This window comes from Ictidomys tridecemlineatus, chromosome 7 (genome assembly GCF_052094955.1).
Source record: "Ictidomys tridecemlineatus isolate mIctTri1 chromosome 7, mIctTri1.hap1, whole genome shotgun sequence".
In the NCBI taxonomy this organism is placed as follows: domain Eukaryota; kingdom Metazoa; phylum Chordata; class Mammalia; order Rodentia; family Sciuridae; genus Ictidomys; species Ictidomys tridecemlineatus.
The window spans coordinates 29,280,406-29,482,494 of NC_135483.1; the positions used below are offsets into that span (position 1 = coordinate 29,280,406).

Genomic DNA, 202,089 nt, shown 5'->3' on the forward strand with positions numbered 1-202,089 from the left:
AACTACGACTATCTTATAATCTATGGCTTTTTTATTTTTTATTTTTTGAGTTTTATATAAAAATTCAAGGGAGTCTTGCTTCACTGGTTTTTCATGAAGGAAAACATTTCCTTTGCAGCTTGGAATTAAAAAATGCAACCATTGGGGTTGTTTTCCTTTTCCTTCCTCTAAAACCAAGAAACATATTTTTCTTTCTGCACTGAGACCATTACTGAACTATCAGATGACCAGTTGGGTCCTGAAACCAAGATATTTATAGTCTGTAAATATTTTTATGGTGGTAGTGGTGAAGAAAAGGGTAGTCTCCCCCTATACACACAGACTGGCCTTATGATTTTTATTTTTTAACATTTAAAAGTAAAGTCTATTTTTTCCCTGCAATGAGAGCAAAGCAATTTTCAGCTGAGAAAATGATGATGATTATCATTGCATTCTAAGACACTGTCTCTGTGAAATATGCAAACTATGGATTTTTCATGCTTCTTTTTAATGTACAACATAGGCTTTGAGAAATAAAACAGGTTTATAATGATAGACAAGATTATATTTTGAATGTTGCACTATTTTCTGAATCAGTTTTACCTCAGAATATGTCATGCTATAAACAAAGTATTTTAGGAGTTACTTAAAATATTAGTGTTTATGTCTCAAAGGCAATTTAATGGTGTATAAGCCAGCATTGCTGTAGAAACAAATGATCCCCTAATCTCAATAAGTTTGAATAACAATGGTGTCTGATGATCAGCTGTAGCTATACTGTACATGTCCAGGATCCAGGATAAAGGAGCACCTGTTATTTGGAACATGTCATTCTTAGCACATGAAGAAAGACAGCAAGGGAAACACATGAAAGTTCTTCGGCTTCTATTTTGGCCACACATGCTGTTGACAAAACCAAGTTGCAAGGCCAAGACTGATGTCAATAAGGCAGGGTGGTATGTTCCTCCCACATGGAGTCACAGCACATTCCATAACAACAGAGAAGATAATTATCCTAAAGGAAAGGGGAAGCAAATAATTTAGAATGACAATACAATCTACCAGGACAATCCAGAGGAACTCCCATAAGCCCATCACTACTCAGTCAAGTGTGTTTCCAATCTCTATCCTACTTCCATGATTTAATCCATTGCATTCCAGGATAAAGAATACATCCAGTGTAAATTTCTCCTACAGTTCGGTGTATATTCAGGGTATTTAAAAAATAAATTTTATTATTTTCGTAAGAACATAGAAACTAAAAGGGTCAATATTCTAAAAGAAAAGCAACATAATGGGCTCAGAAATGGAGACATACACAATCACTCAGGTATTGCTCAAAATTCTCATTCTGCTTTATCTTATTCTTTTCCTCTTTAATATGTGTTAATTTTTCTCCCTTACCCAAATACATAAACTTTTTTATTATATTTCTTCATAATTCATCTTTGCTATATTCATTTTTTCCATTTCATGAACTCATTTCTTCATTCAATTTTTATTATTAACTCCTGGATTCATCTAGGATACCAAAGATAAAAAACATGGTCCTTACCTTAATTTATAAAATAAGAAAGCTCTACTAAATTGGTCCAAGGTACTTTATAACTCTGAAATTCTATGATTATTTGCTCCCAAAGGCCTGCAGGTTTGTAAGAGACACAAAGATATACAAAGTAAGCTATAATACAAAGTAAAATATTTAAAGTGCCATGGAGGGGTAATAGATAGTCGCCATGAAGACTTAGTAGAAGGAGATTCTAAAAGAATAGATTGGCAATAGATCAGTCTCATTATCTGAATTTTCTATATTTAAATTTTTCTTTCTCTTTTATTGATGGACTCTTTTTCTCTCTTTCAGATGTTTTATCCTTGGTACCTAGCTTAGGCCTCTGAATATAGCTCTTAAGCACAAAGAATATTTTGTTTTCAAGTTACATATAGAAACTCAATTCAAACTGGTCAAGAATGTATTGATTCCTAAAATGGAATCATATCAGGCATTTTAGGTATATGTCTTAGTTCATTTTCCACTGCTCTAACATACTAACACAGATTGGGTAAATAACGCACAATAGAAATGTAGTTAGCTAATGGTTCTGGAGGCATAGAGGTCCAAGAGCTGGCATTTGGCAATGGCCTATATGATGTGTTATATGTAAGATGGAAGAAGGGCAAGTGAGCCTGTAAGAGACAGAAGAAGTCAGGCCAAACTCCTTCTATCAGGAACCAACTCTTGCCATAGCTAACTTGCCCCTGTAATAATGGCATTAATCCTTTCATGAAGGTGGAGCCTCGTGACCTTATCACTCCTAAAGGTCCTCTCAAGGCTGCTATGATGGCAGAGTCTAGGCACAGTAATCTCCCATATCTTTGGTTTTTTACTTTCTGTATTTTATTTACCTGTTGTCAACTACAGTCTAAAAATATTAAATGTAAAATCCAGCGTATCCACACCATATATGCTACTTGTGAATTAGGCACGTAGTATCTGTCTCAGTTATCAGATTGACTTTGTTTTGCAGTACTTGTGTTCAAATAATCCTATTTTACTGAATAATGACCCTAAAGCACAGGAGTAGATTTGCTGGCAAATCAGATATGCCAAAAGAAGCCTATTGTCGTATGTTTGTATAGGAAAAAAAAGAATACCACCATACTATCTAGGTCTGTGGATCAGATGCTACTACTACATTTAAAGGATGTCAGCAGGAACCTATTTTTGTTCTTTGACTTTTGTTTTCCTGGTTTGGGCTTTCACAGATGATCTCTCTATCCATGGCTCCAAGATTTCAGGCTCCCAGTTTAGCAACCTCCATGGTTCCAGCTTTTGCAGGAGTTCCAGCAAGAGTTTCTTTTGTCTTGGTAAACAGTCTCACTCCAGAATCATTCATAATGACCAGGGGAATGGAATGTGTCAATGTTGGGCTAGGGTCACATTACTACTTTTAGAGTATGGAAGAAGGTAGGCCTTCCTTGTAAATGGACAGGGATGGTAACCCCTTAAGGAAATAAGATTGCTGTTTTAGAGGAGGGAAGAAATGGAAAATAAACATGTAAAAACAACAGATATCTGCTGTGCAGTAGGTGCTTAATCATGCATTTTGATAAAAATGTGTTATTACTGGTTTTATTCATTTTAAAGACATTTGTGGGTACAAAGAGAATTTTTTTCTTCTTTCCTCAAAATTTTGTTGTCATTAGTGCTTGCCCCCCACATGCTTCTTTTTTGACCTTAGTCTTTTCCCATCTCATTGTCAATATTATTCCCTGCATATGTTGTTAAGCTTCTTTAATTTCTTTAAATACATTAAAGCACGGTTGCTTTTTAGTATGCAAGATGACACCATCATTTACAGTCTTTGTGGGTCTGTTTAGTTTGATGTTTCTTGCTCATGGTATCTTTCTGTGTATATATGTGTCTGGTTATCCTTTATTTGATGCTAGTCATCATATTTAAAAAATCATTTGCAGGAATAATGAGAATCTATAATAAAGCTACTTTAGTCACAGAAAGGTTTTAACTTTTTTTTTTTTTTTTTGTCAACACCTGTGGGCACTACAAGGCCAGGATCATCTAAACTCAAATTCAGTGCATCTAGGTCGCTAGACCAACCAGGAGATGTAAATCTGAGATTCAGAATAATGAAGGATGGTTTATTATTGAGCTGCCTTGACACTGAGGGTGTAGCTGGGATGCCAGTTTATTGTGAGAATGCTTTCCTATTTTGCTTCTCAACCAGGGTGTACCCTATGTTTGAATTTCTCTTTTTCCTTCCGACAAGAGGACCACCCCCACCAAGAATATTGAAATTCAGAATTTCTATGTTAAGCAAATACTCTCAAGGTCTAATGGCTTTTGTGCTGATTTCTGTTTAAAATGGTTCTCAACATAGAACTGAAGTTCTGTCTAGTGTTCCTAAGGGCAATAACACTGTCATGTGCCTCATATTAAAAATACATGTGTTAAATAAGCCCTTTTCAGGCATAAGATACAGTACTATTTCCATCAATTTGAGATTAATGAATTAATAATATATATTAGAATATCTTTATATAGAAAATGCATTAAAAAGTTATGTAGTGATTGGTTGATAAAAATGTTGTGACCAAAGGCTTTTAGGAAGCCTATATTTCTCCTAGGAGCAATGTTTCAGTATTGGCTAATTTAATGTTCATAGAGACTTTATAGAACATAATTTTCATAAACAATGAGAATCATTTTTAGTCTATATATCATATAACAGTTGCTATCACATACGACAAATCATGTGGATATACATAAGTATATATATAATTTTTGCAACCAAACTCTTTTTTAATATATTTTTATTGTTCTAATTAGTTATACATGACAGTAGAATGCATTTTGACACATCATACATAAATGGAGTATAACTTCTCATTAGTCTGGTTGTACATGATGTAGTTACAAGGTCATGTAATCATGTATGCACATAGGGCAATCATGTCTGAGTTTTTCTACTATCATTCCTACCCTCATAGCCCCTCCCCTCCTTTCACCTCCCCTCTGTCTAGTCCAAATTACCTCTATCCCCCCACCCCTTTATTGTGAATTAGCATCCATATATCAGAGAAACCATTCAGGCTTTGGTTTTTTGGGATTGGCTTATTTGGTTAGCATAATATTCTCCAGGTCCATTCATTTACCGGCAAATGCCATAATTTCATTCTTCTTTAAGGCTAAGTAATAGTCCATTGTGTATATATACCACAGTTTCTTTATCCATTCATCTGTTGAAGGGCACCTCAGTTGGTTCCATAGTTTAGCTACTGAGAATTAAGCTGCTATAAACATTGATGTGGCTATGCCACTGTAGTATGCTTAAATCTTGTGGGTATAAACCGAGGAGTGGGATGACTGGATCACATGGTGGTTCCATTTCAAGTTTTCTTAGTGGTTGCACCAATTTGTAGTCCCCCCAGCAATATATGAGTGTACCATTTCCCCTACATTTTTGCCAACATTTATTGTACAACCAAACTCTTAACTGGTTTCCCTCCAATGTATTCTCAGTTTTGCCAATGTAACTATCTTATTTGGGTAGAACTGAATATGTTACACTTTATATATATATATAAAACTCCTTAGCGCATTGACAATAAAGTTCATAGTTGTTACCATGGAAGTTCAGTTCACTTAAAATCTAGTTGTAATCTACTTTGCCAATCTAAACCTTCACCTTCTTTGCTTACCATGTTATTGTAACTGTGTAAGGCTTTTGAAATGTGGTGTTATCCCAAAACTCCTGGGTTAATTTAGCAATGTTCAGAGGTGAAATGATTGGCTAATGAGAGCGGTAACCTAATCAGTCCATCCTAGTTCCAAAAGACTAACTGGGTGGTAACTGTAGGCAATTGGGGTGTGGCTAGAGGAAGTGGGTCACTGGGGGCATCTCCTGGAAGGGTTCATCTTTCCTGCAGCCCAATCAGGGCTTCTCAGCCAAGCCTTTCTACCATGATAGTCTGCCTCATCTTGGGCCTAGAGCAATAGGTTCAGCAGACCACAGATTAAGACTCTGGAACTGTAAGACAAAATAAACCTTTCCTCCTCTAAGTTGTTCTTTTCAGGTATTTGGTCACAGTGATGAAAACTAAGACACTGTTCTTCCAAAATATCAAAGCCATTAATGACAAAAAATAGACTAAAGGGGACAATAAAGCTTGACAACTAAGTGTAGTATATAATTCTGGGTACACTCTTGGTTTGAGGAACAATTAGTTTATTTATTTATTTATTTATTTTTAAAGAGAGAGAGAGAGAGAGAGAGAGAGAGACAGAGAGAGAGAGAGAGACAGAGAGAGGGAGGAGAGAAAGAATTTTAATATTTATTTTTTTAGTTTTCGGCGGACACAACATCTTTGTTTGTATGTGGTGCTGAGGATCGAACCCAGGCCGCACGCATGCCAGGTGAGCGTGCTACCGCTTGAGCCACATCCCCAGCCCCGAGGAACAATTAGTTTATAACTTAGACATTTTTGACAGCTGAGAAAATTTGAATATAGACTGGATTAGATAATATCTTATCAATGTTAAAATAATAATTTTGACATATTGAGGTTATGTGAGTAGATGGTATTGTTGGGAAGTATATACTGAAGTATTTAGGAGTAACAGATGATGTTTAAAACTTGTCAACTAGTTTTAAAAAATCTAACTGTAGTGATAAAGTAAATGATAAAGCAAACGAAGTAAAATTTAATTAATTGGTGCTACTTGGAAAGGGCATTTGGGAGTTTTAAAAATCTCATCAAAATAAAAAGTACTAAAATAAAATAAACCTTTGAAAAACAAAGACACTATCCTATTTTTATTTATTTATTCATTATTGTTTACTTTTTTTTTCCAGTTGGAATGAAATTCCCATAAAGGCAAAGATCTTATCTCCTCTTTTCACCAGTGTTATCTTCAGCACCCATAACAGAGTCATTATAAAGGACTTTAATAAGTATTACTGAAAAACATGAAGATAAATTACACACGTCTATACCTGTAATTTTGCTCTCTCCTGAAACCAAACTGAAATCCAAAGTCAAACAATTTTTCCCCCCAAAAGTGGGAAAGTCTACAAGAAAAGAAAGAATAAGAGAAAGGACAACAACTGTCCACCCCCACCCTCCCTGTTCCTGTAGTAGTCCCCTGCTTGGTCGATTATTGACAAACTTTTCTTTGGAAAATCTGATTAACTCTAGTGAAAATAATTAAATAAATTCTGTCTTGATTCCCTCCATAGATAGCTCAATCATTTTATGTATGGTCTACTTTTACTATAAGGTAAACTCAAATTGAAAAGTAAGCATCAGTTGCTGAGAGCTTTTAATCAATTTTTTTTATCTTTCACTTTTAAATAAAAGCAAATATCTCCAACTTACCATTACAAAGAAAATCCACAAAGATGAAAAATAAAGACCAAACATAGGGAAGAGCTATTTGGAAAAAAAAAAAAAGAAGACTATATACAAAGAAAAAATTAAAAAGAAAAAGTGATCTCTTGGAAATTAAAAAAAAAAATGAGAAGAGCAATGGAAAACTCATTAGGAGACTTGAGAGATGAAGCTAAGGGAATACTCCAGAAAGTAGAGGGGGAAAAAAATGACAGAGATGAAAAATAAGGAAGAAAATGTAGGAGAATTAGAGGACCACTCTTGGACATCTTATATTTGAATATAGGTGTTCCCAAAAAGGAAGAGAAAATGAAGGGGGTGGACAACATCCATAAAATAATTTAAGAATATTTCCAGTGGGCTGGGGATATAGCTCAGTTGGTAGAGTGTTTGCCTGGCATGCATAAAGTCCTGGGTTCAATCCCCAGCACTGCCAAAATAAATAAATAAATAAATAGGACATACATTTGCAAGTTTAAAAGCCTATGTAGCTTCCAGAAAATTCAGTGAAAAAAAGATTCACACCAGTGAAATTTCAGACTGGTAAGCTTTTGGGAATGATCTTCAATAGGAACATAAATTAGGATCAGCAATTAGAATGGCCTTGGCCTCCTGAAAATAAAAGACAATACTAAATACTTCAAAATTCTAAATACTACATGATGATGGTTTTTAATCTAGAACGTTACAACCAGGCAAACAGTCAATTGTGAGGAGAGAATAGGAACATTTTTATACATGCAAAGTGTCAAAACATTTGCCCTTTATAAAAATCTTCAGGAAATTCTTAGAAAATGACCTATACCACAATGGACCAAGAAAGAGAAAGACATGAGACAAATTCACCAGAGATAAGCAGGAAAGGGACTCTCCAGGAAGATGGTGAGGGGACATCCTGTTCAGCTGAAGCACACTGGAACCTTCAGTAGGGCCTTCAGGAAGATGAATCAATGGCCTATTTGGTGTGAATGAATATATCAAGGGGTGATTCAGATGGCCAGGAGAGTAGCTAGGTTGAATTCATGGTGGGCACAGGAAATTCTGCTGAGAAGAACAAGATTATGATGATTGCAGAGAAAATAAAAGTTGTACAGGAAAGTAACTGTACTCACAGTTGACTATGTGACTCAGCTCTGAATAACATACTTAGTCATAATGATTCAACTACTTAATATTGATCAAACTATATTTGAAGGATGGAAGGATGGTATGCAGGGGGAAAAAGGGGCAAAAGGAAGTAAGTTTTTTATTTTTTTAAATGGGAAATCAATAAAAAAAATATTTGTATCAGTCATGGTTTGATCTGGGGGATAGAGTCAGTGGATGTTGTGAATAAGGAATTTATTACAGGAATTAGATCTTACACAGTTCTGAGAGGAGCTAGGAAGTGAAGTTCTGGAAAGGACAAAAGAGAATCAGGAGAGTTGCTAATATATCTGAGAACCATTTTGTGTCACCACCACAGTGTGAGAGCCACAGAGGATTTTATGGAGAGGGCAACAGAAAGCTCCTGACTACACTGCAGTCCAGAGTAGCAGGCTTGGGGTCTCTGTAGGTCAGCAGGACCACCAGTCAGGAAGAAGAGCTGGATGTATAGCAAAAGGGAGAGTTTAAGCTGTTCCCTTGGTGGACTTCAGCTTCTGTCCCTCATTGCATCTTACTGTTAAAGTTTTTCAGAAAGTCTTAACCACTGTTCTATTTCTGTCCATCTCCAAAATCTCATCTAAATCCGTCTTTCAGCCAGCTCTCACTCCAAATCCATCGTACAACAGGAGGTGTGGGAAATATAGTTTCCAACTTAACCCAGATGATACACTACAAACCACAACAGTCCGTCTGTTGACAATTTTGGATCTAATATGCACCTGATAACCACATTTAATTTCTGAATAAAGACAAAAGTGAATTTGTGCTTCCATGGAACATGGAACACCTATCCACAGAAAAACATATTGACCTTCTTCCCAAAGAGGACACACAAAGTCTCAGATACCCTTTTCATCTTGGGGTAATATGCATTGTTTTAGTTGAATCACACTCACTATTTCATATTCTTTAGTTTAAATACTGAGATATAAGATATAAGTACAGTTCATATTTCTTATGTGAGCTAGTAGAGGATAGGAAATAAAACATTGATATTTGATATTCATATCAAATCAAGGAAGAAATATTTCTATTATAGTCTGTGCTTTTGCAGCTAGTAATATGGTTACAACTGGTAGTTACAATTTGGGCAGCCAACTATGTCATACTTGATTTGTATAACAGAAAAACGTTTGGTCTGGCTTACAAGTATCACTCAAGTCATCACAATAGAGAGTCACAACTCCTTTGCCAATCTCAGAATTGAGCCACCAGGGCCTCAGAATCTCTTGCATGAAGAGGTCAAGGCTCTGGAAAAGTATCCTCACTCTAAATATTTTTCCTGGCCTTCCTCTACAAGACCTAGGGCCATTTACTCAGATAACTATATTTCTGGGAAGGGGAAATTACCAGACTCTGGGGGAATACAAGATACTAACTCTAAACTGACATTAATTTCCTGACACCCAAAATTGTGGTCCAGAAGAATAGGGACCTATAAAAATTGAGTGATTAATTAAGTTTTTGGCTTGGTTAGCTTGGATCTCCCAGTAGGCCCAGTTGATCCCCAAACCACTGCATGTTTATTTCCCCAACTAGAAGAACCCCAATATTTATTCTCTGAACTTTCTGTGTGAGTGTGTGTATAAAAAAATGATATATATTTTATTATTAAAAATGTTTTCTAGGGGCTGGGGTTGTGGCTCAGTGGTAGAATGCTTGCCTAGCATGTGTGAGGCACTGGGTTCCATTCTCAGAACTGCATATAAATGAATAAATAAAAATAAAGGGTTATTCATAACTAGAAAACAGTCATTAAAAAATCTTTTCTGTATTGTTCCAAGGTTAAAGTGAGATGCATATGACATTGCAAGTAAAATATATTGAAAATAAGTGAGAAAATATGGCAAAGGGAAAATACGGGTAAAAATATGAAGAAATGAAACCAATAAATAAAATGCTAGTTATAAAGTCTTATGCACTTGTTGATGGTAAGTCACAGATTTGCTCTTGAGCAGTAGTACAGTTCATTATAATCATAACTTAAAAACCAAATCAAATGTTTAGAAAGGTATAGCTATTTTGGATACCAGTGGGGGAAAAAAAATTCTGAGGATATTTCCTGGTCTTAGGGATTATGTTTATCTCTTATTATTAGCAATTATGTTTATCTCAATAAGCACAGCTAATTCAGTGTGGTAAACACAGTGAAAACACACATTCTATTTATATTAATGGGGACTGAGCCTAATTCTTTAGAAACAGAGAATCTTTGGTATCTCTCTTTAATGTAGTATAGTAATGCTTCCTTCTAGCAACCACTTTTACATGAAAAAGAATGGTAATGACATAAATTACTGTAGTTCAAAAAAGTTTAGGACATAAAGGATATGTAAGGGAAATGATTCTAAAACATTAGGTCAAATCTTGAGTTTTTTCTGTTAAGCTGGTCTGATTTGGATGGCCTTTGAAGTCAACAAAACTGCCTCCTGGATTTCTTCCATGGGATGGAGAACAAATCAAGAAATAGGCCTTATCACATCAGTGTACAGAGAGTTTTCAAGTGGCAGAACAGTATTAACATTTGGAGGAGTCAAATATTTACACATTTTTCAAATGTTAAATAAGTGATTATGATACGCTTTTTAAAAACAACGAATTAGCCTGGATAAGGACTGGTCCTGACCTTGGTGAAGATCCTTCATATTGATTTAATTACTTTATACAAAATATAATAAATGAACATGTGATAACATAGGCAACTAGCAAAAGAGACATTTGTTTATATTTAAAGGAAAAAAAACTTATACAGTTAATATTGACATAATATCAAAAAATGCCATAATTTATTCCAAAGCAATTAAAGGATAAATTCTGGCTTAGAAGAGAATATACAACATGAACAAATATCAACAATGAATAAAAAGATTGTGGGAAAATTTGAATTTGAAAATATGAATATCTGATAACATAAAAGATAAGAGAACTCTAAATCAATTAGCTTAATGAAAACAAGAATCAATGCCAAAATCAACCAAATCTGTGAACTTAAATGTTTAAATATTCAGAAAAATTTCAATCTATCTTTAGCTCTCATTTCTCAGTCATAAAAATCATTAACTTTCTGAGGTTCTTTATATTGAAAGTAAGTTTTAGCAGACTCCAAAATAGAAATTTAAAGAGAGTGGCATGTGAAAGAGCTTTTTCAAGCATGACCTTTCTGAATTTATAAAAGATTGACAAATTTCATTATGTAAAAATATTTAAAATTATTATATATATTGGTATACATTAGAAACAAATATAAAAGACAAATGATAAAGTTTGAAAAGTATTTGCAACTCAAATCTCACAACATAATATATATTGTTATGTTCATATTCTAAAAAGCAAAACTAAAAGACCAGGAACACAATAGAAAAAGCATCAAATGATATGTTCAGAGAGTTCGTGTAAAAGCAATGTAAGTGACTAACGCATAGTAAAGGCATTTAAAGGGAAAAATATCCCATGTGAAAATATGCTGAGATAACCACTTTTTGCTTACAAGTATCAAAAGTCAAAAAAATATTGGCCAGTGTGATAGACTCCCCCGTCCCCAGGAAACAATTTGTAGAAAACATACAACAAGCCACACACACATATGTCTAACTGTTTGATCCAACTTTTCTACTTGAAGGAATTTATAAAATGATCTATGAGAGTTAATTAAAACTTTGCTTATAACAGAAAAAGAATGAAAACAATATGACTGTCTATCAGTAGGCAGCTGACTCAACACAGCCAGACAATGAAAAGATATACAATGTATAAAAAGAATAGGACATTCTCTATGAACTGATGTTCAATGAACTGTAAAGTACATTGAAGAAACAAGATGCTGATCAGCGAATAAAGTATTCAACTAATACTGCTGCATAAAAAATGGAAAGAATATATTACAAGTGGATGTACACACGCATGTACGCATTTATCTTCACATATATATTTGCTTAATAAACACAAAATATCTCTTGAAGTCTACTCAGAACCTGGTAGGTTATACAAGAATAACTTATCTCTAAGGAGAACTCACTCACTACCTGGGGGAGTGAGGTATGAGAGCCTTTTCCATAGATATCCTTTTGTAAAAATTGATTTTAAGCTATCTGAATGAATTCAAACTTAAAAGAGCAAAATATAAAACTTGCCTCTAGTCTTTACATCTTTCCCTACTCCAGGCCTCTGTTAACCTTCTCTTTTGCCTAAGAGTGATATGCAGTCTACATCTTAAATATCATCAGTATGCTTCTCTGTACACAGACACTGGCACATGTCTATTTACAAACCTAGTTTAATGAAACACAATATAAATTTAGTTTGAAGAAAAAGTTCATTGAGACTCTGAAATGTAGAATCTGTAAGCTGTGAGCCTCAATGACAACACAGAATTTGGAAATGAAAGGAAGCAGAGATATGGGATTAAAGTTAATGATAGTTTAGGATCCACTGGGGTTGTATTTTTGAGTAGAAAGAACATTCCTGGGTTCTTGAAATCAGAAAAAAATATTCAGTGAATGGAAAAAAATGCAAAAAAAAAAAAAACCCAAACCAAAACAACAACAACAACAACCCCCCCCCAAAAAAAAACCCTTCCCTGCATTATCAACATATTAGCCCCAGAGATTTAGCATGAGACTTTAAATGTCCCACTAACTAAGCATGGCAGAGTTTTGAAGTTCAGTGAAGAGAATGGTGAGGGTAAAGAGAAACCAGAAGTGAGAGCATATTTTTACAGAAGTGGGGTTGTTACAATTCTTTTTCATGAACTTAATCTGGAAGTTCACTAAACTGAAAAGTATCTCTGGTTTTAAAAAATGCCAACTGTGCCACCCAAAGGACAAAAATTATGGAAAGTTATCTTTACAGGGATAAGGTTGAAAGAGGTCTGTAATTTAACAAGGATGTCTCTTTTTCTACAAAGAGATAATGAGTTTGTCCTCACATTGGTCAGATCCCATAGTAAACATCTCAACAGAAAATGGAAAATTGATTTTAAGCCAGAGCATGATAGAGATGAAAGTGACCTTGGCCTGACTTCCTGAAAATACTACCAAGGAAGCTGAGATCCAGAGAGCGGCTCAAAGTAATCCTGGTGGTAAATGGTGGAGCTAAATCTGCTTGGGTTTGTGCTTATTTTTCTTTAGGCATTTGAAAGGACACTCACCGCCATTGATGCCATATGGGGCCTCAAACTATTCAGGAAGGCAGGGAGCTTATTTAGAGATTTTTTTTTTGTCATGACCCCCCCCCCCCCAGGATTTGTTTATTTACATAGTGGTGCAGGGATTGAACTCAGGACATGCTAGGTAAACTTCCATGGATTTTACTCCTTTATTAGTGCAATACATCTGCTACATGCATGTGAGTATATGGGGGAGAAAGTGGTACTTATGATACTGGAGAGACTCAGTAGAATATCAAGTCATTATGCTGAATGCGGCATCACTCCCAAAGTTGAAATGTTTCCAATTGCTTCCAAATTCTGTGATAAAAATCAAAGACTTAGAAAGCCAAGAAACAGATTCGCTGTTTCTGCAATGTGTTTTGTCAACTCTGTTCATGCCCTGTGGGCCAGTCTCAGGGCTGGATTTTCTTATCTATGAAGTGGGACCAATGACCTCATCTCAGATTCACTTGAGTGTTCTCAGGCATGCACAAAGGGCATAATATTGAAATTCCTAGCACGATAGGCAGGTATAATGGAATAGTTAACAAACATGAGTAGTTTGATGTTATTTTTTTTTTTTAATGATTGTCTTGGCTCAAATTTCTGAGTATTTTCTGAAACTTTTTAATAATTTAAATAAGATGCTACCATAATAATATAGTACCTGTGAGCATGTCTATAGAGACGTCCATACTGCCATGTTTAGCAGTATAAATTCCTATCTTTTGCCTAAGGGACAAATACATTCTTCCCTACAGTATTGAGTGCAGGACAGGAGATTTCACCAGCAAGAAAAAGGGTAGAAGCATGTGTATTTAATGTAAAACCTTGTTGAGTAGAGTATTCCCTCAAACCCAAGACACCTGGAAGTTTAATTCAGGAAAATTTCAAAGTGGGAGGAGAGAGGGGAACTAAGAATGAGAAACACCAATAGAAAGTGAATTTTTCTTAAAAAAAATCAGGGTCCCAGTTTCTTAAGTACTGCAGACAAGGTATCACACATTTTTATGAAATGTCCAGCAGGAAAAACAAAGTAACAACAGTTCTGAGGACAAGGAAAAGCTTTTTAGAAAAACTCATCTCACTCCCTAAACTGTACATTTTGATTTCAGTCTTGCTTTCAGATCTGAAGTCTGCTTTCAGCTCTTCCTATAAAACAAAGCCAAGATGTAAATTAAAAAGTGGCAGAGGTGTGGCGGAATGTGGCTCAAGTTTAAATTGTGCTAGTCAGTAGCAGCGGTCCTGGCCTAAAGCTTGGGAAGGAAAGTGTAGAAGGCATCAGTCCCTCCTCAGATCCCCCTGCGGGAAGGTTGGCGCTAAGGTTGGAACAGATCCCAGAGCGCTAGAGAGGACGAATTGGGCGTGAATCGCTTGTCTCTCGCGCAAAGCAAGGTCAGGGGGCGCCTGTGACCCGAGCTGCTGTTCACATTGGCCATCTCCTCTTGAAAAGCTCCGCAAGGGTTTCTCCTGGAGTTAGGCTCCTTAGAGGCGGTCAGCTCTCTTTAGGACCTCAGGGAAACCCAAGAGTTTCTGGCTTTAGGACCCAGGAACGCTGAGGCAGCCTGGATTTAGATGCCACCACCTACTTATAGAGGCATCCCGAGCCTTGGTCTGCATCTCCATTGGAAAGTGCGCTCGCCACATCTCTTCGGCCTCCCGAGAGTGTTCTAGTCTCTCACGGGCTGGTCAGGGAGAAACCTTAGCTGGGGAGTGACCGTGGAGAGAGCCCGAGAAGCAGTACTATTGGACAGAAACGCCGAAAGCCGAAGCACCCCTGGCTCTGGGATCGCACTCGCGGGTGGAGACGCAGCATCTTAGTGGCTGCGGAAACGCCTGCCCCGCCGCGTTCCTGCCGGGCGCCGCCGGCCGGAGGACCCTCAGCTTGTGCCGACCCAGCCGCGGGGACCGGAATCCCAGAGCCGCCAGGAGCTCTAGGCGGGTGTTGGCAAACTTTTCTCGAGCCCACGTGCTAACCAAGCGGCTCGCTTCCCGAGCTCGGGATGGAACGCCGCGCCTAGGCACCCCTTGCCTCCCGAGACGTATGTGCGCACGGTAGGCAACCCACACCTCGCTGCCGCAGCGCTTGAGTACCCCACCGTGGGGCCTAAAGGACCCAAGAATGTTCTTTTAACTCTGCACTCTCGGTGCTTTTAGGGCGTTTTTCATTCCCCTGAGCGTCCGCACTTTTACCCCGGGTCGGAGCCCTTAGCTCGGCAGAGGTTACTAATTCACTGATGGTAATTCCTCTCCAAGTCGTCTGCAGCTGTTAACGCTCTGCAATAGGCTGCTCCGTGGCTCGTGCCAGGCATTGGGTTTGCTTCCTCCTTCCCTCCCTTCTTTAAATTGGGACGCGCGAAGGCGCAGCTGCCTGGCCGTGATTCTCTCAGTCTTCCATCCACTCTTTTTCTCGCTCCTCGTCTCTCAGGTTCATGGTAGAAGAGATGCTGAACGCGCCGAATTGACCAGTGCAGCCCCGGGGCTAGTGGCAACCCTTCCTCTGTGTCGTCCCCAGCAGCGCAGCCGGTGCCGTCTCTTTGGATGAACCTTTCAGTTCCCCTACTTTGAGAGGCGTCTCTCCTCCGCCCGACCGTCCAGATGCAGTTTCGCCTCTTCTCTTTTGCCCTCATCATTCTGAACTGTATGGATTACAGCCACTGCCAAGGCAATCGATGGAGACGCAGTAAGCGAGGTGGGTCCCTCTCAGCTGAAGGTGCGTGGGGTCCCGTGTGGGCGGGGGTGTCCAGGCGCTCGCCCACCACTCGGCTTCGGGGGCTCAAATGGGCAGGACGGTGCTTTCCACAGCCCAGCTCTTGCGGACCACCTCTCTTTTCTTTTGAGGCCCCGAGGGCTGCAGAATGCCGGTCTCCTCTGTCCCGGGTGGGTGCGGTGAGCCAGAATGAGACGCGCTGCGAGCCCGGGGAGCCCGGCGTCTCCAGAGCGCTCAGCTCTTAAGTCGTGCGGTTCACACGCCGGGTGATTCCCGCGCCTCCACTCCGGGACTCTTTCTTGGGTCTCATTTCTTATCTGGGATCCATTTTTTTTCTTGTTTGCTCTCTTTTTGTCCTCTTAATATCTTCCTTAAACCCCATTTTTCTCTATCTTCGTGCCCCCAAATCCCTGCCCCAATTGCTTGGACCTGGCCTAACCTCTGAGGGTGGGGGTGGGGGTGTTGAAGAGCTGGGTAAGAGTTTCTGTCAAGTTGAGCTGAAGAACCTGCGTTTCCAGGAAAAGAGCACTATTGCTCTCTTTTTTTAGGGAACCTGAGACCTTTTCGGGGGAAAAGGAGAACTTTCTGAATGAACCAGCTACTCCTGCGTTGGCTTTCTAGAGTGTTTGCCTGCAGCGTGATGTTTTTAAAAATAGGCCCCGCTTTGCTTCTCCATTTGTTTTCCTCAAAAGCAGCAATTTCGGAGTAGGATTTCTGTGCACAACGAAATTCACTTGCGGCTTTTTAACCGCTCGCTCCCTCTCCATCACTTGTGCGAGCAGCAAGGAACGCGGATGCCAACCTCAAGGAAGGTTTTGGAGAATTAACTAGCTTTCCTACAGATTTATTGTGGGCTTATTTCGGTCTTGCAGCCTTGCTGGGCCTGCAGCTCATCCAACTGCATTTTAGGGTATGTGCAGCTAGGCACAATTAAGTCTTCCCGGAGGATTTAAACATGAACCGCCACACATCCCTTGAATTATGCGCTCAGGGCATGTGTGCAGAAGCCCTTTGCAGGCACTTACCTGCTGAGAGCAGCACCAGCAGTTCAGACTTTGGTGCTGCTAGAATTTGTTGAGAGAGTCATAGATCTTGCCCCCCCCCCACTCCACCCCCGTGATATAAACATCTCGACCTGTGATGTGATTTGTTTATAACTCATTTTATGGAACCTGCGGCCCTACATTTAGATTTTTTCAAGTCTTATTTTTAATGGGTATTTTTTTAGGGTATCATTAAGCAGTTCTCACCATTGGAAGAGCTGGAGTTTGACCTACCCCAGGGCAGAGCTGGGTATGACTGGTGAGAGACTTCTCCAGCTACCAACTGCCATGGCTGACATGTATCTCTGGACATTAAGGATACATACACCTACCCCCCACATCTCTTTCAGTTCTGACTTTAGAAAATGCTTATTTTTAGAAATTGCCCTATCTAAAAATACAAGGGAAAAATTTCTTTCTATAGGCCACGAGAGTTTGATATGACTTTGAAAAGCCCCTCTCCGCGTCCTTCCACACCCCAGTATTTTCCTTCGAGGTATTATTTGGCAAAGCTGGAATTTTTGGCTATACTGCAGTCAAAATTGTTTAAAGAGGTTCCCCTCCCCCTTTAAAAGCTGAAGCCTAGTTGAAAAACTAAAGTGCTTAAAGTTTGTAAAATATAGAAATATCTAAAACCCTTGAACAAATTCTTTACTATTCAGTCATGGCTTTCTGATCTACCCCGCCTGTCCCATTGTGTTTGAGTGGCGAAGAATCAAGCACGTTGTTTTAGTGAACTTAATGCAGTGATGCTGTTGATGCTGTTCTTTGGAGAATGACATTACAGCACTCCTGCGGCCAGAAGCGATACTGCATGTTTCTCCACAGGGCCATCTCTTAAGGTTCTGCCTGTGGCAGAACCCATTTCCTTCAAAGCTTGCCTTAGCAAAATCTCATGTAGCAGCTACTATCCACTTCCCCAGGCGCTGACATTTAGAAACCCAGTTCCAAAGTGTGCAGTATTAACTGTGGCCAAACTGACCTTTCCATTGCATAAACTTTGAATGCTTTTAAGTACATATAAATTAATAAGGTTGTAAAAGAAAAGGAAAAAAAATTTTATCAAAGTATGTCACCCCCCTCACCCCCAACAGATGTCCTTTCCCAAATCCCAAGTTTCTAGCTAAAATAACTTCGGTCCTTAAAAGTGACCACACTATCTGTGCCAACAAAGGGTGTACTGTGTTTTTAATTAAAAGTGGAACTACTTAAAGGGCTGGCTAGACAGTGCAGGGTGATAGTAGCTTTTCTGCTTTGCAAGGAAGCTTAAGGACTGCATTGTGAGGGTATTGAAATGAATAGAGATCTAACTCAAGTTGTGTGAATTGCCCCTCTTCACAAACTTAAGCTGGTTTTAATTGATCTCATGTCCACTGATTGATCCTACACCAATTGTTGTGCATACCAAACAATTGGCTTTCCCAAAGGAGATTGATTTAAATTAGTTTCTTGGTGAATGCCTGACTACTAGCCAAATCATGTCAGCAGTGACAGTTGACATGCTAGAGCTTATTGTGGTGCCAACATTTCCCTTTTCCCCTTTGTTTTGTATAGTGGCAGTTAAATATTACTTTCTAGGAAGAAAAGTGATTACTACTTTTTAGAAAAGGTGTTGTAGCTTGGAAGACCAGTTGTTTTCTTGGCTTGTGTTCCTGTGTAGGCGGCAGCGGTACCAGGATTGGTTAGGCTTCCCCTGGGACCTCTTTTTTTTTTTTTTTTTCTTTTTTCATATTCCATCTGCAAATAATCAAACCTTCACTGTGGAGCATTCTCAGAACTCCTTTGGCATTATGTTTAGTCTGCTCTATGATCTCAGATGCTCCATAATATCATTTTCTTAATGAAATAAAATTCTTGGCAGAGATCAGATAATTTAGTCAGTTAAAATCAATTGCATCCAGTCTGGAATAGAGCGCAAATGTATCATTTAACTCTATGTTTTATTTCAAAATACAGCCGGTGGATTGAGAAAATAGAATGTAAAACTTTCTATACTTTTGTACAAAATTTTGTATGGGGGAGACCATCATGAACAACTCTGCTAATCTCCTTCTGCATTTTTCTTCTCCATATTTGAAGCAAAGTCAGAAAATGTGTTTGATAGTCCCTAATGGGGCCCAGCTGGAATACTCTTTCCTTTTTTTTTTTTTTTTTTGTTCTATAAATTAGGCACAAACACAATACTGAGAATGAATATCTTTGTGGAAGAAAGACACATACCAACATTTTGGAAATCTGATTGACAACTTATGTTTGGTCTACATGGTAACAATGTTAATATTCATTGGCCCTTTTATCCCACTTCAATGCACAGTCATTATTAGCTACTGTGAATCCCTACTGTATCTGTCTTATGGACCTCTTATGATTTATTTGTATGGCAAATGAGGTTATTTGATTATATTTTTTTGGAATGATTGTAAGCTACATTTCAGGCTGAATTACTGAAAGTGGATAGACAAATCATAACTTTGTTATGATCCCTTGGAATTTCTTGAGCTTGGCATATGATGACTTAATCTTAAATCCTTTCCATATTTTAACCAGGGACTTAATGCAAACTTCTTTAAAACTCTTTGAAAGCAGCAAGCCTTCTAGACATACAACTGGTGTTTCTGGTGGACTGATGGTAGGGGGCGTGGTGTGGCAGGAGTTGATTTCTGTAGCCTTTTCTATACTGACTGAAGCTTCATCTTCTCCTTCCTCTATAACATCTCATTTTTTGCAAAATTATATTTGACTTCTTACATGATAATGAAGTGTTTACCACAAACAGTGTGCTGTGTTTCTGGCAAATGAGGTTGGGACAAAAAGATAAATAACTTTTTCTTAAATTGTATAGGCTGAATTAATTTGTGTTTGTCTTTTTAAAAAGTTGATGAAGAGATTTGGGGATTTTTTTTTACAAGTACTTTTTAATAGTTTATTTCTCCTATTTCATAATATTAAGTGGCACATGGAACGTATTAACCTACACTTAAATGGAAATGCTTCAAAATACATTTTGCATGCATGCTTTTTTGAGTTCCAGAGTATTTCAGAAAAGCTGATGTGATTGTTTAATTTTGCAACATAAACATGTTCTTTTTTTCTTGTTTTTTAATCGACTGGTTTTGCTTCCAGCACAATTGCATCAGTTTTTCTGGCCAGTGTCTTACCAATACAGGGAGGTCAGGAAGTTGCTGTGCTCACACCAACATTTTATTTTGCCACTGAAATTTGGAAGTGATTCAGAATAGGTGATGTTTGCCTAGCCTCCATTTAATTCTGGCTTACTTTATCTGCTCTTAAAATCAAGTCTGAATAGAATCCAATATTTGCAACAATCACAAGTTGGACGTATTACTTTTGATTCCTTAATGCAAAACCTCCTCTTCATTTATCCAAAATCTGGCCAGTTTATGGATTTAGTAGGCTACTTTTTACTTAATATTATTTTAGTTGTAGGTGGACACAATACCCTTATTTTGTTTATTTATATGTGGTGCTGAGGATTGAACCCAGGCTCTCACACTCGATAGGCTCTACCACTGAACCACACCCCCAGCCCTACTTTTTACTTCTTTCCTTTCAACTGACTGCCTTTATACAATCCCTCAACCCACTGGAAATAGGTACTCTCATCCATCTCATATCCAGTAAATAGATGACAGATCTTTCAATGTAATGTTTGAGAATCAATATGCTAAAAGAAAGCCGTAAGCTTTGGGATGAATATAAAGGGTGTGGGTGGGATGATGGTGGAGGTTTGGGTTTTCAGAACTAAACAGCATTTTTACTCCTGTGTTCCATCCTTTCATTTTGATCTGTCCTTAGGATGAAGGAAGGCTGGGGGAGGGCATGAGATGGGGAAAGGTGAGTGTGCTTTCCCTCTTTCCAGGGTCTGCCTTCCGCCTGTCCTCTCCTCCAGACCTCTCTCTGTTCCAAGGCCTTGCAGTCTCTCTGACCCTGCATTCTGGCCCCTTCCTGGCCCTGCCTGCCATCTTGTCCCTTTTCTTGATAAACCTGTTGTATTAATTCACTCTTTAGTCTGTTAGGCTTTGGCTTCTACCTCCATCCTTTTCCTGAAGTAGTTTTCTTAAAGTTTAAATCATCATTTTTTTTTTTTTTTTTTGGAGTCACTTTAGGTTCACAGCAGAACTAAGTAGAGGGCATAGGGATTTGTGACAGCGGTGTATAAATGGTCATCCGTGATCCATTCCTGCCTCATTGTCTGCTCTGGCCACATCCATCACCACAGTCCTGTGGTGTTGGTTTCCCGGGAGATGATTTATCACAGCTCTATCAGGAAGCTCTCCTCCATTTGGCTGGTGACACACACTGTTTGCTGGGTGATATTTCACCTTGTATTTTTTTTTCTTTGAGGGATTTCTTTAAAAACCCATCCCTGTTCTTCTGTGCAGGGTCTTCCACTGCATCCTCAACATTTTTTTTTTAATATTTATTTTTTAGGTGTAGATGGACACAACACAATGCCTTTATTTTTATGTGGTGCTGAGGATCAAACTCGGGTCCCGCCGGTGCTAGAGGAGTGCTCTACTGCTGAGCCACAATCCCAGGCCCTCAACATTATTGAAACTTTATGTGATACTGATTTCCCGACTACTGCTGTATAAATCGATACTTCATGCTCAAACTTGACAACTCGTGTTTTCCTCGTTGCTTCTCTCAACTCTGTCCCTCTGCTGTCTTTTCCTATTTCTACTCATGGAGGGAAGTCTCCCTGCTGTATTGGACTTTTCTGTGGCTTTTTAAAAATCAGTTCATTGTAGCCTAAACTATACCAGTGTTTATATTCATCCCAACTTTTCCATTCCCAAAGGTATTTCCTAGCTCAGTTCTCAGACTCCTCCTTCCCCAGCCTCTATGTTCTCCTTGCTTTCTTTGTTAGAATGCTGCCACACGGAATTGTTCTCAATCATAGAAAGGATTGGGTTACTTTTCTGCTGATAAACCTCAAACTTCTAGGCCTCCATGTTGACCACACGTGAGTGCCAACCTCTTTCACGGGGCTGTCAATGTTCCCACCATCTGCCTGCAGCCTACTCTGAACCTTTTGCAACCCTGCACTCACTGTCTCCTTAAACTGTACCAGGTTATTTCATTTTGTATGGCTGAGCACGTCTTAGTGCCCAGCCAAAATGTCAGGGCCTCCAGGAAGCCTCCCTGGAATTGTATGTCTGCCTTTCTAAAGCTCACATCAATCATTCCCTCATGATTCCTTAGCTTCTTCTGCTAGACTTAAGGGACTCTTATTTTCCTCTTCATTCTGATTTTCATGAAATATCTCATTCAATCTTGAGCTTCTCTAGGGCAAAACAGTGGCATGTTTTTCATTGTACTCCTCAAACTAGGCCTAGTAGGGTACTTCCTGTACAAGTCAGAGTTGAACAAAAAGTGTAAATAGGCAATTTTGTGATATTCTGTTAATTTTGACTTAATGAAAAATGTGGTTTTTTTCCCCAAATTTGAGCTTTGTACATAGTTGTACAAAAGTTTGAATAGCTAAATAATAGGGGCAATCTCATTATTTGCTGCTCTTGATATCATTAGAAAAACAAAACATTGAAGTCTAAAAGCATCCCTAGCCCAACTCCCATTCTGAAGTCTCTTCTGATAATTTCAGAAATTCATAGAGCATTATATCTTGTACCTGATTGTGTACTGACATCCCATTGGCTGTTTGCATGACAGAGTAGCCTAAGTGGTAGGTGATTTAGGGTACAGCAGGGAAATGTGTGGGAGAGGGGTAACTATATTTTTAAATGCATTTTTTTTCCCTAGAGAAAGGGACAATAAGGGACTTGGCATCCCCAAACACTTTGATCCATATGAATATAAAAATCATTTAGGGGAAATTAAAAGACAGTAGTAGCTGCCTTCTTGAAGGCATTTATATTTATATGGTTAAGTTACTGCAAGAGAAATTTAATCTTTATTGTGACATTTATGACTTTAGTGTATTACAGTTATGAGGACATACCTCTGAGAGACCCAACATGTATTTTAGGACAAGTTCTTCTATAGGATGAAGCAACTACCTAGTTGTTCAGTGCCTTCTAGAACACTGGAATTTCACTAACCTTGGGAAGCAGGCAGAGCCTCTTGGACTTTCAAGGAAGGTGAGCTATTTACCAAGCTGAGGCTTGAGTTTGAAAACTAATAGGTAAGTGGAAGAGAGAACTGGAATCAAAATTTCTAAATTCCCTGACTTTTTCTGTGTATGGTATACTTTGAATATAAACATCTTCAAAAGAAAAGTCTCCTTTTGAATCCATTTAAAAGTTCTTCAGACCACAGATTTTGATTGAGTCTCAGAACTTCCTACAACTCACAATTAAGTTAATAAAGTAGCTGATATTTAAAAAATTGAAGGCTGAGAGATGAAGTTATTGAGGGATAGGATCATAAGTATGTTTTGGTTAAAAACTTGGATAAGTTTTATGGTAAATATTTTTATCATTCTTGTACATGAATTATAGGAACATCTTTTATTTTTAGTACTTCAAGAGCCAGAGCAAGCAGATGTGTGTATACATGCACTTGTGCTTATGTAGGTACTTATATGTGTGTTTATAGCAGTGTGTATATATGTGTTTTAGGTGTCTATATGTATATCAGTACAATCAAAATAATCAATAAAGGTCAGGGAAAAGCTATTAAATATTCTTATTTTTACCGTATAGAGAAAGTAGAGGTAGCTTTTCTCTAGTTTGGAGAAAAACCTTTATAATTTATTTAAAAACCTTTCAATTTTTATCAACAATTAAAGGATAAAAAGAACACTTATAAAATGAAATTTATCCTGCTCAGCACGTCTCTTTTGAGCAGGAGTTTTTAATCTGCGGCTCATAGGTGGGGTCAGGGTTTTAACGAGTCTTCTGAAATTAGAAGCAAAACATTTTCTGCTTTTTTTTCCAGGGGAAGATCTGGAGTTTTCCCTCAAGTCTCAAAGTAGCTCAGGGTTCCTCTCTTTCCTTCATCAGGTTAAGAAACATTGATTAATGAAATAGCAAGTAGACTTGCTTAAGTAGCATGATGCCAAGCAGCTGCTTCAAGTTGGCATCGTTCTTGTTTCCTAAAAGCTTGTTTTCTTTGTGGGTTTTTCAGCCATTCGCCAGGTGTAGTGTCTCAAGATTTATTTCAGTAAAAATTGCTCAGCCAGTAGTCTCTTCCTCAAAGACAATAGTTGTTAAATTCTCTTCTCCATCCCCTTAAAAAGACTTTTACAAAGTACAACATAAATATAGCGTATAAGGGGCATTATTACAAATTGGGCTGTCTGAAAAGTTTTCTCATAAACAAAATAGATAATGTAGAGATAGAAATAGCTGTTGACAGTTTTCAGCTGATGTCTTGCAGAGGTGGCTGTGATGTGACTTGATGCACCATGCTGCCACTTCATAGAATGGTGAGAACCAGGGCTTGCTCCTCTCCTGGCCAGTGGGCTGTTGCTAGATCCTTGCTCCTATGTCAGTGCATTTTAGAATTTTTGTACCATGATGGCTTTAGTCCCCTTGTTTTGGTGCTTTGTACAAATTGCCAACCAATCACCTCAGCAATTAAAATGCATGGACCGACAGAGGGCACACTTTGCATTCTTTCCCTCCTGCATTGTTCTCTGCTGTGAGACAGGATTTGTGCTTTGCTCTGGCTCCTTGATTGGGGTGGCAAACCTGCTCTGCTCCCTCCATTCATATTGAGATCATATCGATGTCATTACAGAGGAGGAAGGGGACAGATCAAGAGAGATTTTAGTCTTTCTAAGCATTTTTGGATTGGTTCCTAATCTCTTTTTGACAAGACCTCACCAAAAGGCAAACTTAACCATTTTTAATACCAGCAAGGCAGATATTAAAGCTGGAGATTTTGTTAGTCTGCAGATAGATTCCAGCATGTATACCCACTTTGGGAAATCCATGGTTTTTAAATGTTTTCCATTAAGTGTATGCCTAAAAATGTAAGCAATTGGCAGTTTGGAGTTACCCAAATGATTCCACATGTTGCCAAATAAGCTCAATTGGAAAATTGTTTGCCAAATTCTTTAATCTTTATGGACAGACCCTTTTCTTTCCATGGATCTTTCATATTATAGTCTTTAAATAATGGTGAATATTGTCTGATCTTATTTGAAAATCAAAATTTTAGATTTTTCAAAAAAGTCACTTCCCCCCTTATATAATAAAGTCTGACTTGGGGTTTAAAAATCCTTTGGTACCTCACTGTTATTCCCCTCTCATGCTGTGTTCAAATGGCTCTTTGTGGTACTTAGAAGTTGAATTTTTAACACTGGAGGATGTGTGCTATCTATGTCATTACTAACTTGCCCATTGAGTTAATCATTCTTTTTTTTTTTTTCCTGTGTAAGACTTGGAAGATTTACTTTGACCCATTGGTTCAGATGGAAAACCCAATCTGCTCTCTCTATGATGTTTAGTTGAATCACAGTAGGGTTAATCATATTAACCAAAGACACAGCCTATGTCTAGCCTCCCAAATAGAACTATTTGGGGTAACTGTGATATTTATTCTTTTCAGCTATTTCACTGCTATAGATGGTTTTTGAAATCTCTTCCCTGAGGGAGAGATGCTTGATGGCCCAGTTAATTGGGAAGAATTTCTCCTGGGATTCCTGGGTTTCTAAATAGGCACGAAGGTAGTCTTTTTCTCGGACTTGTCAGGTCCTATGGGTAGTTCTTGTAGGTGGAAGAACACTGTTAAAAATTCTAATTTTGACAGTTCATTTTTGATGTTTTAGAGTATATGTGTGTGTTTAAGGGTCCGATTTATAGACTATTTTGGAGAACTCTTAGGCATTCTGCACTCTTAGCAGATACAAGGAAGTGCTAGGGAACAGCTAGCTGTAGGCTGGGTGAATTGGAATGTGAAAACTAGATGAAAATTTTGTTTATCCATCCATCTGGACGCCTTTTAATTATTTTAGAGAAACTAGAGCTATTCTACCCACAGCCTTCTTTTCTACTGATGTTAGCTATTATGTGGCCACCCTCCTTCCCCTGGCTGTGTTCGGTAGAGAAACTTTTTTGGAGTAAGGAGACTAAGTGATTTGAAAAACCACTGGGCTCTAAGTGGACAGTGGTGGTTCCCAGAAGCGCTCTTAGTGGGCTGAGGCTAATTTGTTGGGCTGGGAAAGCCTTTTTACCACTTCTGGTGGCCAAGAAATCTTGTTTATGGTTGGTGTGATTCTTGACTGAATCCTGTTGATCATAAAAGATCTTCCTTGAATTATCCTGAAAATTGATCTAGAGTCTGAAAACTACGCTTGAGGATTGATTATCCAGAATTGCGAATTTGGTATAATTTACTTTCCTTTGCAGAAGTAAAGAGAATTAGTTCTTTGCAGTACTATGAGCAATCTCAACATGACCTTGAAAGTGTTTCAAGTGAATAATTACTGTTCTAAAGGGTTTGGCAGTCTTCTGTACATGAAACACTCAAGTTTCATTGAATGTAGAAAGATTTGAAGAAATGGGAGAGGCTGATCCGAGGAAGAGGGGAAAAAAGCAGGGACAAGATTCTAAGACTTGAAGCTGGTCTTTTATTTTATTTTATTTTTTTTAAAAGGATGTGATTTATTCTACTTTTGAAGATGTTTCATAGAAAGGAAGATTCAAATTTCTATTTAGAAAACTATCCATTAATGGAAGAGAACTTTCTTGATGCCTTAATCCTTTGACTTTGGAAACTAACCCTTTTCAAAAGTGGAGAGCTTCTCATGAAGTGTGGAAAAGCAGGTGTACTGAGTGGAGGATCCTAAGCACTGTGCACACTGTGCAAACCACCGTGTGAACATCTGTAAAGCACATGGCATCTAATAGCTGCTTATATATAAATTCTTATTGACAATTATTTGCATTCAAATTATGAGACCCTTGCCTTCCTAACTGGAGGACACCAAACAAAATTTCTTCTTTAGACTCTGCACCATTGTAAACTTCAGCAGTGAATACTGTAGACACTGGAATTTGGTTTGAATTCTTCAAAGAGAAAAGAAAGCATATTTCTCCATTCTTAGATGACCATGTCAATTTGTAGACTGTTCCATTATAAGCAAGTCTGAGATTTCAGTACAGCTATAATCATTGTGGCTTTTGGCATATAGATATTTTGCTTTCTTTAATGAGGTCACTAGGCTGTAAGGTAAAGTATTTGACAAAAGTTCATTAATAACTGGAATCTTTGAAAACATAAGAGACTTAAAATTCCTATTGGATGAAGAAGAGCGATGTTAGGTACATCATTTATATTACTTGAATTATATTTGGCAGAGAGTGGTGGGTAATAATGGATGTGGGAATCCTCTGGTACAGTAGAGATTCTGTCTTCAGTCTTGCTTGAAACACTTTTTTAAAAAATTAATTGTACACTGATGATATACCATCCACACTTCTGTGTCATATGAAGTTGAACAGGGCATTTAAATTGTTAGTTTATGGGGCTGGGGTTGTGGCTCAGTGGTAGAGTGCTTGCCTAGCATGTATGAGGCACTTGGTTCAATTCTCAGCACCATATATAAATAAATGAACAAAATAAAGGCACATCAATATCTAAAAAAATTTAAAGAAATTGTTGGTTTACAAAAAAGATCTCAATGGCTAGAAATAACAGGATGAATTTACTGATGAAACACTAACTAGAAACATGTAGAGGTTACTCTTTTTTTTAGATTAAAGAACTAACCATGGAATATACAATGCTGGAGATTAAGGCTTTTCATTGATTTTTTTAATGCAACTTGGGATTATGTGATATGGTTGCAAGAAGAATTGGCTATATTAAGAGTAATATTTACCTAGATTCAAGAGTAAAGCAGATGAAGGCCCCCAACCTACACTCATGTTCATTACTTTCAAAAGTGTATTGGTAGCACACTTAAAATTCTGTAATAGTCCTAGTGGCACTATAACTAGATGCCACAAACCAGATTTTTAAAAATTTATTTTCTCTCCTATTCTCATCTGCTTTCCCTTCATTCCCCTTTGTCTAATCCAATGAACTTTTGTTCTTCCTTCCCCTCCCCCTTATTGTGTGTAAGCATCAGCATATCAGAGTAACATTTGACCTTTAGTTTTTTGGGACTGGCTTATTTCATTTAGCATGATAGTCTCCAGTTCCATCCATTTACTGGCAAGTGACATAATTTCATTCTTTTTCTATGGCTGAGTAATATTCCATTGTGTGTATGCATCACATTTTTTTTTTTTATCCATTCATCTGTTGAAGGGCATCTAGGTTGGGAGGCTTAGCTATTGTGAATTGGGCTGCAGTAAACATTGATGTGGCCGTATCACTGTACTATGTTGACTTTTAAGTCCTTTGAGTATATGCCAAGGAGTTGGGATAGCTGGGTCAAAATTGTGATTCCGTTCCAAGTTTTCTTAGGGATTCCCAGACTGCTTTCCTGAGAGGTTGCACCAATTTGCCTTCCCTCCAGCAATGTATGAGTGAACCCTTTCCCCCTCACATCCTTGCCACATTTATTGTTACTTATATTCTTAATAATTGCCATTCTGACTGGAGTGAGATGGAATCTTAGTGTAGTTTTAGTTTGCATTTCTCTAATTGATGGAGATATTGAACATTTCTTAACATATTTGTTGATTAACCAAATTATTTCTTTTGTGAAGTGTCTAGTTCCTTTGCCCATTTATCGATTAGGTTATTTGTTATTTTTTGGAAAGTTTTTTGAGTTTTTCACATATTGTGAAGATTAATGCTCTTGATGTAGGTGGTAAGGATTTTCTCCCATCCTGTAGACTTTCTCTTCTTGTTCATGATTGTTTCCTTTTGCTGTGAAGAAGCTTTTTATTTTGATACCATCCCATTCATTGATTATTGATTTTACTTCTTGCGCTTTAGGAGTCGTCTTGAGGAATTTGGTTTCTAAGCTGATGTGGTAGATATTTGGGCCCACTTTTTCTTCTAGTAGGTACAGGGTCTCTGGGCTAATGCCTTGGTTCTTGATCCACTTTGAGTTTTGTGCAGGGTGAGAGATAGGAGTCTAATTTCATTTTGCTGTGAGTGAATTTCCAGTTTTCTCACTATCACTTGTTGAGGCTATCTTTTCTCCAATGTATATTTATGGTGCCTTTGTCCAGTATGAGATCACTGTATTTATGTGGGTTTATCCTAGATGATTTTCAAAACACAGAAATCCATTTTCTCACAGTTCTGGAAACCAGAAGTCCCAGATTTTAAGATGTCAGTGAGTTCCTACTCCTTTTGAGACCTCGGGATCCTTTCTGTCCCTGAAGTACTATTGAACTGCACAAATTCAGTTATCTGCTTATTACTTTTTGAAATAAATCCATCAAATTAGCTTCTTGTTGCTAAAATCTCTTTTAGCTGAAGCTGAACATCTGGCCCCTCTTTTTTTCCACTGATGTGAACTATCCTCCTAGAGCTGTTAGCAGCCTTTATGGAATATCACTGCAATATCAAAGAGTGTCTGCTGTATGTGGCTTCCAGTGTTAGAGATGTTTTAGACTAGAACCCTCTGATTAGTATCTGACATTAGCCCTTCCAAGGAGCTTGGTCTATTCATACTTTTGTTCCTATGTATAATATAAAGTGTTAGTAAGAACATTCTTCCAAAACCACAGCGAGCTTTTTCAAACACACAACAAAGTAATCTAATGAATACCCATAGACCTATATGCAGATTGAACAAATACTGAGATTTGGCCACACTTACTTTATTCTTTTATTTTTATGTGTTGAAATGTTATAAAGCAATTCCTGGATATTTTATTTCACGCCTCATATTTCTGAATTCATTTCTTATAAACATGGATGTTTTCTTACCAAGCCACAATGTCATTAGTGTACCTAACATAATTATTCTGAAGTAATGCCTATTAATGACCTGTATGTAATGAATTTCTCAAATTGCCTCAAAAAATGCTTTTTTTGCAGCTTGTATGTGTGAACCAGCATTCAAAACACTCCCATCATTTCACTTAGAGGGATATCCCTCAAGATCCCTTGATTCTAGAGCAGTAATTCTTTCCCACCCATTTTTCTGTACCCCACCTTATTGAAAAAACAAGGTCAAGGCTCTGTAGAATGTCTAACATTGAGGATTTTCCACTTGATCCTTTGTGGGGGCTCATTTAACTTGTTCCTCTTACCTCCCATATTTTCTGCCAACTGCAAGTTCTCCTGGAAGGTTGAATGAAGTTCAGATTCAACTCTTTGGCTAGAACACTTCCCAGATAACACCCAGTGCTTCATATTGCATCACACCAGGGAGCACGCAATGTCTTGTTGTGCTATTCTTAAATGATACTAAGATTAACCAATAGGGTTATGAGGCACTAACTTGATCCCTTCATTGTAGAGTACCAATTGACCTTTCATCTATTGGTTTCTTCTATGATGATCTTTATCTGAATCACGGTTTCTTCAGGCATTGCAAAATAGTGGAACTTTTCTCCTCCCATTCCTCTACATTTGTTAGCTGACAGTTCTATTGAAAACCTGTTCCTTTTCAACCACAGGTATCTTGTTACTGTGAAACAATTCTTATAGGAAAGACATGCAATAAGTGTAATTCTTTAACTGCAATTTTCCAGAGTAAGGAGTTGATGTGTGTGAAGCTGGACCGTGGGTCGACTTCACTGCTGGAGAATCAAAAGCTTTGGTTGTGTCAGTGCATTGCTTGTCAAATGGAGGAGGTAAGGTTCTACTATAGCCTCTGCTTATTGAAACGGCAGTGGTAGGATGACTTTTTGGCTTTTTGCTAACGGAGTGAAATGCAAACCTTCTGAAAACCTGAGGTCTATTGGCCATCTTCTGATAATGTTTTCTGTTAACAGCTTTCAGAGAAGCCACTATGGGAACACACAGTGGCCTCAGCCTGGTGTAATCTGAGGCTCACTGGATAGAAAAACAGTACTTTGTACTACTTAAACACCCTCTGGAAGGCTTAGCAAGGAGAGGAAGGAAAATATTTGAGGAGATCAACTGGATGTTGTAGGATACAAGTAATGTTACCTGAGAAGGATTAAAGTTTCCTCAAAACTTGACCTGAGTGGCAGCTGGCCATTTAGAAATTGCTCTTGAAGTCTATCAATGGCTCATTTTCTGCTGTGCAGTCTTCAACTTGCAGACACAAAGGGTCTAGAGATTTCATGTCTTTAGTGGTTAAATGACAAAGTTTTTTTTTTTTTTTAAAAATTAACATTTTTGTAGCTTTTTAGCTGAAACTGGCTTTTTCTAATTATAGAAATCTTTATTCACTTAAGAATGTAGCTCATTGCTACCAATCAAGTTAACATTGGCATGAAATTTGTATGACCCATAGAAATATGCCTATAATATCTACATTTAATCATTTTATTATCCAAATGATAGACACAAATGTCTATTTGGAGAGTTAAAGAGCTTGTTAGCAATTTTGAACACAGACATTATGAATATAAAACATTTAGTGAATGGCTCATAAATACAAACTCTATTACAGGAGAAATACAACCCTGCAGGAATTCAATACTTGTAAACCGCCTTCACAGTGATTTTTAATAAAGCAAAAACTACTGTGAACTCAAGAAAATGGTTATATTGCAAGTCAGGAAACAGAGCGAGGAACACACATAGCTTCTTTTAGTAACAAAAGAATGAGGTTTTTTTAGTTCAACGTGTATGGTGTTTTTAAGTCACTAAGAAAATAAGCTGCATCTACTAATTAGGGCTAATAGGTCATCTCCTCTATACCTTTTTTTCATGTGTAATTTGAAAATTGTCTTTGTAATAAACCCTCTGCACTGAGACATTTAGGTCTTTTGCCTTGGAAGCAAATGGTAAGACTTTACATTGTTATTTGTGTAAGAATTTTTTTTTTTTAAAGCCACTCATGGTAGTTTTAAAAATGAATATAAGCCCAAAATTAATTCAGTGTTGAAACTTTGCAAAATAATACTACCAACCATTTGGAAAATTATTGAAAATAAAACTACCAATAACCTTCCATTCAACAATTCCCTTTAACATTTTGGCTTCTGTCATTTCAGATATTATTTTACCCTTTTACATAATTATAAAATTTAGGAACTTTATATATCATAACCATGTATTATTAACTATTTTAATGATACCAGAAATGTTTACATCATAAATTATTCATCATAAAAACTTTAAAATCCATTTCCTTATTGGGCAGTTAAATATTTCTGTATCATTAAAAAGTTTAATATTAAAAATGCTGCTACAATTCTTTTTTTTAAAATTGGAATGATACATTTAATGTGGAATCATTTGCACAAATATTAACAAATTTTAAAATGAGAATTAAAATACTAGTAATGTTGAAAATTAATTAGAAAATAGATAGCTATAGATTACATTTTGTGAATGGAGTACATATACTCCAAAATACAATTAGATAGCATGGCGTTGCATATAATTACTCTAGAAAAATTTAATCGTTTTTAGAAAATACTTTTTGGTACATTTTATTTTTAAATCATAGAGAAATGAAATTTTAAAATTAGATATACACTTTTTCTGCATGTATAGATTATAACTCTAAGCCTAGTCTTGTCACACATGATTTACCAATCTCTTAGTTGATTAGAAAGTTAGTTATTTCAAACTACATACCTCATGTGAATTTTTTTTCCTGTATGAATCATTCTTTCCCTAACAACTTAGTAATCATATCAAAATTGTTTCTTGAATGCATTTGTTCATCCATTGTATATATGACATCAATTCTTATGATGTCATGTATACATATCATATATACAATAAGTCAAAATATGTGCAGAATGTCTTTTGACCACTTTTTAAAATTCTAATTCGTTCTATGACAGCAGAATCCATTACAATTCATATTATACATAGAGACCACAATTTTTCATATGCTACTATAATTCTTATGCATCACTTTTCACACCATTCTTTAGATATTTTGTTTTTTATTCTTTTTAGATATGGTAGAGTGTATTTTTACATGTTTTATACACACACACATATACACATATGGAGTACAACTTATTAAAATCTCATTGTGGTTGAACATGATGTGGCATTACACTGGTGGTATATTCACATATGAGCATAGGAAAGTTATGTCTGATTCGTTCTCTTTTCTATTTCTATCTCCCTTCCCTTCCTTCCACTCTGTTTTTTTCCCATAGGCATCATTGGCAGAACTCGATATAACAACATACTGTAGTCATAGTATTTATTGAGCACTTAATATGTAGCAGTCTTGCAGGATTCATTGTTATTTTTATTTTGTTTTGTGGAGCTGAGGCTCAAACCCTCTTGGATCTTGGGCATGCTAAGTGAGTACTTTACCACTAAGTTTTTCATCAGGTTTCTCAAGCATAGCATAGTTCTTCAGGCTACATATTATTTAATTCTCAAATTACTTTGTGAAAGATTTTGTATTTCTCCCCATTTTAGGATGAAGAATCGGACACTAGAGAATCAGTAGTTAGCCCCAGGTCGTAGAGCTAGAATTTCAGTCAAGGCATCCTGACCCTGTCATGTTCTTCACCAATAAGATGGAAACATGAAGCTTTTGATCTTCTTGCCTAGTGTTTTCCAGAATACGTACAGACTGATCCTAATTCAGTAGGTAGGAGATGATGGGCATATTGCCTTGAGTCTTTTAGAACTTTTCTCCTTTAAGAAGTGTTTCATTATCCCCAAAGAAAACACGATGTAAATAATGAGGGAGATAAGACATTCTCCCTACCACCCCCGACTCCAAATAACAAGACTCTCTACTCAGTTGCTTCAATCTTATTCCTTGTTTTCTTGGCAAAACCTATTCTTTCTACATCCCTTCTCCAGGACATTTTGAATTGCTTTTAAGTCTGCTGCCATTTTGTAGACCACACTTGACCACGTCCCTCCTCAACCACATCAGTAGCCTTCAGATTATCTTTCCTGTGATCCATTCTACATGGGGCAACCAGAGCTATTGCATATGAAACAAAAGCCAGCACTTAAGTGCCCCACTTAAGTGCTTCAATAGATTTTCATCATACCTCAAATAAATTCCAAACTCCTTGCCCAGCCTGGAAGATTCAAAATCATCTGATTGCTGCCTGCCTCTCCAACTGTTTTTTTTTTTTTTTTTAATAATCTTGATCCTGTTGGCATGTTCTTTTCTCAAACCCTCTAAACATGTTTGTTTTAGGACTTTTGCCTGGTCTGTGTACTCTCTGGAAAGTATTCTCTATCCTTTTTGTGATCAGTTCCTGTCCCCAATACTGAAAAACTACCTAATGCAGCATATTTTTCCTTTCCATTTTCCATAGCAGACTATCAGGGCCAGGACTGTGGAGCAGCAAGAGGGGCTCAGGGTACAAAATAGGAGGTGTGTACTTGCTCACACTTGAGAGTGATCACCTCATTGAATTTTATATGCTAGGAACCTCACTTATATCCCTCTAGTTCCACCTCTGCTCTGCTCTGCTTTATCTACTGGTTATTTTTCCAACCCTCTATTCTAGAATGTTCTCCATTCCTCCCCACCCCAATTCCCGTTCCTATGAGAGAGGACACTGTCTATTCATCAAAATCCACTTTTGCTTCTTGGGGCATGTAAGCTAGACAGTGTTTCCCAGATTCCCTCGAAGTTATGTGACTGAGTTTTGGCTGGTGAAATGTGAGTGTAAGTGGGATATTTTCTACTTGAGTCTGGCCCAGTAAACTTCTTATGGTGGTCTCTTGCTCTTCTTTGTCTCTGCTTGGTAGAGAGGAACTAGCTCTTTCAGACCCAGGAGGATGACCGGACAACCACGTGAAATATGTGGGAGTCCTTGAATGACTCTGTGGAGGTCTCCCTGCTACATTATTGGACCCTGCATGAGCAAGAGAAACTCTTTAGATGAGCCACCGAGACATAGAGCCTTGTTTGTCTCAGAATATAATATTTCTTGTCCTAATTAATACAGGCCCTCATATCTCACTCCACCCAGGTTTATGGAATATAAGCTCCAAATGGGAGGTATATTTGTTCATGTTACCCCGTATGGAGCTTAGCCTGTTGTGGGTATCCAGGAAATATTTTTTTTTAAACAAATAATACAGGATGTAAATGCTATACCAATATGTAAATTATTTTAGACAAAATTGCAAAACAGTGATAGATTATGAAATATCTTCTGAGTTCAGAGGCAAAGAAATATTGTGGGAAAATGTTCTAGGAAAAGATTTCATGAAGCTGCAAGCTTGCGCTAATTCTTGAGCAAAAGGCAGTCACTGTTTATAAAGTGGTTCTTTCAATTTCTCAGCCACAGATATTTTGAAAACATATTTCCAATATTACATCGCAATAATTTCACACCAGAAGTATACAATTTAGTCACAGTTCACATATTAGGCTATGTCAAATCATTTTTATAGTTATATGCCTATAACCAGAAAATACTGAAAATTTCTTCCTTTTATTTTTTACTGATTATGACCAAGATTGTCTGAAGTGTTATTGTAAGAATTTCACTCATGCAACAAAAGTAACGTCTTCTTTTATGACTGATGTAGTGAAATTCCTTGATGTTTAAGGTTCAGTGGGTCATTTTGCTTTCCAAGTGGTAGAACCATTAGTTTGGAGTTAGGACCTGGTGGCATCCCTTCTGAAAATGTCTGTGAGCTCTAAGGAAAGGGCATTGTTTGGCATTATACTGTTGATGGGAAAGATTTTGTCAGTAATAAGGATTTCTATTCATTTTTGGGTACTGGGGATTGAACCCAGGGGTGCTCTACTGTTGATTCACATCCTCACCTTTTGATTTTTTTTTTTTTTTTTTTTTTGGCTAAGTTGCAGAGGTTGGACTTGAACTTACTATCTTCTGGTTTCAATCTCCCCAGTCACTGAGATTATGAGTGTGTACCTCTGTACCCAAGCTATTTCTGATTTATTTATTTTTTTGTTTTGAAGAAGGGAACTGATTTTTCACTTGTGGGAATTGTGGGTGTGGAGGAGCACAAGAAAGAGGAGGGTCGTGACCTCTGTAAATGAGGTTTGCAGGTGTTCTGTGGTTGGGTCCTAGAGCAGGCTGTTGGGAGTTGTGGGCACCTTCCCACCTTGAAGCTCCCCCTGCAGGCCAGGTGGGGAAGGACTGTGGTGGCAGCAGGTGGCCCAAGTTCTATGATTAGAGGATCAATATAGACAGGGCCAGCATCCCTGTTAAGACCTAGAATCACAGAATCTCTGAACCCTTTATTCACACTTACATTCTAAAGACGCTAGTAATATCATCTTCCTCAAGTTAGTCCTCACAAACAATTCTTCACCAGCTCTGCTACAGATTAATTCTATGTATGTGTATGTGAGGGGGGGGGCGTTGGGAGGGAGGAAAAAAGAAACTTAAATTCACCCTTTGGACCAGACATCCTTCCTGTTTAAAATAAAAAGTTTGATCTAAAACTCACAAGAGCCTTCTAAGGATAAAACTTGTATCTCTAGCTTTCATTTGGTCTAATTTTTTGTTCTAATTCAAAGAGACACATGTCATCTATTGGAACAGCACCTGGCACTGGGCAGGTGTGCAGCAATTATACCCCTTAGCTGAATTTTTTGCTTGCTTCCTTTGAGCATTTCCTGGCTCACATTGCCTTCCATACAAGGTCTCTGGTAAATTCTCCATTCATGGTTTAGACAGGTTATCTGAAGTAGCATCTTTAAAAAATGTATACTAATTCCAGTGAGCCACCAAGGTACTTCTAAAATATGTAGAAACTGAAGGAAAGGTACAGTTTGATTAATCTGGTATTGATCACAGTGCTGAGGAATCGACCCTGTTGGGAGTTGGTGCCACAGGACAGGTAGGTTTCCTGGAAGGAGCTCTTCCTTTTCAACTGGCTGCTTCCAGTAAGAAAGAGAAAACATGGACACATAAAGATATACCTACAGCGTGTTGCTGCAAAACACAACAGACGAAAAATAATGAGTTCACAGAAACATGCCAGGCTGGACGTTTAAATCACATGTTTGTGTTCCCAACTTTCTATATGATCCAGCTTTACGTGAATAGGTTTATTTTGCTGTGAGAATGAGTTCGTTAGAACTACTCTACCAGCTGAAAAAGCTGAAGGTTTCCTTTTAATATTACTTATCATAGCATTTTTACTTTCTAAAAAAATAATATCTATAAATCTGTGTTTTAACATGTACATAGCATAGTTTGGTGTGAGTTACCCAAGAGCTAGGATGGACATGCCCAAAGAAAACACTTGAATAAACAAACGTAAGCTTACTTAACCCTCGTCACGAATGTGAGTTGGCGACTGCCTTTGGTGACAATTGAGTAAAAAATTCCAAATTGAGAGGCAGGAGTCCTGGGATGGAGTCCTGGCTGGGCATCTCCTCAATGTGACTATGGTCTTTGAATCTTTCAGGGCCTCATGCTATAAGAATGAATCTGAGTATGTGGCTTAATAGTATGTGCCTCTCTGACCACTCACTCCCTGTCTTCCCTCTCCATTGCTAGGATGGTATTCAAAACTGTTTTGTCTCAATGTTCTACTTTTCCCATCAAAATGAGACCCTGAGTCTTCTACCTTGTTCTCAAATCATTCATTTCTCTAAGTCGTACTTTTTATTGATTAAGCTTTTAGGAAATAAGAAGCATTTTAAATATTTCTTTTAAATCATTTGACATGATTAGTACCACATCATCTTTTCACTGTAGGAAGCAGCCAGCTCAAAGAAAAATTCAATGTCTTTGCAGAACCCTAACTTTTTCTGTTGAGGAACTACACAACCTCAAACCTTAACTATGCTAAATTTGAAGTCTTGGTGCTGGGATCGTGGCTCAGTGGTAGAGTGCTCGCCTAGCAAGTGTGAGACCCTGGGTTTGATCCTCAGCACCACATAAAAATAAAGATATTGTATTGTGTCCAACTACAACTAAATACATATTTTAAAAAATTTGGTCTTGCTTTCTAGCTCTCTGATTATCTTCCAACTACCTCTGCTATGTTCATTCTCAAATTGGTGATCATCAGTGTCACACTGACTAGATTGTTTTACAGTAATGGATGTTCTGTTGTAACATTGAGATGAGCTTTTCTTTTGTTCTTTAACATTTCAATTTTTCTTCATCAGTTGTGTTGTTGGTGAAGTTAGAGATGCAGTGGGGGAGGAGGAATTACTTTGCCTCTTGTCTAAAGCCTGGAGGTATTGTTCAGCTCTTGCTCACATCCTTATATGAGGTTTGATTTTTGTGATGCAACAGAGTCTTTACTTCTTGATTCATCTATGGTATATTCCTGTATCCATTACTGTAATTATTTTCCCAGGGAAGAATCCAAAGGTTCAAGTTGGTAAAAGGGAGTCCAAGAAAAAGCACCTGAGAAGCATTCTTCCTCCCAGAGGACTCTTCTGCTCTTGGAGATGTTGACAACTTGTTCTGATTTCATAGATGGTATCAATTGGCTCTCTCTCCCTTCTACCCCCAATGCAGAGGAGGGTGGTGAGATGGGGACAGATAGCCAAGTACCTGAGATTTCGGGTTCTGTTCAGCATCTACCAGGTAGTGGAAATAGTTTTTTTTTTTTGTTGTTGTTGTTTTATCTTTATGTGGTGATGAGGATCAAACCTAGTGCCTCCCACGTGTGAGGCAAGTGCTCTGCCACTGAGCTACAGCCCCAGCCTGGCAATAGTTTTTTCTGGAGTCTGTTTCATTTATTCATACTTGCAACTTATTTCTTTGTTTTGTTCATTCTGAACAGAATTTCATTAATGTCACTGTGCCTCCTTTTGTTACTTTAAAAATACCTTTTCACTTCTAATTTTGATTAAACTCAAAATTATCAGAAACAAAATAGTAAAATAAGCATCCACATACAGCTTAGAATAAAAATATTAGTCTTGCCATATCTCCTTTAAAAATCTACATGCTACATACAAATATATGTAGTATACCTATTTGTATAAATATATTCCATATGAAAATGGTACTTATTTTTTGAACAGGTGAACTTGAAGATGTTTATTATGCCCCATGAAAGAAATAATGTATTACCCCCAAAGAACTGAACTCTTGGATAAACTTTTAAAAATTATTATCCTTAATATATATCTCAAGCCAAAAATCTTACAGCTAGTATTCCACAATTAAATATTTACAAGTAAAATGCATCTTGTTTTCATTGGAAAGCTTTTTTCTGGGCCTGTGGCAGTGCTATTTGGGATTGCAACATAGATCAAGAAATAACTTGGAATCACAGTGATGTGAAGGGTACTGAAGGTTTCTCAATGTTGATTAACTGTAGTGGATAAATAGAATAGTAAGCTCTATGGTATTTTGTTTTCTTTTCCCAGAGATTATGGAATTATGTACATGGTAGAAATTTTAAAGTTTTATAATTCCCATCTTGGGGGAAAAAGAAAAAATAGAATGGAAAGGTCTTCTTGTGTTCTTCCTAGGTGTTAGGCTTTTAAGGGACTGTAAAGCATAAGCTATTTATAACTCTAGAGAATATTCCATTTTGGAAGGCTGAGGTCACAGGTAGATGAAATGAAATCCTTTAAGCATTGGAACTTCAAGAAAGTTCTTTTTTAAACATTGATTTTTTTTTCTGACACAAATGGATTTTTTTTCAATGATTTCACTGTTATTTTGTGACTTTAGTATTTCTTGTTGCAGTGTCCTACAGTTGTGCAAGAGCAATGGTGAAAGGTGAATAGATGTGGACAAGTCAGCCCTGCTCCCCTCCCCAGTATTCCTGGAATTTGCTTTCTTAAAGTCCCTCATGATTTTTTTTTTCCTCACAAGTTTATATGAACTATATGATGAAGGGCAGGGTGCTTCATGGGCAGCATTGTAGGTTGAAGCTGTGTGTCTTCAGGTTGCTGAACCTCTATAGGCCTTAATGTCCCCATTTGTTAAATGGACATTAATGGTACCTACCTCCTTCCGGTAATTGTGAGGATTAGACTTCCTATGAAGGGCCCTATTCCTACCTCACATACAAGGACAAAATGATTTTAAGTCCAACTTCATGCAAAATTAATAGATACATAGAAGCAGATCTCTTGTACACAGGTAATTTTTAATTTTATTTTTTGTGGCACTGGGGTTTGAACCCAGGGGCAACCACTGAGCTGCATCCCCAGCTTTTTTAACTTTTTATTTTAAGACAGGGTCTTACTAAATTGCTGAGGCTGGCCTGGGACTTGAAATCCTCCTGCCTTAGCCTTCCAAGTCACAGGGATTATAGGCATGTGCCACAGCACAGCAGCTCATAGATAGCCTTTAAATAATTCTTTTATATTAATCGTTTAACTTTTCCCGTTGCCTTGGATGAATATTGTAGACAAAGCAGATCAGAGTTACTTTTTTAAAAGGCACCTCTTGTCTGTTTTTATCTAGTTATTATCCAGGTGAGTAGAAACAATGCCCAGCAACTTTCCAAGAGTATTCTTGAGCGTTTCTACATACAACTTTAATTTTTCTATTAAAATATATATTTAAAAATGTTCCTGAGGTGTTTTGTAGACCATGTATGGTGAAATATGCAAATTCTTTATGAGAAAATATTAATTCTGCTGGCAAAATGTGAGGTCACATATATCCCAGAGTTCCACTTAATATACTTGGCCTGGCCTCCAACATAAATAGAATTAAAAATTATAATTTAAATATTTATAATGAGATTGAAAGTTTTGAATAATGTTTCTAGTACATGATTAAATTTCGCATTCATTAGTAATACTTCATATCCTGGATAATGCCTATAAGTTATATTAAGCAATATTGAAGAGCAGGAAGGTGATAAAAATAACCTCAATTGCTAATGCTGTTTCTAAGGGGTGACCTCTGCCAAGAAAATGGCTCTGGCTGCCAGGTCCCACTACACTCCCATGTCTCAGGTGCTTGGGACTCAAGGCAGCTACTGATTCCCATCTTTGTTTTCCCCTCTTTAAGTATCTGGAGAGGGGGAACAGTCAGGAAGTTAATCAACTGTTGCCCTTGGAAATGACTAAGGTTTTTTCAATTATATTTGCTGTTTAGAAGAATTTTGTCTGTGTAACTAAATGTGTAACTTTATTTCTTTTGGAAAAAAAAACCCTATAATTTAGATTAATAGTTGTTGGGGGAGGGAATTCATAGGATAAATATTTAAATTCTTGTCCATTCTATGTATAACTTGGCAGAACCATGTCAATGCACTAGGTAAGATTTCAATTATGGACTTGAAGTATGCATGTTCAGACCCCTAGTATCCCTGTGTTTTTACTAGGGATATGTTTTGCAAATGATAGTTTTATCTCAAGACTCCCTATATTAACCCAGGAAAAAAGTTTACTCGGCCAAATAAGAGATTGTTCCTTCCCAAATCAAATCGTTTAAAGAAAAAAAAAAAAAAAAAAAAAAGACCAGTGACCATTTTCAGTGCTAATTGTAGTTCTCTTTATTTTCCCTTTTACATCATATCATGTTCCCATCATAATGGGTTTTGTTTACCCCTGAATAGACAATTTTCTTCCTTTCTAATCTTTTGAATAGTCTAAAAGAAGTACTTGTTAAGTGTTTCATGGTGTATGTGGTGTGAGAAAAATCTGTAATTGTTCTTGATTTGGATGTTTGACAAGGCAATCAAATCCCAGATATTACAATCCAAGATAAATGATAGCACATTTTATCTTTGCATTATTGAAATCTTGCTAGGCTGTTCTGCAAATGTATAAATGTTTTTCTTTTTATAAGGCTCTGGGCCTAAATTATGGCTGCTCATTAACAAATGGTTTCCGTATTCCGTGGAATGTGTGGACCAACCTTCCTCCAGCAGCAACTACCATCTTGTGCCCTGTCTGGAAAGAAGGTGGGTCCTTTAGCATTAGGTACACCTACCTGGGCTTTTTGCACCTCTCGGGTGAGAAGTCTTTCATTTGAGTGTTTACTTAAATGGGCCTGAGAGACAGGGATTCTTCACTTTCACGAATAAAAATGGCCATATGGGAAAGCAAGACTTAAAATGTAGCTGTGTTTTATATTACACAGTTTAATTCCAACCATTGATGTAGAGATATATATATATATCCTGGAGGGCTGCTGCCTCCACAGTCAGCAGTTAGTGCATTGTTCACGTCTCCCCTGCATCTCACTCACATAGATGTAGGGAAAATACTTTCACTATTTAAAATGTATACATCAGTGTAACATGCACAGATGACTCTCTTTTAATGTCTGGAAAAAGGGAACCTTGTGCACAGACTGCATGTGGCTGACCTTTCTGCTCTCCTACCCCAAGTTGTTGTACTTGTAAGTTTTGATATGTGTGGAGAGTGAAATATATTTTTGGTAGTCTGGAATGTGTCATATAATAAAGGGGGAAATGAAGTAATGTTTGGATTTTTGAACCCAGTTGTCTAGTACATGAACTTTGTAATCAAAATATTAGCATTATTTTCTTATAAAATCAGAGTTTTTCCCTTCTCAATTATTTATATTATATATAGCATATATTATATATGTCAGATACGCATATAATACATGTTATGTATATTCAATCGATCTTTTCTGGACTGCAGAACTGGTGGCATCTCACTTTACAATTGTGGCACAACTCTAGGGACATGTCAGCTCTTTGTGGGACATAGATTTCTAGAGCAAAGAGTTCTTAAGCTCCTACTCGGTGTCATGCCTTGTGCTAAAGATTGACTGCTGTTTTCAAGTCAGCAGAAACATGGCTTTTGTTTTAATTTCTTTGGTGGAACGCTGAGGGTGTTTTCCTTTTTCTAAAGCTGATTTTGATAATTCAAGTGCAGCTCTAACCATATACGTCCCTTAAAGCTCTCCTAGTCATTAAAACAATGTTTTGAACAAGCAGCTCTTTCATTTCACTGTCCCCCTGGAGCGTCCCCCCACCCCCCAGGGACTTCTTTCCTTTCCTCCTCAGCCATAACCAGGCTACAGAGCTCTCGAATTCCTTTGCTTCTTGACTGGCTATCACAGTTGGGAAGTTCAGCCAAGTTGTCATGGGTATCTCTTTAATTTTCTTTCAAATTAAACGTGGAACGGGAGAATGTTGGCATGCTTCAGGACGAGAGGTGCTAAGACTATCTTTTGGTTTTTTTCCAAGAGACTACTTTCCCCCTTAAACTATATTAAGAACAAATCTAGCCAAATTTACCATTCTTCGGCAGCCATTTAGCAAAAGAGTAATATAATGTTTTAGACAAAACTTTAGAAATAAGTTTTCTTTCTTTGCCTCGGTATGAACTGAATATTACTTCTTACTTGGCACAGTTAGGTAAACAGAGTGGATGCAAGTCATCTTTACCTTGCCAGAGCCAGAGAGCCCACAATGGAGGGCTCTTTATTGGCAAATCTGTGCTTCCCAGTATGCTTTTATCTCTCTGAGGCTTATACAATAAAGTGCAGGATTTTAAAGTGGCAAAACATTAGCATTACATGTAAATAGAGCGAGCATTTTAATCAAAACAAACTTCCCACTACAAATTGAGTATACTTAGCAGTAAGGTTTAAAAGCCCCATTTGTCAAGTCTCTGGCTGTTACATAATTGCTCTTATCTTCCCCTCTCCTCCTCACTGGCTGCCTGAGATGGTTTTCCTTTTTCATCAGCCTCTATCTGAGGCTATTCCATACTCTTCTCCTCTGGTAATAATAGCTACCATTTATTTTTGATTTCTTTTGTTTTTGTGTGCTTAGCATGTTTTAGCCATGTGCATTACAAGTCTAGATTGTTCTATTCACTCTGTGGAACGGTCACATGCCATTAGTATGGACTGTGTAGCTCACAGGTGAGGGGTTAAGGGGATCAGAGAAGTGAGGCAAAAGGCACTCAGGGCTGTTCTGTGAGGAACCAGCGTCTAAAGAAGAGCAGAATCCACTGTCTGATTCCCCAGCCTCCTGGTTTTGTGGTCCTGCCAGTTTTTTTGCTTCTTCCGTCTCTCATTGCTGTTGCCCAGACAGTTTGTCCTCGCCTACCAGTGGTCATCGTCCTTAAGAACTTGGCTCCAACTTCCTCATGCTCCTCCCTGTCACTCGGGTCCCCTGGGTGTTTGGAGAAAGCTGCGTGAAGGGCAACATTTGTTCAACTTCATTATGTGGCCTCATCTCCTTGCCATTTATTAATTCAGCATTTAAAGAGCACCAGTATTGAGCCATAATGAGATCTGATTATAGGAAATGTCTTTTCTGGAATCTTCTTCATGTGGCAATCCCTCCTGTCCATTTTCCAGATTTCCTTGGAAAAGAATTGCTTCTTGATGCCTGTGGCCTTTCTTAGCTGTTATTTCCCTCCACTGTTATTTACGAGTCTCCTTTGTCCTCTGTTCGTTTCCTGCTGTCTTCTCCGATGTCACCAATCCTCAGACCTTCATGGTCCTCTAGGAACGCCTTTATACATGCTTCACAGGGTTCTTGCCATGTGGGTGACCCTGGAGAGCTTGTCCTTCATCTAATTTCTGCCTCAATTACTGAATAAAGTGACTGCCTCTTGGGAACCTTCTAACTCCCAGCTCTCAAATTTGTATCTCTTCTTGACTCTAATTTGTATTACGTAACTATTCCTCACTGTGCCTTAACTGAATTTGTTCTCTGACCTTGTAACCACAGGTCCCCAAATATTCTGGCTATTTTATTATTGGTTTTTAACTCTGTCAGTATGTTGGTGGATCTGGGATTCTGCTAGGACCCTGGTGGTCTTCCTGGCTGCATCACCCCACCTTTTCCCCTAAGGCCTTTTGTGATGCCAATCCCATGGTTGCCAAGGGATGTTTGGAATGCTCTTTGACATCAGCTGGGATTTACTAATCCATGGGGACCCTTTAGATCATTGGTTTGAGACTTTTTAGCATTTGCACTTTATGGCACAGTGACTCTTCTAAATGGTTTTCTGCATTCTTGGTCTTGATTCCATTCTGTCTCTATTCAGAAAACAACATTGCCACTTGATATACTGAGAACATCGAAGCCATCCACTGAGGGCTCACTGGTCTTTTCTCCCATCCTCATAACTCTTGGGTTTTCAGGTTATGATCCCTTAGCCTTCTTAGAAGCTTATTTACCCATTCTTTGGTTTCCCTTCGATTGCAGTTGATGTGGGGCCTGTTTCTTCACCTGTACTTTTGGTCCCTTCTCCTGTTCTGAACCTTGCTCAGGTATGATCTGTTGAGTTTCTGATCTGTTTAGTCTTATGTTTCTCATTCCCTGGCATCCTGTGTTTCTCCTTCTGTGAGTGGTACCTTGGTTACCTTCAGTATGATATCTAAAACATTTTTGATTAAAACCTATGTTTGCTCTTTTGTTATCCAATTCGAGGGGAAAAAAATCGTTTGAAATCTTCATGGGACCTTTCTCTCTTGCCAGTCATTCATTCTTCAATAACTCATTCTAGAATATTATAGGGAGAAGAAATCTGATTTCTTCACATTTTGGGGTTCTCCTCTTGATTTTTCTGATAACTTGAAAATCTCTGTAGACAAACCCTACATTCCTGTTTACATGCAGGAAAACTTCACTTTCCCTAAAATTATTTCTTCTAAGTGCACCCTCTCTCAGTAAAGACTAAACAAATTCATTCATTCATTCATTCATTCATTCATTCATTCATTCATTCATTTTTGTGGTGCTAAGGACTGAACTCGGGTCTTTGCAATGCTAGGCAAGTGTTCTATCGCTTTACAATGCTAGGCAAGTGTTCTATCATTGGTCTATACCCTCAGTTCTAAAGTAAACAAATTTTAAAACTTACCACTCCACAGTCTGCTGTTGATTTTTTTTTGCACTACTTCAGATTTTCTCCCAAAGTAGAAATTTTTTGACTGAATCTTTAAATATCCTTTCTGTTTTAGGTCCCCACACTCAATCTGTTACCAATACTTGTTAGTTTTTGGTTCACGATGAAGCAAATCTACCCTTTGCAAAACTTTCCCCTTGCCAACAGTCTGTCTCAGATCAATATTTTAGTCATGGTGATTATAGAAGTCTGTTTTTTCTCTCTATTCATTACCTCCACTCATTAGTTTTATACATCAAACCAAAGCAGACTTTCTATTATTACTCTTTAAGTTGCATTGTTCTCTTGTTCAGATTTAGGAACTTCTCAGTGCCTGGAGGCTAGTTTTTGGACTCACTGATATTCCATGTTCCACTTGGCCTGGACCCCACCTACCTTAACACTTTCCTCTGGAACTATCAAGAGTTTACTCTCTGCTGCATCCAAACTGCAGCACTCACCGTTCCCAAGGTGCCTTGTGTTCTCTTCCTCTGAGCCTTTTGCTCACATGTTCCCTTCTCCCAGAACCCCATCGAAAATGTCTTTCCTTTACCTTCTGCTTTGGGAAGTTTGGCCCATAAGACAGATGTCTTCAGTAGTCGCCCTCCATTAAGAAGTTATTGGATTAAGACAGGAAATTTCAGTATTTCTAACACTTAATGCTGCCTGTTAATGAGCTGTTTTAATGCCTATTTACATAGCCTTTCAATGGAGGCTTTGCAAGGACTTCAAGCTTCTATTTGCTCATTCCTCAGAGCCTGCTAGGAACTGGTGCTCAGTATTATTTTCTTGATTAATCTGTTTACATTATCTATTATTTGACCAACAGAGAGAAAGGGTATCTTAGTTCAGACTGCTATCAGGATACCATAGACCAGGTAGCTTATAAGCAACAGAAATTTCTCTTAGTTCTGGAGCCTGAGAGTCCAAAATAAGGGTGGTAGCATGGTCAAGGCCTTTTTCTGGGTTGCAAACTGCCAACTTCTCATTGTTTTTTCATGTGGCAGAAAGATCTAGCCAGCCCTTATCATAAGGGCACTAATACCTTTCCCCAATACTCCACCCTTATGACGTAACCACCTTCTAGAGGTTCCTCCTCCAAATGCCATCATATTACAAGTTCGGGTTTCAATGTATAAACTTTGAGGGAGAACAACCAAATATCTAGTCTGTAAGGGAGTATAAAATGCTTGACTGCTAGTTGTCACTCACTTGACACGGGAGAGGGCCAGCTGAGAATGGAGGCTGGGTGGATGAGCTCATGTCTTTTTTTTCCCCTTTTGAAGGGAATCTTATGATGAAACACCTTTTAAATAGTATCTTATTTTTTCACTCCTAGACACATAGGAAAACACACTTGAAATATTCTTTTATTTTTTAAGCCCTAAAACCAGATTGTCTGCATTTGAATCCACGTTTTACTACTTAATGAGTAACTTTGGGCAAAATGTGTAACTCTGAGCTTCACTTTCATTCTTTGTATAACAGGAGTAATAACATAAGATTTTTGGGGGTAAATATTAAGTGAGTCAGTCTAGGTAAAGAAAGCAAACTAAACAGTGTGGCACATAGTACATTCTCAAATGCTGACAATGATATTATTAAGCAATAAGGAATTGCAAGTAAAAGGGAAAAGTATTAGAGCTTGTTTCTAGCTCACTTGCTAAATTACTAAAGTGCTATGATTTTATGCGTGAGGCAAGAAGCAGAAAGATCTGGGAACTCTTAAAATATACAGCATAAGAGTAAAGTGAATGGAAATGCTAGGGAAAATTATTGACTCTAGATTCATATTTTGTTGTGATGTATGATGGTCTCATTAACCAACTTAATTATATGAGCCATCTAAAATTAGGGATAATAATTTTGTAGACAGCATTTATCAAACACTTCCAAGGTGATGGTAATGTGAGGATAAGCAACTGGTAGTCTTTGGGGAATGCTGAAGTTTGTAGTAAACTGGTGAATGTATAAATGCACAATGCTGCAAATTGCTGTTGACACGGGTGGGTACATATCACAGGCCACAACTTCTCTGCTGAGGTCTTAGCAGAAGAGGGTTTCGTAGGTGCTGAATCTCAAAAGATGGTCAGCTTTATGGAGCAGCTAGAGTACATCTTTTGCAATAGATGGTGAGCACATTTTAGTGATGCCAGGTAAGTTTTTTTGTTTTGTTCTACTAAGAAATGTGAGGCTGGCAAAGCACCAGTGATGGTTTACTTGGTGTGAAGGAAATGTTAGCTGCTAATTTTATCAAGTTTTAAAAAATATTTTGGATTTTAACAAAATTTTTAAATGGTTGCTTTTCAATTCTTGGCAGTTTGCTCAGATACACAGGATGCCTCTGTGGCTCTATCTTTGCAATGTATTTAACAAAATAATAAAAAAAAATGTTTAGTCAGCTGCTGGATAGACTTGATGGTTCCTGAACCAGATTGTGGAGGGAATAACATGGGGGAGCATTTAGTGATGCAGGAGCCCAGGCCTTAGATAAACTGAAGCAGACTCCTTGGGGACAAGCTCAGACTCCGTAGGAACTACACAAATTCAACAACTGGGGAGAAATCAACATAGATTATAAACTTGTGCCACTGATATGGAAGATACTAATTGAATATGTGTTATTTGATTTCACTGAAAGGTGAGACTAAGTACAGTCAGAAAACACAAATGAGCTGACACTTTAGTAGGACTTATTGCCAAATTTTTGACTTGTTCTAATGTGGACTTGTTCTTATGTGACTTACTTACATAAAGAGCTGTAAGAGGCAATAATTTGAGGAGGATAATACTATAATTCAGAAAAGATCTTCTAAAATTCTTTTGCTACTGCTGGATAAAAAGTAATCATTTGGTCTTTGTGTCCAACTTTTTTTTCTTGCAAAAGGAATTCGGTCTCCTTATTTCCAGTTTTCTTCTGCCCACCCCCATCCCTGCAAATAAGCAAAGGTCAAAGTTTGGAAGATGTGTTTTCCTGGAGAGAGTTTCCCATAGATTTCAATTTGATTTAAAACATTGATGTGTTATGATGTGGGGATGGGGGCACAAAACAGCACTTAGGGGAAAAGGTTGGGAATTTTAGCCAAAATATGCAGATAATAAAACTTGTGTAGGGTTCTGATTAGTCATATGAGTTGTGATGTGATTAAATGTCCTATGTACACATGTACATCCTTTATAGACTTGCAGTTTAGCATATTTCCCAAATTGACCACCTCAGGATTCAGTCTTTACATAGTTTTGACCACAACTTGGGTGCAGAAAAATCTTCCTCTACTTTAGCATTATTATGGCCCCACACTGTGACTGGGCCTCTGCAGTTATTATTCTGAGTATCAAATAAAGGGGAAAAAATGAACATTAAGAATATTTTTTAATGACCCGATAGAAGCTATCTCCTCTACCCATCACTCAGATTTGACATTTACGATCATTCTTCATATGCTTCATCTGTCCATTCTCTTTTTATCTCTGTTACAGCCTTTTTAAGCAAATCTGATATCACTTTTCATTATTTATTTATAAAATGTTCATTTATAACAGTGTCATTATCACATTAATATTAATTCCTCACTGTCACTACATACTCACCACTAGATTTCTCAGATTGTCTCAAAAATGCTTTTAAAATTATTTTTGGTGGAATGTAGATCCTAGCTAGGGAAGGACATTTTAAAGACATACTTAAAGATCACTTTATTCCTGATGTAGTTAGAGTAAGTGAGGAGGGAAAAAGAAGGGGGGAACCCCAAACCCAAACCCAGAACCCCATGGGATTTCTTAAGTATTTTTGTGGAAGGAACTAATACTTTCTCTCAATTTTCTGTCCTTAAGGGGCACTATGATCTATCCCCTGAGAATGAGTGATCCAATACACTTTTTAAACAATGTAAACCACAGTTTCTGGTTTAATGAGGGATTACTTTTCACATTGCATTCCATGTCCATGCAGATGCATGATTTCATGTTCTAAAGTTAGTATTGCAATTATTGTTTTGATTGCACTTAGAAAAATGCACACAAAGAATACAATGACTCAGCACAGGGTGTTGCCAGTGGGTTGTCGTTTTTAGCTTTCCAGATATGATGGAATTGCATAAGGAATGCACAGCTTGGTATTGCTTTTCCGTGTTTACCATGCCTTCCTTTCCACACATCCCACTGGCATTAAGCACAACCAGCTCCTGTTCCTTCTTATTGTTTTTATCATTGATGGGGCTCTGGGAAGCACAGTATACAGAGGGATTATACATCTGTATTTCCAGAGCTTTTTTTTTTTTTAATAAGCAGTAAACTGTCAGCTCTCTTTTGATCCCAAAGAAGTAATACATTATAAATTATAAAAGAATATATTTTTTTCCTAAAATAATCTAGTGGCTACAAAGAAGTCTAATTCTGAATATAAATTGATGCCCAATGTGGTACCTCAGTCTCTGAAGTAATTGAATAGTGTTATTGCAAATTTGTGAAGGGGCACTCTGAGTAGAGGAAGACATAGATCGTACCCTCAAGGCATGCCTGTCTCCTGAGGGGGCATGGGAGTAGGACTTGTAGAAGATTAGTTCTAAGGAGTGGAGGAGACTGGGAATAGGAAGGTCTCCCCAAAGTGTGTTTATTTATTTTTTTTTTTTTGCAGTAATTCAGCCACAATAATCCAGGGACAGTAATCCAGTAGCTAGATTGGGATCATGAAATGGGGTGTCAAGAAGGGATGCTAGAGAAGTTAAGAAATATTGTTCCAACATGGTAACATCCTAGATCTGGGAAGGAAAGGGAAAGTGGTGGCCAGGAGATTTTGCTGCAGTACACAATAAAGAAATGTTTATTAGAAAAATGAGACATGAAGACTGGTAGGGGGAGGTTGATTATTTTTATGGATCTTAACTTTGAAATCATAGACAATCAGTGAATATTCTCAGTGAATATCTAAGTATGTGGCTAGCACATAGACTAGAAATGGGAACTATTGAATTGGAAGATAAATAAGGCCATTTATTCCTTTATATAACACATATTCTCCCTCATGAAATAGACTGTATTAGTTGACAATTATAAAATTTAAGAGTGTCTTCCCTGAAGGATTTCATCATTTAGCAGGAATGAAGTTGAATGAGTGGGTACTTGGGGTGGGTGATTTGTTAAATGTTGGTGATGATGTTTAGTAATAAGGTCCAAGTTTGGTAGACTTCATGGAAGTTTTCCTATAACTTCCTTTCCTCCTCTTTGCTGTCTTTTCCTATTCTAGTTTTACTTTAAAAAATTTTCTTAATTTTATAAGTAGGACAAAGCATATAAGGTATTTTACTGGAGTTGTAGGGTTTAAGAGCCAGAAGAGGGTCAGCACTTGCATTTGGTCTATATGCTTGAGTTATAGGCATAGTTTCTGAGCTGACCTATAATCTGTGCAGTCTGTGTGGGGGTTGGTGACAACCTTCTCTCCTCCTCCTCCTCCACTCTTCTCTGCTGATCTAATCTACCATTGTAGCTGCTGGGCCAACTGTGCTGCATGCAGTCAGTGTATGGAGCACCAATTCTCTGCTATTCTATCACCTTTGTTTTGTTTTTTCCCTGTGCTAGAAATGGAGGAAACTTGGTACTTTCTCCAAAAGATTGCTAATAACCTGAACAGATTAGTGTATCTTCTGGTTCAAGGTCACTCCCCCCCTAATTAAAGAGAGAAATAAAACAAATTCAGCTAAGCAAAAAAAGTTCAATCTCAAACATTCCCAGTATTGGTAAATTTTTTTTACATTTTCATTTATGACCAATTTTGAATTTTCAATGTGATGTTAATTTTCAATGTGACATTTTGTTTTCCCTTGTTATTTATTATTGTCACTAAGGTGACAATATATATTTCTTTTATCCTGAAAGTGCTTTGGCAAACATAAAGGTTTAGCTTTTTTTTTTAAAAATAGATCAACAACCTACTTTGAATTTTTGAAAATATATGTGATGCATCGTATTTTTAATAATCCGTAATAAACATTACAATTTTTTTAAAATTTGGTAGCAAAATAGGGTCATTCAGTTACACCACAAGAAAGGAAAATTCATAATGGACTCCATCTGTTTACTCTTACAACTTCCTGAGTCAAGTGTTCTGCACCATGTAATGGTGATCCATTAGTGATGCAAGATCTTTGGGATCTTTCAAGTACCCTCTTTGTAGAAAGTATCTGAAGGGAGATTAATCTGGTAGCTTCAAGCTTATAACACCATGACTTACAAATAGACTGGTTCAAGTTATGCTCGGTCCAGTTTGGAAATGCAACTTAGATGCATATCCTGTGTGATATAAGAATAACTTAGAGGACTTGGTTGTATCTGAAAGAAATCATTCAGTGGGAGATGCTATTTTTCTTCCTGGTTATATAAAATGATTATCTTGGTCCTTGAAGGATATGAACACAGGAATACAATCATTGTTAGCAAAGTACTTGTCAATTTTTCAGGAACCTTGAATACCATGCAATAATTTCATGAATGTTAGATACACTTTATCAAATATAATTTGTAATATTATACCTTCAGCAGGAGGCAAAATGAGTAGTTGACAGAAATGTAAAAAAGGGAACAATTTCATACCAAGGAATGGCTTTTGTTATGGATTATAATTTGGCTTCCTCAGATATATTTTCCTGACTTGTTTGAAATGGCAAGATTTGTAGTCCTTGCCCTGGATTCCTGAGGAAGTTGTACATACCTTTGGGCTAGTATCTTCCATTACTATATTGGTTTTATTTTCATATATAGTTTATGTGGGTGGAGTATATTTAAACCGGCATATGAATGAGTAAATTTCTGTGGTTTCCACCCCGGTTTTCCCTGTACTTTCTGGACCACATGCAGTTACCATATAGTATCATCTACGACTTTTCTCTTTCTTGTACACCCACTTGTCAATGTCTGTAGCTCCTGAAGGCATTTGGGGGAGACTCACAATGTCACTGCCATGCTGGTACAGGTGCCAGGCAGACAGAACCAGAGACTCACTTCTGAGGCTTCCTGGGTTGCTAATATCAAGGCCGTGCTGGCTTCCATGCAGAGTAGAAACACTGGTACCTCCTAAGCATGTTGGTCATGTGAAGGAATACTGCTTGGATTTCTTCATAGGAGTGTCCTTAGCCACCTCATTCAGCTGCAGTTCTTCATCCTTCTTCCAACTTCTGGAACTGAAATCCAGTCCAAGAGACTGGCTAACCTCACATGCCAACTGTCTTGTCGTCTTTTTGATCTTGGGATTCTACCTTGCAAACTCCTTTCTTCATTCCTGGTTAACAGGGTAATGTGGAGAAGGGGGCATTTCTATCACAAACTTTTGTAGTTCATCTAGTGGGATTCAGATAACTATTAAGTAGATAATTGTGTTCCTCATTAGATTCTGAATTCTACAAGAATAAGGACTATCTTTATCTTTGCTCTCTGGCACTTAACACAATGTTAAAGGAGCAAAAGTTAATTGGAAGCATTATTGCAGTGTCTCTGTTAGACTTAAGATTGTTTCCACCACTCTATTCAAACTAGAATGGCTCCTGTTGGTACCCGCTGCTTCTCATGCATTAAAGAATAGCAAATACATAAATGTACTTACTCTTGTTGCTCAAGTTCTATTTCAGTATTTATTTTAGTGGAAAAAAATGTTTGGCATGTCTTTTAATTTCCCTTGAGTCATCATTGTTCTTGAGAACATTGTGATAAATGTTGTCTTGTAGATACTTCACAATGTTAAGAGTTTTGTGGTAGGTAATGCTTCCTGAGCCTCCAGATCTGTGGCAGATTTAAAATGATGATTCTCAAGGGCTATTTTTTCTTTCTATATTAGGTGTGGAATGTTTGAGTATAGGGTGCCCTATCTGCTAATTTTGTATGGCCATAAGAATTTTCTTTTGAAAATATTACTTTTGAATATTGCCACCATATTTGATAACAACCACTTATGTTAAAAACTAACGATAAATAGTCTTTGCTTCTCACAACAATTCTTAGAAATTTATCTCTGCAAATGATCAAAAGTAAATATTTTAGGCTTTATGGCCCTATCCCTATAGTAACTCCTCAATTCTGCTGTCATAGTGCAAAAGCAGCTATGGACAGTACGTGAAAGAATAAATATGACTATATTCTGATAATATTTTACTTTAAAAAAACATATGGTGGGGGCTGGGGATGTGGCTCAAGCGGTAGCGCGCTCGCCTGGCATGTGTGCGGCCCGGGTTCGATCCTCAGCACCACATACAAATAAAGATGTTGTGTCCGCCGAAAACTAAACAATAAATATTTAAAAAATTCTCTCTCTCTCTCTCTCTCTCTCTCTCTCTCTTAAAAAAAAAACATGGTGGGCCAGATTTGGCTGGTGGATCATAGTTTTCAGAACCCTGCTGCAGAGGATCTTTTTATTTATTTTTATTTTTTTGGGGGGGAAGGAACTAAGACAATCCAAGATCACCTTGCTCCAGGATTTGAACTAATTCCATTATGTTATCATTAAAATAAAACAAAAAGAAAAAAAATCTCAGTAGTGAGATACTTGTATTTGCTCACTGTTATGAGTATCTGTTACCAGCAAGATGCTATACAATGTGCAATACAGATCATATTAACATCCTATAGTTCAGAGGGTGAGACTGTCAATAAAAAGCACTTATCTTTACCTGTCCAAGTTATGATGACAAAGTCTCAGTGTGTTCAGATGACAAATATTCTTGTAACTGGCAAAAGCTGCGAACAGAGAACATAACTTTTGAGCACTGGAAAAATGTATTTCTAAATCTCATACCTGGTCTAGCAGGCATAGACAATGTGATGACCATAAGATGCATGTGGAGGCCTGCTTCTGGAACACTTCAGGAATGATAAGCACACTTCAGAGATGAAAAGATGGAAGAGGGTGCTGGTCTGCAACACACAGTCCACTGTCCAAATTCCCCACACAGAAGACTCTCTTCCCCTTCTTGGAAAAGAATTGTGAGGTGGAGAGATTAGAAATAATATTATATGCACAGAAGTACCCCAAGAGGAAGGAAATACCAGGAGGAGGAGTAAGTGCCCTTCCTTTTGTACAACATAGAGCAAATGGCAAAAGGTAGGCAGGCAATTAAGTTGTTTTGGAATTCACAATGAGAAATTACTTCTAGAATTAGAGCAACAGAAACCCCTGATGGAGACAATGACATTTGGATGTGTTCTTGAATGATTTTCATTTGGCTGTGTGAGATTATGAATATGTATAGTTCATGGAAAATAGGAAAATACATAATATGATACAGTAAGAAGGATCGAGAGTATACAAGAATTATTTGTACAATGTTTAACTAGTCTATAAGTCTAGTTTCTCTACTGAGAAACTTAAGGAAAACACACTGTTGAACATATTCATCTTCTAAATAATGAACCTCATTATCTAAGAAATTTCAGAGGTTGACTTTATGATTTACTTAAATTCCAGGAAATATAGAAGCAAGGTAGAGATCTGGATAGTTGGAAAAAATAGTAACAGTTTTGTAGAATTACTTTGTGTTAAATACTATAGTTTCTTCTAGGTAATTATTATATTATTTTGAAATGAATTGTTTGGTAATGCTTCTCTTTCCTAAACATGAATTGCATTGTTTAAATTTTTACTGTGAAATAATTTCAGGCTTACAGACTAGTTAAACATTGTACAAATAATTCTTGTATACACTCGATCCAGATTCCTCAAATGTTAATACTTTACTACACTTCACACTTAACTATTATATTATGTATTTTTTTTATTTTACTTGAACTAGAAAACACTTTGGTGATATGTTCTTTGTCTTTAGAAACATCCACATGTATTTTCTACAAAAAAAAATTTCTACCAAAAAAACCCTTCTTGAAACTTTAATGCATTTTTGAAAATAAGGAAATTAAATCTGATCTTATACTGTTATCCATAGAACTAATTCAGATTTCGACAACTATCCCACTAATGATTATTTGTAAGAAAAAAAGAAACCTAACAAGTCATTTCAGATCATACGTTGTATTTAGGTGTGATGTTATTCTCTTTGGACCAATTGGACCAATTCTTGAGCCATTCTTAGTCTTTCATGACCCTGAAATTTGAAGAAGACTGGTCTGTTTCTCTACAGTAGTCCTCGATTTGGCTCTGATGTTTCTCATGATTAGAATGAAGTTCTGAGTTTTGCTAGTCATAGGAAGATTTGTGTTCTCCACAGTGCTGTATCAGGAAGCACATAATGCTGTCTTGCTCCATTTCTGGTTATTAACTTTGATTACTAAATAAGGTTTCTTGTCTGTAAAGTTAGAGATTAGTATCTTATGGGAAATATGTTGATACTACATGAAATCTTGTTTCTCAGTACGTTTTTTCAGTAGTTTCAGGTAGTGCCCGAAACAGCTATTACCATGGCTGTTTCTAAGCAGTAATTTTATAGTTAATTTATTCCATATTCATTGATTGGAATTCTATAAGGAAAAATGTTCCCTTCTCCCTGGTTTGTTTATTCATTTACTTATTTATACAGGTAGAGATTCATGGTTTATTCTATGGATTATAATTTTTACTGTCATTTATTTTGCTGCTCAAATTGTTCCAGATTGGACCTGAAATTCTGGGAGCTCCTTAAAGTTTGGCTTTTTTTTTTTTTTTTGACATGTTTGCAGAATTCTTGAGCACTTTTCTGCTTTCTGGCATAAGATGTCTCAGGCTGATTTTTGTATTTCTTCTGACCCAGCCTATGAGTTAGTTTTTCCCCAGGGGGTTTCTTTTACTTGGGAAGGGTACTTAGAAAACAAACCCTGGATGCTAGATGTGCTCAATACCATCAGGCATTCTCAGCAAACAAAACCAAGACGTGTGTGCATGTGTGTACTCATGTATACATATTTACATAGATTTGCTACTGTTTGTATTTCATTTGGGTTTTCTCTTCCAAATCCTGTTAAAATCTATTGTATTGAGTATGTCAAATATTAACATGATTGTGACAAAACCATGAGAAGTTCTTATTTCCCATACTCCATTCCTTTTACACTGTTCACATTTCCCTCTTTTATTCCATCTCTACCTGTTGTAGGTAACCAGTCTCTAGTTTCGGGTTTATTCCAGTTATATATCTTTTTGCCCAACTGAGTAGATGTGTAGTTTGTTTCCTTTTTATTTTGATATCAAAGTTTAACACTAGATTATTTTTTGTCACTTTGCTTTTTAAAAAAAGTAAAAAAAAATCTTAGCAATATATACTGGAAATAAGTTCATATCAGTTTAGGATTCTTCATTTTTTTTTTATGGCTGTATTGTACTCTGTTGGTTGGATGTATCATCATATACCAATTACTCTCCTGTATAAGGGCATTTGGTTTGATTCTTATATTTCCATTCATAAATTGAAAATTTTTTTTCTGGAAATAAAAACTTAGTTGCAAATGTATTTCCAGGTTAATATAATTTTCACTTCACTGAAGCAACTTAACCCAACTTTTTTTTTTTTCCAAGTTGTCTTTGATGGAGAGAATTTTGGAGTTTGTGTTAACTTTCTTCCTTTGAAAGTGTATTCAACATATAAAAATCGTTACCTTCTTCTGCTTTCAAACACAGAAACATACCATATTGGGACTACATACCATGAAATTTCAGTAATTTAATTCATGTTTAATGTGTGGTCAAAAGAGCCCTTATGCTTCCTGGCTTTTTATTATCTTAGGTAATCTGAGTAGCTTCTAACGAGAGGTTCTAAAAGAATTTGGGTAGCTGGTTTTATAGCCGTAATTGAGACACAACTCTGCATAACTCCTTCCATCCACCGCTTCCTCCTCCCTATACAGGGCAGAGGCCTTACAGATCACAGCATGGCCATGTGGTTTCCCAAATGAATAGCTGTTCTTTTATTATCTGTAGTCTTAGAGACTACTACTTTTATTATTAGTAGGCTTAGAGGCTTAGTGTTTTCTAAACACTTGGTTATCTCATATCTGTTACCTGTGATCATAACAGAATGTCCTATCAAATAGAACCATGTATTGTGGCTTTACAAATAAAAATGTTTGAAGGGTCACCCTGCAATACCTTTAGTGTTATTACTTCTGTCCAACTGACACCACCTAAGAGGAAGCCAGTCTTAATTTTATTTGTACATCCTTTCTCTTAAGAAACCAGCAGAATGTGAACACTTAACTTCTAAATCTAAAATCAAAGCATATCATTTTAGTTCAGATGCCATGTGTTGTGTTTTTATCTGATCCTCATGCACTTGAACTCGGGTTTCCTTGACAAAGACTCCCTTGTTTCTGGGCTGATTGACTTTAACCAGAAGCTGGTGCTTTCTAAGCTTCACTTTCAGATGGGCTCAGGGGGCAAAGTGGCGTGATCCTCAGGGTGCTTAAATGCTATGGCATTTTTCTCAATTCTGAATTTCCTGCGTTTGACTAAAACTAATATACTTTTATTCCCTTGTAGTACAATGAAGAGGAGTTTTCTTTCTGAAGAGAAAATTAATTAGTAATATGAAGGCTAAGGGAGTTTACTTTGAAAATATGACTATTAAGTTACTTAATTAAAAGAATTACTCTGCCCACCCCGCCCCTTTTCAGCTTCTCTGTCCTCTCATTCGTTTGGTTACGTGTATAATAATCAAATATATTCTTACTGTATAGAGGAAAAAGCAAAAGGCACATCTCATGCCCCTTTAATTGCCCTTCTCCAGATGCAACTATTGTCATTTTTAAGCTTATTTTTATTGCATATATTTGAAGTGTTCAGCCTCAAATGATGCTTTGATACATGTATGTATACCTGGTGAAATGATCACTACAGTTGAACAAATTTCCATTTCTACCACCTTCCATAATTACATGTGTATGTGTTAAGAGCACCCCAAATCGCTTCTGATTTTCTGTGTGTTTATACCCAGCTTCCCCACATGAACTCTGTGTCTGGGGCTTGGGTGTGAAGGAGAAATGCTTTTCATCCCAAAGGGTAGGGACATCAAGGAAATGTTCCAAACTTTGGCGCTACTGACAGGAAGTGGAAAATAGCTTTCCCTTTCATTCTTGGAAATATGTTTAGACTTTTGACTGTTGCCGTTTCTCTCAGCTATCTGAAGACGAAAAGGGTTTTGCAAGGCAGGGACTATTTCTGCAAATGGAGGCTGTGTGGTTTACTACAGAGTGCATAGAATGGGGGTTATGGTTGGACAAGACCTGGTACAGACATGGCTAGCTTAACGTGGGTCCTAGATAGAAGGGGAATACTGCCCACTGAGTGATAGCTGGAAGATGTGGTGAGGTGGTTGTTAATGGGATCCCAAAGCCTGGAGATATAGCCTTGGGTATAGTAGCCACCCCCCCCCCCACCCCTGAGAGAATTCCTCTAGATGATGAAGATGGATAGAGCGATCAGATCACTTTACCTTCCTGAGCCCACCTTCAATGAGGTCATTAAGGCCAACGGAAGAGGGGCTGAAACCGTTAAGTAGAAGATGTGCTCCTTTCTTATAGCACACTGGAGAGATACCCCAATCCTCCAATGCTCATGTTCTAGGTTCTTGAGAATTAGACATCTTCTACCTGCATTGCAGGGAGTGGATAAGAGGTTTGTGTTTGATATAAGGTGACATTTTAAGCTGAAAAGTAATATGCAAGAACTGTAATACATTCCTCCTTGTTTTCATTTATGGAATCTTCTCCCTGTATCTGTGATTTGTGGTAGAAGAAGGGGAAAGTTCTAAGGAGAAAAAAAAAATAAAATAACTTAATTGTATAACCCAGTGAATCAAGCTGTTAATAAATTAGTTAATGATTTGTTTGGCCAAAGAGATACAATGTATTTGCCTTTTAAATTGATGTGTACAGCATTGTCATAAGGCTTTGTCTTAACCATTTTAAACAATCTTAAGGGTACTTTTTCCTATTAATATTGTACCACGTTTTTCATGTTATGCCTACAAGTATTATTAGACTGTTTCTGAAGACCAGGAACATTTTTATTTTCTAAGGAGCCAAGAAAAAGAAGTATGTGCTAGAAAGTAATAGAAAATCACTCCTTTTAGTAATACATTCTTGCACACTATCCATTGCCAATACTGGATGCCAAGCTCTGAGGTGAACTCGGAGTACATCAAAATGTACAGGAGGTGATACCTGCTTTGGAAGCTTACCCTCCACTGGGGAGGACACAAACAGCTGTGTTTGTGACAAATGTGACAGTAGAGAAATTCCAGCATACCTCACAGGGACGCCATATGACCATTAGCCCTAAAAAGCAGTAAAGGTATCAGAAGTCTTCCTGGAGGACAACCCATGTTTCTTGTTAAGTTTGAAAATTGTATGTCATTTTTCAACTATAATGCACCAATGAAAATGTGGAAAGAGAAAAATCCCTAAATTGAAAGAAATTAAAATGAAATTAATAAAAGGAACATTCACTGAAATTTAAAAAATCATCTTTTACTAACATACTTTGAAACACTCTTCCTTTTACTCATCATATTCCTCTTATGGGATATAGTGAATAATCATAAGTGTAGATGAATGAAAGAAAGGGAACCTGACATGAATCTTGAATATGAACAATGAGTGAGTACACAAATAAGAACCTTGGAGGTAGAGGAGGTTAGGGAGGGAAGGTGAAGAGCCAAAGAAATTCAAGAGTTTGTGGTAGTGTTTTGTATAGGGATCAGATACAATTTAGAAATGAGACAAAGTACTATTTTTTAAGTGTAGACCATATTATCAAATGGGGAAAGTGATAGGATTTTTAATTTTAAATAAATCCCTGTAACATTTTATTGGAGGATACATAGATATAAACAGTTGGGAGCCTAGAAATGAGCAGTTGGGGGAGTAGTCCAGGTTCTGGGATGAGGGAGATGGTGACTGAGTCCTCAGGTTTTTCTCTATATGAAATCATGTCCTTTCAAATTTGGATGCTTTCCCTTTCTGTTGTCTAATTGCTCTTGAAGCTGTTTCACTTTGGGCATACATCCAAAGGGAATGAAATCATCATAGATAGCAGCAGCCTTATGTTTATTGCAGCACTATTCACAATAGTCAAGACACAGGATCAACCAGGGTGCCCACTGACTGATGAATGGTTAAAGAAAATGTGTTTGAATAATATTCCATTTTTATATCTATCATCAAAAGAATGAAATTGTCATTTGAGGCAACATGAATGGAATTGGAGGATGTTGTGCTAAGTGAAATAAGCCAGGCACAAAAGACAAATACTATATGGTCTCATTTGTGTAAGGTAAAAAGCCTCAATCTCATAGAAGAAAATATCAAATTATTGTGTTGTGCCCCATAAATATGTACAGTTATTTTATATCAGTAAAAAAATAGAATTAAAGGAAATAGAAATGCAGAAGAATGGAGTGAAACTCATGCTTTGGAGTATGCAGGAGGTAAGAATTGGTAACTGAGGGAATAGATATAGGATGGATGTAAGGTTTTTAGTTGCTGAAATGTAAGCAGAAGTCTCATAGACTGGGCTTCTGGAAAAACTATTGCTTTCTCTTAAGACTTAACTGGTAGATACCAAGTCACTGTCTAGAGTGATGGGTAACAAATACCTCCTATCTGCCAGGGCGTCTGAGCAATTAGTGATTTAGTCAAAGCATATTTCTTCTTTGAAGAGGGAGAATTGGGGTCCTGAAAGAGTATAGGTAATTAGGAGTTACATGAGAGGTTACCTGTTGGTCTTACTACCAAGATAATTTAAAGTGCATGAAGTTTATTCTTTTAAAGAACATTTTGAGAAAAATGTTATACACCCATCAAGGACTATTACAATTGCAAGAAAAATGTGGCTGTCATATATTTCACAAACACTCAGTCTGCAGATGCTTTGGTGTTTTCTAAAGCCATTATTCTCATCAACGTGGAATTAAAAAAATAGGAAAGTAGGTAATTGTGTTTTTTTTTTTCACCAGTTTGATTTGAGTGAAAAGTAAAAAAAAAAAAAAAAAAAAAAACCATCAAAGGAAAGTTTAAAGGCAGCAGCATATAAACATGTGACTGATAATTTGCTCAGACTAAAAGGCTAAGGGAAGCCCACAAAGCTGAAAGCCTATCGTGGAGTGTTCAGCTTTACAGAAGATCAGATAAAGATATAAATAGGAAAGGGCTGTATGGATTGTACTTTTTTTCTTCCTTAACAAGAATCAGTGTTGGATAGTTCACTGAGTTTTGAGTTGAATTCATTTTGTAAACTTGAATATATTAAAGACTGTGACGCTCACCGACGAGAAATAAAAAATCTCCAATCTATGTTTTATATTTCTATTTAAAATATATTGTGTTGCCTACCCTTAAATATTACTGCTATAGGTCAGATTTTTAAAACTATTTCAAGGACACATGCAATAACATGTGGTTTTGGGGTTGGCATGGAGTCTGTTTGCTTAACATATGAATCATTAAGTATGAAAACCAAATTCTCTAAAAGCTCATGCACACATGAATTTCAGAGGATTGGCACCTTCAGATTTTGAGTATTTTAAAGAAAAATAAAACCTTAGCCCTTGGTGATATATGCTTTTATTATCACTGCTTTACTTGGATTTTCTATCATGTCCCTACCTTTCCATTCTTATTTAAGACTGAGACATTTGGCAAAGAGGAACAAAGAGTTTTAATTCCTACTGAATATGAAACTCCTTAGGCTTGGATAATGTCTGTATTTTTGCTAAGTCTGGAAAGATATAAGTTTTAGCCAACACTGGAATGGCTTAAACTGCTGAAATCATACATGTATTGTTTTGTCTCTTATGTAGGAATGCACTTCTGTGTGGCCTGGTTTTACTTGATGTGGTCCAGGTTAAGCTGATTGGCAGCTTGAGGTCTGTCATGTTGATTTAAGGGATGTTTGGGAGATATCAGTTAATATACCACAGTGTGAGAAAGCTTTATTACAAATGACCTGAATCGTTAATATACACAATCTTCCCTTGTAAACCTAATGCTTTACTTAAGAATGTCTCATGATAGCTTGAATTAATTCCCTGAGTAACACAAGAACCGTTCTCTTCTCCCGCCAAAAAAAAATGACTCACCTTAGAATGAGGTGAGCAGTGTGTCTCTCGAAACTCTGATCTTTGTTTTCTGCCAAGGTGTGAATGAAGTTCCCTTATAGTAAGGAAACATACAAATTAATTAAGGGTATCATTTTGTCCACAGTTAAATATGTGACATGCCAAATAATGTTTTTTTTTCTCTATATCAAACAAATGATTCAGTTCAGTGAATGCAAGATTATAGAATGAGACTTCAGATTTGAACTGCTACTCATGGATAGCAATTAGAAAAAAAAATCTAGGAATCTAAAGAGTATGATATTAACTGCTGACAGCCCACAGAATATTACATTCATCTGTATATTTCTCTCCCTTTAGTTTTTCGGGTTCCGTGTAATTGAATCTTTAGAATTTCTTTAATCCTGTAAAATTGGAATTTTCTGAAGTATAGATAAATCATTCATTACTAGTATTACAAGGAAATACTACATCCTTTGTTTAAAAATTTTGTTTATATTGGTTAAACACATACACAAAGAACCCAGTAGTTCCTTGAGGCTTGTTATCCCCCTGATGCCCTCCTGCTACCACGCCTTTACTTTCAACTGTTTAGAACATTGGGCTTTTTATGTTCCTAACACTTCATCACATTATTTAATTCTGCACTTTTTAGTTTGGGGCACTGTCTACTGAATTTCCACGACGGAGGGTAAGGATTTAGCTTACTTTCACTATTCCTCTTCCTCACCCCACAAGAGTGTGTTTCTTTCCCATCCTCTTGGTAGTTATATATATTAGAGGTATGAACAGCTGGCATTTATGTTTTGTAACCAAACATCTGAGCCACATGGTGTATGTATGTTTTTTATATTTATTATCTTGTATAATATGGTTTCTCTGGATGTGGTTTTTCCTGTATATGTGCATCTCTAATTTGACCATAAACTCTTCGGTTTGCCTAAATCTTTTCCAAGTATGTTAGAGTCTATTAACCATTTGATACTTCTGAGGAAATATCTTTCAGAGTCTTTGATCTTCAGTGGTCTGGACCTGTTGCTTTATAGTCTGCTTCACAGATGTCATCTTGGGGTGTCCCAAACACGTTAAGGATCACCTTGGGGATTCCTTCTGCTTCTCGCTTCTGTTGGACACTGTTTTATTTTGGGGGGTTTACTCTCCTCTTTTTGTGGAGCATACCCTTCAGCAACTTAGAGAAGATACATTAGATATATTTTTTAAGAGACCATACATGTTAGAAATCTGTGTCTTTATTCTGCTTCACCATTGAGTAGTTCGGATGGTTGTGGATACTTCTGGAGGTTTTCTACAGCCATCTCCTCACTTTCAGGTTGCAACTTCAAGATGGGCCTTCTATAGAATCTACTACAACAAACTCTCCATTTCCTCTCCAGATCTTTTCCAGTACCCAAGTAGGTGTTGGGAGTTAGGAACTTGTGCTCTTAGAAGAGACCTTTTCTTTCTTGGAGCTTTCTCAACCTCATCTTCAAAAGTTCTCAGAGGGGCTTATAGTTGATAGTTTTATATTTCTTTGTGGTTGTCAAAGAAAATCAGAGCTGAATATGCAATAGTGAAAACAGGTTTTATTCAGAAAGTGTTAAAATCAAAGAAACCTTGGTATGGAACTTGGATAAATTCTGAATTCAAGAAAAAAGATTTATAACCAATGAGTGGGAGGGTGAGTGGACAGGGGTGTCAGTGGAAGGAAAATCACTAATAGGAGACATCTAGAGTGTGGGATTCTTTTTAAACGGATCTTGTTGCAGGCAAGCCAGGATGATCACATGTTGAGGGTGGGGAAGGAGGAATCTGATCAGGGCAGACAATTTTCTCAAAACTCACTTACCAGGATTCTTCCTACAACTCGCTATGCAGGTCCAGTAAGGTCAGGGGCCAGAGTTGAGGTCTACTGGGGAGGGAGGGCTTGGAGGAGATGGGGAGAGAGTGTCACATGGTTCAAGTTCTTGTGACTGTACCATACTTGTGATTATACTATACCAGGTTAGGTGTTAGGTAAATGACTACTCTGAACATTTTTATTCTCTATTTGGGGTATGTGACATTGCTAGAATGCAACATAATGGGTGGACCTTTTGCTGGGGAAGATAATGATGTGGATTTGTTTTCTAAGGATAGTAGTGCCCAACAATTAGTGCCATTGACAAATTTAATCTAGGTGTGTGTGTACTATGAGAAAGTGATACAACTTTGTCTGAAATCAATTTGTCACTATGGAATTGGAAGGTGCACTTTTGTTCCTTCCATTATGGTTGACAAAGAAACCTGGGAGCCACAGCTGTAATATGCAAGGGAAATATGTAGAAAGCATGGAATCTTAAAATTGATTAGTCTTAATTTGCTGTTTTGAAAGTGTACACACGTACCACTTTCGGCTATGAATATTAATCTCTGCCAGGTAGTAGAAGCCTATTCCAATGGGGGTGGGGAGAAACTGGGACAAGCCTCTGAGCTGTGCAGAAGCACAAAGAGGCAGACAAATTTATGGTAACAGTAGTGGACCAGTGTAGGGATAACGGCAAAGAGCAAACCATGAAAACAAAGCATGTCATAAATATGAGAAATTAAGCTTCTAATTTATGTTGAAGTTACTAGTTTCGATGAGGGAGGGCATACGGACTTCCTGAGGATTTTGAGGACTTGAATCATGAGGAAATGAATTTTGAAGAATATTCTCTTCAAACAAATTAGCAGTATAACCACTCCTTTTAATAGACTGATATGTTCTGCCAAACAATAAAAAGTACAGAGAAGCAGGAGGAATCTATAGAGGCACACATGCTATGAGGAGATATGACCACTTTTTAAACTTTTTGATGTCATGGATATTTATAGTATTGATAGTCAGAACACTGCCTTCTGCCAAGATCTGGTGAGCATGAGACGAGAAAATATCACCTTGCCCAATAAGTCATAAACTTATGGAACTAATTACTCTAAGAGGAAGTAGGGGTGGAAAAATATAAATAACCTCAAAAATGATTTAACTAAAATTTGTGGATGACAGATTCATAATGGGTTATTACAGGGAACTAGGATGTTTTGGGTACTCTCCTAACCTTTGAGGTTGACATCAAAGAGCAGCCATTTTCCCCACAGCATGTCCCTTGGTGCCATCATCAGAATCCAGGGCAGGATTGTGAGTCTGATCCAGTATGGCAAGACCCACTAGACTCTCGTCTGTGCCAGATTTGTGTGGGTAGTAAATTTAGAGTAAATTCCAATAGAAGAGTTGTAAATTTTGATGCATGAAAACCTGAAAATCTTCACTTTTATATTTCCTAATCTCTAATTCTCCTTCATATAGTACAGTTAAAAGACTCATTTAAAAAACTTTTTGGAAGACATTTTTATTTTGTACCCTGTACTTGGTTATGATAGTACTTTGTGACCTTGTAGTTTTCCATAGTGTAGGTTGAATAGGGCCAACTATTGACTTTGGGAGATAGAGCCTCACCTTTGAATTTCTCTGGAATGTCACATTTTAATTTCATAGTTTGAGATTATAAAATTTCTACCTCAATTACTGAGTGTATGATATTTGAAACTTTCCTTTGAATTTTTAAAAAATTTACATATAGAAAAACGTTAGGGTAATTTTAGGGATTTTCAGGTACAAAAATTTGTTTTGCTTATTATATTGCTTTTGAAGAATAGGGCAAATTCAAAACTTCGATATGAGTGCCTTTAAGCAATGTGTTGGAATCTACTGGGGATCTTGTTTAAATGCAGAATTAGATTCAGCAGATGTGGGAACAGGGCTGAGATGCTCTAATTCACCAGGCAAGACCCAAGATGAAGCTTCCAGGTGATGCTGATACTGCAGGTCTTAGGGCCAGTTTTGCATGGCAAGGGTTTTGAGTATTCTTGCCAATGTAGCACAACAGTTTTATAAAGCCAATCTTTGTTTCAGCTTTTTCCACTGAATGTTTTCAGAAAGGCAAAGAAATGGTGAAAACAAATTACTCAAATATCCAAATATTATATTTATTTGAATATTAAACTAATCTGAACATTTTTTCCCCACCTATCTGGATTCTTTACCCCTCTTCTTTTTTTCCTTTCTATTTTCATTATATTGAAAAATGAAGACCTAAATGACACAAATGTTTCTCTATTCTATTAAATTTAAACACGCTCTTTCAGCTCTGTGTACTTTGCCTAATTACTGGCAATAAAACTCAGTAAAGGGATTTAAGGTTTATGAATGTTCTACTTGGAGGAAATTGTAATTAAGGTTATTAAAGCCTTTGGGTTCCTGTGTGTATTTTAAGCAAATTAGGATTTTATGTGTTTTAAAGAGACAGTAACTCTTCTCTGCCCAATTATTCCCTCTGCATGGATGAGCATGTATGTTCAGGGTCGGTGGTTCAAACAGGGCATGTCCTACTTTGTTCTTTTACATAAATTACAGATTTAAGATAAGGCCTTTTTTTTCTTTCTTAGTTCTATGTATGAAACTCTGGATAACTTAAAGCAAAAACTAAGAAATACATTCCATGTGCTTTAATACCAAAATTTTTATTTTATTTAAAACTAAATTATTTTTAAGTAATTTCTTTAAAATATTTTAAGATCAGATAATTGTTATTTACCTTTTATTTGAAAAATAGCTATGTTCTTATTTAAAGAAATAATGAGTTCATTGCAAGGTGTTTATGAAGCACTAAATACAATAAAGAAAAAATCCAATTCAATCTATGGCCTTTCAGTAACCATTGCTAACATATTTTTGCAAGATGGTTTTTCCATGCATATGTAAAAGGTAGAAATTTTCTAACACATGCTCACATAAAGTCATTTTGGTTTCCAAACTTTAGTTTCTATCTTGACGACCTCATTCCCCTTAGTAGAAAATTAATTCTGGTAAATGCATGTATTCTGTCCATTAAATGTTTTTTCAATTTTATCCCTGGATGAGCTCTAACCACTTCCTCCTCCAACCTGTTCATCAAGAATTGCCTCAAGCTCCTCAGGAGGAAAAGCCATAGAAGTCCTGTGTCATCCCCATGCTACTTTCTACTTCTGTGTGCCATCATTGCTGATCTGTACTCTTCCATATCTAGTGGGCATCATCCCTCATGTGTTCATGACGGCTCTGTTCCTCTGTCCAGGATGTTTCTGTCCTGACCGCAAGGCCATCTCCACTTTTTCCTGTCTCTGACTCATTTCTCAACTCTGAGGGTGTAAGATAGTTCAGATAGCCTTCTGTATGATTTTGGGCTTTGGAGGATATTTCAGTTCTCTCTGCCCAGACTGTCTTGATACTATGTCTCCCCAGCTGTCACTCTAAGCCCTCAGAGTGGAGGAACATCCCCAAATACTACCACTGCTTTAGGTTTCACAGATATTTTCTGGTCTTGGGTTCCCAAACACAGGAAGGCAGCGCATGGCTTATCTTCTGTTCTGCCATTCCCCTAAGGTTAGGGCACATGTCCCTTGGTAGAGACCCATCCAATCTCTACCTTCTCCCCAACTCCTGGGGTCTTGATCTTGGTCAGTAGGTGATTGACTTTGATAGATTATAACCTTCTATGCTTATGCACAACATTGTTTTTTTCTGAGTATTTTGCATTTCTGATTTTTGGTACTCAAAATTAAGTGTCTTCTAATGCAATAAAGTTAAAGGAAAGACAGATTTTTGTTTCTTCTAGGAGTTAAAAAAAATCTGGGAACTCAAAATTTGAGCTTTTGTATTATTTTGAGAAAACTTCCCCTTGAGCCAGTGAATTCTATTTGTATATCTGAGTGGAAAAAAAAGCTGAAGGCTCAAAATGAATTTTAAAAAATTCGGCTAATATTTCAAAATATTATCCTATCACACATAATTGTATAATTTTAATAATATAAAATAGATGTTATGCTAATTTATGATCTCCTGTTCTTATATACATTCAATATAGAAAGAGCCTGTTGTATATATTATACTGCTATATATAATTAATCTTTGCAATCAATATTTTATACCTAATAAAGTTATTCAGAATTTTATTGATGGACATCTAGGCTGTTTACCATCTTTTAACTATTAAAATAAGTGCAGTGATGTAAAATACATGTACTTTTTCACTTATGCAATTAATTCTTTTAGATAGATTCCTAGAGATAACATTACTAAGTCAAAGGAGAACTGCAATATTTCCAAATTTTATTCTATAAGATTTATAGCAGTTTATATTACCAGAAGCAGTATGTGAGACACCCATTTATTTTATTTTTTATTTTCTTTTTAGTTATAGTTGGACCTAATATCTTTATTTTGTCTATTTTTATGTGGTGCTGAGGATTGAACTCGGCACCTTGCATGTGCTACTGCTGAGCTACAACACCAACCGCGAGATGCCCATTTCTTAAATGCTTATCAGTATTTTTTTTATACCTTTGTTTTATTTATTTTTATGTGGTGATGAGGATCGAACCCAGGGCCTCACATGTGCTAAGCGAGTGCTCTACCACTGAGCAACAATCCCAGCCCCTGCTTATCAATATTTTTAAAATCGGCATTCTAAATCTTAATATAGGGTGGGGTGACTTCTTATTTTGATTTACATTGTATTTGTCACTAGTGAGATTGAATATATTTTCATGTCTTTTCCAGAGGGACATTTCTTATTGATTTGCAAGTGTTCTTTATAAAAAAAAAATTACCCTTTGTAATGTTGCAATAATTTTTTTCCAATTGGTTTCTTGGCTTATTGCTTACTTTGCCACAAAGAAGTTTGTTTTCATTAAATTTACCTTTTATTTTTTCTTCTTCAATTTTTGACTTTATCACACATCCTTTCAGGAAATCCCTTTTGGTTACTCTCTGAACATAGGCTTGAAAATGTGCAAACCACCATATGTAGTTTATTCATATGATACAGCTGTTAAATTAGGGTACATTTTACATGTTTTTGTAATCTGTGAATCAAATTTTGTTTTTTGTTAATATTACTTATGAGCTAATATTTGTTTTATGCCAACACTACTAGACTATAGTTAAAAAATTGTCATCTCATGATGTATAATTCATAATGGGAAAATTTGCCATGGTTTGTAAGAAGATCAAGCCTCCCAGTGAATGAGTGAGTTGGATGTCCTTTAAAGGTTCTTAGACATTGTGAACTTGGGTCTCTTGTCCCCTTTGTGGAGGGTGATTATAAGAGGCCAGGCCACTTGCTTCTGAGTGTGAGGAGGGCCAAAAGATAGATAACAGCCAGTGATGAAGTCTGTATTAAATAGATGAACTCTAATATGGGGACAGCTGCTACTCAGCCCTGGTCATTGGTTATTAAACAGAAATATAGGCATGCCCTCTAATTATTTGAGAGAAAGCAAGAAACCTGAATAATTAGATAACTGTAAATAAAATAGAACTGTGTAGTGCATGATTATATGTGGTAGTCTTAGGAATGCTTATGTACCATGATGACAGATTGACATTCCCAGAAAGCAGCTGATTTTCCCCTTTTACTTTCCTCTTATGGGTGCACGTGTGTGCAAAAGTGCCTACCTATGAATGTGACCTTAGTGATTTTTGTCTTCCACTGAGCAGAAACTAACTGCCTTGCAATGTTTATTTACTGGCTCTTTCTTTTCCCCTCTTGCTACACTCCTTTTTGGAATACATTGTTGTCAAGGCACTGCAAATAAAAATGAGAAGAATAATGAGGAGGAAACGAGTTTCTGCAGTGTCAATTTCTGCTTGTCTGAAAATGGTAGACTTGGTGATTACAAAGTAATTGCAGGAATGTGTGTGTTGGCCAGGCTTCTCTGCAGATGTGCAGCCTCACTGTACCACACTGGGAGGCACGATGCATTTTATCCCATTTTTTGATAAGGTTGATCTCTTGTGAAATGTGGCTTTGGCCAAATCTCTCCAGTACAAAGGCCACTTTTCCTTTTATAAGCTCTTGGGTGATATGTTTTTTTTTTTTTTCCTGATAAACTTTCACTCAATCCTGTGAGGATGGTCATGGTCCTTGCCTAAATGAAGTTATTTTATTTTGTTAAGGAGATTCACCATTTTGCTATCATTATGTGGCCATAGTCATTCAAATGCAGATGAAAGGGCACTTTACAAGACAACTGACCTGAACTCAAAACATCCCAAAATCTAGATAAGAAATGGTGGAGGAACTGTTCAAAATTCAAGGAGATTAAAGAAAGGAACCCAAAGCAATGTTGGTTGGTCCTTAGTGAGTTTCTTGATAGGTGGAAAATCATGATATTTTGGGGACAACTGAGGACATAAGAATATAGACAACAATGTAACATTATTTTATCTGTGTTAAATTTCTGAGGTCTGACAATGGCATTGTGGCTATGGAAGACAATCTCATATGCATGCTAAAGAATAGGGTGAATATTGTGATGTCTACAACTTAATTTTAAATAATTTACCAAAGAACCACATGTATTTCTTTTTATCTTTAGATCTGTGTGCATATAGACAGACATACATAGATATTAATAAAAGGGAGACAAACCAGGAGAAATTGTAACAAAAATAATCTTACTTAAAAAATAATTTATTCTTAATGACTATAAACACAAGATTTGGTGTTTCATAATAATTTTAAATTATAAGTGCTTTCAACCCTGGTGTAAGGCCTAAGGTCTCTCCTAGAGTTTGAGTTTGCAAAGTTCACTTTTCCTGATACATTGAAAAAACTAGATATTTATTCATTTTCCTTCTTTGAATTCCTTTCATGTTTTTTCAGGAATTTCTCAATATTTAAAAAATCTATAAAGATGTGACTCATTAGGCTCTTGATTTTTCTCTTTGTATATCAGAGGTCTTTAGCCACTGAATCAACTAATTTTTCTTATTTTTATCTCTTTCATGTAATATTATCTTGTGTCTTAATAGTTGGCCTTGAACTTTTCTTTTTGTTAAATGTGCTCTAAAAAGAATCATCTGTCAAACAGAAACTTCAGCTTTTTTCATGTTTATTTTGAGATTATTTGCTCCTAAACATATCTTTTTGTACATGCTGCTTAGGATGCTTGAATTCAGCAGTGAACTTCCTATTGAACTATACTGAATTCTGTAGAACATCATTCATTTTTTTCTTTTATCAAGTAAATAATTTCTCATTTTGTAAATAACCTAATTCCTGCTCTGAGAAATTTTGGCCTCCAGCCCAACTGTTTTCTTAAACTTTCAAATTAAATGTTCTTAATATCTAGGGTTGTGTTTCAAGGGTTACAGTGTCTGTATTTCTGTATTTGATTTTTTTTTTCTTTCGGTACCTGGGATAGAATCCAGAGGTGCTCAACCACTAAGCCACATACCCAGCCATTTTTATTTTTATTTTCTGGCAGGGTATCACTAAGTTGCTTAGAGCCTCTTTAAGTTGATCAGGCTGGCCTCCAATTTGGCAATCCTCCTCCTCCAGTTTCCCAAGCTGCTGGGATTACAGGTGTGAGCCACTGCACCCAGCTCTATATTTGATTCCTAAAAACCCATGGCAATACTAGAGTTTCTGTATTAACCATTATTTGTGGTGTCAAAGTTGACAATTTCTTTTGTTTTTGCTAGTTATTTGAAAAATCTGAAAGATACATCTTGGTCTGTGTTATTGACCATTTGTCAAACATACGGAACTCTTTCACCCGAATTCCCCAATCCTGTGCATAGAGCTGTATGTTTATGCACATGCTGTTCCTTCTATCTGGGAGTCCTATTCCAAATGACACTTTCCTCCTTTCTCTTTGAGACCCACATACTTTCTCCTCACCCTAAAGCACGGGAAATGGTTTAAAAGCCACAGCACCTTGAAGGGCTCTTTCTGAACAAATTTAGGATAATAGTAATGTTATAGACAGTAACAGATTTTAATCTATTGAATGAAATCCACAAGTCCTTATGAAGAGGGACAAACATAAAAATTGGGGAGAAGGAAGAACTCTTAACACTAGAATGCCTGCTAATAGAGAAGGAATGTTAAAAAAATCACCATCGACAAGCTTCACAATCATGATTGACTTAGGCAAAAATCATTAATGGATGCCAAAACTAGCAAGGGGAACTTTAAAGAACAGGAATTTTATACAGTGTTACTATAGTTCCTCACCAAATACTTTCAGAGGAAAAAAAATTGATTTTATAATATAGAAACCGGGCAGACACACCTTATAGTGATTAAATTTATTATCACTACTAATGCCTCCCAATTCATCATATGTGTCACAGCAAAACACAGGAAAGGATGTAATATCACTTCATACAGTACACCAAAAAGACATGACCAGTTGTGAGGGCCCATCAAATAGACACATTGCAAATAACTTTTCCTAAATGCAAAGCTCATGCAGAAGGACCGTTTTAGATTAGAGATTTAAAGAGATGAAAACCTAATGCCATGTGTGACCTTGGATGAGATTGTAATATAAGAAAAGAATAATTGAGTAAGGGGACAATGGATTAGAAAAAATATGTTAATATCAGATATTTTTGATGTAAAACAATGTCTTACTTTTTGGATGTACATACTGAGCATTGAAATTTTAGAGATAAATGGGCTTAATGTGTATAAATTACACTCAAATAATTAAAAAAGCACATGCCTACCTCACACATTATAAATGTATGTGTGTCTATCTCTACACATCTGTATACACATTTGCATGCAGTTTTGCTGCTTTTTGAGAGCAAACAAATTGTGTGTTCAGGGGCTGGGGTTGTGGCTCAGCGGTAGAGCTTTGGCATCAATGGATGCCAAAACTAGCAAGGGGAACTTTAAAGACTTAGACGTTTGCCTTGAACGTGCAAGGCCCAGGTTCAATTCTTGGCATCACATAAAATAAATATTTTTTTTTGTTGTTGTAGTTCTATTTATTTTTTAAAAATTGTGTTCAGTTTTCCATGAATGTATATGCAGAAGGCTTTTGGCTTTCAAGGTTGGCGGGAATAGAGGAGAATTGGGGTCAGCAAGCAGTGGCAAATCCATTTCCAAATCTGTTCAGTCCACACTTCCCACTTCAGCGCATCTTTAAAGTCCAGTTTTGATGATTTGAAGGGTTTCTGAGGCTTTCTAATTACATAGGTATGCTTTCTGTTACTTCAAAGGCCCCTTAGCCAGGACAGGATCTGTCTTCAAAGACAGCAAAGAGAGTGGCCCATTTGCAGGAAATTGCATGGTTTGGGTGATTTTTGTTTTCTTTGAACTTGTCAAATAGGGAACCCTATTTAAAAAGCACTGGCCTATTGCTATGTGTCCAAGCAGTTAAAAACTTTCTACTTATAAACCTGAAGATTTCTCTTTAACTTCTGCTATAGGAAATGTGTAACTCAGTTTACCCATGTTCTCTTTTTTGATATATCAGCAGTTTTGTTTTGAAGGGTTCTGTGGGTGACATCTTAATGGTGTTGGTTTATAGGACTTACACAGTTCTAGTTTTGTTAGGAAGGAATTAATGTAGTACTTAGTGGCTAATCATCAAAAGAAATGGAGTATTTTGCTGTAGCTGAAAACAGGAGAGGGGGCAGCAAGCAAATTATGAGGGTAAGGCATACTTAAAATAAATTCCCACAATTTTAGCCATGATTTAGTTCATTTCCTCCCTAGGTGCTGTACTTATATTACTTAGTGGGAAAATAAATGGCATGGCTCTTGAAGTCAAAGGTCAGAGCTGCATTGAAACTGCAAGCAAAGTTTTCTTAAACTCTGATCTATTAGTTCACTTGATAGATGGAAATTAGGAGTAGTAAGAATTATTTTCAGAAAGTGTGAAAGCATTCATCCTGTAAAGCACAATTCACGATGTTTGTTTTATTTTGTTTCCCCATTTCGATGATTCTATTTTTCATTTTTTGTTTTGAATAGACAGAACCTTCTTGGAACAATAAACAGATTTCTAACTGGTATGAGGTATGGATTGCTATTATGTTATTAGCAAACCAACAAAGCAGGTCAAAATGAACTCTTCATGTTGAACACATACCATAGTTTAAAAAATTAAGAAAATTACATGTAAGTCAGGAGAAGCAGTAGCAAGTTGTCAGATTTTTGTTAATATATGGGATTTTTACCAACAGTGACCTACATTGAAGATAATATAATTTTCACTTTTTTTGTATAGTAGCGTATTCCTGTGTGATTATTGTGTGATGTTTTTCAACCTTCAGTGTTTCTGTCTTTTCCATTAAGACAAGTGAAAAAGTTATTATCTCCTGTTTTCCTTGAACAATGGAACTACCAGGAGTGTTCGTTCTTAATTTTAAAACACAGCAGTAAGACCAGTGAAAGTTTCCACATCTAAAACACATGGAGTCTTTAATCTTCTTAGTTATGACACTGGGGGCTGTGTTTATGACACTAAATAAGCCATCAAGTTTGTTTTCCATTTATTGTTTTTTAAAAATTAAGACAGTGATGTAAGCAGGAGTTAGCAACTAGTTTATATTCCAGGAAGCAGGTGGCACAGGAGGGATAGTTGGACAACTTATACATAATGAGAATATGTATTGCATTGACTCCATGCTAACCTTTTCACCTCTTTTAAATAACTGGATTAGCCCAGTGTGGTGGCACATGCCTGTAATTCCAGTGACTGGAAGGCTAAGGCAGGAGGATCGTAAGTTCAAGACAACCTCAGAAATTTAGCAAGACTCTCAGTGACTTAATGAGATCCTGTCTCAAATAGAAAATAAAAAAGACTGGGATGTGGTTCAGGGGTAAAGTGCCCGAATTAAATTCTCGGTCAAAAAAAAAAAAATCAATCTTTAGATAAGTAGAAGGGATGAAAATTTCCCCACCCCTCCACCCCTAGGCAGTTACAGGTCAGACACTGCGGCACTGTGTTATGGTACTTAGGAAGTATGCAAAACTGTTTTTGAAATAATGTTAGCATAACAAGTATTTAAATACTTTATGAAGCAAAAATCTGGCTCTGGGAGCAGTTTTTTTTTCCCCTCTTTAAATAATTGGATTATCTCCTTGTGTAAACATGGAACCATGTGAGAGGTGGTTTTACAATCTTTATAAATGTATATATTTAGCTCCGATCATGTTGGGGTTACCATTAGCACCAGAAGTCTGTCAACATTTCCACGGGTCTTTTAAAAAATTGTTGTGAAAGCTTAAGCCAAGTTTAAGGATGAGACATCTGTACTCCACAACAGTTTCTAGCTATGGTTTATGGGGTTGTATGTACTCTAAGCTTACTTTTTTTTTGTCGTGAGAACAATTTCATGGAATAATTTCTTTTCTCTCATGAATTCAAGGAGGTGGTTTATTTTATAGAATGTAGGATATGATTATTTCAAAAGATTGTATCTCTGGAAAAATGAGTAATACTCAACCATCTATATATTTTTCTAGCTTTATCAATAGTTAACATTTTAGTGTTGACAGCTGAAAAGCTTTTTATTCTAGTGGAATGTTTTGCCCTCTTCAACAGTTAAGGCTTGTGATAAATGTGTTCTGATCCTTAATCAGACATTTTTTATTGCCTGTAGGAATTAGCATTGGGTAGGGATAGGCATTGAGATGTGGTGTCTGGGCTGGGGATGTAGCTCAGTGGTGGAGTGCTTGCCTAGCATGTGCAAGGCCCTGGGTTTGATCTGTAGCACCAAGAAAAAAAAAAATGGGTCAACGAGTTTGTAGGGTAGGCCAAAGAAGAATAATTCTTATAAGAAGACTTCCCAAAGTGAGTGTTCATCATAGGAAATGCTATTATCATTTGGGGAACTGTGTGTGTGTGGAATTGAGAGCTAATGATTTTCCTTTCTTGTTGTGATCTATATATAGCTACCTTTCCCCCTGGATCTTGTCTTTTTACTTGACTTCAGGTATCAACAACTGCTTGAGAAATATGTTTCTGGATAATTTCTAAATCCCACTTATTTCATTTGGGTTATTATGTTCTACTTGATCTTCTCATTCTGGCATTTATTTTGCAACCTTATCTTGGTTCATCAACTTTCCTGGAATTTAATTGGATCTCAGTTGATCACTGCATGAATATTGCATGTTTAAGTGGTAATTTTAGCTTTCCTTGAGTCTCTCTCTGTTGTGAGCCCAGAGAAATCAGAACCTTATGGGTGCTGATTTTTTAAAAAAGTACCCACGGTACCTTGTGTTGTTACTGATATGCATTCAGAAGCTCCTTGGGAATCTCTGTGCCCCTTAATACCATGTATGCAGCCCACATTTGATTCAACTGCTAATGTTTGGGGTGAAATATGTTAAAGGGATACTGCTTTGTCTCAAGGTGAAATGTATTGGACTATAATGTATTATTATTATTATTATTATTATTGGATTTTGCTCTAACAACTGCAGAGATGGTTTGCTTTATTGTTCCTTTCAGTCTCCTCCAATTTGGCAGATTGTCTTGAATGTTAATGTCTGCAACTTGTTACATTGGGAGAATGTGTTAGCATGTTCTGGACAGGTCTGTAGAGCCCTCCACATTTATTTTGCAACCTTATCTTGGTTCATTGACTTTCCTTGACCTGCAGTTATTGAGTATCCTCAGCTTCCCTGGGACATCTTGGTTAAGTCACACTGAAGCATTCATGACACATGCCTCGTTGAGACTTTGGTTCCTGTGCTAAGTAGAAGAATATCCTCTGTGGCAAATCACACCATGGAATAGTTAACCATGGTTGTAAATGTCCTTCTGAGGTGCCAGTCCATCAGGTTTGTGGCTCAAATGGTGCTGGCATTGGAGAGTAATTTGGGGCTTATAATTGTGGTAATTTTCTTCATTTGGGGAAAGATATTAGCATTTTACAGTGGTTAAATACATCCGTGACACTCTCTTCGTATTTTAAAATCTCCTAGTTTCTCTTAGTTTTGAGTTTTTGTGAAGTGAGATATGTTTTAGTATGGAAAGCAAAATTATCTGATTAGAAACCTTTAATCCTCATATAATTCATCATAACCCTAGGTAAAGTATGAAGACACAAGTATGGTGTGACTCTACTTGGTGTACAACCAGAGAAATGAAAAATTGTGCTTCATATGTGTACTGTGAATTGAAATGCATTCTACTGTCATGTATAACAAATTAGAACAAATAAATAAAAACATAAATGAAAAACTAAACAAAAATATTATATAAGTCAGTGATCCTACTAGTGGGTATACATCCAAAGGAAAAGAAATAAGTATGTGGAAGAGACATCTTTCATGTTTATTGCAGCACTATTCACAATAGCCAAGATATGAAATTAAGTGTTCACCAATGGATGACTTGATGAAGAAAATTCTATAAATACACACACACACACACACACACAACAAAGTATCATTCAAAGACAAAGAAGAGCAAAATTCTGTCATTTGTGGCAACATGGATGGAACTACAGGATATTATTTAAGTGAAATAAGCCAGGCACAAAAGACAAATCTTACATGTTCTCTATGTAGAAGCTAAAAATGTTGATCTCGTAGAAAGTAGAATAGTTGTTACCAGAGGCTGGAAGGATAGAGAGGAGGGGAATATATGGAAGGATTGGTTAATGGGTACAAAATTACAGGTAGATGGGAGGAATAAGATCAAGTGTTCTATACCACTGTAGGGTGACCATAGTTAATGAGAATTTGTTGTATATTCAAAGAGCTAGAAGAAAGAATTTTAACTGGCCTTACGCAAAGAAATAATAAATGTTTGAGATAATGGGTATATTGGAAAAAAAGAGAATATTAATTTCAAAAGGTGATAGCCATATTTTGGGCTAATGTTTGGAAATATTATTTTTTACAAAAGAGTACTTCTAGAGATAATTACATATTTATTCTTTCATTCCTAATTGGCAGAGGTGGATAAAATGTTCTTATAAGTGACATTTATAGATAACAATATGAACTTTGCAAAGTTAGTACTTCTTTGGAAAGTTAAAGCTTTTAAAATCTTGTATTTAAAACTATTGTTCTCTAGTAAAGAACTCATGACAAGGGGCTGGGAATGTGGCTCAGGCGGTAGCGCGCTCGCCTGGCATGCGTGCGGCCCGGGTTCGATCCTCAGCACCATATACCAACAAAGATGTTGTGTCCGCCGAGAACTAAAAAATAAATATTAAAAAATAAATAAATAAAAAATAAATAAATAAAAAAGAGAATTTCAGTGAATAAAGAAGCTAAAATATAATCTGAAAAAAAAAAAGAACTCATGACAAGGCAGGATAGTAGAGGATAGGAAAGGTAGCAGAATACAACAGTCACTAATATGGCAGTATGTAAAAATGTGGATGTGTAACCGATGCGATTCTGCAATCTGTATTTGGGGTAAAAATGGGAGTTCATAACCCACTTGATTCTAATGTATGAAATATGATATGTCAAGAGCTTTGTAATGTTGTGAACAACCAATAATAATAATAAAAAAAGAACTCATGACAAGAGATTCTGAGAAAATATGGTTTCATTTTAGAGGTTCTAAAATCTTGGAGTTTTGGGCCCCAAATTTGCCCTTCATTATTATGATTAAAAATGTTTTTCTCACTTAAATTCATGTTACATTAATTTAGCTTCTCTAAAACATTAATGGACATTTAGAAACTGATCTCTAAAGCTTTATTAACATTTTGAATTTTAACATTTTCTATCTAGAGCATGAAGATAAAATGGTGGACACCTAACATTAAAACTTGGCTTCATAGTAACAATCAGATCACATGTTTTATGATGCAAAAATTAAGCTAAGTATCCTAAGATGGGCATTTCTCATTTTGGTCAATTCTCGTGTAGATCATTAACTGATGACTTTGATTGCTTATTTGAATTTGTGTGTAATAGTAGATGTGTTTTAAAATTTTTATACCAATGTTGCCAAGTTCTATGGGGGAAGATCTAGTCCTACCTTGGTTTGTATAGGATCCTACACACAAGTTCCTTGTTACTTGTGCCAACTCTTTGTTTTTAACAAATATGTCTTGAATTTTGGATTAGGCAGAGACATTTTAGCAATTTTATAAGTTTGATTGAAGTGGATACTAATTGTTGATTTAAAAAAAAAAAGTCTCTTGAACTTACAACACTATTTAACCAGCAAAGATGGAGGGGAGGCTAGGGTGCCAAAGGTGCATTGTTCAGTCGCATTATTTTCAGAACTAGAAATGTGTACCTTCGTCAGAAATGGATGCCTTCACCTAGAAGGAATTTAGATTTCTTCTTGCTTGGCAAGGTCTAAATCTAGCAATAGAACACTTTAAAAACGTGTCAAGTGTATATTGGAAACAGATGGCCATTCAACACCTACCTAAAATGCTCTGTGAGATAGAAATGCAGATAACTGGACTGACTTAAAGGATCAAGCTTTAAATATCAGGATTCATTTTTCAGGGAACACAAATCAAATAATTAGAAGAATAATGAGTTCTAATTGTTTCTCTCATGATAGAGGTGGTGGTGTTCCCTTATTTCTGCCTCATGATTTTTGTTTTCAAATCCGTGCACGCATTCTTTGTTTCCTTTTTGCAAGGGGATATGTGGGTGTTTGTGCTAGAATCGCTGTCTATCACAGGATTTTTAGTGTTTTGTGTGACATACTTCATCTTTAGAATTTCGGGTGGGTCTAGATTTAGAAACGTGTTTTGGTTGGAAGGATGAGGCTCTGGATCTCAGCAGGCTTCAGGGTTGGAAGGATTGAAACTTGCAGAGAGAACAAATAAACATGGTCATCAAAGCTGGGAATTAATATCTGTTTGTTCACCTGCACATTTGAATTAAATCTTACAGCAATAGACAGAGCCATTAGACTTAAGATCCCGAAAAAATCGTTGTGTTGAAATGTCAATCTTCCCTGTGTTTTCCACAGATTCACATAGTTACTATGTGGTAGAGGAGGCTCTTGTTGAATTGCTACTAAATCTATTAAGAGGGGGCCACAGAGTTGATGATGGACAATGGTAATTAAACTGAAAAGTAATTGAGACGTGGGACAAGAAGATTCAAAGTGCAAAGATCACTTGTGCTCTTGACCCTCAGCAGTGAGTGGTATAACAAATGACTGAGGATTGGAGGAGGCCAAGAGAGAGCACTTAGGGTGGGTGTGGCTCTCATCAATGTGCTTTAAGAGACATCCTTGTGTAGAGGGTTATAAAGATACCTGAGATGTGGACTCGGGTAAGTGTTCTCTAATTCATTTTCATTGTTTAAGTCTGTCAAGGTTCAAGTACATAAAGCAATGCTTTTAATGGTTTTAAGAATACCTTTTTAAAAATAAATGTAGGGCACAATTTGTTGACTCTGAAATCCTTGTGGTCAGGATGAAAGTTGATGTCTGATACATAAATACAAAACAAAAAAGCCTTTAATTTGTGTTGATTCCTTTGGTTCTGTAATTGTCTTTGCTCTATACTTCTTAGTATGGAGCGTGATTTATGGTGATACAGGGTTCTTGGCTTAACCTTTAAACTAAAAGTAAGTATAGCTTCATCTTAGTTTGTGATGACTGTGGGCCACAGAACCTTCTCCTTAAACCATTCTGCTCTGTATGTAAACCTTTCAAGTTCTCTTCTCACTTCAAAGCTAGGTCTGGGATTTGAATAACCTTGATGCTGCTTTTTTTCAAATCTGTAATTATGTTTAAGAGTAAGAGGTAAGCAGCGACTCCTCACACATGTTGCAGAGGGCTCTGTAGTGTGGCTTTGATGTAGCTCTAGCCTGCAACTGACTTTGCTGTAGTTTCCCAACTGCTCACATTTAAGGGACATCTCTTTCATAAAATAGTCATATTGCTTTCCTAAATATCATGCCATAGGATCTTTGTGCCTTTGTTCCTCAGAACATTCCAGTTTCTGTACCCTACCAACCCCTCCAATTTTTCCCTTTCTTGAAACTTGAAATCCCAGTTTTGGGAAATTCACTTCCTTTTACTCTGTTCATGATATCCAGGATAATACCAGAATAAAACCTCTCCAGAAGACAGCTGGGAAATGATAGGTAGTATAGGATTATCTGGGAGAAGCTAGGTGAAAGTGCTTTATCCATCATAATTATCTGGTCAGGGTAAAGTATAGGAAATACAAAGGAAGACTGATTCAGCAATAGACTGCTGAGAAAAGAGGCAGGTGGGCCTGGGGTCAGACTTCACAACTGTACAAGTGAGAAGTAATAAAGATCTGAGATTTGGGCAGATTAGTGGAAACCACAAGAGTGAGGTTTGGAATAAAGTCTTTAGGAAGTATTATTATGACGGGGACTAGCAGAAGAAGAAACTTGGAGCAATCTTAGCTATTGAAGGTGTGAGGACTGGAAATTGAGAATGAGATCTTAAATTGAGGATAAGAAAACTGGTTTCAGTCTTCAAAAATGTCTTAGAGATCATTGAGTGGGGGTAGTGGTAAGTAGAGGCAGTAAGTGAAACTACCACTTTCAGGAAATACAAGTCACATTGGTCTGGACCATTGCTATGGAAACATGATTTACAGCTTGGTTGAGATTGAGCAAGTTATGACCTTTCTACACTACAATTGCATTTATTAAAAATGCAAATTACATATTGTGTATATGCACATGAATATAAAGGGATATCCAATAATTGCATTTGAAGGGGTGATTTTCCATCTGACTTAGTTCTCCAGTCTGCCTCCTGCAATTGCAGGTTTACTGAATTAAGATATTAAATCAGAAATATGTGAAAATATAGAAAAAAATCTGTAGCACTTACTGATCATGTATTATTATTACTTCATTTTTTTTCTTACATGCTTTTTATTTTTCTCTTGTTTTTTGGTACAGGTCTGTGTTTTCTGGTTACACCACTCTTTTAGTATGCCATTCAACTTGTGCACAATTTTTTAATTGGGTTTAGAATTTTTATTCATTGTAATTTTCATATTATTGCTTTTTACCTGTTATTTTTAGTCCTTTATATATTGTATAGATAATCCAAAGATGTTGGTTTAAAAGTCTCTTCTCAGAATGACTCTTTGAGTATGAATTTTCATTTTTGTAGAGATGGATTCTCTCACAGAGCAAGTGGATCTGGACAAGTTTTTATGTGACCTTCTTGATTTTAGGGATCTTATCTTCTGTGATAATTTGGCTCTCACACCTGGATGTCTTGCAGGCTCTAGGTTTCTGCTTGTCTTGGGTTCTCTCTCTCCTGTGCTCCTGTCCTCCTCCCTGAGTTGGAATTCATTTCTCTGGACACTTGGGTCGGGCTACATTTGTTGTACCTGTCATGGACAAACAACTCTAAACTCCTTTGTGCAGTCTGGTTGTGTTTCTAAGTATAGTTGTATTTTAATCTTTTAAAGATTATCTTGCAAGGGGGAGGATATCTTGTTTAGTACTTCTATGTGAAGGACAAGACTTTTGTCCTTTGACCATGATGTTCTGACCAGAAGTCTGAGCATATACATGTTTCAACATGTTTTCTTTTTGTTTTTCTTTTACAGCTAGTTATGTATCAAATCCCATTTGCAAGGGGTGTTTGTCTTGTTCAAAGGACAATGGGTGCAGCCGATGTCAACAGAAGTTATTCTTCTTCCTTCGAAGAGAAGGGATGCGCCAATATGGAGAGTGCCTGCATTCCTGCCCATCAGGGTACTACGGACACCGAGCCCCAGATATGAACAGATGTGCAAGTGAGCATTTGACTTTTGGACATTCTATTTAACTTGATACATGCAGCTTAGAGGATGAGCTCAATTGAAAACTTTGACTTAAAAATGTACGTTTGTAATAGGCTAGAAAAATAGTCTTTTAAGCCCAACTTTGAAAAAATTAGTGGGTGTGTGGTATAAGAGAACTTTTACTTTATATTTTGTATAGAAGTCTATTACAGGGCCACATGCTTTTTCTTTATTTAGTTTAACTGAGTATTTTTTATTATGAAGTTCTCGGATACATGCTGGTTAATCTTAGTGAGGAGTACATACTCATTGCTTATAAACGAAACAAAAAACCAAAATATACCACTCATCCCCCCACACCCCACAAAGGAATTTACATACTTTATATTGAGAACATTCTCTTTGGTTGAGTTTCCACAGTTCTTTTTATCCTTTTATCTGAGTTTATAACACCTGCATTAGTCTTATCAGCAACTAAATATAAGCATTTTGGGTTTCTGTGAAACACCATTAATGATAAAACATTTAGTATAGTTTAAAATATTTTGAGTTCTAAGTTGAACCAATATAAAAATGGTTGCTAATTACATAAGAATAAGGACACAGCTGTTCATATTTTAATCTAAAACTCGCTTCTCGAATGATCTTCTAGATCAACAGTCAAAATTGGAATTTTAAATAAAATACTAAAGGAACAACCCTTTCTCAGATTTTGGGGGGGGGGAAGAGATGGGGAAAAAGAGACTAGGGCTTGAAATAACAAATGAGTAAGTGTTAAATTATAATTTACTCCATTAAGTGCTATGAAATTTTTTTCCTATCTCTCTCCTATCAACACCATGTGGTGGCCTTATCCAAGCACAATTATTTTGGAAAGAGGCAGAATTAGAGGGGGATGATTAAGTAAATCTTAAAAAAGGAACTACATACATTCAAAAATAATGTGTTTGGGGATGAAGTCTTATCTGCCATGCTATTTGGCATGTTGGCACAGCAGTTCTGTGTCATAGGACTGGTCTTACATCAATGAACATATAGTGTCCTTTGTTGCTGCCTATTAAATATCCTTTGTGTCTCAAATCATAGTGACAAGCAAAAATGTCTGAAACATTTCCAAATGCCCTGGAGTAGGAGAGCAGTACTATCCTGGGATAAGAACACTGTACAGTGTGCACTTAGCACAGGTGTAGTTAGGACTGGGGAGGAAATGGAGACTTGAGTACAGCTGATAAAGGCTTTGCGTGCCAGCCTCCGGGACTTTGGACCTTACGCTGGGCACTGAGCTAGCTATAGAATGGAGATGGCTTTATTTGAGATAACTGTAGGGGAAGTGAGGAAGATGAACTGGAGATAGACAAAAAGTAGAGGAAGGCTATGGTAGCAATCAGATTAGAAATCTTGTTGTGAAAAGTTTGTAGATGATAAGTTCTAGGGGAAATATAATCAGTGGGATTTACCAATCCCATGCCCGGTGGGAAGAGCGAGAGTCAAATTTTATCCTAAGGTGTCTACCTAAGTTGACTGAGTGAATAGTAGCAGAAATATTTAGGCTTACAGAGAATTTAGATTTATCCTCATTCATGGAATTATTTGGATTGTTGGAAGGACACTAATCCCAGGAAGCATCAATAGATTGTCCAATTTTTGCAAATATGTATTTTGTTATTAAGGCATATGATTGAGACCATTGATCATGGGGGCACCTTGAAATAGTTTTTTGTTTATATTGCTTTAGACCACATATGGAGGGATTGAGTCCACGAATGTTCTATGCAGTTTTCACTCCAGGCCATCAGTGCACAAGGAGGAAGAGGCAAGGCTGTAGATGGGTTGAGGTGTTTATCCTGGATTCTGGAACTCATATGTACTAGGTGTGGGCAACACATGGGCCATACAATGTCTTACTCAGCTGGGGTCATTGGAGAATGAAAGGAGCTGTGGTTACTGACTTTATAGGGGCATACAGCATAAAGCAGGACTGTCCTGGGCAAGCTGGTGTGAATGTCACCTCAGCAACACTTCTTGTACATCATCAGAGTCTCTCTTAGAGAAATAATCTAGTGGGTTAATATGTACATATTGACTAAGTTGATCCCTTTTCTCAGAAATGGAAAAGAGAGTCATGACTATAAATCAGCTTTGGAAAGAGTCTACATGTGAGAGTGGGCTTGCTATGGTTAAACTTAATGCACGTGAATGCAATCAGGGCTAGAGTTTACTGACCTAGAGGAAGTCATTACCTATCTGGCACAACCAGAAAGCACTTATTAGCAAGACTCTTGTGAAGCAAAGTGAAAATGGAAAGTTATTTCTTAATTCTCACTGTGTGACTCTAAACAGTAAAGAAACACCAGTCATTCAATTTTTTTCATATTTTACATATTTTGCAGATATTTGTATCCCATTTAGAGGACAAAAAAGATTTAAATTGGAAAAAATGGTCATACACTTAGAATTTGAATTCTTACTTTTGTTTTCTCAAAGAAAAAAATAGATATTGCTCAACAGTAGAAGAGAAATTATACTGTAAGCAACAGTAGCTTAGAAAATTCTACAAAGAAACTTGCTCATCTGTTTCCTAATCAGTACATTAAGATTCCTACCATAAAATATTTGTCTTTTGGGACTGAGGATATAGCTCAGTTGGTAGAGTGCTTGCCTTGCATGTATGTACAAGGACCTGGGTTCTATCCCCAGCACCACACACAAAAAAGTATCTTTTTTCTGAAGGAACACCTGCTCTATGAAATTCTGGTTGAGATTGGCTTCTTCGTACATATAGTATGAAGCTTATAAAATTCAAACCTATTAGTAAAAAACAATCCAGTATCCACTGAGGCATGCTGTGACATACTAATAGACACTATTGTTGTCCCTATTACTATGTTAGGTGATTTCTCATATTTTCTCTTCTTCATTTGTTGGTGAACTCATTGACATAAAAAGTCTTATTTTTTGAATTGTTATACAGGTAACTTGTATAAAATTTGGTGTATAAACCTTTATAAAAAGCAAACACAAAAATGAAGTACTCTTCAAAAATAACAAATTTAACATTTTGGCTTTGTCCTTGTCCTTTTGTTTCTATGTGTGTTTATGTCCCCTCCCCCTAAATGTCATTGTGTTGTGTAGTAGTTTAAGGTCTATTGAAGTGATTCTCAAACGGAGCTGACTTAGTAATTTTTAGCTGCATTTAGTAATATTTGGGAACATTTATTAATGTTTGGAGACATTTTCACTTATATTAAAACTGGAGGGATGCTACTGGTGTGTAGTGGGTAGAGGCCACAGATGCTTCTAGACATTTATAGTGCACAGCACAGCCCCTTGAAACATTCCTAAAATGTTTATAGTATCAAAGGTGAGAAACTTTGGTCTAGTGGAAAAGATTGATAATCCATTTGACATAAGCATGTCATAAAATGCTGCTAATTATTTAGCTTCTGTTCAGTGCCAACATTTCTGTTAGATGTACTTTTTCTCACATTTTTTTAAAATAAATGTGCAAAACAGGTTATACATTTTTATTTCCTGGATGAAATTACCTAAACTGGGTAAAAATACACTTTCTAACGGTGGGGGTAGATTGTGGCAGTGAAGGGGATGGCATGAATGGTATGTGGGTGTTTACAGCATTATTAGGATGAAATCTTATCAGTAGAAGAAAAAAGTGTGAATGCATGGAGAAGTAGAACACCATCTGTTGCTAAATAGAAAGCAAGTGGTTGAGTACAACTTCACTGTTTTGCCCCAGATGATACTCAGTCAGTTGGGTGGAGGCTAGAGCATAACAGGTGTTATGTGATAAATTTAAGCAATTGGAGCGCCTTCCTGAAAGCCGAAAGTAGTCAATGAAGGATTTTAAGTAAGATAATGGCAAAGTTACAGTCTTTAGAGGCATTTTAGTTGGGCAGTATCAAGGAGGTGTTAAAGGAGAGCCAATCGCATAGGCAGTAAGATAGGTTGAAAAAGTAAAACAAAAACAAACAAAACAACAACAACAAAAACCAGCTGTCTCCTCAGAGCTACCTGGCTAATTCACCTGAAACTGTAATCTTCCCTATTCCAATATTTCCTTTCTTCCTTTCCCTATTTGCCCATTCTTCCTGTTCCCTTTTCACCTTCACTTACTCTTCTCTCCTTGCTTTTTAGTCTTGTCAATTGATGAATATGTTATGTGTTTGACTTGATTATATATTGCATAACTCTCCCCTTAGGCTTTAGTCTTTTTAATCTTTAATCGGGTTCTTCTTGGGCAGGTTAATGTCTGGCATGTAGAAGATGCTCCATGAACACACATTGAATGAATACCTAGAGTGGGAGATACACATGAGGGACTGGATGGAGAGATTGAGGAAGTATTGATAGGACTTGATCAACTGGAGGATGATGAATAAAGTAAAGGGGGATGTTAAGATGACTCCTGGTTTGGGAGTGACACAGTGGGATTTATCAAGGCACAGATTTTATCAAGAAGCAAGAGTGGACTTCTGGAGAGGATGGTGGAGAATATTTGATTTGGGACCTATTGAGTTGAGCTAAGAAGCCCTCCTGGTGACACTCTCCAAAGGACAGTTAGATGTAAGAATCTGGAGCCTTCAGAGGGGATCTGAACCAAGTCATTGGTACAGTGCACAGAAAATCGACTGGAGTGGGGAAGATTCTGAGGATTAAACCCCAAGAATGCTGACATTGAACTTTCTTGCAGAAGATAGTTTTTTTTTTTTTAAATATACTATTTGTAAACAAGAAATCACAGAAGTATATTTCATATTCTGGATTCAGAATACTTTTAACTATTTCTGGAATATTTTATGATTCTGCCCTTATGAATGTGTTTAGCTAGGATACTGCAAAATTCTTTTTTTTTTTTGAAATGAAATGACAGATTTAAAAATGAGTAATTTTGAACATATAAGCAAACCCATAGTTAATATAACCATCTTTTAATTTTTGAACTCTGAACCAGCATTCAGGTGCTTTTAGAGAATTATTACGTGTCATTTTAAGTGCTTTCAGAAATGCCTGTCATTCTTGAATGATGCATTTGAATCATCCATTTGAAAAAAATTAACAGAAATATGTTTAAAATGTTTTTAATAAAATCTGGGCAACTAACTGCTGACTATAGATACAAATATTATGAATACCATAAATTCTATATAATTCTATATTCTTTACAATATAATCTATTAGAGGTCTGTAAAGATGCATATTTATAACAAATACACCAATATAACCCCAGTATTTTCAGGATTACAGAAGTGAAGTTTAAGTAAAGGAATTTTCTAGATACCTGTAAATGGACTGAAAAATCATCAGGTTGCATGTAAAATGGATACAGAATTAGCTAACAGTATTGCACAGCACCATTACATAAAGAGCTGTGAAAGCACAACAGATAGGGTTGGTAGGTTACAAAACTATTAAAGGTCAGAGAGGGGAGAAGTTAGTGGTTAGGATAGAATGGCCTAAACAACTGTGGACTTAGTTGTATTCTTTCCTCTCCTTACCACTGAGCCTACGTGGCTAAGTGGGAAAAATTTAGGGGCAATCCAGGATCAAAGGAGATGGATTAGCTTTACGAGCCAATGGGCCATTACTGAGTCATTGATAGGAAACTAAGGTGATATGTTACTGATGTGCCAAATTAAGATAATAGATTTCAAGTTAAAGTACTGTATTCTGATTACACTTTGACAAGAAGTATAGATCATGAATTGCATTAATTTTTTTTACTTTCAGTTTTGCTCTTTAGAAAATGTTGGAGGCGATGGGTTCAAGTCTCAGTGCCACATATAAATAAATAATAAAGATCCATTGACAGCTAAAAATAATTTTTTAAAAAAATGGATTAGGACTACAATCTAGGAACCCATAGTCTTTATTTTGGAGTATAGGTAGGGTTAGAATTAAGGGTGCCTAATGGAGAAGAGTACTTACGTAGCTTTCCCTACAAGTTCAGAAGGTATTTATTCTATGAGGAAAAGAGGGGGATTTTATAGGCTGCTTAATAAAGGTTGTATGCTGAGCAAACATTTACTATTATTTACGTACCAGGAAGAGGCAGTGTTTGTTTCAAAGAAAAGGGAATCCAATATGATAAGAATGTGATGCAGACCCACAGTGGGTGTTCGGGGAACTTCTAGGGATCAGCAGACCTGCACTTGGGAGTGAGTGCATCTTCAGGTCATCTGAAACAACCTTGAAGGAGGAGGATGGTGGGTAAGAGCATGAGGGAAAGGGCCTTCAGAGCAAACTCAGCTGTGGGTTGGAACGTAATGTTTCAGAAGTGGAAACTTGGAAGATGAGGATAGAGGATCCCCAACCTAAACTGCGAAGACAATTAGCTTTCTTGTTTTAGAATCTCCCCAGCTGGCAGCAGAGAGAGAGTTGGTGTGGAAAGTGAGTAGGAGTGTGTTTCTCTAAACCAGGGCAAAAATGAGAACTTCAACTGAAGCAGTGGCACTGGAGATGGAGGTGGGGGGAAGAGATGAGATAGAATTAACAGAAGTTGGTGATTCATTGGAAATGGACATTCCAGGGAAGAGACCATGTAGGTTTTTGCTTTTAAGGAGTGTACAAATACTAGAGATATTCACTGAGAGGGAATATATCTCTGATGAGGGTTAGGCTTATTTGATATTATCAATTTTTGGTTCTGACTGACAGTGAAAGTGGTTCAACTTTAGAAACACCGAGTTCAACATGACAACTTGTGTAGAAATGTGAATTGGAGAGTTGGACACCCAAATCTTTTAGCTAGAACTCAGTAATGGTCTCCTTATTATCTTGTCCTATCTCTTGTTAATACTGATTGTGGATGCAGATAGTACCAGGAGTATTTATTATACTTAGATTCTTATCAGGATACTATTATGTGGTTAAACTGATTCTGGTGGGAATAAAATTGCCATGTCATACAGCTGTGGCACATTAGTTAATCTTTCAAGAGTGCTTTAGATAGAGAAACATATGTTGGGAAAACTATTTCCCCATCCAAGCAATGCCAAACCAGAACCCACCCTGTAGTTTGATACTTGCATTAGGAAACTCTTCTGTCAAACATTTGTTCTGCTGTATTTCTTATTGGTTGTAACCTTTCTTCCTTACTGCTGGACTCGGCAGTCTTATCTTTCATCTCATTTTTATTATTCCCAGAGATAGGGATTGGCTCATTATAGACACATACAACTTGAAACCTTTTCATGCAAGAGTGAGGTATTTCTCAAAGTGAAGTATTAGAGTTACTTATGAAAATGCCATTTGGGGATCCCACTCCTAGAGTTTCTGACTGAGTAGATCTGAGATGGAATCCAAGTACTTGCATTTTTAACATTTTTCAGGTGATGCTGACAATGGCTGACTCAGTCTGCACTTTGAGAATTTCTGCTATAGTATAGTTATGTTAACACTGCCTATCACTAGTGATGGAGTAGAAGACTTTGTATTTAGACAATGGTATGTTTTGGTAACCTCTAAGTATATGAAGATATTGTGAGATGTGGATTCTTCCCCACCTTTCTCATGATGTCAATATCTGCTTAGAGAATCTGAGTTGATCATGATAGAATGCTCTAGAATGACTTTCAGAACAGAACTTTTCTGTTCCTGTCTGTCCCCTCCTCACTTCTTTTAGACTCCCCACTCTCTCATAATGTTTCCTTCCTACTCCCTTAAGATCCCTGCAATTTTATGTGTTCTGATACATATAATATTCTAATTTATAGAATCTAATCCATTTGATTTTTGTCAATAATGGTTCTAATAGAAGACTATGATTGAAATACAGCTTCCTTGTGAATAGAATTACAAACCTCTAGTTTGAAAGGAAGAAGAGCTCAATGTTGGTGGGCAGGGGTTGGGGAATATGGTGGACTGTTTGTCATAGTGTGTCCTGGTAGCTTATCCACAGCTGGCTTCTGTATTAGAGATTGGCTAGGGGTCCTAACTTAACTCTTTGACAGTAGGGGAAGCATATAGTCTAAATCCCAGTGTGTTCATTCCTAAAAACTAGGGAAAAACCATGAGATCGTTGCTCTAATATTCAGTGGCTCTATTAGTACTGCCAGAAGTTACCACCTCTTAATTCTCAATGAACCTATCTTCCCAGACTTTGGGTGGAAATGACTATTTCAGTATTCTCTTAACCCTTTATAGGTAACCATTTACATTTTACCATGGAAAAGACAAACTCTCTGAGAGGTACAGAAACCTACCCAAAAGGACACAATATGAAAGAGTGGAGTCCAGGATTCTCTCTGACTCGAATGCCTATACTTCTTTAACCACACCATAAAGCTTCTCTAAAGGAAATGACAAAAAAGTGTAACACTGGATAAATTTTAGCATTTATCTCCCCGTGCTCACTTCTAGTTGGCACATGTTGGAAGAACATTCTCTTGTGCCAATGTCTTTCCCAAGTGGGACCTTGCCCTGCAGGCCGACCTGTGCTGGGTTCATGGGCTCCTGGCAGCTGGAGAAAGCTCATTGCCACAAAATGTTCTTACATGACCATGTAAGAGCTGTGACTAGCTGGTTAAGACCTTGGTCATAACTTAGGTTAAGGGATAATTCCTTGGAGGGAGTAGAGGATTATTTTGTCCCCCTTTTAGAAGAAAATTGAGATGCCATCACTTTCTGAGTCTCTTGATGATTTTATGCTTTCTTCTTCTGAAGAAAACTCATCTCTGGAAGATAGCTTGCGACATTTGATATACCAATGCCTGGGAGAAAACATTTGTCAATTGATTTTAGTTTTAAGGGATTGTACCAAAATGCTTGGTTTCACCAGAGCCACAGTTTAATTGACTGAGGTCAGCCAGTCAAGGGTTTGGCATCTTGTAGACACTCAATACGTATTGAATTATTGTGGTGTCCCAGGTGGTTTGGGGTCTCAGAGTGCAGGAGGGAGGACTCAGTAATGTTAGCTGCTCTTCTGGATCAGATACTATGTACTTACTGCTAATAATGAATGCTTAACTGGCACCTTTATGGGGACTAAATTCTTTTTAACAGCTTATGTGGTAGTTATATGAGTGTTAAGGGCAAGTACACTGAAATCTAGAGAAGCTAAATAGCTTATTCAAAGTCTCTAACTAGTATGTAGTAGATTTGATACTCAAATGTGTATCTGATGAAATCTGATGTTCTTTGATATTAGAGTTTATTTTCTGGAATTCTTTTTTTTTGTATAGGGATTGAACCCAGAGGTGCTTTACCACTGAGCTACACCCCCTGCAAGAGTCCCAGCCCCTTTTTTTTACTTTATTTTGAGACAGGGTCTCACTAAGTTGCTGAGGCTGACCTTGAACTTGCAATCCTCCTGTCTCAGCCTCCTGAATCACTGGGATTACAGGCCTGTATCACCATACCCAGCTTTAGTTTTGTTCTAAAAAGGGATTTCCTTATAAAGATGTGGAACAGATCAGGTATAATTTTTTTTTTTTTTTTTGCTTTTTGTTAGGTTGGTGCATTTTGATTTTACAGAGTGGTGACCTTCATTTTGGTATATTGGTACATGCATATAACAAATTATTTTTATATTTAATGAAGACATTCCTATTTTACAACATAATGTAAGAATGAATGAATTTTTGGATAAGCTGTTGAGTACTCTCTGAATAGGAGCAGTATAATAAATCACAGTAGTGGGACACAATTTGTCACATGTGAGTCCTTTTTAATGTCTTCTTCCAATGAGCCATTAGGGACAGTGATAACCAGGTGATCTTTCCCCCCTCCTATTTAATAGGAAATACTTCACAATATACCAAAACTCTGTTCTGTTGATTAAGTTCAGATAGACAGTTCATATTGCATTGTGCTGGGGAAAAATAAGCAATATCAGTGTATTTCAGATAGTTCTTAAAGGGAGAGAAGTTTTGTCGAGTTAATAAATGCTTCCACTGATCAAGGAGAATGTGTGTGCTTCATAGCCCTGCATGGCCTCTGTCGGGCACAGGGAAGTTTAACTAAAATTCATAAATATAGATCTGGAAGAGAATTGATTGTTTTCTCCTCTTCTTCCTACTCTCCCTTTCCTTTTGTCTTCCTGCCTGTTTCTCTCTCCTCCCCTCCACTCCAATAAATGTGAGTGCTGAGGTTTGTGGAGGAAGTATTTCTCCAAACTCTAGCATGAGCAGCAGGGTGACCTAATGTCTAGAACACTGATTCCAATGGAATTTTCTTTTCATTGTACGGTTTCTTTAAAAATGAACCATATGATATAGAATTATAAATCAGTATTAAAAAATTCTCCAAATTTCTTTACCTATTTTTTCTTTAATGGTCAGTTTAAGTGTTTCAAATCACATTAAAGATTTGAAGACACACAGTTTATCTTCTAAAGGGAGAAACCAATTTATGGTAAATCACATCTATAAAAGCATGTTCTGTTAGACAGGTTGCTGAGCTCTGATTTGAGCTCTGACAGTACCTAGCTTTTCAGGCTTAGACAAATTACATAACCCTCTTTGGCATAATAGTCTGCATAGAACTCTCATGAGTCTATCTATAAAAAAAAAAAATTTGGTAAAAGAGTAAAATCTCCGGTTGGCAGTTCCTTTGTTAAATATTGATCTCATCTGATTTTTATATGCATTTTAAGTCCAGTTTCCTCAGTATCCAATCTGTCTCTCCAGTCCTCCTCACTATGTGGTTTACATGCATAAATAAGGCATAAGAGTTTTATCGTAGTATATAATCAGTACCTACTTTGAAAATACCTTATAATCTAAAGTATTTTTTGTTGGTAGCAAAATTGTTATTGTAAGTATATGAAGTGGATTGTGTCAGTGTTTAGTCTAAAATGACAGAAGTTTAATATTAAATGCATTAGTCATTCAGACACATCTGTCATCCTGTGCCAGGTAAGGCATCCTTGTTAGCCCTGTGAAGACAGCCTACTCTATTGTCTTCATGGGGCCCTTCATTTCAGGGAGTGGATTATGGGGACTATAGGTGGTAACCAGTACAAAGAAGAAGGGTAGTCATAGCATCTGGGTGCTGGGTGGGCATGGGGTGCTTTGAGGAAACACCAGACATGTAGCTCAGAAGGACCAGGGTAAAAGGTGTGTGTGAAGAGGAGGCTGGAGAAGCAAATAGGTATGTCCAGCAGGAGGGATCTTGGGTTTTAAAAGCAAAAGGTTTGAACTAGGCTCTGGATGTGTAGAGGAACCTTTGAAGGATTTAATTTTTAAGTGGTTGCATAAAATTGTACATATTTATGGGATGCTATGTGATGTTTTAGTACATAGATAAATTTGTATAATGTTCAAATCAGGGTGAGTATATCTGTCTCCTTAAACGTTTATCATTTTATTGTGGTAAAAACATTTAAAATCCTATCTTCTAGATTTTTGAAATATACAGTACATTATCACGTAAAACAGGGAAATAACACGACAAATATGTAGTTTTGAAAGATCACAATGGTCATCCTGCCAGCTGCAGAAAAGAAGTCTTAGTTCCATCATTGTGACTGGCACCAGTATGGCTAAACCATCAAGGACATAGTAGGTCAAGTAGTCAATAATGGCTATTCACCTGTGCACTGGCATGCCTAATGTGCTGGTCCATGGAGCAATGCAGTAACTGCCTATTGAGAAATAGACCTTATTTTACTTCTATTACATGATTCTCTATAGAAAACTCCAAAGTCACTCTCCCTATTTGACCTTGCAGATAGAGGATCAAATATCTTAGGAACTAGAATTAATGATTTTGTGACAAATATGACTATGATTTTCAATGCTTTTCACAAAATACTTTTTTTAAATGGTATTAATTGTTGGAAAGGGAAAGACCTGACCTGCTGTTTAATAAAGGGGATCATATTTTTCAAGCTTATGCTTTAGTTTCTTGTACATTTTGTAGTTCTCTTGAATGATCCCATTATTTCCATATAGAACCAACTTAAGCAACCTCATTCTATTTTAAAGGCATGTACTTGTGCTCCGTTTTCCTTTGTAAGAGTAAGGCATTACTCAGCACTTTAGTATTTATGGTGGTTTTACCCACATCTTTTCATTTTCATCTGATAATCCTAGGGAGGCAACAGTAGCATCTCATGGACAGAGCAGTAGTGGACATTATGAGAAGTCCACTGATGGGCCTGAGGATTGGCTGCTGCTACATGTACACAGACACTGTATCTACTTTTGTCATCAAACTGGAGAAGTAGACATGACAAAGCCATCTTCACAAACAATCCATAGTACTAGGCATATGTTTTACTGGTTTCTGTTCAAACATTGTTTTACAAAATTATCCCTTCCCCATCACCTCCTTTATTCACAAATCAGTACCATAGCAAGCAAAAAATGAGAAGTTTATTAAAGTAGGCTGGAATTTTCATCTGTTGGTAACTGATCCTAAGTCATCTTTATTGATTTATCAATGTAGTGTGAAAGACATTGAAGTAAAAACATTCCCATGTTGAGATAATTAGATTCTGGCAACTTCATGCTGGTACTTGTCTTATGTACATAGCAAGATGGTGAATGTATCATATCACTGTATCTCCCCAAGCTTAAAGGCTACCACTGGTGTGTACAAAATGAAACCCTTTTCTTTTTTCTTTCTAAGTGTATATAGATTTTAATCATCCTCTGCCTTTGGGGTCAGCAGTCTGTAGCCCAATGGCCAAATCTGGCCTGCCATTTGTGTGTGTGTATGTGTGTGTGTGTATGTGTTTGTGTGTGTACGGCCCTTAGGGTAAGAACAACTTTTAGATTTTTTAAATGTTTGGAGAAAGAAATGGAGAATATATTGTGATACATGAAAATCTTTTTTACTTGCAATTTTAGTGTTATTGGAAAATAGCTATGTTTCATTTTGTATGTATTGTCTATGACTGCTTTTGTGCTAGCACAGAGTTGAGTAGATTTGACAGAGACTGTATGGTCTACAAAGCCTGAAATATTTACTATCTGGCCCTTAACAGGAAAAGTTTTCTGACCCCTGCTCTAGCCTGTTTGGAGTGTGAAGGGATTAAGGGATTCTTCGTGTTTTCTTTCTATGGGGGTTGAGTGGAGGGCAAGACATACATTAACTTACTTACATATGCTTTTCCATTGAGTTTGATTGGAGAGATTTGCCTTTGCTAAGAATTGGAAAATCCAACTGAGACTCAGGTTTGAAGCTTATTAAGTTGCTGTGGCTCCACCTTAATGTGGAAGAGTGACAAATTACCAAAAAAGGAAAAGCACAAGGAGTAACAAGATGAGAGATCTGCTACTGGCAAGAATTTAAAATCTGATATGAAATATTAATTTGGCTTATAATTTTCAAAACTTTCTTCATGACTATCAATTTTATTTTGAGTTCATTATCTTTTCCCTATACCCCTCCCCACATTAAATGAAAAAAAAACCTTTAAAATTCTTAGCATTATATTCCAAGAAAGTATTTTCAAGTTTTAATTACGTGTGCAAAATTACTTGACTCTGAGAAATGAAGGCAGCATCTTTATAGTTCCTCATTATTTGACACAAGATTTTAAACAAGCCTGAATGATTCTTCATTCTTTTTTAATCTTTTTATTTCTTTCTGGTGTGTGGATGGGGAAGATATAAGAGTTAAATATTGGGGCTGGGGATGTGGCTCAAGCGGTAGCGCGCTCGCCTGGCATGCGTGCGGCCCGGGTTCGATCCTCAGCACCACATACCAACAAAGATGTTGTGTCCGCCGAGAACTAAAAAATAAATATTAAAAATTCTCTCTCTCCTCTCTCTCTCTCCTCTCTCACTCTCTCAAAAAAAAAAAAGAGTTAAATATTCAGATTTTATAGTAATGCTACCAGCAACATATTTTGTAAGTTTGAGTTTGGGGTATAAAAAATGAATTGTTGCAAGACTTGAAGTTAAAATGAATCAAGAGGAAAAAGACACTGTTTCGATAGGACACATATCCTCAAGTTGAAATAAAGGGTACTATGTCATGTGAAATAGAACGCCATAGCTATCTGAAAAACAATATACAAATTTCTGAATGGAGTCCATTCATGTTAATTCGAACTTGAGGATTAAAATCCCTATCTAGGCCAGGACTTCTCTGTCTGCTGAGAGGAGGAAGACCAGACTTCCCTTTATCTAATGCAGGGAGTAGAGTGCAGAGAGCTTTTTAACTTCTGCCTTTAGCCTCCCGCAAGCCTAAACTGCCTTTACATCTGTTTCCTGACTCCAGGTTCTAGATGTTCAAAAAATGATTGTGATCAGTTTGTTGAGTTGCATGACCCACACAAGAGTAAAGCTACTGTTTTCTGCAGACAGTGGTCTTTGGATAGTATCCTTCATTAAGTAGTGCACAGGTACTTACATAGATTATTATATGTTAATTATTAATAGGAAATTATTATAATACATGACTAATGAAAGTATTAATGTTACATGTAAATATATATTTTTCCCCATCTGGAATATCCTTTCTGAGCTTTCTTCCATTCACTATCTTGGACTGCCATTTTTTACTTTAGTACATTTTTATTCTCATGGTAACTCACATTCTTTGATCACTAATTACACAGCAGATACTGCACGGATGGGTTTTACTTATTTTTATTAAGCCTCTGAATCCTCTTGACAGACCTGTGAATAAAGATTGATGTTATCCTCTTTTGATGGATGAGGATGTTAGGGCAAAGAGACTGTTACTCACTAGTCCCTCATCACATAAGAGCGTGCCAAGATTCTAGCCACAGATCTGCTAACCACTGTACTATTTGAATAGCCACTGGATTCTCAGCATAATTCTTATTCACTGACTCTGGCTCTCATCCTAAGTGTCCTATTCTGCATTTGACATAATTGAATTTTGTCTGTGCTAACTCTGCTAACTATAAAACCATCTTGATTTGAATTTATTCCACTGGGTTTTACACAGACATCAATCTTGACTTAGTAATGCCGGCTTTTGGTATCATCACTCAAGCAGTTCAGTTGTAAATATGAGACATTGAGTCCTAAAACCTCTGGATCTGACCTTTGTTAGCTTTAGGTTGAAATTTAATGAAGCTTTTAATGAGCTGTGTGTAGGTTTACTCTATTACAAAGTAATTTAATTTTAGCTTGTATTTTAGTTTTCATCAATTCACTGTGATGGGATTACTATAATAGTACACATTAGACATACATGGTTTCAGTAACATAAAGCTTAAAAACTTAGGGATACTTATAAACCATTGCAAGTTTTGGGAGGGATTGTTTCATAGTAGTATTTGAAGTGGTTAGAGAAGTCTAAAAATATTTAAATAATTTAAACCTCATATTAAATTGCACAGTCTAGTATTTTCCATGTGAAAAATCGCTAAAAGTCTAATACTGCTTTTTGGAACAACCTGTTCTTTTAATTTCTGCTTAAATTTTAGCAAACAATGAACAGAAAAAACCTCTAAGCGTTCCCAGGAATTGGGGACTGCAGTATGAGGAGTAAATGTCCCCTGGAGATACCAGTGTTTGCCATTCTCTGATTGGTGATGCTGGTTTGAAATAAAGAGCAACAAGAGGTGAGGTTTTCATAGTTTACTGCATATCCCTGATGAGCACCAAACAACAGGAGAAAACAGATTCTCTTTGTGCCTATGAGGGTCTCTCTACCACACAGATTTCTTCCCTTTCTCCAATAATAGATTGCAATGTCCAGAATTACATTTCCACAGTTGGATTTAGAAAAGGTTTTCTCCTTTGCTTTTAATTTAAGGTTTTGATTTTTTGTGTTTACCTGATAGGTCTCGTTGAGATAGTTAAAGAGGTTCTTGGTGTCAAATAGATTGAACTGGGAAGATAAACAAAAACACTGTCATTATACCAAGTGCCCTGAGAGCACTGTGGGACCAAAGGAAGTGGGGATAATTGTGTGATCTTTGCCTTCTCTCGCTGGTGTTCATCTTCTCCAACTCACTGTGTCCATCCTGTTGTCCTGTGACTGTTTCCTCTTAGAATGTCGAGCCTCCCAGTGGCTTTCCTGACCTTTACCCTTTCGTGCATTCAGGAAGGTTCACTCTCGGAAAACCTTCCCTCCCCAGCTCACTCTGTATGTACTTCTAGAGTCCTGCAGTCACATTATTACCCGATTCTGCTGAGGACCTTTCCTGTCAGTCATGGAAGACCCTCGGGTATGGGAACATAGCTTCTCATCTGTGCCATAGGTGTGTCCATTATTAGGCTGCCTGGATCCTGGGGCTTCTGCCTGTCTAAATGAGGGAACAAACTAGGTACTCAGAAATCTACAGAGATCACTCACTACCAGTCAGATTAAGTCCCTATTCTTGAACCTGGCTTTGTTTTACTATTCATTTTAATTATTACTTCAAACGACACCAAGTACAAATAATTTGTCATCCTCACTCACAGCCTTTAAACCTAAATAAGCCTCCCCACCGATGGACCTTCCCTTCATTTGTGCCACTCTTTTCAGGCCCCCTCACAGGCTGTGCGAGCTTTCTCTGCGGCCATGTGAAGGTAGCCCCCATGCCAGGAAACCCTGCCTCTGTCTAAAAGAGGTTCAGCTGAGATTTCCACCTCCACAGCACAGATCACCTGCTTTACTTTGATATTTACGTTCTCTTTTAAAAATTGTTTTCAGGTGATTAACTGTTGGTTCTTCCAATGTAATTTACAGTTCTTTACAGCAAGGATAGCTTTTTTAAATATTGGAGATATTTACAGTGCATGTGCAAGCAATCTCACACAGAGCATTCAGATATGAAAGAAGTTGAATTTTAAAATGGCATTCATGTTCGTTCACTTTGGCAAGCATTGAAATTCCACTGTATCTAGCACTGTGCTAGGAACAGAATTCACAGGTCACCAAAAATATAAATAAACTTTTAATGGCAGATCAGATATGAAAACCTTTTCTCTGTCTCTAGAAAACCCAACACATGCCTCTGCTTTGTTGTTTTGAAGCCCTATTCCTGCCATGTGGCGCCCCTTCTTTTGCTTTTAGGACTCCCAGGATAGGGAATGGCATTAATATCTTACGTGCTGAGGGTCTGGGCACAATACCTGGCACATACTAAGCCTTGGGGACTGTTCAGAATGAATGTTGAGCTGGACAACAGTATAATTTGAAAAATGTTACATTCGAGCCTGTATGAGGTTCTGTGGGAGGACAGGAGAGGTGGTACCCAGCCTGTTTTTCTGTTTTGGGGCCAGCATAAGCTCTTCCTGCCAAATGACAGCCCCATTAGACTCTAGTTGGCTACAGTTTCACTTGGACAGTAATTTTACTTAAACCAATATTGGCAGTCCTCCCTCTGTGGATTACATTTTTGAGGAGGCACTGTAATTTAGAGGCATGTAAGTTGGCTGAAGTAGGGTCTTAGATTTCTGAACAAGGATTTTAAACCCATATTTTTATAGAAGAGGCGTATGTTTAGTAAATTTTGATATACCTATTTTCTTACACAGTATGAAGTATTCTAAGGTCTACCAATCTATTGTGTGATCACATCGGTATTTTAGTGATGCTTAACTTATTCAATTTATAAGATTCACACAGAGATTTTTGTAAAGTGTAGACAAGAGACTGAGATTTCTGGGGAGGAGGCCTGGATGTGCCATTGAGGTGAGAAAGAGGATGTTCTATTTTCCTTTAAGCCTTCTGAAACATTTTGAATTTTTACTTATGATGATGCTTTATATATATTAAAAAGTTAACACAGTTGATATGAACCCCAATTAAATCATGGCTAATATGCTGAAGTGGCTACAGGCGAGGGAGAATATATAGAAATTCGAGGTCCCCAAGAGGTCTTCCTCACCCTAGAGTAAAGGAGTTTGCTCCTAGGTAATTGGCTGGACGGGGATAGTGCATGGATTTGTAGCTGCTGAGAACAGGTTTTCAGGTACTGCATCTCACCAAGGAGACTTCTGGAGAAGTTGGTTTGTGCAGGGCCAGCTGTGAACAGCCCTGGGCTCTTCTGTGTGTAGGGGTGCATCTCAAGGTAGGCTGCTGAGTGTGCGAGTTTTACATTGAGGCCAAGAGTGATGGAGACCAGGAAAGCCAGCAAGGCTTAGATGTCAGGATTTGCCATCAATCAAAATGTTTTTTTTTTTTTAATTGCTGTATTGCATAGATACTCTCATCATAAGGGAAAAAATTTAAACGGTGAGAGAAAAGTGCCTTGTAACGCAAGAGAACAGGATACTGGCAAGAGATGGTTAAATATATGATTCAAAGAGTACAGCAAGTTCAGTATTATTAAATAAAGGGTATAACTCATGTACCCCAATCTGAAGAAGTTTGGGATGGGATATTATGCCTTTATTTTTTCTTGCCCATTGAAATCAAGTGGTTTATTTCATTATGTTAATACAGTAGATTGTAAACATAAGTAGATCACAAATGTATTCTTTGGTAATTTTATTTGGTTAAACCTATCACATAAATATAATTATATATGATTGATATGTTCAGAATTTATATATAACATTTTCAACATTTTATAATTCTACCATCCCTTCTCCAAATTAGTCTCTGAAACTATTTTCTCTCACACATACACGTGGTTGTGCATGCATGCAAATATAGTTTTATTGACTCACACTATAAATGCCCTGCAGCTTGAGTTTTTTTCTTAACAAGAGCTCTTTAGAATTTTTATTCTGAGTCATTACTTATAATTCTTTTTGCCTTTTAATGGTGATAGTACTTTACCACTTGAATGTATCATATTTTTATTAAATTTGAGAAACAAGTAATTAAGCTTTCTTCTAGTGGGGTTTATGCTAAAGAGTCTTATTTTGAAGAGAATGATAGGTATTTCAGAAATTCCACATTCCCTGAACTGGTATCAGGAACATGGAATGAAATGAGGAAAGGGAGCTATAAGTAATAATAAAGATCAGTAAAAAAAAACCTTGTAAAATTAATTTCAAATACTTATTGCTATAACTTTTTGGCCAAAAAGCTTGTTGGTGCAGGCCACATTTTAAAGAGAAATCAGATCTTATAGATAACAGCTGATTTATGAAGTGTATAGTCTTTTTTTAAAACCTAAATTCTTTGTTCTCTTCACCCATTTGTTCTGTTTTATCCTTTCAAATGCTTGTTTTTTCTTGGAAAATAATTCTGTAGTAGAGATGCTTGCTTTTTTTTTTAATATAGCAAGAAAACCCACAATTTGTGGATTTAATGGTCATGTATTTTGACCATGATTAAGAGGCAACTGACCAGCTATAGGCCACTGTTTTGTTAAAATATAGGTTATGGCATTTAAGATAACAACTAAACCTTTTATGGACATTAAATTATGATTCCAATGCCCACTATTTTCCTCCTCCTATAAAGAAGCAGTCGTCGTGTAATTTGTCTATGGACTTGAATCCGCTTGTGGCTGGTTCCTATTTGGAACATTTTAGAAGTTGTCTTCTCTGTGGCGGTCACTTAATGCATAATAACTAACATAAAAACTCAAAATTGAAAGTCCATTATTTTACAGGTCTAAAAACTGTCATGATTTATAATGTAATATAGTTTAATAAAAAAAGTTCACCTTTTCATTCTTGGATTTTTAAAAATTTTAAATATTTTAATATTTAGCAATTTTATATTTTAGTTACATTTTCTACCCCATTATCTCTTTGCTTGGGGGAGCTATATATTTTATAGCTTTTTAGAATCCTTAAAGCACCAGATATAGTGCTGGGGACTTGGTAAATGGATAAATGTGATGCCTTGAAGCTTTTATGGCACTTTACATGTCATTAATCAGTTAAATCTATTAAAAGTAGTAATGTACTATGTTCAAAATGACCTTTTAATTAGCCAATCCACTCTCCTCTCCTTTCCTTGAAGTGTATTTATTTTCACCTGTTCATCCCAGTGACAGGTGTAACCTTGTGTTCCAGAGGTTAGTTTTACCAGGGAGTCTGATCTGGAATATAAGCCTGTTTGTATTAATCACTGGTGTTAAAAAACAAATAACAAAAACCCTTGTGTTTTGTGTAAAAATATTTTTTTTGGTGTGTGTGTGTGTGTGTGTGTGTGTGTGTGTGTGTGTGTTTTGTGGTGCTGGGGATTAGAACCCAGGGCCTTGTGCATGCAAGGCAAGCACTCTACCAACTGAGCTGTATCCCAGTTCCCCAAATCTGTTTTTAATGACCTTTGCTTCTATCTGCAGCCTACCTATTATGACCCAATCAATTTACATATATTATTACAAATCCTTACAATAATCTTGGATGGTCAGTGACATCTCTGTTTTATAACAGAAGTGATAGAAGCTCAAAGAGGCATGTGGTCAACCACCATTACAGAGCTAGTCTTCAAACTAGATCTGACCTGAAAGCACTTCTGTTTCACAGACTATTCCCAACAATCTTCAGTTAATGAATTCCAGGGGAAAAATACTGGATTTAGGAGGGAGGTGGTCTGGGGAGCTTTCAGGACCAACTCAGCCACTAGAATACTCTGTTAGACTCTTCATTTGCAAAGAGGAGAGTCTAATATATACTCTGCAGGAAGAGTCAATGGAAATGTGAATAAGGCCTTAGGTCCATCATAAGTTTTCCACACAATGACCCAGCTTACCCACTTGTACCACTGTCAAGTCACCCTCTGATACTTTGTCCAGCATGCTGAGTAATAGACCAAACATTTAAAAATATTTTCAAATTTAAAATTCCTAACTTGATAACTATCTCCAAACGGAAGATACTGATTATCGTATTCTTATTGTCCTTTGAAGGGCAGAACAGATTTTAATCCAGGCCTCAATGTAATTTGGAATGTGGGTATTTTTTTTTTTTTATCCTTTGTTTTAATCCCATTTGGAGTTGCAAACAATCCCAAAGAGCCTCTTGCTGCCTAGGGCCCTGGGCTGGCATTTGGACTTAGCTAATTAATGTGGCAAGCTGTTGGAAGACATAGAATGATTTAGAATGAGATAGCATTAGGAAACAAATGCGTAGAACATGTATTTCTCGGACCACTAGAATTTTTACTGGGCCAATCAGTGAGTTTGTGAATTTTATTTGCAAAATAAATAAATTTCCTTAACTGATACTTTCTCTTTAAAATTGTTTTTAGGATGCAGAATAGAAAACTGTGACTCTTGCTTTAGCAAAGACTTTTGTACCAAGTGCAAAGTAGGCTTTTACTTACATCGAGGACGTTGCTTTGATGAATGTCCAGACGGTTTTGCATCATTAGATGAGACCATGGAATGCGTGGGTGAGTAGTTTTTAATGTAACTCTCAAACTGCAACTTTTATCACCTATTTCTTGAAAACGGGCATGCTGGATATATGTAACCTAAAAATGAATCAGTTCTCTTGTTCATTAGAACTGAAAATCATTTTACTTCTTTGCTGACTTACTGAAATATTTAGGCATCATGATTGGTAGTCACATATATGATGCTATGAAATTTTCTAGTTGTATATTTGCTAGGTTTACTTATTTAAGTGCTGATACAATTTTGTATCTGTAGTACATCCATTTCTTAATAAATTGTTTGTAACTATTAGAGAATAATGTTTACAAGAAAAGCAAGTTTACCCTCCCTTAAAAGGAGGAGATTTAAAAGAAGATTTGTAATTTTTTTTCTGCAAAAATATTGTGAAAAAAATTACATATTGAAAGCTTTCAGAAAAGGAATATATGTAAATGTGAAGTGGAAGAATTGTATATACTTATGTTCTTATTTATGTGTGAGTCATGTATACATGCAAACAATAAGACTAAAAATAAGGAAATGTCTGAAACAACGTATTCAGAATGCTGAATTTGCTTTTAAGAAGCAAGACCTGCACTCATTACAGATGTTCAGTGGACATGCTTATGAAATCTTTAACTGTAGACATATTACAAATATGGTCTTGGGTATTCTCCAAATAAAAATTTTAGTGATTTTGAGAAATCTTAGAAATAGCTGTGATGCCTACTGAGTTCCAGAATGATAAATTCTTATGTGTGGACTCTGGATCCAAGTTCTGATCTACTAGTGTGAAGGAGCTCTCTAATGGGCAGGTTGATGAAGAGTCCCTCCTTAGGTTTTCAGGGGAATGCATGGGCGCAGTCTGCTTTTCTACTTCTGTATACCTTACCAAAGGGGATGCTAAAAGCTGTTATATAGCTAGGAAAAAATATATATCTATGTTCATTCACTTTTCAAACTGTGGTAAGGTACAGCAACAATGTAGAGACTCAGAAATAATGCTGAGGTCCTCAGACACCTGTGGAAAGAGACAACCAGAAATGCAAAACAAGCCTCCTATCATTTCCCTCAAGTGCTTCCAAAATAAACACATTTTTGGATTTGGGGTCAGGCATTCAGAATTAACTTGTAAAATTGCGGCTTCTGTCATGGTATAAAAATAGTGTCTTCTACTGTAGGGTTTGGCTGTCGAGTCTTTTAGAGCTTATACATTTCAGTGTTGTTAGAACTGACCAGCAAAAAAAAAATATAAGCTAAGACAAACAGAGACAAACAGCTTTTTAATTATGATGTGGCATTTGTTGTAAATAAAAGTACCCTGTGGTTCAAAGAAGTCTAATTCCTAAAGGCAAGTGTAGGTCTTTGTGGGCCATAGGACTTTAATTTTGGTTTTCTGAGAATAGGGGGCATGGAGAAACACTGTTATATGAATTTGATAACAGAGCAAATGGCGCAGATTTTTATGTGTTTGTATTTTTTTTTAATCTTTATTAGAAGGATGTGAAGTTGGTCACTGGAGCGAATGGGGAACTTGTAGCAGAAATAATCGCACGTGTGGATTTAAATGGGGTCTGGAAACCAGAACACGGCAAATTGTTAAAAAGCCAGCAAAAGACACAATACCATGTCCAACCATTGCTGAATCCAGGAGGTGTAAGATGGCCATGAGGCACTGTCCAGGAGGTAGGTTTGAATAATCTCTATCGTGTGCTCTGTGCTTTCTGAATTCTCTCATCACCCTCCCTTCCAATAAAAGTTATTTATCCATGAAGGAAATCTGATAATAACCTTGGAAAGGAGGTCCAATTCTACATTGTACTTATTTAGGGGGGAAAAAAACCCATAAATTTTGAAGAATATAAAGTGCACATTCTTTTTTCACTTTCATGATGCCTCAAAAATAACTTAGAAGAATACATTACAAATGCACTTTCTAAAATGAGATTTCTAAAAGCATGTTTTTTTTTCTTTTTTCTTTTTTAGCAAATGTACCATAAAAGCGGTTCTTGTGAAATCAGGCCTTTGCAGATGTTGCTTTGAGGGAAGCAGCCAACTTTGAGTTGAGAAGAGTTTAGATTAGAAAGGTTTATGGAATCTGTAAAATCATCCGCATCATTACTAGTTGAAGATGACAACTTAAAATAAACTTACCCAAACACTGGGAGGAATAAATGTTGTCTTAATGTTACCACAATTAGCCATTGCTCTTTGTTTTGATAATAATTTGTAGAAAACAGCTACTGGTATGTGTGTGTTTATTCAACTCGTGGTAGTAATTGTGCTGATTTGCAGTCATTATTCTGTAATAACAGGATCAGACCCATTTAGAAATTAAAGGAGTACATAGCTGAGGTGCCAGCTGAAGCAGAAGCGGTAGGTTGAGCTGCAGTTAGTTCTTAGCACTAGTCTTTTGCTTCTCAAAGCAGTAATCACTTGCATCACTGGCGGATGCTCCACTGCCCACAGATGAAATTGGGATTTTCTGGTGTACAAAATAGAAAAGTGAAAAAGAAAGATGTGTTTGGAAAACTGCCCTACACAATAATCCAAACTCTTGTTCTCCTTCGTTCTTTCTGTTGGTGCATAGCTTCTCAGCTTTATAAATGTAGCCCAGAAAAAGAACATATATCTCTGCTTAAAATGGGTTTATATCCACATTATGCTGCCTCATAGAGAATGTCTATGATCCATGGAGGGAGACAAAACTTTAAAGACGCAAAGACTCCAGTCGCCCTCTGAGAACTATTAGATCCAGATTCAGAAGCTACTATTAAGAAAGCAGTTTTCCTCTTGAATTAGTTTTGCTTTTCCTTACTGGGTCTTTGAAACAAAGTTTTTTTTTTTTTTTTTTTGGTTCTGCTTTTCACTAACAAGGATGGTTTTGTTCACTTAAACTGGGTATTTTTCAGTCAAAATATAAGAAAATATTTTCTTACAAAACTAATAAGCTACTTCTTGGATAGCTGAGAGCATTTAACCTGCAACCTTCTGCCTAAAAACAAACCTGATGTATTCAGGTATTGGAAAGAAAGACTTTCTTTGTTGTATATTGTTTATATTAACTAGCCCCTCCCCCCCATTCCTTTTCCAGCAACTTGGTCCCCCGATTGTGGTTTACGTTAATAGCAAAAATTAAACTGAAAATGCTCCTATAACAAACATGCTTATGTGTAACAAGAGCCAACATATTCCTGTCCCCTCAAAAACTCTTTATTTTGACCTAGCCCTGTTTGAGAATTTCCCAGATAACAGCTAGATTGTTAACTATGTTTATTCTATTAGTATTTTTTATGATAACAACAGTGTACTGTCTTAACAGAATATGCCTCACGCTGTGGGCAGTTTTAAATCATTCCTTCCAGATTGCTTGTGTATGATTTGCTAGTATTCTCTATTTGACCAGTGATTCAGTAATGGGCTCTGTTTAAATTTGTATTTAGGCTTCACTAAGTTTTATCTATCATGAAGGGTCAGATATTTCTCTCGGTACCTATATTTTTCAGGTTAATGACAAAATTTTTATAAAGCTTCAAGTAGGCTTTCAAAGTTGTATTGGATGTTTTTGTTTTATTGAAAGGGAAATGAAAGAGAATTAATTGTTGATATTTCAGGGCAGAGCAATCTGCCATTTCTATCTGTTTACAAATGTGGAAAATAAAAACTAGAAAATTAATTTTGGATCTTGAGCATGAGACGATAAAAATTGGCATAACTTCCAGTGAAGTATCCCACCTTGCCTCAGGTGAGAGGAAAAAGTCCCTTTCTTCAATAGGTCACGGTGATTAATGGAAGAATGGAGAAGAAAACCACTTTATCCCTTTATACATCTTGATTTGATTTTGGTGATCTGCTTTGACAAACCATGCAAAAATGTAAGTCGTAATCAGGTTGGGAATACAGGCATTTTTCAGATCTTTTCAACATATGTATGGATTTTTCTCCTGTTGGAGCCAATCTTAACCTGATTGCACTCAAATGCATGCAGCCTTAACCTCCTTCACACTGAAGCGGCGGCACATTAAAATCAGCTGCTTTCCATTACTGAAAGGCAGAAGTTAGAGGTCAGCGTAATGGAATAGTCACTAAGTGTATAAGATGTTACACTGAAAACTCCTAAATATGAGAAAATAAATGGCTGAGTAAAAACAAAGTGTAATGACCTAACTTATTTATGCCTTTTCCCTTTTTAACTGTCACATACTTATTTGCTTTAAGGTGGGGGTGGGAGGAGAATAGCTGGGAATTTCTTAAGAAATTCATTGATTTGTAATCGAAGTACTCACTGTTCATTCCTAAACTTCACTTTTATATGGTTTTATATATAAAAAAATGGATTTTCCCAGCACTCATCTTCAGAGGCCTGTTCTGGGATCTGGGTCTCTGCATCCTGTCAACTTATTACTTCTGTGACCCTGGCAAGTCACTTAACCTCCCTTGGCCTCCATTTCCTCATTTGTAAATTGCGGGGATTGGTGTGGTGATCTTTAAGGCCCAGTCTAGTCCTAAAATCCAATGATTCTAGGCTTAATTGTCAAAAGATTATGGGCAAGTTTTGTGGTTGACATGCGGTGGGGGAGGAAGAGACCTGGAAGCCCAAGAACACTTCTCACAGCCAAGGCACTGACCACTTTCCTGGTTGCTACATTTACTGAGCCTTCTGCATCTGGTAGCTTTTGTCCTCCTCCTTCAGGGAGGGCTACTTGCGTTGCCAACATTCCAAGACTAAATAGGATTCTTTTAAAATCTCCATGGGACCTCTGTATTAGCTACTGATAAAGCAGATGTATGGAGAATGAGATAAGAAGGGAGAAGAAGACCGGGGGTGGGAGGAGGATAAAAGACTATGGAATAAAAGAGAGAGAATGGAAATGAGTTTGGAAAATGAGTTTAGAAGGAGGTACAGAATCCTTAAAAAACCAAGGCTATAGTTGTTGCAGGTGTAGCCATCTTTACTTCCCTCCTTCCTCCTGAGTTCACAAACAACAGATTCCTATTGGGCTTACTTTAGTCATATATAACCCAAAGCTTTATTTGGAAGGAATTTCAAGTTTGGACCACGTTGTACATTAGGCAATATCTTAACAGAAAGAGGTAAACATACTATTTTAAAATATATATAAACGACAAATGAGAGAACAGCATCCCGGCTGTGGATGCTCATGGACAGGAGAGCATGCCATCTGCAGGTGTCTGTCATCTTCTATTCTTTCACAGGATTAGCCAACATTGTGTGACTTCATCTTGAAATATTCTTGTCTATATGGGACTCCTCACTATTTTGTCATTCTGTGACAACTATTTTCATTAATTTAGTCCCTCATAGATTTGTTGAGATTGCTGTGTTCTGTTCATTGCTTGAGGCATGGGCTTGCTTGAAGAATCCTCCAGGGCTTTCTCTGGAGGGAATGATTGAAATAAGAAGTAAATGGATGAGAACATATATTTCATATATATTTCTCAATTTCATATGGGGATAAGCGCTGTGAGGAAGAACAAGGAAGGAGGAGACTAGTGCGTGGGCTGGGCTATACTGTTTTATGTAATGTTCAGAAAAATGGTAGAAGTTATGTTTGATCAGAGATCTGTAACAGGAGATCTCTTGAAGATCTAAGAAAATTTTTAAGCTATCGAATCAATGACTATTTTTTTTTGTAAATAACCTTGATTCTTCTACCATGTTTAGAGAAGAGGAGGAAACCAACTCCAGGGAGGTTCTGACTGGCCCACAGTGATACCTAATAAGTCACTAGTGGGATAGCCAAGAGTGGACCAATGTCTTGCTGCCTAGAAAGGCTGTTTCCCTGTGCCTTTCCTTCTTCCTTGTGATAAAAATCAAAGATAAAGCAATGATTGCCCTATGTCAAAGTACCTGTCTTCCATCCATTTGATTTTTGCTCTGTAAATACTTTTCCCTGCTATCCCCACTCCCTCCTTATATCTTCCAGCTCTACATACCCTAAAGATGGCTTTGTAAGTGCCCAGGATTGAGTCACTAATTCTGCTCTGATTGGGCTGCTCCTATTAAGACCCTCTTCTCCTTTAATTTTACTGCCTTTGGTTTTCAGTTTTGGGGAGAATGGGGCTTCGAGATTGTTCTTTTCATCCCTCTAGATAAGGCTGTGTGGTATTCAGCCACATTAGGCTTTCATCACTGACAGTTGCCTTTTGGCCGGCACAGAAGTCCTGGGTGACCTGACCCCCACCTCCACATCTGGTGGCTCTGTGCCCAAGATGGATTTTTTTTTTCTGACGCATTTCTGAAGTCAACCTCTTAGGTAGGTGATGCTCTGACATATACTCCATACCTTTTTGCTTTTTTATACTCTGACTACCTCAACTCACATGCTCCAGTTATTAGTGATCAATCATATCATGCAATTCTCTACATTTTCTTGTAATGTGCAAAAAATATTAAATATGAAGCCTACTACTGTATACTATTTCAATTTGAAAATAACACATTCCTCTTATGAAATATTATCTGATCATTATCTATCATATATATACATATATATATGATTTTTTTATGAAAGTGCCTCTTAACTTGGTAGGAAACGAAAGAAAATATTATTTAGCAACTCAGAACCTTAATCTCTGGAAATATCTACTTTTTAAAAGGCAACAGTAATAAGACCTCTCTAATCTATGTTTTTTATATATAAACTGACAGCAACATGTGGACTAGGTATTAGATAATATAACCAAAGATGGTTGTAGATTGTGATGGATTAAACCAAGAGCAGGAAATAAGCACATTTTCAATGGGATAGGGTCAAGAAAATATGCTTTAGACATGTGTTCTTTATTTCTCTACATTTTGTTTACATTTGAGTTGCAATTTATGTGGTCTGCTTTATACATGCCAGCCTCGAGGGTGGTTGGGAAGAGAGAGGATAAGAGAGAACCTCTTTTCTTTTGAAACTTTTTGATTTGTCAAGAAAGCCAATAATATCATAATTTTTATATGACAAAGTGAGCATCAGAAATGGAACTCCTGCTGCCCTTCTGTGTGTTCTGCCAAATACTTCATTGTATTTTTTATTTATTTATTTTTTGAGAAATCAGTGATTTGTGTTAGTCATTCTCAATTTAGTAATCTCTAGTATTTTCCAGGTATTCTGGATATGTGGAGGCTGTTTATTTATTTATTTAGCCATGATAAAATGGGAGAGTTAGCCACAGTAGCCACTTTGGTTATATCAAATTGATGTTTAACAAAGATCTACCTGTCTCCAAACATTTCCCTCAGTCTGGAATTTCTGCTTCCGAGGTGTTAATGGTGTTTTGGAAAGTATCCTTTCTGGCTCCTAATCTCTTCCCCAAACTCCTTTTTTTAATTTTAGAAAGTTTTATTTGTTCCTGAAAAACAGGCAGAGAATAACCATGGGCTCCTGTTGATGGTGTGTTTGTTGTTGCTATTGTTTTGAAGCAACGATTTCTTTCAGATTTACTAATTCTTGCAGAGGATAGGGGCTGAAGAAATGGGGGAGCTGAGAAGGGGGTGTTGGTGGTCTGCATGGAGATCGTGAAGTCCAGACAAGGCATAAGTGAGTTTTAGTCTTGCGCACAGACACAGATGTCATTGTAGAAATCAGAAAGTGTGACGCACTCACAATGTGGAGGCTGCGGGGGTGGACGCTAGACAATTTCTTTTTCCCAGTTTCATTTTGAGCCTGTCCTTGTGCCAGCTTTGCTTGCCAGAGGGGATAGGGAGTGAGTGAGCAAGTGAAAGAAGCTACACCTTTGTGCCATTCCCTAAGCTTCCCATCTGGGATCTCTACCAGCCCCATTTAATTATAGTCTAGGGCAGCATGTCCTAGTCTCTTTTATGGGTACTTGTAAAAAGAATTTCTCAACGACATATGCCACTGAAGGCCCCCAGTCCTATGGGTAATAAGACAAAGACAGGGAAATTTCAAAAGGGCCTGCCTTTTATGAATTTTACTCAGCAGTAAGCTACTCTGATCTTAATGTAAAATATGTAAAACAACTTTTACAACACTCTAAAACAAAAACAACTTTAATAGGACTCACATGGTGTCTGCTGTAGATTCCACACCCCTGCCCCTGGTGGGAAACTCCCCCCCGCCCCCCCCCCCGCCCCCCTGAAGATAAGAAAACCTTAAGTACAAATCCCCTGATGGTTTCTCAGAACAACTTTTTCTCCTCATCGGACACCTCTCTGGGATCTGGAGATGGTGTTGATGAAAGGGAGCAGGCGGTTCTCCTTTGGATTTCCTGTAATAATGTCTCCAGCTACTGGACTGACCCAGAGCTGTACTTGTGGATTTCCTCCAGGACCAGGAGGCGGAAAGAGAACATTTCAATGGAAAGAATGACAAAGCTTTACTAAAATCCCAGCATGATTCATGTTGTCATCATACAGAAGTGGTTAAGATGATAAAATTATTTTATGTAACAGATTTGGCAAAGATTTCTTCCCTTAACCTGAACATGGAGAGGCAATAATTTTTACTATACAACTGACCTATTTGTGAAACTAGGGCCTAATGATTTTTTTGCATTAAATTTATTTCCTTTTATTTGAGGACTTTGGAAACTGGCAGTGAAAATTTGAACTTGTCTAGTTAAGAGACATTCAATAATTGGTGTTATGCCCCTTATATCCTACTCATTACTCAAAGGATTTAGTAATAGTAATACAAGACAAATGATAACATGGTAAAACAAAAAAAAAAAAACTTAAAGAACAGAACTAGTAAGAGCTCAGGGCTGATAAATAGGTCAAATGAATATATATCGGTTGAAATAATTGAACCAGAAATTCAACTTTGTGTTTGCTACTACATAAAGGGAAAAATAGATGTTGTTCTTTATTTCATAGCTCAAAAAATGATTAGTTATAAATACAATATTTAATACCAATTTTCAGAGAAAGTTATGAGTATAAAAATGCATAATATACATGTGTACACATGCATACATGTATGCTCATTCTAATTTCAGACACGGTGTGTGTATGTGTGTGTTTGTGTTAAAGTAGGAATTGCCTCATAAAACTTTGAGAAATTAATGATGATTCTTAACAGAAAATATTCTAGTCCCATAGCTCCCTATAGAACTAAAATATTTTCTCTGAGAAATAGTATTAAACAGATTTTCTCAAATGGAGGATCACATGCAGGGCAATAGAAGTATAGAGGACCATGTCCTCAATAGTGTCTATGTCATATCTATGTGTCCAGAATGCAGAAGACAGTTTGGTACTTTTTCCTTCAATGAAAGTTGAAGGAATATAATTGGAAACTGACTTGAAATGAGGCCGGAATGATGTGGAATTGGGACTTTTTGACTTTTCAATTCTGTTTGATTGGAATTATCCTGTAGGTTTTTAATGACTGTTGAATACATTTGGAACTTCTTGGTATCTAGAAGACTTGTAGGTTTGTTGTCTTTGTGGGGCATCTACCTTCCAAATTTGTCAGTAAATATGGTGTCGTTTCTAGACAGTAAGATTTTCTTAAGTTATATGAGGAGTTACATATTTAGATGCAGAGTTATTTCTGGTGATTATCTTAAGCCCTGTACTAGTATTTCAAATAAACTTCTGTGATTTTTGTTTCTTCTCCAAGGCTGGACTTGGATCATCTTAATCTTTATCAAAATTATTTGTTATGAGGGAACCATGTGGGTTTTGAGTAAATGCTTACTGAGTCAAACTGACTTTATTAAAATATGCTACAAAGTGCCTTCTCATTTCTCTTTTGAACCTAGATAATCCAGTTTTGGAGCTGGCATTCCAAACACACCATGATTTTCTACTGCTATGTCTGTAGATTCATCAAATCAATTATGTAAACACGCTTTACTTCCTATATTCTAAAAACATGGGCAAGTTGGGTAGAGGGAGTGGTACAAACAAAAGGATTTATAATCCAAGAGGAAGAAAATTCACGTTATAAAATAACAGAAGTGAAGTTGAATTTTTAAGAAAATACTGTTATGGGCCCTGATAGCTAAAAGGTCAAACCTTTTTTCCCTACACTATTGGGGCCAGGGAATATTTCCTGAAGAGCGAAACTTAAGTTATATGAGGATGGGGGGTGTGCTTGAAAACTGTTTAAAAATGGAAACCAATTAAGATGGAACATGGTGAGGAAGAACGTAGACAGCAAAACATGCTTCATGCCCCCAAGGAAGGGGACACTGGCTGAACTCTGCATCTATGAATGGCCATCGCAGAAGCGCTCAGCATAAAGTACAAGCTGCAGTATGGCCATAAAGTATATCCATGGAGACGATGAGGATTTTAGATTTGACCTTGTACACTAGCAGGAGGCTGACTTCTTAGTATGGAGGCATGGAAAGCTGAGGATCAAATGACTGAAGCTGTGTTGGTAAGGTGTCAGGAAGAGGATAAGATGTCCACCCCACATTTCAGGCCCAGAATAAGCAGAGGCTGATTTCAATGGGAGAACTACCAGAGAATACTTCAGGGTTCTGATGTTTACGCATTTTTCTGTTATGCTTGCTTTTCTAATGAGTGCAGGCTTTTGCCTTGGCTTACAGTCCTCTGTGACCCCTCTTTCTTTCTGCCAACTTTTTAAATCAGGCCATTCGCTAGTTTGTGTTTGTACAATTTTTCCTTTCTTCTTTTTTTTTTTTCTTAAAATCTAGGCAGTTTGCTTTTACCCTAAGTGAACTATATTTGTTTCTAACTACTACTTCCATTTGCCTTTTACCAAAGTCCTTGGCTTTATTATTCCCTATTTTCTATTTTGTCATGTTCACTTTCTAATGGCTTTCCCTTACCAGCCAGCTTGGGGTACTCTGAAAATTTAAAGTACCCAAATATTTCAAATCAAGGATGAAAATGTCCTTATGAGGCCCAATTTTAATTGCATAATCTAAGATGATCTTATGTGGCATATCGATTACTAGAAGTAGTCTGGAACATTGAGTAGGGAAGGATTCTGAGTTAAGTACTGGATTCAGGAGAAAACTGTAGTTAGCAACTTGTGGTATTTGGAGAATGGGACAGGAAGCAACGTATCATGAATTTGTTCTTTCCTAATTCTAATCCTTTAAGCCGTTCTGTTCAGAACTCTTCCTGATGCTTTCCCTCTACCTTCCAACACACTTGGACATCTTGGATGAACAGTTAACTAGCTTCTAGTCTATACCTTCAGTGATAGTAGATGTCTGTATATTGGGAAAAAAAGAAATATAAAGAAGTAGTGGCATTTTAAATTTGGCATATGCTGGCCTTGACCACCTATTAGTTACATGACAAGTTACAGAATTTCTTAAAGCTGAGCCATGTATATAATGGGAGAGTAATGTTACAGGACTACTATAATAAAGGGACATTCATGAAAATAGGTGAATTCTTACTGTGCTGCATTTTATTCTTATTGTTGTATTTCCCTTCTGATAGCTGGCTGATTCTTGCTCTTCACTAATCTTTGATTTCAGTCTACCTCTTGTCTTTAGCTATTTCATTCCGAGGTGAATCAACTTCTTTTTGAGCTCTAGTCTCACAGAGGCATGCACTGGTGGGCATCCTTCCCTCACATTCAAACAGATCAGGACATCAGTCTTTGCTCAGCCACTTCAAAATGTACACACTTGAACAGTTTTTCTCTCTAAACTTCAGCCTTAACATCTGTATAAGGATATACCTGCAGCTCCTTATTAAAGATTAAATAATATCATTCCTACCTCACCTTGCACAGACTGAAGGATCAGAATATATGGTTCTTTTTCAGTAACTATCCACCCAGTCCTGTTTTTCAATTGTCCATTCATCTTCAATTCTTTTATCTTTATTTGAATACTTTTATTTTCTTTACCTGGAATAGCACTGTACATTTTATGACACAGAGGGAACAAAAGTTAATTTACACTTTAGCTAACAGATGTGTTGGTATATTCAAAGCTGATCCTGCTTCACCTCAGTCACACTGCAGTTTAAGTGGTCAAGTGAAGCAGTAAGTCATAAGCCTGATGGGGAAAGCCACTGAGTGCCATGATTAGCAGGGGGCCTTGTACACAGGTATCATGTTGAAAAGTCTGAAGGCTGATTAGGGCAGGTGACTACAGAATACAGCCAAGGAAGTGAGTACAGAATGCAGCCCTGGAATTGTGGGAGGACTGAATAAATGATAAGGAGTAGAGGGTGAGGAGAGATGATGGACTGAGCAAAAGTATGAGAAAGTAGGAGCTGTATAGCTTCACATTTATGTAAATGTGGAGAGTCTGTTTGAACCAATGCATCTTTTAGGGAGAATAAAGGCCAAAATTGGGGCAAAAGGAGCAGAAATATAGGGAAGGAGTGCAGAATATAAAATCAGGAGCTGGTTACCAAGTTGCCTCATGGATGGACCATTACCTGATGAATTTGAGGTTGAATGAACAGTGATCACAGGGAAGAGGAAGTCTGTGCTCATTTGTGGTGATGCACATACAAACCTCAATTCTGGTTATGCGAATATTCAATAAGGAATTAAAGCACAGGCATAATACATGATAGTTTATGACAAGGAAATCAAGTTGCAGAAGTGGAATGAGCCTGAAATTAGAAATGTGGCATGGAAATACAGCAAATTCAGTAAATGTTTATTACTTTTCTGTCTGTACCTAAAGGCACTTTTGCTTTGTAAATTCAACTCCTTAAAACCATAACGTATCAGTAATTAAATCTTGAGCTACATTTATGTTTTAGGACTAAACTTATGTTCAAGGATGTTCATATTTGACTGTGCTGGATATCATGGTATATGGGTTTTCCTCTGGGCTCGGTGAAAAGCGCAGTAGGTAGGTATTTGGTCTCTCATTCTGAGCTATACAAAATCGTTTTATTCTTTTTTACATTTTGGGATTTTGAATTCATAAGTTTTCTTTTGGAAAGAAAAAAGATCATGTATTCCCCTAAAACAAAGCTTTAAGATGCATTCATTTGTATCCCTTTTTCATATGCTAGAAACCAAGGTACCCAGTGGTTAAGTGAATTACCTGATAATAATAGTAGACAGTAGATGCAAAGCTTGGCTCTTGCTTGAGAAATCAAACCTGGATCCCTTTCTCCCACTTAGTCTCTTGTCTTTCAACCTACAGTAATCCCTGGGTCTTGCTCAGAGGTAGTGCAACTAGGAATTTTCATATTATCATATATGCTCTATATGGCAATTAGTCTTTTATTTTTGCAGCAATTCCTCTCAAAATAGTGGTATGAAACTTACCCTGGATTTCAGTAACATAACTCCTATTTGTGGTGGACTCTGCAAGATTCTATGATGGATCAAGTTTGCAGTCATTCATTCATAAATATAAATTATGCATAGTCAAATATGATATAGGTGGACAACCATCTAATATGCTCCAAACAAGCTTTAGTTCATATTGAACTGCCTCTAATATTTTATTTAGAAGTTACCTTACTTTGTCCCTAGAAGAAAATTCTCAACAGGTCTTATATCTGTTCTGTTTACATTTTGATTGATACACTCTTAATTTAGTTACAATGCCTACTTCAAGATAATGACCCAAACTAGAAATTTGAATTGGTAATATACCTTTGATTATTATTGTGGACTTAAACATAGTAAAATGGACAACAGACTTTGGCTGACTTGAATGGTCTATTTTCCAAAGCACCAACTGCTTATATCAATCACTTTTATGAAAATTCTAAATGAAATGTCTAATGAAATGGTAAAAACAATTGAATGATAATCCAGGTAACATGTAACTTGTGTATTCTCCCATCCCCCATCTTCTCTCCTTTTCATTTTATGTCAAAACCAGTGGAAGGAAGCCACAAGCCTCTGTTCAAAGATTTCTGGTAATATTCTTGTATTTTACATGGTATTGCTAACTTGAGTAATTTAAAGTAATTTCTGCCTCAAATGTCAAGTGTCTGTTGCATTTCAGATCTTCCTCTATTTTGTATAATAGTCAACTCTACGTGTGCAGATTGACTTAATACAGTCATCAAATGTGCTTTGAATTAAGAGTTATTTAGCTGGCTTCTGTAGTGCTGTTTGAAGCAGTGCATACTCTGTTGCTGTTCCCAGTTTGCTTCTACTTTATCAGAAACATAAGACCTGTGTATCCCAGGAACCACCACAAGAAATCTTTTTACCAGGTGGATGACACGTGAGCATATCTAGTTGCAAAACTATAACATCAGTAGTAGCCTAATTTGAACCATTCCTTTTATAATAGCTTACATTTATTAAGAACTTGCTTGAAGGAGTTCAAACAAGGGTGGTGACCTCCTAAGCACTAACATTTTAAAAAGTTATTTTTTTTAAACCATACAGTGCTCAAATTGCTGATCTTGCATGCAACTTTCAGTACTTACAACAAATTATGATTAGTATATCTCAGTCCATGAAGGTGACAAAATTCAAAATATGTGGTCATTTATACATTCAAAATATGTGGTTATATATACATTTGTGTTGCAGGCCCATGTCAGAAAGAGTGAGAATTGGTGGTTTCAGTGCTGTATTTAGGAAAATGTTCAGCGTTGTGCTCGGCATTTTGTTTGACAGTTGTCACATTGTTTTCATTGTCTCTCCACTTTTGTTTATTTCTGTGCTGCTTAAGCAGCCTGATGAAATCTCATCAGCTAACTGGGATTGAATTTTGATGAGTGCCAAGTTGCTTTGATGAAATCTAGTGTAATTATCTTAAATCCAATTTTATTTGGTTTTAATGCTGGCATTTTCCATACTGGGAAAATTAGTGCATTTGTCTGCTACTGGAGATGGAAGTCCAGGAAGCAACAAAGATAGCTCAAATAAAAAAAGCAACCACAATTTAAGTTCATTTTATACATTTGTTTTGAAACTAGCTTGTCCATGCATTCAAACTTTTTTATGTTTAGCATCTGTTCCTTTTAACAATAACAAAATCAGAACTAGTCTCTTCTTCCCTCCCCTGCAAAAAAGCAAATACATAGTTACTCTGGACCAGAAAAAACTTTGGTTTCCTATTATCTAGATTTTCCTAGGAGGAGTATTAAAAATTATTTTAAATACAAGATATTTATTTTATTATCATAAAAAATTGAATTTAACAACTTTTTTATTCCTAGCTCTATTTTAGGCTAGAAATCCAGTGCTAAGAGAGTCAATGTATCATAACTTTAGGTCTTAATTTCTGATAATTTTGATATGAAGGAAATTAAACTTACTGAAGCTTTATATAACTAAGTTATATAATGATGCTGTTGTAGCTCTTAGGGGATCATCACAATGGCACAATTTTAAGAGAGTTGGGTGTTTGCTTATGGCACTGCAAGGAGGGTTTTCAAAATGTTCATGTAGTCTGAAGTTAAGACCTTTAGCTATTTGTCCAGCAACATTCTGCTGTCCCCAGAGCTTCTGAATCTAATTTGAATTGGAAGATATGTCCAGTTTTTGGAATAACCATGGGCAGCCCAGCCACTTTTAGAGGTTCTTAGATGAGGATTATTCTCTAGATGGTTGGATATTATTCTCTATTTATCTTAGTTTTCTGGTTTAAGTTGATTCCCTGAGGTTACTATAGAATTTCGATCCCCAAAGCCTGGCACATAGCATCCCCAATCTAAAACTCTTACAGATGGTGGCAGTTTAATTGAAGGCAGATAATTGGTGTCAGATAATTGAAGGAAGTTCTGTGGCCCTGGGAGAAAGTTGTACATGCTATGTTTCTTCAGTGTCACGTGCCTCTGCAAAATTTAGTTCCTGTTTTCTTCCTTGGTAGGTTCAGTGGCCATAACCTCACTTATTAATCACTAACTATAAAGAATTTCCTTCTTAGTTTCACTACATGATTCATTGACTGTTTAATCAAGGATTACTTCAAAATTACACCATTACTGAGTTCTGTTCACTGTGAAACCAAATAGCTCTGTGTGTGAACAAAAAGGGATCAGCAAAATGTAGAGTCCATGCTGGATAGATGTGCTCCTATTGAATCTAAACAATGCCCAGATGTAACAGAAACAAATGTGTATGGTGATGCAAATTTAATTGTATATTTTAAATAATCTAGCAGTTTTTATTTGTATTTAATGAGATATCTGGCAAAGACTATTTCAATAAATTCTGTATATGAAACTCCACAACACAACATTAAATACAATCCACATTTATTATATATAGATATGTAGATTACTTTTTAAAATATTTATTTTTTAGTTGGACTTGGAAACAATACCTTTATTTATTCATTTTTATGTGGTGCTGAGGGCCTCACACATGAGGCGAGTGCTCTACTGCTGAGCCATAACCCCAGCCCCTGTAGATTACTTTTTTGTAAATGACTTTAGAATCTACTTGTTATAGTGGTTTTTTTTTGGCACTTGTCAATTTATTATCATAATCTAATGAAGCTGTTGGAAATACCCAAGATCCTAGACTTTCATGTAGTTTGATTTAGAGTGAGGATACCACAGAAGAAAATTTCTCAGTGAAGAATGAATATAGGAGACTGACTTATCATAGCTGTATTCTGAGCTTTTTTTAAAATTCTGTCATTTATGTGACAGCCCCCAATGAATCTCAAACAGTTATTGTGGAATCTGGAAATAATTGCTGTCTCTTTGATCAAAGGGTACCCTAACCCACAGTCTTGAGAGAAATGATTAAAACATGTAATTTCCTGGTAAGATACATGGTTTTTCATCATAAAAAAGTCTTCCATGAGCTGTGATAGTGAAGTGATTCAAGATTTGAAAAGATATCAAAGCTGTTACAACTGAAATTAAAGGAAGAACCAAATGCTCACAGCAGGGATCACAGACGCCATAGAAAAATACTGATGCCAAGTGTTTGAGATGTTTGTAAAGGAGATACATTATGCCTTTCTACAAAAACCCTTTATCAGAGGGGACCTGTGATTGGTGTTTTCCTCAATGGTTGAAACATTTCAGTGTGTGTGACTTTCCATATTCATCTAATGGCTAGAATTTTCAAATGCTTTTGCTGTAAAGTGAATGTTTTTTTTTTTTTTCAGAACTGTGCTTGGAGGAGCTTTTCAGATTTCCAAGTCCATTTTTTATTTTATTTTCTTTATTTTGACATCCTGACTTTCCAACGCTTGCTGGACCCTACCTCAGGAAGAGGCTTGTTGAGGCAGATGCTGAGTGGCTTTGGGCCAGGAGGCTATGAGCGAAGCATTCCCTGGGAATTGAGGGTTTCCTAAGAGAAACAGACCATCTGACTTTTTAATTAGAAAACCGCTCAAGTCCACACCTCGGTGTCATCTCTTGGGACTCCTAAACCAGAATCTAGGGTAGCTTTACTAGTGTTTTTCTTTTTTAAAACATGCAATAAAAATGTAGAACCATAGCCAGGGGAGGGATGAAGGGTAAGGGGGTATGTCTCGAGGGATTGATAACAGGATTAGAACTTTGTAGAAATAATTTGCATTTCTGGCCAGTGTCCGTTATAAAACACACATACTTAACTTGGCTCACATTAGCAAAACTGGTGTTTGACATTTTGAGCTCCTTTTAGGCAAAATGCAGCATGTTCTCTGCTAAGCAGAAATGACCACCTCTGTGAAAATTAAAACTAACCCTCAGCACAGGAGAGTTGGACTGCATGAGAGGAAATCCACTTGAGACAAGACTTTCTTCAGCCAGTTCAGTGGTAAAGGGCAGAACTCCTTAAAATTGTTGGTAGATGAATTCCAAGATGATATTATAACATCAAAAGCAAACAGGTCCAGGGTGGCTGCACCTGTAACTTGGAGAAAAAGTTACATTTTAGGACATCGGTTGGTATCTGTTGGTATTAGAGACTTCCTTAAAGTCATCTCTGATTCAAACATACTAAACAATTATAAAACTCACCTAAAATCGTCATTTTGTTAATGAAACAGTCCCAGAAAAATCAAAGATTTATTATTACCAAGCTAGTAGCACACACTAGACTTGAAGAATTTAGATAGTTTTTCCTTATTTTGACAGAATATGAGCAAAATGTTTGCAGGTAACTTAGTTGGCAACTTCTTCCTCGTGTTCTGTTCAGGTTGAGAAGGTTGTTCATGGGGCTCAGTCATACAAAGATAACAGTTTTAAAATGTGACCACATTTAGCAATTCAGGCTAGACAAATGTTCTGAATTTTGAGTTATTGAACAACAAAATGGGTACAAAATCCTCAATGCTAATTTAATTAAAACTGCAGTTCTATGTAAATGTCCTGTATTAACTTTTTCATCAATGTGCCTTTTGGTCCAGTGACTTGTTGGTTTTCCTTCTTCCCATCCTCCCTGCTAAACAGTTTGTGATGGATCAGCTGTACCACCAGGGCCATCAAATGTATTCAATTTTGGAAGCAAACACTTCATGGTTGTTTAAAAATCCAGAGTATCCACATGGGAAAAGTGTGGGAGGTTTCAAGTTTCTGAAACATTCTGCAGAAAATGAAGTGATAACAGTTCCTGCCGGTGGCCATATGACTCAATAATAACTGGAAGAGGGAAGAAAATGTTTGTTTAGACTTGGCTAGAGTTAATAACAAGCAAAAAATTATTACCTTAGTTTTGCTCACAAACATGTTTCCTTTCTCCACGATTCCTTATCTCCTGTAGTTAAGTTAGATTTTTTCCTGACACCTGGCTTTGCTCTTGGAGAGATTTTCAACATGTAGTTTGTGCTTGTCCAAAGCTTTGTTTTTGATTCCTACCATTTATTCAAAACATAATAGCAGAAATATTTCAGTGCTGTTACCCCAGGACCACGACCACGTTAGGCTGTGCTGTGGGCATGACAGGGATGAGGTTGGTGGTAGACAGTCCAACATGGAGGTCTGGAAGGTTTTCCTTTCAGTCCCAGGACTTCCTGCTTCAGTTCATCAACATACTTTCCTCTTCAAGATTGCGGAATACATTTGGCACCAATGTGTGCTAACGTGAGCTTTTGTTGTGTTTAAATTCCTTCCCTGCCGAGGCTGGCCAGATCTTTATTTTATTTTGGTCCATAGGCACATCTGTCACCTGTCCCTCAGAGATTATATGCCTCCGGGGAGGGGCTCCTTTTTTACTGAACCTGTGCTTTGTGTTTAGCTTCCAGATATTTTCCACATTCCTACAGTCACCGTTAGGTGAGCCACCCAATTTTTAATCGAGTTGGTTGATGGGTTGGGGAGTTATGGTCTGTTTTATTGTATTTATTTTTTTTCACTAAGTGGGTGGGATATTACAACTTTAATAAATGATCTTTTGTGCTGATGGTGTTGTGGGCAGGGAGAATGTGTATTTTGAAAAGAAAGCCTTTCATTTCAATATGTTAAGTAATTCTGCAGGAATTCATAAATGAAGAGTTTAAGATAATGTATTTTAAGGGGGATGACTACAGCATTTGCTTAGGAAAGGGTGAGTAGTGAGAAATTATCAGAAGACTGAAATGATTGAAGGATTTTTGTGTTAAAAAGCTCTGAAAATATAAATCTTATTAAGACTTTCTGTAGTAGAGGCAAATATTTAATAAACATGCTAAGAAATGTAGCGAAACAAAAATTTTTTAGTTTTAAAATTTTTAGTTGTTTGGCAATTGCTCAATTCTGTTGAATATTTTATCTATTCTAAATTGAATGTTAAACTCTGAGGCTATTAAATTTTTATGAGTTATTTAATATAGCACTATTATACTAAAATTGCATTTCAAGGATCCTATTGTGGATAGGTTCAGGATTTTAAGCAGAGATATAAGAAATATCTTTGTATATTTTATTCATACTCTGTGTGTATATATACACATGCACACACTCTTATATATATATAGATATATGAGCAAAATGTATATTTTCTTAACTGGTCTGCTGAAAGTATGGGGGGGTTCCCTTTAATCTGGATCAAATCCATTCAGTGAAGCACCCATTTAGTAAAAGTCTGGGTGAGAGAAACTTTACAAAGAAGTCATAATGTAGAGTTACAAATTTTTTAAACATTTGGGTGTGTTTTGGTGTCTGTCCTGTGAATTACCTTTAGTTCTGGATGATCTGGCACCTCCTGTTCATGTTGGCTTCAACACCACATCTTGGAACTCCACCTATTTCTGTGTGTTTTCAAACTTTAGAAGGTGGGAGGCAGAAGAGCAAAGGAGTAGAAAATCCAAAAGTCTTGAGATTGTCCCCTTCTCAGGGTTGTATCTTAATGACTGTGTGTCTTTGGGTATATCTCTGCTACTGTTTTTTTTCTGTAAAGTGGTGGCAGATGATACAGTCTGTATTGCAGGCTGATGAGGTTTAAAGGACAATGCAGAGTGCCGCACATGACTAGCATTTGCTTGCTTAAGGCTATTCATGTGAGCATGGCAACTCTTTCAGACCACCCTGGGTATTTGCTAAGACACCAGGGCTTTTCAGATTCCAGAAAGCAGTAGAGTGCCTCTGGCTTCCTAGTTCCTCTGTTAGACAGTCAAACCAAGGTCCTGTACTCCTAAAGGATGAAGGATATTGTTCTACCATTCAGTAGAGCACTATTTTACAGCCCTAATACTAGAAAATGATGCTGTGTAGATCTGTCCCAAACCTTTGTATCTTCTAATTCTTCCCACTTGCATGATCTACCACCTCCACTGACTTGGGCAGCAGTCTCCAATCTCTGCATTTGGATGCCTGGTCATGGTTTCTTGAAATCTTGACCAGCATTGGACCAGCATCCTTACCCAGAAGGGTAAGGATTTTTCATAAATCTAGGGACTCAGCAAGAAATCATGAGATTGCAAAATTCTAAGGTGAATGATTAGATAGTATTTTGGTCCTTATCTCTTAATGGATAACTTTTGGATTATGAACAATATTTTCTGAAACAAGTTTTAAAATTATTACCTTAAACATTGATGGTAGTGCATATTTTTTGTGTCTTTTCAAACATTTTGTATACATAAGTCTGAGAACTGCATAAAATATATATAAAACATCATATTTATATGTGTAACCCTTTTATAGAAAGGAGAAGATTCTTTACATGTAACAAGCCTATGTTCTTTTTTTAATTGTATATAAATTTTAAAGTTGGACACTTAAGATTTTCCTGCATTCTGAGAGAGATAACCTTTGTCAGCAGGATCAAGAAAAATTGATAATGTTCCTAGTCATGAGTATAGCCAATTAAAAAGATTATCAATGTATTTGAACAGAGAAAAAAACCCTGGAAGTTACTAAGTTGTTGCCTGTGGCAGATCTTGTAGTTGAATTATGGTTTATGATAGGAAGGCTCACCATACCTGAAACTCAGCCTTCACTGTTCAACACTTCTTTGCAGACAAGGAGATCCTTAGTGAAGACTTGAATGAATGGGTATACAGAAAACTACTTTATTTATACTTTCCATCATTTAAAAATTTTGTACAATTGACACTGTCTTATAATCAGGAAAAACTAATTTTATAAGAAAATATTTTTGTGATTATTCTGTATTTTGAATGTTTCTTGGAATAGATTGAGTACTATGTAAAAGGATGAGAACCTATTTCACCCATATATTCATTTTGTCAAGTGGCTTTTCAAAGGACTTACATCTGTCATCGTGCTACCAGGAAAGCATGAGTACCAGTCTTAACCTCTTCAGAACTAAGTTTTGTATTTTAACATGTTATCATTATTATTATTACTATTATTATTTTGGTACTGGGGGGTCAACCCAGGTATTCTTTACCACTGGTCTACATCCCCAGTCCTTTTGTCTTTTGAGACAAGGTCTCACTAAATGGCTGAGATTGGTCTCAAACTTGCCATCTTCCTACCTCAGCCTCCTGAGTTGCTGGGATTTTAGGTATGTGTCATGTGCCCGGCCTTATTATCCTTTTGAAACAATACTTCATCTGTTTTCAGTTATGTTTGCTTATTCATGATGGGGATCCTACTTTCTTTGTGCACCAGTTGCATTTTGTCCTTTGTGAATTGTCTTTATAACCTCTGTCCTCCTTGAGCAAAGAGCATATGCATTCCTTTAAAAGCTTAGAAAAAAGGAAACCAAATATATAATAATTTTAGTTTTAAGATGAGGATCCACGATTTGCACAATGATCAAGAGTTTTGAAATTTTCACAATTTGATACTTAAAAATAGATTATCAGGTCCGAGGGCCAGGACTTTAATTTTTAGATGGATTGAGATTAGCCCTAAGTGGTACAAAAAGTGCTGCATTTATAAATTGATGTAGTGTACTATGATAGTTTAAGTTTCTGTTCTCATCTCCCAAAGTTTCCAAGTCTTGCGTGGTGTCAGGTAAGGCAAGTAGAATGGAAGGCATATGCATTCATTTATGAAAGATTGCTTTATGAAATGAAGTTTAAAAATTTAAATATTTAAAAAATATTGGCCGGTGTGTTCCCCCAGAAATGTGTTCATAGATTTTTGTCATTATTTCAGCATTTGTTCTACAGTGGTACTTAAAATATATGCACATATATATGTAATGTGCATATATTTTGAATGATAAATGTAAGACAAATTTTTTATATGGTTCTTTTTAGTTATACATGACAGTAGAATCTGTTTTGACATAATTATAAAGGCATGGAATATATTTTGTTCTAATTCAGTCCCCAGTCCCTCTCCTTCTCCTTCTCCTACTCCCTTTCTTCTTCTGGTCTTTCTGCCATTTACCCATAGTTATTTATTAATTAATTTCTTATGGAGGCACACGATGGTGAGATTCTCTGTGGCATATTCATGTAGGTACACAGGAAAGTTAGGTAAGATTCATTCCACTATCTTTCTCATACCTCCCCCTTCCCTTCATTCTTCTTTGTCTGCTCCATTGAACTTCTTTATGAGCATAGAAATAAATGAAGGTGAGTGGATCATTTATATGCATGTATATTTCATGTAAATATATATACAACTTCTTTGGCCAATTTCTTTTTAAAAGTTGAATGTTTTGTATGATCTTTTATTTACTTTTATAGCTGGCCCAACATGGGTGTAGACTAGATTGTAATACTAGAAAATGATGCTGTGTAATTTTTTTTTTGCCCTGACGGTGGCATGGTGAATTTGAATTTGGCTTTTGATCAGAGGCACATGTATGTAGGAGTGAAGACGACACTGGGCATGGCTCATGGGAAGGTTGTCTCCTGGCTGGTAGTCTTTCTGTGCTTGAATTACATAGGCTCCAGGAACTAGGCTGGAACACTGGTGTTCCTAGAGAGATGGCCCCACCTTGAGCTACCCACAGGGAATGCAGATGAAGAGGGTGTACTTATTTCCTCATGTTCTCCTTAGTCTCAGCCTCATCCTTCTCTAGTAATTCAGAGTCCTCCAACCCCAATTCATTTGAGGGCTGAAGAAATCATAGACTGTAGACCAGTTTCCTCATAACCCCAGTGGATAGCCAGGCCAGCTTGGTACTTCTGTTCTCTAGCTCTCTCTCAGCAATCACTCTTTCAGCATAGTAATTATTCCTAAGCTTGACTCTTTCTTCTCAAAAGATATGGGCTTTCTGTGGTAGACAAATGGAGTAAACTCCCCCACTTTCCTTCTGTCTGTATATCATCAAAGATTATCCCTACTTGTTTTTTCTTAGGGAAAAGACCACTTTTTTTTTTTTTTTTTGGTAATAGCATTGAACTCGTGGGGGGGAGGGATTCGACCCCTGAGCCACATCACCAGCCCTTTTATGTATTTTATTTAGAGACAAGGTCTCACTGAGTTGCTTAGCTGGCTTTGAACTCACGATTCTCCTTTCAGCCTCCCAAGCTGTTGGGATTATAGGCGTGGGCCACCGCGCCTGACCAAGACCACCTTTTGTCTTTGTTGCAATCCTGGGGATCAAACCCATGGCCTGCTCAGCAAATGCTCTACCACTGAGCTAACTCCTCTTCCCTTTCCAAGTTGTGAGACCACTTTTCTTCTAAAAATACTACCATAGGTGTTCTGGCTCTTAGTCCTTCTTCAGGAGGATCTTTTTCCTTTTATGAACTTCTCCTTATTGTATTTTTCTTCTTTTCTCTCCCAGCTCTTGGTTTTTTCATTACCTCTGCTCCTGACCTCCACATTACCTCCTGGTCATCCCATTTATACTTCAAACACAGACTGTCAGAGTTGGACTTAAGATATAATATTGGGTTATATAAAAACATTTCTGCAGGGATCATAAGAAGAAAATTAGCTAACTGTATCTTACTTGGAAATGTTTTCCTAGGATTTGCCCTGCTCTGTGGCATGGCACGGTGATATGGTGAGGGATGAGAAATACTGTGAATCGCATTTCAGTTGCTTATTGCATGTTAGTTGTTAGTTCCTAGTAACTGGACTTCTGCCATTTTTATTTTATTATATTTGACCTTATTTTTCTACTTTTCATACAACATTTCTGTGACTTGACACAAATGAGTCAGTAATTTTATGAGCACCAAGCATCCAAACATCAAGTAATGGGGATTGATAACATTCATGTATTTTGATGGCAATTAAAGGGGAAATAGAGTGCACATTGTTTGAAATGTGTACTGCAGATCTCAGATTACCAAGGACATTACTGGACTTTGGTTATCTTGGAGCCAGCAGTACTGAACAGCCATGATTTGGAGGACACATGAAGAATAAAGACATACTTTATATTAATATTCTCCATAAAGTAAGTAGCATTCAACTGAGGAGAGCTATTTATACAGAATAACTCTTGTCCATTGTTGGTATAATTTTTAGTGCATGATTAACAAGAGTTAGTGGATTAATTTTGCCTTATAATTAGCTTAATTTTCATGTCACAGGATTTTATGAAATAATCTAAACTTTTTTACTCACTAGCGAAGTACTATTATTTTTCCAGTCTGAGCAAAGGAATGCTGGATTTTATGTATGCCCTGAAACAAATTAGCACAGTTTGGTTAAAACAGCTGCCTAAATGATGAGAAACAAATTGGATTATAAAATCCTACTTGGTAGTTTAACATGTCAATTAGCTAAGTAAAGATTTGAAGCATATCATACAGTCATGGGATGAAAAATGACACAGTGGTCAAGCCAAGTGTCTGGTAATGGGGCCAGCCCCAGCGCCTGGCTCTGCTGTTGATACAGGGATGGTGTATGTGCCCGCTTGACAATAATCCAGTTTCTCCAAGGGTGAGCTCATAGCTGTATATTTCATAAGGCTTTATTGAATGCCCATCATTAGTTAGATGACTTATTTAGGGATGAAGCAATATACTTTGAAATCATTACAAAACCAAGATATATAATTTGAGTGCACTCATGTTTGTTTTTTAACTGTGTGGTTTAGAATACATCTGCATATCATGAAAAATCCTAGTGGCACGATGGCAAAATGAAGGATGTTTGTTAGGTCAGACGAGCGAGTGGACCTACAGTGTTCACCGAGTTATTTAGCAGCTGAAGGAGCCTTGCTGCTTTAGAACTGGAGGAGAGGGTTCCTGGAAAAGTACTGCCAATTGAGTAACAGAGATCTGGCTATGGAGCCTGCAAAGTTTAATTCCTTTTCCTCTACCTTCATCTTTCTTGGAAACAGTTTCCCAGACTCTTTTCCTTACTTTACTTCTAACCTTTAAGTGCTTACATTAATAGGCAAAACAACATACTGTTAAAGGTGAAAGCTCTAGAGTTCATATCCCAGCAACTTAGTAGGTTTGTGACCTTTAAGGTTACATAACTTGAATCAACCCTTAGTTTCTCCATTTGTAAAAAAGAATGCTTACCACAAAAGCTGTGATGGATACTTTGGGTCAATCTGTACACAGTGCTCACCATAGTACCTGGTAATATATTGTTCATTAGAGCTGATGTTGATATTGTCAGTTCACTTAAGGAATATAGATAGAACAATCTTAATGGTAGTGATCTAGAGAATAGCTTCCCAAACCCACGAGGATCACCCAGAGGGCTTCAGATGAGTGACTACATACATAGAATCCTCTCTCTCTCTCTCTCTCTCTCTCTCTCTCTCTCTCTCTCTCAGTACTGGGGATTGAACTCAGGGATGCTTTACTAGAGCTAAGTCCTCAGCTCCCCCTGCTTTTAAAAATATTTTTAAATTTTTGAGATGGGTTTCCATTAAATTGTATAATTGCTAAGCTGCTGAGGCTGGCCTCTCGAACTCCTACCTCAGCCTCCTGAGTTGTTGAGATTATAGGCATGTGCTACTGTACCCCAGGACACACAGATTCTTATCTATATATTTGTATAAGTGGTTGTTTTTTTTTGGGGGGGGTGTATGATTTATTCTTTTTAGTTATATATATGATTCTTATCTATGTGTAAGTGATTCATAGCTGAACTGGGGCCAGGTAATTCTACCCAGCATTTTCCCTCTCCAGCAGAGGTTTTGCCACATAAGTTCTTTAAAAATCAGGGTTAATAGAACAGAATTGCTTTCCTTTTCTCTTCATAGTGGGAGACATACTTGGGGTTTCTATAACCTGTCCTAGAGTTTTAAGGGGAGGGGGAGGGAAGGAGTGAGGAGCTACTGACACTTGAAGTTTTAAAGTATCCTTCAATTTTTGAAGACTTAACTATTTTTCACCTTAGCAAAAATGGAACCCATTTATCTATATAATCTCTTCAAACTTATATTTATAGAAAAACTTCTCCCTATCCCCTTTCTCTCTCAGCTGAGAGTAGCATGCACATTATTTGCTTTCTTGGGTGATGTTCTGTGAGTTCGTGTATTTAAAGCCTGGGAGGGAGCCAAGCCACAGGATCTGGCCTGCTTTCAGCTGCTAAACGGGGGGCATGTAACTTGCCATTGGTCCCCAACTGAGAGAATTGTGGATGTAATTTCTTCTTGGTCAGCATCCATCCTGAAGTGAATTTATCTCCTCTACACATTTGTTTTCCTTTGGGTGTTTTCTTTTTTGCTGCACAATCCTCACTTTGCTGGACATGAGCAATGCTGTACTCTTATCCTCTCAAAACAATGAAAAATTACTTTTGCAAAGCTGTTTAAGCCAGAGGATATAAGATGAATCTCATCCAGACCAGCAGTTACTGGCCATCAGTGTTAGGAAGTGGGACTTGTGATAACTTGTCAGACAACTAGCAGCTCATGGGGTGACTGAGATGGGATAGCCCAGCCATGTCACTGTACTTACAGCAACGCCAGGACATGTGGTCAAACCTTTCTGCTGTTTGGCTCGGAGTTGTTTTTTATGTGGTTAGTTAAAGGGAGGCTAAGAAGATCTATTCTTGCACTTTTGGTCTCATTGACATTCTTTATTGCAATTACCAGTGCTACCATCACCACTAACATGCATTGAGGGCTCATGGTATACCATGAACTGGGCTCAAGTTTTATTTTCTGTTTAATCCTACTGTCAACTTCATCTCACTTGTTACAGTAGAAAAACTGAGGCTTAGAGAAGATGCTAGCTATGAGGCTGTGGATAAATTATAGTTAGTAGAATTGAAACGTAAAGGCTCAATCTCCAGAGAGCTTGTTCTTAACCTCTATGCTGCATTGTGGTCCTGAACTAAGACAATGCTTGGAAAGTATCTACTTTTAAGAATTCACCACTTTTGGGCTGGGATGTGGCTCAAGCGGTAACGTACTCACCTAGCATGCGCGGGGCCCTGGGTTTGATCCTCACCACCACATAAAAATAAAATAAAGATGTTGTGTCCACCGAAAACTGAAAAATAAATATTAAAAAATTCTCTTAAAAAAAATTCACCACTTTTACAGGTTTCATACATTGACATTTGGAATGGCATTTATCCCAGTTCCATTACTTCTATATCATCTAAGTACCTTTAGTAAAGAGTACCAAAAGGTTAGGCCAGAAGCACAGTGTGGGAGAGATCTTTGCAGAATAATTTGAAATACTTTGGCAAGACTAGATTTTTAGTCTCTAAAATAAATATGACATTTCAAAAGAAGAATAGGCAACGTGTGTTTATATAAAGCTAATTATTTATGCAAACTTTGTCAGCTAAGCAGTACATCTGTTAACTATATACTTCTAGAAAGGGTAAAGGATGATCTAATGAGGTTTAAAGAACATACAGATTATGTAGAACCTGGCAGCCACCTATTTTTCTCTCTTTCAGAAACTGCTTGAGTAACCCCCAAAGAAGGTTTGGAGTTCAAATAACCAAAAGCGCCTTGGTACTTAAGGTTATTAAGAACACTGAGATGTTCTCAAGGGTCTCAAAAATATTCTTTCCAGGATAAATGGATGTAGATGCATTTCATGCAGACAAATAAAGCAGATGAACCTTTAGTGTCTTATTCTACATTGCATTTTTGTTTTTGTTTCTCTTCATTTAATATTTCTGAGTCAGGGCTTTTAGAATTTGGCATTTGACATCAGGGTAAATGAAACAGAGTTGGACTGATTTGCTTTCAGTCATGTAAATTTTTAGTTGTACATTTTATTTGTAACACGAAGTATTTGAACATATTTAGAAATAATGACCACCAGTCTGATTTACAATGGTAAATGGTAAATGGATGGATTTGCCCTGGCTAACACCCCTCCTAATTTCTTCCTAAAATCCTTACGAGGGTGGGATGGGTAGCACTGTAAACTAAAACCAACAGCCAGCCTTTTGGCAGAATCTAGAAGGAAGCCCCAACATCTAAATATGGAAAGGGCTGAATTAAAAAACATTACTGCAATGCTACTGATAAGCCTGCCTCTATGAGTTAGAAAGTGACTTTCTCCACTCTCAGCTAGCTGGCCACTGCATCAAAAGTGAAAACTGTATCAATTAGAAAACTGGACAGGTATCTTTGGTTGCATGGTCTGTGCTTTACAACAGAATGATACTTAATAGTGGATACTTATAATACTCTATTTTGATTTCTTTAATAATAGAGTACTATTTTTACTTCTAATTTACAAATGAGGAAATACAGGTACAGGGATGATCAGTCTTAGTGGTATGATTTGTAAAAGAATAAATCAAGATTGTCTGGCTTCAGGGATAGTACTCTGAATGACAAAGATAAGCTATTTGTGAAGCCAAATTTTTCTTGGTTGCATCTTTCTCTCTAAACCCTATTGGTATTGTTCTTGCTGAGAACATTTACCATTTCCCAGAAAGCAAGCACATAAGTGGGTAGTACATTGTTTCCTGAAAAATGTGATTCCCTCAATGTAAGTTAGGAGGATCATGGGAAGAACCCAGATGAGAGTGAATGCTGAAGATAATGAATTAACTTATTTCCCTCCACTGTGTTAGAGATCTACAGTAGCTAAGGGGAGATTCATTTTTGGTTTAGTAAAGAAAACGACCTAAACATTGGGTTAAGTTGGAGGAAAGCATAACAAGTGCTACTAGTCTGTTGGCAAATGGAATCTAACTAACACCTGGATGCGGTCTCCATAATTCATTTGCTGGATATGAGTTGACTTTGGGAGGAAAGAAAAAGAAAAATTATGGCATTATTGTAGAATAAGGGAAATTGTTCTAAAAAGTAGTAAAGACCAGACTTTTGATATTAGTTTGCATATTTACAAAATCTTTAGGGAAAATTGTCCTTGGTAGGATGTAGGGAAGGTGTATTATTCACAAACCAGTTTTGAAAACAGTAATGAATAGGTGAGATAAAAGAGCAACATATCAAATTAAAAAGGGGGTCAAGTGAAGAATAGAATTGAAGGGAAGTAAACCAGAGTGGTTACATTAAAGTTTGGGAAGTGTCAAGTATAGAATTGATTGCTTGAAAGTAAAATACAGAGGAAAAACTTGGGAAATGCTAATAATAATTTAGAAGATAAAGACAAAGTCATAAAAATGATAAACAAAAGGATAGATATTAATAACAAAAAATTGCAGTAAAAAATATCCTGGGTTTGTAGAGCCAAAGAACTCAGTATGTGAAATAGAGACACAGGCTGGTAAAGATTGAATGCAAAGAGAAATCCCACAGGTATCATTAAGGAATCACACACAAGGAACAAAAATCAAGTTGTCCAGTTGTCCTCAAAATTCTAGTTTTAGACTTAAAAAGGGGGGGGCAGGGGAGCATGCAGTAGCATTTAAGGTTTGAAAGAAAAAGAATGTCAATTTATAATAATTATAAATCATACCCAGTGAAGTTATCTTTCCTGGTGTTCATGTTACCTGATAACCTAAATTATTTCTATTGCAATATTTGCTACAAAACTTGTTTAAAACAACAACAAAAACTATTTCAAGATTAGGAATCAAATCCTCTCAGAAGAGTACACATCTATTCACAAGCAAAAGCCTTTAAATAAAGTGTGAGTCCAAGAGAGGATTGACAGTGCTTTTTAGGAGTCCACGCTGGGGCATTCTTCCCAGTAGGGTATCTATAGCAAATACACCTAAATGTAGTAACTTAAAGTCAACATTGTTACCATTCATCATTGTGCTGGACCCCACTTGACAGCAGGGAGGCTCTTGCTTGGCACTGCCCTTCTGGTGTGACTTGTGAAGATGGATTGAGCTGAAGGCTTTTTTTGATCCCCTGTTTGGCTCCTGAGTGGGCATGGCTGGAACAGCTGGATGTTGGTTGGGCATTTTCTGTCCCATAGTTTCTCCTTGTGGTTAGCTTGAGCTCCCTCACTGATACGTTGAGGCATTTTGTAAGTACTGTCCTCATCCAGCTCTCAGTAATTTGTATTCTGAACACAAAGCTTTTCTCAGTTCTGTGTATTTCAAATACCTTCTCAAAGTTTGTGTCTCGTTTTTACTCCTTTTATAAGTTGTCCTTTTAAGTTTTTTAAGACTTTGATTCACCACAGAAGGGAGATCAGCAGGATGGACTGAAGGAACCAGGGGGAGGGAGGAGAGGAGGGAAAGGGGAAATACAGGGGAATGATATGGGTCAAATTATGAACTGTTACATTGTGTGCATGTAACAACACATGCCACCATTGTGTACAACTATAACGTACCAATAAAAAGTGGGGAATAAAAACCCCCACAATTGTCCTTTTGAATAGGGAATGGTAACTATATTATAGTTGTATATACTAATATTTTTATGGAACTTTAAGGACAGTGTATCTTTGTCTATCTTCTATATTTTGTTAAAAGTCTTCAGTTTTTGGCATCCACATTTGACTCTCTAATCCACTTGAAAATTGATTTTTTAAATTTTTTTTTGGTAGATGTGAGTTGGAAAAACAATTTGTTTTCTTCCCTTTTGGGATGAACAGTCATCCTAACTTATTTAAAAGCCTGTTCTTTTTTTCATTGTCCTATCAGGTTTCAATATGTGTATGGCAGAGTCTCAGTTTTGTTCAATTGGTTTGTTTATCAATCCCTTAATCATTTCCATACTGTTTTAATTATTACTTAAATAAAGTCAGAGTAGTCGAGCATAGAAACTATGCAATGCTTGTCTTATTTCTGTGTCAGTGTCCACAGTACTTTTCTTCATTGATGCAGGTATAGGCTTTAAAATTATTTTAGTTGACAAATAATAATTGTGTGTGTTTATGGCATATGATTTGGTAACTTGATGCTTTGATCTCTATATACTTTATAGAAAGATTTAATCAGGCTAATTAACATATTCATGACCTCACCAAGGTAACACAATTTTTTTTGTGGTGAGAACATTAAATATTTAATAATTTTGAAATATATAATACATTATCACTAACTGGTCATCATACAGTGCAATTAATCTAATTAAACTTTGTGCTACTTGATCAATACATCTTTTCTCCCTCTCCCTTTTCCAGTGTCTGGTAATTACCTCTCTACTTGCTATTTCTATGAGATAAACTTTTTTATTTTTTATTTTTTTGATCTTGACATATCATATGTTTGATTCAAATGGGGTATGAATTCTTATTTTTCCACGTGTACAGATTGCAGGATCACATTGATTCCACATTTACGTAAGACCAAACAGTCTTTATCCTTCTGTGCTGGCTTGTTTCATTAATATGATGTCCTCCAATTTCATCCATGTTGTGAATGACAGGGTTTCCTTGTTTTTAAGGCCATCTAATATTCCATCATATTTATGTCTATGTATATATGTGTATAAATGTCTATGTGTGTATCACATTTTCTTTATCCACTTATCTACGGATGCAACTTAGTTTGATTCCATATCTTGGTGGTTATGAATAGTGCTGAAGTGAACAAGGGAGTATAGATAGCCCTTTGGTAAACTGATTTCCATTCCTTTGGATCTATACCCACAAGTGGAATTTCTGGGTCATATAGTGATTACAGTTTTAGTTTTTTGCGGAGCTTTCATACTACGTTCCATGAGGGTAGGACTAAGTTACACACTCACCAGTGGTGTACGAGGGTCACCTTTTCTGCCCATCTTCACTGTATGACCATACTCATTGTCATTCATCTTTTTTAAAGTAGCCATTCTAACAGGTGTGAGGTGACACGTCATTGTGGTTTTAATTTCCCTGATGATGAGAAATGTTGAGCCTTATTAAACATATCCTTTGCCCAGGATATGTTCTCATCTCTTCTTTTGAGAAATGTCTGTTTTGATTCTTTGCCCATTTATTAAATTGGGTTGGTTTTCTTACTATTGAGTAGTTTGAGGTCCATGGACTTTAAACTGAATTGCACTGATCCATTTAGCTCAAGAGGCAGTACAGATCCTTTAGTATTTCATGCTAAGACCACGAACAATCTGTTTTGTATCACATCGTAGCTCACCAATTCTTTACATAGATTTTTTTTTTGGGGGGGGGTGAGGGGAGTCCAAACTTCAGGTAATATATATTACTGAAATTATAATGATTTGGAATGTGAATTCTCCTTGAATAACTTCAATTCAGTACTGATTCAATGAAGTTATTTTATTGCATCTTGATTTTTTTTTTTACTTGTAAACTTTTGGTTTCCTGTGCTTTCCTTTAGAAGCTGAGGTGAACTAAACTGATAAGAACATAGTAACTGGAGCATGACCAGTCTGTGTGTACACATGTCTAATGGCTTCCTCTGATGTTGTCTCTATTTTTGATGTATAAAATGCTATTTTTAGTTGAGAACAAATAAATTCATTAAGAGTGGGTGTTTAGTAAAACAACCAGAACATGGTGATTGTTTCTTAATATCTGGTATTCATAGGCAAAGATACTAGAATTCAAGATGATCCAGCAAGATTGTAGATCTTTAGAAACCATAGAAAATGTGACGTCTCCACTAATCGTGAGGTTTGCTGAATGTTCTATTTAAAGCTTGTAGACAAATGTTTTCCTGCAGTTGAAATCCATTGCTTGGGTAGTGGGCAAAGATTTTACAGTGACCTAAACAGTTGTTTGGTCTTCACTTATAGAGGTTATTTATTTTGTCATATGCTTATTTTCCTTGTCCTGTAAAAATAATAAGCACTTGATCATCCTGGACTTGTATCAAACCAATGATAGCCTCAGGCTCTATTTGATGAATTTAATGGCCCAGTCATTTAACTAAATGACAGTTTGAGGGTTTTGTAAGAGTTTGTGACTGAAAGGAGGAGAATTCCAGTGACTTCCTCTCTGGCCCTCCAGAGAGTGCACCTACACGGTAGAAAGATGAGAGGAAGAATAGCACATTGGGTAAGAGCGTGGGACAATACTGCCACTATCATTAACTGCCTGTGGCATCTTGTAGGAAATGACAATAAAGAAAGAATCGATTTCATGTATTTTTTTAAAAATATAAAGCGAGTTAAACCATGTAAAGCACTTGGTGTCTGGCAAGTGGCTTACACCTACATGATGATCATCATCATGTAAGGATTTGGAAGCAATTCATCCAAAGGACGTCTCCACTTGGCATAGGCTTCCTTCTTTCTCCACTCCAGCTAATTATATCTTGACACCTTGGTACTTGTCTTACCTGCACTGAGAGGTTCTGTTTTTGTCTTCCATTTTTGAAGTGCCAGCTCTACATCCTAACTATGAAGAAGCCCCATATTTGATTGTAGTTATGTTTTTCAACTGCAATTTTGTTTTCTTCTTCCTCCCCCAGCTTTAGAATTTTTGTAAACCAACTAGTGTGCCTTTCAAAACAAACTGTTGAATAAGTTGATGTTTTGGAGAGTAAATAAAGATTCTGGAACACAGGAGAAATGAATCGACTGCCCCATGAGTAACCTACAACATCTTGGCTGGAGCATCTAAGAAGGGCTCTTTGCTGAATCTGAATGTCATGTTCCTCCTGACAGGGGCAGCTTGATCTTTTTTTTCTTTTCCCCTCCTTGGGGCAACACCCACAAGCAGAATCCAGTGAAGGGAGTCCAGGCAGAAAGAGATTGACTTCATTTCACATTTTGCAAGGTAGATTCTCAACACAAGTGAGGAGGAGGTTGCCAAGTGTTTTGAAGCACGATCCCTTAGTACTACGTCTCTACCCTGTTCCCAAGTCCCTTCCCTTTCTGCCACACCCTTTCAGCAGAACTGAATGCTCCAGACTTGCATGCAGTTTTAACTTCACAATGAATTACTTCTGAAGGTGAAGAAAATTCTGGCCTTTTATTTGAGAGTTATTTTTGTGCTGAGGGAACCTAGATTTTAAAAAATCTCTGGAGGATTTTGGGCTTGGGAACTGGTTTTGGAATCACAGGGCTAAAAACATCTTCTAAATCCCAGGTGAAAAATAAGCAACCTATGTTTACTTTCCTCTGGGTATTACCACGGGTGTGCACGATTGATACTGAGTTGGAGCTGCTAAATGTGGTGTTTGACCCCAGGAAACTGAGGCTCGGAATGCTTTAACCCCAGGGAATTATAAATGTGAGAAACACTGGTTAAATCAAGGTCCATTGGGGAGCTAATGGAGCCCAGGGGAGCTCTGACATGGTGTGGGGTTAGGTGGGAAGGTGATGCCTTCCTCTAGTATTATTAATTTGTTCAGAAAAAATGATTATGAGATCAAAGGCATTTTGCTGGGCACAAGGGATCCGAAGGGTATAGTTTAAAGAGTACAGGTTTAAGAACCCACCAGATGTTGGTTTGAATCATTGCTGAGCTATGTGATTTTGAGTTATTTACTTAAGTTCTCTAAACCTATTTCCTCATTGGCCAAATGGAAATAATGCTTACCTTGTGAGTTGTTGCAGAATTAGAAATAATACATATGAGAAAGCCTATAAGGTACTATAACTTGGTTAGCATTCGTGGGCCAGGTATGGTATTTGGAACATCACACCTATTTTTTTTTTCCACCTTTCACATCAGTTCTGAGATGGGCATCACTGCTACTTGTCAGCTTAGAAATGAGAAAAGCAAGGTTCCTAAAATGTAAGAAACTAATCCAAGATCTCTAACGAGCAAAGTTATACTTTGAATCTAGGGCTGCATGACCCCCACCCCATGATATTAAACGTGCAGAAGCGGGCCCACTCTAGCCCTGTGTCACTCCACTCACTCCAGGGCTGGACCTGGGAGTGACCCATTCAAGAGCTGGGCAACCATTTGACTTGTGGATGGTTGAGGAATGCTGAGGGCTCCTCTTAGGAATATGTAATTGAGGCAAAGAGACCAAAGCTGTTCTAAGAGGGAGAGGTGAACTGAAAAGTAGCAGGTTTTGTTCAGGGCCAGGGTAGCCTATGTGGCTATGTATAAAGCCAAAGTTAAGGGAGCCCAGAAAGGGCAGGAGGGTTTGTAATATGATGATTTACAAAGACCCTGTGTTTTGGTTGCTGATCACATTTGGAGTTTAGCTTTCCCCCATGTCTCTTCTCTCTCTCTTGGTTAAGTTTGAGTACTGTTGTAACTTGTTTTTTTGGAAAGATGAACCAGGACTCTGTGGAACATATTGTCGTTAAATTATAGCTATTTTTTTTTTTTAGCTATTTACAAACTATTAGAAACAGCCAAACAAAATTGCAATAGAAAGTGGCAAAGTTTATAAAGAGAGAAGTTCAAAGTGCTACAGGAGCACAGAGGAAGGGCTGTGTTTGTGATCCTTTGTGAAACATGCTTCCCTTCCAATGTCAAGTGTTCATGTGAGTACTGCTGAATAGATGGAAGGCCTGGGCTAATCACGCATGTTCTGCTATAACTACCATGCAGAAAACGTAGCTTTTCGCTTTGTGTCTTTAAGGTCCATAGAAATTGGGCTGAATCCAAATTAAATAAATGCTTGCCATATGATGATAGTCTTAAATGTCATTTCTTGAACCTTTTTTTCATTTAGTTAATGGTTATTGATTTAAGACCAAAGAGAAGGTATTAAATCCTCTTGTTCTAATGGAATTATCTTAGAAGGTACACTCTGTTATAATATGAAGTCAGCTATGGAGGAACTTGAAATTCTTGTTATCCCCAAGCTCCTAATCTAATGAAAATAGTTGTATCATTTTCTCTGTGAAAACTGATGCTTTTTTTTTTGATTTAGGAGTACCACATGAATTTAATAATTTTTTGCAAAATTTATTTGAGTAAATTTAGAGCATGTAGCTGTTTGATAAGCTGGCCGTATAGTTTGAGTACTTATCTTTTCCCATTCATCAATTGAGATTATGCATAAAACACAGCTCATGGTAACATAGGAACCACCATCTCATGCACATATTTAAGAAACTTTGCAGATTTCATCTTGCAAAAAGGTAAGCAAAAGAATAAGCAATAAGTCAATGCAATATGAATTTATAGAAAGCTTAAGTTACAGATGAGTTGTTACCTATCTAGTACTTAATGGTTCATAAAAGGTTTTTTTTTTTCACAGTTATGATAAGGTTGATAACTTTTCTCATAGAACTTGATGAGAGTAATATTAGCTCTCTTTTAATGCTTTTCTGCCTTTCTTGAAAAATCAATTCTATAATTATCCTTTTTCTGGTGACCCTTTAAGGCTACAAAAGTATGTAAGAGAGAGAGAGAGAAACCTGTGCTCCAAGCCCAGCTCTGCTACTAGTTATCTGTAAGATCATCTCCACATATTTTGTGTCTCACTTGCCTAGTATCTAACCCACTTTGCAGTGTTCAACTCATAAATGAGCGTTGCTATTGCTCCACTTGCTCTCAGAGACCAACCAATTGTGATCTTTTGTCAGGAATTGCTGCACATGATCCAGCTTTCATCCTTGATACCAAATCTGTGTACCTTCTTGACCAAAAGATAGTGAAAATAATTTTTAGTTTTATAACTTTTCATAAAGACCTAAGCAAAAGATCTGTTCCTTACAGTTCTGCCAACTTCCCCATAAGAAAAATGGCAACCTGGGTTTGTGAACAAAGCTTTCCCCTAAATCACTGTTTGGATAGCAGAGTCATCATCCTAGAATTATATTCTCATTAGCCACCTTTACCCTCAGACATCTTTTTAAGAACATTCCAATTATGTTTTTCCTTGTGCGTAGGTCTGGTTACTTATTGTTTAATCCACTACAGACCTTATCTTTCACTAGAAAGGAAAAAAAAACCTCTCCAACTTGGGTTAAAATAAAATATTTAAGAAATCGGAGGCCCAAAGCTTCCCTGAACATTAAAACAACAACAAAAATCCCCCCAAACCCTCTTATCCAATATTCTTACTAAAGTAAAAGTGAATCATTGCCCCCTTGTGGTAGAATTATGTATTCATTTCTCACACAACTGAAATTGTGGGGAGTTTTATTTTCAGCTTTCACCCAGAAACTTTGTCCTTTATAATAAGCCAAAAGTATTTATGAATTTTAGATGGTTTTAAACCTACATCTTCTTGCTTATTCTTGGTGATCCTTGGACCATTGCTTTGTTGTTTGAAGTGCCAGATATCTAACAGCTTAAGTTAAGCCAACTGGAGTGGTCAATATTTTATGGGACAAGTTGGAATCTCATTTCAATTACTTTGCTGTACTCTTTATCACTTCAAGTGAGTTGGTAGGGTCTTGGAAGTACCTTTTTTCCCCCTTAAGTCATTTTTATACACCAGAAGAATGGTTTTTTTTTTTCAGAAGTGTAAAATGAAAATTTAAAATGCTATGGGTGGTAAACCTTAGTTAGTGTAATTAATTACAGAGCTCAGGTGATCTTCAGTATTGGCTTTCTTTCATTTTCACCATTTTGAACATGAAACAAGATTTTAAAGCCCAACAGGACTTCCCGTCAACAAGATAGGTATCGGATCTCATATCTAATAAAAAATCTTTTGAAAGAAGAATTGAGAAGTCTTAATAACTGAACAAGCCATTTTGTACCATTCTGATTATAATAAAAACATGGCAAATACTTAGGACAGTAACAGAGCCAGCCACTTTCTGTTCAGTTCATGGGTTTATTGAATCATAAATTAGTGTGATCTACATAGGTAGTATTCTGAATCCTGATATTTTGAATGACTTTCATGTTTGAATGTTTACAGAAGTCCATTTTGTCAGCTATTTTGATTTCCAACAGTTATCACATTCTACCAAAAGCCTTGTAAAAAGAACAACTACGCGAAAGTTATCTCTACATTGTAGGTTTTTAAAGCACATGTTCTTTTATGAAGATGAAATGACTAAGTGACCACTTGGAAGATTGTGAAGTGATCACTTGAAATTCAAGATGCCCACTAAACTCTCCTTAGTAGGTGGCTTGTTGTTTTTCAACACTTTAATATTCTGCAGACAAATCAATAAATATATTTTTTTTTCTCAGAACATTTGATCAGCGCAACCAATCATTAAAGCATTAGCTGTTGCTGGTCCATTCAAAAGATAGCTATCTGTGAAATGTTTTTAGTGAAAAGAGGTGTATTTCTAAAAAAAACCAGATGGACGTTACTAAAAATGGCACTTGAAGAACTTTGCACTATGAATAAGAAGGATCCAGTATTAGTTCATTTGCTTTATACTTTCTACCTTACCTGCACTTCTGACTCCCAAGCCGATGTAAATAATAATCTGTATACTTGAAAATTGCAAAGAGATTTTAAATGTTTCCACCACAGATAAGTTCATGAGGTGATGGATGTGTTAATTAGCTTTAGCTGTTTCACTACACACACACACACACACACACACACACACACACACACACACACACACAAACATTGTAGAACACAAATATATACAATCTTTTCAATTAAATATTGTTCTAAATAAGGGACAGTGAAAAGATTTTTATCTGAGGCTATTTGAGACAGCTGTGGTAGATCCTAGGTGTGCTCATCATATTGTCTACTTGCATCTATTTGGATTCCTTTCCAGATTTGGGGCGAGGGTGAGCCTTTATGAACTAACATCCATTCTCATTGTCTGAAGGGTTTAGGTCAGTAGTTCTTAATTTTTGATATCTTCGATCCAGTTATCATCAAATGCTGCACAGAAGAATCTGCTAAACACCACATTGAGTGCATTTGTATTACAGGCAAAGTTTTAGAGACATGCAACAGTAGTACTATTGGAGAGAAATTTTAATTGCTCTGGCCTTAAAATATGCAATACTCCAATTCATAGTTGAAAGCACAGTTTATTGCTTCAGTAATCATAAAAAGAAGAGGTCATGAAAAATTGCAGTTGGACATTTAGGTAATTTACAGTTTTTTCAGTATTATACTAAACATCTCCATGTATAAATCTTTGTTCAAGTTTAGATTATTTTCCTAGGATAGATTCCTAGATCTCAGTCAGAAGTTATGAATATTTTTTAGTGCTTTGGTACACATTGCCAGATGGCTTTGCAGAAAGACTGTCAATTTTATATTCTTTTAATCGATTCCAATGCCTGTCTTGCCACATTCTTACCAGCTTTAGGTATTTTTACTTTTAAAAATCTTTGCACTGACATCTCATTTCATTTGGAAATTTGAGTTGTTTATATTTATTAGCTACTTTTTATGAATTGTATTTAGGTCTTTTGTTTATTTTTGTGAGCTTTTAAAATATTTTAGGAACCACCTGGCATTTTTCCAGAGAATCATTCATCATTCTTAAATAAATACATTTCTGTTGCTACTTATTCTTGTGCAAACTCAAATTGCCCATATGAGAAAAAAGAAATTGGCTAATTGCTATTCATTGTCTACAATTCAGACCGTAGACTCAAGATCTGGAGCAAACTTTTCTGTTTTGCTCCAGAGTATCCTGTAAAGTATAGCAAGATTCACCAGAGTGGTGGACAAACAGGCTTCACATCCATCAAGTTTAAGCAACTTTACAAGGATGCCTCAGTCTCTGAACTAAGTGTCCAAGGTGACATTATAAAGGCAGTAATATCCAGAGCATCAAAAATTTCTCCAAATTTAAGCAGTTAGCCTGGTCTTAGATGATCACTGTTGTCATAGTCCTAATTATAGTTCAATACATTTGTCATGTGGTTTACCTTTCTCTTGTTTGTATGTATATGTATGGAGGTAGTATGGTGTGTATGTAAACCTGTATACTTTTTTATAATTATACTGAATTTTTTATTCAGTTATTTTCCATCTCATTTACCCTCACAAAGTCTTTCTAAAAACAGTATTTAATAGGAAACCCTACACAACCTCTGTGCCTTACTGATGAAAGCACAAAAACTTTTGCTCCAATGATGCATAGATTCTTACCTGGAACCTAGTGAAGGGGAAACCATTTGAAGACCTTCCTTGAATTTGGGAACTTGGGAAAGAATGATTTTGGTGTCTAACTGGCAGTCGAGTCAGTATTTTTATAGTTTCACATAATTCATGGGTCTACCTTATACATTGGTGCAGAACAGTGTCCCCTGTTTCTGATTCTAATGGCAGCAATCCACAGCTAGATGTTGGGAGTATTTCCATAAGGGGTTGTTCATTTCTTGCCACAGCTGAGTTGATGAGCTATTCCCTTGGAACACTTCCACATGTGTACAAGTCAGTGTGATCATGTTGGTTAGACTGTGGCTTTGATAATCTTGTCTTGATGTGATGTTTTACATGTTTCATCTCATTTCTGGAAAACAACTTTGTCCCATAATGTCCCATACCTAGCTAGTGAAACATAATAATTGTTTTTTTTTTTATTTTACAAATGAAGAAACCAAGCATCACGAATAGAAATCCTTACCAGACAACTCAGTTACATGACTTTTCTCAGTTAGAAAGCTTCTTCCCCGGAGGTTGCCTTTCCCCATTAAATCACACTGAATTCCCTAAACGTGGCCATATTTAAATCAGTTGTCATTCTTGTGTCCAAATAACAGAGCTTAAAAGATCTGTTCTGTAGACCCCATTCTGCCAGATCTTGAAGAGAGTCACTCTGTAATGATCTGCGGAAGCCACTACATTCCCAAAGCACTCACAAAAACTGTGCAGAATTTGTCACTAGAGTGAATATGCTGGAGGCTGACAATCGGTTCATAAAATAAAATTTGGTGTGGTGGGTATCTAATAGGGCAGTATTTATTCTAAATCTTCTTTCATAAACTTGAGAATAAGAAGAGCTAAATTTCCATTTGGGTGACTGGTATATTATACTTAAAATCCTTCCTGTGTAGCACAAATATCTTGAGAATGTGTGAAAATCCGAAGTCTAGAAGTCATCCTCCAAGTGTCATATCCACAGATGAAAAGAAATGAAGAAGAAATAGAAATTAGCATACTTGCAGGCCCAATACAACTTATTTTCATTATATATTTTTGTTGGCATTGATCTTCATGATAGATTTTCAAAAACATAATAAATTTGAGTTCAGAAGAAAACGTATGTAAATCCTTTCTATACCTTATGTTTTAATATTTTTTATTACATTGAGTTGAGTTTAAAGTCAGAACAAACTATTATGGACCAAAAAATATTTTCAGTTAATTTAAGCCTGTCTGTGGTCACATCTTGGCTAACCATCTTAAATCTTTGGTATTTGCAATATATTCTACATGTGAAATGGAACTGGCCAGAAGTAAAACCAACCAAACACTAGCAGAGATGTCATTCAAAAAGGTTTCTGAGAAAAATCTTTAGGATTGTCATCAGGGGCCTGAAAACATTATTAGTTGGAATTGGTATCACATAACCTATTGTCAGAGAAATAATTGTACAATTTGAAAAATTTTATATGACTAAGTATTCAGAAGCTTTGCTGAAATTCTGGAAGAGATACTAACCACCTTATGTAAATATTGAGTAACTTCCCTGATACACAATATCATATCAGCTCACAAACCCAATAACCATTGCATATTCACAGTTATATCAGAACAATAAATTGGGTGACACAAAATAGGCCACCTCAAAGGAGAGCTTACGGTCATTTTGTATAAATTTTCCATTAAAGTAGTGCACATATAATTTTCAACTATGTAGTCATGAAGAATTGAAATTGTGAATATGAAATGCTTTTGTTAAATAGCATTCATTATAGTTTTCTTCTAGCAGAACACTTTAAGAATCTAGTTAGCCTATTTTTCCATTCACTTAATTTTGATTTGCTTTTAAAAGAAACTCTAGGCTTTATATAAACGAAGCATAAACCAAATGAATTTTTTAAATGTAGCCAACAATGATTTTTCTTTAAGGAGTTTTGTAGTTTATTTACTGAGAAAACTTTGTAAAACTTTATAATTGAAGATTCTTTTAAAATATCCTATTTTATGTTAGGTATTCCTCTCTGCCCTCATTAGGTGTGTCTCATCATTAGAGATAATGTTACTAAATAGTTGTAACTTTACAGCTGCTTTGATTAATGATGGCTTGGACTAAGGTTTCATTGGGTAGGATTAACTATGTTTAAAGATGGCAAAATGCCATTATAACATTAATGCCAGAATTTAATGAGAACCAGAAGTTAACTTCAAGGACCTTTATAATTTAATATGAGGGCATGATCATGTTCTCATTATTTTAATGTAGTGTCCTATTAAAGTAAGTTATTCTTTTTATCTTTTTTCTAGCAAACATCTATTGAATATCGACATGTGCCAATCACTGTGCTAGGGTCTTGAATGTGACCATTTTCCATCCTCCATAGAAACAGATCCTTTCCAATCAGAAAACGAGAAGTGCCTCCCTTAATTTAGAAATCTCAGGTCTCCCTAAATCTTGGATGGCTCTGGTCTCCTAAAACGTATATTTGGCTACTCTGGTTTCTTTTGGTATCAGTCACTGTCTCTATTGCCTAGATTGCAATGAAAAGGTCTAAGATAGTGAGTTTTGTAGGTGTGGGGAGGTTGAAGAGTATCAATTAGAATTGGATGTGCATCAGTGGTGCTGATTACTGTGGCATCTAATGGTTGCACCCCACAGGAACAGAAAGCAAGCTTTGTAGAACTAAGAGATCCCACAGAGGTGGGGACTGTAGGAGAGGGAGAATAACTGTAGAATGTTTTCCAAGTTGACTGAAGAATCTTTCTGTGCTGAAGGTGTACAGCAGTGACTTACCTTCTGTAAAATACCAGAGATTCTAAAAGCCCTTTTCTCTCCTATAAATCCCACGGATCCTATGTGGTTAGAACCTACAGAGGGCAGTGGACCAAAACCAAATGTCTTGTGCTCCTAATTTTTTTTTCTTCCTTCAATCTTATGCATACATATATGCAAAGAAATACTGAAACCCTCTACATTAAGACTATAGACCATAACCACAAAGTATAAGATGTACAATATGGCAGAGGGAAAACTGTACCCCAAAACTCCTGGTGGAGGAAAGCCAACTATTTAGTTTGTGGTCTGGGCTTCCAAGTTGCTAAGACAAGAAAAAAGGAATAAATTGGTGTGATTTTTCTGGTAGTAAAATAGTATATCAGAATAAACAAGTGTTCTTTTTGTTCGTGAACAGCTTGTCTAGGAGTTTAGAAAAGAACTCATAGACACATAATGCTGTCCCCATGAATTGTTATAGAAAGTTAAAAAGCATGGCACATATGTCATTTCACATACTGGTGTTTGGAGAACGTAAAGGGAATAATGTTAACAGCAAGACTCCCTTCCTCTGGGACAGGGAGAGGGTAGTTTGAAACTTCTGGTATATTTACTGTAGATAGGTGCTTATTTTCTTTCGACCCACTGACATGTGGAGCAGTAGAAAGATGTAAAGATGTCTAGTAAAGGGTAGCATTGTTAAAAGTAGGAGGGGATAAATGGAATTTTTGTGGCAGGATGATATTTGAAAGACTGATCTGGCCGCTGGGAGGTTTTTAAATATGCCAGTTCCCTGTAACAGGAAGATCAGTCTCTGTTTTAGACAGCATATCCAATTTAGTAAATTATTATTATTCCGTCAAAATTAATGTGAACAATTTTCTCTTTGAGGCTGCTTTTTCCATAGGTGATGTTTTCCAGATGGGCTTTGTGCAAAACTCACAATGTTTTGTGTTTTCTTTCCTAAAGAAAGGGCCTTTTCTGACGTCTCTCCTTTTTAATTCTCCTTCCCCCATTGTAGGGAAGAGAACACCCAAGGCAAAGGAGAAGAGGAACAAGAAGAAGAAGAGGAAGCTGATAGAAAGAGCTCAAGAGCAACACAGTGTCTTCCTAGCTACAGACAGAGCAAACCAATAAAAGATGTGTATGGTGTCTGGGGGCGGGGTGTTGTTTTTGCAAAGGTGCACAAAGCTACTCTCCACTCCTGCACACTGGTGTACAGTGTTCTTAGTAACATTGTGAAAGGAGGAGCCCCAAGCATGGTCTCTGGGTTATTTATGCTTTGATTTGAATCTGGAGCCTGCAAAGGCAGGAGCTCATTGACCTTAACCAGTGGAAGCTGTTATAAGTGCATGACCTGTGATTGACTGGGCGCATGCGGGCACTGCGGACATGCGGGAGGTGAGGCTGTTGACCACCACTGGAGAAGGCGCTTGTGCCTATTTATGTGAAAGAAGATGCTCAGCAGGCGAAGTGCTATTCACTTGTGACCTTTATTTCTCACATTGTGCATTTTCAAGGATAAATGTCCGTGGATATTTGCTTAGCGTTACCACATGGTGTTCTCAAGCATCTGTGACCTGCAAACTGTCCTGTGATGAGGCTGCTTCTTAGCTGGGGATATGCAACAGAAATTCCTGTTCAGTTTCAGTGCCGTGCTAACGTGTACATATTCTGCTGGGGCTACATACAAAGTCCTATTTACTGTATATTTATGCTTTCTTGTGTGTAATAAGTCATACCTGATTAATATGATGTCACTTTGTTTCTAGTGGTTTCTAACCATTGTCTGGTAAAATGACTTAGTTTTGCAAATTGACAAATGTTTTGTTGCTTCTTGGAACTTGTTTTTGTGTGTTTGGGCTTATTTCTCATTGTAAAGATAGGATAAGCTAATTTGTACATAGTCAAATGACTGGTGTCAAAGTTTCAGTATCAGCAGACCTTCCCCAGTCCGTGTGTCCCACAAAAAAAGCAGCATGTGACATCTGGCCATCAGAAGCCAGAACTCTGAGTCTATTATGTGATGGCTTTATGAAGCATGAAGAACTATATGCAATTGTAGTACTCACAGTGTAGTTTATTTCTGACTTAAAAAAAAAGTTAACCCAATCCCTGACTTTGAATGGCACCTACCAATATTCTTGGCCCTCTCTAAATTTGTATCATGAAACCAGGAACAGAATTGAGGAGAAAAATGGTTGAATTGCTACAACTGCTGGTCAGATGTAAACAGGTTTCCAGTAAGCCAGAATCCATTTCAAATCCAAAACAGAGGAACTTGATAGAAACTTCCCAGTTGACTTACAGAGCAGTTGTTTCATAAACATCACTGTCCACTCAGGGCAACAGGTTATCAGTTAAAAATTGGCTTCTTTTAAAACATCATTACCTTCCTGAGTGATCCAGGAGAAAATTAGGACACTAAATAAATGGTTGTAGATTATTGAGGAAATAACCAAAGTAAGGTAAAACCCTTTTTTCACCTTGCATTGGCAAAACTACCTCTTCATTTTTGTTAATGTTTGAGTCAAAAGCATCTTACAGATACGTATAAATGTCATATGCATCATTATGAAAATATTGCTATGAGATAATAATAAGCCATATATGAATGTTGTATACAACTTTAGGGTTTGCATTTAATCCTAAAGTGCTCACCTCCTTTCATGTCTATTTACACTATATTCCTATTTACTAAGTGGGGAGGGGTCTCCTTTATATAGTGCTTCATTGTTAATAAGTTGATGCCTGTTCTGTTTCTGTTCTTTTGTGCATTAAAAACTTTAAAATTTATTTTTGTGGATTTTTTACTTTAGGAATACATTTAGGAAAAAATGCAATATTTTTACAGCCCTCTCTCCAAATAATGGTCCTTAAAAATTTTTTAAATCTATTAGTATTATTTCTAGGGTATGTTTCACTATAAATTATAGTAGTTTAAAGTGACAATTTGAGACCCAGAGTGCTTGAGTTACAATCTGGAGTAGACTAGGATAAATCTCTCCAGGACAGTTTTGGTATCTGTGGAGATCACAATACTATGTGCATGTAGGGCTGTTTTAAGGATTAAAATATGTAGTCAGATTGCCATTCATGTCGATTCCACATCAGTGTACTCAACCAACTGTGAATCAAGAATATTTGAAAAAAATTTTGTACTGAACATGTACACTTGTCATTGCCTAAATAGTACAGTATGACAACTATTTATGTAGCACTCATATCAGGAGTTGCAAATAATCTAGAGACAAAGTAAATGGGAGGATATGCATTTTATGCAGATACACCATTTGATATGATACAAGCATCTTTGGATTTTTATCATCCATAGGGACTCCTGGAACCAATGCTGCACAGATACCAAGGGACAACTATGAGAATTGTCTTTTGAGGAATATATTTGGTGAAATGTAAAACGTGTGCTCATCACAGCGTGGTATATTTTAAGTACTACACAAGTTATTACCTGTTATCTTGTCCATTGGACATTTTGTTCTTTCAAAAATATTTATCCTTACCAACAACAATATATTTATAAAAATTTTGGTATCTTTAAATTTATTGATTGGTGCCTAATTATTATTTGCTAAAACTTACATTCTCATGGGAATTTATTTACATCTACTTGATTTCTGTCTCCTTGTTGTAAACAACATATATAAACTGAACTCTTTACATGTAGTTGGGATACAGTCGGGGCACCAATCTAAGTATTTCAAACAGGAAATTTAACATCATAAATTGATTATGCAGGTGATACATGAGTCAAGAAACCTAGGGAGTAGCAGCAACAGGAAGCCTCTGTCACCCTTAGGGTGAAAAGGGTTACCTAAAAGGTAGAATTTCCAGAACTCAGATGCCCAGGCCCCCCCACAGAGAAATAGATAGCTGGGACAGGAGCTGGAACCAAGGACAGAAAGCTTGTCTGGTAGGAGCTGAAGTCCTAGAGATGATCTGGTCACTATGAGAAATATTGTTTGAGCCAAAGTGAGAGGGAAAAAATATGGACGTCTCCCTTTCCCTCAGTGTCTGCCGTCGTTCAAACCTGTTGAAAAACCAGTGGGCAAAGGTAACACAATGTTCTGTGATGCAGAGGGTAACTCTAAGAGCAAATAGATGATCAGCAGAACCACCAAGGCCTGTCTCCAAAATTACTCCTCTTCCAGCCTTCATAGTTAAAAGTATCTTTTATCTATTTTGTTGCTTAAACAAACGCTCTTGTATTTATCATTAACTTCCGTGGTTCCCTGTATAGGATCAATTGCTAAATTCTAATGAATCTACCGTAGAGACATCTCTTTACTTTCTTTCCATCTCTTCCATTTTTTTCTTTTGTCCTAGGCCTGGTTCTCTGTCTCTCTAGGTTATTTTATTATTCCTAAATATTATTCTCATCCCTAGCTTACCTTCCTCCAATTGTACCTTTGTTTTTACCAGTTGTCTTATCTGTCCAGCTGTTATTTTGCTAAATACCTCCCTGTTCCTTAGTCTTTAAATTTTCCCACATTGGATGCTATGCTCTTTTAACAATTGAATGGACTATAATGATTATTTTTGTAAAATCTTCAGTTGTTCCTTAATGGTAAACTTTGACATGCTCAGTATCGTAGCTGATACTTTTGGAATCATGACGGTAGAAATATAAGTGCAAATACAGCTTTAAAAATAGACAATAAACATGTTAAATCAGATTAAGAGGATGAGCAGTCCAAAAAATATGTTAAATAAAGGTTTAGAAAGATTCCCATATGAATCTATGACAAATCATAGATTCGAATCAAACTGCCACGTGCTGCCACCTTCCGCTCTAGCAGACATTGTTAATCATATGCTTTTAACCTCTGAGTAAAACACAGAACACTTTCCAACAGTGGGGTTCCAAAGGAATACCACCAACAGATTGGAATTGAGAGTCACAGCTTTTTGCTTCCCAGGTTCAAGTTAATGCCTTCAAGAATGACAATTGTCTTTATCTAGGAACCCTCCTTGGAGCATTCCATGTTGTATATTTTTAAACTTTTAGATGAATATATCCTTAAAGACAAAAAAGCAAATTCATAACTCTGGGATTATAACCAGAGTGTGTTTATTTAACTTCTGATTTTACTATAAAAATTCATGCAAATTTTGCATTCTACTCAATGAAGTGTCTTCATTTTAAATGCAAAATGGTTCCCCCAGCATTCCCAAGAAATCACCTTCCAGAAGATGTACCATGTTTATTAGGACCTGAGTTTCTCATTACTCCTTGGCACATAGCCACATATGAGAGAAAGGTATACCCCTCTTTAAGAAACTGACAGCAGTCCTTTCATAGAGGCTTTGCGCACTAACTCCTTTTTGGGTTTTATAACCTCAGCTCAGATGGTGGCATGCTCTTCATATGCACATCCAGTTTTTATTTGATTCTTCTAGCTCCCTCTGTCTTGCTAGTTTAGTTGTGATTCAGCCATAAACCTTCTTCCCCGTGTCTTTTTTAGCATGCACACAAACCTTTTTCTGTAAAGAGCCAGAGAATAGATATTTTAAGCTCTGTGGACCACATAGTCTAAGTCTCAACTAGATTCTGCTAATGTGCCTGCCCCAAAGCAGCCATATTCAGCAAGTTAATGAAAGGGCATGACTATGTTGCAATAAAAATTTAAAAGCATATTACATAGTTATTGTGTGTTATGATATATCATGACTCTTGATTTTTCCAACCATTTAAAAAATTTTAAATTGTTAGTTTACCATCCATGAAAAAGAACATGACAGTCTGGATTTGACCTCCAGTCCGAATTTGTTGACCCCACCATGGAATACAGGTGGTTGGTTAATGTACTAATATTCTTGCAGACTCTAAGAGGCTACCTTCATCTCTTTCTCCACGATCCACACTGCCCCAGGAGGAGTCCAATAACAAAGGTGTTGAATGCATATGTCATTTTAATAACTTGGGTGGTTAAAATAAGGGATAAGTCTTAACTTTATATTGCCATTCTTGATATCTCACTCCACTTTTAGTTTTCTCTCTTATTGTCCATAGGCTATGTTTAATTTCAGGGCCAGACCTAATGTGAAATAGTAACTTAAAAAGCAAAATTATTTTTTCCAGTTTCTCTGACTTCCTCATTGATGTGAGTAGCACATTTACCTCCCAGTGTGACCTCGTTCCTGCATTTGAATCAGAGAACCGTGGACTTTGTCTTCTATTTCTTCCTCAGCGAGGCCTCTTCATCCTTCCTCTGTGATACATGTCAGTGGTATTCTCTTCCCTTGTTCTTCAATATAGGTGAATTGATGCTGTGGACTCATTTTAAACCCAGCCAAGAAGACACTTTAAAAATGATTATTCAAAGTATTTATTGGCTTCTTTACTGTGCTTATGAGACCCATACTTCCTTCATTGTGCCTCCCCTTATCTTAGTACATGTTCCTTATTAGTATTTGGCACCCATGTTCTGTCTTAGCCTAAGAAAGTTGAGTATGCACCAAATGCCTTTTAAGCATAAAACCTTGTCAATAATGATGGCAGATAATGATTGACTGATAGGTAATTTTTTAGGCCAATGTTTGGTATTATCATGAGGACTTCTATGGAGTCAGAAAATGTAACATAATAAAGGCAGGCATGTCAGAAAAGCATCTCTGGGGAAGTATTCCTTTGACATGAAGTCTGAGTGATGAGCATATGAAAATCTGGGAAATAACAGCACAGATACTGGAAAGATCTAGTGCAAATGTCCCGAGGAGCAAACAGGGTCAGGATGATCAAAGTACAGACAAAAGAGAGGAAATTTTGGAGTACAGTCAGGAGGAAATGGAACCAACATAAGGTCAGGAATAATGAAGGACCATGAAAGCTTGTATTTTATTCTAAGTTCTGGGAATAGCATTGGAAGACTTAAAGTAGAGGAGTGATGCACCCCGATTCTTGTGCCCTTTGCACTTGGTCTGCTGTGTAGAAGATGGATTTTCAGACTGAAACACAGAGACACAAGATAGCAATAATTATTACAATGATCAGGTAATATTATTAATATGAGCTAGTGAATAGAAGAAAAGAAAGAAAAGTGGCTTGATCCAGGTTATACTTTGGCAGAAGAGTACTCAAGATTTGCTTAATTGAGGGCTGGGATTGTGGCTCAGCAGTAGAGCGCTCGGTCTAGCTTGTGCAAGGTACTGGGTTTGATCCTTAGCACCACATAAAAATAAATAAAATAAAGGTATTATGTCCAACTACAACTAAAAAATATTTTTAAAAAAAGACTTGCTTAATTGAATGTGGAGTGAAGAAAGAGAAGGAATCAAAGATGTCCCCTAGGTTTCTTGTCCTAAGCAGTAGGGCATTTAGGGGACATGGAGAAGACTAGAGAATAAGCCAAGTCATCTCTCATATGCTAAGATTGAGATGAGTGGTATGTCTAGGCAGAGACAGAAGAAATCTGGAGTCTAAGGAAGGAGTCAGGGCTAAAATTTTGGGATATATCAGTATATAGATGGTGCTTAGACTCATGGAACTCTATGGGGTGATCCAAGGGGAGAATGTTGAAAGGAAAGAGAAGATAATTCTAGACACTCAAACCTTCAGTAATAACCAGAGCATGAGACAACATAAAACGATAGTGAAAAAGTGTCCAAGGAGGAAAATCAAGTGCTGGTCGTCACTAAGAGTGATCAAGAAGAGTTGGGATTCAAAGTTTACAGAGTTTCCTTCCCTCTGTTTCAGAATAAAAATCTTGGGAAAAGTGAAGGACAATTAACAAAAATTTGTAATAATTGAGGGTTTTGGTCTTCTCAAATTTATTTCCTATTGTATATTCCAACAGTGAAACTTAACGATGGTTTGTAATCTCTTGAAAATGGTTTCGATGTAGAAAGCACTGAAAATATGTCAATACTTAAAAGGTTTGGAAACTACTCTTCACATAAATGTGATAATGATACTTAATTTCAGGTTACCGTATCACCTACCAATTTCATCTACATTTATGATGAAATAATTATCTCAATGACCCTACAAAGAATTTTCCTTTATTTCTTTCAAATTCAATAAAACATATCAAGTGAGCAGCAAAACAAGCATTCTGTGAATTACAGGTCCTTGGGTTTGTAATTTTCAACATGAGGATTTTTAAACTTGTAATTATTGAGTTACTCTGGTAGCAGCTGTCTGATGTAAGAGCATACGTGTTTGAACAGAGTTATATATTGCACGTGCACACAATCATGGTATTTAACAGGAAAGCAAGATGGTGGTAAGTGTACTTTTTTTCAGTTTTCTGTGTAAAATGGGACACTGAAAGTTCTAAATACTTGCATTCCATTTTAAAATTACATAAATGTGTTCCTAATCTTATTCCCTATTACACATGCTTGTCCTGTTTGCTCAATTCTACATAAACTACGTGGAAGGACTCAGTGTGGTAGAGACTTCTTTCAGTTATTCACAGCCTGTTCTCTCTGATGCACCAAGGAACATCCAGTTTTTCAGTCCTTTTGAGTTATATGGGTCCTGGGATGCTTTTAATCACTGGGGTTGGGATGGGAGTTATGTGTCAATTCAGGGTTGGGCACTTAAGAGCAGATATACATCCTTTATGATCTCTTTTTCCTTTGTCCAAGATCGCAAGAGTAGAAAAGCCTGGATCTCTGAGCTACTGAATTGAAAATAGTTGCCTTGCATGGCTTCCCAAGATTAATCAGAATTTTCCCAAGAAAAAACATGAATATTTATTGTATTAAGTCAGTGATATCATGGGGTCATTAGTTAAGTTTATGGATTTCTCTGTAATTCAGTTTTATGGTTTGCTTTTTCTAGAGATCAATAAACTATCTTACTTAATTGAAATCTGATCAGTAGATACAGAAAAGCAGAAAAATCAAATTATTTGAGCAATATAATCACACAAATTTAGAACTAAAATACATGTGCATCTACTTTTTAAAAAAAATACCTTTATTTAATTATTTTATTTTTTATGTGGTGCTGAGGTTTGAACCCAGGGCCTCACATGTGTGAGACAAAAATTCTACCACTGAGCCACAATCCCAGCCCCTGTATATCTACTTTTAATGAAGTATCTCCAATAACAGATCGATAAATATTCTAGTAATGATAATACAACTTGACAACTTTTTCAGAGATTTATATAATATTAGGAGGTCAAGAAAGTACATCATCACTACAAATTATCTCCATATGCCTACTCTATGCAATAAATAGAGGCAAACTGTGAAATGGTATCAGTGATGGCTTATAATTATTCTATTAATGAGGTTGATTCCTGGCTGTATTCTTTCATATCGTATCATTGACCACCCTCACCACAAAACATGGCTCCATCCAAATCCCATCTTTTTATGGACTGAACTGTGACCCCATCCTCAAACTTGACAAAATCCATTGTTGAAGCTCTAGTTCTCCATGTGATTATATTTGAGCTGGGCATGGTGGTGCATGCTTATAATTCTAGTGACTCAGTCGATGGAGGCAGGAGAATGACAAGTTTGAGGCCAACCTTGGCAATGAGACCCTGTCTCAATGTAAAAAACAAAAATGGCTGGGATGTAGTCCAGTGGTAGAATGCTATTGAGTTCAATCCCTAGTACTTCAAAAATAAGGTTTAAAAAAGTGATTGTGTATGGATACAGGACATTTATGGAAGTAATTAGGATTTAGTGAGGTCATAGGATGAATTCCTAATCCAATAGGACGAATATTCCTATAAGAATGGGAAAAGAGGGCTGGGTTGTAGCTCAGTGACAGAGCGCATGCCTAATACTATAGTGTAAGGCACTGGGTTTGATCCTCAGCACCGCATAAAAAATAAACAAAATAAAGGCATTCCGTCCATACACAACTACAAAAAAAAAAAAAAAAGAATGGGAAGGGACATGGAGAATCTGGGCACATAGAGGAAAGGCCATATGAGGATGTGGATGGCTGTCTCCAAGTCAAGGACAGAAGCCTCTGGAGAAACCAAACATGCCAACACCCTGGAGTCTCAGACTGTCAGTCTTCAGAATTGTGAGAAATACATTCCTGGGGTTTAAGCTACCCAGTCTGTTCTCTTCCTTTATGGCAGCTTAACAAACTAATATACCATCTTTCACAAGGGAAAATCACCTCTTTGATCACCTCCCTGACTTGTCGTTCATTGATACCCTCCTCCGGAATTTCTATAGCGAATATAATTTGAAACTTAGCAATACTTTCAAATAAAATACCTTAAATTTTCTTCAGCAATTGAATATTTTTTTGTTCCATTAACTGGACTGTAAACCCCTTGGAGGAAGAGCCCATGTTCTATATCCTTTTTAATCAACATAATTATATAGAGTAAATATTCAGTAAATATTTGGTCAATTGAGAGGATTATATTAATGATCTAATATTTTCTTATAGATTTTTGTAATTACCAAAGTATGAACCAGCCCAGAATCCTACAAGAAAATTCTTGTGAGGATTAGGGAGATAAAATTTATATTATTTGTTACTATTTTTTTTCAGTTACAATATTAAATTTCTCTAAAAGATGTGATTATTACACTAATAATTATTTCCTATTGTTTTTTGAAGATAATTGTGCTTCTGTGATCTTGCTCAGTGTTTGAAGGGATACTAAAAAGGAATCAGGGCAATTTATCTCTTTTAATTGACTCTCAATTTATCAGATGAGTTCCCAATTCCATGTAGTTTACAAAGTGATATACACAGTGGAAGTTTTAATTAGAGGAGTAGAACATCTGTTTTAAGTGTGACAATTTTGCAATGAACCAAGTGACCTGAGATGGATTGCTACAGGTTTTCTTTGTAATGAGAAAATTTGGACTTGCCCATTTTCAATCATGCGATATACTGAGTTATAAAGAAACAGCACTATCATCCACGGGTTCATTAAAACAGCAAGTCCAGCATCCTATGTATCTCTTTCTCTCTTGGTTCTACCCCTGCGTGCTGCCAGTTTGTGTGTGTCTCTGAAAACACAAATTATTTTGTCGTGAATTTGTAGGTAAAACAATTCCTGAAGGTTCTCCATGTTCTCTAGTTTGTTCTTAGGTTGCATTATTAAGAGCTTATGCAGCATCAACATTGATCAAATGGAAAAAAAAAAAAGACTCCCCATCAATGTACAGCTCTAAGCAAAACCACTTACAGATTATATAAATGTATGTTGGGGGGGTGGGGCGGGGTGCATGTTAATGGCACCAGTGCCCAGGTGGCCAAATTTATGTCCATCCTCTTGATCTGATAGTACAGAGAGCTTGGGGAAGAACTGGTAATGAACCAGGCTGAAAACAGATGGCAACTCCATGTGTGTATGCTGCTGAAAACCTACAAAGGGGAAACATTAAATACATGTCTTTAAATTTAAATTAGTGCATTTCCAAAACACAGGCTGCTGAGCTTTTGAAAATTGGCTAGCCGAATGTGTTTCATCTTATAGTTTTGAACTCTGATGTGCTTTGTGGAGTAGCAACAGACAAAATGGATGGTATGTTAGTTACCCTTTCTTTAAGCTCCTCAATATCAGTGGTGCTCCACTGTAATTAGGTGTTTGTGTGGAGTCCTTTGTCATTAAATTTGCTACACCCTAATTAGGAAATTTGGAAAATTCAAAAGACCACCATCTAAAAATTGGCATCAATTATTAAATATGTTTTCTTAGACTTTTTATATATATATTTTTTTCCTCTGCAATACTGATTTGAGTTTAGTGGTGAAATGATTTATTTTAAAACATTTTTTTTTGATATTTAAACAAACAGTATTTTATCAAAATGAACTAAAACATATGACATTCTACTGGTTGCATCTCTACTCAGGATGTTTTGGAGGTAGTTGGGTCTGAATCTCTCCAGAAATGATTATTTCTTTGATTTATACTCAGAGACAAATAAAACTGGTACTTAAATGCCAATCCAAACACATTCCAGAATAATTTTGGGGAAAAGCTACCAAAAATTTTCCTATGATTCTCTTAGGGTTTTGGATTATTTAATATAAAAGTATATTAAAAATAAGTCTAGCTGAAGGTTGATTAAAATTTAAGGCATATCCAGAGCTTGTTCTGGGCTCCCCAGGCAATGGAGTTATAGGAAATCAGGGCCTAGGCCAAGATGAGCAGGAGTGATTCCCTCTGCCTCATTCCTCACCTTGCCCTCCATAAATTTTTGTTCTGATATTTCCTGAGCAAGTCCCTCTACATTCTTCCAGGTGAGCTCAAACTGCCCAAGTTCAAAGTGTATTCAATTTAAATCTGACATTCCTGAGTTTACCCAAAGTGGCAGGACTTCTGAGTGGGGCCGGTTTCATACTTCTGTATGGACTTACTTCAGTAGGTCCTGGTTCTATTCTTTCTCCTTCCTAGATTCTCATTTATTCTCATTCTTTCTCTCCCTCCCTCTCTCTTCTCTCTCTCCTTCACTGTCTCTGGTAACCAAACGTGTATGAACATGTCTGACAAAGGCAGTTTCTTCCAGGATCAAGTGTCTACTGAAACTAAATCAAACTCATCTTTCTATTGTCTTGTTTGATATTTGACATAAAAATGTGTGTCTGCTTAATTTCTTTAAAAGCATTTATAAAGCATAAATTAACATTAAATACCAAGCAATATAACTTACATTAAGATATATAAGACCTGACTGTGCATAATCTTTATTTGCTTTAAAAACACTCCTAAAGTCTTACAAGATACCAGGTCTCATACTATTCATTGGGAGGGAGGACATAGGAAAAATACATGGTCTATGACTTCAAGCAGCATGAAATAATATAATATAAACAGAAGTGCAAAGAAGCATGGGATAATTGGAATACAAAGTGTTAAAGTTACAGCTAACACATGGAAAGGTTCTACTACCATTTTCAATGAGATTGGATTTTATCAATTTAATAGCAATTAATTTACCAATTAATGAATGAGTAAAGAAAATATGGTACAGATATGCAATGGAATACTATCCAACTGTAAACAAGATAAAATACTGTTACTTACGACAACATGAATGGGACTTTGAAATAAGCCAGGCACAGAAAGACAAATACACACTCTCATGTGGAAGCCAACAAAGTTGATTTCATACAAGTAGAGAGTAGAAAGGTGGCCATTAGAGGCTGGGGAGATAGAGACATGTTGGTTAATAGATACAAAACTACAATTAGAAGAATTAAGTTATAGTTTTCTAGAACACAGTTGGGTGGTTATATTTAACAATAATTTATATTCCTGGAAGACAGGAATTTGAATATTCCCTACACAGAGAAATGATAAGCATTTAAGGGAATAGTTATAAATTTTGCAGAATTGATTACTGCACATGGTATACATCTATCAAAATATCACACTATTCCATGAATAAGTACAATTATTATATGTCAAAATAAAAAATAGTTCTATCATCTTAAAATATAAAAATGCAAAAAAGAATATTAAAACTATCTATGATCTCTTCTCTCAAAAAAAGCATTACTTTGAACATTTTAGGGCCTGGGATATGGCTCAGTGTTTATGTACCCCTGGGTTCAATCCCTGGAACCAAAAAAAAGAGTAAACTTTGAACATTTTGGTGTGTTCCCACTTTTTAATGTATTTGTATACTAAAAATAATTAGAAGGATACTGATTTAAATATAACTCTATAATTCTTTTATAAAAATTTGCCTTATCTCAAAATGATGTAGATAAATACTTAATGTGTTATGTGAAAATAAATCATTTATTTATTAAATGCTTAAACTGATTCCAATGTTTGCTATTACACTTCTGTGAAATTCAATCCATACATTGAACTGGACCTGAAAATGCAATCCCTTCCCTCAAATAACTCATTTCCAGTAGAGAAGATTGACTTGTAAGCAGGATCAGTTCCATAATTAGTGAACTGTAGGATAACTGGAAATGCAGAGCATGCCCCTTCTTAAAAAATAGGAATTTCAAGGGAGGCAGAACAAAGCATTAAAACCAAGAGCCAGTCCCTGCTAGGTACATACCCTGTGCCACTGCACAGTCACATGCCCACAAAGTCAGTCTTAAGATGTAAGCATAAATGTGATTTGGTACAGAATGATACCCTAATGGAAGTGAGTCTTATAGCATAAAAGGAACACAGTGGAATATGGACTTTCATCTGGATAGTTCTTGTGTCTCTCCCAATTAGCATGTAGTAATCAAAATAAATCTGGCTGCTTTTAACAACAACAACAACAACAACAACAATCAAAAAAACAAAAGGCAATGAATCATACCTGCAAAGAAAGCAATAGGCTTATGTAGGCCGACTACATCCACTAACTAGACATTTGATAGCATGTGTCATTTTAAACACTGACTTCAACATTTGGAGAAGAAAATCATTTTCATATATGAAGACTAGTGAGGCGGACACATGGGATGAACATCAATATGTTTGTGATTTGTTCCCTGATCTATGGGAGCCAAGGAAACTTACATTGTATTCCTTTTTTCCTAACCCAGTCAAGACAATATAATTCTAAGAAAGCAAATGAAAAATATTCCAGCACAGGACATCAATAGTTTTTTACAATAAGAGTGAACAGACCAACAGACCTTTTGGCTTTTCTTATTTGGATTAACTTCAATGTCTAAAAGTTGCTAAGTAACACTTTTAATAATAAGAGATTTCAAGGCCAGGAAATTAATGATCCGTGACCCTATTTAAGAGAAATATTAGTGCATCGTAAGGCGAGATGGCTGAATACAGTAATGGGAACTGTGGGTAATACACTTAACCACTTTCATGTGCTACTTTTTCATTGCTGCTCACAGTCAATTTGGCATGACACTATTTTTTTATTAGATCATTTATGGAGATTATTTCATCATTATCTCAAGTTAGCTAATAATTACATGGGAAAATAATGATACAGAGAGGAGAACTATTGTGTAGTCATTATCACTTTGAAACAAAGTTATTTCTAGATCTGATAAATGTAATTTTTACAACATACTCAGTGCAACTGAACTTTTGCAGTATACATCTTGTGGGCTCATTTCAATGAAACTAAACCAATACACACACATACCTGCACATGTGCACGCACGCACGCACACACACATGCACAAGAACCTTTTGCAACCTTCTTCCTGGGCTGGAAACATTTATTCACTCCGCCTTGGACCTCAGCAACTTGGTCCTCCCCAGGAAATTTCAGCCAAGGCCTCAACCACCACACAAAGAGGTCACAACCTGGGCAGAGAACAATTTGAAGGTCTCCTGAAGCCAAACTTGGCTAAAACTCTGTAAGTTTGAAGCAAAAAGAAACTTCAAAGAAGCAAACAGCTTCTGTGGATTAGTGGCCATGGGAGCTTCAAGGGTGAGTAAAACTCTCAACTGGAGTTAAAAAAAAAATACAAAATCTTGGCTTGAACTCATTCTGCTGAAAGCACAAAGAGTTTCAGAGGATGCATGTCACCTTTTAAAACAAATGATTAATAACTTTATAAAAGACATTGAATTTTTCATATGAGAAACTGATTCCAGGGGCAATTTACCATCTAGCATTGGCAGTTAGACCACTAGACTTCATGTCAGCCTGTTTTTTATGGCCTCTGAGAGTGGAGACCTTAGAGAGAGCTGGGAATATTTTAGGGAGCTCAAAAAGAAAGTCCTTGGGGTGTTTCATTTTGGCTGAGAAGCTAGGATCATAGACCTATGTTTTAAAATTATTTTTCCTGTAGAAACAAAAATTACTCACAAGTTACCTATATCTCAGCTTTATTTTATTTTGTTTTTATGTGGTAAACCGGAGGTTTAGTACCAAAAAGTAACTTATTCTCCCTTCTGATAGCCAGAGGAAGATGGTTGAAGATGACCGCATGGAGAATTATGACTATTCCCACTATGAACCTCAGGTTCCTCATCTGTGAAACGATTTAACAATCTATTGGGAGTGTCTAGAAACCCAATGAACTAATGTATAAAGTATTCCATACATGACAACAATTTTATAAATACAAACAGTTAATAAATACAGTATATTAATTATGTCAGTGAACCTTAATGCAATATCTAGCCTTATGCTTAACTGACCAGGCTTCATAAGAAACATTTGGTGAATAGGTGCTGATTCCCTTTTCTCTATATACTTCAAATATTTATTACCTACATAAAGACAGATGTTCACCCCATATGCTAATGGCTCTTGGGACAATTGTTCTTGAAAACCATCCTAGTCTGAGCCACCCTATGGTAAGACACTTTCTATTATTAATTTTCTCTATGATATGCAAGCATCCATTATTATTATCTCTCTGTTCAAGAGTAATAAAAGCTCCTAGATTGGTTTCAATTTCTATTTTCCTTCAAAAATTTGCCTTATGACCCCAAATTTTATACAAGCTACTATACCCTTATTTTAAATGCTCATACAGAATTAAGGAAACAAAACTGTGCATTGCTTACAGTTTTCAAGTGTGAAGAAGAGTTTATTGAATATAGGAAAACTGGTCAGTTGGGGACAGAAGTGTTAAGGAGAATTTTACATATGTATTTGGAGACTTCAAAAGCTTCAAGTGTATACTATCAAAATTTTAATGAATTTAAAATTGGAGACGATCAAAAAGTGAATTATTCTGATTGAAGCCACTTTGAAGAAATGGGCAAAAATTATTCATAGAAGAGAAAACCAAATGACCAATAGACACAAAAAGATGTTCAACTCTACTGGTAACAGGGAAGTAAATTCAAACCACAGTGAAGTACCATTTTACACTCTTTGTATTGAAAACATTTTTAGATATAGATTAGTGAGAATGTGGGAAATAGGAATTCATACACTGCTAATGGTAATGTACAAGGCTACAGTCACTTGGGCAGAATATTTGGTTAATGTCTGCAAAATGGAAGTTTTGCATGTTTGATGATCCAGCAATTCCATTTCCAAGTATACCTATATACTAACCATATTTATACTAGCCATAGTAGAAATAAATTATGGAATATTCACATGCTGATGGAAGAATATAAGCAAAGAAGTGGCCAAACTAGCTTTATATATACCAACAGAAAGGGATCTTTCACATTTGTAGGAAAATCTGGTTTCCAGAATACCTAGTCTAATGTCTTTTACACGGAGTTTAAAAACACACAAGCAACACTGTACACACTTTTTCTATGTATGTATGCATATGTAGTAAAAGTGTAAAGGGGTGTCTGAGGTTGGCAGACATCAGATGCGGAATGGAAGTCACTTCTTTTCAAAGAGGATATAGTTAGGAGAGAGATGAGAGGGTCAGGTACATAGATGTCAATTTATTGATAATGTTTCACTTCAGAAGCTGGGTTTATATTTTATTACGTAAACGTTACTGTATTTGAAACATCTCACAATATTTTTTCAGGAATTTGAAGTATGGGATAGAACAAGGATTTGACCAAGTTCAGTTAACTCCAAAGGACTAGATTCAGGACATTGGGGGACGGAGGGTAGAGAAGTGCCTGCAGGCAGAAAGGTCACTGAGGACACTCCGTAATAGGAGGGTATCTTCAACTTCACTTTGAAATCAAGACCTCATATGATTCCCCTTCTTATTGGTTAGTGGTAGAAAAATTCAGGTTCAAGGTTTATCTGGTTCATTGACATAGCCCCATGCGGCACATAGTCCGTGCTCAGCACACAGTGGGTATTTCACATGCTGGATGGGTGAACAAATAGATAACAACACAAATGGGCCAATATGATAATATAGAGATGTCATCATTGTTCATTGTTATGAAAGCATTGATTTCAACATGTAAAAAATCAGCACAGACCAAAAAAGGTAAATAAAAACAGAATACTTAGGTTCAGCTGCAAAATGAAAGGGAGCTAAGCTACATGCTCTAGTCTGTGGGGTAGGATAATTCCCTTCAGAGTGGTGATTATGAGAGATGACTCTAATTTGAAACTGGTTTTCTAATTGGTGTTTGGCTTTTAGAAATCTCACAGGCCTTTAATTTATATATATTTTCCTTAGCTCTCCAGTGGTCACTTCTACCACCAACAAACTCCCAAATTCTTAAATTCTTTAAGATCTAGGAGATGAATCACATAAAAGGTCAAAGAATTAACAGTTACTGTTCATAGCATTACTTTGCTATACAAATTCTTTAAAAAGTGGAATTATAAAGATATGAAATGAAGGCATAATATTATGAAAAAGGTTTTCTGCTCAAATGTCACCTGAGATTTTTCCTGACCATCAAAACTAAAGTAGCAACCCCTCCTCCATCTGCTTCACAGTTCCTGGCAATGACACAGATTCAATTGTCTCTGTGGTGAGTGTGTCTTCTCTGCTCCCTGTGGGATTTAATTTCTGAGGTGGTGAGAGCCTCACCTGATCTTCCTGGATACATTCCTGGTAACTCCAATAGTGCCTATAAGTTAATAAGTCCTAAATAGATGTATATTAAATGAGTGCATGAATAATTGAGTCTTTCACTTGCAGCAATAATCCATATTTTTATTTTTTAAAAAAGGCAAGTCATTCTGTTTCCTCTTCTCCCCTTTGACAGCTCTATTTACATATAACTGGCATATAAAGAACTGCATAGATTTAAAATATAAAATTTGATAAGGTTGACATATATAAACACCATGAAATTATCACTACAATCAAGATTTTAAACATATCCATTGCCTCCAGAAGTTTCCCTGTGGCCCCTTGTGATCTTTCTTTGTATACATCTGTACTTTGTCACTATAGATTAGTATATATTTTCAAGAATTTTATATAAATAGAAGTATATAGTAGGAACTCTTTATGTCTGTCTTCTTTCACTCAACATACTTACTACATCCCTTTTTATTACTGAGTAACTGTCCAGATATGAATATAACACAATTTATCTATTTCCAGGTTGAAGAACATTTTGGTCTTTTCCACTATTGGGCTATTATAAAAAAGCTCATGTGAACATATGCTTTCCTTTCCCTTACGTAGATTCCTAGGAATGGAAAGGCTGAATCATACATAGATGCATGTTTCAGATTTAAAAAAAATGAATAAACAACTTTGTAAAATGATTGTACCATTTGACACTCCAGAAGAGTTCCAGTTAATCTATTTTTTCGCCAACACACAAACATGGTGGGGTGCATATTAGACATTCCCATAGGTGTGCAGGACAAATCATAATGTTTTACTTTGTCTGCTGTTAGTATATTTTGATGTGCTTACTTGCTATCATTATCTTTTTGGGTGAAGTATCTGTTTCAAATATTTTGCCTATTTTTAAGAATTGGATTGTTTGTTTTTGTATTATTAAGCCATAAGAATTCTTCGTATATTCTGGATACAGTTACTTAATGAGATATGTCATTTGCCAATATTTACTCTCATTATGCAGCTTTTCTTTTCAATGTTTTGATAATAGAACAAAACACCAAGTTTTCTTTGTTTGACAAACTTACTTAATGCAACACCTTTGCTAGGATCTAAGAATTGAGATGTCTATTTGAAAACAATGTCCCTCCCTTAAAGTGTAGTAAAATACGGAGCTACCACTGATCAGTGCAAGGAAATGGATTATTATGAAACATATGTCAGTGCACTATAAATCCTGGAGGTGAGGATTTCCATTCAGATAAGGCTGTGATTCATGCTTTGAAGAGCCAGAACTCCTAAAGGAATCCCACAGCTGGAACAATATTGTAGACAGTGAGTGATCAAATTTGGTTTGTCATGTGTAAAAATAAGAAAAAAATAATCTGTCAGGAGATTTTCTGAATTATAAATGATTTACAAATTTTAGAGATGCACTTGCATTTTTTTCACTCTATAAACTATCTACTGAATATTTTGTGCTACCTGAAATAGAAAGAAATGAATGCATTTCATTCATAGTAGTTGTAGATAAATATTTTAGAAACCATTTATATCTCCATGAAGACTAGAACTAATGCAAAGCAAAACCTTAAAAAGAGCCCATGTGTTTATATGGATAAATGAAAAAAAAATCCTAAAACTACAGACACTTGGGGATACTGTATCCTACTCCTTAACCCAGTCTAAGGAACAGGCATGAACCACCAAGGATGGTAGAACATATTTTTAATAAGTAGATAAGAGAGTGTTGAGCCAAGATGATTTGATGATCAACCAATTTGAACATTTGACATAGTACATTAATGATAAATACAAGGTTTTATATTGAAATTACTAAAAGAATAAAGTGATGCTACTGGTTGAATTATAGGTTTCAGGAAGGAAAGGTACCTAATTTTGAGTTCAGGAAAAGTTTAATTCATCTTAGGCTTACAGCAGAACATACAAATGGAAATATCCAGTGGGCATGGTTTAGAGGAGTCCTCAGGATCAGAGGAAACTTTATGAGCCATCATCAAGAAAGGAAATCTGGGAGTAGACACATTTTTAAAGGAATGTGAACAGAGTACTGGGTAGAAAATGAAATACTGGAAAAAGGATCTATTGTCATTCCATAGAAACTCTGAGTTTAAACTAAGTCAATTATTTCAATCTCTTACACAATGGGAAACAGATATAAGTTTTTACAATTGCTGATGTGGTCATTAAGTACTTGGTTAACAAATGGAGTATTTATAGGCTTTCATGAGCCTATTCCATTGACCGAGAATTCAAACAACTGGAAAAAGCCTTTCTTGTACTGAAACGGACTAAACTATTATCTTCACCCTTGTTTTCAGTTCCTGGCACAGAGTAGGCACTCAAGATAATGTTTGTTAGATGACCAGATGGTTCTTCTTGTGTTCTCAGCCAATTCAGTTAGTTTTCTCTATTCCATGTGTAAGCCAGATGGCTGAAGTTACATGAATTTCTAGCTATATAAGCCAAAGTTACTGCCCACTTTTTTTTTTAATTTTCTGAGGTAAATATTTTAGATTGAAAAAGCAAATTCTTTGATGATATGATATTTTGAAGAACATAGATGAAGAAATATATCACATGACTTCTCAATTTCTTCTGAATGGAAAAAATCGAGGAGATAAGTTTTGGTGTAATGTCTGTGGAGGAAGATACTTAAGAACCAGTAAAAGATGTATAAAAAGACCAAAATATCAACTAATTATACATCTGGTGGGTTTTCAGTGTACCAAGATAGTTCTATAATTTTCTCTGAAAATAAAAATGTTCTATCCTTATGGGGATTAGGGAGAAGGGATAATGAGAATATTATCCAGTTAAGCAAACTACATAGAGACAACCACCCTGAGGTCTTGGATTCTAAGTGTACTCCCTCCTCAGGTTTCTCCAAACTAGAATCCCACTTATCATTCCTTCACACTGTCAGTATACCAATAGGTTGTTTTAGCCTTCTATGGATCACTGGGTAAAGTCAGAGACTGAATCTCTGTTGAGGAATCATGACTAAAGATACACTCAAGTTTAAGTTTCTGTAAGTGGAAGATGGTTGATCGCTGGACTTCTCAGTCTTTATTTAGGAATAGACATAATTAAACAACCTCTCTTTCTTAGGTAGTTGACGCTAGTTAGAATTATCTCCTGTCATGGGAGAGGACGTAGACAAGTGATCTTTGTTTTCATTTCCTCTCTGCAGATGGATAACAGCATAGTGATTAAGAGCATAGACATAGGAGTCAAAGAGATCTGTGTTTAAATTCTGGTTTAGCAGCTTACTCATTTACTTGAACAATAGTAAATTACTTAATGTCTCTTATTACTCATTTTTCATCTAAACTAAGAATATAGTATTTAATTTGTAAGGTATCAAATATAAAAAATGTTTAGTTTAGTGGATAGAACGATAAATAAATAAAATACAAAAAACGGTTGTTGAGTTCCTGGATTATAGAATTCCAGATCTTCCTAATGGAATGTTTAATTTCTCCTATCCTTGCTCAAACAGATGTTCATGATCTTGTGATTCAGGAATAATAAAAACATCTATGATTCAGAACAGCAAGACATTCAGGTATTATAGGAAACTATCATTTGAGAAGAAATCTTATATATTTTTTTTCCCCTTGGGTGGCCTAGAAGGTACCAGAGGTTTAATACAGGGAAATCAGGGAATGAAGCATTGATGCTTATGCATGGATTGATGATATTACTTAGAGCTTACTTAGAGCTGCAGACTAAAATAGTTGCAAAACTGCAAATCTACTCACTGGCACAGCTAGTTGTCCTTGTAAGTTTGGTTCCTTTCTCAAAAAATATGCACAGACGAGATCAGAGGGAAAAAAGAGTATATATATGGAAGAATATTCACTCTAGAAGAGAGAAAGAGTACAGAAGGGGTTGACGCATTCATGTTTAGTGCTTACTCTCTGCTCAAGGTTCAAGGAGAAAGATAAATAAGAAAAATGGGCAAAGAATGACAGAAAATTTCTTCCCAATACTTCTCAGGGATAAGAATTCTTGTCTTATTGGTCCATGCAGAAACACGGAGAACTTAAAAAAATATATCTGCTACTATACAAATATAATCAAATTAAGGCAACTCGGGAAGAGGAAGAAACTTTCATTTTCCAATTTGTGCCCTGATCTTATCTGATAAAGTTATGGACACTGTCATTCATTTTAGCTTAACTGTGGCTACTTTCACACAACTGCATCCATTATGACAGAGAACATATAGCCTACAAAGACAAAAATACTTCAGTATCTATATCTTAACAGAAAAGGTTTGTAGACTCTGAATTCGAATCTATCACCTAGGCACTACTGGTATATTGTTTTCTCTATGTCCATTAAGAGGCCTCAAAAGGAAAGGGGCCAGTCTCAGCTGCCAATTTACTGCAACAGTGCAGTGTCCCATTGTGCAGATATTTATTCTTGGGTGCTAAATTCTCTAATCAATAAAACCCACAGTTTTAGAGATAGAAAAGTTTTTTTGCAAGTGGGTGATAAGGCATAATAAGAGATGTTCTGCTTACATCCATCACTTGTTTTCCATAGTCAAGTGTTCTAACTGTGGGAGAAACAGCATCTCATATCTGTCACTGGCTCAGCTTATTTCCTGCTTCCCAACCTGGTAAGGTCTTAACTGCCACTTGGTGCTGTAATTGGCTCTTCTATAAACCTTGTTTTCTATAGGTAATGAGTACATGGTAAAAGAGAGAGCTCTGGGAGGATCAGCCCACTGGCTTACTTCTTTTTCAGAAAGATGTATTTCTTCCTCAGGGTGTGTTGATAGAAAACTCTAACAGAGGAGAAATCGTGGATGTTATTTTTTAGCAGAAGCATAGTGTGAGGGGAGACAAAACTAAATCCAAAAGTATCTATTTCATAAAGAATATTGCATACCAAGAACTGGTAACAATCCTACCTTCTCACCTACTTTGGGAAGAATAGTCCATGCTGTTGATTTTGATGAAAGACATCTCTGTCATTATATCCACATTGTTCATGAGTTGACTAATTGAGCATTAGGGGGGACTGGTGTGTTAGTAGCTTTTCATCACTGTGACCAAAATTCCTGTGAAGAACAACTTAGGAGGAAAATTTATTTTGGCTCATAGTTACAGTTCATGGTCAACTGGCTCCAGGTCAGAAACATCATGGCAGAATAAAACTGCTCACCTCATGGTAGCCAGGGAGGCACCACCTCCCAATAATGCTATTGAATTATTAATCCATCAATGGAATCATCCCTTGATGATGTCAGATCTCCCATGAGTCAATCACTTACCACAAGTCTTACCTCTGACCACTAATGCCCTGGGGACCAAGCTTTTAACACAGGAACCTTAGAAGGACACTCCAAATAACAACTGGAATGGGGCTGACTTGATACCTAGTGTGTGGTATCTTATTCATGTTATTATTGAGAGACCCTTCCACAGAAAGAAACTTTGGTGAAATTCCCATGGAATTATTCTTACACTCTGGGCCTATTCTGAGGTGAACATTCATATGACCCTTCCCCAAACCTCATTCTCATTAATCTGCCCAAAATTTTCCTTCCACATCTCTGGCTATATGTCTAAACCATGTAAATATCAGTATGCATCTGTACCTTACACGATTGATCCTCCTGGGCAAAGTGAACAACCCATGTATCAGCAATACTCACTTTGCCTGATATAAATATGCATGGATTTCAATCCCTCAACAATGTAGTTCAAGTTTTGGGTTTCATGACATATTAACTGTGAGAAATTACAAAAAGTAAACTTCACTATAAGTCCTTCAGTCTATACGCACTACCTAACAACCAATGCACATTATGATCTGTGACAGTCACGTCACTTCTTTCAAACCTTAACAGTGATTGGCCATCACTTATTGGTTATTTAGTTTACACATCAACAGCAGAAGAGTCATCTTGTGGTACTTCTCTGAGAAAAACCCACATGAGTTTTGTAAAATCGAATAATAATAAAAGGGAATTGGTTGACAAAGATTGAAGTGCAGCAAAGAAATAAAAATGATAATGCTGGGAGTGAAACTCAAATGAAATGTAAATGGAGTTAGAGAAGAAAAAGCCCACTTTAGGACTGTTGATGCTTTGGGGTCTAGGTGGGTAGCCAGGGAACTTAATTAAGGCAAACTCATTCACATAAGTGAGGAAAGTGGTTGTGACAAGAGGTGAAGATATTCCAGAGGAAATGATATTGACAAAAGAAAAATCACATTGAAGGAACTCTCAACGATATTTCATGATATCGAAAGTACAAAGGATAAAAACACTGGAAGCTGATCTAAACCTAGGAAGGTGACAGTTCACCAAGGCATAAAAAAGATGTTGTCTCCATATTGTAAGTAATATAACAAGAACGAAGTGACTGATGTTCAAACTACTCTTTTTAAGTTTATCTTTTCAAAAACAAAAACAAAAAACCTTTTATTCTCCATGTTTCTAATGTTTTAAATTACAGTGTACTAAGGAAATATTCATTTTATTATTTTATTTCCCTATATGCTTGTAGTTGATGGTCATATTAATTATAGTCTTTCCCACTGATTGTTAAAATTGCTTTTAAAAATTATAGCTTGCACAATCATTTTTACAGTTCAAAACTGCTGTGCAAGTGTGACACAGTAGAAAGCTTCTGTCTACTAGGAGGACATATATTCCCAAGTCTCATCACAGTTATTCCGTTTGTTGTAAGCAGATGCTGGAACATAAAGTACACTCTTTTAACACAGGCTCATTTTTTTTCCTTCTTAATCATCTGTCATAAAGAATTCCCCCTGAGGCCATGTATAGATAGTAATGCTGTGGGGACAGATTTAGTGGGAATGCAAACCATCTGTTGAAATTATTTACACTTTTCAAGTCTCTTCTTGGTTACACGTCTACTTAAGGATGAAGTGGTGTAATGAAGACCAATTTTATCTGCTGGTGTAACTGTAACTTACAGTCCTTGCTGGCTATCAGTTTGCAGACACCTCTTTTCCCAAAGTTGAACTCTAGCAGGGACCAACTGGGATCCAAGACTATTTCCACTAAAAGGAAATAGTTTTGTGGAGGAGTTTTCTTTAAAATCCCTATTGTGATCTCTTATTAGGACTTATCAGAGACTTCATAGACTTCTTGATATATAGCGCTTTAATCACATTTGCTTCCACAGGGTTCTCTTAATCTATAACCTGGATAAGCTAGAGAACCTTCTCTGGATTTGGTTTCTACTTAAAACTAGCACAGTGCACACAATTGGTGCTCAGTGTACAGTGGGTATTTCACAAGCTGGATAGGTGAACAATAGATAACAACACAATGGGCCAATATGATAATATAGAGATGTCATCATTGTTCATTGTTTGAGTCACATAATAAATTGGTCAGAATAGTAAACCTGAATAAGTTATAAGCTGCCTTGAATCCACAGAGGTCAAACAAATGGTGTCATTATATTTCAACATACAGGTGCAAGGTATAGCACCTTCCCTTTCTCTTTGCAAAGAGGTCCCAGACTACTGGATCCCCAGAAACTTAAGAATATAGAAAATCCTACATTTTTTTGTGGCAGTTTCTTCACATTTTGTGTTAAGAAGACATTGATAATACATAATACTTCTTGCTCTCCAGATCCCATCCAAATGGCATTATAGATTCTTTAAGATTCTGTATTAGGTCTTCAGAGAAACAGAGCCAGTGAGGGATGATAAAAATGAGATAGAAATAGTTCTGTTTATCTATCTCAACCTAACAGGAAGAAATTTATGATAAGGTGTGGCCTTTCATGCTTATGGAGGCTAAAAGTCCCACAATTCACTGTCTACCAGCTGCTCACCAGGAATGCTGGATGTAGTTCAAATGCCTATGAGTCAGAGTTGATGGTCTAGCTTCCCCTCCAGATCCAGAGGCCTGAGAACCAAGAGTGCTGAAGGCAGAAGATCAAGTTCCTAAATGAGACAGGGTTGATTCAACTTTCCTCTATCCTTTTCTTCTATTCAGATACTCAACAACTTGGATAATGCCCACCCACGTTGGAGAGGATCATCTATCTGCTTTACTTAGTCCCCCAACTCCAGTGCTACTCTCCTTCAGAAACACCCTCACAGACACTCCCAGAAATAATGTTTAACAAGCTATCTGAGCATACTGTAGTACAGTTAAGTTGACACATAAAATTAACCATCACAGATGCTAGGGCAATCAGGTTACCTAAGGACTCAATTATGGACCAGTTGGGGAGCTGACATAATTTTAGACAAAACAGAAAAATTACTTCTGTTCCTGCCAAGTGAAAGCAAATTGGTTTTGGTATTTCCTGTTTGTGCAACTAGAAAGAAAGCTTTGGCTACACTTTATACCAGATATCTGCTGTGATGTTGATTTGTGCCAACAGAAACACCTGAACCAGCAGCTGCAATTGGAATTGTCCACTTTAATCCTGTCTTTCCAATATTCATGCATTTTCTTTCTCCATTTTGACATGAGCTCAATGTACACTACAATGTTGAATAGAAGAGGTGAAAGTGAATATTCTTGCCTTGTTCCTAATTTTGAGGAGAAATATTTAGTCTTTTACTGTAAGTACAATATTATCCTGAGTAGGGTTTTTATAGATACCCTGATAAGTTTGAGGAAACTTTATTCTATTTCTAGTTTACTATTTTCTTCTGAAGTGATGTCGGATTTTATCAAATTGTATTTTTGTATCTTTTGAGATGATCACAGGATTTTCTTTTTTTCTGATAAGATTGTAAATTACTTTCATTTATTTTTGTTTGTTCTTAAAATAAACCCAACCCTGTACACCTGGGATAAAACCCTTTTGGTTATAATTCATTATCGCTCTATAATTTGCTGAATTTGAGTTGCTAATAAGTTGCTAAATATTTTCTGCGTTCATGAGGAATATTGTTCTATAATTCTCATTATATGCATTGCCCTTGCTGGTTAACACTTTGTATTTGTTAAACCAATGAATTCAGTACAAAATATGGAACACCAAACATGATATACTACCACAGTAACATGTTAAACACACACAAGATAAATAGGTTTAAGGAGAAAGGTAAAATCTCCCCTCCCAGATGTACCCAGTTACAATCCATTTCCCATAGTGAGAACAACATAATCGTTCTAAGTTTTATCTCATTAATTCCATCTTAAATCTATCAATGGCTCCCTATCACCCTCCAAAGTTTAAGTACTTTAACTTTTTAACTTCCCTATCTTTCACACCTCCAAAGTACTAGAAGACAGAGCTAGTAATTAGTGATGTGTCTTGTTTCTGGGCTCTCATATTTGCTTATCTGTCAATAGTACTTTCTCTCTTCCATCCACCCATTCTCTTTTCTCTAGCAACTGCCAACACACACATGCAGTCATTTTGCTTGGCTAACTCCAAAATATTCTTTTGATCTCCTCTTGAACATAATTTTCATCAGGAAGATCACTCTATCCCTTAATTAGATATTCCTTATCATGCACTTCTCATGGGATAGGGGATAACATGAAGCAAACTGTCTGTAGATCTGGACTCAAATTCCAACTCTATCAATTATTATCCAGGGTCAGCATACAAGTTTTTTAGGACAAGCATACAAGGTGTCTCACACACCTCAAAACATACTTAAAATGGTTTATGAGGAGGAAAAAATGAAAAAAAGTCTACATTACATATAATATGTCTGGCACAGTTCATAGAACATAATACATTCTTGTGGATTTCCCACAGGTTTTTGTGCAGGGCTTGAATAGATTGAAATTGGTTTGGAACAATAAAGACATTATCAGCATAATTCATTGAAAACTCTAATAACACATGCTAGTGGGCTTGACAATTCACAGGGGTGTATATCCTGGGGTGGGGAGCCAGAAAGTAAGGAGTGAGGTGGAAACATAGGGTATGGAGACAGGCTGCTGATGGGCAGACTCCATGCGGTGGCCTGCTGGTGACCAGTCTTTGGTCAGGTTGTGCTGGGCAGGAAGTTCTCTTGTGGCCCGCCCCCTCAAGTTCCTTGCCATCCCTTCAGCTTCCTCATTTGTGGTCCCGTGGGGCGAGGGAACTGCACGGAGGTAAGAAGTTCTCCAGCTACCATTCCTTTACTTTGAATAACATGGAGAAATTTCATACTGACTCATTAGTGTATATTTCAGTGTTTTACATATTGTTAATAGCTCCCTCAGAAGAACACTCCCCCTCTCCCAGTTATGCAGGGAGGAGACAAAGAAAAGGATTCACAAAGAAAATCTCCTGAGCTTCTTCTGACTATCCACACTGCTACCTGTATCTGCAATTGGTTTGCCTCGGCTACTACCCCCACCAACACTCTGGAGCCACAGGTCCACTCAAAGTTATAGTGTCCACAATCAGATGAAGCTGGCGTTAGCCTTACCAACAAAGCTAACATCACCAATTTAAGAAGATCAACATAAAAGACCCAAAGCCCTTCTTTTAAAGCAAGGACAATCTCTTTCCCTCATTTTGGTAACACTTTTGGTTTCTTTGGTTCCAGAGCATCTTTCTGTTCCTAATGAATCTTTCGGTTTCATAATTTGGTACTCATTAGTTATTTGCCTCTGGAGGAAAGCAGGAATGACACAAAGGGATCTTAGGGGACTTAAGGTGGATACCAATACTGTTCACTACAATCCTATCGTCTCTGTGCTAACTAGATGTATAAGATGCAACAATGACTTTCCTATGCATTTCATTTAGCATTCACAACTATCTCCATTGTTCAGATAAGGAAAGTCAGGACTTTACAGATTAGGAAAATTGCCCAGGGCCACTCAGAAACTAGTATATATCCTAAGCATCCTGGTGGCAAAAATGCTGCTGCAGACACAGTGAAGAAGTGGCAGTTAACGGTAGATGTTCCTGAGGCTTGGGTCAGTACTGAGGTTGTGGGCCCCTTTCTGTCTGGCTACTTGCAGTAAATTCCTTTTAAGAGTGGGGGAAAAATAGACAAATGAAAGGTCTTCCATTTGACCTCTTGGTAGTCCTACATGTCTAGATCCTGTCTGTGGATATTTAACTGTGAGCCAGACTGTGAGTATAATTAACTCAGAGGGTCAGGGAGGAGATGAACTGTAAGAAACTAAGGAGTGCTGATGGTCAGTGGCTGCAGATATTTAGCAAGATAGTCTGACACAGCTTCTTGTCATTAAAGAGATTTGGAAACCATAGTTTTTGTAAAACATATTCAACAGTATTTCAACAGAAGAGCTCATTGGATGAGGAAGTAAATAATTAAATAAGAAAATACTTCTGTACCTAGGATTTTGTTCTGAAAACAGACAGGAAGGGATTTCACAGCTATTCCGAAACTATGTAGCCCACCCAGGGATGCCATTTAGTCAGACATTAATGGGCAGTTGGAAGCTGAGACCTAGGGGTCATGATAGGATTAATCCTCTTTCCCCTAGAGCCAAGGAACACACACCCGCTCCCCTCCTCCCACAAAGCATGAAGTTTTGCTGCAGAAGCCAGTAGACAATTGGGCATCTGTCTGGTGGTCTAGTTTGTAATTAGAGCCTTTAAGACCAAGGCTTGTTGACCCTTGAAATTGTACCCACTGACCTGGCATGATGGGCTATTATATATGCCTCTTGGAGTTTGAGTAGCCCTGTCAATAAGAATGGTGGAATGGCCCAGTGTGCAGGAAGAGTGTATTTGAGAGTTACTTTTCTTTTTAATTACCTCTCACATATTCTGCTGGTCCCCAATTTTTCTCCCAGTAGAGCTGAATGCTTTTGTTTCTGGACTAGTCTAGGTAGTTTTCAGTGTGTTTCATGATCTTCTGATTTGCTGAGGGAAGAAGACCCAATTGTGCCACATCAGTTACAGAGCTGCCCAAGTCCACTGTGCTTCTCCCTATGGGATCTTGCCTGAACTTGGGGTGAGGGCCATTGGGCTGCTCCAACCTAAGGGCTCACTGATTCCAACCTAAGGGCTCACAGGAAGTTCTGGTTCATCTCCCTGGAGTCTGACAGATTATTGCAGGAACTATTTCCTCATATGAAAGCCAGGATATTAGAAAACATCTTGTACCTCTAAGGTTATTATAGACTTGTGATTCTACAAAATTCAGCATGTATCATAATCACCTGGGTGGGCTTATATAGGCATAGACTGCTGGGCCTATCCTTAGAGTTTTAGGTAGGTATGGAATGAGCCCCAAGGATTTGCATGTCTAAAAGTTCTCTTTTCATGCTGATGTTGTTCACTTAAGGACTGTACTTTAAGCCTGCCCAGGAGAAATGTGTAGACACAAAGAGACAGGAGATAGTGCATTAGGCTGAAAGTTGCATGTTGATCAGACAGATTTCAGGGCAAGGAATAATTAGTTGTTGGCCAAGCGCTGAGTAGAACAGGTAAGGAAAATGAGAATGGGGAAACTGTGATATTAGTTCTAACTCCTGGATTTCAGCTCCTGGAGAATGACATCAATATTAAACATTCCTAAACTACTATCATCCCAGACTCCGAGCTCAAGCATGGACTACAAGCAGTTCTACTCTAAATGACTCCGAAATCTATTTCATTTTCTTTCTCCAGAGGCTACTTCTTAGCTCACCCTCATATCACCTCCAACAGTAACAATCTCTCAACCTCTGCTGCCTCTACATTTTCCAATTAATTCTCCACACAGCTGTGGACACTATGTTAAATATAATCTTGATCACCTGTTTACATTATTTCCAAATGAAGTATTTACATTTTACCAAATTAAGTTTTAGGAACAGTGCTTCTTATACTGTTCTGTGCATCCTTGATCTCAGTAAACTGCATATTGTCTTTGCCAACTAGATGTTGAGGGTCTCGAGAACAGAGCAACTTCTCTTTGTCATAATAGCAAATAGATAAAGACAAAGGAACAATGTCCCAAGAACTTATACTCATCATCTTTCAACTTTAAATTACTTGTAAAATTGATACCATTAACCCCTCTTTTCAGACAAGGAGATAGAGGCTTTGAGAGGTTCAGTAAGTAGCACTACACAGCTAATAACAGGCAAAGTTGAGATTTAAATCTAGGTTCATCAGGTTCAAGGTAGTATCATCCAATATATTTCTTTCACATGGTCCCTGGAGGAGACAAAACCCATTCTTTGTTTCCTCGACGGACCTGATGATCTATGCTACTTAGCCTGGCACATCAGTCTAGCTTCTTGCAAAGTGCTGTGTCTCCTGCTCTCTCATATATCGGGCCCTTTGCATGAGCTGAATCAATATAAAGTTTAATCACAATAACTGAACTTAGGTTACTTGCAGAAGGCCTGTAAGTCACTAAGCTGTAAACAGCTAGTTCCTTAGTCTGGAACGCCCTGCTCACCCATCTTTTTGCTCTTATTCAACCATTACTTCATGTTCTCCATTCCTGAAGCCTTGCCGGGCCTCTCTGGTGTTTCCATAGCATCTCAAATACATCTTTGTTTTGAAACTTATCACAGCTTTCCTTGTCTGACATCCTTTCTCCCTACCATGAGTCACTAAGCTTTTTGGGCAAACTCGGTTTTAATCTACAGTGCCTGGCACAGAAGATATGATGTAGTTAGGCTATTTTTGGCTGCAAGGAACTGAAACCCCAGCTCAATATGGCTTAAATAAAAAAGAAATTAATAGGTTCACATATCTTGAAGCTCAAAAACATCTGCAGGGATTTTGTAAGACTAGATACTTTATACACATACATATAAAATAGCTAATATTTACTGCAAGTGTAGCATAGAGCATTAATAGGAACTGTCATTATCCTTGGATATTATCTTTCACTTAGAAATATGTGGATCACATATACAAGGATTATTTGTAAAAAGCTGCCAAACTCTAGACTGGCTTTTATCCATTAGCTAGGACAGTGTTCATCAAAGTGTGGGGACCACAAACATTAAAATCATATGAAGTATTAAAATGCACATCTGTATGTCCATTAGTCCTTCTAAATTGATAGGGGAACCTAGGAATTGGGGGAGTAGCGTTCATCAACCTTATGAGTAAGCTCTGTAAGCAATTCCTATTGAAGTCTGTTAAATAATATTTTGTAGGAGGCCATGGATTTGGATCAGGCATCTACACTGAGCCCACAGACCAAATCAATATAAAATTTAATAACAATAACTGAGCTTTGGTTGCAGAAGGCCCTTAACTAACGAAGCTGTAAATAACTAGTTAGAAACTGCAACCAACCAGTTGACTGTCTGATTCATTAAACTGTGGCCACTCGGTTGTTTCCATGTCTCATGGACATTTTTCTATAATGCTGTCTGATTATGTTGTTGCTTGGAGTTCCCAGAACATCTCTGGTTCTGGGGGATGCCCAAGTTTTTGTTTGTTTGTTTGTTTGTTCTTGTATTGCTTTGCTCAAATCAAGTATACTAAATTTAGTTGGCTTAAGAAATTTTCCTTTTAACATGTCACAAGTCCTGCCTTCCTTTCCCACTCCAATATAGGTTCTTACTCTCTGAGAGGATATTGAAAATTATCTAGTTTGCTCAATACTCCATGTCCTGGGCATGAGAACTGACTGCACAAGTTTATCAACTCTCTGTCACTGATTCTCAGTAGTCCCAATAGCATATTCTCCATTGTCCCTTTAAGTCCCTGATACTCAAGAGTTATTGGAAAGTCACGTGTATGAAAATTACCTTGGGGCCTGTTAGAAATGCAGAATCTCATACTCATTCACAAACCCTGGAACTAGAATCTTTCATTTAACCAGGTTCCCAGTATTTCCTATTTACATTGATATCTGGGAAACACCAAATGAAATTCCCTACAACTGAGATTCCCTACAACTTTCCAGGTTTGAATCCTGTCTTCAACCTGCAAGGTACTTAACTTCTCCTTCAGTTCCCTCACCTGCAAAGTGAGGATGATTTAGATCATCTATAATTCATGCAAGCATTAAATCAGAGTATAGTGAATACCTGGCCCATGGTTACTAGTTTAAAAAAAAATGTTGACTATTATTCTTCATCTACTATTGGTGATTATGATTTTTCCCTCTTTGGAATATGGTATTTTGGTTTTCCAGGGCTTATCTCCAGTTCCAGGCTCTGCAGTGTATATTATTCAAGTGATAGCTGTCCCAATGCATTTTCTAAGTTGTTACACACACATACAATTTATTTATTGAATTTGGTACTTTCCAAGGGATTCATATTATTTTCTATGTGCTCAACAGATTTATGTCAGAGATCCAGATTAATTTTTTGTATTTGAATAAAGTTCCTACCTTGGGCAGACTCTTCAAAAAGAGCATAACATATGGGCAAAGGCCCTAATTAAACACTTGTTGAAAGTAAATTAGTTAATTAGAGTTGACTGCTACTTCCCACAGAGGGTAATCAACACAAGGTCTGTGGAGAGCACCAACATCCTGTGGGGGCAGAAACAGAGCTTGCTTTCAGGCAAAATTATGTCCTTTAATAAATGCTTTTATGTGCCTCATCCTGTCCACATGAGAAATAAAAGTCACTAAGTCCACAAAAAATAAAATAAAATGGCAATTCTCATGAAGAATTTCTGACTCCACATCTTCTGAGATTAAGGTACCACTCACAAAAGGTGTTGCCATGTTTTTCTCCAAGCACGAGTGATTGTGAGAGTTAAAGACTTGAGGTTTGCTTTTGCTCTATTTTATAAAGACTCTCAAATCTTCATTGGACCCCTTACCAGGAACAACTAAGGAAATAACTGCAGTATGTCATCAATCACTGGAATTTGCCTAGCATTTAATGGAGTAGACTGTATTTTTGGACATTTCTTGTGTGTGTGGTGGTGGTGGTGGTAGGGGGGGTGGCTTTCATTTTACCAGTCCAATAACAGTTTTATTTGTATAAAAATCGAGGGTCTAGTTCAGATAAATACATGCTAACCTAAGCCATCATTCATTCACTCTTCACACTAAGCTCAGACCATTTCTGAGGTTTTTTGATTTATGTTTATTTTCATCTGGGTATGTAGTTTGGGTTTTGGCTAGCACCACTAGTGGAAATACCATGAGAAAAAATTCTCAAAGCATTTTGGCCTCAACCAAACCTGTTGTTTTATGAAATCGAAGTTTTGACATTAAATTTTTTTTTTGAGAGAAAGTGCCAAATAATGCTGGTTTCAGTCATAATAAAGCAATAAATAAACACTTTCCCTCTTCTGTTTTTCTTTTTCTTTTTCTTCTTCTTCTTCTCCTTCTCTTTGTGGCACTGAGGATCAATCCTTGCCTCAGTGAATGCTAAACAAGTGCTCTGCCACTGAGCTGTATCTCAGCCACTGCCTTCCCTCTTCTATGTGACCTAGTAGGAGATGGTGGGAGCAAGAGCCCAAAGTGAAGACTGGAGAATCTGTTCTGGTTTTGTCCTCGTCACACTGTCTACCTTTACTACAGAGCCCTGTAGAGGGCCTTCCTTAGGAACATCTAGTATTTGTTTTACTATCCCATTAAGGATCCTATTTTTTCTTCTTTTTCCTTCCTTTCATCCTTCTCCTTTTCTCCCTCCCTTCTTTCCTCCCTTCCATTCTTGTTTTCTTTGTTTTGTGCTTTCTTTCCTTCTTTTTAAAAAAGAGCTCTCAATGATCCCATAGCCCAAAGGCCAAACAATAGTCCAAATTAAGGATGAGCCTGCGCAAATGTTTGTGTGTGACTTATTATAATTTGCAGAAAGTGTCCAATTAAGCCTGTTTTAGATGAATGATGATTACATTCCAAGCTGAAGACACCGACCAGGTGAGCAGAGAATGGAGATGGGGACACTCTGGCACAGCAGAAACATGGCAGTCTCTTACCTGACAGGCCTGAGTGATTTTGAAATGGTCCTCCTTATTGGAACAACTACGTGAAGTTTAGTTTGAATTGCTGCTCACTTTCCCCAGCCATGGAGACTCCCAGTTTGAAACCACAAATACTATTTGTACAGAGAAAGCAGTCCCGTGGCTTCTGAAACCCAGCTATTTCATTGGCACCATTTCAGCTACATGTCCTTCCATTAGAAACTGGTTCTTCAATTAGGGGTGGAAAATGCAAATGTGCCCATTATTTTTTTGAACTCGAATGTAGATAAATTTCAGGATTGAAGAAAGCTCACTGTGTGCCTCATGATTTCCATCCACTTCCTCTTCCCTCTGAATACCAAAAGCCATCACAGTCAATTAAAGTAAAAAAAACACTATATTTTAATATAAAAAGAAAATATCTTCTTCTTATGAGAGGTAGGAGAAGGAGTGAAATAGAGACTATTTGCTGTGAGTAAAACTTCAGTATTTGTTTTATAAAAATCTTTGTTATCTCATTCAGTTTAAATGTTATGTTTGCCTAGGGCAATTCAGCATGGAAAATTATTGTTTCTTTATCCTTTTAGTTATAGTCGTCTTTCTTGTCTCCTCTTGCACACTATTTTTGGCTTCTGATAGACTGACTCAGGGCTTTGTTGAGCTTTGGGAGAGATCAGTTGGTTGGGAACCAAGAGGCATGTGGCCTCCAGCTCCCAGGTTCCAGAGAAATGTTCATCTTATGAACTTGTAAGAGAAGTATTTCCTTTAGGACTGCGTTTCCTCCAACTCACTGTTGGATGCTAGCTGTGATCTTAATATAAGACATTGTAGGAATCTCTGAATAATATTAGGCATGCAGACATCCCAGCTCCCATCCAGGAACACCCCACCTGCAGAAAAACTAATTGCCTCCACTCAGATACAGTTTCCTTCAAAGCTATGTGCTTGGTGTCTGGCAGGTCATGCTCCTGATACATCATAGCCACGACTTGTATGGCATGGGTGGCTCAGAGATATTTTCTCTTCTTGCTTTGAAGTTTATCAATAAAGTCTGTTTATTTAAGTCTATTATTTTGCAGTTTACCAATAGACTACAATCCATCTGCCAAACATATAGACATTTGTGATTTAACTGAGGACTTTTCTTCTTTTGCCTATTATTTATTGAAGAATTCCATTTCTACATAATGTGATCCTTAGAGCTGACCCATGCTAGCACAATAGAGACCTCAGTATGTGAATGGGTTTTTAAGGAATATTTTAAGGAAATGCAATCTCAGACTAGACTACACCAACTGTGCTGGAGAGTAAACTCCTCCTGGCTGACACTGCATTTTTCTGTTTTAACTACCTCAGTAAGGTATTAAGACATTTTTGTAAACAAGTCATCATGATACAAAAGTAGTAAATTCACTCTTTTATGCCTATTTCAAATTTTAGCAAGCATAGAGCTTGCTTAATAAATTTGATTAAAATGTATATTACCGGACTCTACACCTTCAGATTCAGTAGGACTGAATGGGGCCCAGGTGTCTTCATCTGTAAATGAATAGAAGGTATTTTGATGCTGGTGGTTAGTGCACTATACTCGGAAAAAATCTAACTTATACTCAGGACTCTGTGCAACAATGAGATTTTCTTTTTAAAGACTCAGTTTTCACAGATCCTCAATTACATTGGAAGTTTGAAAATACATGTTAAATATGCACTCTGAGCATAATTAATTACATGATAATATTTTCAGAGAAAGTGACCATGAGCAGTAACTGCTGTTCATGTTCTTAGATGGCTTCTTGTGTGTGTGGGGGGGGGGTGAGAGAAAGAGAGAGCATGAACAGTCATCTACTCAGCACTATTAAAGTAGCCAATTTTTATTAAATTCTAATGAGGTGCTAGGCACTTCCAATGTGCTTCATTCACATCAATTGACTTATTTAATGCTCAAAACAACCCTAAATGATAAGTCCTCTTATTATTCCCATGTAACAGTTAAGGAAACTAAGGTACAACACGGTTAAGTAATTTCCTTAAAGTCATAAACTTTATAAGTTGTTAACAGTTCCAAACATTGTTGATTTTGGATAACGGCAAGACTTGCATTTAAAAAGTAGGTACAAAGTGCTCCTCAAAATAAAGCAAGGAGGTGAAACAAAATTGGTGAGTTCCTGAGTGTGATATTAGGTAAAATTTCCTGAATTAATTACTTAAATAGTATACCAATATATTCTTTTTCACTGTACTTTCTAGAATAATTTCAAAAAATGTAACAGGGGCACGATTAGGGGCAATAGAAGTCTCAGATTATCTGATATTGTTATAGAGGGAATATTAATTCAAATTACCCCAAACCTCTGATGTGATTCCAGAAACCACAGGTAGAATAAAAGTTACTGCTGTACCAGCTGTGGCTCAGGAGCCCCATGGAGCCTTGTGGCGGTGAATGACTCTTAGCTTGCTCCACCTAGATTCAGCCTGTTTGACCTTGAAAGCCTTCTGTCCAATGTTGTCATTTTTTTTCTTTTTCAAAATCAGATTCAACAAGAATTAGCTGAGGATCTACCCTTGACTAGTAACTCTGTTAGGTTTTAAATTACACATTATCTGATTCCATCTTAACAAACTTGGTCTGTGGTATGTTCTTCATCATTGCTTTTACTATTGGACATTTTATGGATGTGAAAATTGAGGCTTTGGGTGATTAGGTAAATCATTAGCAAGTGGCAGACCCTGGATTGGAGTCCAAGTTTAAGGTTTTGCTTCATCTAGAACCATCTTAAAAGTGGTTTCTGATTTTGTAATAATTTGAGTAGTTTACGGGTTATATAAAGCAGAATTAAAAGATGTCACAAGGATTTTAAATTGATTATATTCTCCACTTCTTTTTTGGCCAATATTTATTATCACTAAAACAACATGTACTGGGGCAGGAGTGGTGACAAGAGGCATATTTCATTCATTCAGCAAAATCTATCGAACAAGATTATATGCCAGGCACTGTGTTAGGTATTATGGGCCTGGAGACAGAACAAGACATGGCGCTTACACTGTAGCAGGGAAAATATATGAAGCAAATAGAGTTATGGTGGTCCTATGTAGGAGAATAGACTTCTTTTAAACACATAACACAGAGATTCTAAGTAGTCTGCACAGAGATATTCAAAGTGAGACTGACTGAGAAATTTGAGGTATCCAGGCTAAATAAGAAATGAAGAGCACAATTCTTCAGAGAATTTTTTCTTTTTCATTATCTTCTGGTCTAGGAGATTACACTAACAGTTGTGCTTTGTGATGGGATCAAATTCCTCCCACTCATTATTGTATGTCTAGGACCTTCCCAACTAGATGAGAGTCAGTTCTACACAGGGAAGGTGTAGGAACCAGTATTTTGAATATAAACTAAATAAAGGAAGCCTTGGACAGTTTAAATGCTTTTACCCTAAACCAAACATTGGCAAGGACATCATATGTACCACCTCTACCTTTAAGAAAACTTCTACATTTAGCTTAATTTTTGTTGTTTTTGAGTTCTATAAATCTCCATTGTACATTTTCCACAGAATGTATTTTAATTCCATTGATATTAAAGAAAGCACATGAATTACCCTGGCCCACTAAATGGGGAAATCAGAACATGACGGAAGAGTGGCCAAGGCTCAGAATTTCCATTCTCTTCCAAGGGAAACCAAATGAGAAAAATAATACATCCTAAGAGCCAGAGTTCTGATTACAATTCTGGAAAGAGGGATGAAATAAGATATTTCATATTTTTTTTTTGTGTGTGTGTGTGTGTGCCTTGAATTCCAAGCTGAATCTAAAAGGTTATGCAGAGTACACTCTATCACCCTTTCATTCAGGGTTATCCGTGATCCTCCTTGGGAGTTCTCCAAACACCCACATATACATTTAGAGAAATGAAGTCAGGTACCTTTGTATAGATTATGCACTAGGTTTATTGGAAATCTGTTTAATTTATACTTCCTTTTATCTTAAACTTAATGTTCACAAAATTCATTTATCTACATTCTCCAAAGACATATCTTATCCCTGCAGTGTGGCCTCCACAACCGTGATGCAGCATTTGTGGATATTAGAAGAAAGAGTCCTGCCTCCCCCAGCATTAAGTTCTATCAGAAAATCAAGCAAACCCTGCACATGAGAATCATATGCAATGCTTTTTAAAAATCTGTATGCTCATGTCTCTGCCTCGGAGACTCTGATTTAACTGGTTTAGAGCAATACCTGGGCAGCCATCATTTCTAAAACTCCCCCCACTTGATTCTAATGTGCAGCCAGTTTTGAAGACCACTGAGTTGTATGAATATTAGCAAGTCTTTGAAGAGTCTGAGTCTCAGTTTTCTCACTTATAAAGTAAAACGGTTCCTAAATCATCTTTTATTTTTTTTAAGATAAAGATTATACATGTGGTAGTGGTTTGGAAGTTTTATGTCTATTCCATCTTAAATGAACACATTATTCTTTAATTGATTAACTTTTGTCTGTGTGCTCTTTCAACTTAGATCAAATAAAGATAATGATAGCAAACATTTATGGAGTGTTTGTTTGTGCTAGGGATGATATAAAGTTATGTTACTTAAAGTGTGTCCAGAAGATCAGAGCATAAAAATTGTTACTGATGACAGTGAGGTATATACAAAAATTCATGTGATTAGAATTTTTTATGATAATCTGGGCTTCCATTGTATGTATTTGCTTTTTTCTTATTTAATTTATAATAATTCATTTTATTGCATTTTTACAACAGTATCTGTCAGCAGCCATTGGTAATTATAAAGTCCTCCCAAATTAGCCCTTCACCACAGATAGTTTGAAAGGCACTGGCATTAAAATCTCTTATCCATGTGTTCTAATTTAATGTTTTCCACTAATTCCAATGAAGCATTTGCTCATTTCACAACCAAGGAGACTGAGGATTAGGATGGTTTGCTTAACATTGTACCACTAATAAGATTTGTAAGTCGGAAGGACTTGAACCCAGTGTGTTAGTCAACCTTTTGCCACTGTGACCAAAATACCTGACATGAACAATTTCAAGGGGGAAAGATTTATTGGCTTATAATTTTAGAGGATTCGGTCTCTTGTTGGGTAGTTCCATGGCTTTGGCCTTGAGGTGAGGCAGAATGTTACAGAGGAAGGATGTAGCAGAGCAAAGTCTCTCACCTGGGAAACAAAGACAGAGGAATGGGCTGGGGATAAGATAAACCCTTCCAGGGCATGCCCACAGGGAATTACTTCCTCCAATGAGATTCCACGTCCAGTAGTCCATTCAGCTATTAATGGATTAATCCATCAATTGGATTATTATTGAGAAAAATTAATATTAAGCAATTTGCTGCATTGGGGACATGCTTTCCACAGGTAAAGTTTTGGGGGAGATTCTAGATCTAAGCCATAATACTCAGGAAGCCTGAATTCGGAGCCCAGAGCCACAGAAGTGGAAGAATTTGGCAGTTGCTTCCCTTTGCTGGGGTCACAGAAGCATACCTGTGCCAGAAACTTCCAGGCATAGCGAGGGCTGCCTTCACACTGGGTGACCCCCAGTGTTCTCTGTGTTGTTTTTATCCTTTATGCATAATTATAATTGGCTCCAGCCTTGTGAACATTAGTTAAGTTCCTCTAAAGAGTTTGAAATCTGAGTTGTCTAGATATTTATAAAAAGAAACCAGAGCAAAATGAAAAGGGACCGTTTAAACCTACAAGTGGCAAGAAAATTTTTTTTCTGCTGTCATTATGATGAAATTAATAAAAGACAATAAAGTAGTTACTTTCATACACACCCTGATCATCTAAATGTTAATTATAAGGCTGTTAAAGATTTTTGGCAAGCTTTTTAATCCTCATTTGAAGTCTGGAAGTTTCTTAGAAAAGTTGCTAAGACTCTCACCCCAGGAAAAAAAAAAAACCAACAAAAAATAGAAATTTTACCCCAAGATATTTTCCTGTTTTCTCTCCAGAATTTTACTTTTTATCCAAAAGATAAAAAGATAAAAACTGCTGGATTTCTCCTTTTTCAATTTGCTTTAAGATATTTAATTTAATATTAGATATATTTAGTTTATTTAATTTAGTATGTTTAATATTTAAAGAACATGTTTACTTTCAGAGCTGGTAATTCATGAGTAAGAAAAAAAATTAAATCCAACAAGTTTTATCTTCCATCTTTTGGATCATTTCTGAAAATCAAACATTCTCCTCTAGAGAATAAAATATTTTAGATTTGGCTTGTAGACACATTTTCAGAAATGTCTTGTGATGTAGAGAAAGATATATTATCAAAAGCAGTACAAGAGGACAGAAGATATATATTAAGTGCCATATTTGAGAATTTGGCAATTATGATGAGAATGGGATCCATGTGGAATTTAAGAACCAGGAGAATCAACTCTGCATTTCTCCTTGCTGAGGAATAGAAATGGGTGAAACTCACCTTGTCTGGGGTCTAGGATCGCAGAGACATTCTACAGGTAGTGGTGTGATCAAAGCACACTGGTAACATCTCTTCAGTCCATATAAGTGGCTGTCTTGGGTTCTTATCTCTAACTCATGATGAAAAAACAAATATAATTGTATATTGAACACTTGCTAGTTCCTTGCTGTGATAAGCATTAAAAAATAAACGCAAAAATTTCCCCTTGTTCATGAGGGATGTGCTCCAAATCTCCAAAGGATGCCTGAAACTTGTGAAACCTGTAGATACTATGTTTTTTTCCCCTCCTATATGTACTTACTCATGATAAAGTTTAATCTATAAATTAGGCACATTAAAAAATTAACACCAATAACCAAAACAATGGAATGATTGTAACAGTATACTGTAATAAAAGTTATGTGAATATGTTCTCACTCTCAAAATATTTTACTGTAGCACATTATATTTTTAGACCATGGTTGACTGTGGGAATTGAAATGGAGGAACTCAAAACCTTCAGAGAAGAAGGGACTTGGGTAAAGTGCTGATGGGAAACAGTGTGTAGATGGTTGCCTGGGAAGGAATAGGTGCAAAGATCATAAAGTGGCCAAGCCAAGTGACTGGCCTCTATTTAGAGTAGGATGTTATGCTGGAAAATCAGCAGTGAAAATATGAGAGGAAGCAACTTTGTCACCTCTTCCCAGTAATTTACTGAGGATCTCCTTAGGTGCCTGCTACTGAATTCAGTTCTGGCAATGAAAGGGGCATCAGAAGTAGTTCTTGCTTTCAGGTGAGAAAGAATCTTTTTTAAGTGAAGAAAGAATTTCCAGGCAACGTGGAAAACAGGAAGCAGAATTCCCTATTTGTAAAGTAGGGATAATGCTATTGACCACACAGGGTTGCCGCACATGGTCTATGTGTAGGAAACTGCCTTAAAAGTGAAAAGTAAATTTTTATTTTTTTTCAATTGCCTGAAAATACCTGAAGGATACAATAATACTTCCATTAAGTATTCTCAATTCCCTATGAGTGGGGGAGGCACAAGGTAGTGTTATCCCTGGGATGGTTCGTGTCAAATTTAGAGATGTGGATGATGTAGCCCTTGCCAATCCCCACTCCCCTATGATACTGTGGCATAAATGACTTGCTTGGTATGGCCAACCATTGCTCATCTCCACACCTTTTAGTGCTGCCCTCTGCCCTCTGTGGGGTGTGCCATGCTCATTACCTTCTGTCTCCATCTAGGAAGTTGAAGGTTCCAAGATAGCTAGCTGCTCATCAGGTTTCTGGTGAGAGTTCTCTTCCTGATTTGCAGATATGTGCTCACATTGGGGAAAAAGGGGGTTGGGGGAGGGGGTAAGGGAGAGAGAGGGAGAGGGAGAAGGAAAGGGAGAGGGAGAGGGAAGAAGTTTGTATCTTCTCTCTGCTTCTTCTTATAAGGACAGTGATATCATGGAAGCCTCTGCTTTATGACTACATCTAAACCTAAGTATATCTCAAAGGCCTCCATGTTCAGGTACCAAGTTATTGGGAGTTAGAGCTTCAACATATGAATTTGGGGAGGACATACTTCAGTCCAGAGCATCTTTCCAGAATGCCTGTCCAACACACACATTCTTTCAAACTCTCTAAAACATCTTGTCTTTAAAAAAACTTCTTTTATGAGCTGATCATTTCTCATGTTGCCCCACCAGTGAAATCACTGCATTCAATATAATTATTGTTTCAAGATAACTATATGTTTCAAGAAACATTAATTGTGATTCTCTTGTATAAAATGTTCTAGCCTTTTTCACCTTGGTCTCTGCTGCATTAAGTTTCAGGATGACACAAGCATGCAAAGCAGTCAGTACATTTGTACTGAAATAAAGTTTAAATTCATGACTGCTGCAAGAAAATGGCCTCCTAACAGTAACCAAAAGAAGCAAAGAGGCAGCTTATTGAGCAGGCTAGGGGTCCATCATCTGTTTATCAACCATAAAAATTTATGTGGACAAGATTTGGAAAAAAAATCCTAGGATTTTTTTTTAAGATCTATAGCTTTAGAAATATACCCTATATAGAATATAATACATCGATATAATTTAGAAAGTCCTGAGAGGTGATATCAGAGTAGTATTTGGACCAACCATGCCTTAGGAATGAGAAATCTAAACATATTTATCCAGGTTTTGAAAAGGAATGCAGATTGCCTTCCAGTACTGGGACCACTTACCAAATAAGTGTAGTTTTATTTCAAGTTACAAAATGGACTATATTTGGAGGCATTTTGATTCAAATACCTCAATAAGTGACTTGCTGCACTCGCCCAAAACTCCCTTTTGTGTTTCTTCACCTGCAATTTGTATTACTGAAATAAATATTACCAACAGTTTGAGCTCCATTTGGTGTGGTCCCAACTGTAGCTGTGCTAACAGGGCCCTGCTGGGTTGTCCACAGCTCAACACTTTTTATTGGCAGCTAAAGGAAAGAAGGTAATGGTCTAACTGCCTCTTGCCTACACTTTACTCTTTTCACCCTTTCCAACAACCAGCCTGCTATAATAGTTCAGTTCTGGAAGAGGAAAATATTGTAACATATCCAGGCTGTCTACAAAGTGAGTAACGTTGTGTGAGACATGGAATGGACAATGCCTCAAAACCCGAGACCAGAAGAATCAGGCCAAAAAAGAGATTTTGGCATTGGGGAAGTTGGTCTCTTGGAACATATTAGAATTTCCAAGAAACAAATTAAATGCGATTTAAAGAAAATGGGTGTGTTCTTCTAATCCAGACAGAAAGAGAAAATTGCAACCAGGGTTAAATGCTGGGCATGAGCCTCATTGTGGGTGCCTTAAAAGTCATCACTTTTTTAAATCAGAGGTTACAGAATTGTTCCCTGCTGTGCTTTTTGGGTTTTTTGTTTGTTTGTTTGTTCAGTTGGTTATCTTTTGTTTGTTGTTTGTTTTGCTTCACAGTTTTAGAGTTTCAGGCAGGTACTGGATTCTAAGCTTCTAATGTCCAACAAGGGTTCAAGAGTCAGGAGAAATGAATCGATTTTTTTTTTTTCTAAACTTTTAAATCAATGGAAGCATCTGGCTGGTGTGAGCTCACTGTGGCTTGTGTTCAATGACCCTGAAATTTTTCACTCTGATCAATATAATGTAATAAATCACCTGTCTTCCAAACTCTGCTCTCCAGCAATTTGGACCATTTGGCATATGTACTCTAGGCAGTGGAACCCATCCTTCCTTGTTAGGACAGATTAAATAGTGCCTGAGTCTGACCAATAGGCAGTTCTATTGTTTTGCTTTGTGTGTTCTCTCTCTCTCTCTCTCTCTCTCTCTCTCTCTCTCTCTCTCTCTCTCTCTCTCTCTCTCTTTCTTTCGTCTTTCTTCTATTTTTCCTGATGGTACTGAGGATTAAACCCAGGGCTTTGTGTATGCAAATACATGCTCTTCCACTGAGCTACATGCACTATTGTCAGTGCCTGTGTGAGTTTGTGCTGTACTTTTGATAGCTGAGCCCTCATCGACATCTTTTTCTTGATAACCAGCCAAGATGGTACTCTCTATGGTCCCAAGGTCCTGTTTTCTGTCTCTGCATTCCTGGCTGTGAGCACAACATCTACTGCAAATCTTCTACGATCCTGACTTTCCGGCACTGTGTACCCTGTTTTGGTCAATCTCTACCCAGATTGTCCATTGTCACCAGCACCTTTGGACAACTTGCTGTGATTGTTTATGCCTTCTGGCTTCCTGCTCACCTCCACCTGGAATCAGTCCATGAGCTGCAGCTTCTCCCCTGATGGCTAAGACCCTCTGGGGGCTGGCCTTCAGATGATCTTGCTTATCAACCCCTCAGTGCTCTTTCTGATGCTTTAGAAAAGGTAAAAAGAAGAAAAGGTCCAGGTTTTCTTATCCTCTGCATGGGCTCTTGGCTCAATAGCAGGGTGTTAATAAGAGACTGACTTGCAAGGTTCACCTTTATGTTACAGGGTAAAGAAAATAGCTGCATGAACTAGTCAGAGACAAAGTGACAAGGCAGCACCTTCTGTGCAGAATGAATATGGCTTTCCAGAATTTTCAGAGGAAAAGAAGTTTCATGGTTTATCTAAATGCACAGTAGATCAGAGAGACATATAAGTTGGCATTTATCTACCATAGGCTACTTGAGAACAGAGGCACACAGTGGTCTAGGAAAAAACAAAGCTAAACTTTTAGAAGTCTATATGTAAACTCCCTATGGCATCTGACTAGTCTCCTACCAATTTGATAATAATTATTACTTCCAAGTTTTTAAGAAAATGCACACTCATACTACAGATTCAGAGAATGAAGAACAGAATACAGTGGAAAGTAAAAATTCCCTCCCACATGTGGTCTTCCAAAAAGTATGCTTTTAGGGAGTTTTTTTCCCCCATGAGTTATATATAATACTTATATAGGTAAATATGTATACAGATTTTTCTAACTTAAATACGAATTAGATAAAAATACATGAATCATTGTCTAATTTCCTTTTATGTTTAACTGAGTATATTGTAGGTACCAATCTACATGAGCAACATGCCATGGACCAAACATTTTTTTTTTTTAACAACAGCATCCTGTTTCAAGAGTTGGATCAGCCAGTCTGCCAACCTACTTTTAGATTCTAAATTCAGAAAATCACTGAAGAAAACAGAAAATGCAATTTGCTGGGTGATGAGCTGCGGCAAAGGTCAAAATGCCTGAGTCAGCCTGCAGCCTTAGCCTGCCCAGGAGAAGAGGGAGTGTTTGAGACCATAAGAAAGGCCTGAAACTTCTTGTTAAAAGAAGAAGGACTTGAAGGAGAGTGCATTAGCCATATGGCTAATTCAAATGGGTGTGTTTATGAAGAAAGCCTCCAGGTTCTTTTCGAGTGGTTCAAAGTTGGGGATGGGCTTTGGTTTTCCAGAACTAGAGGGAAGATTTCAGTTTATAACCAAGACTGGATAAAAAGGAAGAGGTCAAATACCGTGGGATTTTCATTGCAACTGCGATCAAAATGATGTCGCGTGAAAAAAAAAAAACCAACCATGAAGACTAAATTTTATAGATACACAAGCAAAAAGCATCATCATTTTTTGAGAGACCTGAACCCTGTGAGTTTCCATTGGGCAAGACCTTTCACAAGCTTGGCTTGAAATGTTTTGTATTTGGACCTCCAAAGAAGAGTCTTGCATTGAAAGGAATCAAGAGCACAGGGTATCTTTTGGTTTTGCAGGAATTCTGCATTAAAAGATGTGCGTGTGCATTGGCTGCTGCATGATACTAGAGAGTCCTAAAGCTTGGCCAAGGCAGGGTGCCCTGGAGGGCCCTCTGTGGCCATCAGCAGACATGTGGATCATAGGGAGGGAACAGGGGCTCTGGCAGGGAAGCAGTCAATAACGTCGTGTTTCATCAGTCCTCCCTGCCTTCAAATCTGAGTTTGGTTTGCTGCTTTTTTGTCCAAGCTCATCTTCTGGCTGGAACAGAGTATATAAATGTGTCTCCAAGAGTGAGAAAGAAAGGCTGCCAGGACAGCACTTCCAAGGAAGAAGTTTCATTTGGAAATTGGAGATAAAAGGGAAAGAATTTCAAAAGAGGGTAAATCCAGGTGAGCATCTTGCCAAGAGATAGACACTGTGGGTGAAGTCAGAACTCTGAACAGTGACCCTTTATCAGGCAATGCGACCTTGCCAACCAGGAAGCAAGCTGTGGCCTGCAGGCCAATGCCTTTTATATGGCCTTGTTTCTAAGGATGACAGTTTGAAGAAGAGCATTGAAGTAACTTGCATCCTGCTACTTACTGTCTGTGAACCCCCGGCTCCCTGGGATGCTGGCACGTTGCCCAGGGCAACTTCACACATTTCCATCTAAAATCAGGGAAACCTTCATTAAGGATCCTGAGGAACCAGGAAAAGGATATTTATATAGGTAGAATTTTCCTCCACACCAATTTCAAGTTTTGATGGTTCTCAGATGGTCACTTTGACACCTGCAGTTCATAGTCTATGAAAATAGGTGGAGCTGCAAATCTGTAGGAGAAGAGGCAAATCTGGGTTTTAATTAAAAGCAACTTGGCTGATGTGGAATCAGATGTTGATCAAATTGCCATAAGGTCTGCTTTGATCCATTTCATAAAAGAGAAGACAGCCATGTTTTCTATCACCTTAGGTAAAAATAAATTATTTAATTGCTTGGGAGACTCAAAATTGCATCCGTGGTGGAGCACTGTCCAGCCTTTTGGCTTGCTTCTGGCGAGTCTGTCTTAGGTCATGTGGTTTTTATTTAATTTGGCACAACTTTCTATTATAACTGAGGTGGGAAGTCAGGCTTTTTGATTTAAAAAATATCACATTGTATTCTGGAAATATTCAAATGTCAGTGAAAAAGAAGAAATGTAGGTGGGGTTCACAGTAAAAGTCTTCACATGCTACTCTGAAGAACAGTTAAGGCTCATTAATGCAGTGATGGTGTGGGCATTCTTTTTTTTTTTGTAATTTGTTCTTTATAGATATACCTGACAGTAGAATATATTTTAATTGATACAATTGTGTATTTTATTTCCTGGAATTCAAATAAAAAGGGTTGATTTGTTCTTTCAATAAAAGCAGCGTTTTGCTGTAAATAACATGGTTAATTTTTTTATTGTTGTTCTTTTTAGTTATACATGACAGTAGGTTGTATTTTGATGTATCATATATACATAGAATATAACTTCCATCTTTGTGGTTGTACATGATGTGGAGTTACATTTGTTGTGTATTCACATATGAACATAGGAAAGTTATGTCAGATTCATTCTACTGATTTTCCAATTTCACTGCCCACCCCCACCTATGTGAGTCAGCATCCTCATATCAGACAGAATATTCAGCCTTTGATTTTTTGGGAATTGGCTTATTTCACTTAGCATGATAATCTCCAGTTCCATCTATTTACTGGCAAATGATATAATTTCATTCTTCTTTATGGCTGAATAATATTCCATTGTGTATATGTAACACATTTTCTTTATCCATTCATCTGTTGAAGGGCACCTTGTTTGGTTCCATAACTTAGCTGTTGTGAATTGAGCTGCTATAAACAATGATATTGCCGTGTCACTATAATATGCTGATTTTAAATCCTTTGAGGATATGTAGAAGAGTGGGAAAACTGGGTCAAATGGTAATTGCTTTTCAAGTGTTCTGAGGACTCTCCATACGTTTTCCAGAGTGGCTAGGTCAATATGCTGTCCCAACAGCAGTATATGAGCAAACCTTTTCCCCCCATCCTTGTCAACATTCATTGTTACTTGTATTCTTGACAATTGCCACTCTGACTGGAGTGAGATGGAATTTCAGTGTAGTTTCAATTTGCATTTCTCTAATTGCTAGAGGATGTTGAATATTTTTTCATATATTTGTTGATCAATAGTATTTCTTCTTCTATGAAGTGTCTGTTCAATTCCCTATCCCATTTGTTGATTGGGCTTTTTTTTTTTTTTTTGGTGTTAAGTTTTTTGAGTTCTTTATATATCCTGGGGATTATTGCTCTATTTGAGATGCAAGTGGCAAAAATTTGCTCCCATTCTGTAGGCTCTCTCTCCATGTTCTTGACAGTTTCCTTTGTTGTAAAGAAACTTTCTATTTTGATATCATCCTATCTATTTATTCTTGATTTTACTTCTTCTACTTTAGGAGTCTTGTTGAGAAATTAAGTGCCCAAACTGACCTTATGGAGAGTTGGGCCTAGTAGGTGCAAGGTCTCTGATCTAATGCCTAGGTCCTTGAGTTGAGTTTTGTGCAGGATGAGAGATAAGCATCATTCTCAGCACCATTTGTTGAAGAGATTATATGTATGTTTATGGTATCTTTGTCTAGTATGAGATAATTGTATTTAAGTGAGGTTGTCTCTGTGACTTCTATTCTGTACCATTGGTCTTCATGCCTATTTTGGTGCCAATACCATGCTGTTTTTTTTTTTTGTTTGTTTGTTTGTTTTTTACTATAGCTCTGTAGTATAATTTAAGTCTGGTATTGTGATGTCTCTTGCTTCACTTTTCTGGCTGAGTATTGCTTTGGCTATTCTGGGTCTCTTATTTTTCTATATGAATTTTATGACTGCTTTTTAAAATTTCTATGAAGAGCATCATTGGAACTTTAATAAGAATTGCATTAAATCTGCATTGTGCTTTTGGTAGTATGGCCATTTTTGACAATATTAATTATGCCTATCTAAAAACATGGAAGATCTTTCCACCTTCTATGGCCTTCTTCAATTTCTTTCTTTAGTGTTCTGTAGTTTTCATTATAGAGGTCTTTCAGCTCTTTTTTATTGCATTGATTCTAAATATTTTATTTTTTTGAAGGCTGTTGGAAATGGGATAATTTTCCTAATTTCTCTTTCAGTTGATTCATTACTGATGTATGAATGCAATTAATTTGTGGTTGTTAACTTCATATCCTGCTACTTTGTTGAAGTCATATATGAGTTCCAGAAGTTTTATGGAGGAGTTTTTTGGGTTTAATACATAAAAATCATGTCAGTAAACAGGGATTGTTTGAGTTATTCTTTTACTATTAGTATCCCTTTAATTTCTTTTTCTAATTCCTCTGGCTAGAATTTCCAAGGATGATGTTGAATAGAAATGATAAAAGAGGGCATTATTGTCTTGTTCCAATTTTTAGGGGAAATACTTTCAATCTTTCTCCATTTTTAATGATTTTGGTTTTGGGTTTAGCATATATAACTTTGCAATGTTGAGGTATGTTCCTACTATCCCTAGTTTTTCTAGTATTTGGAACATGAAGGGGTGCTATATTTGGTCAAATTCTTTCTCTGAATCTATTGAGATAACCATTTAATTCTTGTCCTTAAGTCTATTGATGTGATGAATTATGTTTATTGATTTCTGTATGTTGAACCAATGTTGCATCCCTGGAATGAACCCCACTTGATCATGGTGAACTATTTTTTTCAATATTTTTTTTTGCGTGCAATTTGCCAATATCTTATTAAGAATTTTTGCATCTATGTTCATGGATATTGCTCTGAAGTTTTCTTTCCTTGATGTGTGTTTGTCTGGTTTGGGTATCAGAGTGATACTAACTTCATTGAATGAGTTTGGAAGGATTCACTCCTTTTCTATTTCATGGAATGATTTTTTGAAATTTATTTATTTAATTAGGTATATATGACAGCAGAATGCATTTTGACTCATTGTACACAATTGCAGCAACTTTACATTTCTATGGTTGTACATGGTGTAGCATTATACCATATGTGCAGTAAGACATGGGTAAGAATGTCCATCTCATTCTACCAAATTCCTGACCCCTTTATATGCATATAAAGTAAAAAATTTAAAAAATTAAAAATTAAAAGAATACCAAAAAAACTGAATTATACTTATCAAACATCCTAGTCCTCAAAATACTGATCCATGAAAAATAACTGGTTTCAAAAATGCTAGAAATGAGAAAAAAACAACAAAAAAATGAATGTTTATAAATGTCCATGAACCATTAAGATCACAACAAAACAAAAGATCTTGATGAAAAGTAAAAGAATTGTTTCCCCTGGAGTTTAAAAGAGTCTCGCTTCTTTTTCGCAGCAGTGTTAGGTGGGGTCATCTGGAGTGTGAAACTTGCTCCACCCTCATGGTGGGGTTGTTGGAATGAGAGGTAATCTCATAGGCGAACTCTTGGAAGTGGGGTTTAGGCTTAGGTATGCTCCAGATTCTTTGCTCAATGCCAATTGGTCTGGAGATTTTAAATCAGTTCATTTTCAGGGCCCAGCAATTGCTGGTTCATGCTGGAAGCTCCACCCCAGGGATCTACCCAGAGTTCCACTCATGTAGTGGAGGAGCCAATTTTTAGTCCACTATGTGAACTGTAGACTCCATGTTTCTTTTATCTCAGGTTCAAAATCCAAACTCAATCTCTTCCACCCCCACCCTTTCAAATTCCTGGCCAGGCACATGTCTCCAAGCTAGTCCTGCAAGCAGCTGGATGGGAGGGGGAGGGGGAGATCTGAGTAGGTTTCCAAAACCAGCAGTCCCCTGTGTAAACCTCTCTGCATGTTTGATTTTCCTCTGCCCACTTAAGCACACTTGTCACTGTGTGTTTACTGGACCTATATTTGAGGCCAAACTTGAGTTTGCCAGGAATTGGCTCCCCCAGCTGCCAGCCCACACATTCTGTTGCTGCAAAATGGTTCCTTCTTCTGTCCACCGGATATTGTGCAGCACACCTTTCAGTTTAGTGGGCCAGTGTCTTTGATCTCTGAACTCTCCATACCCAGACATGCCTCAGGCCTCCTAAAAATATAGATACCTTTAATTCCTTTATCCCTCCACCTTGCTCCTGGCAGAACGACACTGACTAGTGTCTCTGGCTGCAATAGTGGCTGTGGTGCTGGGAGTTTCTTCCTTAGTTTATTATATCCAATCTCCCGAGTCCCTGATCTGCTTTGAATGTCCCATATTAAACTCCAGCAAAGCTCCCCCCCCACCCTTTTTTTGTTCACCTACCTTGCTGAGAAGATGCCTATCTGATTTCTTGGTTTCATGTCATGGAGCAGCCAGGAAAGTGACCTTCTCTATTCAGCCATCTTGAAAAATTCATTAATTCTTTATTTAACTATATAATGGTTAATTCCATAGGGAGGGTTTGATCATTTTGGCCTACTTTCTTTTGCTATCTTTGTGAAGTTTAGAAGTTTGATTATATTATATTCAAGAAATACACCTGAATCAGTTGCACACATTTGCATTTGTTTTCACATCTCTGGTGCATAGAAATGACACATGGGCAACATCTCTGATGAAATGAAGCCTCATATGTGCCTCTTATTGGTTAAGTTCTTTTAAGATTTTTTTTTCTGTGTGGATATACTAGAGCAGTTATGTATCAAACATTTGCTGAAAGTCTTAGATTCTTGCAGAAGCAGGCATATCTTTGTTTTGTGTCTGTCTTGATTCCTGTAGAAGCTGTTGTAACTTGCTTTCCATTCTCAAAGATGAAGTTTTCTTTTGCTTCACCAAACAATGCTTCCGATGATGAATGATAATGAATGATTCTGATTTAATCACATTATTTGTGCCCCAGTCTTCCAGAGGTAGGCCATTTCTAACAGCTTGGGTCAAATGCATAATCCTTATATCCTAAGGCCCTCCCATCCTCATTCCACTTCTTAGTGCTAAGGAAAGAGGAGAAAGGAAAGAGAAGTGAGGAGGGGAAAGGAAGAGAGCAAAGGAAAGAACAGGAGAGGAAGGGGATTGTGTTAACACAAGGAAGGGCTGGAAAGGAAGAACTTTCTCATGATCCTATGTACCAGGGGCTTACCATATCCTATAGTACATTTTTGGAGACTCATAACACTGTCTCTCAGTTGGCATCAGACTTTCTCTTAAAAGAGCTACTTGACATTGGCTCAGCAATCCATTTCTTGACTTGTGGAAGATTTAACATCTGCTCCAAGTGTTTGGTGACCTCACAGGTGATATATTCTCATGGCCACTCTTAGCTAGAGATGCTCTTTCTGTTGAGTTGGTTCATCTTTCTGAGTCTGCTATTCTTATTCTGCAGCGCATTAAACATAGCTCCTTTATGTGGTTTCCATAATGAAATTACTCGAGATCCAATAAATTGTACAAATGGCCTTAACTAGTGCCCTGTGTATCCATACCACTTTGGCAATGTGACATTGCAGCTATTCCCATTAAAAGTGGAGACGATTTCCCCATTTCCTAAATTTGGGCCATGCTTGTGATTTGCTTTAGCTAAGAGAAAGCAGGGAAATAACTGTATGCTGGTTGAAGCTTAGGCTTCAAGAGACCCTGAGTGTTTCTATTCTGTCTCTTGGAGACTGGCCGATCTTGTGGATTGTTCATCATGTGAAACAACATGCCTGATCTGGGCAGCAGAACAAGAGACTGGATATGGAACAGAATTGAACCATCCCGGTTAAAGTTGTCCGAAACCAGCCAGCCCCTACCTGAGCTGGTAGCTGATTGATCCATAAGCTAACTGAGAAACCTGGCTGAAATGTAAGGCCTTTGTGTATAACAGATTTTACTCAGGTTTTGGGGAGATGAATTTTACACATCCACTTAAATGGAGTAACTTAGGAAGAAGCACTGGATTTTCCTATTCTGAGAGCTTCATTATGTTGCTTTCTGATCATTCCCACATCCACATCATCTCCTTATGCTTAGGTGATCCCTCAGCGCCTCAGGTCCTCACATCTTTGAGTGCAGTATAATCCAGAATTCTCCAACCCCTGCTGCCAAATTCAAATCAGGACTTCATTCTACACAGCGATTTCTGCTCTCCAACTGAACTTGGGTTCATCTATTTTGAATCTCACCCTTCCTCCCTCTTAACAGTTCCTACAAGGGGAAGACAGAAGCATGGAAGCTTGTATTCCAAAACCGATGGGTATCATGGCACTTAGAAGACAACTAGATGCCTTATAATTAAAAATACTACAGTGACTTACAATTCTATTATGGCAGTCTCTCCTGATATGCCTTTTTGCTTTCACTGTGGTCCTGTGAACAGTAGCCTAATGCTAGACCACGATGCCCACATCCTTCACTTCACTTCCCCCTCATTACAAAGGCACTACATCATCTCACATCAACACAAGGAGGCTAAATATAGGACAATAAGCTACTTTGAGAGAAAAGGGGAGAGACTGTATTCATGAAACTTTTATTATAATATATTGTTCAAATTGTTCTATTTTATTATTGTCATTAATCTCTTATTGTGTTAAATATATTAATTAAACTTTATCATAGGTATGTAAAGGAAAAATAATTGGATATACAGTGGAGGATCTAGCAAGATCGTCCTTTCTTAGCCAGCAAAGCTCTGCTCTGGTAAGCTGTTTATTCCTCAGACCAGTCAAGTTCATTTCTATCCCTCTCAGTCACTCCTTGTTTGAAAAATCCACTTTTTGAGATCCAACCTAATTCTTCCATTTTCCAGGCAGTTTCTCCAGGGTTTGGACCCACACTGGTCTCTGCTTTCTCTGATCCCTCCTGGCTCTTCTTCCCGGCCTCCGACTCACTTAGACATTTTCACACCCAGGAACACATTGCTTTTTCCCCC

General features: G+C 36.9%; 1 protein-coding gene and 1 non-coding gene across 6 annotated transcripts; both read left to right on the top strand.

Annotated features, from left to right (window-relative positions):
- Positions 1-7,248: 7,248 nt before the first annotated feature.
- Positions 7,249-7,321, top strand: Trnaa-ggc (transfer RNA alanine (anticodon GGC)). The gene has a single exon. It is a non-coding gene; the product is annotated as a tRNA-Ala (tRNA).
- Positions 7,322-14,597: 7,276 nt separating this feature from the next.
- Rspo2 (R-spondin 2) lies at positions 14,598-150,266 on the top strand. Of its 5 annotated transcripts, none has more exons than XM_078016778.1 (7): positions 14,598-15,232; positions 15,606-15,890; positions 83,043-83,231; positions 104,253-104,396; positions 105,880-106,065; positions 118,150-118,186; positions 148,492-150,266. In XM_078016778.1, exons 2-7 carry the CDS (start codon positions 15,776-15,778, stop codon positions 148,754-148,756), a joined length of 936 nt encoding a protein of 311 aa, XP_077872904.1. In that variant the 5' UTR covers positions 14,598-15,232; positions 15,606-15,775; the 3' UTR covers positions 148,757-150,266. The 5 variants fall into 5 exon arrangements, with proteins under 5 accessions (XP_077872904.1, XP_077872903.1, XP_077872905.1 ...); XM_078016777.1 differs by having other exon boundaries at positions 14,606-15,232; positions 105,877-106,065; XM_078016779.1 differs by having other exon boundaries at positions 14,611-15,232; positions 15,606-15,869; positions 105,877-106,065.
- The last annotated feature ends 51,823 nt before the right edge of the window (positions 150,267-202,089 follow it).

Bases quoted from the DNA above. Each gene is read 5' to 3' on its own strand.
- Rspo2 (XM_078016777.1), top strand. From the start codon at position 15,776: ATGCAGTTTCGCCTCTTCTCTTTTGCCCTCATCATTCTGAACTGTATG. The intron at 104,397-105,876 runs GTGAGTAGTTTT...AATCTTTATTAG, and splicing joins TGAGACCATGGAATGCGTGG to AAGGATGTGAAGTTGGTCAC. The intron at 118,187-148,491 runs GTAATATTCTTG...CCCCCATTGTAG, and splicing joins CCTCTGTTCAAAGATTTCTG to GGAAGAGAACACCCAAGGCA.